The 266,976-nt window shown below is 42.7% G+C and overlaps 6 protein-coding genes and 1 long non-coding RNA gene across 17 annotated transcripts; 4 read left to right on the plus strand and 3 right to left on the minus strand.

Moving 5' to 3' along the window:
* Window positions 1-38,958: 38,958 nt before the first annotated feature.
* Window positions 38,959-54,206, plus strand: NQO2 (N-ribosyldihydronicotinamide:quinone dehydrogenase 2). Of its 4 annotated transcripts, none has more exons than XM_017680509.3 (7): window positions 38,959-39,105; window positions 42,085-42,207; window positions 44,537-44,701; window positions 48,838-48,968; window positions 51,281-51,394; window positions 52,192-52,293; window positions 53,935-54,206. In XM_017680509.3, the coding sequence occupies exons 2-7, from the start codon at window positions 42,201-42,203 to the stop codon at window positions 54,109-54,111; spliced, it is 696 nt and encodes a 231-aa protein (XP_017535998.1). In that variant the 5' UTR covers window positions 38,959-39,105; window positions 42,085-42,200; the 3' UTR covers window positions 54,112-54,206. The 4 variants fall into 4 exon arrangements, with proteins under 4 accessions (XP_017535998.1, XP_017536000.1, XP_017535999.1 ...); XM_017680511.3 differs by having other exon boundaries at window positions 42,085-42,203; XM_017680510.3 differs by lacking the exon at window positions 51,281-51,394.
* Window positions 54,207-103,014: 48,808 nt separating this feature from the next.
* RIPK1 (receptor interacting serine/threonine kinase 1) lies at window positions 103,015-147,357 on the plus strand. 6 transcript variants are annotated; one of them, XM_073224620.1, is made up of 12 exons: window positions 103,015-104,130; window positions 104,522-105,242; window positions 114,237-114,456; window positions 115,158-115,314; window positions 118,509-118,646; window positions 119,940-120,168; window positions 121,963-122,112; window positions 126,263-126,339; window positions 138,085-138,175; window positions 139,031-139,597; window positions 140,739-140,894; window positions 145,612-147,357. In XM_073224620.1, the coding sequence occupies exons 3-12, from the start codon at window positions 114,305-114,307 to the stop codon at window positions 145,896-145,898; spliced, it is 2,004 nt and encodes a 667-aa protein (XP_073080721.1). In that variant the 5' UTR covers window positions 103,015-104,130; window positions 104,522-105,242; window positions 114,237-114,304; the 3' UTR covers window positions 145,899-147,357. The 6 variants fall into 6 exon arrangements, with proteins under 6 accessions (XP_073080721.1, XP_073080722.1, XP_073080724.1 ...); XM_073224621.1 differs by having other exon boundaries at window positions 104,522-104,638; XM_073224623.1 differs by having other exon boundaries at window positions 103,015-104,095.
* A 2,641-nt stretch (window positions 147,358-149,998) lies between these two features.
* BPHL (biphenyl hydrolase like) lies at window positions 149,999-185,649 on the plus strand. Its single transcript, XM_073224628.1, has 7 exons — window positions 149,999-150,156; window positions 153,266-153,369; window positions 155,969-156,135; window positions 157,429-157,582; window positions 170,821-170,952; window positions 174,076-174,199; window positions 184,922-185,649. Exons 1-7 carry the CDS (start codon window positions 150,050-150,052, stop codon window positions 185,007-185,009), a joined length of 876 nt encoding a protein of 291 aa, XP_073080729.1. The 5' UTR covers window positions 149,999-150,049; the 3' UTR covers window positions 185,010-185,649.
* A 113-nt stretch (window positions 185,650-185,762) lies between these two features.
* Window positions 185,763-189,509, minus strand: LOC140846824 (tubulin beta-2B chain-like). 2 transcript variants are annotated; one of them, XM_073224625.1, is made up of 4 exons: window positions 189,370-189,509; window positions 188,034-188,142; window positions 187,591-187,701; window positions 185,763-186,958 (listed from the first exon to the last, which is right to left on the minus strand). In XM_073224625.1, the coding sequence occupies exons 1-4, from the start codon at window positions 189,424-189,426 to the stop codon at window positions 185,898-185,900; spliced, it is 1,338 nt and encodes a 445-aa protein (XP_073080726.1). In that variant the 5' UTR covers window positions 189,427-189,509; the 3' UTR covers window positions 185,763-185,897. The 2 variants fall into 2 exon arrangements, with proteins under 2 accessions (XP_073080726.1, XP_073080727.1); XM_073224626.1 differs by having other exon boundaries at window positions 189,308-189,418.
* A 26,560-nt stretch (window positions 189,510-216,069) lies between these two features.
* Window positions 216,070-231,241, minus strand: LOC140846692 (tubulin beta-2A chain). 2 transcript variants are annotated; one of them, XM_073224220.1, is made up of 4 exons: window positions 219,871-220,047; window positions 218,447-218,555; window positions 218,017-218,127; window positions 216,070-217,387 (listed from the first exon to the last, which is right to left on the minus strand). In XM_073224220.1, the coding sequence occupies exons 1-4, from the start codon at window positions 219,925-219,927 to the stop codon at window positions 216,327-216,329; spliced, it is 1,338 nt and encodes a 445-aa protein (XP_073080321.1). In that variant the 5' UTR covers window positions 219,928-220,047; the 3' UTR covers window positions 216,070-216,326. The 2 variants fall into 2 exon arrangements, with proteins under 2 accessions (XP_073080321.1, XP_073080322.1); XM_073224221.1 differs by lacking the exons at window positions 218,017-218,127; window positions 218,447-218,555; window positions 219,871-220,047 and adding exons at window positions 230,619-230,729; window positions 231,059-231,241.
* Window positions 231,242-254,270: 23,029 nt separating this feature from the next.
* Window positions 254,271-257,441, minus strand: LOC108386956 (tubulin beta-2B chain). Its single transcript, XM_037011732.2, has 4 exons — window positions 257,239-257,441; window positions 256,321-256,429; window positions 255,925-256,035; window positions 254,271-255,578 (listed from the first exon to the last, which is right to left on the minus strand). The coding sequence occupies exons 1-4, from the start codon at window positions 257,293-257,295 to the stop codon at window positions 254,518-254,520; spliced, it is 1,338 nt and encodes a 445-aa protein (XP_036867627.2). The 5' UTR covers window positions 257,296-257,441; the 3' UTR covers window positions 254,271-254,517.
* Window positions 257,442-257,528: 87 nt separating this feature from the next.
* On the plus strand, window positions 257,529-260,406 carry LOC108384481 (uncharacterized). Its single transcript, XR_012126082.1, has 6 exons — window positions 257,529-257,819; window positions 258,086-258,188; window positions 258,488-258,540; window positions 258,654-258,815; window positions 259,195-259,419; window positions 259,552-260,406. It is a non-coding gene; the product is annotated as an uncharacterized lncRNA (long non-coding RNA).
* Window positions 260,407-266,976: the final 6,570 nt, after the last annotated feature.

The following is a 266,976-nucleotide window of genomic DNA, read 5'->3' on the forward strand; positions in this document are numbered from 1 at the left end:
TCTATTGTGTTGTTCAGTGCCTCTGGGTCCTTACTTATTTTCTGTCTTGTGGATCTGTCCTTTGGAGTGGGTGGTGTGTTGAAGTCTCCTAAAATGAATGCATTGCATTCTATTTCCTCCTTTAGTTCTGTTAGTATTTGTTTCACATATGCAACATATTGATATATATTGCATATATATTGATAATGGTTATATCCTATTGTTGTACTGAGCCCTTTATCATTATGTAATGTTCTTCTTTATCTCTTGTTACTTTCTTTGTTTTGAAGTCTATTTTGTCTGATACTAGTACTGCAACACCTGCTTTTTTCTCCCTATTGTTTGCATGAAATATCTTTTTCCATCCCTTGACTTTTAGTCTGTGCATGTCTTTGGGTTTAAGGTGAGTCTCTTGTAAGCAGCATATAGATGGGTGTTGTTTTTTTATCCATTCAGTGACTCTATGCCTTTTGATTGGTGCATTCAGTCCATTTACATTTAGGGTGATTATCAATAGGTATGTACTTATTGCCATTTCAGGCTTTAGATTCTTGGTTACCGAAGGTTCCAGGTTACTTTCCTTACTATCTAAGAGTCTAACTCACTAAGTATGCTGTTACAAACACAATCTAAAGGTTCTTTTATATTTCTCATCCTTTTTCTTCCTTCTTCATTCTTTATATATTAGGTATCAAATTCTGTACTTTTTGTCTATCCGTTGATTGACTTTGAGGATAGTTTATTTAATTTTGCATTTGCTTCATAATTAGCTGTTCTACTTTCTTCACTGTGGTTTTATTACCTCTAGTGACAGCTATTTGACCTTAAGAACACTTCCATCTATAGCAGTCCCTCCAAAATAGACTTTAGAGATGGTTTGTGGGAGGCAAGATTTGCTTATCTGGAAATTATTTAATCCTCCTTCAAATTTAAATGATAATCTTGCCAGGTAAAGTAATCTTGGTTCCAGCCCCTTCTGCTTCATGGCATTAAATACATCATGCCACTCCCTTCTGGCCTTTAAGGTTTCTGCTGAGAAGTCTGATGTTAGCCTGATGGGCTTTCCTTTGTATGTGATCTTATTTCTCTCTATGGCTGCTTTTAGCAGTCTGTCCTTATCCTTGATCTTTCCCATTTTAACTACTATGTGTCTTGGTGTTGTCTTCCTTGGGTCCCTTGTGTTGGGTGATCTGTGGATCTCCATGGCCTGAGAGACTATTTTCTTCCCCAGATTGGGGACGTTTTCAGCCACTACCTCCTCAAAGACACTTTCTATCCCTTTCTCTCTCTCTTCTTCTTCTGGTACCCCTATAATGTGAATATTGCTCCACTTGGTTGGTCACACAGTTCTCTCAATATTCTTTCATTCTTAGAGATCCTTTTTTCTCTCTGTGCCTCAGCTTCTTTGCATTCCTCTTCTCTAGTTTCTATTTCATTTATTGTCTCCTCCACCATATCCAACCTGCTTTTAATACCCTCCATTGTGCTCTTCAAAGATTGGATCTCTGACCTGAATTCATTCCTGAGTTCTTGGATGTCTTTCCGTGCCTCCATTAGAATGTTGATGGTTTTTGTTTTGAACTCCCTTTCAGGAAGAGTCACGAGGTCCTTATCATTTAAACCTTTCTCGGGAGTTGTATTAGTAATTTTACTCTGGACAAGGTTCCTTTGGTGTTTCATGTTTGTATATTGTGCCCTCTATTGTCCAGAAGCTCTATTCTGGAGCTGCTCAGCCCCTGAAGCAATGTTGGGGTCACAGGAGAGGGGTTTTGGTGCCTGGGGGGAGGAAAGAGCTGTTCCCTGCCTCCCGGCTGCTGTGCCTGTCAACACTGCCTGGGACAGTGGGCTGGGCACACAGGTATGTTTTTGTCCCAGAGCAGCTGGATATGGATCCCTGCTTTCTACAAGCAGCCGGAATCCCAGTCTCCCCAGGAACTCTGCCTGTATTAACTTTCCAACCCAGTAATCATGTGAGTCTCATGAAAGCACTATGAAATGTAGGTTTGTGCTCCCAGAGCACATCTCTGGAGCTAGGTATTCAGCAGTCCCAGGCCTTCCACTCCCTCCCTGCTCCATTTCACTTCCTCCTGTGGTGAGCTGGGGTGGGGGAGGGGCTTGGGTCCCATGGAGCCTCAGCTCTGGTATGTTACCCCATTCGCTGAGGTCTGCTCTTTACTCCAGGTATGTGCAGTCTGACCCGTCCTCTTTCCTATTGCTCTCTCAGGATTAATTGTGCCAATTCAATTTTCTAATTGTATCCAGTTTTAGGAGGAAGCCTCTGTCTCTCCTCTCACACTGCCATCTTTAATCCTGGTCCTTCCACGCACTTTTGACCACCACCCAGTCGCCAGCCCCGCCCCAGGCTCACTCCTCAGGGGGCTGCTCATCCTTTCTAGTTCTAGCTGCAGTGATCTCGCCACTGGGCCACCAGGGAGATGACTCAACATAAGGCCTCTGGAGGTTTTCAGTCAGGGGGCATGGCCCCACCAGCGTGTTACTGCCTTGTAGAAAACGAACTGTGCTCAGGGACCAGAGCAGTGCCAGCGCTTGGTACTCAGGCCTAAGTTGGACAATGCAGAACAGAAATGTAAAATGAGCAAAGCCTACCTGAGCATCTTGTGTGGTCAAAGACTTCCAGTACTCTTCTGGCCCCATGTGCGTTAGACTGTCTCTTAAAAGATGAGAAGCTCGGTTTGGGAAACCCCAAATTGTTAAGGATGCCTTCTCCATCCTAACACTCAGCCAAGGGTTCTCAACAACCACACTGCTGACACCCAAGCTGGATAATTTTGTTGTGCCTGGCACTATGGAAAGTCTAACAGCTTCCATGGCCCCTTTTCCCATTAGGTGGCAGTAGTGAAGCTGGCCATCCCTTCCCCAGATGTGACTGTTATTTGTGGAGAAGTGAAACAGAAATGCTCAGATATCTCACTTTCACTCTTACCCTCTCCAATTATTTTCACCCCAGTTTTATTAGGTTTATCCCTCCAGCTTATCTCTTTGCAAAATGAAGCAACATAAAAGTACCACTGACCCTTGAACAAGGCAGGGATTAGAGGCACTGACCCCTGCACAGCAGAAAGTTCCACTATAACTTCTGACTCCCCCAAAACTTGACTAATAGCCTGCTGTTAACCAGATGCCTTACAAATAACACAACTAACATATTTCGTATGTTATATGCATTATATACTATAGTCTTAAAGTAAGCTATAGAAAATAAGATGTTGCAAATCTCCAAAAATGTTTCCAATATATTCATTGAAAAAAATCTGTGCATAAGTGGATCAATGCAGTTCAAACCCATGTCATTTAAGAATAAACTAGATGTATATTCTAATTTCATTCTTTATCAAAAAGGGTTTGATTACATTGCTAGTTTTATAACTTGCTTTTGTCATTTACTGAATTTTGGAGGTCTAATTTGGTACATAGAGATCATGCTTATTCTTTATCACAGCTGTACCATATTCCATTGTGCCCCTGATGGTTACTTTGGTTGTTTCCAATCTTAGGTCATTACAAATGATACCACGAATAACCTAGTGCTGTGCTTCTCAAACTTAAATGCACATAGAAAAATGATGTAAGCAGGGGTAGGGGTGGGTGGGTGGGGGTGACAGGTGTTGGGGGTATTCAAATGCAGATTGAGATTCAGTGGGTTCTGAGATTCAGCACTTCTAATGAGCTTCCAGGTAGCTGATGCTGCTCCATACACCTCGCTTTTAGTAGCAAATAGTGTGAATATTGCTTGGTATTAATGGAGAAATATCCACTAATCCAGATTCCTAGATTCCTAGAAATGGGATTGCTAAATTAAAAGGGAAACATAAACATATTTTGGTTAGTTATTGTCAGATTCCTCTCCATAGGGATTGTGTCTTTTTGCCCTCTTGCCAGTTCTGAGTGCGTCTTCCCAGCCTTGCGAACACTAATACTTTGACATCTTTGGGTTTTTCAAAATTGATAGGTGAGAAATGTTATTTCATATTTTTAATTAGCATTTCCTCTATTATGAGTGAGGATGAACATCTTTTCATATGTTTAAAAACCATTGCCTCTTTTCTGTTTTATTTTTTCTCTTGTGAACTGTTCATGACTTTTGTTATTTGCCTTTTTTATCTTGATTCTTAACTGCTCTTTACACAGTGATGAGATAGGGCAGGGACATGGGACAAGCCTCATGACTGCCTGTGATGAAAAATGTCAAGACATAAACAGTATGGTAAAACAAGAGGGACTCCATTTTAAGACTAAGATGCCATTTTAAAAACCAGAGAGTTAGGAGTTGGGATTTCTAACATATTCGTTGATAATCTGCCAACAACCTGTCTTATGGCAGGGCAAGCAGTCCCAACTGATATGGTCCCAGTGCTTGAAGGTAATGACTATCTTGGAGAAGAACAGGATCAATAAATTCCTTGTGTCAACTTTATCTGCAGAATTATCTAAAGGACTGTCTGTGGATGGTGATGTAATGTCACCTGAGAGAGACAGCATACGATCACATGTCAAGCCTACATTCCCCCCACCCCTGCAGCTGTCTGGCGACAGTAACACTAGTCCTTCGTGATAAATGTCTCAAATATTTTCTCCCAGCTTCTTATCTGTTTTCTGACTGCATCTGGTGATTTTACCATACATTTTTTTACGTAGTCAAATTTAATGATTGTTCCTGTATTGCTTCTAGATTTTTGAGTCCTAATCAGAAAGCCTTTCTCCGGATTATACAGTCCACCAATGTTTTCTTCCAATATTTGTATGGCTTCATTTTTCACATTTATATTGCTTATCCATTTAGAGTTTATTGTGGCGTATAGGAAATACAAATCCAATTTTAACTCTTTTTCAAATGGCCTCTTGTTCCAACTCCATTTGTTAAAAAGTCCAGTGATTTGGCATGCCACCTTTACTGAAGCCCATTATCTGTTTATACTTGAGACTGTTTCTGGACTTATATTTGGTTCTCTATTTCTATTGTAATGTTTCAGTTGCTGAGGTATTACTGTTAGGTAGAAAGATAGACATGAGCTGCTGGGGAAGGCCAAGATAAGTAAGGGTCAAGGAAAAATTGCCCTAACTATGCCCAGGTTGGGGGCGTCCCACGCGAAGACAACAAAGGCTTTGCAGGGACATAACTTATTTGCCTATTGCACCAGGCTAAACTGGTCCCAGCCTGATCCCAACGGGGGCATAATTGAACAAAACTAAGAACCTCCCAAACTACATCTTATCATAATCTTATTAAAATAAATCTGCAGTTTTGCTCCCAAACCCCGCGGGCTTTTCTGTGTTCATTTCAGGGAAGAGACATGTGCCATCAAGAGGAATGGGTGTATAACTAGAGCTGTCAATCAAATGACCTTACCCTGTCAATCAAAGAAGTGTCTCCCCTAAAAGTTTGGGGGACTCTGACCCACTCCTCCCTTGGAGTCTATTCAAATAAAACTTTCACTCTGCTTTGCATCTCTGCCTTTCAGTTCTCTATTGTGGGGGGAACAAGAACTGAGGAGACAAACTCAACCTGTAACATTATGATACCATTTAATACCTGGTAGGTATGATCCCCCTCATTTCTCATCCATTTTATGGTTTTCCTGGCTCTCCTTGCTTCTTTATTTTCTTGTGTAAATTTAAGAATCAACTTGTCTAGCTGAAAAACAAAACAAAACAACAAAAAATACCCTTGTTGGTGTATTTGCTAGAATTGTAAGGATGGAAACATTTTCCCTTCTTCCCTTCTAAGTTCTTTGGCTGGTCTGAGAATTGAATTGATATAAAACAGATTAACAAGAGAAAAACAACTTTAATTTCACAAGTATGAGCCCCAAAGGCAGACAGTTATAGGCCTATTTGCCATCCTGAGCTAAGGAATGGAAGTGGGGTCTGGGGCTTCAAAGGGGAGAAGGGCAACTCCCAGAAGAGGAGAAGAGCAGATGTTTGATACTCAGATGTTTGCCCTGCTAAGCAGGCAAGTCTTTAAAATAAAAAAGGTAATTGCTCTCTCTGGGTCAGGTCTCCTTTCAGCCAGTTAAGGGGGAGGTAAATATTTTTGCTGAATCTGCTGGGTCTTGCTTGCCTTCAGCACAAAATAATCTACATGCCAAAGTGGCACATTTGGGGGCATATTCTGCACCCCTTCAAGTCAAATTGAATTTACCTGGTGAATTACCATTTGTATATTGGTTTTGTTGTCCTAACCGAGAATATGTTGGGTTTTTCTAATTGCTCAGTTGTTTTTTTTTTCAGGAATGTTTTAAAGTTTTCTTCATAGAAGATGTATACATTTCTTGTTTACTTTGTTCCTAGTTATCTTTCTGTCAATATTATATGTAAGCACTTTTCTTCCATTATATTTTCAAACTTTTGTTTGTATGAGAAAATTTTATGTGTTAACTTTATAACTTACTGCCTTACTGTATTTTCTTACTGTTTGTATGAAGGTTTTGTCATTGATTCTTTTGAGTCCTACAGCTAGATCACCTGCACATTGAAAATGTATATTTATTTATCTGATTTTCACATCTCTATTTTCACTTGTTTGATTGCATTGGCTAATACTGCCAATAAAGTAAATTACTTAACCAGTGTGTTGTTAATCCTTACAAAGTAAAAATGCGAGCATAAGAAGATAGCATAACTTCACAAAAAAATGTCATTCCTAACCTCATTTACTTTTTCTACAATGGGTTTACTTGGTGGGGAGACCTAGGCAGGGGTAGACCTGCATTCTCTACCATTCTACCAAGATTTCAAGTAGGTTAAATGACAGTTTATAAATTGTGTAGGTTAACAATTCAAGGTTCAGGATGGTCCTAGAAAGATTTCTCTGGCATGAAGTTGTTGAATGCATGTTTATCCCATTTTCATAACAATATCCTAACGGGTATATAATGAAGAAGAGGATCAAAACCAAAAGTGATCAGATACTTTAAAATAAGTGATATTAGTTCACAATTGAAGAACTATTTGATTACAGTTCATGTGACACAAGTCTGGGATTTTAACTGTCTAAAAGCAAACATGAAAGACCAGTTTGATGTGATAGTACTGGAAATGATTACAGGGCTTTTTCCCCTTCCTTTTAGCCACTGGTTCACTAAAGGAAGAGCTTGCCGGTATTCTTTCATAAAGACCCTGGGCAAACCTGTTTCCAGAACCTCCTGACTAAAGATGTAAAGGTTATCATTTCACCATCACACAGAACTCTTCTGTAATTAAAAAAAAATTTATTAAGGTATTATTGATATACACTCTTATGAAGGTTTCACATGAAAAAACAATGTGGTTACTACATTTACTCATATTATCCAGTCCCCACCCATACCCCAATGCAGTCACTGTTTATCAGTGCAGTAAGATGCCACAGATTCACTATTTCTCTTCTCTGTGCTAGTTTTCTCTGTGACCCCCACACCATGTGTACTAAATAAACATAATACTCCTCAATCCCCTTCTCCCTTCCTCTCCACCTGCCCTCCCACACCCCTCCCCCTTGGTAACCATTAGTCCCTTCTTGAAGTCTCTGGGTCTGCTGCTATTTTGTTCCTTCATTGTTACACTCCATAAATGAGGGAAATAATTTGGCACTTGTCTTTCTCCACTTGGTTTATTTCGCTGAGCATAATATCCTCCAGCACCATCCATGTTGTTGCAAATGGTAGGATTTGTTTCTTTCTTATGGCTGAATAGTATTCCATTGTGTATATGTACCACCTCTTCTTTATCCAGTCATCTACTGATGGACACTTGGGTTGCCTCCATATCTTGGCTATTGTAAATAGTGCTGCGATAAACATAGGGGTGGATATGTCTTTTTGAAACTGGGAAACTGCATTCTTAGGGTAAATTCCTATGAGTGGAATTCATGGGTCAAACGGTATTTCTATTTTTAGTGTTTTGAGGAACCTCCATATTGCTTCCCACAATGGTTGAACTAGCTTACATTCCCACCAGCAGTGTAGGAGGGTGCCCCTTTCACCAAATCCTAACCAGCATTTGTTGTTGTTAGTCTTTTTGATGCTGACCTTCATTACTGGTGTGAGATGATAACTCATTTTGGTTTTATTTTGCATTTCCCCGATGATTAGTGATGTGGAGCATCTTTTCATGTGTCTACTGGCCATCTGAATTTCTTCTTTGGAGATATGTCTGTTTATATCCTCTGCCCATTTTTTAATTGGGTTATTTGCTTTTTGGGTGTTGAGGCATGTGAGTTCTTCATATATTTTGGATGTTAACCCCTTGTCAGATATGTCATTTACAAGTATATTCTCCCATACTGCAGGATGCCTTTTTGTTCTGTTGATGGTGTCCTTTGCTGTACATAAACTTTTTAGTTTGATGTAGTTCGATGAGTTCATTTTTACTTTTGTTTCCCTTGCTCGAGGAGATGCATTCAGGAAGAAGTTGCTCATGCTTATATTCAGGAGACTTTTGCCTATGTTTTCTTCTGAGAATTGTATGGTTTTATGACTTACACTCAGGTCTTTGATCCATTTCAATTTCACTTTTGTGTATGGAGCTAAACAATAATCCACTTTCATTCTCTTGCATGTAGCTGTCCAGTTTTGCCAACACCAGCTGTTGAAGAGGCTGTCATTTCCCCATTGTGTGTCCATTGCTCCTTTATCATATATTAATTCACCATATATGGTTGGGTTAATATCTGGGCTCTCTAGTCTGTCCCATTGGTCTATGGGTCTATTCCTGTGCCAGTAACAAATTGTCTTGATTACCATGCCTTTGTAGTAGAGCTTGAAGTTGAGAAGCATGATCCCTCCAGCTGTATTTTTCCTTCTCAGGATTGCTTTGGCTATTCGGAGTCTTTGGTGGTTCCATATGAATTTTAGAACGATTTTCCCTAGTTCATTGAAGAATTGCATTGAAACTGTAGATTGCTTTAGGCAGGATGGCCTTTTTGACAATATTAATTCTTCCTATCCATAAGCATGGGATGTGTTTCCATTTATCGGTGTCTTAAAATTTCTCTCATGAGTGTCTTGTAGTTTTCAGAGTATAGGTCTTTCACTTCCTTGATTAGGTTTATTCGTAGGTATTTTATTTTTTTTTTTGATGCAATTGTGAATGGAATTGTTTTCCTGATTTCTCTTTCTGCTAGTTCATCATTAGTCTATAGGAATGCAACAGATTTCCATGTATTAATTTTGTATCCTGCAACTTTCCTGAATTCAGATATTACATCTAGTAGTTTTGGAGTGTATTCTTTAGGGATTTTTATGTACAATATCATGCCATCTGCAAATAGTGACAGTTTAACTTCTTCTTTGCCAATTTGGATGCCTTTTATTTCTTTGTGTTGTCTGATTGCTGTGGCTAGGACCTCCAGTACTATGTTGAATAGAAGTGGGGAGAGTGAGCATCTGTGTCTTCTTCCCGATCTTAAAGGAAAAGCTTTTAGCTTCCTGCTGTTAAGTATAATGTTGTTTGTGGCTTTGTTATATATGGTGTTTATTATATAGAGGTAATTGCCCTCTATATCATTATGTTGAGAGCTTTTATCATGAATAGATGTTGAATTTTGTCAAATGCTTTTTTAGCATCTATGGTGATAATCATGTAGTTTTTGTCCTTCTTTTTGTTGATGTGGTGGAAGATGTTGATGGATTTTCGAATGTTGTACCATCCTTGCAACCCTGGCATAAATCCTACTTGATCATGGATGATCTTTCTGAAGTATTTTTGAATTCTGTTTGCTAATATGTTTTTGAGTAATTTTGCATCTATGTTCATCAGGGATATTGCTTTGTAATTTTCTTTTTTTGTGGTGTCTTTGCCTGGTTTTGGTATTAGAGTGATGATGGCCTCATAGAATGAGTTTGGAAGTATTCCCTCTTCTTTTACTCTTTGGAAAACTTTAAGGAGGATGGGTATTAGGTCTTCACTGAATGGTTGATAAAATTCAGCAGTGGAGCCATCTGGTGCAGGCATTTTGTTCTTAGGCAGTTTTTTGGTTATCAATTCAGTTTTGTTGCTGGTAATTGGTCTGTTCAGATTTTCTGCTTCTTCCTTGGTCAGCCTTGGAAGGTTGTATTTTTCTAGAAAGTTGTTCATTTCTTCTAGGTTATCTAGTTTGTTAGCATGTAATTTTTCATAATGTTCTCTAATAATCCTTTGTATTTCTGTGGTGTCTGTAGTGATTTTTTTTCCTTTCTCATTTCTGGTTCTGTTTATGTGAGTAGACTCTCTTTTCTTCTTGATAACTCTGGCCAGGGGTTTATATATCTTGTTTATTTTCTTGAAGAACCAGCTCTTGCTTTCATTGATTCTATTGTTTTATTCTTCTTGATTTTATTGATTTTATTTATTTCTGCTCTAATCTTTATTATGTCCCACCTTCTACTGACTTTGGGCCTCATTTGTTCTTCTTTTTCTCTTTTTGTTAATTGTGAGTTTAGACCGCTCATATAGGATTGTTGTTCTTTCCTGAGGTAGGCCTGTTTTGAAAGATATGTTCCTCTTAGCATGGCCTTTGCTGCATCCCACAGATTTTGCAGTGTTTAATTATTGTTGTAATTTGTCTCCATGTATTGCTTTATCTGTGTTTTTATATGGTCATTCATCCATTGATTATTTAGAAACATGTTGTTAAACCTCATGTGTTTGTGGATTTTTTGGTTCCTTTGCATAATTTATTTCTAGTTTCATACCTTTGTGGTCTGAGAGCTAGTTGTTACAATTTCAATCTTTTTGAATTTACTGAGGCTCTTTTTCTGTCATAGTATATGATCTATTCTTGAAAATGTTCCACGTGCACTTGAGAAGAATGTGTATTCTGCTCGTTTGGGTGTTGAGTTCTGTAGATGTCTATTAGGTCCATCTGTTCTATTGTGTTGTTCAGTGCCTCTGTGTCCTTACTTATTTTCTGTCTGGTTGATCTGTCCTTTGGAGTGAGATGAGTGTTGATGTCTCCTAGAATGAATGCATTGCATTCTATTTCCCGTTTTAATTCTGTTACTATTTGTTTCACATATGTGGGTGCTCCTGTGTTGGGTGCATAGATATTTATAATGGTTATATATTTTTGTTGGATTGACCCTTTTATCATTATGTAATGTCCTTCTTTGTCTCTTGTGACTTTCTTTGTTTGAAATCTGTTTTGTCTGATACAAGTACTGCAATTCCTGCTTTTTTCTCCCTATTAGTTGCATGAAATATCTTTTCCATCCCTTCACTTTCAGTCTGTGTATGTCTTTGGGTTTAAAGTGGGTCTCTTGTTGGGAGCATATAGATAGGTTTTCTTTTTTATCCATTCTGTGACTCAGTGCATTTGATTGGTGCATTCAGTCCATTTACATTTAAGGTGATTATTGATAGGTATGTACTTATTGCCATTGCAGGCTTTAGATTCATGGTTACCAAAGGTTCAAGGTTAACTTCCTTACTATCTAAGAGTCTAACTTAACTCACATAATATGCTATTACAAACACAATCTAATGGTTCTTTTATTTTCCTTCCTTTTTCTTTCTCCTCCATTCTTTATATATTGGGTATCATATTCTGTACTCTTTGTCTATTCCTTGATTGAGTTTGGGGTAGTTGATTTAATTTTTTATTTGCTTAGTCATTAGCTGTTCTACTTTCTTTACTGTGGTATTATTACCTCTGGTGACAGCTATTTGACCTTAAGAACACTTCCATCTATAGCAGTCCCTCCAAAATACACTGTAGAGGTGGTTTGTGGGAGGTAAATTCTCTCAGCTTTTGCATATCTGGAAATTGTTTAATCCCTCCTTCCAATTTAAGTGATAATCTTGCTAGATAATATAATCTTGGTTCGAAGCCCTTCTGCTTCATTGCATTAAATACATTATTCCACTCCCTTCTGGCCTGTATGGTTTCTGCTGAGACGTCTGATGATAGCCTGATGAGCTTTCTTTTGTATGTGATCTTATTTCTCTCTGTGGCTGCTTTTAACAGTCTGTCGTTATCCATGATCTTTGCCATTTTAATTACTATGTGTCTTGGTGTTGTCTACCTTGGGTCCCTTGTGTTGGGAGATCTGTGCACCTCCATGGCCTAAGAGACTATCTCCTTCCCTAGATTGGGGAAGTTTTCAGCAATTACCTCCTCTAAGACTTTCTATCCCTTTTTTCTCTCTCTTCATCTTCTGGTACTCCTATAATGGGTTTATTGTTCTGTTTGGATTGGTCACACAGTTCTCTCAATATTCTTTCATTCTTAGACAGCCTTTTTCTCTCTGTGACTCAGCTTCTTTGTATTCCTCTTCTCTAGTTTCTTTTTCATTATCATCTCCTCCACTATATTCAGCTTTTAATACCCTCCCTTGTGTTCTTCAACGATTGGATCTCCAACCAGAATTCACTCCAGAGTTCTTGGATGTCTTTCCGCACCTCCATGCACATGTTAATAATTCTTATTTTGAAATCTCTTTCAGGAAGATTCATGAGGTCAATGTCATCTTTCTCAGTTGTGTTAATAATTTTACTTTGGATCAGATTCCTTTGGCATTTCATATTTGTATATGGCACCCTCTAGTGTCTAGAAGCTCTACTCTCTGGAGCTGCTCAGCCCCTGAAGCAATGTTGGGGGTCTCAGGGGAGTGGTATTGGTGTCTGCGGGGAGGAAAGAGCTGTTTCCTGCTTCCCAGCTGCTATGCCTGTCTCCACTGCCTGAACCAGTGGGCTGAGCACACAGTTATAAGCCTCTATGCTTTGCATATGTAGTTGCTGTAGACAGATCTTACCTTTGTCTGGCCTAACACCAGGGCAGGTTTGCCAGTTTGCCAGCCAGGTGGAGCTGGCCAGGAGAAAGGTGCAGTAGGCTGCCTATCATAGAGGGGGTCCTTGGAGCTGTATAGCCAGCCAGAGAGCTGGAGCTCCTGAAGATTGTGAAAGCTCCCAACATGCTGGGCAGAGTTCACCTGGACAATTTTGTCTCCCTGTCCTTTCTCCTGAGCAGTAATCTCTGTGCAATCCTTGCCCCTTTAGCAGCCCTCTTACTGTTAGGAAGTCTCTCAGACTGCTCTCCTTTCTTTTGTCCCTGAGCAGCCAGATATGGATCCCTGCTTTCCACAAGTGGCTGGAATCTCAATCTCTCCAGGAATTCTGCCTGTCTTAGCTTTCCAACCCCCTAATCATGAGAGTACCATGCAAGCACCATGAAACGAAGATTTGTGCTCCCAGAGCAGATCTCCAGAGTTAGGTATTCAGCAGTCCCAGGCCTCCACTCCCTCCCCGCTCTGTTTCTCTTCCTCCTGCCTGTGAGCTGGGGTGGGGGAGGGGCTTAGGTACCACTGGGCCAAGGCTTTGGTAAGTTACCCTGTCCTGTGAGGTTTATTCTTTTCTCCAGGTGTATGCAGTTTGTTGTTGTCCTCTTTCCTGTTGCTCTTTCAGGATTGGTTGTATTAATTATATTTTCATATTATATGAGGTTTTAGGAGCAAACCTCTCACTTCTCAAGCCATCATCTTTAATCTTTTCTGTAATTTTAATATATTTTCTTCTTTATTCCTACTGTCCACCCATTAACCACACCATTACTCTAATTCCCTGACGGAGAGTGTCACTCATTTTCTCTGGACCTGAGTCAACCTGGGTCATGGAGAAACGGTGGGAAGACCAGCAGGAATGAATCAATGAAATGCTACATCTCATCTGAAGCTTAGCTTTCCTCAAGGCTTTTGGTGTGCGCCTTCATGCACAGAATGTCCCAAGGTGGCTGTCTTGGGAGCTGAGTTAGTGAGGACCCTGTGCTCCTTTAGTCCCAGGTTATGGCTGGAAATGGATAGGGTAGTGCCACAGTCAAAGGGCAGTAAAGGGTGGAAGGAAAGAGGACCCAGTCCATTTGCAGAAAGCCACACACACAGTTGTTGCCCAGCAGTACTTGGCAACTTATTAATGTCTAATGCTTAGAAAATTCACTTTCAACTACAGCAATGATGTCAACAAAAGATCTGACTGTAGAGAATGGCTTTTTCTTCCTGATCCCAATTTAAATGGCCTCTGCTTCTGACCGAAAACATGGCTCTCTCTCACACAGCCATAATGGGGCATTTTCTTTCCCCAAATTTCCTTGTATGGGGGATTGGTTCAATTTTGTTTCAAAGGACTTCAGTACTCCATGTAAATAATGTAAATAGAGCCTTTTTGATGTTTATAAAGCAGCCTAAAATTGCAAATTGGAAGTAAAGAGTAACCAAAGCTCTTGATCGTGAGTACTAAACACAGCTTATTTTACTTATGAATTTGGGATTGTTATAGGTATTTTGTTTTTGCTGTGTTTTATTTTGAAAATAATCCCCTTTTCAAATGTTGGAAATAGTGATTGATGAAAACACATTAAAAGGCATGTTACAACCTCTATTCAACCAATGTAACACAAGGCAGTTTGATGTTAGAGCAGAGTGCCATGACCCCCCCAATGACCAGATCAAAGAACAGCAACTAAATCACCATCTAAAAAAGTGTGTTCTGCTCTGCTAAGCTCTGGGCTCTAATACCAAAGGAGAAAGGCCTTGCCGCTCAGAACAGGATCCTTCACTAGGACATTTCTGCTGTGTAATACTATTGTTCTCCATGTACATTTTTCAGTGTTTTGTGAAATGACTGACTCATAAAACTGGAAGGGCATTTCTATATTGATGTGACTAGTACAGGTGGATTTGTGTCGATTTAGCCATACCTTTCAAAACTCAGATTACAGTGAAAGCGCCAAGAAAGGCTGAGAGTCTAAACAGTCATGTGGGGCCTTAGGTGAGTAAAAAATCTTACTGCAGTGGGTTAAACCATCTACAATTAGGTCAACTGCTTAGCTAACCCAATCTAATTAAGCAGATACTGACCACACGTCTATAGTGCAAACCTCAGACTGGTGCAGTGAGAACCCCTACCCTCCATGAGAACACAGGCAATAAGGTCCCAGGCGATGGACTACATCCGTTTGGCTTGCCTTATAGATAGTAAACACTGCAGTGTTTCCCACAGACAACAGAAAAGTTCTTCAACTGACATATGGCAATACCCTGTTAGCAATGTCACAACTTTTAATAGCTCGTGAAATCTAATGTTCAAACAGTTCTTTCAGACAAATGGCAGTAGCCATTCCCAGACCTGAGATATGTGTGAATCAACAACAGGCAAGGTAGCAGCAAACATGCTGTGAATCATGGACACTGAGTGTCCCTGGAAGGTCAACCCTTGCTAAGGACAAAACTCCAATAACCTTGCCTTCTAACAGTGAAAGGCCATCAGAGGGGTCAACTTAAAATAAAGCACAGCCCAAAGTGGGTGAAATGTAAGGCAGAGACCTGATGTGACTGTGGGCAGTGGGAGAATAAAGTACACACACCCTTCCTCTGAGAGGTGGTGACCTTCTGTCCTAGGAGAAAAGTGTTTGGAAAACTGAGGTCTTGATCTTTTCTACTCTGGGAAACTTTGGACAGCAGCTCGGAAGGAGCTGCTGACAGCTGGTCTGTGCTTCTCACCAGCCACGCATGCACAGCGGGAAGGTGGATCCCAGTTCTCCATGTTTTCTTCTCAAGGGCGGTTTAGGGAGGACCTAACCTCAAAGCCCTGTACCGTCCCAGCTTGTGAGGGCAGAGCGCTGGTTTTCCCACCACACTCCCTGCTCCTCCTGGATTTATTGAAAAGGCCTCAGCCTCCTTCCAGTGCTTTCTGGGATGGGGTGTAAACCCACCTTTTTCCCTCAAAATTCTTGGTACAGGTTTGGGCACAAACACCAAATATTTTTCTGGATGATCACCCCCGTAGCTTTCCCTCCAGACCCATAGGGATTATGTGTAAAAGAAGATTCCGTGACCACTGGTGTCCTTCCCTGAAGTGCAATCAGGGACCTGCAACTGAGATCAATCAGTGGCCCTTCAGCATAAACCTAACACTGAGTTTTCTCTCTTGGGACTAGAATTCTTAGGAAAATCCAGGGTGGATTTACCTCTCCCACTCCCACAATTAAAATGACTCATACATGAGGGTAAAAGACTGAGAGGCAGCCAGGCAGCGCTCTCCTGCTCTACTTTAAAGTTTCTTTTTTTTAATGAGAAAAAAATGACTTTTTAAAATCACAAATCACTTTTTATATTCAGATGCTTGGATTTTGTGAACCTTCCCCATAGCAAATTCATTCCCTTGAAGCCCCACTAAGGAGCAGAGCTGGAAAACTCTGAAGTTCATTTATTAACCATCTATTATGGTACTGGGTACTGTATCAGGTCACAAAAAGGTTTAGAAATAAAGCTGCATGAAACATAGTCCCTTCCTTCTTTCTGCATGGGAAACATGGGTAAGAGTTTATAATATAAATTGTTTATATTATACAGTGTTTATAATATACAGTACTCCCCCTTTATCCATAGGGGGTCCTTTCCAGACCCTTAAGGAATCCCTGAAACTGCAGATAGTACCAAACCATTTATATCCTGTTTTTTCCTATACACACACCCCTATGATAAAGTTTAATGTATAAATGAGACACAGGAAGAGATGAACAACAATAACTACTAATGAAGTAAAACAATCTTAACAACATACTATAATAAAAGTTACATGAATGTGGTCTCTCTCTGTGCCAAATTATCTTACTGTCCTGTACTCACCCTTCGTCTTCAGATGATATGAGGTAATAAAATGTCTACATGATGAGATGAAGTGAGGTGAATGGCCTGGGCACTGTGCTTTGGCACTGACTGTCTGCCTACAGCTGACCCCAGGCAACTGCAACCACAGAAAGCCACACCATGGACACAGGATGCTGTTGTGGGTGGTGGCTCTAGTGTAGCATATACAAAGCACGCTGAAAACAAAAGAGAAAAAGAATAACTCTGTGGCTCTGGGTGGGGTGGCAGCAATGTCAGTTGGGTTGGACTTCGTGCAAGGAGTGTGTTAAAAAGAAAAAGTGCAGGCCCACTGATGGTGCTCTGGACAGTGGGCTTGAAAACCCAGAGGGGCACCCTCTTGCCCAGCTTGGTGCCCAGGGACTTGAAGACACACCAACTTTAGCACAAAGGACGAAATGTTTAATTTCAAAAGGCAGGCTTGGGTGTCAAGGGATGAAAGCAAAAAGGGACATGAGATTATGCACTTTCATTATTCCTACTTAGTGAGGGGTGGCCAGAGCATTTTTATTCTTTTTAAACAAATGCAAGCAGTTCCAGCACTTTCAAGGTGCCCACCCACCCTGAGGTAGAATCTCAGTCACCCAGCAGGAAGATTATTGTTCACAGAGCTCCGGGGACAAAGCAGCACGGCTTGGGGAAGGGGCTCCATCATCTGGTCCCTCCCGCCCCTCCTCTGCCCACCCCAGCACCCACAGACTCTCCCTCTTTTCCCCAGGGCCATCACCACTTGCAAAGGCAGCAGATCTTCACAAGGCCTGTGTGGAATTCTTATCCTGTGAGTTATCTAAGCAATAGGATGAGAAAATTTTAGATCGTGTGACAATGTTATTCTTAGATAACTTGATGTTTGCTTACCAGCTTTAATAACTTTATTATATGAACTACCTATGAAATGGTAATACTAATGCACTATCTGGTGGTATAACTAACTATTTCATTCACTTCACAAACTTTTATTGAGTGCCTACTATCAGCCAGGAGCTACACTAAGGTCTGACAATATGATGGAAGATATGGTCCCAGACTCAAGATACGAAATAGATATTGTAGGCTAATAGAAAAATACGTGTATTGGTCTTTGCTCCTGGCTCCTGACACAAGGCTTCTGAAATCCTTGCAATTTTCTAAGTCATAAGAGTACTAAGAGCAGCTTTTGTCCTCATATTTGGTCTTTGACCCCAGTTCTGGACACAGGGCTCCTGAAACCCCTTTAATTTCCTGGGTGATAGGGGTGTCTTGTGTTCTGATGAGGTGACTCTGGGAAGGTTTCTGGATGAAAGCTAGCCACCAGAAAGACCATGCCATGATTAGAAGCTTGGAATTTTTAACCCTACCCCCCATTCTCTTGAGAAGGGAGAGGGGCTTTAAGTGTAGTTAATGACTGATGATGCCTGTGTGAGGAAGCCTCCACAAAAATCCCAGTAGGTCGGGATTAGAGGAGGTTCCAGGTCGGGGAACACATCCCTACCGGCAGGATGCACCCTGTCTCTGTGGGGAAGGAAGCTCCTTCACTTGAGACCTTCCCCCTCATCCTATGTATCTGTTCACCTGGCTTTTTGTCTGTATCCTTTATCATATCCTTTAATAAACTGGTGAATATAAGTAAGTGTTTCCCTAAGTTCCATCAACCACTCTGGCAAATTAACTGAACCTGGGGAGAGGTGTCCTAGCCACCTCTCTGTTGTAGCCAAATTGGACAGAACTTGTGGGTAACCTTGGGACCTACTACTTGCAACTGGCATCTGAAGGAGGGTGGTAGCAGTCCTGTGAGACTGAGTGCTTACTCTGTGAGATCTGATACTATCTCTAGGCAGAAAGTGTTAGAATTGAGTTAAATCACAGGACATCCAGCTGATGTCATGGCTAATTGCTTGGTGTGGGAAAAACCCCACACATCTGGTGACCAGAAGAGTCAGAGGTGGTTTTTGCGTGAAGAGCAAAGGAGACGCATAGGACAGAAACAGAGGAGGAGGACGGAACCGGATTTTTCCCCATTCAGAAAGAAGAGTGGACTGAGGTTTTCCCTTGTACAGATATCCAAACAAAAGAAACTAAGTGCTGTAATGGGGCTAAGGATAAGGAGCAAGAAAAAGTAGAAGTGACAACAGCAATTCTCATCAGGGCAATGGGAGTACAACACAGCGAGGTATAAGGAATAATGCATATATTTGGTCATTCAATGACTTTGGTATGTCCCAGGTATATTTGTTCTTCATTCACAAGTCCTGAAAACATTCAGAGTCCTAAAGGCGAAATGAGTGGTCACATTAATGGAGACTTTAGGACCCCATTCAAGGGCAGAGGCTGGAGGTTGAATCAGCCAATGGTCAATAATTTAGTCAATCATGACATGCAATGAACCCCACATAAAAACCCAGAAGAGCTCATCTCTGTATTGCATCCTGTTTCTCTGTTGGAGAACTTCTGTGCTTGGGGAACCAGAGAGCTCTCACATGCCCCTGAGCCAGGCCCTGAGCTCCATGAGGATAGAAGCTCCTTTATTTGGGGCCTTGACTTATGTATCTCTTCATCTGGCTATTGACTTGTATCCTTTATTAAACTGGTAAATAAGTGTTTTCCTGAGTTCTGTGAGCACTTTAGCAAATTAATGGAACCCAAGGGGGAATTCATGGGAACCTCCAGTCTGCAGCTGGTAGGTCAGAAGTGCAGGGAACTGCCTGGGGCTTGTGACTGGTGCCTGGAGTTGGGGGTGGAGGGCAGTCTTGTAGGACGGAGCCCTTAACCTGGGGAATCTGGTGCTGTCTTTGGAAGATAGCATCAGAACTGAGTTGTGTTCTTGGACACCCTGCTGGTGTTTGAGAATGGCTTGGTGTTATATGTGGGAAGACACACACACACACACACATACATACTGGAACTGGGTTCAGGAACCCAAAAGGGATTGTACCACACACACACACACACACACACACACACACACACACACTGGAACTGGGTTCAGGAACCCAAAAGGGATTGTACCACACACACACACACACACACTGGAACTGGGTTCAGGAACCCAAAAGGGATTGTACTATGCTGTATGGGAAAGAAACGCATTTCATGTCAGAGGAGTGGGATTTCCTAGAATGGCCCTGGTTCATGGAAATATGTGTTTTTTTAAGAGAAACAAGGGGCAGCAGATGAGGAACCTCTGAAGCCTGGATGGCTACCCAGTCACCCATGGTATGAAAGAGAAGCTGAGCCACAGTCAGTTACTAAAGGTAAAGGCTACCAGGGGAATTCAGAAATGGCAGCAGACCCATCTCCTAGGGAGTTGGCTCACTGGATAGGTAAGGAAATGCAAACTAATAAGAAGCAGGGTAAATTTACCATTCCCTGGTCATTGTTATCTGTAATAGCCCAAATGGAAACAAAGGAAAGCACTGGGTGAGGCCTTGATGCTGAACTAAGCTTGGGTTTGGGTCAATCTGAGCTTTGGTCATTAGCCTCAAGGCCACACAGAAAGAGAAAAATCGTGTCAGACCAACAGGAAGTATCTCTAAGACCTCTGGTCACCCAGGAGGTAGTTAATGCATGGCGGGAGAAAACCAAGAAATAATTGAAACCAGGGGATACAGAGTGAAGGAACTGACTCCTTTTGTGGACCAGTATCACCAGCTTCCTGGAGAACCTTTACTAAAGTGAGCTATGAGAGTAACCATACTTACTGTGTCTGGGGGCTGCATCTGGTTTTGAATGCTTCAGAGTAGAACTGATGCAGGACCCACAGTTCACTACTGAACAACCACAGATGGCTGAAAATGATACAAACACACGGAAAGTTATTCCCGAGAGAATAGCCAGCCTGGTGGACTGGATAAAAGCCACTGTGAGGTCTGTTTATCTGAGAAGGGGGACTGCCCCAATCCTCCCATAAATGCCAAGTGGAACACCCAAGATGAAGCAGCTGATATGCTTCGTAAGTAAGCCATGTGGGATTGGCTTTATGATGATGGAGATATTCACCCACTGAATATTCCCATCACACAGGTTATGGTGAATGCTAAGATTAAGGGGGCCCCTGTTACTTGTGCATCTCATATAACTTTACTGCTACAAAACTGAAGAAAGATTGAGGAGCCTTATAGTTGTTACCTCAGCTTGCTCCCTTGGGCCTTACTGATACCAAGAACATTAAAGTAATTAAGAAAATGGAGAGGGATGTAGGGGAGAGTCAAGGGACTTGACCCAACAGAGTGGAAGTCATCAGATGGTTATTGAGAAGTGGGATGAATAAAGCAGACACTGATGGGGTTGAAACAAAGGTGTTAATGTAGCACTACCAGAGATTGGGTGGGCCAGTGGGATCCCCTGTTGTTACCCCAATGTTACAGAGACCCAAACAAGTCTGCTCTATTTACCCCAGTTTGGAGGAATTTAAAAAGCCTGAAGGCCAAGTTTACAGTAAGAAACCTGGCCAGGAATCCTGTGGGGCAGTGGTCAGGCAGGGTAATCAAGTTAAAGATTGACAAAAGGGCCAGGGTCTTCTGGCCACATCCCCAACCAGGGACTAAGGCCATTTGCACATATGTGGGTAAAATGGCCAGAGGAAGGGAAAGAAACTTTCCTGGGACTCCTTGATACTGGAGCACTGTGATTCCAAAACCTGTTGGTGAAGTCTTAACAGGGGCTAAGGTTAGATTGGGAGGATATGGAGATGCAACAATTGATGGGATTAAGGTGAAAATTTGGATGAAAACTGGTGTATTGAGCAAGTTTTGTGTGAGGTGGTTGCATCTGCTTTACCTGAATATATTATTGGGATGGATATTATTATGTCTGACCCGGGATTGCTTCCCTTCCCCAGAGCTGTAAACCAGAAGGCATGTAAGCCCTCCCTCAAGCCAGTTTTAATTGGACATGCTAATGAGAACTACTAGAACTGCCTGAGCCCACACTGGTGGTAAACTTGAAGCAATATAGAATACCTGATGGACAATGACAGATCACCACTTCAGTTAGTGACAGGCTGGAAGCTGGAGGGCTGGTGTCCACGAATTCACTGTACAATAGTCCTGTGTGGCCTGAGCAAAGCTGGATGGCTCATGGGGACTAACAGTAGACTATTAAGACTTACAAAGTTTACTGCCCACGACCTCAGCAGTTCCAGACATGGTCTCAACCATACAGAAAATACAGCAGGCTGAAGAAAGCTGGTCCTCAGTGACTGACCTGGAAGATGCTTTCTGCTCCAGCTCAGTCTCTGAGAAGAGCCAACCCCAGTTTCCCTTCCCGTGGGAAGGATCCTAGTTGACTTTTACTGTGTTGCCACAGAGGGATCTGAACTCACAGACTTATTGTCACACTTGTCAGGAGGGATTTGGACCTGACGCAGGTGTCAAGTGTAGTAATACACTATATTGATGACATTATGATGATATTGGAACCAAGAGCAGGCTAGGACTGATTTGAACACACTAGTGACACACATGACCAACTGGAGCTGGTTAATAAATCATCAAAGAGCCCAGGGCCTGCTCAAACAGTGCAATTCTTAGGAATAATGTGGGCAGGAGTCTCCCAGGATATTCCACAAGTGACTAAGAATGAACTGTTGTCACTACCCACCCCCCCAGAACTAAACAAGAAACCTAACATTTGGTCGATCTGTTTGGAGTTTGGACAATGCATATTTCACACATGGGAATATTGCTAGCTCTCATCTATAAGACTGCACAAAAGAAAGCTATATTTGAGTGGGGTCCTGAACAAAAGCAGGCCATGAATTACAAAACAAAAGCAGGTCTGAATTACAAAGGCAGTCATACTTTCAGCACCTTTGGGCTCTTATGACCCCCACTCAGAGAGGGTTTTGGAAGTGTCTGCCACCCGTACCCACGCAGACGCAGCTTGTGGCAAAAGCCCATGAGCACCTCCCAGCAGTGACCACTGGGATCCTAGACCAGGAAATTTTCAGCTGCTGCTGCCTGGTACACACCGGTTGAAAGACAGTCACTAACATGCTATTGGACATTAATTGAGACAGCCTCAATGACTGAAGGACATAAAATAATCTTGAAACCTGAGATACCCATAATGTCTTGGGTGATGTCAGACACATACTCTAATAAGGGAGTCAGTGTCCAGAAGAGTTCCATAATAAAATGGAAACGGTTCATACAGGAGCAGGCTGCAGGGGAACGCAAGGAGGCCCACACTGTACCCATGAGCAGGTGGACTCTTTTCCTCTGGGACCAACATCGGAGCCTCCTGATGAGCAGCCAGAACTGACGGCTCTAAGGGCTGTGCCCTGGGAACAGCTCTCAGCTGAAGGACAAAAAGCTGCTGGGTTTACAGATGGGAGGTCCAAGGTGATGGACAATACCCTGTGTGGAAACCTGCTGCATTAAGACTGGCAGATAGCAAGACTCTGGTTGAGGACGGTAAGAACACATCAGGTCATGGGCTGTGGGATTAATATAGAAATCAAGTATAGAAATCAAATGTATAATCATATATGACTTGATTATTTTTCCTGTATTCCTGATAAATGATTAAGAACAGAACAAACAGGACCAAAACAGTTTCTGTGACCTAATTGCCCTTGCTATTGTTTTAATACCATGTAAGACGTCAAGCCCCAGGAGACTGGAGACTGCTGAGGATTAAGTTTAGAGTTAGTTAATGGTTGTCTATTAAGTGCCCCCCGACAGAATTCTATTGTTGTTAACATGTATTTGCTCAATAAATACGAAGGGTGCCCTCTCAGCTGGTCCTTTTAGATCTTCGATGTCTCATCGTGTCTCCCCCCTAATCTGCGGGTCACAAGCAGGGAGGGACTGACAATGGGCTGAATTGCATGCTGTTTTGCTGGCAGTGATGGAAGAATTGAATAATGATAAAATTGCTCTTCCGCTTGGATTCTTACTGACTCATGGGCTATAGCCAATGGCCTGGCTGTATGATCAGGTAGTGCACAATGGAACACTGGACTACTAAGGGAATTCCCATATGGTGTGCAACCCTATGGGAATCACTCTAGGAATTTAAGGGCTGTGTTAGAGTAGGACATGTTGATGCCCATCAGAAGAACCCCCTTCCAGGATTGGAAGGTGATTGGAACCAAGTGGACCTGTTGGTGTGTTCCCTTGATGTGGCCACCTGGGTCCATGAAATGAGTGGACATGGGGGAGCCACAGCAATGCAGAGACGGGCTGAATTTAGACATGTTCTTCTTGCACCCTGTGAGGCACAGAATGCCAACAAGATCTGTTCTGTCAACAAAAGAGGCAAAGACTGCAGTTGGCTATGGAGAAAATTCCCCAGGGGGAAGGCCCCACACATAGCTAGCAAGTGGATTACCTTGGACTGATGTCAGTAGCCCCTGGGGCTATAAATGGGTCCTAACTGGAATAGACACTTACTCAACTGGGCTTTGCATACCCAGTGGTAGATGGGTGATAGATTCAAATGCCCAAAATACCATTAAAGGATTGGAACACAAGATACTGTACCAGTTTGGACCACCAAGTTACATCTCTTCAGACCAAGGGACTCACTTCACAGCCCATGGTGTCCAGCAGTGGGCCAGGAGACACCCCATCAGATGGACACACCATGCTGCATATCATCCTCAGAGCAATGGTTCAACAGAAAATTGGAGTGGGCAGCTGAAACATCTGCTGTCTAAAAGAGGGAGATAAAGCCATGAGAGGCTTACACACGTTCAGGAGTGTGTGCTCATACTTAACATGAAGGGGTCTAAGGGAGAGTCCCCACTGGATAGATTCCTCTGCTTTTCCAGGGGGTTCTGGGGAAGAGGGGGGTAGGGGAGGATGCTGGTGCAACTATACAGTTCTTCCCCACATCACCACAACTTTCTTTTTTCCTACCGGATGCAGTGGTCCCAGGACCAGGGCTGCAACTGCAGGTGCCAGAAGCAGGGCAGATTACTAAGGAAGAAACTGTATCTACATCCTTAACTCCTCATGTCAGAATTCCTAAGGGTCTCATGGGGTGGACCGTGCCTTCAACCCATCTGGCCAGTCCAGGGCTGACAGTGAGCACAGCTGTGCTTTCTAGTGACCCACTGGTTCTGCACCTGTGTAACCCTACCTTACATGAGTGGGAGTGAACTGTGGGGGAGGCACTTGCTAGACTAGTACTGCTCCCAGAAACCTGGACCATCACAGGAACCAGATCTAATGTCCCTTCCACAGGGGAAAGTCTGGGTAAAGATAAATGACAAATGGAGAAGAGAAATTATAGCTGAGGGTAAAGGGATGAGTAAGTGGGTTATGTATGCAATGAGGGAAATCCAGCATTTTATGGATACCTCGAGAGAAGCTCAGAGCTAGAGCATCATATTAGCTCTTAGCATAAGCCGACCAGATGCCCAGAAGGGTGAAGCTATATGTTTGCCAAGACCACCTCTGCATTTGGAACCTGACAAGATTGAGTGACAGCCTGCAAACAGGAGTTATAGGGCTCTGGGAGAAACTCTTGTCATAAGATAATGTTGATGAACTGGACCAATATAAAGACTTTCATAATGACTTTATAGGACAAATGAGTTGTCTTTTAGAATCTGTCCCCATATTGGCTTCTGCAAATGTTAGGTCTATTTGCATTGGTTCTATTCTATCTGTTGTATAAATGCTATACCAGATGTAAGTGCTGTGATGGGCATGATCATTTGATGTAAGGAATCTGTGTTTGAAGACCAGGGGGTGGCCTGCCATATAATGAGTTAAAAGAAAAACTTATTTAGTCATTCTATGACTAAATATATTTCCCAGGTATATCAGGTCTTCAGCCATAGTTCCTGAAAACACTTTAGAGCCCTAACAGGGAAATAGGGGCCTTGTCATGTTAACAGTGACTTTTGGAATGCCCCCGCAAGCCCCCAAGGGCAGGGGCTGGAGGTTGAATTGGCCAACAGGGGCTGGAGGAAAGGTGGGTGGAGGCTGGGCTTGGGAGGGCAAGCTGGAGGGATCGGGACGCGCGACCTTGGTAGGGAAGAGCTGGCAGGAAGGGCAGGGCTGCCCGGAAGGCAGGTGGGGGAAGGCAAGGGGAGGGAGAGGCGCGGGTGTTGGTGAGGCCCGCAGTTCCAGGGAACTTTCAGAGCACGCCCCTGCGTGAGTCAGAGGGCAAAGCCTGGGACTGTCACCAGCGCAGCGCACGGGCTCCGGGGAAGAGGGAGGGGAGCCAGGCCCAGGCAGGGCCCGCAACCGGGCTGGGAGCTGAGTTGCACTGGGCGGAAATGGGGCTCCAAAACCTTGAAAGCCCCAGACAGGCCGGGCCTCCAAGAGCTAAAGTTCTGAGGGCAGCCTTGGCTCCTATGCTATCAACAACCTAAGTATGAGATAAAACTATAAAAATTGTAGAAGGAAGCGTAAGAGTAAATCTTTATGACGTTGGACTTGGCAATGGGTTCTTAGATCTATGGCACCAAAAAACATACATTGGATTTCATTTGATGAAATACATTGGATTTCATCAAAATTAAATTTTTTTCTGTTTAACAAAGGATATTTTTAAGAAAGTGAAAGACGTTGGAAAACGAGCTTTAATTAAGGGCCAACCAAGATGCATGTAGACACAGATGCACTGTAACTACTGGGAGATTACTTTGCATCAGGTTGATGTGCTTTAAAGGCCACTTCAGAGATTGAGTTCTTTCCGTGTTTTTCGCTGTTGGGTGTTGCCCTGAAAAAGCTGAAAAGTAAGAGGGGACACAAAGCTACACTTCTCAGGAGACATTCAATTCTCAATCCTTTGGAAATAGACTCTATTTTTATAGGGTTTCTGGTTCTGGCTAGGTTTTTTTTTCATATGAAAAATTAATAACGTCCTACTTCCCTAAACCTCCCTTCTAATCATTAAAAAAATTGGCTTTATTAAACAATTCATGAATTGATCAGCCTCCCATCTAGCAAGTACGGAGGTGCTCTAACTACTATAGAAAAGGAAGGTTTCTAAAGGCAAAGAGAACATTTAAAAAGTATTTATTAGCAATTGTTTATGCAAGACTGTCCTCTTAAGGGGGAAGGATCTCCCAGGGGATTACCTCCAAGAAATTCCAGTTTGGCTGGTTAAAGATCACATTTTTAAGGTGAAGAAGCTGTAATTAGGTTAGGTATCATTATTATAATAGGTATATAATGATCTCTAGACATATTATTATAGATACCTTGTAACACAATCTTGGTTTATGGGGGGCCCTAACTTTAAGTGAACCATTATGGTCCTGTGATTTTTTCCTTTTAACAAGTCCTGTCATTGAGGATGCTTATCTTTAATTCATTATCATGGTTAAAAGATGGGCTCTGAAGTCAGACTCTTTTGCATAGTCACTAAACTCTACCTCAGTTTTCTCATCTGTAAAATGGAATAACAATAGAAAGAGCATCATGGTGCCGCTGTTGTATTAAAACCGATAGTCGTGTAAAGAACCTAGCATACTGCTGGTATACGTAAGCACTCCGTAAGTGCTCATGCTTATTAAGCCACTGATTTCCAATAATTATCCAGAAATATTGTTTCTTCTTTAGTTTATCCTTGAAGAGCAGAGAACGCATAAGTCACATTTCCTCATCCGAGTCTCATTACTCTGAGTCACGAATAAAAGGAGAAGAAAAATTATAGAACAGAAGTTTGACTTATGTTTGCAATGCAAGTGGCATAATCTTGAAAGTATCCTTTACTTCTAATTTTTTATCAAAACTTTCACCATGATACATCAGTATGTACAATGAGATCCTAATACTTCTAATCATACATGTTCTGATGTATTTGGAGAGTAGATACGGAGTTTGGTAGGGTCCAAGTACATGCAGAAGTTTTTTCTAAAGGTGCACTGAATGTGCCAGTATTGATTGTCACCTAAATCCTTAGTTAAAATATGAGAGGCCTGTGTTCTCATTTTTGAGTCATCAATTGTTCATCATGTGGACATGTATAAAATTTCTGGATATGAGAGTCCCCAATTTTGAAGATCCATTTTCCTTTCTAACTAATGAACTCTTGAACTGGGCCAGAATCAGTGATTGTTTTACCAGCAGTTGCTCATAAAATCCAACAGAACAACTGGCATTTGGACCATAAACTGTTTTTTAAAAATTAAATTACCATTGATATATAGTCTTATATTGGTTTCAAACATACAACACAGTGGGTCAACAGTTACCCACATTAATTCCTCACCCCAACTAGTGCAATTACTATCTGTCAACATAGAAAGGTGTTACAGAATCACTAACTATATTCTCGACACTGTACTAATATTCCTGTGGCCAACTTTTATTTTGATTGGGAATTTTTGTGACTCTTTGTCCCCCTCACAGTCCCAACCCAGCCACTCTAACCCCTCCCCCATGGCAACCACTAGTCACTTCTCAGTGTCTATGAGTCTACTGCTTTTTTGTTCATTATGCTTTGCTTTGTTTTTATATTCCACAAGTAAGTGAAATCATATGGGATTTGTCTCTCTCCACCTGGCTTATTTCACTGAGCATAATCCATCTAGATCCATCCATGTTGTTGCAAATGGCAGGATTTATTTTTTATAGCTGAATAATATTCCATTGTGTATATGTACCACCTCTTCTTTATCCATTCATCTAATGATGACATTTAGATTGCTTCCATATCTTGGCTATTGTCCATAGTACAGAGATAAATATGGAGGTGCATATATCTTTTTGAATCAGGGATTTTGTTTTCTTCAGGTAAATTTCTCATAGTGGAATTACTGGGTTGAATGGTATTTCTACTTCCAGCTTTTTGAGGAACCTTGATATTGCTTTCCACAGTGGCTGCAGCAATTTACATTCCCACAAACAGCACAGGAGAGTTTCCATTTCTCCACATCCTCACCAACACTTGTTATTTATTGTCTTTTGGACAGTGGCCATTCTAACTGGTGTGAGGTGATATCTCATTGTGCTGTTGATTTGCATTCCCTGATGATTAGAAATGTGGAGCATCTTTTCATGTACCTGTTGGCCATCTGAATTTCTTCTGTGAAGAAATGTCCATTCAGGTCCTCTGCCCATTTTTTAAGGGGTTTATTTGTTTTTTTGGTGTTAAGGTATATGACTTCTTTATATATTTTGGATGTTAACCTCTTAACAGAGGGATCATTTACAAATATATTCTCTTATATTGTAGGTTGACTTTTTGTTCTACTGATGATGTCCTTCGCTGTACAGAAGCTTTTTAGTTTGATGTAGTCCCACTTGTTCATTTTTTATTTTGTTTTCTTTGCCCAAGGAGATATGTCCAGGAAAAAATTGCTCATAGTTATATTCAAGAGATTTTTTCCTATGTTTTCTTCTAAGAGTTTTATGGTTTCATGACTTACATTCAGGTCTTTGATCCATTTCAAGTTCACTTTTGTGTATGGAGTTAGACAGGAATCCAGTTTCATTCTCTTACATTTAGCTCTCCAGGTTTCCCAATACCAGTTATTGAAGAGGCTGACTTTTTCCCGTTGTACATTCATGCTCCTTTATTATATATCAATTGACCTTATATGTGTGGGTTTATATCTGATCTCTCTAATCTGCTCCATTGATCTATGGGTCTCTTCTTGTGCCAGTACCATACTGTTTTGATTACCATAACTTTGTAGTATAGTTTGAAGGCAGAGAGCATAATACCTCCAGCTTTGCTCTTCTTTCTCAAGATTGCTTTGTCTATAAAGAGTCTTCTGTGGTTCCATATGAATTTTAGAACTATTTGTTTTAGTTCATTGAAGAATGCTGTTGGTATTTTGATAGGGATTGCACTGAATCTATAAATTGCTTTGGGCAGGATGGCCATTTTGACAGTGTTAATTCTTCTCTTTCATGAGCATGGAATAGATTTCCATTTATTTGTGTCTTCTTTAATTTCTCTCATGAGTGTCTTATAGTTTTCAGAGTACAGGTCTTTCACCTCCTTGGTTAGGTTTACTCCTAGGTTTTTTATTCTTTTTGATGCAATTTTAAATGGTATTGTTTTCCTGATTTCTCTTTCTGCTAGTTCATTGTTAGTATATAAGAATGCAATAAATTTCCATGTATTAATTTTGTATCCTTCAACTTTGCTGAATCCAGTTATTAGTAGTATTTGGTGGAGTCTTTATGGTTTTCTAATTATAATATCATGTCATCTGCACATAGTGAGAGTTTGACTTCTTCCTTACTAATGTGGATGTCTGATTGCCATGGCTGGACCTCCAGTACTATGTTAAATAAAAGTGGTGAGAGTGCACCTCCTTGTCTTGTTCCTAATCTTAAAGGAAAAAAAATCTCAACTTTTCACCATTGAGTATGATGTTAGCTGTAGGTTTGCTGTATATGGCCTTTTTTATGTTGAGCTCCATCCCCTCCATACCCATTTTGTTGAGAGTTTCTATCACAAATGGATGTTGAATTTTATCAAATGGTGTTTCAGCACCTATTGAGATGATCACGTGGTTTTTTTCCTTCTTTTTGTTAATGTGGTGTATGATAGAGATTGACTTACGAATATTACACCATCCTTGCATCCCTGGAATAAATCCCACTTGGTTGTGAAGGATGACCCTTTTGACGTAATTTTGAATTCAGTTTGCTAATATTTTGTTGAGGATTTTTGCATTTGTGTTCATCAGGGATATTGGGCTATAATTTTCTTTCTTTGTAGTGTCTTTGCCTGGTTTTGGTATTAAATTGATGCTGGCCTCATAGAATGAGTCTGGAAGTATTCCCTCCTCTTCTCTACCCATTAAGAAGTATGGGTATTAGCTCCTCTTTAAATGTTTTGTAGAATTCAGCTGTGAAGCCATCTGGTAATGGACTTTCTTTGTTGGAAGCTTTTTGACTACCAATTCAATTTCATTGAAGGTAATTAGTCTGTTCAGATTTTCTGTTTCTTCCTGGGTCAGTCTTGGAAGGTTTTATTTTTCTAGGAATTTATCCATTTCTTCTAGGATGTCCAATTTACTGGCATGTAACTTTTCCTAGAATTCTCTAATAATCCTTTGTATCTCTGTGTTTTACATTGTGACTATTCCTTTCCCATTTCTGATTTTGTTTATGTACTGTCTTTTTCTTAAAAAGTCTGGCTAGAGGTTTATTTATTTTATTTATTTTCTCAAAGAACCACCTCTTGGTTTCACTGATATCTTTCTATTATTTTATTCTTCTCTATTTTATTTATTTCTGCTCTTATCTTTATTATGTCCCTCCTTCTATTAACTTTGTGTTTGATTTGTTATTTTTCTAGTTTCTTTAATTGTGAGTATAAACTGTTTATTTGGGATTGTTCTTGTTTCTTAAGGCAGGCCTGTATTGCTATGTACTTCCCTCTTAGAATTGCTTTTGAGGCATCCCATAAATTTTGAACTGTTGAATTTTTGTTTTAATTTGTCCCATGCAGTGTTTGATTTCTGTTTTAGTTTGCTCATTGATCCATTGGTTATTTAGAAGCATGTTGTTTAGCCTCCATGTGTTTGCAGGCTTTTTTGTTTTCTTTGTGTTTATTTCTAGTTTTATACCACTGTGGTCAGAAGTTGTTTGATGCAATTTCAATCTTTTTTAATTTACTGAGGCTCTGTTTGTGGCCTAGTATGTGATCTGTTCTGCAGAACATTCCAAGTACACTTGAGAAAAATGTGCATCTTGATGCCTTTGGGTTGATATTTGTTAAGTCCATCTGATCTAATTATTGTTCAGTGCCTCTTTCTCCTTATTTATTTTCTGTCTGGTTGATCTGTCTATTGATGTGACTGGTATGTTAAAGTCTCCTAAATGAATGTGTTACAATCTATTTCCCCCTTTAATTATGTTAATATTTGTTTTATATATTTAGGTACTGCTATGATGGCTGCCTAGATAGTTATAATGGTTATATCCTTTTGTTGGACTGACCCCTTTATTATTATGTAATGTCCTTCTTTGTCTCTTGTTACTTTCTTTGTTTTGGAATCTATTTCGTCTGATATAAGTATTGCTACTCCTGCTTTTTCTCCCTATTATTTGTATGAAGTATCTTTTCCCATCTCTTCATTTTTAGTCTCTGAATGTCTTGGGTCTGAAATGAGTCTCTTATATGAAGCATATAGATGGGTCTTGTTTTCTTATCCATTCTGCCACTCTGTGACTTTTGATTGGTGTATTCAGTCCACTTACATTTAATATAATTATTGATAGGTATGTATTTATTGCCATTTTATTAATTGTTTTCTTGCTGTTTTTATACTTTTTCTCTGTTCCTTTCTTCCTCTCTTATACTCTTATTTGATGGTTTTCTTTAGTGCTGTGCTTAGATTTGTCTTTTTAAATTTTTTGTGTATCTATGATGGGCTTTAGATTTGCAGGTACCATAAGGTTCAAAGAGAGCTTCCTGACTATATAACAGTCTATATGAAGTTGATCTACTTCAAACACAGTCTAAAAGTACTTTTTTCCCCTTTTTCTACCAAATCCACACTTTTTGTATTAGATGTCATAATCTGCACTTTTTGTGTATCTCTTGACTGATTTTGTGTATAGTTGGTTTAACTACTTTTGTTTCACTTTAATTCCATACTCGCTTGGTAAGTAATTCATCTACTACCTTTACTGTAGGTTTATTTTCACTGGTGAAAAGTACTTAGACTTAGGAACTTTTCCATCTATAGAAGTACCATTAATATATCCTGTAATGGTGTTTTAGTGGTTATAAATTCCTTGAGCTTTCATTTATCTGGGAAATGTTTAATCCCTCCTTCAAATTCGAATGATAATCCTGCTAGGTAGAGGATTCTTAGTTGAAGGTCCTTATGTTCCAATACATTAAATATTTCATGTCACTTCCTTCTGGCCTGTAAAGTTTCTGCTGAGAAATCTGCCGATAACTTGATGGGATTTCCCTTATAAGTAATCTTTTCTCTCTCTGGATATTTTCAATACTCTCCCCTTATCCTTAGTCCTTGTTGTTTTAATTATTATGTCTTAGTGTTGTCTTCCCGGGGTTCCTTTTCTTAGGGACTCTCTGCTTCCATGACATGGTGTCTATTTCCTTCCCCAGACTTGGGACATTTTCAATGATTATTTCCTCAAGGAGACTTTTTATCACTTTGTCTCTCTTCTTTTTGTGGTGCCCCTGTTATGTGACTATTGTTTTGTTTAGATGGTCACACAGCTCTCTTGTAATTCTTTCTTTCCTGTGGATTCTTTTTTCTCTCTTTTCCTCAGCTTAGTTGTGTTCCTGTTCTCTAATTTCCATCTGATTGTCTCTTCTACTTGCAACAATCTATTATTCATTCTATCCATTGTCTATTTCATTTCAGTCACTCTATTCTTCAGCTTTGAGTGGCTCTTTTTCAACTCTTGCATCTCTTTGTTGAAGTCCTCCCTGAGCTCTTCAATACTTCTCTGCAGATTTGTGGGCACATTTATGACTATCATTTTGAAATCTTTGTCAAGAAGATTGGTAATATCTGTTTCATTTAGCACTCTTTCTGATGTCTTCTCCTATTGTTTTATTTGAAACATTGTCCTCTGCCTCAAGGATTCTGTGTTTTGTCCTTTATGTTAGATGGATCTGTTATGCTTTCCAGCCTAGAGAGCAATGACATTAGGAAAAAGGTGACCTATAGTGCCCAGAAGCTCAAGACTCTTTCCTCTCCAGTACCTGGTTCACCTTTGAGGTGCAACCCCATTGCTGTTGGTGGGCAATAGGTGGGGTCGCCTTTCTGTCACTGGCAGTGGTCTCTGTCTGCTATGGCTGGCAGTTTGTCTAGGCAACCCTTTGTGATCAGGGCAGTGGCTTCTGCTGGGATTGTGTGTGGGACTGACCTCTGTCTTCCCTGCAGTGTTGATGGGCTGCAGGGTTTACAGGGTGTGAGGGGCAATTGTGCATCTCTGGGGTGGTTGCTTGGCTCTGAAGCAGGTATGCTGCACAGAGGGTTGGGTGCAGTGGTAGGGTGTATGGCATCAGTGGTGTCATGTCCCATGGTTGCCCCCTGGTGGCAGTGAGGCATGCAGCACTGGGCTTGGTCACCTGTGGGGACGAAGGAGCACTTGGAGCTGGCTCCTACAGGAACCTAATTGGGCTGAAGCGAGGTTGAGAAAGCTGGAAAAGATTCCCTCTGCCTGCCAGGCTGTGAAGTCTGATGCTGCTGGGCTGAGTGGGCCAGCACACCAGCAGTACATGGGGAAGAGCCTCAGGGCTGAGCCACCAGTGAGGGTGATGGAGCACCTGTGGCTCCTGAGAGTGCCCGAACTGTTGGGCTGAGGGAGGTATCATCAACCCGCCCTTTGTCCTGAAGAGAGACCTCCATCTGACCCTCACCCCTCTGACACCCCTCCTGTTGCTGGGAAATCTTTCAAACTGCCACCTCTGTGTTGGGTCTCAGCAGGACCAGCAGAGCGTGCCTGTTCTCCACAAGTGGCCGGCATCTCAGCCTCCCAGAGCATTCCAACTCTCCCTGGTGTCCAGCCCTACTACTCACCAGAACCCAGTGTAATGTGGACTCGTGCTCCCAGAGCATATCTCCAGGGCCAGATGTGCAGAGTTTCTGAGCACCTAACCCCTCCCAACTCTGTTCCTCTTCCTCCTGCTGGAATGGGGGTAGGGTTGGGTCATGCTTGGTCATGGCTTTGCCACTTTACCCTTTTCTGTGTGGTCTTCTCTTCTTCACCAGGTGTGTGAAGTATACCAGACTGTTCTGCAGTCTTCAGGTCATTTTGCATTTGTTGTAGTTGTTTCCTTGGTGGGTGTGTGGGAGGAGGTTTCCACTTTGCCTTCCTAATCTGCCATCTTCCCTCCACCATAAAGTGTTGTTGATATAAACTCTATGATGACAGAATAGTTAATGCATACAAACAATAGTTTTGTTTAAGCACATCAGTACAATCCATCAGAGGATAATCAAAAGTGACTCAACCTGCTAGCACCAAATTAGCAGTATTTTCCCCTTTTCTATATCTAAATCCGGTACTTACTCATTTTCTTCTTTCTCATAAAAACCCCTTGCTTTCCCCATACGGGCAGGACACTGTTCTGGTTATGCCGGAATCAGTGCTTCCTGAATTGCAATTCTGAGACCTCAAATAAAAGGGCTCTGTTCTTTTTCAGTTTAGCCCCCTTTCCTCAGTTTGACAATGGTATGAATGGCTACTTAACATCAAAAAAATGTATTTAATTGCAATAAGTTTTTTGCTTGAATTTAGTCTCTAGATTATCATTTTGTCGGGATGGTATTCACGTAAGGCTTATTAGGGCAAAAACAAATAATTCATAACATGTTTGCCATTAGAATTTTGCAATTCCACAGCTTTTGAAGAATGAAGATTGTTCACTCTTGTCAAGCAGCAGACCTTTTTCAAAGCACCACAGGGAGAAAAACTTCTCAAGAAACCAGGGATTTTATAAAAAGATTAACATAATAGCTCATTTCCTAATGAAACTGGCAGGGTCAATGTCTTCTAGTTATGTGCGAGGAAAAACCATTAGATTTCCTCATTAGATTTCAGAGTTTGGGTGATATTCAATTGGAGGCAAATGACATCCTGAAAACAACACATCTGTTCACCCCAAAATGTCCAATGAAACCTGAAAATATTCAGAATTAGCAGCCTATTTATTGAGAAGAAAAAACTGTGCCTCCATCCCACCCTCAAAGTCTATTTCCTGGAAACTCAGCAGCAAGGTAGAAACAACAATCAAAGGAAATTTGAGGAACAATTAGAGAAAAACAGTATCTGGATAATTGCTTTTAGAGGAAAAGGACCAAAAGAAGTGAAAGACAACCTACAGAATGGGAGAAAACATTTGCAAATTAAATATCTGATAATATCTAGAATATATAAAAAACTTCTATAACTCAACCAAAAATAGACAAAAAATCGAATTAAATAATGGGCAAAGTACTCGTGTAGACATTTCACTAAAGATGTACAAATGGCCAATACACACATGAAACAATGTTCAATGTCATCAGTCACTAGGGAAATGCAAATTAAAATCACAATGTGATACTACTTCATACCTATTAGGATGGTTATATTAATAAAAGGAATATAATCAATGTTAGAATGTGGAGAAATCAGAACTTTTGTTCATTGCTGGTAGTAATGTAAACTGATGGGGTCACTTTGGAAAAGTTTGGCAGTTCTTCGAAACTTAGACAGTATTACTGTATGACCCAGCAGTGTCACTCATAGGTACACCCAAAAGAATTGAAAACAGGGACTCAGGTACTTGTGCACCAATATTCACTGAAGCTTTATTCACAATAGCCAACAACCCAAGTATCCATCAACAGATGAATGGATAAACAAAATGAGGCATACATGTAAAATAGAATATTACTCAGCCTTAGAGAAGAGTCAAGTTCTGATATTTGCTACTATATGAATGAACCTTGAAAGCATTATGCTAAGTGGAACAAGCCAGACACAAAGGATTACATATTGTATGATCGTAGTTGTTTGAAGTATAGGTTATTTACCAGGACCTGGGTGGAGGTGGGGAGCAGGGAGTGATTGCCTAATGGTTACTGAGTTTCTTTTTGGGGTGATGAAGAATTTTTGGGAATAAATAACAGTGATATATATTTATTTACTACAATAAAAAAAAATAACTGTATGTTGTTAGAAAGAGTTTGTTTCCTGAAACGGAGCTGCTGTTTGAAGAGGAAAAGAAAATCATTAAATAAAACCAAAAGTAACTCAAGGAGACAGTTTGAGCTACTTTGATTAGCCCTTAAGGTAACCCTGGATGTTCATTTTTGTCTGAGACACAAATGTGAAGAGCTGGAGAGAAAAGGAGCAATGTAACTGGCTTAACCCCTTACCTAGAATGCCTAATCCTATTCGTGGATTTCTTCATCATAAGGGGTGAAATGAGAATGAGAATATGGGAATCAGAGGTGAGGTGCTAACTCTATTATCTTGTTTTAATAACACCACCCCCTTGTTAAACTCAGGATACAAATATGGTCACATCTTATTTGTTTGCCGTTGTTGGAGAGGAAAAATTTTCCTCTACCCTTCAAGGTTCTTCTCACTGATCTAGGAATCAAATTGACATGAGGCAGATTAACAGGAGAAAATCAAATTTATTTTCATTCCTATGGGAAACCCCACATACGTGAGAGGTTCCAGGACAGAAAGGTCACATGAGGTCTGTGTGCCACCCTGAGCTGAGGAATGGGGTGGGGGCCTGGGGCTGCAAAGGGTGGAGGCAACTCACAGGAGGACAGGAGAGCAGATGTTGGGGATTAATTTGCCTGCTATGTGGATGGATCACTCAGATAATAAAATTCATATCTTGTAATAGCCCTTGTTTGGGGAAAGACCTCAATTTAGATTTTTCTAGGTAGTTAAGGAATGGGTAAAATTTTCTCTTGAGCCCTCAGGGTCTTGACTACCTTCAGCTCAAACTAGTCCACATGCCAAAGTGGCACGTTTGGGCAGACTTGTTCTAAATTCCTTCACAGTTAATACTCAGCCACCATCACCAGATTAGCAGGAAGTTCTGTTATTTCCTGTTTGTGGATGGGCTCCTATTAAATTATCCTAGAATCAACTGCTGGGGCTTCCACCACTCAGGCGCAGAGAATGAGGGCAGGCCAGCTCCCATTTCCAAGGGAATAAAATCCACATTCGTGATTGCTCCTCACTGCCACAAGATGGTGCTGTCGTCTCTGAGATGTCAAGTGCGGCTGCGTCCTCCCTGCACCTGTTGTCTTTCAGAGGGGAGGATGCATCTTGGTCTCAGAGCTCAACTCTTCCAGTTTCCATACCAAGGACTAAGACGGCTGCAAGACTAGTTCCAGCACTTACTATTTCACAGTCCCTTTGTCCTCCCACGAGATCCACACTACCAAGATGTTTGGCTGTTTTTCCTTAGAAGTCCTCATAGGAATGGGATAGGGGCCTGGGGCTGCATCCAAAAGTCTGCAGGACCCTAATCCACCTCCATCTCTGCCTCCGCCTACCTCTAATGAAGTATTTCGGTCTACTTCAGGCTAATGCTTCCATACCCCAGGACAAAAGACCTGAATGCAGGCCTGCCACTGGCCCATCAGGGTCACTTGCCCTCCTTGGAAGGAAGTCTACCTTCAGTTATTCCGCAGGGCCTGCACTTATCTTTCTTAGGATGACTCATTTACTTTCTGTGACACAAAGATGATTTGAGGACATCCTCTAAGTGAGTCTCACCAGAAAGGGGGAAAGACAACCAATTTCATCTTTGGGGACATTCTAGTAGATTCAGAAATGCCGCATGCACTTTTTTCTTTGATAAAGTAAATGAAAGCTGCCTCCAGGATCTCCTGGGCTCACAAGACAAGATAGCTCCGTTCGCTGCTGGCACGAGAGGGGTCATATTCTCACTTCTGAATACAAGGAAAACATCAACAGCTGACAGACCATCCCCAACACTGGTCCGCAAACAACTGGGGCAGTTATTTTCATTAGGAATATTATAAACATAGAAGAAAGCTTACTTTTGCTTTATAGGACCATCCTAGGACACAAGAAATCAACCAGTTTGGGGAGGGTCTTTGGGAAGGTTACAATGGCAGGTGGGCCACCAAATGAGGTAGCCCAAACCCAAAAGTGCTGGAAAAAGAAAAAGAGAGACAGTTAGACTGAACTGCTCACCAGCACCTCTCTCCCCCCATACACCCATACCTACAGACTCTGGTTTAGTACCTTTCTGCCAAGGAGATCTCGTTGGCCTTGAACCGTCTTTCTTTTCTTTTTATTAAGCTTTTCCTTTGAGAAAATTATAGATTCATATGCAATGGTTAAGAAATAACAGGGACAACTCATGTTGCTCTTTATCCAGCGGCCCCCAATGAAGACATCTGGCTAAACTACAGCACAGCGGCACAGCCAGGTTGCTGGCACAGAGCATGCCGTCAGACACAGAGCATCTCCATTCCTACACGGGGCCTCCGGTTGCCCTCTTACAGCCACACCCACTCACTTCCTAAACCCTGGCAACCACTAATCGTTCTCCTTTCTATAATTTGTAATTTCAAGAATTTACCTACACGGAAACACACAGCAGGAAATCTTTGGGGATTGGCTTTTTTCACTCAGCATAATTCTCTGGAGATTCTCACAGGGTGTATCAATAGTTGGTTCCTTTCATGGCTAAGCGTTGGGCCAAGGACCTTCATTTTTTAACCTGGACACGTGCATAGGGAGGGAGGAGGGAGGGGGCACACGCAGGAGGGCCTCCTTTTCCCGGCTTCGCTTTCCGCCGGCCACCAAGGGCCAGGAGCCAAACCAGGTCAGGTCCAAACGCCGGAGGGGCGGGGCGGGGCCCCGGGCAGAGCCGCGTGGGGGCGGGGGCGGGGCCCGAGGCGGGGAGAGGGGCGGGGCGGCGAGGGCGCCGGGCGAGCCGCAGCCCACGCGGTACGAGCCCCACAGAGCGCAGTCGCGGCGCTCCCGCCCTCCGGGTGTCCGCAGTGAGCGCCGGCGCTCCGACTGACCGCAGGGCGGACGGACGGCGGCCCGGACGTCCGAGGCTTCCCTCCCGGTGGCGGAGTCTGAGCGCCGCCGCTCCTTCGCTGGGGCGTGCGTTGGGGCGGATGGTGAGTGCCTCCACCCGCCGGGGCCGGGGCACGGGAGGGACGTTTCCTGGGGCGCAGCTCCCGGCCCGAGCCGCGGGGAGGGAGAGGTTTCTGCCGGTTGCCGCTTCCCAGCCATACCGGGGCTCGTGGTCCCCCGGGTCCCGCACCCCGCGGCCGCTGCCGGTCTCCACTATAGGGTTGTCCTTACCTCTCCCTGAGCCCCACCACGTGCTGGGCGATTCAGCGTGCCTAACTGAATGGGCCGGATCAGCCCGCCCTCGTGATGAAATCATGATGGGATGACTCGATTAAAATTTCATGACAAATGAAACTGAGCCGCCCACGGTCAGTTTGTAAAGCGGGGACCACGGTTCACGCCCAGGGGGCTGCTGGGCTGCGCAGACCGCCTGGAAGCCTCTTATTTTGTATTTTGGCTCAGCCTTTCAAGGACTTTGAGGCCATTTGTAACAGTCTTAAAAAGTCAGCCTTTTAAACTTTTAGTCTCTGAAAATATAAGCCAAAAAATGCATGAAAAGGAAGGTAAATAATACATTCTTCTTGCAGTTCTTTTTGTAGGTGTGGAAAAAATGGGAATAACGTAAGTGCGCAGGAATAGAGAAATGGGCACAAATGGGCATGCAGAGGATGGTGTAGGTACACAGGGAAATGTTATCTGGCTGTTAGAACAGGCAGGGGCCTGTCTCAAAGGGAAGAGGCGTAGGCAACAGAGTGAAAACATCAAATAGCTTCTGGGTGCTCTTTAAGATGAAATAATACACGTCAAAAATATCAGAGCCCACTTTAATAACCTGTTGACCTTGAAAAACAAAAGAGCCAGTTATTTTACCAGCAAAACAAGTTTAATTGGGAGGAGCAGAGGAGTTGTAACTCAGGACCTGCAAGCTATAGTTAACCACAGGCAAGTGTAGAGAACAAAAGAGAGGAACATTACTTTATTGAGAAAAAGGAGGCCGTTGTGAGGGGCTGCTTTGGAGAAGTCTGTTGGAGGAAAGCCAGGTGAGGGTGGTGGTGGTTTCCCCTGGGCTGAGTTCTGGCAGTTTCTCAGTGACTAAGCTGTTGCTGGGAAGTAAAGAACCTCTTGCCCAGGATTGTGAAATAAGTGGCCGTGGAAAGTTCTGGCATAAGAGTACCCCTTAAGAGCTTCTGGACTCTTTTCAATATAAGGGTTCCCTTTCCCTTTATTAATTTTCACGAACTACGTTTCTTTCTTCCTATTGACCTGGATAAGGAGGAAGCCATCACTGCCGTCAGCAAGGCCTTAAGGAAAGGGAGAGATGGGATGTGACCAGCACTGGATAGCTAGCTAATCAAGATCATGGTTTGAGTCTTTTCTCTTGTTTTGGACAAGTCACTCACTTCTTGGGCCTTAGTGTCTTATTCTGTGCAACTAGAATTGGATGAGATGGGGAGTCACAAACTCTCATGTACTGAAGTGGCCAACCGTGTGATACAAATATGTAAATGGGGTCAAGCAAAACCATAGGGAATGGGGAGGCCTAGGGATACAGACGAATGGATGCCCTGCTATAGGCCTTAAAATGAAAGCATTTCATCCAAACCAAAATGTCTTTGGACCCTCACCCTAGAAATCTCAGGATCAGGTGTTCCCTGAGTCCTTTCCCACGGTGATCAGGCCCTGTCACTGTCCCACTTCAGATACTCCTAAGGCTTTCTGTTAGGCTTAGATAGAATCCTTGCCCTTGTCCTACAGACCTCACTCAACCTCTTTGACTCCATCTCCCACCACCCAATTCTCATTTTTAAAGACTGGCCAGTCGCACAGGCTTCTTTGAGCCCTCCTGACCAGTCCCCACCGCAGGCCTTACAGTTGCTTGTCCCTCTGCCTGAGCCCTGTTCCCCGAGATCTTGGTGTGACTGGGTCCATGGCATTCGTGTTCTTGCTCTGCGACATCTGCCTGGGCCATCCTAAGATAGCAAACACAACCCTAGTTTTATGTGCCAAAGTACTTTATTTTACTATCACTGCCACTCACTTAACATTTCTTATCCTCAATACTTAAACCATCTAGAATTCTGTGGTTGCTGTCTTTGCCCACTTGTTTTGTGCCTCCCCCTACCCCACCCCCATCTGGAGAATAAAGTTTCATTCTCTTCCTGTCACGTTCACCACTGTAGCCTCAGCACCTGGTACAGCACCTGACCAGCAGGTGAGTCCGCTGGAAGCTGGGTCCCAGTTGCATAATGCATAGATTGGTTAGGAATGATGTCCCTCTCACTGCTGGTAGTGGAGAGCCACCTCCAACGGCTTAAACACAATGCAGAATTGCGTCTCTCAGGTAAAGAAGTCTGGAGGTTGGCAATCCAAAACCATCTCACAGCTCCAAGGAAGCGTCAGGAGCCCAGGATCCTCCTGTATTTCTGCTCTGCTGTCTGCAGTCCATATCCTCTACCCCCAGGATAACAGTCAGCCTTAGCCATCATTCCACAGTCCATCTTGGAAGAAGGCCGGTGGCAAGGGCCAAGCTTCTAGAGAGAGCTCATGTTTTTCCAGAGCCTTATTGTGTTTTTCCAGAGCTGCTACATGTCGGGACTCTCTCTTATTAGCCATGCTAAGAAGAGACTTCATAGACTGGTGGATGTGGCAGCTATGAATTTCTTCCCAACCCCGCATCCTCTGTCTGTTCAGCCAGCCATATTGGTGATCTTGGGGGAAAGCTTAGGGGAGGGAGGAAGGACCCCCACTTCCTACCTGATGTGTCATTTCCCAGGACCTCTTCTCTACAGCTGCCTCCACAGAAGGTTCAGCATCCTCTTAAAAAAAAAGAAAAATTACTGGTTTTGACCCCTGCATGATTTGTCCTCTAGGCCTGAATCTCCAGGGGCTCCTTGCCTCTCTTGAGAAGCCTTTTTTCCGGATCCGTTTGCATGTCCCCCTGAAGCACCAGTGAGGCCTGGGTTGGTATGTGCACCTCGCACCGTGGCCCCCTGCCTCCCTCAAGTATTTGTTTTCTCTTTCAGGTTGCTGGGGTCACCAAGGAGAGTAGCCACACCTGAAAGCCTCCTTCTGTGCCCAGGATTAACAGCATACGCTCCTCTGGGCAGTGTTAGAGGGACAGAATCCATCTTCCTAGACTATGGCAGGTGACTATTAGACATGGGGGAGTTAAACACGTTTAAAATAAAATTTTAATTAGAAATCAAATATGTTTAAAAAAAAAATCCAAGTCACACTGAAGTGTATTAAGTTCATTTTGTTTATGACATGAATTACTACCTGGCATTATCTCATTTTGTATTTTCTTACTTGTTTTATTGTTGATTTTAATACCTCCACAATCTCTCTCTCAGAAGTAAGGGCCCTGCTTGTCTTGTCTTTACTCTGCCTCTAATCTCGGGAATGATCCCTAGGACATAGTATGTACTCAAAAAATAGTTATTGATGGCCCAGTGAGTCCCTGGAGTAACCCTGGCTTAAAATTCACTTTAAGTTGAATTCCCATGACACATACATGTAAACATACAATCCTAAAACTTCTTTTTTTCCTTTCAATAATATGACATGAAAGTCCTTTCATTTCAGAACATGAAAATCACCTTCTTTTACACATCATAGTGTAGATTAGGGTTTCTCAACCTCAGCACTGCTGCCCATTGGTGCCAGATGATCTTTGTTGTGAGGCTGGCCTGTGCCTTGTAGGATGCCCTGTGGCATCCCTGGTCTCTGACCCCTCCCAGCGGTGACAACCACAAACTGTCTCCACACGTTTGTGTATTGTCTCCAGGGAGGCAACACTGCCTCCAGTTGAGAACCACTGATGTAGATACGTCATTTGTATCCATTCTCCTATTAATCCCCAAATAGAGTTCCTGTAAAACACGAATCTGAGAAGTTAAAGTTAAAATGTTGATCATTAATCTAACTCATGGAATTCAACGCTTATACCTAGTTGAGTGCCTGGAAACTGTGTGCTTCAAACTAACATTTGCATTTTCTCCTTAAAGGCCTAAACTGAAATATTTACATTGAGAGTTAGAACATTTTAGTAAGACAACCAGAGCAAATTTAAGCAAATACCGAAGCTGCCTCACGTGTCACGCAGTCTCACTGAGTCTTCTGAACCAGGAGTCTGCTGCTTAAGAGGCCAGTGGTATAAATGTCTCAGCCAGGACCTGTAAGCCCTGGCTCTCAGCACCCCTTTGTCATCAGCCACACTGCCAAAAGTGGGGCTCCGTGCAGGCCCTGCCTTCCCCACTGGACTGGGGTCTGATTTTTCATGTTTTAAGTGTCGCATTTCAGTGGGCCTGGAGGGTAAGGATGCTGACCTGTGTGTCCGGACCTGGCTCCTGCCACTGTTGGCTTAGTGTGAAGGATGAGTTACTTTTTATTTTGCTATTAGGGAACAGGCTAAAACTTCTCATAGAGGATAACCAAAATAGATTGGCCTTTTAAAGAATTTAGTGGTGTTATCTTTGAAGAATTGTAATTTGATCCATGGTATGTTTGTGCATTAGTAAACTCAAGTGATGTCATACCTGGATTTTTAAGAAGGCTCATTATTTTCAAACTGTCATCCATAAAAAAGGTCGATGTTTCTTACCGAATGTGTATTCTGAGATCACCAATGCGTGTGTGTTGTAGTGAGGGGGTTACATCAGGCAGTTCTTGGATAAGAGAATTCAACTCAGTTCTGACGGTACCCACCCAGAGATAACATTAGATGCCACAGGTTGAGGGCCCAGGCCCACAAGATGCCCTTGCCCCCACACCCACCCTCTGATGCTGGACTCCAGGCTCAAGCCCCAGGCTGCTGCCCCAAGCTGTTACCTGTGCCTCTGAGCCATGGGCCACCCTTTGGACAGGTGTCCCAGGTTTGATTAATTTGCTAGAGTGGCTCACACAACTCAGGGAAACACATTCATCTGTTTATTAAACGATAGAATAGAGGATACAAAGCAATGGCCAGATGAAGAGATCACAGGGCAGGGCACAGGGAAGCGTGAGGAGATGGTTGGCTCTGAGCAGCCACTCTGCCCAACCCAGAAGTCTCCGAGCCCCTCCTTTTGGGATATTATGGTGGCTTCATTACACAGGCGCGATTCATTAAATCATTGGCCACTGGGAAATTTTCGACCTCCAGCCCTTCTCCCCTCCCTGGAGGTCAGGGTGGGACTGAAAGTTCCGATCCTCTATTCACATGGTCGGCTCCTTGGCGACCAGTCCCGGCCGGGCTGCTTTCCCGCGGCCGCGCATTAGCATAACAAAAGACCGTTGTTGCTCGTGTAGCTTAGGAAATTCCAAGGGCCTGGTGGGACGTGAGCCAGAAACAGGACGAACATAAAATATATATTCCTCATTATAAATCACAGTATCACTTCTGCCGCTGTGATGCACCTACATTGTTTGTCTTAGTCCTTGTGGAATTTTGACAGAGGAATTACTATTCAAGAGAAATTGTTTCTTCTGATGTAGGTAAGAAAGTGCTCATCGTCTATGCGCACCAAGAACCCAGGTCTTTCAATGGATCCTTGAAGAAGGTGGCTGTGGATGAGCTGAGCAAGCAGGGCTGCACTGTCACCGTTTCTGATCTCTATGCCATGGACTTTGAGCCACGGGCCACCAGGAGGGATATCACTGGTGAGTCATGGGTTAATTGCTCTTTTTAAAAAACCAAAAACAAACTTTCCTTTTTTGTGCTGTTTTAATAAAAAAAAAATGTTTTGAAAAAAAGCTAATCATGGCACATGGTATACAGTTCTAAGTCAGAAGAGTCAGTAGTGCAAGTCATTTTCCCATCCTTGTCCCCCAGCCACCTGGTTCTCTGGACCCAGGGTCACCAGTGCACCCAATTTCTCCATATCCTTCCAGAGAGAGTGTGCTGCACAAAACAATTGCAGGTGTATTCGCCATTTTCTCCACTTTTTAAACACATGGTAGCATATTTTCCGTATCTCTCTATATATATCTATTTATAATTATTTAATTGCTTTCTTTTTTACAGCTGCAAAGTATTCCATTTTGTGGAGATGTCATATTTTAAGGAACCCCTACTAAAGGGAATTTTAGGTCGTTTCTGGTCTTTTGCTGTTATAAACAGTGCTGCAAGGAATAATCATGGCACTATCTACATGTGCAAGTGTATCTAGGAGTGGAATTGCTGGCTAGGGAATGTACATTTTTAATTTTCATAGGTAATACCAAATTGATTACTAGTTTACACTCCTGGAATGTTTGCAAGTACTCATTTCTTCTGTTACCAAAGGCATTACTGATTTTTTGATTATTGTCAGTCTGACAGGTGAAAAAGTGGTCTCTGAGTATAGTTCTAATTTGCCTTTCGTGATAAATAAGCTTTACTATCTTGTACATATTTAAAAAGGATTTTCTTTTTTTCCCAGCATTATTGAGATGTGACCGACAAGTAAAACTTGTGTATATTTGAGGTATACAACATGTTTTGAAGGCATTTTTCTTAAATATTCTTTTTGAAAAGCTACTTTCAGCTTTTTATTCATATAAATATTTTATGTTATATCCATAAATGTTAATATGTTTGTAAGATACTAAGTATTTTCTTTCCTATGAATTATTCCTATCCCTTGCTCATTTTTCTGGTAGGTCTTTTTCTTGCTGATTTTAAAGAATTCTTTATGTATTAAATAAGCCTAGAATGTGGGATTTTTACCTAATTAGTGTTTTGTTTTGGCTTTGCTTATGTTTTTTTCTCCATGCAGGGTTTTATTTCCTTTTACATAGTTGGCTTTTGACCAGTCTTTTTCTTCTGTGACCTCTTGATTTGGTATTACACTTATATGGGTGCTGATTTTTTTTTTTAGGTTTCAGAAAAAAAGCTTTTCTTCTAGTATTTGATAGATTCCACTTTTAAAAAATACTTTACCTACTTAGGATTTATTTTGGCCTCTGATGTTAGAAATGGGTCTTTTTTCCCAGTGCCCACCTGGTTGCCTCATCACTGCATTTTGCCTGATGCAGCAGTTTGCCTGCATTTAAAATGCCCCCTTCCTTGTGATCTCAATCCCCACGTATGTCTGCTTCCATTCTATACTTTGTATTTTTTACCCCCATCCATGACTCTGTACCACGTGGCTTTAATTATTTGGACAATTTAATATCTGATGAAACTAGGTCACCCTTGTTTTCCCTTATTTTTAATTTTCCTAGCTATTTTTATGTTACTTTTCCATAAAGTCTTTTGAATTAGTTTTCCAGTTTCAAAGGATAACCAGATCTTTTTATTGAGATCCCATTAAATTTACAGAGGAACTTTTATGATGCTGATTCTTTGTATCCAGAGAAAGGATCCACAGAGGAATGGCTTTTCACTTACTCCTGTGTTCTTTACAACCCGCCGGACTGATTTACAAGTTCCTTCACACAGATCTTTTGTAATTCTTATTAACTGATTGATGTTTCTCTGTATGAAGAAGATTAATCTGTGTGTGTGTGCTTGTGCTCGGATGCTATCAGTTTTCTTACTTTTTGTAGTTTTTAGCTGATTCTCTGGGGCTTTCCCAGTACACCTCAGATCATCTGCAAATAATGATAATTTCACCTCCACTTTTACATTATTCCATACCTTGAATTACCTTCTGTTTGTAATTGTGTTAATGAGATCCCTGGATTTAATATTATCACTGATGGTAATAGCTGACATCCTTGTCTTTTCTTGTGTTTCTTCCCTTTTAATAAATCAATCAACTTAATGCACAACAGAGTGGGTATGGGGGAAATAGGGAATATTATGTTAAGGAGCCACTGGTTATTAAGTGAATAAAGTAATACAAGCTTATTATAACAAATACTTAAAAACATAGGTGAACCAAAAGAACCCAGAGTGAAAAGTACAAGGCCCTTTTCACATACACCAGGCAGACCTGCACTGCACCCAGAGACTGACAGGCTGAACTTTTTGGTGTGGATCGTTGTAGATCTTAGATAAGTATCAACAAGAGTGCTTCTCCCCCACCCGCCTCGCTGTAGGGTGGAGCGCCCCACCTCTGCTGCCACGTGGGACCCCGAGGCAGGATAGTTTTGAAACTCTGTAGATACAGGTGTATGTGCGGATTTGGCTTTATTCATTTAGAGCTTTCAGAAGTCTTTCTAATGATCACGTAGCCCTCCGTGACATGTACCTTGTTTATATTTGTGTGGTTTACGGCTTTGATTTCAGCCACGTGCCCGCCTTTCTTTTGTAGCTCTGGATTTCCTGTCTTGCTGGGAAAGGCCTTTCCACACCCACACTTATAAAAATATTATCATCTTCCTGGGGTACTTGGATGCTTTAGCTTTGATGTTTACTTTTTGAATTTAGAGTATGCCTGGCCTGTGCCTGTTTTATTGACTTTGTTTACCGTTATCAAAACCAGCCTGAGTCTACTCTAGGGCCACATACTGTGGGTGGCCAAAACCCTACCTGGTGCCTGCCCAGAGGGCTTGGCCTCTTGCCAACAGAAGTTAACCCCTAGGGTTTCCAGTCAGTTCAGAACCCTGTACATAGAAGGCACGCCATGTGGCCTTTATTAACGGAAGTCAAACACAAGTTGGTTCAGAGAAGCAAAGACCCTGAGGTGGTTTTGGTGATGAATCTATGGCAGGACACAGGCCCAGCTCCTTCCGGCTCTTCACCCAGTGGCCAGGCCCAGCCGCTGCTCTGCAGATGACCGTCTCCCCGTCCACCCTTGTAGGCTGGGTCACACCTCTGCTGCCATGTGGGACCCTGAGGCATGGACCTAGGCTAGGCCTCTCTGAGGTCCCGGTTTCCTCTTTGGTAGATGGGGAATCCAGCCTATCTCAGCAGTTGTTAGGAAGGTAGAAAAGGTGTGTGTAGAACACATCCCTGACAGGTACAAGTCCTCAATGAATGATAGCCTATTGGTAATAATGATTATGTCATTGGATGAATCGTTTTATTGACAAGAACCCAGTTAAAGGTGTAGATGAGAAGAGCTCACTTTGCGTGTTAGTCGCCTTTCCTAGGGCTGTGAGCTCCAGCCCTGAAGCACTGCTCCTGCCTGCATTCACCTCCCCTTACTGGGCTCACACTCGAGTCACTGCTGCAGCATGAGCTTTTCAAAACCCAAACCAAAGCAGTTATTTTTCCTGCCTAAACCGTACGGCTCCCCACATGCAGGAAAAGTCTAGCCTCCTAGCAAGTCTTACATAACCTACTGTTTCTCTGATCACATCACCTACAGCCCTCCTGGCCTTTCACCCCGTTTCCTCAGTTATGTCCCTAGTGGCCCTTTCTGGGCTGGCCAGTTGCCCGACATCCTGCCCTCTCAGCCTCTTTTGCTCAGAATGTTCCCGCCCTTCCCTCCAGTGCTCTAGGCTGCCTGGTGAACTCCTGCTCTGTCTTCAAAACCCAGTTCACAAAGCTCATCCCCAGGGGTAGCTTGCAGCCCACCCTAGAAGAGCTAGTCACTGGCCCTTTTGCACACTGTGGGCATCTTGACAGTGGGGTGTGAGGCTTACGTGACCACAGCATTAACCTGAGCTGGCTGAACAATCATGTTTTGTATGTTACTCATTTGGTCTTTTATCGATTATGAGTCCCTTGAAGGTAAGGGCAGTAGCTTCCTCTCTTTTTATTTCTGTAGCCTGACCCCAGGGCCCAGCACCTGGTCGAGGCTCACCGAATGTCTGGTGATGGTGACTTGTTTGGGGATTGCAGGTAACAGTGACACTAGTGGGAGTGGTCGGGGCGGGCCGTGGACACTCACCTGACGGAGAACATTTGGTCTCTTTGCTTCCAGGCACTCTCTGTAATCCTGAGTTCTTCAATTATGGGGTAGAAGCATATGAAGCCTGCAAGACGAGGTCTCTGACCAGTGACATAATTGACGAGCAGAAAAAGGTTCTGGAAGCTGATCTAGTGATATTTCAGGTTTATTTTTCTTCTATTTATTATAGTGAATTAGACTGATTCTACATGCAAACTCTTTCCAAATAGTGAGTTTCATGTTCCTGGAATTGGTATTGCCTTTAGCATATTTGCACACCTATTTATGTCTAGTTGGGTACAAGATCCACATAGCCAATATCACTCATCCAAAATCTTGACCCCCAAGGAAATAGTAAGGCCCCCCTTACTTGACCCCCTTTACCCATTGATCTAAGAAACATCTGAATCATACAGGTCATGGTACCTTAATTCCCCTTTCATCCACACCCCCAGATGTGCAGGTGCTCTTTTATGTTTATCAAGGTAATTTAGGCCAACATGCAACTCCTGCCTTAAATATCCTGATCACAAACTGGAAAGACACCTTTTGTTTCCTTCTTCTCACTGGTTGCCTCACCCGCCCGTTATCTTCCATGTATCTTTCACAAGTTATCCCGGGGCATGGTTCCCAGCAGGAAGTTGCTGCCAGGAGCCGGCTTCCCTGGGCTCTGACTTATCAAGCCACTCCAGGTAGGCAGCTGTGCAGTCATGGAGGTCACCATAGCTTGGCAGCTAAATGAGCATTCGACTTTTAGGGAGCCATTGGGCTGATGGAAATCCAAGTCAAACTAGAAAAAATGGTATTTGTTCTAAGAGTCCTGGTCACTTGGGGCTCCTGGAACCTGAGGACAGACTGTGGCTGGGCCTCAGGTACAGTGGGCACTGGGTGCATGACGCCTGTTCTCTCCTCCTCCGAGTCTCACCTGCCTCTCTGCAAGCTGTCTCTCTCCTCCTCTCCCCTGCCCACCAGGACTGCAAGTGTCTAGGCCCAGAACCTCCAGGGTAGAGCTGCTTGGTCCTGATTGTTCCTGTTGGTCTTTCTTGAGGACAGGGAGTGGGTGGGAGAACATGGCCACTGTTCTCATCATGGGTGCTGAGCCCCTCATGTGGGGAGAGGGGCTGGAATGTGACCACTTTCCAGACAGAACATGTCCACAAAGGCAAAGTTACCAACCTTTCATGAAATAACTGCACGCGTGGGCGGAGGGAACACTCTGCCCCTTCTCTTCCGCTCAGGCTGCCTCTATCCACCCCTTCTGGCACCATATGGCACTTTTTTGCCAGGCAACTAGAGCAGCTAATCTGGTCAAAGTGCAGGCTGTTCTTTCATCCTAATTACACATGGGTGGATAACCATGCCATAGACCCAGGTGGCTGGATGGTTTATCATCCAGGTACTGGTAGTCGTGCCGGGACAATGGCGCTGTGTCAAGACAGCCCAGCAGTCTGTTGGAGTCCAAGCACAGTTCCACTCGGCTCTTGCTCTCCTCTTCCTGTCTTCCTGGGGTCAGCTAACTGTGTGGAGCCCATTTCTCCTTGCTCCCCCTCCCCCACTGATGACATTGAACAGCTAGTGCAAGCCAGGTCCTGTTCTGTTCACAGTCTTCCTTTTCTCCTACTCGATTTCACATCTCGTCTCCCTCCACCTTCCCTCTTTTCCTGGTACATTGCCCAGAAGGTCCTCTTGAGTTGAGTCTTTTCATTCAACTCCTGCTACTTCTATTAGCATAACTCGCCCTTGCTCAGTGTTTACTCTGTTCTGGGCACTGTAACATGCTATTGAATCCTTGCCATGATGCTGTGAGCTAGGAACTTGTAGTAGCCCTATTTGCAAATCGGAAAAGGAGGCACAGAAAGGGTAAGTAACTTGCCAACATCACACAGCAATGTATTATAGAGCTTGGATTTCAGTACCAGATCCCAAGTTAGGTTACTAGTGAAAGTTTTCGCTGATGGTATTGCTGGGTAAGTGTTAAGGCTTCAGTGGGAACCAGCGTGGATTAAGGGAGACCTTAGTGCTGGTGTGTGGAATCAGAGGGCAAGGCTTTAGTTTGTTTCAAAATCCAAAGCTTCTTAGAACCTGACTGCATGGAGAGGGGCAAGCTCTTTTCCACACCCTTCCTCTGTCCCCTTGACTGGATTGGTCACAGAGACCACCGGCACAGAACCAGTGTCCAGGAGAATTTCCAGTGCCTTCCTGCCTCCTCAGGCGCCAGCAAGGGAGCTGCAACTGGGGGCGCAGAGCCAGGACCATTGTCAGCCTGTCCCGCCCCATGCACCAGCACCATGTCCACATCCTGCCTCCGAGCCAAAGGGAAGAACCCTCCCCACCCGAGCTGCCCCCGTGGGTTACGTGCACCTGCCCAGGCACCTGGGCAGAGGAGAGCGGGTTTCCTTCTGGATGGTCAGCTCGACTAAATCCGAAACCTGAGACAACCCGCAGCATTTGTTTCTCCTTGGTGTTGCGCCCCCAGTTCCCGCTGTACTGGTTCAGTGTGCCGGCTATCCTGAAGGGCTGGATGGACAGGGTGCTGTGCCAGGGGTTTGCCTTCGACATCCCAGGATTCTATGATTCTGGTTTCCTTAAGGTACGTGCTCTGGGCTGAGACAGCTATCAGCTGGGGGAGAGGGGCCACGTGCTGTACATGGGTGAGGAGAGCAGCCTTTCTGACGTCATGGGCTTCTGTCTAGTGAGAGGTACAGACACATCCCCAGCATGGCTAAGAAGAGCCAGTGCCAGTGCTGGGGAGGGCTGGAGAGGGCCCGGGCCATCAGCCCTGCCCCCGGGGCCTGTGCTCCCTGACCAGGGGGTCGAGCCCTGGCCTTGTGCTGTTCACCTTCCAGAGCTTCATGTGCTGACCTTGAGAAACAAGAAAACTTGATGCCTCTGTCCCATGGAGCCTGGTGGATGCACAGTATATAGTAGCTAGGAATTTCTCGCGAAAATGGTTTCTTACTAAAATTAGTGATGTCTGAGGGCCTCAGAAAATAAATGCAGATAAGGACAATACTGAGCCACAGAGGTCTGGCTTGGGCCATGAAGTAGTACTGCTTTTACGAAGTGGTGCCACATGCCAGGACTGCTGGCCGCCCAGGTCACACCTGGGCCTTCCCCACTTCACACCGAGCTCTCGGATGCCTGCTGTCTCCAGAAGTTGGGGGTCAGAGCTCTGTGCTTGCTGGGCCCTTTCCTTGATTGTCCCCGCCTCTCACTGGATGAAGCTGTTACTTTAGCTCAGCTTGACAGGAGAATGTTACATTGTCCATCCCCATAGGGAACTGACCTCAGATTTCCCTCCCGGTCATTGGAAACCTTCGTGCTGGAGTCACAGTGACACCTTTTGTCTCTGTAGTGTCCACACAAAAACGTTTGCTTTCTCTACAGAATAAACTGGCCCTCCTTTCGTTTACCACGGGGGGCACGGCTGAGATGTACACGAAAAATGGAGTCAGCGGAGACTTCCGCTACTTCCTGTGGCCCCTCCAGGTACTGGCTGCACCCCTCCAGCCCCTTTGCATCCCCAGGTGTGAAATGAGACGTCTCCGAAGTCTGAGACCCAGACCATTTGACTCCACCTGTATGCAGGAAATTACATTTTGCAGTATTTTTTTACTTAGCACTGAAAAGGTTGGCCAATAGCAGAGACATATTGTAATGCTAGCTGTTAATATTATCTGGGCAGAAGCCAAGCCAAGCCTGCTCAGCTGAGTCTGCTCTGTGGTAAATGGAATCGCCCCAAGGTGGCCCTGTGTGTGGACTGAGCACTGGGGAGGGATTGAGCCGCCCACACTGGCTCCGGCAGTGCTCTGTGAAGGCAGCACTACCCTCAAACTCTCAAACTCCAGATAGCCTTATGCCCACCATGGAGCCAGTGGCTGTGCCCCCTCCCGAGAGCCCACAGCCCACTCCAGGCACCCAGGACTCGGGGCCTGCTCTCCCACGTGGACCCTGAGCTGCCTGTGTGTGCTTCCCTGGGCCTGGGGCCACCAAGGGTGGCTGTCTGCCAGGGAAAAGCAGTGGGCAGAGCACGCTCAAGCCGGCTGGGAATCCACGTACAGAGCGCCCCTAGTGGTGGACAGCTGGGGGTAGGGAGAAAAGGGAATAGGCTATGGGTCAGGCTGCCACGGCTGGGTAAGAGATCCCGGGAGACCCAGAATCCTAGGTGAGAACTGCTCTTCCGGGTTGTTATAAAGGCATATTCTTCGAGGGAGGAGATCACATATTTAATGATGTGTGAGCTTGCTTTAGAAATGTGGACACTGGTGTACAGGCCTCTTGCTCTCTGACCTGCCCCTAATAGGGCTGGCCTGGGCAAGGGTATGGGGTCTGAAGGGAAGGAAAGCAGAGGGTGGAAGGTGCTATTTCCAGAAATATTCTTTGAAAGGAGAGAGGATACTGATTGCATTTAGTGATGCTCTGCTAAAGAAAGTGGTAATTTACGTGCCTGACCCTCCTTCATAGGCCAACTGTTCCCTTCAGTATCATTAGCCAAGCTTAAATTCTTGTTTAAAAAAATCTTTACACTTTGTTCAGTTTGTTAAAGTAGATACTATAGAAAAAAATGAGACTGTAACATATAAAAATAAAAGTCCTCTTAATCCCCCCTTAAAAATAATCATGCTTAATAATTGGATGTATTATATATACATGGACTATAGCCCATATATATTTTTACATTTTTTATTATGATCTTTATTATTATATATTTTTTTCACAAAAATGGCACACCACAAATTTGGCCTCAAAGCTCTTGTTTTCATTTAGCACATACCTTGAACAGCCTTCCATGGTGGTACATTATAGCTAGAATGTCTCATTCTGGAGTAATCCATGGTACGAATATACCATAATTTGCCTAATCAGTCAAAACCAGAAAGTTCAGTGTCTGAATCTGTAGCAGAGATTACAGATTAATTGCAGTTATCAGAATAGGATGGGGAACTTCTGGCTGCCAGGTCCCTCATCCCACTGGGAAAGGCCAGCACCCAGAGATCATAGGGCAGCTGAGTTATTTCGAGTTACGTAGTAGCATGAACATTACTGTATTATTTTCTGAAGATCTGTGTCCTACCATTTCTCCTTCTCACTAATTAACTGAATGGTTTTTTTCTTCCTCTGCGGCTGTAGCATGGTGCATTGCACTTCTGTGGATTTAAAGTCCTCGCCCCTCAGATCAGTTTTGCTCCCGAGCTTGTGTCAGAGGAAGAAAAAAGGGGGATGATAGCCTCCTGGGCCCAGAGGCTGAGAAATATCTGGAAGGAAGAGCCCATCCACTGCACACCCTGTTGGTACTTTGGACAGTAGCACTTTGTGCCACATATCCATCCCACGAGCAACACTAGGAGGTGAAGCACGTGGAAACAGAAGATAGCACTGTAATAAAATATAAGGACAGCAAAGGTGGCTGGATCCATTTCATGTGTGTGAGTGGTGGTCGGAGTTTTTTACAGCCAGATCCAGTATTCAGTAATCAGCTGGTTCTACTGAATTCTACCCTGGCATCATTATTCACCAGGCTTCCTTTCCTTTCTAATCATGGGTAATATTGTTTTCACACAGTTCTCTTGAAATGGAGCTGGAGTTGTTAGTTTTGTTTCAGATCATTACTCAAAAGAGTTTCTGTTTTTTTCATAGGAAAGTCTAATCTTTTCATAGCTAGTGTTTTAGTGCTCTGTTTGGATTTCTTACATCATCTTAATTTTTTTTTAACCTCCATTGTGACAGTGACGTTTTAGTTGAACTCCACTTAACATATATTTAAAATCACTGATTGCCAATTATAATGGAAATTTCCGCATTAGTCAGTGGTGTCCTGTGCACTTGTTCTTGTCACACCGATTACCCCGAACATAGGCACATGCAGAGGGGAGCGTCTCCCTGAAAACAAGCTTAAGAGAGCAAACCTCCTCCTCCTCCTCGTAACGGAGGACGAGCAGCTGCCTGCGGACCAGGCCTTCTGGAACATTCCCCACACTCCCCGGGCACCTTCTCTCAGACTCCCCGGATCCCTCTCACCAAGCACCTGCTGGAATTGTCCTGGAACAGCCGGTCACCCACCTCACTTTCCTCCCCTTTGCATCTTCAGACCCTTTTCCATCTGCATTTTCTTTCTCTTTTTCATCATATGCATCATCAACACTCCTTCACAGGCATCCTCACCCTTCTCGCCTGCACCTCCACACCCCCCAAGCCTTCCCCAAGCCAAACACTCAGAGTCATCCTGGAGTTCCGATTTTCCAAGGCCATTTCTTCCAACTCTTTGTTCAACACCATTTTCTTTTAATTTTTTTTTTTTTTTTGAGCTGTCTTCACACTGTATTTCAGAGCAGTCTTCAGATTCTATTCCCATGAATTCTTCCTCACACACTCTTTGGGGATGTCCTCTTCGGGTTCCCTTTCAGGGTAACCTTCAAAGTCTTTTCAAAGCCGTTCTCTGGATTTTTTTGAGGCTCTTTGTAGGTGCTCTTTCAAGACCATTCTCTTCAGACTTTGGGAACTGCCTTCAGGTTTTTGGAGTCATGTTCTTTAGTGTCTTTTTCTCAAGCATCTTCTTCAAAATCTTAATTTTTTCAAATCCTTCCATGTATAGATTCTTTAAGTGCCACCTCAGCTATGCCTTGAGCATTACCCTGGATGGGGTGCACTGGGGCACTCCGGAAATGCCTGCCTTTACAAGGCCCTGCTCTTTGACACGAAGATGGAACTTAAGCTCTGAAGCGTCTGTTGACCTCGGGACAGTGAAGAAAGCCTCCCCTTCCCCGCCGTTCCTCCCTTTGTTCTGGGGCCTCCTCGGCCCGTCGTGTGTGGCCCCAGCCCATGCTCGAATAAAGATTCGGTAGCTACCAAACTACCTTCCATCCAGGGTTTGAGTACAATGACCAGCGTCCTCAGGGACAGTCCCTGCACCTTCTGGGCATATCAGAGAAGAACCCTCCTTACTGGACTTTGAACATTCCTTGTTCAGCACCAGTGGCCCATCCTCAAGCCACAGGATGAAACATCTTTGACGATGACAGCTCTCGTGGCGCACTCAGCAGGGCCCAGCCGTCCAGCTGCCCGTGTTGCAGGGACAGCTGCTTCCTGTGGAGCCGGGACCTGTTCGAAGCCTCATTCCCTTCCAGTGAGACTCGGCCACCTCAGTATGAGACAACAAGTTTCCGTTACTTCATTCAAAAGTATTAATGCAAAATCCACAGATTCCCTCTTCAAATAACTGCAAAGCCCATCTCCTTGAAGATTTCTTTGGTTATCTTTGTAAAACTTGACCTTAAATTCCATCTGAGAATCTCATAATCATGCCAGATTAGAAGTTATGTAAGTGCCTCCACTGTAATGTGTGGTGGCAAGCCACTCACATACGCCTGTATATTTCTGCCTTTAACATGAAGTCTTTCTTTTTTCTCCTCTGAGATCAGTAGGTTTACTGATCTTTAGTGGGGGCTTCTTTGTAGAGGCTTATTAACATTCTTAGCACCATCTTTCATGTGTGCAGTGAAGCAGACATGCCATCACTGAGAAGCCATAATTAGCCTGACAATGATGAAATCTTCAGTGATCTTTGGGAACCAAGCCTTCTTGTCCAGGGGTACCAGCCAGCTGCTTCCTGAAAGATTGGCTTGTCCACCAGGATTTGCCTGGGTGTCTCTGCACAGTTCTTGCATTCACAGCTGCTCATCCGATTCTTCGTTCCCATCCAAGTGGTTGCTGCCCCTGTTTCCTGCCCAGCCCAGGAGCAAGGTCCAGGGGCCGAGGCCCACCATCCGTTTTGTATTTTCACCATGGTCTGCCTTCTCTTGTGGCAGTATTTCCAAATGTGCCTTGGGCTTCTGTCTCCCAATCAGTCTGTCTGGAATCCCTCAGTTTCTGATCCTTAAAGAATTCTACTTGACTATCTTTGGCACCTTAGATCCAACATCACCAGTTGGGTTCATCCTTGTACTTCCCACACCTGTCACTGTCCTTTATCTCAGTAAGTGGCAGAAGTATTCACACAAGGCTCAGGCCTAAAACCTGGGCCTCACTGTGACTCACATCCAGCCAAGCTTCATGTCTTGCTGAATCTGCCTTCTACCTGTGTTTAATTTTCCCACTATTTACAATTCTTCCATGCTATTGCAAGATCCTGCCTTATATATGCCTGGATTATTGCAACAACCTCTTAAATAATTTTCCCACATGCTCTTCTGCCCCTTACAACCCATTTTCTACAAATGTTTAGAGTAATCTTTAAGCTCACACACGTCCTGCCACTCTTGAGGCTTATTAATTCTGCAAGGGTTTCTCATGCTGCTAGGAAATGTCCAGAATCTCCGGTCTGTGAGCTGGTCTGGAGGTGCAGCACGGGACCCTATGTCCTGTCTAAGCTCTCTGGCTGCTCTGTGTCTACACCCCGGATGTAGCTGACTTCTTCCCACTCCTACGAAGGCCCCCATCCATCCTGGTGCAGGGCCTCAGTCTAGGCTGTTCTGTCCCTCAGGAATGCTCACCCCATCTCATAATCTCATGGCTCTTTACATGCCACCTGCCATGTCACTTGATTCAGGTGGTTTTGGATGTCCTGTCCTATGCCCTGTACTTCTGGCTTAGAAGAAATCTCTGGGATTTTATGTATGCAGGAAACACGTGAGGGCATTCCTGTACCTCTTGAGCGCTGAGTACACCTGGGTAACGTCTGTCTCCCTCACTAGACTGTTGACTCCACTGGCTAGGGCCAGTCTTGTCCAAGCTTTGTCAGTGTGGGGCAGCGCTCCCTACCCCCAGGAAGTGTTCCCTAAATGCATGTGGGGTAAGTGAGGTCTGCACCCCACACACCACCCAGGGTCCCAGGCAACTGTGTGGCTCCCAGGAAGACTAGCCTCCCTGTGCCCGAGTGAGCGTCCCTATGCGCAGCAGGTGGAAGGAAACCGTGGACATCTGACTGACCTTATTGCTTGCCCCCCGGGGTCTCTCCTGCTCCTAGCTTGCTGAAAGTGGCCTCTGGCCCCTGATGGGGGATGGCAGTTTGGGTGGGACATGCAAGGACAGTCCACTGCAGGAGCAGCTCCCTGGAAGGGCCGCCTTCTTTCCGCTGATGACTCAGGAATGCGTTCGGGGCAGCATGAACTTGGCTTCTCCTCATGTTCAGTGGGCTGCAGATGAGGCAGGTGGACAGGGAGCAGCACCAGGCTGTAGAGACCCATCCTGTGGTCCTCGCTGGACCCCAGAACCTCTTGGAGCAGAAGGACACCTCACTCCACCTGACGTCACCAACTCTAAATGTCAGAAGGGTGGATTCTCTAACCAGGGGGGGACACTGTCTCTTCCCACGAGGGGTTGAGAGGACTGGGAAGTTCAAGGGGAAGCCTCCTCACTGCCCTCCCAGATTCCCCAAGTCCACTTCCCTGAGACAGCTTGGCCTTGCACATGCCAAGGATGCTCAGTCTGCCTTCTGAGCAAAATTATTAGCATCTCGAGGACTGGGACCTTGTTACGTCTCATTAGCTCCCGTAACACCAGCACCGTTACACTGACTGCTGATTTTTAACATCTTAGGGCTAAAAGCCATAACAGAGGAATTGCCGTAAAAAGAAGAAAATGAAGGAAATGACTGCAATCACGTCTGTGTTCTAAAGCAGTAACAACATTTCTCTTAGGACCATGGGACCTTTTGGATTCAGAAAGTTCTTTGGTTAAGCAGTTAGGTCCCTGAGCCTAGTTTGGCTGGAAGGTGGCAAAAAGAGGGAGAAAGATTTATGTTGCTCAATATAAGAAAAGTGTAATTTTGGCAGCTGGAAAGCCTGGGAGAGGGAAATAGTCACAGGTCTCACAAAGGGGGACGTGAGCCCCAGAGGACAGCGGCAAGATGGGGCTGCAGGAGAGGGGTGGCATATGAGCAGTTCAGTGGTAGGGAAAATGCAGGAACTGCGGGGCAGCCCGGCCAGTCCCAGCGCCCTCTGGTGGTCTTGCCCTCCAAGGAAAGGGATCATCTGGGTCTCACTGATTTCATCCCTTTGCCTATTATGCTATTACTGGGCTCGGTACTGTCAAGAGCGATCTGACAATAAATAACAACAGATATAAACACAGCTGGACTTTTTGACCAGGCAATTCCACCTACAGGAATGTATTTTAAGGAGATACATAGAAAGTGAAAGTAATTTCCTAAATTATTTTCATTTAAAAAGTTTTTTAAGCAATGCTAGTTATAATGAATAATAATAGCTAACAGGTATTGGATGCTTAATATGTCCCAGGATGGTATAAATTTTCTGTATGTATTACTAGCTCACTCATTCCTTATAACACTTCCATCGACAAGTATTATTGCTGTCCCCGCCTTACAGATGAGAAAACGGAGGCAAAGGTACGTTAATAAGACTCTTGCCCCAAGGTCGCAGCTGTAGAAAGGCATATGTTGGATGTGAACCCAGAACACCTGGTTCCTCTCTGGAAGCAGTCTAAGTGCCTGTGATCAGGGTAATGATGGGAAATGCCACCCACAGGGCTCAGATGGCAGGTGTTATAAAAGGTCATCTTTGCCTGTCCCATGTCTACCATGTCTACTCCATTCCTTCTGGTGGCAACACCCTGATCTTTCTTTGGGAATCATGCCCTTTTGCCAAGCCATGGGGTTTTCATAGGGATGAAACCTCAGTACCCAGGAGTGGCACCTGACTGACCCGACCAGTGTTCATGCCCCAGAAAACCCAACCCAGGCAATGAGATTAAACTCAGGAGTTCACTTATCTTTTGGGAAAGGGGGCTTTTCTTGCTTCTGGACTTGGAACATTGTACGTTGGGCAGGGGCCATGACATAGAGAGCATTGACCTGCAAATGAAGCCAACAAGGAGGAAAGCTCATACAAGCTGTGTAAAGGGGCAGCTTCCTTGGAACACCTGGATCCATCTTTGCCTGAATTTATTCTTCAGTTCTTCAGTCATGTGAGGTAATACATTGCATTTTTTTTTGCTTAAGTGTTTTATAGCAATTGCAGCTAGAGCAATACCAAGTAATTCAAGAAGCATAGTTAGTATCTACATGGAAATATGAAATACTACAGTGAAATCAAAACATTAATTTTGGAGTTTGATTATAAGGATAAAAATACATAGAGGTATGTAAAATTATAACAAAATTAGTAATAATGTATCAAATTATTTTCTTTACCAAATGGGTAAGTATATCGTGTCTAATGAACTAAGAAGGTGAAGAACCTGCCATGTGAAGACCCAAAGGAGGCAGCAGAGGGCGGTACAGAGTTCAGAGTTCAGTCCCAGTTCTTCCAGTACCTGACTGAGTGGCCTTGAACAAGCTGATCAATCTCTTTGGGCCTCAGTTTTCCCACCTATGAAATAAGGGGAATCTGGCTCTCCATAGTTAACCTACCTAGTGGGCAAGGTTCCAGTAGGCCTGAGGTCCTGTCGTGTTGTAATCTTTTCCATAAATGGCCAGAAACAATCTGAAATACTGTGTGGGATCCCCAGGAGTCCTGATGCTGACTCGGGTTGTACATACTGGTATGTTTGATTTCTACTTGCCTCTCACTGTTTCTTGCTGTAAAGTAGGATGGATACATTGAAATGTAAATTCATTCAGTCATTTTTTTCATTAAAATGTATTAAGGACAGAGTTTATCCAGAATCAGATCATGTGTCATGTGAACATCTGACTCACTGATGGAAGGACTGTATTTCATATTGATTTCTCCCAGCATGAGCTGGCTGCCTGTAAGATTTTATTATTATCTCCACTTTACAGTTGGTAAACTGAGGTTTAAAAAGGTGAAGTAATTGACTAGAGTCCCACCACTACGAGTGGCAGCGCTGAGGCTCAAACCAAGGCAGCCTTTCCTCGCTTGTGCTCAGAACCACAGAGGTTAGGGAGCCCTGTCAGGGTGGGTTGGGACAGCACTGAACAGACCGTTTTTAAGAAATGACCCTTAAAGAGACCCTATAGTGAGTTCATAAAGGGAAAAGTCAAATTCTAGCTGGGGCCACCTGCTCAGCCAGGGTCTAATGTTTTGTGGGTCAAATTATCACAAAATGCAGTCCTTCCATCAGTGAGTCAGGAATTTAAGTGGCACATGATCTAATTCCTGATAAACTTTGTCCTTAATATATTTTATTGAAACAAATGACTGGATGAAGGATTCTTTTGCAGAGTATCTGATTGAGGAAAACCCCACTAAGACTGTCATTTCCTGCTCTGCAGTAGATAAGATTTCTGCAGCCAAAGTTCTAGAGGCCAGATAAATCACAGTACACATGCTTTTAAATGTATGGCTGAGATTGTAAGAAACTATGGGAAATAGCCAAGCTTATCCCCCAACCCTTTTTCTCCCACTCCCTACCCACCAACCTTGCCCCACAACCTTATCCTCAACAATCAAAACGTGAGCTAGTTGCTGACAGCAGAGGTAAACAAATGTGGACCTTTTGGCTGCCTCCATATTGATATTAGTTGATGCCGATATTAACACAGGCAAAAAGGAGCAAGAGGCCAGACCCAGGTCTGTGCAATGTGGGCAGCAAATCTGAGACCTTGCAGAGAGGGGGATGCCCTCCTGAGAAGGTGGGTGGAAAATAACAACTTCCCTCAAAGAGAGACCAGAAGCTACCCTATCTCCACCACAGCTCTGGGTACAAAAATCCCGCCTGTAACATAGGATCTTGGAATGGAAATTATTCTACCTATTTAAGGGGAAATATAAAGAAATTAAATGTCCCTAAATGATGACAATCCTCAGTACAGGAAGAAGTAAACATTAATTTTCTCTGGAGAAAAACATTACCTCTTCCCTATCAAGATACCCCTGATTAAGATCAGCCTCATATAAGTCCTGCCAAACTACCAAACACATGAGAAAACACATCATGACTGGGAATAAGCAGAAACACCAAGCAATAGGTTTTATCAACCATGAGCTCCAAATATAAGCATGTGCAATACGTAACACAAAATAATGATGCACAAAATGTTGAAAGAAATAAAAATGGAATCAAACACTGAGTAACATACAGGAGACATTTAAAACTGAACAGATAGATCTGACAGATGAAGAAAGAATTAGTGAACTGAAAGAGATCTGAACAAATAAGAAATGAAATGAGGTTAAGATCAATAGATAATAAAGTAAAAAGGGCTATTATATTTTTAATTGGATTTCTAGAATGAGAAAATGCAGGAGTGCCATATTTCAAGAAAATATAATAGCTGGGAATTTCCCAGAATATGTGAAAGATTAGTAATCAGATTTAATAAGTTCCACATATCAAAGCAAGATAAAGGACAGAAACCCCATCTCCAGATGTAGCCTAGTGTCTTGACACAAAAGAAAAATGGGAAGAACAGACAGATTACCTAAAAAAAGAACAATTTCATGGACAACTGATTTTTCAATAGCAATAATGGAAACCAGAAAACAGTGGAATAGTAGTATCCACATGTTCCAAAAAAGAAAACTATAAATTAGACCTTTTAATTATTAGAACAAAACAAAGACATTTCATAAAGTCAAATAATACAGTTTGCTATGAATAGACATTTGCAAAGGAATTTCTAAAGGTTGTATTTCTTTTAGAAGGGCAATGATTCCAGATGGAAGGAAGGTATTAAATATAATAGGAAATGGGGAGCAAGGAAAATGGTAAACATCGATGAATCTAAACAATGTTTATATAAAACAATAGCAAAACAGTCTGATTCATAGGGTTAAAGAGCAGGTAGAACCAAAATACTGGACAAAAATATCATAATAGAATAATCTAAATGAAAACAGCCAATTCTTTTCAAGGAAGAGACAAAGTGAATATCTAATTTTAGCTTTTTAAGTGAAATATGTCTATTTAACTTTCTAAGTAAGAATTAAAATAATGGAAATTGAGAGACAAGTTAGTAGAATGGAGTGAGAAAAATGCAATCACCCAAAATAAAATAAGAGTAGAGAAAAGAAATAAGCAGTAAGATGACAAACTGAAGGAACAAATTATTATGGTGAAAAATATCCTAATATATCTGTAATCACAAAAAATGTAAATGTACAAAAACATCATTTAAAAGGCAGTCAAAGTAGATTAAAAAAATTAAATTTAGTTTTTAGGTGTCTACTGTTTATGAGAGATATATAAAAACAAAAATATGGGGAGATTAATAGTAAAATAAGATATGCAATGCAAATATCTAAAGAAGGTGGAATGGCAGTATTAATGTCAAACAAAAAAAGATGATAGGCAAAAACCATTACTAGGGATAAAGAAGGCTTCTGTGTTATGATAAAAGTTTCAATTCAACATGAAGTTACAGCAATTCCACACTTGTATATATTTAATAAACAGTTTTGAATATATAAAGTAATATTGAATTGAAAAAATAAATTGTCAAGTCTACTATAAGAGTGGGAGATTTCAACACACACCTTCTAGTAACTGGTAGGTCAAACAGACAAAATTCAATAAAGATTTGAATAAAGTTGATTGAATACTTATATAAAAATCACTGTACCCTGTAATAGGATAATCCATGTTTTTCTCAAACATTCAAGGAAAAATCTTAAAAATTGATCAACAAATTTCAAACACTTTGTAATGTACACAAGACATTCTCTGACCAAAATATAATTAAATCAGAAATTATAATATAAAGATAACCAAAGAAAACACATCATCTGAAATTTGACAACCCTTTGTCCAGTAATTCATGGTTCAACATTGAAATTATAATGGACAGATTGGCTTAAAGATGGAGGCATGAGGGGTGAGACAGAAACCTCCTTCCAAAAATCACATATAATATGAAAATATAGCAAATACAGATAATCCTGAAAGAGTAACAGGAAAGAAGACTGTGGCAAATTATCTACACATGGTGAAAAGAGCAGACCTCACGGGAAAGGGTAAAGTACCAAAGTTGTGATCTGGTGGGATCTAAGCCTTCCCTCACCCCAGCCCACTGGCAGGAGGAAGAGAAACAGAGCAGGGAGGGAGTGGAGGCCTGGGACTGATGAACACCCAGCCCTGGAAATCTGTTCGGGGAGCACAAACCTACATTACCTGGTGTTCTGGAGATTAGTGGAGTTGGAAAGCTAAGACAGGTGGAATACTTGGAGAGAGAGATTTCAGCCACTTCTGGAGAATGGATACCCACAACCAGCTGTTCTGGGACAAAAGAAAGGTGGGCAGTCTGAGAGATGTCCTAAGAGTAAGAGGGCTGCTAAAGGTACAAGGATTACACAGAGCTTCCTGCTCAAGAGAAAGGACAGGTGGACAAAATTATTCTGGTGCACTTGGCTCAACATGTTGGGAACATTCAGGAGCTTCAGGTGCTCCATCCTCCTGGCTGGCAATGCATCTATGAGGCCCCTCTCTGCGATATGCAGCCTGCTGCTCCTTCCTCCAAGTCAGCACTGGCTCACAAACCGGCTGTCCCTGCCATTGTGCCAGCCTGGCAGAGGGCAGCTGCACCTACAGGAGCTACAAGTGAATAGCATAGAGGCTCTTCCCTGTGCATTTGGCCCACTGGCCCTGGCAGTCAGGCAGGCACTGCAGCCAGGAAGCATAAAAGAACTCTCCTCCAGACAGGCACCAGCATCACTTGTCTGTGACCCTTGCCATCATTCCAGGGGCTGAGCAGCTTCAGCTTCCAGGCACTAGAGGGTGCCACATACAAATATGAAACATCAAATGAACCTGATTCAAACCCAAATCCCACAAACACCAGAAAGAGGGCCAAGTGAAACGGAATTCACTGATCTTCCTGAAAGAGATTTTAAAACAAAATCATAAACATGCTCATGGAGCAACAGAAAAATATTCAAAAACTCAGGGAGAAATTCAAGAATAAGATAGACACTTTGAAAAAAAAAACAGTATCCAAAAGGAAGCATACAATGGAGGGATTTAAAAGCAGATTAGATGAAGTAGAGGAGAAGGTAAATGAAGCAGATATTAGAGAACAGGAATATAAAGAAGCTGAGGCACAGAGAGAAAAAGGATCTCTAGGAATGAAACAATATTGAGAGAACTTTGTGACCAACACAAATGGAACAATATTTGCATTACAGGGGTACCAGAAGAAAAAGAGAGAGAAAAAGGGATGGAAAATGCCTTTGAGGAGGTAATTGCTGAAAACTTCCCCAATCTGGGAAAGTAGATAATCTCTCAGGCCATGGAGGTGCACACATCTCCCAAAACAAGGGACCCAAAGAAGACAACACCAAGACATATAAAAATTAAAATGGCTAAGATCAAAGATAAGGACAGACTTTTAAAATCAGCTAGAGAGAGAAAAAAGATCACTCACAAAGGAAAACCCATCAGGCTATCATCACACTTCTCAACAGAAACCTTACAGGCCAGAAGGGAGTGGCATGATATATTTAATGCAATGAAACAAAAGGGCCTCAAACCAAGAATGCTCTACCTGGCAAGACTACCATTTAAATTTCAAGGAGGGATTAAAAAATTTCCAGATAATCAAAAGTTGAAAGAATTTATCTTCTCCAAGCCATCTCTACAGTGTATTTTAGAGGGACTACTATAGATGGAAGTGTTCTAAGCCTAAATAGCTGTCACAAGAGAAAATAAAACTGCAGCAAAGAAAGTTGAACAATTAATTACTAAGCAAATGCAAAATTAAATTGACTACCCCAAAAGTCAGTCAAAGGATAGACAAAGAGTACAGAATATGATACCTAATATATAAAGAAGAAAGGAGGAAGAAAAGGGAGGATAAAAAAAAGAACCTTTAGATTGTTTGAAATAGCATAATAAATGAGTTAAATTAGACTGTTAGATAGTAAAGAAGTTACCCTTGAACCTTTGGTAACCACGAATCTAAAGCCTGCAATGGCGATATGTACATATCTATTGATAATCACCCTAAATGTAAATGGTCTGAATGCACTAATCAAAAGACATAGAGTTACTGAATGGATAAAAAAATAAGACCTGTCTATATGCTGCCTACAAGAGACTCACTTTAAACCAAAAGATACACACAGACTAAAAGTGAAGGGATGGAAAAAGATATTTCATTGCAACTAAAAGGGAGAAAAAATCAGGAGTTGCAATACTTGTATCAGACAAAATAGACTCCAAAACAAAGAAAGTCACAAGAGACAAAGAAAGACATTACATAATGATAAAGGGGTCAGTCCAACAAGAGGATATAATCATTATAAATATCTATGTACTCAACATAGGAGCACCCACATATGTGAAACAAGTACTAACAGAAAAGGGGAAGTAGAATGCAATGATTCATTTTAGGAGACTTCAACACTCCTCTCACTCCAAAGGACAGATCAACCAGACAGAAAGTAAGTAAGGACACAGAGGCACTGAACAACACATTAGAACAGATGGATGTAACAGACATCTACAGAACACTCCACCCAAAAGCAGCAGAATACACATTCTTCTCAAGTGCACATGGAACATTTTCAAGAATAGATCATATACTATGATACAAAAGGAGCCTCAGTAAATTCCAAAATATTTAAATTGAACCAACTAGCTCTCAGAACACAAAGGTATGAAACTAGAAATAAATTATGCAAAGAAAACAAAAAAGCCCACAAACACATGGAGGCTTAACAACATGGTCATAAAGAATCAATGGATCAAGACCAAATAAAAACATAGATCAAGCAATATGTGGAGACAAATGATAACAACAACTCAACACCACAAAATCTGTGGAATGCAGCAAAGGCCATGCTAAGAGGGAAGTATATTGCAATACAGGCTTACCTCAGGAAAGAAGAACAATCTCAGATGAATAGTCTAAAGTCACAATTAATGAAACTAGAAAAAGAAAAACAAATGAAGCCCAAAGTTGGTAGAAGGAGGGACATAATAAAGATTAGAGCACAGATAAATAAAATTGAGAAGAATAAAACAATAGAATCAATGAAAGTAGGAGCTGGTTCTTTGAGAAAATTAGTGGAATAGATAAACCTCTAGCCAGACTTATTAAGAAAAAAAGAGAGTCTACACACATAAACAGAATCAGAAATGAGAAAGGAAAAATCACTATGGACACCACAGAAATACAAAGAATTATTAGAGAATACTATGAAAAATTATATGCTAACAAACTGGATAGCCTAGAAGAAATGGACAACTTTATAGAAAAATACAATAGTCCAAGGCTGACCAAGGAAGAAACAGAAAATCTGAACAGACCAATCACCAGCAACAAATTAAATTGGTAATCAAAAAACTACTTAAGCATAAAACTGCTGGACTGGACGGTTTCACTGCTGAATTTTATCAAACATTTATTGAAGACCTAATACCCATCCTCCTTAAACTTCCAAGGTGTAAAAGAGGAGGGAACACTTCCAAACTCATTCTATGAAGCCAGCATCACTCTAATACCAAAACCAGGCAAAGACCCCACAAAAAAAGAAAATTACAGACCAATATCCCTGATGAAAATAGATGCAAAAATACTCAACAAAATATTAGCAAACCAAATTCAAAAATACATCAAGAGGATCATACACTATGATCAAGTGGGATTTATTCTGGGGATGCAAGGATGGTACAATATTAAAAAATCCTTCAACATCATCCACCACATCAACAAAAAGAAGGACAAAAACCACATGATCATCTCCATAGATGCTGAAAAAGCATTCAACAAAATTCAACATCCATTCTTAATAAATAGTCTCAACAAAATGGGTATAAAGGGCAACTACCTTAACATAATAAAGCTGATATATGACAAACCCACAGCCAACACCATACTTAACAGTGAGAAGCTGAAAGCTTTTCCTTTAAGATTGGGAACAAGACAAGGATGCCCACTCTCTCCACTTTTATTCAACATAGTACTGGAGGCCCTAGCCATGGCATTAAAACAACACAAAGAAAAAAAGGCATCCATATTGTTAAGGAGGAAGTTAAGCAGTCATTGTTTGAAGATGACAAAATATTGTACATAAAAAAACCCTAAAAAATCCACCCCAAAACTACTACAGCTAATAACTGAATTAAGCAAAGTTGCAGTATACAAAATCAATACACAGAAATCTGTTGCATTCCTATATACTAGTGATGAACTAGCAGAAAGAGAAATCAGGAAAACAATTCCATTCACAATTGCATCAAAAAGAATAAAATACCTAGGAATAAAACTAACCAAGGAAGTGAAAGATTTATACCCTGAAAACTACAAGACACTCATGAGAGAAATTAAGGAAGACATCAATAAATGGAAATAAATCCTATGCTCATGGATAGGAAGAATTAATATTGTCAAAATGGCCATCCTGCCGAAAGCAATCTACAGATTCAATGCAATCCCTATCAAAATACCAATGGCATTCTTCAAACAACTAGAGCAAATAGTTCTAAAATTCATATGGAACCACAAAATACCCCAAGTAGCCAAAGCAATCCCGAGAAAGAAGAATAAAGCTGGGGGAACTACACTCCCCAACATCAAGCTCTACTACAAAGCCACAGTAATCAAGACAATTTGGTACTGGCACAAGAACAGACCCATAGATCAATAGAATAGAATAGACAGCCCAGATATAAGCAAAGCATATATGGTCAATTCATATACAATAAAGGAGCCATGGACATACAATGGGAAAATGACAGCCTCTTCAACAGCTGGTGTTGGCCAAACTGAACAGCTGCATGTAAGAGAATGAAACTGGGTTATTGTCTAATCCCATACAAAAAAGTAAACTTGAAATGGATCAAAGACCTGACTGTAAGTCATGGAACCATAAAACTCTTAGAAGAAAACATAGGCAAAAATCTCTTGAATATAAATGAGCAAGTTTTTCCTGAATGCATCTCCTTGGGCAAGGGAAACAAAAGCAAAAATGAACAAATGGGACTACATCAAACTAAAAAGCTTCTGTACAGCAAAGGACATCATCAGTAGAACAGAAAGGATCTGCAGTATGGGAGAATAATTTGTAAACGACATATCCGACAACGGGTTAACATCCAAAATACATAAAAAACTCACATGCCTCAACACCCAAAAAGCAAATAACCCAATTAAAATATGGGCGGAGGATATGAACAGACAGTTCTCCAAAGAAGAAATTCAGATGGCCAACATGCACATGAAAAGATGCTCCACATTGCTACTTATCAAAGAAATGCAAATTAAAACCAAAGTGAGATATCAGCTCACATCAGTTAGGATGGCAAATATCAAAAAGACTAGAAACAACAAATGCTGGCAAAGATGTGGAGAAAGGGGAACCCTCCTACACTGCTGGTGGGAATGTAAATTAGTTCAACCACTGTGGAAAGCAATATGGTGGTTCCTCAAAAAACTAAAAATAGAAATACCATTTGACCCAGGAATTCCACTCCTAGGAATTTACCCAAGGAAACAAGTTCTCAGATTCAAAAAGACAGATGCACCCCTATGTTTATCACAGCACTATTTACAATAGCCAAGAAATGGAAGCAACCTAAGTGTCCATCAGTAGATGAATGGATAAAGAAGATGTGGTACATATACACAATGGAATACTACTCAGCCATGAGAAGAAAACAAATCCTACCATTTGCAACAACATTGTTGGAGCTAGAGGGTATTATGCTCAATGTAATAAGCCAGGTGGAGGAAGACAAGTACTAAATGGTTCCCCTCATTTGTGGAGTATAACAATGAAGCAAAACTGAAGGAACAAAACAGCAGCAGACTCACAGACTCTAAGAAGGGACTTGCAGTTACCAAAGGGCAGGGAGGTGAGAGGGTAAGTTGGGAGGGAGGGAGAAGGGGATTGAGGGATATTATGTTTGGTATACATGCTGTGGGGGGGGTCATGGGGAATACAGGGTAGCACAGAGAAGACAAGTAGTGACTCTGTGACATCTTACTACACTGAATGACAGTGACCTCAATGGGGTATGTGCGGGGGACTTGATAATATGAGTTAATGTAATAACCACAATGTTTTTCATGTGAAACCTTCATAAGAATGTATATCAATGATACCTTAGTAAAAAATAAATTCTAATAGAAATTTTAAAATGAATTTAGAACTGAATAATAATTAAAATTATCAATATTTGTGGGTTGCAGCTCAAATAGTATTTGCTCATTACCAAAGAATAAGGACTGAAAATGAGTAAGCTAAATGTCAAACATAAGATAGTAAAAGAACACAACGTGTGCACACATTTCCACACACAGAAATGGAAGACATTACATGGGAGAGAATGAATGCCTGGCCAAAGAACATAAGAAAAAAACATTGACTTAACTATGAAAGAGAAATTCACATTAAGGGAGCACTGCTATACTATTTTATACCCACCAGACTAGCATGAATATAAAAGTTTAGATAGTACAAGTGTTACTGAGAATGGGATAAACAGGAAAACATATACCCTGCTGGTTGCCATATTAGTGCAACAACTTTAAAAAATTCACTGTGTGGAACTGAGCATTTACAAGTTTTACTACCCAGTAAAAAATATTTAATTACACATATGTACGTCAAGGTGTATACATTTCATAATTATATGGTTGAGTGGGGGTAATAACAGGTTACAGAATACCATGTAGACTAAACGTGAAAATATGTTCAATCATTTGGGGATACATACTGATGTGGCAAAATTGTAATGAAATATTCAGCATGGTAATGTGATGGGAGAGTGCAAACAGGTCTTTAAAGGTATATTAATGTTCTATTTCTTAAACTAGATGGTGGGTACTTGAGTATTTTACTGTCTGTGAAGTCATTTATATAACATTTACTTTTATATATGTGAAATTTGTCGGTTTTATGAAAGTAAAATAATAAAGTAAATCTAGATACTTACTGCTTTAAAAACCTAGATGCCAACTGTCCAGTCAAAATTTTTCCCTTTGGGGACAATGGCTGAGTGAAGGTGAGTTCAAAGAGTTGTTCCTTTGAAGCCCACTGTGGAGGTATCTGGGGGCTGTGAGGGCTTAGAACCATCTAGGGCATGAATATCCCAGCAGACCAATGTCCACGAGACTATGCAGGCTGTAAACTTGACAGTGACCACAGGAGCCGGGGTCAAAAGCACCAATGCTGATGTACAGATTATACTACCCAAGTTTCTCACATCTCAAGATTTGGAAGCAAAAACCCTGTGAGAAGTCCCAGGGTCCTTGAGCAATTAAGGGTACAAACAGGGAGCCCAGCTAATAAGGGCATTTAGGGACCCATGGAATTAACTGGAAGAAAACTAAGGCTTTGTGCCCTGTGCTGGTGCAGCAGATGACTTGGGGTGCGTTTGAGGTAGTGCCCTCCTGCAAGCTCGGGCAGCAGTTGGACGGGGCCCTGCCACAACCTCCAGCCTTTTCCCATGGAGAAGGGCCCTGTCCTGCGCCAAAGCCACCTCAAGGCTCAGGAAGATATTCCAGAGCTATCAAGGATCCTCCTTTTTGAAATATCCAAATTGGACCCATAAATAAAATCTTTAGGAAAAAACAAGACAACTTTCCGAGACACGGCAGGTTTTCTTACATAGGCTTTGGGAGATTAAGATAAAAACCTTAACAATAACATTGCTTGATTCTTAAATTCCTATTCTTGGTAGAATGACCTAAAACAGATTATTTTAGCATTATGTACATATTCTCTTTTTAGGACCTGAATAGATCATTCAAAATAAAAACTTTATCATTTTCATTGTAGCTGCTCTGGCTCACACTTCAGCACTTGGCCTTCATTGCAACCCCTGTGGCACAGGGGGTGTTTGCTGTTTTACCTTCCAGGAGAATGAAAAGCCTTATGGGGACTTTGGAAATAGCAGTGCTCCACACCAGGGCTGGGTGAGGTGTAAGAAATAAGGAGGACTTTGACGTCACCAGTTCTGGATTTCTCTCTGTTTCCTTTATCACCACCAAAGCATGCTGGGTCCCAGGCTTGTGGGATCTCAGGCCAGGCCTTTCTGCTGTGGGTTGAGTATGGGCTTGAGGGAGAGGAAAACCTAACTCCGTTCTTAGAATCAGATTGATATTTGTCGGGGTCGTCAGACTGAGGGCAGAAGTCAGTGTCCCCATCACTCAGTGTACAGTGGGAACTATTTTTATTTTCACAAGAACAGGGTTAAAACGTCTCACCTAGAATAACCAAATTATGTAAGGCTGTTGATAAAGTTTGCTTGTTTCATCCCAAGAGGATATGATTTGTTCCACTGTGTTTTCTAATTGTAAAATCAAGTAAAGTGAGCCTTGCAAATTAACACTTAAAACAATGTAAGATGATCACCATTTTAAGAGTATCCGCTAAAAATCTTATTTCTCAGCTTTGAATGTGGTGATATGTTTAAATATTTGCTAACGGTTTTCTTCTTCCTTGGATTATGACCAAGAAGAATCTTTTTTTCCCCAGAAAGATTCTTTTCCTTTCCTTATATAGGTAAGAAAGTGCTCACCCTGTGATCCATATGGCACGGACTTCGCGCTGAGGGCCACCAGTAACTGGTGAGTTACTGAAGAACAAGATGGCAAAGTTAAAAAATTCAGGACACCAGGACAGATTTTTTGCCGACTCTGGATAAACCAGTATTTGTAAACTCTTAAACACACACTGGAGCTTTGGTCTCCAAAGCTGTACAGATTTGGGTTTGAGTCCCTGTTCTGCTACTAGCTCTGTGACATCAGGCAAGTTATCTATCTTCTCAGCACCTCAGTTTCTTTCTTGATAAGATGGAGATAACAGTGACCTCACAGGGGTTATGAGTATTACTTAAAAAATATTTTTATGCCCAAGACGTTTAGTGTAGTATACTGCCTGGCAACTAGAATATGCTCAGTAAACACTAACTCTGTGATTAACTTTCAAGATCACATGTGCGTGCAGGGAATAAGTCAAAGCAGTCCTCCTTTTAGTCACTACGACACTCCAGCTTGCTAGTCTGCGGGAAGGTGGCCTGTTGGTACTTCCCGGGAACATCTGGCCCAGCCATCGTCAATTTCCGCCCCATTACGGGGCCTGAGTGTGGGTCTCTGTCTTCTCACCTGGAGTACCCCAACTATGATGGAGGTAAGTCATTAGCATCTAGGCCTCTTTTTCACAGAAGGGTTTATCTTCACCCACAAAGCTTTCCGCCAGCCTCCAAGCAGAGCACAGACCTTGTCAGGCGCGTTCCCAGGTTCCTGTGGTACAAAGAAGGGAGGACGGGAGGGAGAGAGGCCAGGTGGGCTGAAGGTGGGAAGAACTGGCTTTGGAGGGTGCGAGGCTCTACAGTGGAGTCAAAAAATACTCACACAGCGCTTATTAAACTCCAAATGCTATTCTAAAAGCTATGGATACAAGAATTAGCAGGGTAGACAGAGCCCCTACTCTCCAGTTGCCCCCATTTGGGGGAATGTGGATTTTGCTGACAAGGAAAAATTTCTAAAATGTGTCGCTCTATGCTTTGAATTCTATTTCCCTTCAACACTTTTCAGAAGCATAAGGAAAGACTGAAATTGTTTTCTTAATAACTTCTAGCTGTTCTGTTTTTTCCCTTAGAATATGAAACCCTGATGAGGCTGGGTCACATGGTGCCCTCAAATTTTTTATAATTATGCAGTCATTCCGTAACTGGTTGCCTAACCTCCAACCTTGCCCTTTCTACATCACTACCAGAGGATCTCTCTAAAACACAAATCCGGTCACGTTCTAAGTTAACCTTCCAGCTTAAATACTTTCCATTGCTTCCAGAATGAAGTCCAAGGGTTCCTGCTCCTAGTCTGCTTTCTTGTCAAGACTGCCTACTTCTCCCTTGGCTGCCACAAACCCTGCCTGGCATGGTCCGACCCTGGCACACGCAGACTTTAGGCTCCAGGGGAGACCTCTCAGTGAGGTCAAGTGCTCTGCCCACAGTGCCCTTGTTCCTGCTGTCTCTTGAACTCTCCTAGGAAATCCCAGGCATCCTTCAAAATTCCATTCAAGAACGTCCTGTCTGGGAAGTCTTCCTGACGCACCCTAAATGGTGCTGATTTCTCCACCCTCCCCCACTTGCTGTGCCCCTTCAGTACACATATGATTGCCTTGGACCTGATTGATTGTGAATGATTCTGGTTGAAATCTGTTTTCTAGGGTTGACTGGACAGATTTAGCTCCTTTCTCCCACACTGCTCTATATATTTTGGTTCCTTTTTTATCCATCATGTTCCCCTAATATACTGTGCACACCATGAAAGTGGGGATGAGGTCTGGAACCCCCATGGTGCCCAGCACATACTAGAACTCCAATGAACTCATGGGGAATTGAAGAGACAGGATTATTCTCTCCCTGTTTAAAGGGATGATCTCTGACTTGCTTGGGCTGCCCACTGGGCTTGGGGTGACATACATAGGTGTGGCATATTTTTCTCCAGGAACTCTCCACATCCCAGATTTTTCAGTTATGAATTAGAAGCATCTAGAGGCCAAAAGAAGGGGTCTCTGGCCATAGATATAATTGAGGAGCAAGAGAAATTTCAGGAAACGAATCTGGTGATATTTCAGGTTTGTTTTTCCTCCTATTAAGTATTTTTAATATTTCTTAATATAAGCTGGGTATCTTCAGATTGCAATATAGTACAAGTACCACACATACACTTAGTGAAGTACATCAAGAAACAGTACTCACAGGTCTGGTTGCTGGAGCCAGAACCATAAAAATTACAAAACTTAAATTCTGAGTCTCCAGGCTAAATAGGGCTAGAGGGCCCTTTGTGCCCTGTGGCGGCTCAAGAATACCCTCCTCATGTCACCTCTGCTCCTTCTGTGGCCCAGGCTGCAGGCCAGGTGCGACCTGGCATGACCAAGCTGAAATTATCAGGGTCATTTAGGCTCAAAACAAGCCATCTGCCTGCCACAGTGGGAGAATTGAAGGAAAATCCTCATTGTCTGTGTTTACCCTGATCATTATTATCACACGCTCCTGTTTTTGTTTTTCCCTAGTTCACAAATGGTAAGCGGCCGGAATGAGTCAACACCTTCTCCAGGGCAGGTATGGATTCTGATCCCATGGCTTGGCCCGTTGTTAGTGGTGAAGCCGCTTAATGAATACTGCAGTATCCTAGGGTGTAGTGTGCGTGTGCCTGCAGAAAAGTGCCTGGGCCCTCTGGACCCAAACTGACAGAGTGCGGTACATAGGCCTGACAGGTTGACCTCCCAAGTACTGTGGGTGTGACTGGCGTGGGCACAGACAGCAGGCTCACGGTGTCTGCTTCTCTCTGGTGGCAGGTCCTGGCGTGAGCCACGGGTTCATGGCGAGCCCAGGCCAGTTCATTTAAGGGAGCCTGTTTCTCCTCTTAACTCCGGATGAATGAATGCCTCCTAACTCCACTCCCAGACTGTTCCTAGGCACTTAGCCGAGAAGGTGAGCTCGTTTTTCATTGAACACTGATCATACCGATGGCTAAATTAACAGAAGGCTCACTCTGTGCAGCGCAGTGCGTGACGAACTTCACATGACAAGTGTCCTTAGAACAAGCTCTGATGTGGGCATCATTAGTGGTATTCTTGTAGAGAGATGGTGTGGGAGCACGCTTGAGAGCAAGAATATGGCCTAGCTGGTGAGTTATGGAGCTGAGACTGAACCCCACATCTGCTGCCTTCAAAGTCCACACTCTTTGCCTCAGCACTACACTGCCTCCCACACAAAAGGGGAATTTGGTAGATGTTCAGATCCATCCACATGGCCCCACCTTGGAGACAGAGGACAATGCATGGCCTTCCCCCGAGTATTGAAGGTGTAGATATTGACCCACAGGTGAGGCATCTGTGAGCATACAAAAAAATCTCATGCAGGTATATAAGTCCAGTGCAGGAACCCAGCCTTTAGCATGATCAAAATCCCTAACACTTTAGAACCTTACCCAGATCAAGTCCAAGATGGCCAGCAGCATATTACCCCAGGCCTGGGGAAGGGAGACCGTTTTCCCGCTCAGTCACGGGTTCTCCCTTGTCTGGGTCCTGGATTTGCCCCGTGTGTGAGAGGAGAGTGACGCCCACTGGGCTGGTGCCCCCAGTAGTGACCAACGGGCTTCCTTGGCCATGTTAGAGGGTCTTGGTAGGGGATCCCACTACTACAGCCACATCAGATGTGGCCCACGTAGGACAGGAGGAGGGAAATGGCCCAGTTCATGTCAGCTTGTCTGATGTACTTGTAGAAGAGGTTGGCTGCATTAATTGCCAGTCATTATCGGTTCATCTTTAGATAGAATAAAGATGAGCTCTGGGCACAGGATTTCCCTCCAGACTCAGCTGTTCATTTCTTTTTTGTCTAATTGGGCCTCCTTGGTGTTGCCACCCCCAGTTCTCACTGTGCTGGTTCAGCGTGCAGATACCCTGAGGGGCTGGATGGACAGGATGCTTGCGAAGGACTTTCTTTTGAGCCATCAAAGTGCTATGAATATGGCTTCCTTCAGGTTTCTTCTCAGGAATAGACGTTTTGGGTTCATTTAGAAGTTTCATAAAACTTGAGAATTCCTATATTTTATTCCATCATATTAACAGACTTCCAATCTATTAGATATGTTCATTTTTATCCAATAAATGTTTATTAGGTACTTATGTGCAATGCTGGGTACCTTGAATGAAAAAAGATGAAGAAAACATGGGCCACATTCTAAATGAATTATTAAACAGAGGGGACACAGATACACACACAAATAGCTACAATACGTGGCAGGAAATGTCATATTTGTTTCTATCCCTGGAGGGTATTGACTTGCATTTTCCTTCCTAGGTTATTATAAACTCTTTGTGCCAGATTTCACTTCTGCTCTTCACCCAACTGCTATGTTTTCCCAGGATAATTAGCGCTCCTCCTCCTTTCATTCACCACAAGGGGCAAGCAGAATGCCTTGGGGATTAGCATTACTGCCTGTGGCCTCTGCAGGTATGTAAGCCATGGGTTTATCTGTTAGCTGTGTGTCAGTGCATCCAACATGCCCTGCACCTCCTGCCCACCTCTGAGAGAAGTAGTAGCCACTGGGTCCTTGATGACCAATTACTGGTTATTAAGAGCTCATTCTGAATATAGAGATAAACCAAGGACTCGGAGATGATAGCCTGCTTTGCCCTAATCATTCTCTCTAGCATTGTGTGACATCATGTAGCATCACTTTGATGTAACAGAATAAACACAATAGAAAAAAAATAAGTACAACCTATAAAACCTGGTCATGAAAAGTATTGCACATAAGAAATAGGTAAACCAAGACTATACAAGTGTCAAGAACTGAGCAGGTTCTAGGATTTTACTGTACTTTCAAGCTAACAAATTAGCCTGTTATATCCTATTTCACGGATGCTGGCAGAAGACATGAGACTTCTTGGTCAGAGACAAAGGACTTTATTATTCACAGTAAAAGAAAAACTCATCATATCTTTTGTGTTGGTTCCCAATGCCCCCCAAGATCCAGGGAGGCAATGCAAAATACCTATCATGGACCCCTTCAGTGCAGAGGGTTACAATTCAAGGGAGAAACATTGAGCATGGGGGAGTCGCTACTTCTACAGAAAGTAGAAGCAAGCCTGCTATTTCCTGGGGAGGGATGCAAACTCATCCACTGAGGCTGCCCACTGCAAACACAACCCTGACAAACAGCCTAGGTAAGGAGCATGCAGGCACTCCTGACATACTCAGCAAGAACTTGCAGGGAGCATCACCCTTGGTAGGTTGTCTTTACCAACAACAAAGTAAAAACTAGGCATAAGGCAAGGAGACCGAAAACAGGCATGAAAAAATAAACATAATTTTGTTAGTGTGCTAATATTTTCTCTAGCATTATTCTTTGCTCTTGTCATCTATGTATGTATGTACATACATATATTTATATACAAGCATTAGGCAGAAAACACCATTCAATAACAGTTTACAGAAAACTAAGGAAAGGAATTCTTTCCTCTTTCTGCTGCTACCACCTCTACTGCTTCCCACTGTCACAGGGGCCCCCAGACTCTCCCTGTCCTTCCTACGGATCACGAGGAGCGTGTGTTCAGCTCCGCATGTTCCATGCTCTGTACCTCTCCATGGAAACCCCCTGAGCTCCCAGATTTCTGGCCTCCTTTGTCTGCTAGGCTTCATTCACCTGTGAATAATGATAGTTTCTTTCTTCTTTTTCAACTCTTGTCCTCTTTCCTCTTTTTGTATTTTTAGGGAAACCTCCTTTACAATAGGTGGGTACCCTTACCTTGTTATTAATCTTAACATGAAAGCTTTCAAGGATTCACCATTAGTATGAGGAATAGTTGAAGTTATGAAATATTTGTGTTCATATATTTAGATACTGTTTTAAGCTTTAATCTGTTGATACAGTAAATTTTAGTGATTGTTTTCCTAATTTTAAACCAACCTAGCATCCCTCAGAAACTTACTTTGGCCATTTATATTATGATCATTTTTATATCCTGATGAATTCTGTGTGCTAATACTTGGTTTAAAAGTTTTACATTTATGGTGATGAGTTAGATTAGCCTGTAATTTTCTTTCTTCTCTTGTCCTTGTGAGATTTTAATATAAAACTTAACCTCAAAAAATGAGCTGGGAGTTCACTCTCTTTCTGTGTACTCTGGATTAACTTGATTAAGAATGAAATCATTGACCAATATTCCTGATGAACATAGATGAAAAAATACTCAACAAAATATTAGGAAACTGAATTCAAAAATACATCAAGAGGATCATACACCACGACCAAGTGGGATTCATCCCAGGGATGCAAGGATGGCACAACATTCAAAAATTCGTCAACATCATCTACTACATCAACAAAAAGAAGGGCAAAAACCACATGATCATTTCCACAGATGCTGAAAAAGCATTCGACAAATTCAACATCCATTCATGATAAAAACTCTCAACAAAATGGGTTTAGAGGGCAAGTACCTCAGCATAATAAAGGCCATATATGACAAACCCACAGCCAACATTTTACTTGACAAAGAGAAGCTGAAAGCTTTTCCTCTAAGATCGGGAACAAGACAAGGATGCCCACTCTCCCTGCTTTTATTCAACATAGTACTGGAGGTCCTAGGCATGGCAATCAGACAACACAAAGAAATAAAAGGCATCCATATTGGTAAGGAAGAAGTTAAACTGTCCCTGTTTGCAGATGACATGATATTGTAAATAAAAAACCCTACAGAATCCACTCCAAAACTACTACATCTAATATCTGAATTCAGCAAAGTTGCAGGATACAAAATTAATACACAGAAATCTGTTGCATTCCTACATACTAACAATGAACTAGCAGAGAGAGAAATCAGGAAAACAATTCCATTCACAATTGCATCAAAAAGAATAAAATACCTAGGAATAAACCTAACCAAGGAAGTGAAAGACCTATACCCTGAAAACTACAAGACACTCCTAAGAGAAATTGAAGAAGATACCTATAAATGGAAACACTTCCCATGCTCATGGATAGGAAGAATTAATATTGTTAAAATGGCCATCCTGTCTGAAGGAATTTGCATATTCAATGCAATCCCTATCAAAATACTGATAGTATTCTTCAACAAACTGAAACAAATAGTTCTAAAATTCACATGGAACTACAAAAGACCCTGAATAGTCAAAGCAATCCTGAGAAGGAAGAATAAAGCTGGGGGAATATCACTTCCCAACTTCAAGCTCTACTACAAAGCCACAGTAATCAAAACAATTTGATACTGGCACAAGAACAGACCCATAGACCAGTGGAACAGAATAGGGAGTCCAGAAATTAACCCAAGCATATATGGTCAATTAATATATGATAGAGAAGCCATGGATATACAATGGGGAAATGACAGCCTCTTCAACAGCTGGTGTTGGCAAAACTGGACAGCTACATGCAAGAGAATGAAACTGGATTACTGTCTAACTCCATACACAAAAGTAAACTCAAAATGATAAAAGACCTGAATGTAAGCCATGAAACCATAGAACTCTTAGAAGAAAATATAGGCAAAACTCTCTTGAATATAAACATGAGCAACTTCTTCATGAACATGTCTCCATGAGCAAGGGAAACAAAAGCAAAAATGAACAAGTGGGACTATATCAAACTAAAAAGCTTCTGTACAGCAAAGGACACCATCAGTAGAACAAAATGGCATCTTACAGCATGGGAGAATATATTCATAAATGACATATCCAATAAGGGGTTGACATCCAAAATATACAAAGAACTCATGCACTTCAACAAACAAAAAGCAAATAACCCAATTAAAAAATGGGCAGAGGATCTGATCAGACACTTCTCCAAAGAAGAAATTCAGATGGCCAACAGGCACATGGAAAGATGCTCCACATTGCTAATTATCAGAGAAATGAAAATTAAAACCACAATGAGATATCACCTCATACCAGTTAGGATGGCCAGCATTGAAAGACTAAGAACAACAAATGCTGGTGAGGATGTGGAGAAAGGGGAACCCCCCTACACTGCTGGTGGGAATGTAAATTCATTCAACTTCTGTGGAAAGCTGTATGGAGGTTCCTCAAGACACTAAAAATAGCAATAGCATTTGACCCAGGAATTCCTCTCCTTGGAATTTACGCTAAGAATGCAGGAGCCCACTTTGAAAAAAACATATGCACCCCTATGTTTATCGCAGCACTATTTACAATAGCCAGGAAATGGAAGGAACCTAAGTGTTCATCAGTAGATGATGGATAAAGAAAATGTGGTACGTGTACACAATGGAATATTACTCAGCCATAAGAAGAAAACAAATCCTACCATTTTCAAGAACTTGGATGGAGCTAGAGGGTATTATGCTCAGTGAAATAAGCCAGGCAGAGAAAGACAAGTATCTACTTATTTTAAAAATATTTTAGTGGTTGCCTTACAATATATAATATAATATAAAATTTCTGACTTACCTTAATCTACTTTCAAATAACACTACACTGCCTCACAGTAGTGAGGTAATGCTGGTACCTTACAATAAAGTATTTCTAATTCTTCCTTTTAATAATGCTTTATAACATTGCTATCATTCATTATGCTGTAATCAGTGAATATATTACTTTGAACATTTATATACAGTACTTATTTATATATATTATCTATATATTACTTTGAACATGTACTACTAGATCAATTAAGAATGGTAAAATATTTTATTTTTCATTCATTTACTCTTATTCTAATACTCTTTCATTATGTAAATCTGAGTTTCTGACACATACCATTTTCCTTTTTTCTGAAGAACTTCTTTTAACATTTTTCACAGGACATCCCTACTAGTGACAAATTCTGTTTCTCAGAATACTTTTATTTATTTATTTTTTCAAGTTTTTTTTTTGAGAGGGCATCTCTCATATTTATTGATCATATGGTTGTTAACAACAATAAAATTCTGTATAGGGGACTCAATGCACAATCATTAATCAACCCTATGCCTAATTCTCAACAGTCTCCAATCTTCTGAAGCATAACGAACAAGTTCTTACATGGTGAACAGTGCAAGGGCAGTCATCACAGAAACTTTCGGTTTTGATCACGCATCATGAACTATAAACAATCAGGTCAATTATGATTATTCGTTTGATTTTTATACTTGATTTATATGTGAATCCCACATTTCTCCCTTATTATTATTATTATTATTATTTTAATAAAATGCTGAAGTGGTAGGTAGATACAAGATAAAGGTAGAAAACATAGTTTAGTGCTGTAAGAGGGCAAATGTGGATGATCAGGTGTGTGCCTGTAGACTGAGTATTAATCCAGGCTAGACAAGGGCAGCAAGACATCCACGGATGCAGAAGATTTCTCTCAAAACAGGGGGGGTGAGGTTCTAAGCCTCACCTCTGTTGATCCCCAATTTCTCACCTGATGGCCCCCCTGTGACTGTGCCTGTCTTAGGTTGTTCCTCCCTTGAGGAATCTTACCTGTCTCTGGCTAACCAGTCATCTTCCAGGGCCATACAGGGAAATGTAAAGTCGGTAAGTGAGAGAGAAGCAATATTGTTTGGAAAGGTTAGCTTTTTACTTCTTTGCAGATTTATGCCTTGTGGCTTCTATGCCCAGCATTTGTTTTGAGGTATCTTTACCAGTTGGAAGAATTATGATACTTGGTAATTTCGGTATGAGGCACGAATTCTACTTAGGGTTGTAATTATGAAGGAAGAAGAGAAGCTAAAGTAGCAGACGGAAGAAAACATGAAGATTGATTATTTCTTTGACATATCTTCTTGTAGTGTAACATAAGCATGTATAGGTTTTAAATTACTAATTAAATTGCATGTACACATTAACATAATAGGGATACAGCTACATAACCAAAGCAGACCTACAATTACCAGCCATATCCAGTGAAGCCAAGAAAACCAGTTAGGCACCCTAGGCATTTGTGAAAACTTATCAGTGATATGATGGATATTGTCTAACTGAATTTGAATGTTTTGAGAAAAATCAGACAAATTAAAACAACACATTCCTGGGAACTGTTCACATCCCATATGTTCTTTTAACAGTAGATAGTCTATAGTCGCAAGATTTTGGAGCACTGCAACTTGCACTTCTCCTAATTCTTGGTTGAGTTCCGACAGTATAGATCCAGTCGAATTTGTTGTTTTACTGTATGCACAGGCCAGCTTAGATATGTCCTTCTTCACTCTAATGGCAAGTCCAGGAACCGGTGGGATGGATGCAGCTACAACTGCAACAGCGCCAGGATCTTTGTTGAAGTTTTTTGATGATCATCTTCTGGAATGACTCTTCCACAGAATGTTGATGTTGGAAGTTCTTCTTCATATCGTATCTTAATTTGTTTTCTGGGTAGCCAAATTAGGCTTTGATCCTCTGTATAAACACAAACAAACCCCCTGCCCACACTTTGATATGCCCTTTATACCATTGTGAAGAACCTATTGGAGATCACCACACAGGAACTGCCTTTTTATTTTCTTTTTTCTTTTTTTTTTTTATTTCCCCATTTTTAAAGGATAGTGTCAATGTATATAGAATTCTAAGTGGGTGTTTTATTTCTTCATTCCCCTCTTGACTGTATGGTTTTCTATGAGAAGTCAGATATAATTCTTTGGCAGGAAGATTAAAAAGTTTTATTGAGGTATAATAGACATGTAATAAGTAAGTAGTATATGAGTACAATTTGATAAGAATTGACCATACGCTCATGAATATGCCAAAATCAGAGTATTGAAAATATTCATCTTCTCAAAAGACTCCTTGTGTCCTTCTGTTGGTTCTTACTCTAGCTTGTCCCTTCCTCTCTCATCACCAAGACACCAATGATCTGCTTCCTGCCACTAGGGATTACTCTGCATTTTCTGGTTTTATATAAATGGAACCATTTTGTATGTACTTTTTCATCCTCTCTGGCTTCTTTCATTGACCATAATTACTTTGATATTCAGCCACATCACTGCACAATTTATTCCTTTTATTGCTAAGTGGAATTCTGTTTTACGGCATATCACAATATTCACATGTTCATGGACATTTGGGTTGATAACAGCTTTGGACTATTACAAACAAAGTTGCTATGAACATTTGTGTATGTTACTTTTTATGGATACATGCTCTCTTTTCTCTTAGGTAAATGCATAGAAGTTGAATGACCGGATCAAATAGTAGGTGTATGTTTAGCTTTTTAAGAAACTGATAAAGTGGTTGACTACATTCTCACCATCAGGTTTCTGTGCTTTTATATTTTACTGTGGTAAAAAATACATAACATTAAATATAAGAATACCATTTTAACCACTTTTAAGTATACAATCCAGTGGCATTAGTAATATTCACAATGTTGTGCAATCATTAGCAATAATTTTTCATCACCTTTAAAACAGAAACTGTAACCATGAAGGAATAACTCTGCATGCCTCCTTCTCCAGTCCCTGATGACCTCTAATCAATTTTCTTTTTTTTACTGAAGTATATTGATATACAACATTATATTGGTTTAAAGTATACAGCACAGTGGTTCAACAGTTACCTATATTATTAAATCTTCACCCCCACTAGTGCAGTTACTATCTATCAACATAGGAAGATGTACAGAATCACTCGCTGTATTCCCTGTGCTGCATTCCATCCCCATGACCAACTTATGATCAAGAATTTTTGTGCCCCTTTTATCCTCTCCCCCCCACCAACCCACCTGAACCCCTAATCATGGTGACAAGTCATTTCTCAGTGTCTATGAGTCTACTGCTATGTTGTTCATTTTCTTTAGCTTTGCTTTTAGATTCCACAAATAAGTGAAATCATACGGTATTTGTCGTTCTCTGCCTGGCTTATTTCACTGAGCATAATGCCCTCTAAGTCCATCCATATTGTCACAATGGTGGGATTTCCTTTTTTAAAGCTGAATAATATTCCATAGTGTATATGTACCTCTTCTTTATCCATTCATCTACTGATGGACACTTTAGCTGCTTCTATACCTTGGCTATTGTAAATAATGTGGCAATAAACAGAGGGGTGAATATATCTTTTTGAATCAGGGATTTTGTTTTCTTCAGGTAAATTCCTAGAAGTGGAATTACTGGGTTGAATGGTATTTCTATTTTGAGCTTTTTGAGGAACCTCCATACTGCTTTCCACAGAGGTTGAACTAATTTACATTCCCACCAGCTATATAGGAGGGTTCCCCTTTCTCCAAAACCTTGGCAACATTTGTTGTTTGTCTTTTGGATGGTGGCCATCCTTACTGGTGTGAGCTGATATCTCATTGTGGTTTTAATTTGCATTTCTCTGATGACTAGCGATGTGGAGCATCTTTTCATGTGTCTGTTGGCCATCTGAATTTCCTCTTTGGTGAACTGTCTGTTCAGCTCCTTTGCCCATTTTTAAATTGGATTGTTTGCTTTTTGTTTGTGGAGGTGAATGAGCTCTTTATATATTTTGGATGTCAAGCCTTTATTGGATCTGTCATTTATGAATATATTCTCCCATACTGTAGGATGCCTTTTTGTTCTATTGATGGTGTCCTTTGCTGTCCAGAAGCTTTTCAGCTTGATATAGTCCCACTTGTTCATTTTTGCTTTTGTTTCCCTTGCCTGGGGAGATATGTTCATGAAGAAGTCACTCATGTTTATGTCCATGAGATTTTTGCCTATGTTTTTTTCTAAAAGTTTTATGGTTTCATGACTTACATTCAGGTCTTTGATCCATTTCGAATTTACTTTTGTGTATAGGGTTACACAATGATCCAGTTTCATTCTCTTACATGTGCTGTCCAGTTTTGCCAGCACCATCTGTTGAAGAGACTGTCATTTCCCCATTGTATGTCCATGGCTGCTTTATCATATATGAATTCACCATATATGTTTGGGTTAATGTCTGGAGTCTCTATTTTGTTCCACTGGTCTGTGGCTCTGTTCTTGTGCCAGCACCAAATTGTCTTGATATCTGTGGCTTTGTAGTAGAGCTTGAAGTTGGGGAGTGAGATCCCTCCCACTTTATTCTTCCTTCTCAGGATTGCTTTGGCTATTCGGGGTCTTTGGTGTTTTCATATGAATTTTAGAACTATTTGTTCCAGTTCTTTGAAAAATGCTGTTGGCAGTTTGATAGGGATTGCGTTGAATCTGCAGATTACTTTGGGCAGGATGGCCATTTTGACAATATTAATCCTTCCTAGCCAAGAGCATGGGATGAGTTTCCATTTGTTAGTGTCCTCTTTACTTTCTCTTAAGAGTGACTTGTAGTTTTCAGGGTATAGGTCTTTCACTTCCTTGGTTAGGTTTATTCCTAGGTATTTTATTCTTTTCGATGCAGTTGTGAATGGAATTGTTTTCCTGATTTCTCTTTCTGCTAATTCATTATTAGTGTATAAGAATGCAACAGACTTCTGTGTATTAATTTTGTATCCTGCAACTTTGCTGAATTCAGATATTAGTTCTAGTAGTTTTGGAGTGGATTCTTTAGGATTTGTTATGTACAGTATCATGCCATCTCCAAACAGTGACATTTTGACTTCTTCCTTACAAATCTGGATGCCTTTTATTTCTCTGTGTTGTCTGATTGCTGTGACCAGGACCTCCAGTACTATGTTGAATAAAAGTGGGGAGAGTGGGCATCCTTCTCTTTTTCCCCATCTTAGAGGAAAAGCTTTCAGCTTCTTGCTGTTAAGTATGATGTTGGCTGTGGTTTTGTCATATATGGCCTTTATTATGTTGAGGTACTTTCCCTCTATACCCATTTTGTTGAGAGTTTTTGTCATGAATGGATGTTGAATTTTGTCGCATGCTTTTTCAGCATCTATGGAGATGATCATGTGGTTTTTGTCCTTCTTTTTGTTGATTTGGTATATGATGTTGGTGTATTTTTGAATGTTGTACCATCCTTGCATCCCTGAGATGAATCCCACTTGGTCATGGTGTATGATATTCTTGCTGTAGTTTTGAATTCAGTTTGCTAATATTTTGTTAAGTATTTAATTCCAGGTTCATCAGGGACATTGGTCTGTAATTTTCTTTTTTGGTGGCGTCTTTGCCTGGTTTTGGTATTACGGCGATGCTGGCTTCATAGAATGAGTCTGGAAGTATTCCTGCTTTTTCTATTTTTTGGAAAACTTAAGGAGAATGCATGTCATGTCTTCTATGTGTGATAAAATTCCGAGGTAAATCCATCTGGCCCGGGAGTTTTGCTCTTGGGTAGTTTTTTGATTACCACTTCAATTTCATTGCTGGTAATTGGTCTGTTTAGATTTTCTGTTTCTTTCTGGGTCAGTCTTGGAAGGTTGTATTTTTCTAGGAAGTTGTCCACTTCTTCTAGGTTTTCCAGCTTGTTAGCATATAGTTTTTCTAGTATTCTCTAATAATTCTTTGTATTTCTATGGGGTCCATCGTGATTTTTCTGTTCTCATTTCTGATTCTGCTGATGTGTGTAGATTCTCTATTTCTTTTTATTAGTCTGGCTAGGGGCTTAACTATTTTGTTTATTTTTTCACAGAATCAGCTCTTGGTTTCACTGATTTTTTCTATTGTTTTATTCTTCTCAATTTTATTTATTTCTTCTCTGATCTTTATTTTATCCCTCCTTCCGCTCACTTTAGGCCTCATTTGTTCCTCTTTTACCAATTTCGATAATTGTGTCTTTAGACTACTCATTTGGGATTGTTCTTCCTACTTTATATAAGCCTGGATTGCTATATACTTTCCTCTTAAAACTGCTTTTACTGCATCCCACAGAAGTTGGGGCTTTGTGTTGTTGTCATTTGTTTCCATATATTGCTTGATCTCTATTTTGATTTGGTCATTGATTCGTTGATTATTTAGGAGCATGTTGTTAAGCCTCCATGTGTTTGTGAGCCTTTTTGTTTTCTTTGTACAATTGATTTCTTGTTTTATACCTTTGTGGTCTGAGAAGTTGTTTGGTAGAATTTCAATCTTTTTGAATTTACCGAGGCTCTTTTTGTGGCCTAGTATGTGATCTATTTTGGAGAATGTTCCTTGGGCACTTGAGAAGAATGTGTATCCTGTTGCTTTTGGGTGTAGAGTTCTATGGATGTCTGTTAGGTCCGTCTGTTCTAGTGTGTTGTTCAGTACCTCTGTGTCCTTACTTATTTTCTGTCTTGTGGATCTGTCCTTTGGAGTGAGTGGTGTGTTGAAGTCTTCTAAAAGGAATGCATTGCATTCTATTTCCTCCTTTAATTCTGTTAGTATTCGCTTCACATGTGTTGGTGCTCCTGTATTGGGTGCATATATATTTATAATATTTATATCCTCTTGTTGGACTGACCCCTTTATCATTATGCAATGTCCTTCTTTATCTCTTGTGAGTTTCTTTGTTTTGAAGTCTATTTTGTTTGATACTTGTACTGCAACACCTGCTTTTTTCTCCTTGTTTTTTGCATGAAATATGTTTTTCCATCCCTTGACTTTTAGTCTGTGCATGTCTTTGTGTTTGAGGTGAGTCTCTTGTAAGCAGCCTACAGATGGGTCTTGCTTTTTTTCCATTCTATTACTCTGTGTCTTTTGATTGGCACATTCAGTCCATTTACATTTAGGGTGATTATTGAAAGATATGTACTTATTGCCATTGCAGGCTTTAGATTTGTGGTTACCAAAGTTTCAAGGTTAGCTTCTTTACTATCTTACTGTCTAATTTAACTCACTTATTGAGCTATTATAAACACAGTCTGATGATTCTTTATTTTTCTCCCTTCTTATTCCTCCTCCTCAATTCTTTGTATGTTAGGTGTTTTATTTTGTGGTCTTTTGTGTTTCCTTTGACTGCTTTTGTGGGTAGTTGATTTTATTTTTTCCTTTAATTAGTATTTGATTGTTCTGCTCTCTGCTGGGATTTTATTTTCTCTGGTGACATCTGTTTAGCCTTAGGAGTGCTTCCGTCTAGAGCAGTCCCTCTAAATTACCCTGTAGAGGTGGTTTGTGGGAGGCAAATTCCCTCAACTTTTGCTTGTCTGGGAATTGTTTAATCCCTCCTTCATATTTAAACGATAGTTGTGCTGGATACAGTATTCTTGGTTCAAGGCCCTTCTGTTTCATTGCCTTAAATATATCATGCCATTCTCTTCTGGTCTATGAGGTTTCTGTTGAGAAGTCTGATGATAGCCTGACAGGTTTTCTTTTGTAGGTGAACTTTTTTCTCTCTCTGGCTGCCTTTAATACTCTGTCCTTGTCCTTGATCTTTGCCATTTTAATTATTATGTGTCTTGGTGTTGTCCTCCTTGGGTCCCTTGTGTTGGGAGTTCTGTGTGCTTCCGTGGTCTGAGCGACTATTTCCTCCCTGTTTGGGGAAGTTTTCAGCAATTATTTCTTCAAAGACACTTTCTATCCCTTTCTCTCTCTCTTTTTTTTTCTGGTAAACTATAATGTGGATATCATTCTGTTTGGATTGTTCACACAGTTCTCTTAATGTTCTTTCATTCATGGAGATCCTTTTATCTCTCTCTGCATCAGTTTCTCTGCATTCTTGTTCTCTGATTTCTATTCCATTTACAGCCTCTTGCACCTTGTCCATTCTGCCTTTATGTCCTTCCTGAGATTGTTTTTTTTCTGTATTCTCCTTCCCAACATTATTCATTAGTTCTTGCATTTTTCTCTGCAGCTCCACCAGCATGGTTATGACCTTTATTTTGAATTCTTTTTCAGGAAGATTGGTTAAACCTATCTCCCCAGGTTCCCTCTCAGGAGATGTCTAGGTTATTCTTTTCTGTATCAAATTCTTCTCCCTTTTCATGGTTATAGCGATAGTCGTAGGCAGTTGGCACGTGTGTCAGCTGGGAGAACAAAGTCCCTTCCAGCTTTCCGGTCACCTTCCCTTCCTTTGAGAATGGTGATCCCTAGGGGCTAGTGCTGGGAAGCTGCACACAGATGGGGCCTGTTGAGTCTGGTCCGGGTGGCTGTGGAGGATGCTCTGCACAGCTGCTTTGGGCATGGCTGGTCTCAGGCTGCTGCTGCTATGGTGGGCCACACCGGAGGGGGACCTTGTGGGAGGCTGTTTATCGCTGTGAGGGGCCTCAGAGCTGCCCTGCCTCCCAGGGGGTTAGGGCACTCGGAGTTCCCCAGGATTCCCAGCTGCTGGGCTGAGTGTGCCGGAACGCTTCCATCCAGCTGTGAGGCTCCTGTCCCTTGAAGACTTTCAAAAAGCACTCACTTTCCTTTTGTCCCAGGGGCGCCAGCTGTGGGAACCCACTTGCAGGTTTTAGTCTTCCATTTTCCTGACATCCAGCACCCCACGCACTGTGTGTCTGCATTCCTGGTGCAGATGACTAGGGCTGTGTATTTAGCAGTCCTGGGCTCCCACTCCCTCCCCGCTCTGACTCCTCTCCTCCCACTGGGGAGCTGGGGTGAGGGGTGCTCAGGTTCCACTGGGCTGCGGCTTGTATTTTACCCCCTTCATGAGGCGCTGGGTTCTCACAGGTGTAGTTGGAGCCTGGCTGTTGTCTTGTATCTTCTGGTCTCTCTTTTAGGAATAGTTGTATTCGTTGTATTTTCAAAAATATATATGGTTTTGGGAGGAGATTTCCACTGCCCTACTCACGCCACCACCTTGGCTCCTTCTATACAATTTTTTAAAGAGACATAACTTTATCTAACAACATCATGCCTTAAATAAATAGACTGAAATGAACCATACCTCTAAATGTGACTTTAGGTTAAGCTATAAAAGTTTCTAGAAGAAAATGTAGGAAAAATATTCATGATCCGGAATGAGATAGTTGTTGGATATGACATCAAAAGCACAATCCTTAAATTTTTAAAGCAAAAATCAGAAGAGATTTTTTTTAGATATTTTTAATGTCTCTTGGATATATTTTCCATTGTATTTTCACCTACATATTTCAATAGTCACTTACATATTTTTATTGTATAAGTTCCTATTTTTAATGCCATTGTGAATGTTGCTGCTTTTCCAACTTCCATCTTCTAACTGCTTCTTGCTAGATACAGAAATACAAAGGATTTTAATGTTTATTTTTAATCCAATGTCCTTACAAGTCCACTTATTTTGTTTTAGATCCTTTTGAATACTCTACACACATAATCATGTAATCTGAAATGATGAAAAAAATTATTTCTTTTCCAATATTAATATGTCTTAATTCTCTTGTGAACTGGTGAATACAATTTTGAGAAGAAGTAATAGTGGGCCTTCTTATCTTGCTCCTGATCTCAAGGGAAAGTGTCTAATGTCTCACTATTAACTATGGTGTTACTTACAGGTCTTGCAAATATCCTTATCTGATTAAGGAAGTTCTATTTTTAGCTCTTTGAGTTTTTATTATAAAGTCTTGAATTCTTATCAATTTTTATCTTACTATATTTTCTGCATCTTCATATGTAACAATTTTTTCCTATTTTCTGTAATGTGAATTACTTCTTTGTTAAGCTAACATTGCCATAGTGAAACAATCTGCTTTATCATGATGTATTATCCTATTAACATGTCTCTAGATTCAATTTGATAATATCTAATTTAGGATTGTTTACATCTATGTTAATGAGATATATTGGACTGTAATTTTTTTCTGGTGCTGTCCTTGTCAGGTTTGGCTGCCATGGTTAAGCTAGCCTTATTTTTTAAAACTTTTGAGAAGTTTCCTCTTTTTCTATTCTCCAGATAATTTTGCATAGAATCTGAAGTATTTTATATTTAAGTAGTTGTAAAATTTTACAGTGAAGTCTTGGGCGTGGTGTTTTCTTTGATTTTTTTTTTTGAGAGGGCATCTCTCATATTTATTAATCAAATGGTTGTTAACAACAATAAAATTCTGTATAGGGGAGTCAATGCTCAATGTACAATCATTAATCCACCCCAAGCCTAATTCTCGTCAGTCTCCAATCTTCTGAAGCATAACGAACAACTTCTTACATGGTGTACAAATTCTTACATAGTGAATAAGTTCTTACATGGTGAAGAGTATAAGGGCAGCCATCACAGAAATGTTCAGTTTTGATCATGCATTATAAACTATAAACAATCAGGTCAAATATGAATATTTGTTTGATTTTTATACTTAATTTATATGTGGATCCCACATTTCTCCCTTTATTATTATTATTATTTTTATTTTTAATAAAATGCTGAAGTGGTAGGTAGATACAAGATAAAGGCAGAAAACATAGTTTAGTGTTGTAAGAGAGCAAATGTAGATGATCAGGTGTGTGCCTGTAGACTATGTGTTAATCCAAGCTAGACAAGGGCATTAAAACATCCACGGATGCAGAAGATTCCTCTCAAAACAGGGGGGGTGCAGTTCTAAGCCTCATCACTGTTGATCCCCAATTTCTCACCTGATGGCCCCCCTGCGACTGTGCCTGTCCTAGGTTGTTCCTCCCTTGAGGAATCTTACCCATCTCTGGCTAACCAGTCATCTTCCAGGGCCATACAGGGAGATGTAAAGTTGTTAGGTGAGAGAGAAGCAATATTGTTTGAAAAGGTTAGCTTTTTACTTCTTTGCAGATTTATGCCCTGTGGTTTCTATGCCCAGCATTTGTCTTGAGGTATCTTTACCACTTGGAGGAATTATGATACTCGATAAATTCGATATGAGGCACGAATTCTATTTAAGGGTTGTAATTAGGAAGGAAGAAGAAAAGCTATAGAGGAAGCAGACGGAAGAAAACATGGGAGGATTGATTATTTCTTTGACATATCTTCTTGTAGAGTAACTTAAGCATGTATAGGTTTTAAACTACTAATTAAATTACACACACACATTAACATAATAGGAATACAGTTACATAACCAAAGCAGATCTATAATTACCAGTCATTTCCAGTGAAGCCAAGAAAACCAGTTAGGCACCCTAGGCATTTGTGAAAAATTGTCTATGATATAATGGATATTGTCCAACTGTACTTGAACAGTCTGAGAGAAATCAGATAAATTAAAACAACCCATTCCTGGGAACTGTTCACATCCCATATGTTCTTTTAACAGTAGATAGTCTGTAGTTGTAAGATTTTGGAGTGCTAAAACTTGCACTTCTCCTAATTCTTGGTTGAGTTCCAACAATATAGATCCAGTCAAATTTGTTGTTTTACTGTATGCACAGGCCAGCTTAGATATCTCCTTCTTCATTCCAATGGCAAGACCAGGAACCGGTGGGATGGATGCAGCTACAACTGCATCATCACCTGGATCTTTGTTGAGGTTTTTTGATGATCATCTTCTGGTATGACTCTTCCAGAGAGTGCTGCTGTTGGAAGTTCTTCTTCATATCGTATCTTAGTTCATTTTCTGGGTAGCCAAATTAGGCTTTGATCCTCTGTATAAACACAAAAAGACCCTTTGCCCACACTCTGATATGCCCTTTATACCATTGTGTAGAACTCATTGGAAGTCACCACACAGGAACTATTTTTTTGTGTGTTTTGTTTTGTTTTCTAAGAGAAAGGAATATTATCAGAAAAGTGTACCTCCATAGCTGATCATCTGACAGGCTTTAAGTGATCAAAATTAAGGATATTTAAAGCATGCATTAATCGTTGATTTACAGTTAGTTTTATCCTATCAGGGAGTAATCCCCCTTCTCTTTCTTTTTTTTTTGTTATCTTTAATCTACACTTACATGAAGAATATTATGTTTACTAGGCTCTCCCCTATACCAGGTCCCCCCTATAAACCACTTTACAGTCACTGTCCATCAGCATAGCAAAATGTTGTAGAATCACTACTTGTCTTCTCTGTGTTGTACAGCCCTCCCCTTTCTCCCTCCCCCCCATGCATGCTAATCTTAATACCCCCTTTCTTCTTCCCCTCCTTATCCCTCCCTACCCACCCATCCTCCCCAGTCACTTTCCCTTTGGTACCTGTTAGTCCATTTTTGGGTTCTGTAATTCCACTGCTGTTTTGTTCCTTCAGATTTTCCTTTGTTCTTATACTCCACAGATGAGTTAAATCATTTGGTATTTCTCTTTCTCCGCTTGGCTTATTTCACTGAGCATAATACCCTCCAGCTCCATCCATGTTGCTGCAAATGGTAGGACTTGCCCTCTTCTTATGGCGAATAGTATTCCATTGTGTATATGTACCACATCTTCTTTATCCATTCATCTAACAATGGACATTTAGGTTGCTTCCGATTCTTGGCTATTGTAAATAGTACTGCAATAAACATAGGGGTGCATCTGTCTTTCTCAAACTTGATTGCTGCGTTCTTAGGGTAAATTCCTAGGAGTGGAATTCCTGGGTCAAATAGTAGGTCTGTTTTGAGCATTTTGATGAACCTCCATACTGCTTTCCACAATGGTTGAACTAATTTACATTCCCACCAGCAGTGTAGGAGGGTTCCCCTTTCTCCACAGCCTCGCCAACATTTGTTGTTGTTTGTCTTTTGGATGGCAGCCATCCTTACTGGTGTGAGGTGATATCTCATTGTAGTTTTAATTTGCATTTCTCTGATAATTAGCGATGTGGAGCATCTTTTCATGTGTGTGTTGGCCATCTGTATTTCTTTTTTGGAGAACTGTTTGTTCAGTTCCTCTGCCCATTTTTAAATTGGATTATTTGTTTTTTGTTTGTTGAGGCGTGTGAGCTCTTTATATATTTTGGACGTCAAGCCTTTATCGGATCTGTCATTTACAAATATATTCTCTCATACTGTAGGGTTCCTTTTTGTTCTATTGATGGTGTCTTTTGCTGTACTGAAGCTTTTCAGCTTAATATAGTCCCACTTGTTCATTTTTGCTGTTGTTTTCCTTGCCCAGGGAGATATGTTCAAGAAGAGGTCACTCATGTTTATGTCTAAAAGGATTTTGCCTATGTTTTTTTCTAAGAGTTTTATGGTTTCATGACTTACATTCAGGTCTTTGATCCATTTTGAATTTACTTTTGTGTATGGGGTTAGACAGTGATCCAGTTTCATTCTCCTACATGTAGCTGTCCAGTTTTGCCAGCACCATCTGTTGAAGAGACTGTCATTTCGCCATTGTATGTCCATGGCTCCTTTATCAAATATTAATTGACCATATATGTTTGGGCTCATGTCTGGAGTCTCTAATCTGTTCCACTGGTCTGTGGCTGTTCTTGTGCCAGTACCAAATTGTCTTGATTACTATGGCTTTGTGGTAGAGCTTGAAGTTGGGGAGTGAGATGCCCCCTAGTTTATTCTTCTTTTTCAGGATTGCTTTGGCTATTCGGGGTCTTTGGTGTTTCCATATGAATTTTTGAATTATTTGTTCCAGTTCATTGAAGAATGTTGCTGGTAATTTGATAGGGATTGCATCAAATCTGTATATTGCTTTGGGCAGGATTGTCATTTTGATGATATTAATTCTTCCTAGCCATGAGCATGGGATGAGTTTCCATTTGTTAGTGTCCTCTTTAATTTCTCTTAAGAGTGACTTGTAGTTTTCAGGGTATAGGTCTTTCACTTCTTTGGTTAAGTTTATTCCTAGGTATTTTGTTATTTTTGATGCAATTGTGAATGGAATTGTTTTCCTGATTTCTCTTTCTATTAGTTCATTGTTAGTGTATAAGAAAGCTACAGATTTCTGTGTGTTAATTTTGTATCCTGCAACTTTGCTGTATTCCGATATCAGTTCTAGTAGTTTTGAAGTGGAGTCTTTAGTGTTTTTTATGTATAATATCATATCATCTGCAAATAGTGACAGTTTAACTTCTTCTTTACCAATCTGGATTCCTTGTATTTCTTTGTTTTGTCTGATTACCGTGGCTAGGACCTCCAGTACTATGTTAAATAACAGTGGGGAGAGTAGACATCCCTGTCTAGTTCCCGATCTCAGAGGAAATGCTTTCAGCTTCTCGCTGTTCAGTATGTTGGCTGTGGATTTATCATATATGGCCTTTATTATGTTGAGGTACTTGCCCTCTATTCCCATTTTGCTGAGAGTTTTTATCATGAATGTATGTTGAATTTTGTCAAATGCTTTTTCAGCATCTATGGAGATGTTCATGTGGTTTTTGTCTTTCTTTTTGTTGATGTGGTGGGTGATGTTGATGGATTTCGAATGTTGTACCATCCGTGCATCCCTGGGATGAATCCCACTTGGTCATGGTGTATGATCCTTTTGATATGCTGTTGAATTTGGTTTGCTAATATTTTATTGAGTTTTTTTGCATCTACATTCATCAGGGATATTGGTCTGTAATTTTCATTTTTGGTGGGGTCTTTTCCTGGTTTTCGTTTTAGGGTGATGTTGGCTTCATAGAATGAGTTCGGGAGTATTCCCTCCTCTTCTATTTTTTGGAAAACTTTAAGGAGAATGGGTATTATGTCTTCTCTGTGTGTCTGATAAAATTCCGAGGTAAATCCGTCCAGCCCCAGGGTTTTGTTCTTGGGTAGTTTTTTGATTACCGTTTCAATTTCTTTGCTCGTAATTGGTTTGTTTAACTTTTGTGTTTCTTCCTTGGTCAGTCTTGGGAGGTTGTATTTTTCTAGGAAGTTGTCCATTTCTTCTAGGTTTTCCAGCTTGTTGGCATATAGGTTTTCATAGTAGTCTTTAATAATTCTTTGTATTTCTGTGGAGTCTGTCGTGATTTTTCCATTCTCATTTCTGATCCTGTTGATTTGTGTTCTCTTTTTCTCTTAATAAGTTTGGCTAGAGGCTTATCTATTTTGTTTATTTTCTCAAAGAACCAGCTCTTGGTTTCTTTGATTTTTGCTATTGTTTTATTCTTCTCAATTTTATTTATTTCTTCTCTGATCTTTATTATGTCCCTCCTTCTGCTGACTTTAGGCCTCATTTGTTCTTCTTTTTCCAGTTTCGATAATTGTGACATTAGAGTATTCATTTGGGATTGTTCTTCCTTCTTCAAGTATGCCTGGATCACTATATACTTTCCTCTTAAGACTGCTTTCACTGTGTCCCACAGAACTTGGGGCTTTGTGTTGTTATTGTCATTTGTTTCTATATATTCCTCGATCTCTATTTTGATTTGTTCATTGATCCATTGATTATTTAGTAGCATGTTGTTAAGCCTCCATGTGTTTGTGAGCCTTTTTGTTTTCTTTGTAGAATTTATTTCTAGTTTTATATCTTTGTGGTCTGAAAAGTTGGTTGGTAGAATTTCAATATTTTGGAATTTATTGAGGCTCTTTTTGTGAGCTAGTATGTGGTCTATTCTGGAGAATGTTCCATGTGCACTTGAGAAGAATGTATATCCTGTTGCTTTTGGATGTAGAGTTCTATAGATGTCTATTAGGTCCATGTGTTCTAGTGTGTTGTTCAGTGCCTCTGTGTCCTTACTTATTTTCTGCCTGGTGGATCTATCCTTTGGGGTGAGTGGTGTGTTGAAGTCTCCTAAAAGGAATGCATTGCAGTCTATTTCCCTCTTTAGTTCTGTTAGTATTTGTTTCACATATGTTGGTGCTCCTGTGTTGGATGCATATATATTTTAGAATGGTTATATCCTCTTGTTGGACTGCGCCCTTTATCATTATGTAGTGTCCTTCTTTATCTCTAGTTACTTTCTTTGTTTTGAAGTCTATTTTGTCTGATATTAGTAGTGCAACCCCTGCTTTCTTCTCACTGTTGTTTCCCTGAAATATGTTTTTCCATCCCTTGACTTTTAGTCTGTGCATGTGTTTGGGTTTGAGGTGAGTTTCTTGTAACCAGCATATAGATGGGTCTTGCTTTTTTATCCATTCTATTACTCTGTGTCTTTTGATTGGTGCATTAATTGCATTTACATTTAGGGTGACTATTGAGATATGTGTACTTAGTGCCATTGCAGGCTTTAAATTCATGGTTACCAAAGGTTCAAGGTTAGCCTCTTTAGTATCTTACTGCCTAACTTAGCTCACTTATTGAACTGTTATATACGCTGTCTGGAGATTCTTTTCTTCTCCCCCTTCTTATTCCTCCTCCTCCATTCTTCATATGTTGTGTGTTTTGTTCTGTGCTCTTTTTAGGAATGCTCCCATCTAGAGCAGTCCCTGTAAGATGCCCTGTAGAGGTGGTTTGTGGGAAGCAAATTCCCTCAGCTTTGGTTGTCTGGGAATTGTTTAATCCCGCCATCATATTTAAATGATAGTCGTGCTGGATACAGTATCCTTGGTTCAAGGCCCTTCTGTTTCATTGTATTAAATATATCATGGTATTCTCTTTTGGCCTGTAGGGTTTCTGTCGAGCAGTCTGATGATAGCCTGATGGGTTTTCCTTTATAGGTGACCTTTTTCTCTCTAGCTGCCTTTAAAACTCTTTCCTTGTGCTTGATCTTTGCCATTTTAATTATTATGTGTCTTGGTGTTGTCCTCCTTGGATCCTTTCTGTTGGGGGTTCTGTGTATTACCGTGGTCTGTTCAATTATTTCGTCCCCCAGTTTGGGGAAGTTTTCAGCAATTATTTCTTCCAAGATACTTTCCGTCCCTTTTCCTCTCTCTTTTTCTTTTGGTACCCCTATAATATGGATATTATTCCTTTTGGATTGGTCACATAGTTCTCTTAGTATTGTTTCATTCCTGGAGATCCTTTTATCCCTCTCTATGTCATCTTCTATACGTTCCTGTTCTCTGGTTTCTATTCCTTCAATGGCCTCTTGCATCTTATCCATTCTGCTAATAAATCCTTCCAGGGTTTGTTTCATTTGTGTGATCTCCTTCCTGACATCTGTGATCTCCCTCCAGACTTCATCCCATTGCTGTTGCATTTTTCTCTGCATCTCCATCAGCATGTTCATGATATTTATTTTGAATTCTTTTTCAGGAAGACTGGTTAGGTCTGTCCCCTTCTGTTGTTGACTCTGTGATCTTAGTCTGCCTGTAGTTTTGCCTTTTCATGGTGATAAAGATAGTTTGCAGAGTTGGTACGAGTGACGGCTGGAAGATCTTCCCTTCTTGTTGGTTTGTGGCCTTCCTGTCCCTTCGCGAGGCGCTGGGTTCTCGCAGGTGTGGATGTGGTCTGGATGTTGTCCTGTGTCCTCTGGTCTCTATTTTAGGAAGAGTTGTCTTTGTTACATTTTCATAAATATATGTGGTTTCAGGAGGAGATTTCTGCTGCTCTACTCACACTGCCATCTTGGCTCCGCCGACGTTTTCTTTGATTTTTAATGATGACGTTCAATTTCTTCAACAGATACAGGACTATTCCAATATCACTTTCTTTTCGGTTCAGTTTTGGCAAGTTTGTTTTCAAGCAAGTTTTCTATTTCATCTGCATTGTCAAATAAGTGGTCTAAAGTTGTTAACAATAATCCCTTATTTTCTTTTTAGTCCTTTAAGATTTCGTATTAATGTCTTCTTTTTCATTCCTGATATCAGTGAGTTCTCTTGTTTTTAAATGGGGCCAATTTTGTTGAGGGTTGTTAATTTTAATCTTTGCACAGGGTCAACTTTTGTTCTTGTTGATTTCCTCTGCTATATGTTTGGTATTTATTTCAATGGTTTATTCTAATACTTATTAGACTCTGGCTATATTTAAATTTGCTGTTCCATTTTTCAGCTTCTTAGATGAAAACTCAAATAACTGACTTTCAGTCTTTCTTACTTTGTAATAGATGCATTTAGAACCAGAAATATCCCTCTGACAAGTGACTTGGCTTTCTCTCTCTCACACACACACATCACACACACATTCTCATTCAGTTCAAAACATTTTCTAATTGTTATTTTAATATTTTCTTGACCCACTGGTTATGTAGAATTGTGATGCTTAATTTCTGAATATTTAGGAATTTTGTAGTTATCTTTCTGTTATTGATATTGTTTAGTTTCACAGTGGCTAAAGAACATAATTTAAGTCTACCACATTGCTATTGCCATCTATTTGTCCCATTTGTCTTTGTTCCTTTATTTCTCCTTCCTTGCTTCATTTTGGAATATGCAAATATTTTATATTATTCCATTTTCCCTATAGTAGGTTTTACTTACCCATTCTTACATTTATTACATTAATCTTATAAAAATTAAACTATCTTATGTATATCTTCCAGAAATTAGGATTTTTACTGCTTCACAATGTTATAAACTAAGGATAGTTTAATTTTCTTAACTTCTGCTGTATTTCTACGTTTTAAAGCCCATGAGAGATCATCATTATTTTAAGCTTTCAATGTTTATTTATATTTATCCATAAGTATTTAGCCTTCCCAGTATGCTTTTATTCCTTCTTGTCATTCTGTGCTCTGAGATCATTTTTCTTCAGCCTTTAGTATTTCTTGTAATGCTGCTCTGACAACAAATTCTGTAAGCTTTTGTTTGAAAAAAAATTTTTGCTTTCAGTTTTGAAGGCTATTTTAGCTGGCTATAGAATTTTTAGGTTGAAATATATATATAGTTTTTTCCTATCATGTTGAAGGTGAAAATTCATTGGCTCCAACTGCTGTTGAAAAATAAGCCATCTGTATTTCTGTTACTGTCCTGAGGGTAATACCTTTTGTCACCAGCTGCTTTTAAGATTTTTCCCAGCTGACTCTTCTGCATCTAGGTGTGGTTTTCTTTATATTTATCCTGTATTGTTTTATAAAGTTTACTGAATGCTTTACATTAAATTTGGAAAATCTTTAACCAGTATTTTTCCTATATTTTGTCTATCCATTCTCTCCCTGTGGCATTTCAATGGTGTAAAAATTTGTAGTCATGTTCCATTTGCCTCTTCTTCTTTTCAGTTTTCCTTTATTTCCATCTATTTTTCTTTTATTCAGTCTGGATATTTTTACTGACTTGTCTTCCAATTCCCTAATCCTTTGTTCTTATTGGCTGTTAAACCCTATTTATTAACTTCAAGTATAATCTTTTATAGGTTCTAAAACCTCCATTTGACTTTCTTTAAACACCTTCCATGTTTTTGGTGAGATTCTTCATCTTTTCATCTATTTTGTTTAAAACAGTCATCATAATTAAGTTCTACTCTGATTATTCAATATCTGAATCACCAGTGGTGCTATTTATTTTGTCTTTTTTTTTTTTAGGATTTCTGCTTTTTAAAGTATGTTTCATACTTTCTTATTGGATGCCAGACATTATGAGAAAGTATAAAGATGCAGAACAATGTTGCTCACCTTCAAAAAGGTTAAGTTTCCACTAGAAAATAGTTTACTAGTAAATTACCATCATCATGTTTAGGTAGTTTATAGCTGGGCCTTGTTAGACCCAGGTTATTTCTATTTTGACCTTATTTTTGGGTCATGTTGTTACTTTGAGAACACACTGCTATGGACTGAATTGTGACCCTTGCCCCACATTCATATGTTGAAGCTTTAACCCTCCATGCAATGGTATTTAGAGATGGGGCTTTTGGGATGTTTAGATGAGATCATGAGTATTGGAACCCTCATGATGGGTTGTGTGCCCTTATAAGAAACACCACAGAGCTTGCCTTCTTTATACATGTGCACAAAGAAGAGGTTATGTGAGCATACAGTGAAATGGTAGCCACGTATAAGGCCAAACAGAGACCTTATCAGGAACTGACCACGCTGGTATCCTGATCTCTGACTTCCAGCCTCTAGAACAGTAAGAATATAAATGTGCATCATTTCAGCCACCCAGTCTATAATATTTTGTTATGGCAGCCCAAGCAGGCTAAGAGAGGCATGGTCTTGACTCCCAGGGCCTGTCTGTTTTCTGAGGTATCAATGGAAAGCCAGGGTGTTTTCCGAGGCCCCTTCAGCTTGGCAGGGTTTGAGCTCTTACCTCCATCTCTCTAGCACCATGAACCTACTGAAAATCCTGCTAAGCTTTTCAGCCCATGATCTGCTCTTGCCTAATGGGTTTCTGGGAGTCTGCCCCTACATATGTGCAGTTTAGTCATGCAGTAGAACTTCAGTAGATAATTTTGGGGTTACTTTTCTATAGTTCTCTCCTGGGATTTTTGCTCTTCAAGTTCTAAACTCTGAACTCCTTAACCATTAATACTGCTACTTTCTGCTTGGGTTCTATTATCCTTTGTACAGAAATAGAAATACCCTCAGAGAAAAAGCTATAGTGAATGAACATGGAGCTCATTTCATGTTCATAGGACAGTAGCCTCTTGAATCTTCCCTTTCTTAGTTGCTCTCCAATGCCATCAAACATTCATTTTATCCATTTGCCCACTTTCCATCATTGTTTTCAATAGAAGCATTCATTCTGTATGTACTTTCAAGACCAGAATAGGAAATTCTCTACTCATATTTTGAGGTTTAATAAAAGTATGACTTCCTTTGTGAAATCTTTCCTCTCTTCCTCTCAAGTAGAATTATTCTCTCAAGAAGAATTTTATCTGGTTGCCATTGCACCCGGCATATACCTCTATCATCACCCTTATTAAGTAACATTTCCAATTTAGTGGAAGTTACTTCTCCAATGGACTGTAAAGTATTTTAGAATAAATATGGAATATTAATAATTTCTTTACTCTTCTCCCACCTACTGTGCTATATATAAATCTCATTCCCTTTTCTGAAAAATTTCTTTAAAGACCTAAATGTACCCAGTCTTTCATTTTTCTCCCCATCTCCTCCAACTTTTTCATGAACCTACTCCAAACATGTTTTGCTCCCACCATATTATGAAAACCTACATTTTTGTGGTCATTGACAATTTCCATGTTAACAAACCCAATGGTGAGTTTTCAGTTCATATCTTGACATATTAGCAGCACTTGACACAACTGATCACTTCTTAAGGATCCTCCTGACCTGCTTTCCCCATTTCCCTGATGGCTTCTCTTATCTCATCACCCTCTGAACACTGTAGGGCCTCAGGGCTCATTCACCTATAAAGCCCCACATAATCTCCTCCCCTCATCTTACCTTTCTGACCTCATCCTCTATTTCTACTTTCTATCTTGTTCCTTTCACAGGTACCTCTTTGCAGTACTCTCACCTAAGCTTTTGTCTTTCCTCTCTTTGCTCAGTATGTTTATCTGCAAGATACCCTCATGGCTTCCTCCCTCACTTCCTTTATTCAAATATCGCCTTTACAGTGAGATATTTCCTGTTGATTGCATCTAAAATTGTGATACACTCACCACACATACATGCATATCTCTTATCCAACTCTGGTGATCTTTTTCTCTCTTGAGCACTCACGACTAGAATACTACATAGTTTACTCATTCATTCATCCATTTACCCCACTAGAATATAAGCTCCAGGAAGGTACTTTTTTATTTATTTATGACTGAGTCCTTAGTGCCTTAAATAGGTGCTTTGTAAATATTTACTGAATGCATGAATGTCTTTTTGTATCACCTGTATCTACCACCAGATATTCTTATATCTAGTACCTGCTTGGCATATAGTAGGCAGAAATGTTTGTTGAATGAATAGGGACCGCTTTCATTTTTTTTAATAGGTGTATATACACATATTTTTAAATAACCTTATTTTTATAGCAGTTTTAAGTTTCACAGAAAAACTGAGTGGAAAGCACTGAGCATTACTTCATATTATACGCATTCCCTCCCTCCAAACATAAAGCCTCTCCCACCATCAACACCCTACATGGTGTGGTACATTTGTTAAATCCATTAACCAACACTGACATATTATTACCAGGCCAAGTCCATAGTTCACATTTGCTGTACATTTATGGCTTTTGGTAAGTGTATACTATCATATGAATAGTTTCACTGTCCTAAACATCCATTGTGCTCCACTTACTCATCCATCCCACCAGGAAATCCCAACTACTGATTTTTTTTACTGTCTCCATTATTATGCCTTCTCCAGAATGTCAGTTGGAATCATATATCATGTAGCTTTTTCAGATTGACTTCTTTCACTAAGAATAAGCATTCAAGGTTCCTTCATGTCTTTTCATGGCTTGATAGCTCATTTCTCTTTAGCACTGAATAATATTCCATTGTATCCAGTTTTTATTTGCCTATTCACCTGCTGAAGAGCATCTTGCTTGCCTTCAAGTTTTGGCAAATATGAATAAAAGGTGCTATAAACATTCATGAGCAGGTTTTTGTGTAGACATAAGCTTTTAACTCAATTGGGTAAATACCAAGGCAGGTGGTTGCTGGGTCATACAGTAAGACTTATTTTCAGCTTTTTAAAGAAACTGTCACTTTCTTCCAAAGTGGCTGTACCAATTTGCATTTGCAACAACGAGTGAGAATTCCTGTGCTCCACATGCTTATCATTTGGTATTGTGTTTTCGATTTTAACCATTCTAATATGTAATGGTAACTCATTGTTTCAAATTTACAGTTCCCCAATGACCTATAATGTTGAGCATCATTTCCTATGCTTATTTGCCATTTGTATGATGAGGTGTCTATTCATATCTTTTGCCCATTTTCTCTCTTGGTTGTTGCTTTTCTTATTGTTGAGTTTCTAGTATATTTTGATTAACAGTCCTTTCTCTTGTCATATGTATATTTTTATAATATGCAATCCTGCTGTGTATAATTTGCTTTTTAATATAACACTATAGCAAGTATTGCCCATTTTGCCTGAAGCTTCCCAATTACCACTTTAAAAGGGTGCAAAATAAATACCACACTTCTTCCTGTAAAGCCCTACAGAGATTTTTTATTATATCCACTTTACATGTAAAGAAAGCTACGAAAATGCTAAGCTGCCTTAGGTTCTAGCGCTGCCAGCTGGCAGAGCTCAGAATTTCGTCAGGTAATCCATCCAGTGCTTTTCGCTGTTCCAAGCTGCCTCTGCCCGCAGCGTAAGTTGCTATGACTAAGTGGCATTTCCTCCTTTCTTCGGGCCTCCCAAATGGCTTTACAGCAGGGTGAAGCCGCGATCCGTTGTCGGACAGGCCCCGGTACTGAACTGCGCTCAGCACTTTCGGCGGCGGGCGGGAACTGCCGCACTCCTCCCAGGCCGCGGGGCGGAGCCGGGGCGAGCGGGCCACGCCCGCGACCGCTCACTGCACTGCGCAGACGGCGCGGACACCGGACCTGGCTTCCCGAGCGGGGCGGCGGCACATCTGAAGTGCCCGAGGGCGCTGTCGGGCGGTGAGGGGACGCGACACCGCGGCAGGACGCTTACGGACGCAGGACCAGCGGAGCAGGGCGCGGTGAGCGCGGAGCGGGGCAGCCCCGCAGCGGCCCGGTGAGCCCCATATCGGGCTAGCGCGTTCGCCCCAGCGCTCCCCGGCGACCCTGCCGGAGCGTCGGAGCAACTCCTGACTCCTGCCCGGCTGCCTTTTTCCTTACCTGGGCCTCCGGAGGTTTGCCGCAAAAACGAAAGTGAATTAGGTGGAGTGCGTCTGCGCGGAGCCAGTGGTTGCTGCTTCCAGGCTCGCAGCCACCAGCTTCCGTGTGTGTGGTGGGGGGTGGGGTGGGTGGTATTGTGTTGTGTTGTGTTGTGTTGGAGGCGGGAGAAGGCCTTCTGGAGGTAGGCTGTGAGTGGCCCTCTGGGTGGTGGGCGGTGCCTTGCGTTTCAGGAACTAAAGCTGTGAGTGGGCCTCACGGTTGTGGGCGGGGCCTCGGTGTTCCTGCAGGTCGGGCAGCTGGCTGGCGGTGAGAGGTGCACAGGGCAGAGCTCCTTCCTGGAAGTCTGGGTGTAAATCTGTTCAGACTGACGCCTGCCCTCGGGCCAAGATAACGGCATGGTAAAGGTAAAGGCATGACGTTGGAACCGACCCTTGAGGAGTGTTGTCTTCGTTTTTTTCGAAGAAATAATGGGTTTTATTGCGTTATCATTCAGCTACAGTGGTGCTGCGCTTGTCGTAATAGGGTTAGTAGAGGCCCCTGGTTGGGGCCTTCTTACCAACTCTTTGAAAGGACTTTCACTGTTGCACTTGGGGCCGCAGCGAATTGTAAAGACAGTCAAAAGATTTCTGCCTTATCTGAGAAGCAAGCTAGCAAATGGGAGAGAAGGGTCAACAGCCAAAGCGATAAAAAGAGACGAATGTCATAACCCTAGGATGCCTCTTCGGTGATCCGTGGCGTTTGCTTTTATGAATTGCTACAGAATCTCTTACCCTTTGAAGAGGATAAGCTACATGCTCCTTTCCTGAGCATTTGACAGAAGCCCACAGGGAAGGGGGTAGAGTTCTTTTCTTTGCGTCTTGCGATCATTTGGCTCTTCCTTGCTTGAATGAATCTCCTGTTTAGCTTGGACAAAGCCTGAAGCTGTTAGATTCAAACAACTTCGTACAAGTCCTTTGGTTTTTAGACCACTTTTCTCCTCTGATTTACACGTGAAGAAATCGCTTGAAGGTACGAGTGAATTTTAGAATGTAGAGTAAGTTAGTACTTTATCTGCATATTGTAACCCCTGGGTAGGTGCAAGAGTAAGGAGGAAATTGTGGTCATTAGAAATGTGGAAAACTTTGGCCTTAATAAACACAAAAAAGTGGAGACTAAGCTTTTTTAAAGTAAAATTTGGGGTGTATCACTATCATTGTTATTACTGATGAAACAACTGTAACGATTAATTTTCATTTTCCTCTATTTGCACTATATTGAGCACCAGAGATATGTTGTACTTTCAGGATTGTGAATATTAGTAAAAATTAAGAAAAATTTCTAACATACCATCTTCCAAAATGGCAAACTCGTATTTGGTGCTTATTAATCCACAACATGTTAATACCATCAATGTGATCAGAAATTTGAAAGAAATATAGCTTATTTCTGTGCTTTGGTTAGATATTATACTCTGGCAAGAATGATTGGATGTATTAACCTGTAGAATATTGATTCTGAACCATGTATTCACATTTTTAAAACTTAGTCTGTACATGCGCATGTTTCTGATGTTAGCATATTAATTTAATAAAGGTGAGCAAGGCTGTTATTGTCTTATGATTTTAATAAAGACAGATTATTGTTTGCTGTCTGGATAAGTATCATGTGTTAGTGAATTGAGCATCGGAGTTTAAGTGAAGAGACAGTTTCAGGGCCAGAATCTGCCACTTTAAGGGAATAATTTAACTTCAGATTTTAGTTTTTTTTGTACCTTGGAATGATGAGAATAAAATATACTTAACAGGGTCATAATGTGCTAATGTACATGATAATGCTGGGTTAAACTTTCCAGTCTCGTCTCTTGCTCATCATTTGGTTCTTACTTGATTAGAGCTCTGGTTTATCTGGGGCTGTCAAAATCAAAGAACCTTACAGAAGTCTGTGTTGGATACCTGAGTAAAATCAGAGCAGTAGCAGGGGAAGAGGGGGACAGTGATAGGGAGGGTACCAACATTTTCTGTCAGACTCATTATATGTAATCATTTAAATTTTGAAAAAATAGTCCTCTACTACTTAAAGGTAAAGATGAATATTTTAAAGGATTTTTAAAAACTTCTTTATTGAAATATACCTTATACAGAAAAGTGCACAAATCATAACTGTATAGCTCTATGAAGTATCACAAAGTATAAATATTACTCGGGTTAAAAAATAGAACATTGCTATGGCTCCTAAAACCCCTGTGCCTCCTCTCATTCACTGCCTTCTGTCTTACACCTTGTAACCACTGTCCTGTTAATATTGTAAGTTAATCCTGCCAGGCTTTTTTGGCATTATTATTTATTTGCACTTTTCCCCAGTTTTATTGAGGTATAACTGAGAAACAAAATTAAATATAGATATGACTATTTTGATATATATGCCCTTCTTTACAGGGTAATTTGTGAAATTTCTTTGACTTGTCAGTTAATTTCAGTGGAAAAAAATTTGCTTCTGTGTGTGTCCCTGAATTAACATCCGTTTATGCAAAAACATGAAGAAATCACATTAAAATGGACACAAATATGTTAGTAGTTAAAATGAGTTCTCTTAGGATGATATAACAGGCAATGTGCCTTCATTAGTTACTCTGTAACATGTTCTTATAATAGTTTTTTACGTGCTTACATTCAGTGTGTTTGTGGCTCTTGGCTGTCTAAACTACTCACAGGGTCTTCCTAAAATCTTCAGTGCTTATAAAGTTGATTTATTCCTGGGGAAAATAGGGGAGAAAAAAACAGTAAAAACAAAAGAAATGATGGCTAACCATGCAAAAGGTGCATAAGATTAAGTAAAATCAGACTGAATCAGCAAACTGCAAGCCAGTGAGGAGAACTAACTTGGGTCAGGAGCCAGGCCCACGAAGTGCCACAGAACCACCAGCGGGCCTTCTTTCCCTGAGCTCTTTCATGCCTGCAGGATGCACTGTAAACCCCAGCTGCTTGTGTAGGGCTGAATCTGGGCTGAAGGAGAGAGACAGATAGAACTCCTCAAAAAGCTGAAGTAGTATGCCAAATGGACATACTACAGGGCATGGTTATAATTCCTGTTTCTTTACTCTGTCTGTGAGCCTTTAAAAGAAAAGTTAATAAATACAACAGCATTTTTGAAACCGCTAGATAGATTTCAGAGTTTGGATGGGGCCATCATTTATTCTTTCTCCTGTATATGTAAATTGCTTTATATGCTTTCACTGTTTTCTGTAATATTGCTAGTGACATCCTTACACATAATCTATATCAGCATCTCTGATGTTATTCCTCAGAATAAAGAGTTACTAAGTGAAGTAATTATTCCCTATAAAAAATAAATTTTATTGTAAATGTAATTCATGTTTATTGTAGGAAATTTGGTAAATGTAATAAAAATATAAAGAAGAAAGTAAAAACCACCTTACCATTCAGATATAATCCTTGCTAACATTTCATTACACCTTTTTTTTTGTATACAATTCTATATGTGCATTTAGCCATCTGTCTGTATATGTGTTTTTAATTTTTACAGGCAGTAATTTTCAATGGCTATATGATATTCCATCTTACGAATGTGCTAATATTCATTTAACTGTATTCTTTATTTCTGGACAATTAAATAATTATTTAAAAATAATAATTATCCATGTAGTGATCACCTACCATAAGTCAGTTTCTGTGCTAGGCACTGTAGACAGTGTGCAAGATAGGCAGTTTTCTGCCTTCTGTGATCTTAATTAGAAATAAATCTCAAATTACAGCTGTATTAACTATTTTGAGGGAGAAGTACAGGGTGCTGTAAAAATGTCTAATGGGAAGACATAAGATGGCTTCCCTGAGGAAATGAGATTTCACTGAGACCTGTTGGATAAGCAGCTTCTAGACAGGAGAAGGATGGGCCCTAAGCGGTTGCAAGAGAGCATGCCCTGTCATTTTCTGTCATATCTTCCCTGTGCCCGTCTTAAAAGGATTGGTCAGTAGAGACTGCTTAGAAGAGTGATCCCTGCTGCATGTTGCCATTCTCAAAATCCAGTGAAACCAGATTTTGGATAAATGTGGATGGCTGGGCCAACCATGGCTAGAACCGCAAAGCAGGCAGTGTGTGTTTTCTCATATAGTCCTTACCAGTCCTGTGAGGCAGTCATTATTATTTCCTTACACAAATGAGGAAGTTGAGGGTTACGTAGGTTACCCAAGTCACAGGGCTTATGAATTACAGAGCTAGAGTTCATACTCATAAGAGAAATGTCTGTGCCCTTTCCACTGCCATTAAGGCTCCTTCATCTTCGCCTTCCATGCCTGTCTCATCCCGGTTCCCTCTATCTTCATGCTTTCCTTCAAGTGGCCTCCCTCACAGACGCCACACAGACGTGCTTGTTCCCAGAGGGTACTTCCTCTCATTTGGTAATGACTCATGGTAAAGGAAGGTGGTCCACAGGGTCATCTGTGTTGGTATGTGAGCTTCATCAGGGTGGCGTGGTCTGCCCGCAGCGTGTGTAGAAGCTACAGACGGTTGGTTACCTGATCCAGACTGCAGCAGGCCACTGTACAAGACTACCACCAGGCATGGCATTTTCAGAAACCCCTCTAGGTGCTTTCTTTTTTTTTTAACTGACCACCAACATTTATTATGAAAAAGTTCAAAGTGCAAAGTTAAAAGATTGTATACCCACAGCCGAGATCATACTCAAAGGTGAAAAGTTGAAAGCTTTTCCTTTAAGATAAGGAGGACGACAAGGATGCCCAGTCTCACCACTTCTATTCAGCATAGCATTGGAAGTCCTAGCTAGAACAACTAGCAAGAAATAAAAGTAGTGTGCATTCAAATCAGAAATGAAGAAGTAAAACTGTCACTGTTTGCAGAAGACATGACATTAAATATAGAAAACCCTAAGAGTCCATCAAAAAACCATTAGAACTAATCAATGAATTCAGTAGTGTTAAAATCAATACACAAAAATCGATTGCATTTCTATACACTAATAAATTATCAGAGAAATTAAGAAAACAATCTATCAATCTATTTACAATTGTATCAGAAAAGTAAAATATCTAGGAATAAATTTAACCAAGAAGATGCAATACTGAGTGCTATGAGACACTGAATACTATAAGACATTGATGAATAAATTTGAAGAACACACAAATGGAAAGATATTCGGTGCTCATGGATTAGAGGAATTAATGTAGTTAATACTCCCCAATATTGTTAATACTGTCCATACCACCAAACCAATCTCCAGTTTTAATGCAGTCCCTATCGGAATTCCAGTGGCCTTGTCAAACCCACACATCTATGGTCAGTTAATTTACAACAAAGGAGCTAAGAATATACAATGAAGAAAGGACAGTTTTTTCAACAAATGGTATTGGAAAAATTGGACAGCCACATGCAAAAGAATGAAACTAGGTCACTGTTTTACACCATACATAAAAATTAATTCAAATAGATTAAAGATGAACATAAGACCTGAACACATATAACTCCTAGAAGAAAACATAGGCAGTTCCTTGACATAGGTCTTGGTGATGATTTTTTAAATCTGACACCAAAGGTAAAAGCAACAAAGTGAAAGTAAGTAAGTGGGACTACATCAAACTAACAAGCTTATCCACAGCAAAGGAAACCATCAAAATAAAATGGTAACTTACTGAATGGGACAAAATATTTGCAAATCATATAACTGATGAGGGGTTAATATCCAAAATATATGAAGAACTCATACAACTCAGCAACAGCAACAACAATAAAAAATCGGAGTTAAAAAAAGGGGGCAGAAGATCTGAACAGACTTTTACCTTTAGAAGACATACAGATGACCAACAGGTACGTGAAAAGATGCTCAACGTTATCATCAGGGAAATGCAAATCAAAACCACAGATACCATCTCACATCTGTTATCAAAAAGACAAGACATAACATGTCAGCAAAGATATGGAGCAAAGGGAACACTTGTGCACAGTTATTGGGAATGTAAATTGGTGCAGCCAGTGTAAATAGCAATATGGAGTTTCCTCAAAAAATTAAAATTAGAACTACCATGTGATCTACCAAGTCCACTTTAGGGTATTTATCCGAAGAAAGCAAAAACACTAACCTGAAAAGGTATCTGCACCCCCATGTTCATTGTAGCATTATTTACAATAGCCAAGATATGAAAACAACCTAAGTATCCATTGATAGATGAATGGATAAAGAAAATATGTACAAAATGGAATAGTATTCAGCCAGAATAAAGAATGATATCTTGCCATTTGTGACACTATGGATGGCCCTTGAGGGCATTATGCTTTTAAGACAGGTGAAGACAAATACTGTAAGGTCTTTCTTATATGTGGAATCTTAAAAAAAAGCCAAACTCACAGAAAAGCAGATTGGTGGTTGCCTGAGGTTGGTGGGTGGGAGAAATGGATGAATGTAGTCAAAGGTTAAAAGAGTAATAATAATAAAATCAAGAGGTACAAAATGGCAGTATGGTATGCTGGGAAAGAAAAAGGACATTTGTAGAAAAACTGGTGAAATCAGAATAAAGTGGGGAGTTCAGGTAATAGTAATATACCAATGTTGGTTTCTTAGTTTTGACAGATATACTGTTAAGAGTAACTGGGTGAGGGGGTATATGGGAAAAAAAACTAATAAAAATAATAATGTAGAAACACTAAGATATTACAGTGAGCTCTCATGTATCCACCATCTATATCATTTTAACTCTGTTTTATCAGAAAACTGTCCATCTACTATCTCTGTCCACCAGTCTATCTATTGGCAAAGTAAACTGCAGATGTCAGGACACCACCTCCTAAATATTTCAGCATGCATACCATTAACTACAGTTCAGTATGTTTACAGATTTTTCTCTTGATGTAAAATTTACCAGCAGTTCTTAAGAGTACATTTGCTGAGTTTTGACTAGAATAATTAATGACACCAGAAATAGAATAATACCATGACACCAGAAAGTTCTCTCATACCCCACCTCACTCAATCCTCACCCTGACTCTGAGCAACCAATTCCTTTTTGACTGTCCTAGAAACTCATACAAATGGAATTATACAGTATGGATTCTTTTGTATAAAGCTTCGTTTACTCAGCATGTTGTGACTCATCCACCTTGTTGTGGGTATTAGTAGTTCATTGCTTTTTATTACTGAGTAGTATTCCATTGTATGAATATACTACAGGTTTTGTTTTATTGACCCATTCTCCTGTTGATGAACAAGTGCTTCCAGTTTTGGGCTACCGTGAGTAAAACTGCCATGAACATTGTGGAAGTTTTTTGGGACGTATGTTTTCATTTTTCTTGCGATTAGAACTGCTTGATCATAGTGTCGATGTGTTTAGTGTTACAAGAAACTGCCAACATACTCTGGTTTCTCTTCAGGTAATATAAATCTTTCACTTTTTATTAAAGATTTCCATGGAGAGGAACAATGAGCTAAAGAATACAGTAACTGAAGTGAAGTATACAATGTAGGGAATGAATAATAGATCGCTGCAAGTAGAGGAGACAGTGAGGTGGAAATTAGAGAAAAGGAATACAGTGAAGCTGAAAAATAAAAAAAGAATCTCTAGGAATGAAAGAATGGTAAGAGCTGTGCGATAACTCCATGTACACAGAAAGCCCTAAAGTCTTCAAAAAACTGTTAGAACTAATAACTGGATTCAGCAAAGTTTCAGGATACAAAATTAATACACAGAAATTGTTTTCCTATATACTAACAATGAACAAGCAGAAAGAGAAATCAGGAAAACAGTTATATTTACAATTGCATTAAAAAGAATAAAATACCTACGAATAAACCTAACCAAGGAGGTGAAACGTGTACTCTGAAAACTGTAAGACACTCATGAGAGAAATTAAAAAAGACATAATAAGTGGAAATCTATCCCATACTCATGTCAGAATCACCATCCTACCCAAAGCAATGTACAGATTCAACGCAATCCCTATCAAAATACCAGCAGCATTTAGTAATGAACTAGAACAAATAATCCTAAAATTCATATGGAACCACCACAGATCCCAAATAGCCAAAGCAATCCTGAGAAGAGCAAAGCTGGAGGGTTTATACTCAGTGAAATAAGGCAGGCAGAAAGACAAATACTGAATGATTTCACTTATTTGTGGAATATATGATTTCACTTATTTGTGGAATATAAAAATGAAACAAGACAGAAAGAACAAAACAGCAGTAGACTCACAGACACTAAGAAGTGACTGGTGGTTACCATCGGGGAAGGGTTGGGGTGGATGGGCAGCGAGGGTGAGGGGGATAAAGGGGCACAAAAATTCTCAATCATAATATGCATTGGTCTCGGGGATGGTAGTACAGAATAGAGAATATAGCCCCTGAATCTGTAACATCTTCCTATGTTGACAGATAGTAACCGTAGTAGTGGGAGTGAGGATTTAATAATATGGGTAACTGTTGAACCACTGTGTTATGTGTTTGAAACTAATGTAAGATTGTATATCAATGATGCTTCAATAAAAAAATGGGGAGAAAAAGAAATGGATAGACCGTACCTCAAAGCTGTGCAGCGTTACACTCCCACCAACAGTGTGTGAGAATTCTGGTTGCTTCATATCTTTACCACTATTTGGTGGTGTCAGCCTTTTTAATTTTGGATATTCTGGTGGGTATGTAGTGATATCTCAATGGATTTTTTTTCTTCATTTCAGTTTAGGGAAAATAAATGGAAGGGAAGAAGGCTGAAGCAAACAGTTCTGTGTTGAGAGTGCCAACATTGTATACGGCGGGGCACCAATGGACAAATTCGCCAAATTATCATCCTTTTCACATCTTACAATTCTTTTTAGATAGGGCATTGTTCTTCTTATTTTCCTTAAATTTCTTCTTTTGTTAAAAATTACTTGAAACCTGTTTATTTTCTAAGAGTAGTCAATAGTTCCTTACCTGAAGTTCTTTGGTGCCTGATACGGCTGCTTGTTCTATGTGCTGGGTCTGGCTCGTGGTGAACTTTTTCGTTTGGGTTTATAATTTGGGAAAGGTAGCGCATGTTAAGTTAGGCTTCTTTGTGGGAATCCTGTCCGGGGATCCTGGCTTCAGGGTATTTTATTGTCTTTAACCTTATAATCCACAGATGTTATCAGCATGTGTCCACTTTCTATATAGAAGTTCTTAGACTGCTAGCCGTAAGAGGAATATAAATTCAAAGCCCAAATCTATCCGAAAACAGGCCCAAGGTTATGAATTCACACGGAGACTTTTTTTATGCCTCATGTCTGGTGTAAGGCCACTAAGTTCCTTTGCTAATGGACTGCTTTTATTCTGGTCCACCCTTACATTGAGGGGTAGGAATAGCACATTGAGCGGTGCGATGTTAAGAGAGGCTGGGAGTCCAAGGTCAAGAAGCCGGGCAATCCAGTATCTGGTAAGAACCTGCTTCCTGGTGTTCAGATGGGTGTCCTCTCATTGTTCCTTCATGTTGGAGACAGAAAGAGAGAGAGAGAGAGAGAGAGGAAGTGAAGGCAAGCTTGCTCCTGTGTTTTATAAGGACACCAATCTCATCTGTGACTCTATCTTCATAAGCTTATTACCTCTCAGGTGCTTGGCCCCTTCTTCCTCATACCATCAGTTGGAGTTAGGGCTTCAACATATGAGTCTGGAGGGGATAGAAACTCAGTCCTAGCTGCCACTATGTGGGCCACAACCCCTCCCAGTGTCTGTCCCTTGTGTTACTTTCCTTTCTGCTGAGCCTGGCTGTGCATTTGAATGGATGTTGGTGTTATGTTATCACATACATATATGTCCTTCGGAGTGTTTTTAGAATTTTCTCATCTTCCATGTTGTCACAAAAAAAAAATATAAGGGATAAAATTTGTGGTCTTCTGTGAGTCTTGGAAGTATGAAAAACAAGTCATTTTAGAGACTGTATCTATCTTCAAAAAATAAAGGCACTGCCAAGCATGTGATAGAACTTTACATAAGTTTTTTGAATAATGGCTTTTTTTTGCACTGAGATGTTCTCTTATTTTTCTTTACAGTGTGCAGCTCTGAGTTGGGGAAAGTGGTGTATTTTGGGGCATTCTGAGCATTCAGAAGGAAAGCGGACATGTCTTTGGATGACGTTAAGATGAAATCTGGTGATTTCCTGGAGAAGCAGCACCTCGACAGCGGGGGCTTCGGAAAAGTGTCTCTGTGCTTACACAGATCCCATGGGCTCGTGATCCTGAGAAAGGTGTACACCGGGCCCAAGCGCAACGAGTGAGTTGGGAGCAGAGGCAGGCGACCAAATTCCAGGCTGGCCTTAGGAAGCAGTGTTTGTGGAGGAAGAGGGCAGGCCAGTCGACCGTGTGGCACAGGCTTTAGAATGAGACAGACTGTGGTGTGTCAGCGTACAGCTGCATGTCCGATAACCCTGCAAGGTGGTTATTTGAGGCAGTCAATGGAAAGAAAATGGAAGGGATTTGTGAAGATAGACTGACTCACTTCCTTCACATTTTTGGTGAGGACCAGCCCTAATATGAAGGAAAAAACCTAGAAAACAGTGGCTCATTAATTAGAGGTTCCAGGAAACTTCTCTTTATAGCAATTAGTGGAGTTGTTTTATTTCTCTGTCTTTTTGCCAGAGTGGTTGCAGAGAGAAGCTGCAGTTTTTATTGTATTATCCAATATCCTTTTTTCAGGCTGTGTCTTGTTGCTACTCTTAATTAATCAATTAATTAATTAATTAAATATTTCTTGAGACTGACTGCTGGTCACTGGGGCCAAGGAACATAAAGATGAATGAGAAACTACTCTGCCTTTTAAAGCCTGTAGTCTGTGCCTAGGAGAGATGGGTATGTGCACACATAAATGACTGAAGCACGTGGGATGGGATGCAGTGAAGGGATATACTGTGTTTCTTGCTGGCACAAGGGAAAGGGGCTAACTGCTCATATGAACTGCACTGTTCCCTCCCACAGGTACAATGAATCCCTCCTGGAGGAGGGCAAGATGATGCACAGGCTAAGACACAGTCGGGTGGTGAAGCTCCTGGGCTTCATCCTAGAAGAAGGAAACTACTGTCTGGTGATGGAGTACATGGAAAAGGGCAACCTGATGCAAGTGCTGGGAGCCGAGGTAGGGGGCACTGCTGTGTGCTTTCCAGGCACAGCATGTGGGCACTGGTTGTCTGTTAGGGTGTCCTGGTGTTCTTTGGTTGTTGGTGTAAAGTAACCAATCCCTTTGTGGATTGCTAGGTATTTTGGACATTCTGAAGTCAATCCCTCATTAAATCTTATTTGACTTTCCTGCCCAGAAGGCAGTCTAGCCCCTTAGTCCCTGTAGATAGCTGCCCTTATCCCTTACTTGGATGGTCTCCTCCCTGTCTTAGTATTATAATCGGCTTTTGTCAGCCACTCTGAGATCCACAACTCAGTTAGACACTGTGTTCATAAAGGAAACTGAGGCTGGTTAGTGAAAATTATGTGCATGATGGGTAGCAATTAATGATTGATTACAGGATATGCACTATAAATATATGGGAAGATGGAATCTTAATTGCATATTGATACCACTTAAGAAACTTAAAAGGTTATAGAACATTAGAGGCAATACCACTGGATAAGTAAGACTTAAAAAAGGAAAATAAAAATTGTCTACCAAAACCAAATAGCTTGAAAGCATTTTTAAGTTTTCTGTACCTATTAGGAGCAAGGCCCAGGTGCTAGTTGCTCTGGAAGCCATAGCAAATAAGACACAGACAAGAGAAGGTCACAGTGTCTTGCCAGTGGGTTTCAGCCCTGGGCAAGTTCACTATGGATGTGACTAAAGAAGTGACAGTAGAACGTTCTTGGGGTGAAAGGGTCATACCAACTATATTACCAGGGTGGCAGGTCAGTCACTAAGATCCCATCCACTCAGAGAGAGTCAGCATGCAGCAAGCCGGGCTCTGCCTCTGGGCCCCTCTGCCAGCACAGCCGTCCTCTGGGCCTCTCTCCCTGCACAGCCGTCCCAGTCTCTGTCCTTGGTGCTGCCACCACTGCAGCCTCTGCTCTCCTGCAGCCTTGCAGCTAGCTGTGCACCATGTCACCCAGAGCACTGGGCAGGGCTCTTTATATAATAGAGTCAATAACAACGTATTGCCCACACGTGTGTAGTGAGCCAGCCAACCAGGGCCAGGTGAGAATCCTGGCCACAGTAACCTTCATTTTATCCACAGACAGGTAAGTAAAAGGACAGCCCGATGGGATGGTGTGTTGATAGCCATCCTTGTAGTGTGCAGTGGGAACACAGAGCAGAGGCACTCACCCCAGCATGGGGTGGCAGGAAGAGATTCCTGAAGGAGGGTGAAGGAAAGTGTTGCAGGCAGAGAGAAGGGCATGTGCAAAGGGATGAGGGTATGCTGGATTTGGAAAACTGCAAATAACCGGGCTTGCCAAGCATAGATTGCATGTGGGGGTGATGGCGTATGACAATCTTTATGGCAAATAGCCCCCCTTTTCCTATCTTCTCCCCTACCCAGCACCTGCCCAAAACTATGTCAATTCTTCAATTCTTCTAAGTCACAGACATCTCTCACAAATATCTGTATGGAGGATAAAGATAATCACTGATACATATGGTATTGTAATTTGGTCAGATTGTTCTTCTCCCCCAAACTCAATCGGATCAGCTGCATGGAGTTAAGTAGGCATTTTGATTGGGAGAGTAATCATTTGGGACGAGAGGCCTTCTGCCGGATCAGGCAACACTGAGGTGCACAAGTTGGGTTTAAGAAGAGATTCAGGAGGATGTAAGGAAGAGAAGCAGAAAGAGGGATGAGAAGGGGATCTATTTAGTTGTTTATGTCCAAAGTTATACCAAGGAAGGAGGGAAAACCTCCAGCTGTGTTTTGTATGGTGGTAACCAGACTAATAATGCTTCAGATCAGCTACATCATGAGTTAAATGTGGTTTGGGGGCTGACTTGGGAATCTAATTTCTATCATTTAAATTTTTTTCCTGTTTATCAACAACTAACATACACATAAATTTTTGGAAAATAGCCTGTTTGTAAACTTGTGACTGCACACACGTACACACACACACACACACACACACACACACACACATACACACAGTGAAAGTTTTTGTCTTTCGATGTTAAGCGAAACTAATGTTTAATCTAATAGAAGCTGTGTCTCTATTAACATTGATGTTCATACAAGTAGAATACAGTTGTAAGAGTGACCCAAGAATCTACAAAGACCTAAAGTATCTGATACCAAATTACAAAATAAATATTAAACTCACTTCAACATTATTTTAACAATATCATATTATCTCATAGTTTAATCTTTATGTGTCTGTAATCAATGTGAGTATATTCCCTTGTATTCTTTTTTCTCTTAATATTTTTTATACACACATTTCCAAGACATTATTCACATGTTAAATTTATAGTGGCACATCATTAGTATACCATAGAGAATATTTATGGGATTTTTTTGTATATTTATTTATACATTCATTCAACAAACATTCCAGGCATCATGCTAGGTAGTAAGTATACATCCTAAATGATGATGATGATGGAGGTAATTATATAGTTTTGTTCTCAAGTTGCTTAATTTTATAGCATTTTTATATATTATCGTATTGGCATAGAAGTCTTATTTTTACACTGACAAAACACAACATTAATACTTTAGCACCTGGGATGAAGTCTTTCTTAAAAGGAGGGCAGTGGTGCAGAGCATGATAGAAGGAAACATGGTAAAGTGTCCCTGAGTTACGATGGTTTGGCTTTACAGTGGTGTGGAAGTGATAAACATTCAGTAGAAACTGTGCCTCAAATGTTGAATTTTGAACTTTTCCCGGGCTAGGGATGTCATCATTTCTCGTGATATGGGGCAGGGATGTGAGCCACAGCCCCCTCATCTGCCGCATGATCAAGAGCATAAACAACCAGTACACTGACAGCCATTCTGTACCCAGACAACCATGCTGTTTTTCACTTTTAATATAGTATTCCATCAGTTACATGAGATACTTAACACTTTATTATAAAATAGGCTTTGTATAAGATGATTTTGCCCAACTGTAAGCAAATGTAAGAGTACTGAGCACATTTAAGTTAAGGTATGATTTTTCAGTGGGTTGAGTGTATTAAATGCATTTTTAATTTAAGATATTTTCAGTTTACAATGAGATTATTGGGACATAATCCCCATTGTAAATCGAGGAAGATCTGTATATTTTCAGGTTCAGACCCCACTGCTCTTGAGTGAAGCAGTTGCTTTGGCCTGTTCTGATTACCTTTCCATTTCATAGACTTAATCTCACTTATTTTAGATCAGTATCCCCCTTTCTGTAAAGGGGAGGATAATTATGGAGACCATTGAAGGAATGTGCTACTTACATGGAGAAGGTATAATACACAAGGACCTGAAGCCTCAAAATATACTCGTTGATGATGACTTTCACATTAAGGTAAATAGTAATCTAAAGGCTTCTAAAAGATTGGGGTAATTTCAGTTCTAATTCTCTACTGTAACTCCAGTTTTGTACATGGTAAACACTAAAGAAAGACCTAGCCCAACTAATAACTGGTGATGGTTGTGCCAGAAGACTCTACCAAGAATTGAAAAGGATATAGACTTAATGGCATTTTTATTTTTATTTATTCATTTACTTTGATCTGCATTTTTAAAAATCAGTTTCCTTTTGAAAATTCTTTGCATTGAAGTAAAGAGAACAGGGAAAGAGAATTTTCTTCTGTCTACTTAAGAGCAAGATTTAACATCATATCTAATTGGCTTTGGCAGCAGGATTCCAAGTGCAAGAATCTGAAAGGGGAAGTAACATTTGGGGGCAGGACTCGGGAACTGCTTACCCAGGCTTCTCTCTATTAGAACATTTTGCTTCTGATACTTTGTTCTACTCTTGGATGGATGTTTATTCCTATGTCTTTAAAGGAAGTTTCCTTCTTCACATTAATAACTTATCTCTTCTGTTCTGGAATCTCTGAATTTTAGATAATCACTTGCCAGAATTCACCCCCAAATGCATGGAATCCTAGGGGCAAAAGTGAAACTGTTGCCTTTGATTTCGTAACTGTCCTATTCTGTCATTTTACCCAGCCACCTCCCTCTTTGTTTTGTGTCTGACCTTGGTATTTTTCTCTCTGCTTTCTTGTCTATTTTTCCCCTCCTTCCTATCCCATTTTCTCTTAGGTTCAGGCTAGCAACTCAAAACAACTAGACTACAGTCCTTATCCTCAGTATGTCTTTGGAATCCTGGAAACTCACATCCATGGGCTTCTGGATACCATTTGGGAAAATAGAAGGTGCAGTATCTCGTCACTGTCTGCTACACAAATTTGAGAAGAAAATAACTTTTTTCCCCCTAGCTCTAGGAATGGTTGAAGAATATATGCAGAGTAAGTGAGGAATTAGGATAAATATGTCCTGTTGTTGTTTATGTCAGAAATGTCTTCTGCTTTTCCTCTCCACTCCCCACCCCTTACTTCCAACAGAAAATCCCTTGGTTTTATTGCATAAGAACTACGATCCCAGAATTTCAAATAGACATTTCTTAGGGGAGATATTTCAAATGGCTTAGGAAACACAAAGTTTCTGTGATTCTGTTTTAAACTTACCTAGTGCAACCATTTCTGGAAAATTCACTGTGTCTCACGTCTATTGGATAAGCCCCAGATGTAAAGACAAATCTGATTAGCTTGTAGCCTTCACAGAACAATCCCATTGGTCTGGTCTCTTGCAGATAGCTGATCTTGGCGTTACTTCCTTTAAGACGTGGAATAAACTGACCAAGGAGGAACACAATGAGCAGAGGAAAATCAACAGTACCTTTAAGGAGAATGGCTGCACCCTCCATTACATGGCCCCCGAGCATCTGAATGATGTCAATGCAAAGCCCTCAGAGAAATCAGATGTGTACAGCTTTGCCATAGTACTTTGGGCAATTTTTGCAAATAAGGAGCCATATGAAAGTAAGACATTTGGGAGAGTGGGATTTGGGTATTAATCAAAATCATTAAATGAAATAATGGACTTCATGGAAGTCAGTTAAAATTTATAATTGTTTGTTCCTTTAATGTCTGTCTTGCCCTCTGCACTGTAAGCTCCACAAGGGCTGGGACCATGTCTGATTTATTCACTACTATTTCTCTAGTACCTACAGTCACAGTGCCTGGAACACAGTAGGTGTGTAGTGAATTTTTGTTGAATGAAGGTGTGATCTCAGATTAGTAATCAGAGGTCACAGGACAAATAGGTGCCATGATAATGCATCAAAGCTTGGAAGGGGCTCTGAAATTCCAGGATTCTTCCTGGACAGGAAAGCTTGCTTCTGCTGATTGAGGACTTGCCCTTTTGTACTACAGAGCATATACTTCATACTTTCATTCATTAACTCACTCCTTCATTCAAGAATTATTTCTTTTCAGTACTTATGGTAGACCCTTTAATTGGAACTGAGAATAGAAAGATGAGAAAGACATGGTTCATGCAGGAGAACAAATACATACATAGTCATTCTTCAGTTTGTTAAGTACCTAAATTAACGGGCATTTTCTTATCTATTCTTCTTGGCTGTGTATCAGATTTCATGGTTTAATGATCACCTGTTGGCTGAAGCCTCTCAGGCCTCTTATCTTCAACCCTGGTGTGAATGTCCACTTGTCTATTAGATCTATCACATATATCAGAGGAGCCCCAAATTAACATTCCCCCCACATGCACTCATTTTCCACATGCGCTCCTTATGTTGCTTTGCTATTCTTGTGTTCAGAAAATGACATCACCATCCACCTTTCCAGAGCACCTGGCCCAAAACCTCAGTTATCCCAGACTTAACCTCGCCCCTCATCTCCAATCAGAAATCAAAACCTGTGAACTCAAGGCGTATCTGTGACTCAAGATACATCTTGAATCCCTCTGCATCTCTCTATCTCCACCAGACACTGTTTAGTTCACGCCTTCTGTATTTCTGCTGCAGGCTCCTCCTGCAGCCTGCCACGCACACTGCACCCAACCTGGCCATCTTAAAAGGCAAATATGAGCATCTGTGGCATCCTTCCAAGACTCCTTGTAGTCTTCAGGATAAAGTTCAAATTCCTCAGAAGAGAATACAAGGCCCTTTCTGGTTTGGCTTCTGCATCTCTCTGTAGCCTCTCTCTATTCCTTAATTCTTTGCTTAGTCAATATGCCCAGTTATACTGAACCAGGCATAATTTCTGGGATATATTATGATGTTGGGACCTTCCAATCTATTTATATACTGCTTTCCTAGCCTGGAATCTCCTTCTTAATTCTTGCTAATTTTTGTGGACTCAACAAAGCTTTCTCTGACCTTCTAATCATTGTTGTGTTACCAGAACTTCTTGTACTTACTTTTTAAATAGCAATTATCACTTTATTTTAAGTCATTCTTAAATTGAGCTCTTTAAAGGCAAGAGCTGTACCATATTTGTTGTCTTTGTGTTAAAATCTGGAATATACCATTGGCTTTATTCACATGTTTCATTTGTTCTACCGGGAGGCAGCTTTGTTGTGAATTCTCTCTTTCATCTGCAGAAATTAAAATATTGTTTGATCATCTCACACTAGAATATGTCAGCTTCTTGCCACAGAGTGATTCTGCTCCTACCAGATGAAGCAGTTTACCAAAAGCATTCCCGAGGCAGAGAGAGATTAGTGGCATTGTCCAAGTTCTGCCACCTCCCTGCCTGAGAGGAGCAGGACCTGAAACAATGTCTCAAGTTAAGCTCCTCTTTGCTTTATAGATGCCATCTGTGAGCAGCAGTTGATGATCTGCATTAAGTCTGGGAACAGGCCAGATGTGGACGACATCACTGAGTACTGCCCGGGGGAGATTATCAGCATGATGAAGCAATGCTGGGAGGCGAATCCAGAAGTTCGGCCAACGTTTGCTGGTAAGAGCGTCTTTTATGATTGTGTGTGATCACCTGTGAGGCGCTTTTCCTAATAAGATGTTGTCAGGAAGTTGCTTTGAGTTTTCAGAAAACTGAGTTCCATTTGTGATTTCTTTAGATTTCAAACATTTTGTTCAATGAAAAGATGCCATTCCTCCCAAAGCATGAAGGCACATAAGGTTCTCTGGTTCCTTTTTTTTTAATAGTTAACTTTAAAAATTGTGTTAAAATATCCATAACACATAACTTACCATCTTAACCCTTTTTAATTGTATGGTGCTGTGGCATTAAGTACACGTACAGTGTTGTGCAGCCATCACCCCCATCCATCTCTGGAACATTTTCATCTTCCCAAACTGACACTATGGACCCATTAAATACTAACTGTCCATCCCCTTCCCCCAGCCTCTGGAATCCCCCCTTCTACTTTCTGTCTCTGTGAATGTGACTACTCCAGGGACCTCAAGTCAGTGGAATCATCCAATACTTGCCTTCTGTGACTGGCTTATTTCACTGAGCAGAAATAGTGTCCTTGAGGTTCATCCATGTTGTAGCCTGTGTCAGGATTTCCTTCCTTTTTATTCCATGGTATGTATGTACCACATTTTGTTTATCCATTCATCTGTTGATGGACACATGGGTTGTTTCCACTGGCTTTCTTGTTTCTAGACTTCTTACATATTTTTTTTCCCTCTCTTGTGTAGCTGGTGTCTTTGGAAATGTCTGTTGTCATTTATTGGGCCTGGACATGGATGTTTGTCACATCACTCCACCTCTTCCCATTCCCCTATAACACCTAGATTCTTGCTAAGAAGGAAATCAGGTGAAGAAAAGTAAATAGTAGAAAGGCACTTAGGAACTGAAAAGCATTTTGCTTTCATTTTTCTGCTATGAGAAAACAGAAATAAAGCTCTGCCTATCTCTACTGCTAAAGGATTAGAGGGGTACTTTGATTTAGTTGCCTGTTTTCTTACTCAAGTTTGTCAGCCTAAATCTTCTCCTGGCTTGGCTTCTTCTCTTCTCTCATGCATTTTACATTTTTTTTAAATTAAAATTCCTATTTTGAGATAATTGTAGATTTACATACAACTGTAAGAAATAACACGGAGGCATCCATATACCTTTTACCTAGTTTTCCCAAATGGTAACATCTGGCCATACTACAGTACTGTGTCACAACGGAGGCGCTGACATTGATACAGTCAGATACAGAGCCTCTCCATCACCACACGGTGACCTGTGTTCCTCTCTTACAGCTACACCCACTTCCTTCCCCAGCCCGACCCCTTCCTTTACCTCTGGCAACCACTAATCTCTTCTCCATTTGTATAGTTTTGTCATTTCATGAATGTTACATAAATGGAATTATAAAATACCTTTTAGGTTGGCTTTTTGCCACCCGACACAGCTCTCTGAAGATTCATCCAGGCGGTTGTGTGTGTTAATGGTCTTCCCTTTTATTACTGAGTAGTATTCCATGGTATAGATGGACGGTAGGTTGTTTATTCACTCCTTTAAGGAATCTGGTTTGTTCCTGGTTTTGGCTCTTAGGACTAAAGCTATTGTAAATATTTGTTACAGGTTTTTATGTGAATATAAGTCTGTGTTTTTCAGGAATAAAAGCCCAGAAGTTAAATAGCTAGTTTCATATTTAGTTTTCTTTTTCTTTTTTAAAGAATTTGCCACTGTTTTCCAGAGTGGCTATACCATTTTGTATTCCCACCAGCATATAGGATTGTAAGGCTTTCTCATTTCTCTGCATCCTTGCCAGTAATTAGGTATTGCTACTTTTCATTTTAGCCATTCTGACAGGTAAGTAGTGACACCTCATTGTGGTTTTAATTTGTGTTTTTCTTATAGCTAATAATGTTGAGTGTCTTTTCATGTGCTTATTTACCATCTGTATGGTTTCTCTGGTGAAATGTTCTTTATGTCTTTTGCCTGTTTTCCAATTGGATTGCCTGTATTTATCTGTTGAATTTTGAGTATTTATGTATTTTACATAGTATTCCTTCATCGGATATGTAGTTTGCAGATATTTTCTCCCAATCTTTAACTTGTTTTTTCATTCCCATAAGATCTTTCACAGAGTGTAAGTTTTTTGTTTTGATGAAATCTAATTTGTTAATTTTTTCCTTTTATGGATTGTGCTTCTGGTGTGAAGTCTAAGATGACTGTCAGGATTAGATCCCAAAGATTTACTTCTGTGTTTTGTTTTAAAATTCTTACAGTTTTACCTTTAAGTCTGTAATAAGTCCATTTTTTTTCTTTGATCTTAAAGGAAAATCATTACTAACAGAAGAACAATAGTACAAAACTAAATATTTAGTTGTCTTTCTTGCCAGTTAATTTGATTTTTATCTCATTGGAAAAATACCATTTTTTTTTCCTTTTTAACATTCTTTTAGCAACTTTAGTTCCTTTGTCTTTCCATATGAAACTTAGAAAATCTTGTCTATATCTAAAAAAAAATCTTACTGGGATTTTGATAGGAATTGTGTTAAATCTATATATCCATTTGGAGAGAATTGACATCTACTATGTTGAGTCTTCTAATCTATGAACACAGTATACCTCTCCATTTATTTAGATCTTTGATTTCTATTATTGGTGTTGTGTAATTTTCAGCATAAAGTCCTATGTATGTATTTCTCTCTTTTGTTGAGCAATTATATGTAGTTTGTATTTTTAATTTAGGTGACCATTTGTTCACCTCTAGAATTTAGTTGATATTTTTAATGTTAATTTTGTATCCTGTGACATTGTAGAACTCACTTATTAGTCCTAGGAGTTTATTTGGAGTTTTTTTTTTTTAATTTCACCTCTAAATAAGGACAGTTTTATTTCTTCCTTTCTGATCTGTATCATTTTTATTACCTTTTCTTGCTCTATGGTACTGGTTAGAATTTCCAGCATTATTTTGAATAAGAGCAGTGAGAACAGATATCCTTACCTTGTCCTCCTTCTTAAGGGAAAGCATTCAGACTTTTACCACAAAGCAGTATGTTAGCTGTAGATATTTGGTAGATACTCTTTGTCAATTGAGGAAGTTTACCGTATCTGTTCCTACTTTTCTGAAAATTTATTGTGAATGGGTTTTGAATTTTGTTAAATGTTTTTTCTGTATCAGTTTGTATGGTCATGTGACTTCTCTTCTGAATCTGTTAATATGATGGATCACATCAATTGATTTTGAATACTGAACCAGGCTCACATTCCAGAAATAAAACTCATTTGGTCATGGTGTATAATTGTTTTTATATACTATTGCATTTCATTGGCTAATACTGTGTTAAGACTTTTTGCATGTATATTCATGAGGATATTGGTCTGTAGTTTTCTGCTTTTTATTAACTTTGTCTGGTTTTGATGTTAGGGTCAATAAAAGTTTAATAGAATTCTCCCATGAAACCATCTGGGTATGGAAATTTCTTTTTTAGAAGTATGTAAGTTATAAAGTCAATTTCCTTAAGAGTTATAAGGCTATTCAGATACTCTGTTTTATATCATTTAAGTTGTCAAATTTATGTTTTTGGGATTTTTTTTGTAGTACATATTTTTTTTATTAAGGTATCATTGATATAGTCTTATGAAGGTTTCACATGAGCAACATTACAGTTATTACATTCACCCATATTATTAAGTCCACCCCCACGCCCCATTGCAGTCAGTGCCCATCAGCGTAGTAAGATGCTCTAGAGTCGCTACTTGTCTTCTCTGGGCTATACTGTCTTCCCCGTGACTCCCCTACATTATGTGCGCTAATCATAATACCCTGTAATCCCCTTCTCCCCCCATCTCCACCCACCCTCCCCACCCCCTTTCCCTTTGGTAACCGCTAGTCCCTTCTTGGAGTCTGTGAGTCTGCTGCTGTTTTGTTCCTTCAGTTTTGCTTCATTGTTATACTCCACAAATGAGGGAAATCATGCGGTACTGTTTTACTCTGCCTGGCTTATTTCACTGAGCGTAATACTTTCCAATTTCATCCATATTGTTGCAAATGGTAGGATTTGCTTTCTTCATATGGCTGAATTCTTATTTTACTGCTTTGCCCATAGATTAAGGTAAATAATTAAGAGATAATAGATTACTAATATTTAAATTTTATTTTAGAAAATACTTAAGAAATTTAAAAAACTATTTTTTATAGGCATTGAAGAAAAATTTAGGCCTTTCTATGAAAATCAATTAGAAGAAATAGTAGAAGAGGATGTGACAAGCTTAAAGGTATGTAATATGGTTGGTACTCAAAATGTTAACATATTAAAGCATGCGTATTATCAATCATGAAAAACAGAGCAATATAATTGGTTATTGAGATTTGAAGTAAGCTAGCTTGGTAACTACATAAAACAAAATTAGTAATTTTATGCAGGTATTATCAAGTTGGCATGGTCTCCATGAAAGAAAATATGTACAGGCATACCTTGGAGATATTGCAGGTTCAGTTCTAGACCACTGCAATAAAGTGAATATTGCAATAAAGTTAGTTAAATGAATTTTTTTGGTTTCCTGGTGCATATATGAAAGTTATGTTTATACTATACTGTAGTCTATTAAGTGTGCAATAGCATTATGTCTAAAAAAACAATGTATATACCTTAATTTAAAAATACTTTATTGTAAAAAAAAATGCTAACCCTCATCTGAGATTTCATTGACTCATGATTTTTTTGCTCGTAGAGGCTCCATGTTAATGGCTGCTGATTGATCAGGGTGGTGGTTTCTGAAGGTTGGGGTGGCTGTGGCAATTTCTTAAAACAAGACAACAGTGAAGTTTGCCATGTCAATTGACTCTAGCTTTCATGACCAATTTCTCTGTAGCATGAGATGCTGTTTGATAGCATTTCACCCTGAGTAGAACTTTCAAAACTGGGGTCCATCCTCTCAAACCCTGACACTACTTTATCAACTTAAGTTTTTGTAATATGCTAATTGCTATGTTGCTGTTTCAACAGTCTTCACAGCATTCTTTGCCAGGTATAGATTCCATCTCAAGAAGCCACTTTCTTTGCTCATCTAAAAGAAGTAACTTCTTATCCATTAAAGTTCTATCATGAGATTATAACAATTCAATCGCATCTTTAGGCTCCATTTCTATATCTAGTACTCTTCATATTTCTACCACATCTCTAGCTACTTCCATTGAAGCCTTGAACCCCTCAAGTCATCCATGACGGCTGGAATTAATTCTTCCAAACTGCTGTGAATATTGATATTTTGACCTCTTCCCATGAATCATGAATGTTCTTAATAGCACCTAGAATGCTGAATCTTTTCCAGAAGGTTTTTAGTAGATCCATCAGAGGAATCACTGTCTATGGCAGCTATACCTTATAAAATGTATTTCTTAAATAATATGACTTAAATTTGAGATTACTCCTTACAGAATGTTGTGTTAGCAGGCATGAAAACAACATTAATTTGTCTGTCAGCATCAGAGCTTTTGGGTGGCCAGCTGCATTGTCAATAAGCAGTAATATTTTGAAAGGAAGTTTTTATTCAGAGCAGTAGGTCTCAACAGTGGGCTTAAAATACTCGGTAAACCATGTTGTAAACACATGTGCTGCCATCCAGGCTTTGTTGTTTCATTTATAAAGCAGAGGAAGAGTAGATTCAGCATAATTCTTAAGGGCCCTAGGATTTTCAGAATGCTAAATGAGCTTTGACTTTAACTCACGGTCACCAGCTGTATCAGCTCCCAGCAGGAAAGTCAGCCTGTCCTTAGAAGCATTGAAGCCAGGCATTGACTTCTCCTTTCTAGGTAGGAAAGTCCTAGATGGCACCTTCTTCTAATATAAGGTTGTTCCATCTACATTGAAAATCTAGTATTAAATGTAGCCACCCTCATGAGTTATCTTAACTAGATATTCTGGATAACTTGATGCAGCTTCTACGTCAGCACTTTGCTGCTCTACCTGGTACTTTTCTGTTATGGAGACAGCTTTTTCCCTCAGCCTCATGAACTGGCCTCTTCTCGGAGCTTCAAACATTTCTGTAGCTTCCTCACCTCTCTTAGCCTTCGTGGAATTGAAGAGTGTTAGGTAGGACCTTGCTCTGGATTAGTCTTTGGCTTAAGGGAATCTTATGGCCGATTTGATCTTCTAGCCAGGCCACTGCAACTTCCTCCGTATCAGTAATAAAGCTATTCTGCTCTCTTATCATTTGTATGTTCACTGGAATAGCACTTTTCATTTCCTTCAAGAACTTTTCCTTTGCTTTCACAACTTGGCTAACTGTGGCACAGTGGCCTAGCTTTTGGCCTGTCTCAGCTTTTTACATGCTTTCCTTACTAAGTTTAATTATTTCTAGCTTTTGATTTAAAGTGAGAGATGTGTACCTCTTCCTTTCACTTGAACACTTAGAGGCCATTGTAGGGTTATTAGTTGGCCTAATTTCGATGTGTGTCTCAGGGAATAGTGATGCCGGGGTTCTGGTTCGCGGAGCCAAAGAATGAGCTTCACCAACAGTCCAGGTAGGAGAGCGAGGTACAGGCTTTTTATTTAGAGAGCAAGTGAAAGGACAGCGCTCCCGGCTCACGCCAGGAGGGAACAAGAGAGGCCCTAGTGGTGCGTTGTCTAGGGGTTTTTTTAGGCAGCTGAGGATTTTTCAAGAACATGAAAAAAACTTAGGAATGTGGACTTGTTAAGTGGTCCCTGAATATTTATAATTAACGTAACACAAGCAATTTCCTCTGATGATTTCTCCCTGAGATACCAGCATCTTGATCAGGGGGCATATGAAACAAGGCCACCTGCTCAGCACCCCCAAGGTGGGCTGAGGTATTGTTGGCTAAAGAGTAAGTCAAGAATTTCTAATGTCTTAACTTCCTGGGTGTTAAAATGCAATCTTATCTTTAAGATGGAATTCTTCCTGCCCTTTACCATGTCATCTACAGCTGGGTCTGCAGCTAAGTTAGTTGCCCAGTTTGCAGAATCACCTCCTCAGATCTGAAGGAGGAAAGACAGCACACAGCCCTGGGCCTCTTAGTATGCTAAGGTGAACCTTACACATGGTTACGAATGATTAGCATAATAAAACGTGCTACTCTTCTTTATCTGGGGAACATTAACTGATCTCACTGAAGAATGATTCTAGAGCTGAAGGTTTAACATAGAGTTTTAGGAGGGGGGTTTCCTTGCATGTAGTTACATTGCTCTGACTGCAAATATCCCGCCCTGCCCCCTCCGGAGGCCCTCACCCTACCCTGACTACATTTATGGTCCCTGTCTCAATAGGAAGGAGAGAGACATGGGAACAGCCAGTTGGTGGAGCAGACAGCACATGCATTTATTTATTAAGTTAGCCATCTTATATAATCTTGGTTCCCCAAAACAGTTACAATAGTAACATTAAAGATCACTGAACATAAATCACCATGACAAATATAATAGTTATGAGGAAGTTTGAAATATTGTGAGAATTACAGACACAAAATAATCAAATATTGTTGGAAAAGGGGTACCAGTAGACTTGCTTGGTGCACAATTGCCACAAACCTTCAATTTATTTAAAAAAAACAGTATCTGTGAAGTGCAATAAAATGAAATAGAAGGAAATGAGGTATGCCTATTGTAACTCCAGGGAGAAAATCCCGGGGCAAAATACCTTTCAAACTAAAATCAGTCAAAGGGAGAAATAAAGTGGGAGAAACCTGTTTATTGTTTACAATTAGTCATCCACTTCTACTCTCCTGTGTCTCTCACAACCTGGCTGCAGAAAAAGGAACCCCACCCAGCCTCTCTGACCCAGACAAGCTCTGCTTGCCCTTGTAATTACCTATTGAGATGGAGATGTACTCTACGCCCCTTGGGAACACTTATCAATATGGAGATATGCTAAGGCCAGGCGAGAGATTCTGGAAATACTGCAGTTTTACCCACACCTGTATAGCAATGAGAAAACAAAAGCACAACATCATAGAAAAGAATGGAAAGTATCAGAGGTGGATCACTCATTTTGAGGAATTCTTGAAAGATAGAAAGCCCACAGAATTATATCTGCCCAGACACATAACAGGGAAAAAAATCTAACTTAAAACATAATGCTGAAGAAGCAATGTGTTCTTATTAGACAGAACAATAGTATAACTCCTTTCATGTTGCCAGACCTGATTCTAGTGTGTGTGTGTGTGTTTGTGTCGGGGCGTCGGGGGGTGGGGGGTATCATCCAACACACAACACCAAGCAATTCTGGAACACCAGGAGGGTGTCCAAGAGCTCAACTCAATTCTGCTGCTATCCTCCCAGAGGCAGCACCAGAATTCCTAGGTGAAGGGCTCCCTCCTACAAGACTGCCCTCCACCCACCGTTCCAAGCACCTGTGTTTCTAACCATCCAGCTACAGATGGCGGGTCCAACAACCTCCCCCTTTGGTTCGATTAGTTTGCTAGAGCGACTCATGGAACTCAGGAAAACACTTAGGTTTACCAGTTTAATAAAGGATACAGGTTAACAGCCACATGAAGCGGTACATAGGGCAAGGTCCCAAATAAAGAAACTTCTATCATTGTGGAGCTTGGGGCCTGGTTCAGTGGCACTTTCTGGTTTCCCAAGCATGGAAGATCTCTCCAGCAGAGAAGCAGGACGCAAGGGAGAGATTGGCTCTTTTGGATTTTTGTGAGCACTTCATTGCAGAGTCATGACTGATTAAGTCATTGGACGTTGGCTGATTCAACGTCTGCCTTTGGTTGGGGTCCAAAAGCCTCTCATTAATATGACAACACACCCATTTCACCTTAAGGCTCCAAAGTGTTTTCAGGAACTGTGGGTGAAGACCAAATAAACCTGGAAAATATAAATTTGGTAATCTGGATGACCAAATATGTTTTTCTTTTGACTCATTATATCACAAGTATCAAGTCTTGTGTAGAAGAAACAGTATGGTCACCTGGAACACTGACAGGGTTTGTCCTTTGGGAGCCACAGTGGTGCCAGCTGTAAAAGGTGACTCCTCCCTCTAATTCCCTTGTACTGAGAAGCAGTTAGGAGCAGCATCTGCCTGGGGCTGAAGCAGTGAGGTTGGTGTCTGAGGAGAGGTACCTCAATGACTATTACTAATTAACCAACCTAGTGGAACAGAGACCTTCCTTGCGTACACATTCATAAAACAAGTTACTGTCGTAAGTCTTACAGGAACATACTGCTATAGTCATGAAAGAGAGACTACAGTAAATAAAATAGGCAAAGAGTGAAATTAATGTAAAGCTAGAAAAAATCAGTCAAGAATTGCTAGTCAAGATTGCTTTTTGAGGAATATCTATACCATAAAAGAGGTACCCAATACATACCAAGAAAGCAATCAAAAAGACATCAGGAAAGATAGTCACTAAGGTTAAAAAGCATCACCATAATCAGGAATATTTTATAACAATAAAAGGTGTACGTCACTGGGAAGGTAATAAGTTTAAATATGTATATGCCAATAATAACATAGCCTCAAAATATAAAGCAAAAATTGATAGAGCGCAAAGGAGAAATAGATAAATCCACAATCACAGTTGGAAATTTTAATACAAATTTCTCTTCAATTGATACAACAAAAGACCAAAAAAAACCCAAAAACAAATCAATAAGGATATAGGAAATTTGAAGAGCATGATTAACTGATTTGACCTAATGGAAATATATAAAACATTGTACTTAACAAGTGCAGAATATTTACCTTTAAAGGCTTTTCAAGAACATAAGGAGCATTTTCAAAACCTGACCTTGTGCTGGGAAATAAAACAGGTCTTCAACCAATTTAAAAGGATTGTAATCATATGAAGAATGTTCTCTGACTATATTTCAGTTATGCTAGAAATTAATCTTAAAAGACAATTAAAAATTCCCACATGGTTAGAAGTTAAGAAACAGACTTTTTAAAAATGCCAAAAAGATATATGCATCCTTTGTTTATTACAGCATTATTTACAATAGCCAAGATGTGGAAGCAACCATCTCTTTTTCTGACAGAGGGTAAAAATTAATTAGCCAAGCATTCATCTGAAGAAAATAGCAAAATAAACCTAGAGAAAATAGAAAGCAGTAAATAATAAAGGAAGAATATAAATGAGTTACATAGTAAACAGCTAAAAGAGGATCAAAAAGCTAAATGTTGGCTCTTTGAAATAAAATCAACTAATTAAGACTGATCAAAAAAACAAAGACTGAAATAATGAATAAGGAGGCCTCACCACAGCGCCTGCAAGCATCAAAATGGTATTAAGAAGATATTATAAACAACCTTTTTTAAAATTTTATTTTGGTATCATTAATCTACAATTACAGAAAGAACATTATGTTTACTAGGTTCCCCCCTTCACCAAGTCCCCCCCACATACCCCTTCACAGTCACTATCCATCTGCGTAGTAAGATGCTGTAAAATCACTACTTGTCTTTTCTGTGTTGCTCAGTATAAACAACTTTTGTTCATTTTAAAATTCAGATAAAATAGACAAATTTCTAGGACAAAAAGTACAGCTTAGCAAAACCAACTCAAATAGAGATAGAAACCTGTTGCCATTAAAAGATGTGGAATCAGTGATCAAAAATCTTCCCATAATGAGAATTCTCCAACCCTGTCAATCAGTGATTTCTCCCAAATATGGAGTGAAGAAATTGTTCCAAGTTTATACAAACGTGTCCACATAATAGAGAAAATGCAACTCTCCCAAACCCACTTTATGAGACTTGTATAATTTTGATTTCTGAACCTGAAACAGAAGACACAAGAAAGGAAAATTACCAGTCTCACTTAACAGTATAGATGCAAAGATCCTGAATAAAATATAAACAAACTGAACCCATCCGTGGACAGTAAAGGTTGGAAAAGATAAATGGCCTCACTAACAGAGAAAAGCAAAGTGAATTGATTGTAATTTTTCATCTATTAGACTGAAAACATTTTTGAAAGATTGGCAATATTAAGCATTGATAAAAATGAGAACAACAGAAAGTCTTGTACAGCATTGTTAAGAGTGTAAATTGGTGAAGTTTATTGAAAGGTGAAGCATCTATCAAACTTTTAAAAGCACATAAGTTTTGTTGCAGTTCTACTCTTAATAATCTATCCGATTCACATGAATCCTCAAGGATTTAGCTTTAGGAGTTCGTTGTACCTTAGTTTATAAGTAAAAAATTGGAAATAACCCAAATGTGCATGAGATGTAATTAAATTAGGATTTGTCCAAACACAGAATACTATATAGCGATTTAAAAGAGGTAGAAACTAATGATACCTCTTTAAGTCTTGTTTCTGAAAAAATAAAAAACAAAACAATACTTAGAGTGTGAATCTTTGCCCTTATATATATATATATATTATATATTATATATTATATATATATATATATATATATGAATTTGTATATTTCCAAAATATGTATGCAACTGCCTAGAGAGAATAAAAGGATACACTACATGCTCCAGGATTACTTCTAAGGAATGGAAGGCAGTGGGGTGGAAGGAGTGACATTCAAGTGTTGCTTTGGGTAATTCTGTACAGTTTGAGTCTTTTTTTTTTTTGAGAGGGCATCTCTCATATTTATTGATCAAATGGCTGTTAACAACAATAAAATTCTGTATAGGGGAGTCAGTGCTCAATGCACAATCATTAATCCATCTCAAGCCTAATTCTCGTCAGTCTCCAATCTTCTGAAGCATAACGAACAAGTTCTTACATGGTGAACAAATTCTTACCTAGTGAATAAGTTCTTACATGGTGAACAGTACAAGGGCAGTCGTCACAGAAACTTTTGGTTTTGATCACGCATTATGAACTATAAACAATGAGGTCAAATATGAATATTCGTTTGATTTTTATACTTGATTTATATGTGGATCCCACATTTCTCCCTTTATTATTATTATTATTTTTATTTTTAATAAAATGCTGAAGGGGTAGGTAGATGCAAGATAAAGGTAGAAAACATAGTTTAGTGTTGTAAGAGAGCAACTGTAGATGATCAGGTGTGTGCCTGTAGACTATGTGTTAATCCAAGCTAGACAAGGGCATTAAAACATTCACGGATGCAGATTTCTCTCAAAACAGAGGGGGTAAGGCTCTAAGCCTCACCTCTGTTGATCCCCAATTTCTCACCTGATGGCCCCCCTGCGACTGTGCCTGTCTTAGGTTGTTCCTCTCTTGAGGAATCTTACCTGTCTCTGGCTAACCAGTCATCTTCCGGGGCCATACAGGGAGATGTAAAGTTGGTAAGTGAGAGAGAAGCCATATTGTTTGAAAAGGTTAGCTTTTTACTTCTTTGCAGTTTTATGCCCTGTGGCTTCTATGCCCAGCATTTGTCTTGAGGTATCTTTACCACATGGAGGAATTATGATACTCGGTAAATTTGATATGAGGCACAAATTCTATTTAAGGGTTGCAATTAGGAAGGAAGAAGAAAAGCTATAGACGTAGCAGATGGAAGAAAACATGGGAGGATTGATTATTTCTTTGACATATCTTCTTGTAGAGTAACTTAAGCATGTATAGGTTTTAAACTACTAATTAAATTGCACACACACATTAACATAATAGGAATACAGTTACATAACCAAAGCAGATCTATAATTACCAGCCATCTCCAGTGAAGCCAAGAAAACCAGTTAGGCACCCTAGGCATTTGTGAAAATTTGTCTATGATATGATGGATATTGTCCAACTGTACTTGAACAGTCTGAGAGAAATCAGACAAATTAAAACAACCCATTCCTGGGAACTGTTCACATCCCATATGTTCTTTTAACAGTAGATAGTCTGTAGTCCTAAGATTTTGGAGCGCTACAACTTGCACTTCTCCTAATTCTTGGTTGAGTTCCAACAGTATAGATCCAGTCAAATTTGTTGTTTTACTGAAAGCACAGGCCAGCTTAGATATCTCCTTCTTCATTCCCATGGCAAGACCAGGAACTGGTGGGATGGATGCAGCTACAACTGCAGCATCACCTGGATCTTTGTTGAGGTTTTTTTGATGATCATCCTCTGGTATGACACTTCCAGAGGGTGCTGATGTTGGAAGTTCTTCTTCATATCGTATCTTACTTCATTTTCTGGGTAGCCAAATTAGGCTTTGATCCTCTGTATAAATACAAACAGACCCTTTGCCCACACTTTGATATGCCCTTTATACCATTGTGTAGAACTCATTGGAGGTCACCACACAGGAACTGCTTTTTTTTTTAAGAGAAAGGAATATTATCAGAAAAGTGTACCTCCATAGCTGATCATCTGACACCCTTTAAGTGATCAAAATTAAGGATATTTAAAGCATGCATTAATCATTGATTTACCGTTAGTTTTATCCTATCAGGGAGTAATCCCCCTTTTCTTTCTTTCTTTTTTTTAATTTTTATCTTTAATCTACACTTACATGAAAAATATTATGTTTACTAGGCTCTCCCCTATACCAGGTCCCACCTATAAACCACTTTACAGTCACTGTCCATCAGCATAGGAAAACGTTGTAGAATCACTACTTGTCTTCTCTCTGTTGTACAGCCCTCCCCTTTCTCCCTCCCCCCCATGCATGCTAATCTTAATACCCCCTTTCTTCTTCCCCCCCTTATCCCTCCCTACCCACCCATCCTCCCCAGTCCCTTTCCCTTTGGTACCTGTTAATCCATTTTTGGGTTCTGTAATTCCGCTGCTGTTTTGTTCCTTCAGTTTTTCCTTTGTTCTTATACTCCACAGATGAGTGAAATCATTTGGTATTTCTCTTTCTCCGCTTGGCTTATTTCACTGAGCATAATAGCCTCTAGCTCCATCCATGTTGCTGCAAATGGTAGGATTTGCCCTCTTCTTATGGCGAGTAGTATTCCATTGTGTATATGTACCACATCTTCTTTATCCATTCATCTACTGATGGACATTTAGGTTGCTTCCAATTCTTGGCTATTGTAAATAGTGCTGTGATAAACATAGGGGTGCATCTGTCTTTCTCAAACTTGATTGCTGCGTTCTTAGGGTAAATTCCTAGGAGTGGAATTCCTGGGTCAAATGGTAGGTCTGTTTTTAGCATTTTGATGAACCTCCATACTGCTTTCCACAATGGTTGAACTAATTTACATTCCCACCAGCAGTGTAGGAGGGTTCCCCTTTCTCCACAGCCTCGCCAACATTTGTTGTTTGTCTTTTGGATGGCAGCCATCCTTACTGGTGTGAGGTGATATCTCATTGTGGTTTTAATTTGCATTTCTCTGATAAGTAGTGATGTGGAGCATCTTTTCATGTGTGTGTTGGCCATCTGTATTTCTTTTTTGGAGAACTGTTTGTTCAGTTCCTCTGCCCATTTTTTAATTGGATTATTTGTTTTTTGTTTGTTGAGGCATGTGAGCTCTTTATATATTTTGGATGTCAAGCCTTTATCAGATCTGTCATTTACAAATATATTCTCCCATACTGTAGGGTTCCTTTTTGTTCTATTGATGGTGTCTTTTGCTGTACAGAAGCTTTTCAGCTTAATATAGTCCCACTTGTTCATTTTTGCTGTTGTTTTCCTTGTCCGGGGAAATATGTTCAAGAAGAGGTCACTCATGTTTTTGCCTATGTTTTTTTCTAAGAGTTTTATGGTTTCATGACTTACGTTCAGGTCTTTGATCCATTTTGAATTTACTTTTGTGTATGGGGTTAGACAATGGTCCAGTTTCATTCTCCTACATGTAGCTGTCCAGTTTTGCCAGCACCATCTGTTGAAGAGACTGTCATTTCCCCATTGTATGTCCATGGCTCCTTTATCAAATATTAATTGACCATATATGTTTGGGTTCATGTCTGGAGTCTCTAATCTGTTCCACTGGTCTGTGGCTCTGTTCTTGTGCCAGTACCAAATTGTCTTCATTACTATGGCTTTGTAGTAGAGCTTGAAGTTGGGGAGGAGATCCCCCCTACTTTATTCTTCTTTCTCAGGATTGCTTTGGCTATTCGGGGTATTTGGTGCTTCCATATGAATTTTTGAATTATTTGTTCCAGTTCATTGAAGAATGTTGCTGGTAATTTGATAGGGATTGCATCAAATCTGTATATTGCTTTGGGCAGGATGGCTGTTTTGATGATATTAATTCTTCCTAGCCATGAGCATGGGCAGTTTGAGTCTTTTAAAAGGAATTTGTACTTAATACATTTTGCTTAATTAAAAAAAACTATAAAAAGAAAACAATTGCTTTTATTAAATTAAAATACCATAAAAATATTTATTATGTTAAGTAAAAAGCAATATACAAAGTGCTATAAACTATGCACATAATTAATATCTTCTGTCATGTTTCCCGAGATCACTCATATGTTCATTCAGTGAATATATGACCATCTAGCTCTGTAACAGGCACTTTCTGTTAAAAGAGGAGAATACAAATATGACTAGGAAAAAAATTTGAAGAAAATACCAACTGTTAATTTCTTCTGAGTGAAGGCACTGTGTTGTAGGTTTCTTTTTATATATGATTTTCTCTATTTTTTATAGTAATATTTTAGTGACAAAAGTTTCTCTTTTTTTATTGTGGTAAAATATATATAACATGAAATTTACCATTGTAACCATTTTTAAGTATACAATTCAGTGGCTTAACTACATTTACAGTGTTGCAATCATCACTAGTATCTGTTTCTTTTTCCTTTTCATCCCAAATAGAGACTGTATCCATTAAACAACAACTCCCCATTCCCTCCTCTCCCCAGCCCCTGGTAACCTCTATTCTACTTTCTGTCTCTATGAATTTACCTATTTTAGGTAACTCATAGATTTGGGATCATCCAATATTTGTCTTTTTGTGCCTAACATATTTCACTTATCACACTGTCTTCAAGGCTCATCCATTTTGTAGCATTCATCAGAACCTATCTCTGGCTATTTGGGAAAATTTTTTATTTAAAAAAAATACTGCTTGCAAAATCTATGTTAAATTTCTATCTTCTGAAAAGATTCCTTCTAATAATTTTTTGGAACTGACTCTTTTCTTCCATTTTCTAATGTGTATTTATGGTCTTAAATACAGAAAGAATATCCAAATGAAAATGCAATTGTGAAGAGAATGCAGTCTCTCCAAATTGATTGTGTAGCAATACCTCCAAGCAGGTCACATTCAGGTAACTTACAGTATGATAGAAAATCTATTTATTCACTTTTCTGTTTGCTCATTCATTTACTCTACTCTCTAAAATACTGTCCATGACCATTTGAGAAACAGAAGCAGCTATAAAACTTAACACCTGCCTTAAAAGAAATTTAATATATTTGGGAGTCAAGATACATATATTTGGCATATTAAATAACAGTGTGTTCACCAAAGTCATAAAGAATCCTTGTAGGAGGCTTAATATATCTGACAGGGAGAAAGTGAATGTTCAGAAAAAAGAAGGGGACATATGTGAGAGCGAAGAGAGGGTCAGGGATGACTAGGTCCAGAGAAGAAGCAGAGAGATTGGTCTCAGATTCCAGCAGGGTTGCTTTTTTCATTATAACAGAAAGGAAAGCTGGGTAGAGAATATGGAATCTACTTATTAGCTGTCTAATTACTTAATCTCTTGTAAACCTCATCTATCAAATTGTAATAATTGCTTCTACTCTTACAAGGCTCTTAAAGAATGTAAGCATCCATGGCAAGTGCTTAGTGCAGAGCTGCTACTCCTCTTATTTTCCACCCCTGCATCACACTAAGGAGACAAGAACCTTTCTGCTCCAGCACAAGCCCCTTTCTCACGTGGTCCTTTCTGCTTTCTTTAGCTTGTTATAATGTCCTTGGTGCTCACTCACCGCCATGCAGGGGCTTTTTGCCTATGTCACTCATAGGAAGAGGATCATCTAGTGAATAAATGCTTCTTACTTGTTCTCAAAGGTTTTAATATGCTGCTGTGAGGTACAGGTTCATGAGAGTGCTCAGGTTCTATTTTACTTTTTAATGTTTCATGAAATTCTTTCTATTGTTGATCATTTTTTCTCAGCCCCAGAACAGCCCAGTTCACTGCACAGTTCACAGGGACTAGGTGTAGGGCCCGTGGAGGAGTCCTGGTTCGCTCCCTACACCGAGGACCAGCAGGAGGAGAATGAGCTCACCCTGCAGAGCAAACTCCAGGAGGAAGCCAACTACCATCTTTTTGGGAGCCGCATGGACAGGCAGACAAAACAGCAGCCCAAGTGGAACATGGCTTACAATAGAGAGGAGGAAAGGCGACGAAGGGTCTCCCATGACCCTTTTGCACAGCAGAGACCTTATGAGAATGTTCAGAACCCAGGAGTAAAAGGCCTTCATTATTCCTGTGCAGCCAGTCCTGGAAATGTAGTGCACCAATCAGCAGGGCTAACCAGCCAACCCCAAGCACCATACTGGAGCAACGGATCATCATATAGTCGACTCGGTTTTGGGACAAGACCGTTGGATCTGGGAACAGCAGGATCAAGAGTTTGGTATGGGCCAAACCCAAGCTGCATGCCGAGTCTGAATAAAATCTCAGGGCCTGACCTAGTGGGAAATACACCCACCATTCCATTCAGCTCCTTGCCATCAAGAGGTAAACAGGCCTTTGGTCACAGTCTTACCTTTTTAAACATTTTTCTGAAAATTAGCTATTTAGCTCTGTTGTAGACTATAAGATAACAAAGTCTACACTTGCCATCAGACCAGTTCATTTTGGGTAGGGTTCATTGCAGCTGCCCTTAAGTGTTGGGGTACAGGTCCTGGTAACTGTAGGCATCTTCCCTGGCACTTGAATCATAGTCTCATTATACCCAGTCTATATTGTAAGTGAAGGTATCTGCTTGTATTCTTTCACATGCTTGCTGTTTTCTGAAGGTAAGAAATGAGTCTTGGGTATTTTTATTTTTTATCTTATATACACGAAAAACTACTGTTTGTGATGAAAACCACACTGTTGCGTCCATCTCCAGAACTCTCTTCGTCCTCCCAACCTGGAACCCTGCATCCGTTAGACAGTAACTCTCCATTCTGCTTCCTCCCACAGCCCCTGGCAACCACCCTTCTACTTTGTGTCTTTCTGAATTTGGTTACCCTAGGGACCTTATATGAGTAGAATCATTCAGTATTTGTCTTTTTATGTCTGACTTATTTCACTTAGAACAGTTTCCTCAGTTTTCATCCACATTTTAGCCTGTATGAGAACTTCCATCCTTTTTAAGGCTGAATCATATTCCAGTGTGTAGATGGACCACATTTTGTTTATCCATTTGTCTGTTGATGGACATATGTGTGGCTTCTACTTTTTGGCAATTCTGCATGATGCTGCTTTAAACAACAGGTGTATAAGTATCTGTTCGAGACCTTTACATTCTTTGGGGTGTATACTGAGAAGAGGCATTGCTAAATCATATGACAGTTCTGTTTTTAAGTTTTTGAGGCCCTCCACACTGTTGCCATAGCAGCTGCCCCATTTTATATTCCAACCAGCCGCACATGAGGGTTCCGAATCTCCACATCCTTGCTAACACTTGTTATTTTCTGTTTTTTTGATAGTAGCTGTCCTAATGGGTATGAGGTGGTTGGGCCATATTTTAATGAAGAAAATTTCAAAGAGTGGCATAGGATAAATAATTTAACTTAAGCATTTGGAGTAAAGCCCTGTCCCTTTACCATGTTATATTTTTTTCTCTTGCTTACAATCCAGATATGCTGACCTGTGGTTTCTCTCTATTCAGATGAGTCTACAAAATATACCATATACAATAGTACTGGCATTCAGATTGGAGACCATAATTATATGGAGATTGGCAGAATGAGTTCACCATCGCTGGACAGTAATATATACACAAACTTGAAAGAAGAGCCAGCTTCTAAGTGCCTAGATATCTTTGGTAAGATACCCTTTAAAGGCCTATTGTCTAGCAACCTTGAGCTTTCTTAATTGTTAAGAGGGATAATATAGTTGAATCCTAAAATGTGTCTGATTATTCTCCCTGAAAATTGCCCTGTGTCCTCTTTAAAATATCTCTAATTTCCATATAATTCCTTTGTAATTTATTTATGTTTAATATGGGGATAATGACATCTAATTCATGGATTTGTTATAAAAATGAGTCAGTCACTATGAATAAAAAGCTTAAAACTGCCTGGCAAATAGTAACATCTATGATGGTGTTAAACATATCATCATCAATATTACTACTTAGACCTAGGACAGATAGTTTTTTCAGGTCTTCATCAAAAGGTATTCTGTAAAAAATAAAAGATTATGCCCTCTGGTTCTTTGAGAAAATAAACAAAATAGATAAGCCCACTCCCAGACTTATTAAGAGAAAAAGAGAATCTACACACATCAACAGAATCAGAAATGAGAAAGGAAAAATCATGACAGACCCACAGAAATACAAAGAATTATTAGAGAATACTATGAGACTCTACATGCTAACAAGCTGGAAAACCTAGAAGAAATGAACATCCTAGAAAAATACAATCTTCCAAGACTGACCAAGGAAGAAACAGAAAATCTAAAGACCAATTACCAGCAAAAAAATTGAATCGGTAATCAAAAAACTACCCAAGAACAAAAGCCCTGGGCCAGATGGATTCACCGCTGAATTTTATCAGACATATGGAGAAGACATAATACCCATTCTCCTTAAAGTTTTCCAAAAAACAGAAGAGGAGGGAATACTTCAAACTCATTCTATGAAGCCAGCATCACTCTAATACCAAAACCAGTCAAAAACCCCACCAAAAAAGAAAGTTACAGACCAATATCCCTGATGAACATAGGTGCAAAAATACTCAACAAAATATTAGCAAACCGAATTAAAAAATACATCAAGAGGATCATACACCATGATCAAGTGGGATTCATTTCAGGGATGCAAGGATGGTACAACATCAAAAATCCATCAACATCATACACCACATCAACAAATAGAAGGACAAAAACCACATGATCATCTTTGTAGATGCTGAAAAACCATTTTGACAAAATTCAATATTCATTCATGATAAAATCTCTCAACAAAATGGGTATAGAGGGCAAGTACCTCAACATAATAAAGGCCATATATGACAAACCCACAGCCCACATTTTACTTAACAGAGAGAAGATGAAAGCTTTTCCTCTAAGATTGGGAACAAGACAAGGATGCCCACTCTCCCTGCTTTTATTCAACATAGTACTGGAGGTCCTAGGCACGGCAATCAGACAACACAAAGAAATAAAAGGCATCCATATTGGTAAGGAAGAAGTTAAACTGTCCCTGTTTGCAGATGACATGATATTGTACATAAAAAACCCTACAGAATCCACTCCAAAACTACTACACCTAATATCTGAATTCAGCAAAGTTGCAGGATACAAAATTAATACACAGAAATCTGTTGCATTCTTACATACTAACAATGAACTAGCAGAGAGAGAAATCAGGAAAACAATTCCATTCACAATTGCATCAAAAAGAATAAAATGCCTAGGAATAAACCTAACCAAGGAAGTGAAAGACCTATACCCTGAAAACTACAAGACACTCCTAAGAGAAATTGAAGAAGATACCTATAAATGGAAACACTTCCCATGCTCATGGATAGGAAGAAATAATATTGTTAAAATGGCCATCCTGCCTAAAGCAATTTGCATATTCAATGCAATCCCTATCAAAATACTGATAGTATTCTTCAACAAACTGAAACAAATAGTTCTAAAATTCACATGAAACTACAAAAGACCCTGAATAGCCAAAGCAATCCTGAGAAGGTAGAACAAAGCAGGGGGCATCTCACTTCCCAACTTCAAGCTCTACTACAAAGCCACAGTAATCAAGACAATTTGGTACTGGCACAAGAACAGACCTACAGACCAGTGGAAAAGAATAGAGAGTTCAGATATTAACCCAAACATATATGGTCAGTTCATATATGATAAAGGAGCCATGGACATACAATGGGGAAATGACAGCCCCTTCAACAGTTGGTGCTGGCAAAACTGGACAGCTACATGTAAGAGAATGAAACTGGATGACTGTGTAACCCCATACACAAAAGTAAATTCAAAACAGATCAAAGACCTGAATGTAAGTCATGAAATCATAAAACTCTTAGAAAAAAACCTAGGCAAAAATCTCTTGGACATAAACATGAGCAACTTCTTCATGAAGTTTCCATTCCCCCGGGCAAGGGAAACAAAAGCAAAAATGAACAAATGGGACTATATCAAGCTGAAAAACTTCTGTACAGCAAAGGACACCACCAATAGAACAAAAAGGCATCCTACAGTATGGGAGAATATATTCATAAATGACAGATCCGATGAAGGCTTGACATCCAAAATATCTAAAGAGTTCACCCACCTCAACAAACAAAAAGCAAATAATTCAATTAAAAAATGGTCAGAGGAGCTGAACAGACACTTCTCCAAAGAAGAAATTCAGATGGCCAACAGACACATGAAAAGATGCTCCACATCGCTAGTCATCAGAGAAATGAAAATTAAAACCACAATGAGATATCACCTCACACCAGTTAGGATAGCCCCATCCAAAATACAAATAACAAATGTTGTCGAGGTTGTGGAGAAAGGGGAACCCTCCTACACTGCTGGTGGGAATGTAAATTAGTTCAACCATTGTGGAAAGCCGTATGGAGGTTCCTCAAAAAACTCAAAATAGAAATACCGTTTGACCCAAAAATCCCACTCCTAGGAATTTACCCTAAGAATGCAGCAGCCCAGTTTGAAAAAGACATATGCACCCCTATGTTTATCACAGCACTATTTACAATAGCCAAGAAATGGAAGCAATCTAAGTGTCCATCAGTAGATGAATGGATAAAGAAGATGTGGTACTTATACACAATGTAATATTATTCAGCCATATGAAGAAAACAAATCCTACCATTTGCAACAAGTGAAATAAGCCAGACAGAGAAAGACAAATACCAAATGATTTCACTCATCTATGGAGTATAAGAATAAAGAAAAAAATTGCAGGAACAAAATAGCAGACTCCCAGAACCCAAGAATGGACTAACAGTTACCAAAGGGAAAGGGTCTGGGGAGGATGGGTGGGAAGGGAGGGATAAGGGGAGGGGGAGAAAGAAAGGGGGCTTACGATTAGCATGTATAACGTGGTGGGGGGCATAGGGAGGGATGTGCAATACAGAGAAGACAAGTAGTGATTCTACAGCATCTTACTACGCAGATGGACAGTGACTGTAATGGTGTATGTGGGGGGCACTTGGTGATGGAGGGAGTCTAGTAAACATAATGTTCCTCATGTAATTGTAGATTAATGATACCAAAGAAAAAAAAGACTATGCCCTCAACAGCCCTCTGTAATAAAAATAAGAGGGTTTTCCCTTGTAGGATTTCATTATTCAGGCTCATAACCTTAATCCCAAAACATAACCTAGGAAGAGCAGTCATGCGGCCAAAACAATATGATTTAAGAACCCAGCTTTCTGATTAACCATAGGATTGGCAACCTTTTTCTCTCAAGGGCCAGATGGTAAGTATTTTAGGCTTCACTGTCCCCAAGGCCTCTGGTGCAGCTACTCAACTGACACTGTAGTGCAATAACAGCCTCAGACAATATGTGCATGAATGGATGTGGCTGTGTTCTAATAAAACTTTGTCTACAAAAACAGGCACGGGGCCAGATTTGGCCCACAGGCCACAGTTTGCCAACCCCTAGTATAACCTATTGAAGGATAGTTTTTAAAATACCTAGAGCAGGAGTTCCTACCTTTTGGGTTGACAGGGGTGCCTTTGAGAATCAGACCCAGCTCCCCTCTCCCAGTGATACAATCTGGCACATGTCTCGGGAGGTTTTTGGACTGCTGATGTGCCGTGGTGGTGATAGGAGCCACACTGCGGGGAGCTGAGGAAAGAATGGGAGTTTAGAGAGAAAGAATGAGATGTTGTTTTCCTTCTATTCAGCTTTTTGAGGTAGAATGAGGATCAAGGAATATGGTTGTTTTTATACTTTTGTTTCCTCTTACTATTTTTATGAAGGTCTCAGGGGAAGGAGTAGAAAGAGAGAGATTATAGCTGTAGAAGAGAGGCCAGGACTTGGTGGGGAGAGGATGAGCCCAAACACAGCCCTTGAAGAGCTCATCCCTTAACAGACAAGGGAAGGGCCTGTAACTGGACTAGTTCACATATGCTGGTCTCCGTTTCCTTGATTAAATAAGGAGAGAATTGTTGGGTGAAGGAGATGAGGAATTGAGTAACTGTAATTCCGGCAGTGGAAAATGCCCAAAAGAAACAAAAATGGTGTTTTCCCCCTTTCCATCAGGAAGGTCTAATGTAAACAGGGTGACTAGTCAAGATTATATAGAACAGCCTAGTAACCAAGAAGGAGTTTTTTCCCCAAAGCCATCAACTGTGGCTCAGACGTGCATCTGCTAGGAGGAAAAGCCCCCCTTCCTAATTCACACACAGACTCCTCATGGCCTACAGACATGTAAAATATCCTATGAGTCAACAACCATATAATTATCTTTTTCACTGTTTCCTGGCTTCTTCACTTTACACAGGCTTTTGAAACTAGAATGTCCAAATGGGTTACAGCTTGATGCCTTCTTCTCTTTTCTATTTGGCAGATAATACTACTAGTCTGATGGATAAACACCTGGACCCAGTCAGGGAAAATCTGGGAAAGCAATGGAAAAACTGTGCCCGTAAGCTGGGCTTCACTGAATCTCAGATTGATGAAATTGACCATGACTATGAGCGTGATGGACTGAAAGAAAAGGTTTACCAGATGCTCCAAAAGTGGCTGATGAGGGAAGGCAGCAAGGGGGCCACAGTGGGAAAGCTGGCCTGGGCACTCTACCAGTGTTCAAGGATAGACCTTCTGAACTATTTGATACACATCAACCAGAACTAACTCCACAAGAGACTTTGGCAGCAGGAAGTAATCTCAGAGTGAGCAACTGCAAACAGCCCACTAAACAGGAGGACTTGTTCATGGCCAAGGCCCAATCAAAACAGAAGCCTAATTGGATTTTGAAAAGGAGAGAAGAGATACTTGATGAGCACTGTTTCCTGTCAGTTCATTCCATGACTTTCAATTATGCTCTTCATCCCATTTTGTTAGATAGAGCAAGGGAAAAAAAATTCATGGAACGTAAACTAAATCAATTTTCTTACGTTGTGCTCTCTTCTCTATATAGACTTTTGTTTTAACCAGTGTACAGGAAAATTCTAAGTTCTCCTCATATAGGTGTTTTGGTATCACAAGCACAGTTCGTTCCAAAATTATAGTGTCTGTTAGCTCAGGATCAAATATTGTATCGGTCACTACAGGCTTCAAGAATTGTGTTTAATTTCTACTCCGTAAAGTAACTGAAGGGATTTTAAGGAGGACTAAGAAGCAGGGGGGAAAAAAGAACAAAAATATTACAATTTTCTGGGCAGTTGTAAGGAATTGCCACTCATTTTGACAACTACAAAAATTCTTAAGTTTTTAAGTTCTTTCCAGTACTCTGATGCATTATGTAGTTTTCCAACCTGTGTGCCTGAAAGAGGGGTCATGTATGTGGGGCATATTGATTTCTTCATCCCTGGCTATAACTGGAGCCTCGAAGCTTCCTCAGTTTACCCCAGGATACCATCATTTTTTTCTGTGAGCTTTGATGTAAAAAAAGGAGTCTGGTAATTATGCCTCTAGCACACATCCTTTCAAAGCCCACCTGAAACTCAGGAATACAAGACTAGAAGTGGACCACCCAGCATCACTGCCAGCACTTTGCTAAACAGAGAGGGTCTGCCATTATGCTTAGCCCTGTGAGGAAGGAGGGAGGAAGGGGTGCAGGATGGTCAGGCTAGCTTTCATAAAGAGGAATTTCTCAAAGTCAGCATTACTGGCATCTTGGGCCCAATAATTCTTTGTTTGGGGGGGTGAGGGGGTGCGGTCCATTCATTTAGGATGTTTGGAAGCAACCCTCGTCTTTGCCCACTAGATGCCAATAGCACTGTTCTCGCCCTCCTCCCATCGCCAGCTGTGACAGACAAACACATCTCTAGAAATTGCCAGATATTTCCTCAAAGGGCAGAATCACCCCGGTTGAGAAGAGCACCGCCATAGGTAATGAACCTTGGTTCTCTTATCTACACGTAGCCGGGCTCACCATTCGGTTGCCACACAGCATTAAGTCATACAGACCAAAAGGAGAATGGGAGAGAGAAGCATCCCAGGCTCTGCTAGAAGAGGCTAGATGATTTCTTTTCTAAATGTTTATCTCCTAAACCTCTATCCTAACAGTGTACTGAATTCTAAGATGGAACGATCAATGTTAAAAGGGAAAAAATGGAAGGTCTTTATAGTAATAAAATATCAAATCCTATACTAAGGCATTGAAATGATTTGTGTGTTTGTATGTATGAAATAGTTTAGGATTCTCCTCTGTGGCTTTACCACTTAGGTTGGCATTTTCTGTACACATTCCTCTTCAGCCTCCTGCTATTGGCAGGAGACGAAGCTGATGGTGAAAAGAGGAGGACCTGTGCGGACAGTGTGTTGCAGCTCGCAGGATGAAAACCCTCTGCCCTGTGGGCCTGCAGCACTGCAGTCCTTCAAACATGGCTCAGAGGCTTTTCCTTTAGCCCCTACTCCCTAAAAACTAGGCTGAAAAGAGCCAAATTTGTATCTGAGGAGTTTTAATACAAGGCCCAAGCACCATAAAAACACTAGTCTTGGGCAGAGACCAATTGAGATTAACACAGACTACAAACTGAGCAAAACGACTCTCCATACTTGTTTCCAAAAAATGACATTCAGATCCTAAGGTAACTGTTGCTAAAAAAGACCCACGTTCAGCTCTCGCAGTTTTGCTTGGTAGTCTTTCCGCTTGTTGCTCTGGTCACAATCTTTGTTTTGGTTCCATAATGTAAGTCTTCAGGAATAAGAAAAGGAGTTCTTTCTGAGAAAATGTCTTTAATAGTATTTTGAAGTATATTTTAACGTGTTATTTATAAAGAAGTTTTTCTCATTACCCTAATGTAAATAAAAATATGTGTTTACATAGTCAAGATTTAGAAGTATCTGATTACTAAGAAATCATGGAAGGCTAATAAATACTGCGATCGTGAATTCTGTATCTGTAATAATCCAAGTACAAAGTTCTGAAATCCAGCAGGCTTAGATTCCTCTCTGCCACTCTTCAGCTGTGTTCCTAGGGTCTGCTTCCTCACCTGTTTGAATTTGGTGTCCTCATCTGTAACTAGAGAGGGCAATAGTACATAAAGTTGACATGAGGATTAAAATAAGATAATGTATTATAAGGTACTTGATACAAACAGTTTTTAAACTGCACAATAGCATTACCCAGAAAGGACTAGTTCTCAAGTGTGTGCTTAAAAATAAATTGTGACACCAGTAATAAAACTTCGGCATTGCTGCCGATTTGCTTATCAATAGGTTAACTGGTGTTAAAATTGTATTTTTACCCCTCATCATCTTTGACAAGAAATCCCAATCAAAACTTCAGGAAAATATAAGGAAATGTTGATTGATCCCACCAAAGATTTCCAAAAGTTAAATGATAGTAGTTGCTGAAATGGTATATATTTCTCTTCCCTTCTATGCAGGAGATTGATGTGGTAGATTTAAGTTGAAAGAATACTAATATTTTTGAATATTCATATTTAAGCCAAACTGACTTTACTGCCTAAGACACACCAGTGGGTCAGTGAGGACACTGCAGGTAACAGGACTCTCCATGGCTATACTACTTAGAGCATTGCACATAAAGAACTATTACAGAAGGGTCTCTTGGAGGAAAAATAATGTAACATTCAAGGAAACTTATCACCTTGAAAAAGTCAAAGCTAAACAGTAGCCACCAATCTGTAAGTTATATCCAGGTAAGGTAAGACAGAATGGTAGCCAGAATTAAAGGGGTGGTCACATTTTTTTCTCCACTAAGTCTTTAATTGCAGAAAATGTTTATAACCTCTGTAAAGCTTGAATTATATGGTCTGAAGAATTTTAAAAAATTGGTAAAGTTTACCATGTTAGCTATTTTTAAGTGCATTGTTTAGTGGCATTAAGTACATGCACGTTGCTGTTCTACATCACCATATCCATCATCTTGATAGATCTCCTATCATCTTGCAGAACTGAAAATTCTGTCCCCATTAAGCACTAATTCCCTATCTGCCCCCACCCCAGCCCTGCAACCACCCTTTTCCTTTGTGAATCTGAGTACTTTTACCAGTGGAGTCATACAATATTTGACTTTTTGTGTCTGGTTTATTTCACTGAGCATAATGCCCTCAAGGTTCATCCATATTATGGAGCATGCCAGAATTTCCTTCATTTTTAAGGTGGAACAATACCTTCATCCCTGAAGGGACACTTGGGTAGCTTCCACATTCTGGCCTTGTACTGCTGCTGTGAACATGGGTATATAAATATGTTTGAGACCATTTTCAATTATTTTGGGTATATGCTCATAAGTGGAACTGCTGGATCATACAGTAACTTTGTTTTATCTTTTGAGGGCCCTCCGCCCTCCATACTATTTTCCACATCACCTGCACCATTTCACATTCCCACCAATAACTGTACAGGGTTCCAATTTCTCCACACCCTCCCCAACACCTATTAATTTTTTTTTATAATAGCCATTCTAATGGGTGTGAGGCAGTATAATTTTTTTTTTAAGCCTTGAATCCCCTCATTCTGGAAGCATATGCACTTGAGCCCCTATTAGCAGCCTTCGGGAGGGCCTCTGCCCCACGCCCGGCCCCTCCCGGCCCCTGCCAGGACCAGCGGAAGGACAGGTAGAGCCGACTGGGACGTGTCCTTCGTGAACCACAGCTGGAACCCCGAAAGAAGACGACCTGTGCCAGACCTTGCAATCCCGGGACGGGAGCCCCACGGGCCACAGGGTCTACAGCCAGACCTGGTCGATGCGGGGAGCCTTCGCATCACGGCCTGGACTCTGACTGAGAGCTCGGCGCATGCGTGTTCGCGGCCGGCACAGCCGGCAGAACCCCGCGCGTGCGCGCTGCTGAGGTGCGCGAGCAGGGACCATGGAGGCGGCTGTGAGCAGCCGGGGCGCACGGGTCCTGCGGCTCGCTTTCTCGGCGCGGAAGCCTGGCATCCACGGCCCTGGGACTGGGCCCGCGGCCGCGTTCGGGTAATGACGGCCGCCCTCTCCGGGAGCACCCCGTTCCTGTCCGCGCGCTGTGGGGCGGTGGGACGGGGCGCTCCCGCCCTCTGGGCTGGTACCCCCCCTCCAGCCTCTCAGGGCGCCTGCGCTGCTCTGTGAGCCTGGAGCCTCGCAGGATTTGGGCGGTCGAGTGCAGCCCCTTCATTAAGCGGGTGGAGGGGACACAGGGAGGTAACGTGATTTGTTTAGGCACAGACACACTCAGGACAGAGATTAGAACCTCCAAGCCCCTTATTCTTAGACCGTCCAGTCTCATCACACCTTCAGGGCGCTAATATCTCACGCTTAAATAAGAAACCAATCTGAGAATGTCTGCGACCTATTAGCAATCAGTCACAGGTGCCAAGTCCCCGAGTCTTCTCTTTGTTTGCTTATCTTGAACTTGAAGGTGCAGAATCACCCTGGAACCTGGGAAAACTCAACAATGTCAGTGTCTGCAGCTATATAAATCAACATTGAAAAATGACAGTTTATCCAGTTTCTTATTTGCAGGAGATTGAAATAAGGTTACTATGATTGTCCCAGTATCGAAGTTAAGATAGATTATTTAATGGTTGCAGGAATTGTCCATCCAAAGATTTCCAAAAGTCAAATGAAAGTAGTATGCTGAAATAGTAGATATTTGAATATCCATATTTAAGCCAAACTGACGCTGCAGGTAACAGGACTTTCCATGGCTATACTACTTAGAGTGTTGTGCATAAAGGACTATTACAGTAGGAGAGTCTCTTGGAGAAGAGATTTAGCAGTGCAAATCATTCTAATACATCTCCGAAAAACAGGTGTCTCTGGATTTTGAACTGCCATTTTATAAATGTGACTGCAAGTTGATATGGCATGTGATCAGGGAAAGCAAGCAGTGGTATTTTGTTAATCCTGAGATGAGGCTACAGCCCAATGTAAATAGAACATTCCTGAAAAAAACCTTTGCTTCAGAACAGCCAGTGCCCAACCTCTAATTGAGTTGTTCCAAAAACTTGTTTGTAAGGCTGTTGTTTGGAACTCTGACTCTCCTAATTTTGTGATCTGTAAAGTGGTTAGTTCCAGAACCAGGTCAAAAAGAGCCTTTTCTAACTGCAATTGTGATGTCCAGTTACAATATTAATAATTTATAGAACCTACCAGCCTGGATGATCTTGGAAGCTGAGGGAAGCCCAGATCAGGGCTGGTGTCCCAGGTTTGGCTCCACAGTCCTGGAGCAATGCACACAGTGGGAGTCAGCAACCCAGTGAGGAAAACCCAGTGTCTGGGACACTAAGAAAGATAGTGGGTGGGGGGGACTCTTCTCATTGTACCTCACATTCTCAATGCAGAAAGTGATCTTTACAAGCAAGTCCTTAACGTTACAAGGAAGGGAGCCCCTCAAAAATCTTTAGGGCATGAGGAATAGTAAAGGTACATGTTGTCACTAACGGCAGCCGTGCAAATGCTCCTCTCTTTTTGGGCGCCATCTCATTCCTGTGTGGCGAACCCAGGAAGTCAGCTGTGTGCTTCAGACTCTTCTCTCCTCAATTGTAACCTACTTCCCCGAGGGTGTGCAGAGTGAATCTTTGTGTCTTTATCTTCTCTCCCACTAGGTTATGAGCAAAGCAAATACGTCAGTAAACATTTGTGGAAATGAATCCTTACAAGAAGAGTATTATTTGCTTTTATCTTGATCCCAGAGCCATCTTAGCAATAAAGATGAATTACTCAGAAAAATAGGACATTAGTGAAAAGTAACTTGGTGGCAATGTGATACTACTATTGCTCAGTGGCTTTATCATTATTGCTCCTCTGGTATTTCTATAGGTAATGAGCTTATAGTTAATGTGAGGCTTTATCACCTTGACACAGAAATTGTGTTAAGATTTATGTACCTGTATTTAACACTTGTTTCTGTGCCCTTTCTCATTTGAAAGTGGTGGATGAGATGAAACCAAAAGAGAAACTAAACCTCATTTTTTTTCCAAAGGTGCTGCATTTCAGTAATGATTTTGACTAAGGGCTAATACAGGAGTAGAGAATATGAAAAAGGAAAAGGGAGGCAGTGGTTGATTTAAGTTCATTAGCATCCTGCTGGGAGAAGAGGAGTGGCTCCTTCCAGCAGATTCCAGCATCCATGAAGTTCCTTCTGCATGTCACCCAGATATCTGGGAAGTTGGGGAGGATCTTTGGGCAGGGATGTTGTATGTGCTCTGTGTATTCCTGCTTAGTCATTCTGGAGCTTCTGGAAGAGCAGCAGAGGACAGGTTCATCAGAGCGGAATGCTTAGTATGGTACATGCATCATTCAGTCGGAACAGGCACTGGCAGTAGCCCTGGCCCGAGGCATTCTCCTCTGCCAGGCATGTCCAGTTAGATGCTGCGGCATGGGAGATCTTGGGCCAAGGAGGGTCAGAGGCACAGGGAGGGCTCTTGAGATGGAAGCTGTGGACCTGGCTCATATTATTTAACAGTCAACATAGAAATATTTCAACATCTTAAAAACCAGTTTGGTCATATTAGTGCAGACAGGTATTCCTGGCAAGAGCCTTTCTGCAGCTGGCTGGGATCATGAGAAGCCGTATGCTTAGAGGACTGCCTGGGATCAGGGCCTTCCCTGTGCACCTCTGAGACCAACCTCATCCTTGGGAATGCGGCTAAGGCAGTTGAAAGTCCAGGTAGCTCATCTAGACCCGCTAAGGTGCAGGGGAATGGCCCCGGGGTCTGGGATGCTGATGCTCCCCATTTCATTACATTGTGCGGAGCTTCTGCGTCAGCCTGCGCTGGCACCACTGGCTTCCAGCTCACCTGGCAAGTGCCCAGGGGCCTGTATGGCCATTGATTCCATAAGCATCTCGTTGTTTTTGTAGAGTTAGCCTGGGCTGGTGCTCTAGGATGTTCAAACATGAAGACAGTCCAGAGCTGTAGGTTAATAGGGAAGACACAAATCCCTGTCCCTTTTCAGGTTTGGAAAACCTAAGTACTAAGCAACATCATCCAAGCAGCCTGAGGAGGGTCCTAGAGCTGATTCATATATATAATAGGGCAGTTACACATACTGCATTTGTACTGCTAAGTAATTTTCCTTTGGGGGTGGGATTTTTCTCTTCCAGCACCTCAGTAACCAATGCCAAAGTGTCTGTGAATGGGGTCCACCTGCATTATCAGCAGACTGGAGAGGGAGAGCACGCCGTCCTGCTGCTTCCCGGAATGCTGGGTCTGTAGGGTCTCCGTGGGATGCTCTTGCATGCTGCGTAGTCTGTGATGCATTCACAGTAGCAGATGCCAAATATTTAGTATTGATTTTAGTGCTTTGCTGAAATGTTTTACGTAATGTTTGCTACACTCAAATGTAGGTGATTTAGAAAGATAACATTCTATGTATGTATGTATTTATTTATTTATATACCCAGTTTTTCCCATGCCAGTATAACACGTAGTTGCCTACAATTTGGCAGGGATTATGGTAATGTGGGAATGACAGGAGTCAAGGAAAGGGGTATGGGAAGAAGGGGGAGATGAAGGAAGAAGATGAGCCAGTGACCAGCCATCCCAGTTTGCTTGGAATTAGGGGTGCCAGGATGCCAGACTTTCAGTGCTAGAAGATAGATTGATCACCCTGTTGTGGTTGATTGTATATGCAATTAAAATAATAGCTAGGAACAAAATTTAGTTTAAAGCCTCTTTGAAAAATCAGGATTAAATTAGCATGAATGGCATATAGTAAAGCCACCTGGATCTCGGTCTCATTTTACAGCTAAGTTTTGACATGTAGAAAGTTCAAGGGGAACATTTCCAGTTATCCCAGGACGTCTCAAATTTAAAGGTTTTAGTATTGTTTTATTCTTAATTTAGTTAAATAATCCCAATGTATACTTATTTCCTTAAGATGTTCTTTTTTCTCCTTAAAGTAAAATGCTAAAATTCCAGTTACTTGATGGTTCCACTGATTGAGCTTCATCTGATTGTGGTGCCATTGTAGCGACTAAAGCATCTTTGTCTAGATAATATTTAGTATCTTTTTTTCCCATAAGCTATTATAGTAAAGGAGGATATTTACTGCAATGGCTAGTGTACAGCTAAAGTTATTTGTAAAAGCAATGGATAGTTTACCAGCTCTGATTTTTCCATTATTTCAGGATTGCTATTGTTATCCAGGCATAAAATACAGGTAAAACATTAACCTGATTTAAAAATCAAACAGTGAGACTCTTTCCCTCAAACCCCCTGCCCTCCAACACCTGGTTCTCCTCCCCACAGGCAACCAGTGTTGGTGTGTTTCCTTCTCAGGTGTCGTGTTCTGGTTACTATTCCTTAAAATAATTTCTTAAGGTTTTAGAATTCTTGGCACTGGTCTTCAAATGTGTATCTGTGTGCCAGAGAGCAAGTGCTTTATTATTTCCTAAGTTGGTCTTGAGTTAGAGTGCCCACTTCCCCCTCCTCATCTCCTGCCCCTCCTTTGGGGTAGTTCCCGTGCGGAAGCCCCTCCAGTTCAGGGTCCATCGGAGAAGTTTTGTGTGTCAGAGTGGCAGACGTGAACTTGAGATCCACTCATGTTTTTGGCGTGGGTTTTCTGAAAGAATTACCTGATGTTGAGAAAGGTATATCTTGTCAGGAAGACTGCTGGTCCTTGATAATGTTAAATGATCCTGTACCATCTTGAAACACATTTCCTAATATAGATAGTTTATCAAGCAAGATATTTAGTATCCATTTGTGGCTTAAGCTACAAGCCCTTAGAAACCAAGCTGACTTTAAAAATAAAATGCTAATTTGTTCCTGTACTGGGCTAATTGAGAGTCCAGCCTTCCATGCCACATACAGTAGACATGTGCCCACAGTGGCCATGACCTTGTGGGGGGACTGCTGCCCGTCAAGTCCACCACAGGCTCAGGAACACAGTTCTACTTAACATATGCTATTTCATACTGTTTTCATTAAACAAGCTAATCTAATTACCTATTACCACACCCTGCCCTCCTCATCTCAGTGTTTTAGTTAAGTTGGCTAGTGTCTAGTTATAACCAGGAAATCTTCAGGGCTCCTCACATTCGCGTAATAAAGAAACACCTGTGTTTTATAATTCTGCTTTGAATAACTTAGACCAACTTGCATAAGTTTGTCTGCAAATATTGTTGGAATCTCTCTCATTTGTAACAGCCATTATAAAAAAAGAAAGAAAAAAATGTCCCAGAGGCATACTGTATTAGTAAGTCCATTGCTACGCATTTTTATGAATTCCTTTTTTTTTTTTTTTGAAAGGAAGATTAAGCAGAAGTGCTTAATCTTAAGTAAAGTAACACTGGACCAATCAGGGCCTCTGTCGTTCTTCTCAAATTAGCCACTAGGGGGAGGTAAGAGGCAGGTCTGAACACCAGGAAAGAAGTCCATCTCAGGGTAAATGGATTCCGTCATTCCAAGGCTACTTTGCTAATTCCACATATACATGAATTTTCTTCAATAAATATATTGGAAAATTTTTTGGAGATTTATGACAAGTTGAAAAAACATTTTCTTTTCTCTAGTTTGCTTTATTGTAAGAGTATAGTACGTAATACATACGACATACAAAATATGTGCTAATCGATCATGTTATCAGTAAGGCTTTCAATTAATAGTAGGCTATTAAAAGTTAAGTTTGGGGGAATCAAAGGTTATACATGGATTTTTGACTGCATGGGTGTGGCATCCCTAACCCTGCATTATTCCAAGATCAGTTGTACTTTGTTTAAAAATTGTAGCTGTTTCTGTTTTTATTGAGTGTGTTTGAAACAATGAAAGTATTCACCTGAGGGTAATGAAGCAACTGTTTTTAGGAAGTGGAGAGACTGATTTCGGACCCCAGATTAAGAACCTAAATAAGAAGCTCTTCACAGTGGTTGCCTGGGATCCGCGAGGATATGGACATTCCAGACCCCCTGATCGCGATTTCCCAGTGGACTTTTTTGAAAGGGATGCAAAAGATGCTATTGATTTGATGAAGGTGGGTCTCTTAGGGAACCTGTCTTCATATATATTGGTTTTATTTTTTATTTCTATAAGGGCATGTTTCCTATAGAAAATTCAAAGAGTTCAAATAGGTATAAAGAAGAAAGCGGAAATATCCCACTGTCCAACTATTTAGAGAGACTGCTACCAAGACTTTGTAGCTCTTTCTGGCCAATCTTATTTCTATTGATGGTATCATACTATAACCAATGTTTTTCCAACTTCTATACTCTTTGACCAATTTGTCAAGGAGATACTTGCATGAAATAAATATGTTTCCATAAGTCTTATAAAAGGCTATTCCATTGTATGATAGAATGGAATACATTGTATCTGTGCCTTATTTCATCTATCCTCTAATGGTAGATAAATAAAATTTTTGAGTTGCTTTTTGGTTTTTTTTGCAATTATAAACAGCAGTGCACGGGAGATTACGTTGCCCGTGGACATTTTGGTACTCTTATTTTGTTATAACAGTGCTGATGTGGACATGCTGGACCTATTTCCTAGTGCACATGCACAAGAGTGCCATATTTACGTGACTGATGACTTGCTGGGCTACAAAAGATGCAAATGTTCACTTTATAAGATAGAGCCAAATTTTTATCCATAGTAGTGATACCAACTTATAGTCTCATCAGTACATATCTTGGACTGATATTTATTATTTATTTTTCCCAATTCTATTTTTACTTCTAGGCAGCATCTCTCAGATATAATCCTTGTTTATTTTCCTTGTGCAACACCAACATTTTCAGAGCTGGTCAATTCACCCCAGGGCTAACATACCCTCCCACAACACCATTCCCTTTCAGCCTGCTGCTAGCCAGTTCTTCCCATGGTTGCAGGCAGTGGCTTTACCAGATGCAGTGACTTCATTTCCTCGCAGACAATCTCAAGTTTCCCTCTCTGGTCTGCGTAACTGTTGTCAAAGTCTTTACTCAGGCATGTATTGTGCACCTGATGTCCTGCCCAAGTACAGCTGATCTCCGTTACTTTCAGTTCCTTGAGATTTTATCCAACCAGAGGAAGTAGTTCCTTTCTTATTCAAAACAATATGATGTACTTAGGCTTTTATGACAATTTTATTTACACCAAAGCTAATTGAGAAAAAATATTTTCTCATCAATTGGTGGACCCTAAGATTTTTCCTTAATTGCCAACTGGTATGCCAAACCCTGTAGCTTAACTCTGATCCCGTGGTATTGATTGTGACAATTATTGATTATCAGTTCTTTTAGCAGAGGAGCCATAACCTGTGCTGTGAACTTGATTGTACTTGTCACAGACACTGAAGTTCAAGAAGGTCTCTTTGCTGGGGTGGAGTGATGGTGGCATAACAGCACTCATTGCAGCTGCAAAATACCCGTCTTACATCAGCAAGATGGTGATTTGGGGAGCCAATGCCTATGTGACTGACGAAGATGAAAAGATCTATCAAGGTGGGCTCCACCCTGGAGGTGTCGTGACAAGTAGCACCCTTCTTGCCCTTTTGTGTCTTGTTTTCATAGGTATTGACAAGTCATATCTCACCTGCTTCCAGCACTCAGCTCTAACGTGGGAAGAATAATGAGTCCTCAGAAAAATAATGCAACTTAACCAGTCTGTGTTTTAAAGCTTTCTATTTCCAGCAGTAACACTTTTCTGACTCAGGAAAAGGCTGTGAAAAATCACTGTTTACATTTCCTACTGCTGATGGTGAACTCCAAGGAAGGAGGGGGTGGATGTGAGGTGTCATTTATAACCTCATTGAAAATACTGTGCGTGTAAAAGGGAACATTAGGTTCAAGTATTAAACCTTACATTTTGATAAGGAAATTTTGTGCTATTCATATTTTTAAAGATTGTCCTTCAAGCTTATCTTTGAGGATTTTAGAGGTGTGAGAAAAGGAGCCACTAAATTATAGCCTCTAGGCCAAATCCATCCCTCAACCTGTGTCTGTACAGCCGTGCACTGATGGAGGGGACCAGCTCTGTGAGTTCTAGAGACCAAATGGCCGTGCCCCCTCAATCCCAGTGAGGGGCTGGCTGGTGGCCACCTACGTGTTGACGACCTTTCAGAATTACCAGGCATGCAGTCAGTGGAATTTCAGTCAGCAACTAGAAAGTTGCTTAGCCTCCAGCAAGGTGACCAAATTGAGGCCATCAGGTTCTCAGGAGGAGAGAAGGGCACATCAGGTTCTGGGGGGCCCTGGAGCAAAAAGCAAAATGGACCTGGGCTACCCTGTCAGCCAGGCTCCCCAGGAGCTCCTCTTCAGGCCAGTAGCTTTTCGTCCTGAGCATGTTTTTCTTGGATCCCACATGGCCAACCACAGGAGTTAAGGCCAGGAAGGGGAGTTTTCTCACCTTTAATTTACGTAATAACTTTGTTTTTGCCTCTTGGCTTGCAGAGCCTAAAATCTTTACTCTCTGGCCCTACACAGAAAAAGTTCACAGACCCATGCACTAGAATATCACAAGTCTAGGGTTTTGTTTTGTTTTTTTTTGCTTTTCTGCAATTCACATGACTTAAATAACCTACTTACTGGTAATATTCTATTGTAGAATCTTTGTTCTTTGCAGTCTGTTTGGCAAAGAACTGTGAGACTCTGTCATGATAAGCCTGATGTCGTTACCAAGTCCTCATCGGTACTCCTGCCTGTCCTGAGTGTATCCCTGCCTGGTTCAGGGAAAAGCGTTTGACTTGTGCACGGTCAGCATCTCACTGTGCGCTGGTCCCTCCCTTTCTGCTGCACAGGACATGATGACTAGCTCGCCTGTCTCTCCTGCACCTCTCAGCCCTTAAAGGTGGGCATGATTCCTCCTCCGAGAAGCCACGCCTCTCCTCAGTAGTCACTGCCGCCCCATTCATGGTCCTTACGCCTTCTGAGGGTTGTCTGCCCGCTGCTCCTGTGCACCCTCCTCCATTGCTCCTTCAGTGCAGTCCTGCCCGTCTCTCATGACGGCCCGTTCAGGTCTGCTCCAGAGCTGTTCTCACTGTGCTGCGATAGGCTCTCTGGGGTCAGAACCTGTTTGTTCTCGAACAGTTGCTGGCAATATTCCCAGTTACTCTCTAAAAGTTTGTAGGATCCGTAGTGATCGTCCCTTTTCTCCCTGAAATTGGCCATTTGTGTCACCTGTCCTCTCATCCTGGCTAGCCAAACTAGAGGATTATCAATTCCATTGATCTTTTCAAAGAACTACCTTTCGGTCTCATTGATTTCTTTATATTTTCTGTTTTCAATTTCATTGTTTCTGCTCTTACCTTTATCATTTTCTTCCTTGTGCTTGCTTTGGGTTGTAATTTGCTTTCTCCCACCCCAAGTCTCTTAAAAATAAAAGGTTAGATTGCTGATTTAGACCTTTCTTCTTTTCCAATATAAGCATTTGATGCTTTAAATTTCCCTCTAAGCACTTTATTGGCCTCATCCTGCAAATTTTGAAATGTATTTTCATTCAGTTGAAAATATTTTCTAATATCCTTTCAGAATTTCTCTTTGACCTGTAGTTTCTTAGAAGTATTTAATTTCCAAATATTTGGGATTTCCCAGATACCTTTCTATTACTGGTTTCTAGTTTAATTCCATAGCATTCTGAAAACATATTTTGTATATGTTCAGGTCTTTGAAACTTGTTTTATGTTGCAGATGATGGTCTGTCTTGGTAAATGTTCCATGTGCACTTGAAAAGAATGTGTGTAATGCTGCTGCTGTGTGGAGTCTATAAAGGTTGGTTAGATGAAACTGGCTCGGCTGGCTGGTAGGACTGCTCATGTCTTCCGTATCCTTTCTGATCTTTGTCTTGCTCTCTCCCTAACTGAGAGAGAAATGGTACAGTCGCCACAGATAATTAGAGATTTGTCTCTTTTCTTTTTCGGTGTTTGCTTTGTGTATTTTAGAGCACCAAATCTGGGAAGTTTGTAGCAATTCCATCAGATATTTTTTTTGTGCCTGTGTCTTTCTCTTCTTCTGGGGCTCAACAGCATACATGTTACAATGTCTGCCTGAAAGTGTTTGCCCGATGATCCCAGTATCTGGGTCACCTTGGGATAGGCTTTGGTTGATTGTCTTTTCCCTTGAAAATTGGTCAGATTTTCCTGGTTTTCAGTTGTTGGGTTTTTCATCTGTTTGTTTTGTATATTGATTCGTTGGGGACTGTTTTGTTGTATTATGTTTTGAGACTTTGTATCCTGTTAAAATTCTCTGAAGAAGGTTGTTTTCGTTCCTGTTCTTTCCTTGGCATGCAGTCAGCCTAGTTAGATTCATGCTGCAGATTCTGTCCGTGCTTCCGTGAGCACTGGTTCTCCAAGCCTCTGGCATGCTTTGTGCTGCTTCTCTGTGTCTCCCCCCTGCGTGCCCCCCTCAGGGGCTGTGCTAGGATTTAGGTGGTGGTTTATTGTGTAGTTCAGTTCTTGGAGCCTGTGCAGTATGCTTCTCTGTGTCTTCCCCGTACGTGCTGAGCACAGTGGTGATCCCATGACTTGTATCAGTTCCCGTACAGAATTAGGGGGTCCCTTTCTAAGTTCCTCTGGCCAGAAAGACAGGTTTCTCACAAAGACAGGGGTTTGAGTGCCCCTCCATGGTTGTGCATTCTGTGCAACTGGAGCCATCTTTAGGGCAGTGTGCAAGAGAAAAGAAAGAAATAATAATGGGGATTTTGCCCACAGTGTTTGGCTGCCAGGGACCCTTTCTTGGTGTCTCTGGTCATAGAGCTAGCCTTCTCCAGGGCTAGCCGCAGGGCAGTGCATCTATACAGCTTGGGCCAGGCTGGCCAGAGAGAGAACAAAAGGAAAGACACAGTTCTTCACTCAGGGGGCATCTGGGTCCGGTTCTCTGGCTAACTCTAGGGACTCTGGCTAACTTCTCCTGAAGTTTCTGCTTCAGGGCCCTGATGCAGTGATTCTCCTCAGCAGCCTCCATGGCCCTACCTTTGTGGGGGTGCCGGAGTCTCAAACCTGGAGGGTGCTTCTCCTTCTCTGGCCCAGAACACTGCCCACGCACCCACGGGGGCGCCTTTTCCCAGGCAGCGCCCTCTGTCCACAGCTTTGCCCCAGTCACCAGAGTGTGAGCTCGCTGGGTGTGGTGACTCCGACCTCCCTTCTTTATGGGCACAGTAGATGCGCAGTCCTCTTCAGTTCAGGTCTGACATGACCCTCCTCCCTCCCAGCTGTCACTCCCACTCCTCATGCCCCAGTCCCTCCTACATGTGTGCCCAGGTGGTGTCCAGCCCGCCAGCTCAGTGAACACAGGGCCTCTGTGCTACCCAGCCCATGTGACTGTTCCTCGGTCACTCCAGCATTTGGACACACACATGATGTGTTTAATACCGATCACAACCCTCCTCTTGAAGCTTCCTCTGTCCTGAGGTTCTTGCCACTGTGTTCTGAACTGCCCTTTCCATGGCTGGTTGTTTTCTGCTCTGACCTACCCACTCCTCTGTGGGCCCTGGGCCCTGGGCATTGGGTTCCCCCAGACACCGGCTGTACCACTGGCCTTCACACCCAAGCAGCTTTCCTCACCCCTGGGCTTCGTCTCACTCCCAAATCCCAGTGTAGCTCCTCGGGCAAGGGTGTTCCCAGCCCAGGTGAATCCCCTGTGAAACTGGTAAAACTGAAATAAGTCAAGGGAAAAGGGTAGGTTGGGAAGAAACTGTTTCTATTGCTCACACCTTGCTCAAATTTGCTGGCCAGGCTCAGGACCATCCATTTTCTCCGACTGCAGCTCCCACTCTGCAGCCATGCATGCTTTTTACTTCCCACCTGCCCCTCCTGGGAGGAACGCCATCAGCAGGTCCTTGGTGACTGGCAAACGCCAGACCAATTATGTACCCCCAACGGAGGGGAGGAGAGAATGACGGTTTTCTCCATCCCCTGCCTGGAGGCTGTGAGAGGCCGCAGCAGCACACCCCTATTGATACGTAAATGGACTAAGGCCAAGTGGGAGATCCTGGAAATTCTGCCATTTGTGCCACACCCAAATTCAGTGTTTTATCAATTTTCTAGTCTGGCTGCTCCACATGTACCTTATAGTCAGTGTGTCTAAAATCAAATTTATAATCTAGACCTATTCTTCCTGCTAATTTCTTTTCTTGGTAAATGCTACCCAGTGGAATATATTATTTGTCCCACAAAATGTTTTTACTTTATATTTATTGAATGCTTGCTATGAGCTGCCATCAAGGGACTATTGTTCAGCTTATTTTTTAGATGATGAAACTGGGTCCCAAAGAAGTGAAGAAACGAGCCAGGGTGACTTAGCTGGGCAGAGGGGCTTCATGTCTGCCACCGAAGCTCAGTGTTTAACCTCTAGGCTGAGTCACAAGCCCACCCCTTTGCTCTCTGGAAGCCCCCCTCCCTTCCCCATTCCTCCTGCCCAGCTCCAGGCCCTCATCAGCCCCCCTGCAGATGGATTCCACACCTTTTGAGCTAGGCCCTTCCATCCCCTGCCGCCTCCTCCAGTCTGTACTCTACATTGCTCTCACAGGAGTTTGGTAAAATGTATCTTTTCTCTTATTGTAGAAGTCCTTCAGACAAGGTCTTCCATCGCTTTCTGGAAAAGTAAAGTTCATGCTCCTCAGCTTTGCTCCTAGTTTAAGTGGCCCAGGACCCTCTGCCTTTCTAGGCCCATCTCCCACTTTTGTCTCTCCTCCCCCCACAGCCATCCTTTCCTTCATCCACCTGAAACCCCTGAAGTTCCAGTGGTAGGTGGTGCGGCCCCATGTGCTCGCACTCACTGTGGCCCTCTGCTGCTTCCCATGCTGCTTGCCCCGTATTTGTGGCCTGATTCCAGGAAGCCCCACTGCCGCACTCCCTCCCCATCGCCCCTTTAAGCCCCTCAGCCCTCTCCTGTCCCCGCCCAGCCTCACCCATGACACTCAGGTGCTACTGCAGCAGTTGTTTACAAGTTCTCCATGGGACAACAAGGCCTTTGAGGACAGAGACCGTAATCGATTCAAGTTTGTTTCTGTAGTGACCAACACACAGCAGGCCTCACACAATGTTTACTAGATTCATGCATGAAATAATGATGAGTGAAGGAATTTTCTTCATTATGATTCTAGTGTTTAACACAGACTACATCCTCAAATAAATGTATCAGTTTCTTTTGGGATACAAATTTCGTTTCATATCAATAATGTGATTCAGATGGTTATTTTAGGAACTAAATTATGAAACATAATTACTAATTTTTTGGTGGACATTATGCTTTGGGATAAAACTGACTTCCTCTTGAAAAACATTAACAGAAGCAAATATATAAATACATAGAATATTTTTGAGTGCCATTTCCAGGTACTGTGGTTAGCACATTTTATATCTAACTTATTTACTCTGTACCTCACAGCATTGTTATCATTCTCATTTTTCAGATGAAGAAATTAGCACAGAGGGGTTAAGGAATTTGTTCAAGGTCACAGAGCTAACAGGTACAAGAGCTGGGATTCAGACCCAGCCAGTATGTCCTCCGAACCTGTGTTGTTCTTTGATATGAACATCTGGCTTGCCCCAGCTGTTGCTGCATTACTCTGCCCTTTAAGATTCAGGTAATATTTCCTGTGGGAGTCCAAGGTCTTGCCCTAGATTTTGCATTCCTATACATACCTCTTGTTCAGAGTGCCTGCTTTTACTGGGTTAATTCAGTTTTAAGGATCTCTTGTTGTCCCAAAAGGAAGAATTTACATTTTAGGAAGAAAACTATCTTCATATTAAACATTAGCCAAATTGGTTCTTAAAAGATCTTGGCCTTGTTTTATGTATGTAACTTTATAAAATATATAAACTTAAAATAATTAGTATATATTAATATATATTATTAGTACTAATATATTGATAATAAATATATAATGGATTTAAGAAACATTTATATTAAATATTTAATATGAATCTATTTGTATATCACAAAATATGCAGTGTATTATATTTATATGTATAGTATTTAAGATGAATGTTAATTATATATTTTAAATGTTTTATTATGTAATATTTAAATTTATTGTTTCATAATTGAATTTTTATTTAACTGTACAATATTTGATAGATGACACCTGTGTGAATGACCACACCCACAGACCCACCGTGAGCTCAGGCCAGTGTCCTCGGTGGGGCTCTGGGCTCCTCCAGACGCTGGCCTTCCCTCTGCTGGGGAGCCAGTACACTCCCTCCCCAGGGCGCCGCCAGCTCCAGCTTGAGTCCTACAATCATCCCTTTGCCTTTTTAAAAACACTTTTGTCACATCTGTCTGCATTCCTAAACAATACCTCATTTAGTTGTGCTTGTTTTTGAGCTCTACAAAGCGACCTCCTAATGTAGATGATCCTTTGTGACTCACTTTTTTCACTGAATGTTGCATTTCTAAGATTCATTTATGATACTGCATCATATTCCATTGGGCAAACATCACATTTTGTTTTCCCTTTTCTTCGTGAACAGTAATCGTGAACAGAAAGTCTTCTCCAGTGTCTCTTAGGGCATATTGAAGTTGCTGAGTATTGTCGTATGCACAAACACCACATTACAGGTGACAAACTGTTTTCCAACTAAATAAATTCACACCTCCACCAGGGACATAGGAGATTCCTTAATTACATTCTCAACAAAAACTAAGTCTCGCCAAGTGGATGTAAGATGGTATCGTAGTGGGGGGTCTTAATGTGCATTTTCCTATTACAAGTAAGATTGAAAAATTTTTTATGTGTCTCTGCACCACTGAGGTTTCTTTTTCTGCATTGTACCTATTCATGTCTGTTCATTTCTTTCTATTGATTTAAAAATCTATTATGTACACATATAATACTCTACATGAAATAGGTATGGAGTGTGACAACTGAACAAACACAGAAGGATTCTCCACCCAACTCAAGACTGGAACACATCCAGTGCTCCAATATTATTACCATGTTACTAGCTTGCAGGGTTTTTGTTTTTTAGTAATCTAGTTACTGACCACTTCTGATTAGTAATTGTGTTACACAGTTTGTAGCTTGTCTCTTTGCTTTCTTTATGGACGGATGATTTAATTTTAATGTAAGGAAATGTTACAATGCTTTATTTTCTCATTAGCTTGGTGAGTTTTGTTTGTTCATTTGTTTTTATATTACCAATATATCTGTCAGTTTCTTTACTCACCTTTCCTTCTTCTCAGATACTCAAAGGTCTTATCTTTTTTTCTTGAAGTTATTTTCTCAGAAGTTCTTTAAGGGCAGTTCTGTTAATAGTTAATACAGTTTTTCCCTAAAAATGACTCATTTCACTCATTCTTAAGAGACTGTTGGGCCAAATATAAAAATATAAATGAAAAAATCCTTTCTCTAATATTCCACCATCTTCTGCTTTCCTTAAATGCTGTTGAGTTTTGTCAGCCTAATTTTTCTTCCCTTGGAGTGGTGTGTCTTATCTGCCTGTTTTTCAGATTTACTCCTTCTTTTTGATATATGGCTGTTTTACTATTCTGTGTTTAAGTGTGGATTTCTTTCTATTTATCCTATTTGGATTACATTCAATTTTCGTTTGTGGTTTCTTTTTTCTTTTTTTTATGCTGCCTACAGGTCAGTCATTTATTTATTAAAGTACAGTTGATATACAATATTACATTGGTTTCAAATATACAAAACAGTGGTTCAACAGTTATCAATTATTATTAAATCCTCACCCCAACCAGTGCAGTTACTGTCATCAGAAAGATCTTATAGAATCACTGGCTATTTTCTCCATGCTGTACTAACATCCCTGTGACCAACTTATATATTGATTGGGAATTTTTGTGCCCCTTTATCTCCCTCACCCTCACCCACTCAAACCCCTCCCCCATGGTAACCACCACTCTTCATTGCCTATAAGTTTACTGCTATTTTGTTCATTTTTAAATTTGTTTTGAGATGCCACAAATAAGTGAAATCATATGTCATTTGTCTTTCTCCACCTGGCTTATTTCACTTAGCATAATACCCTCTAGGTCCCTCCATGTCACAAATGGCAGGATTTGCTTTTTATTGCTGAATAATATGCCGCTGTATATACATGCCACTTCTCTACCCATTCATCTATTAATATCTATTGTAAATAATTCAGTGATAAATATAGGGGTGCATATATCTTTTCAAATCATGGATTTTTGTTTTATTCATATAAATTCCTAGAAGTAGAATTACTGGTTCAAATGGTATTTCTAGTTTTAGTTTTTTGAGGAACCTCCATACTGCTTTCCACAGTGGCTGCACCAATTTACATTTCCACCAACAGTGTAGGAGGGCTCCCTTCTCTCCACATCCTCACCAACACTTGTTGTCTTTTGCTTAGTGACCATTCTAACTGGTGTGAGGTGGTATCTCACTGTGGTTTTGATTTGTACTTCCCAGATGATTAGGGATGTGGAGCATCTTTTCATGTGCCTGCTGCCATATGAATTTCTTCTTTGGAAAAATGATCATGTTCTCCACCCATTTTTTAGTTGGGTCATTTTTTTCTGGTGTTGAGTCATATGAGTTCTTTTTATCTTTTGAATGTTAACCCCTTATCAAATAAATCACTTAGAAATATATTCTCCCATACAATAGGTTGCCTTTTCTGTTGATGGTGTCCTTTGCTGTACAGGAGCTTTTTAGGTTGATTGTAGTCCATCTTGTTCATTTTTTTGTTTCCCTTGCCGAAGAAGATGTATCCAGGAGAAAACTGCTCATACTTTTCATGAGATTTTTGCCTACATTTTCTTCTAAGAGGTTGATAGTTTCATGTTGCACATGTAGGTCTTTTAATCCATTATGAATTTATTTGTGTATGGAGTTAGACAATAATCCAGTTTCATTCTCTTGCATGTAGCTGTCCAGTTTTCCCAACACCAGTTATTGAAGAGACTGTCTTTTCCTTATTGTATATTCGTGGCTCTTTTATTGCATATTAATTGACCATATATGTATGGGTTTCTATCTGGGCTCTCTATTCTGTTCCCTTGATCTAGAGGTCTGTTCTTGTGTCAGAACCACATTGATTACTACAGCTTTGTAGTATAGCTTGAAGTCAGGGAGCATTATACCACCAGCTTTGTTCTTCTTTCTCGGGATGGCTTTGGCTACCCAGGGTCTTTTGTAGTTCCATATGAATTTTAGGATTATTTGCTCTAGTTCATTGCAAAATACAGTTGGTGTTTTGATAGCAATTGCATTGAATCTGTGAATTGCTTTGGGTAGGATGGCCATTTTGACAATATCAATTCTTCCTATCCATGAGCACAGGATAGATTTTTACTTATTTATATCTTCTTTAATTTCTCTCACAAGTGTCTTATAGTTTTCAGAGTACAGGTTTTCATTCCTTGGTCAGGTTAATTCCTAGGTATTTTATTCTTCTTGGTGCAATTTTAAATGAAATTATTTTTGTGATTTCTCTTTCTGCTACTTTCTTGTTAGTATATAGGAACACAATAGATTTCTGTGTATTAATTTTGTATCCTGCAACTTTGCTGAATCCAGTTATTAGGTCTATTAGTTTTTTGGTGGAGTCTTTAGGGCTTTCTATATATAGTATCATATCATTTGCAAATAGTCAGTTTTACTTCCCTACCAATTTGGATGCCTTTTATCTCTTTTTTATTTGATTGCTGTGCGAGGACCTCCAGAACTATGTTGAATAAAAGTGGTGAGAGTGTACAGCCTTGTCTTGTACCTCATCTTAGAGGAAAAGTTTTCAGCTTTTCACCATTGAGTATGATGCTAGCAGTGGGTTTGTCATATATGGTCTTTATTATGTTGAGGTGTGGTCCCTTCAACCCCATTTTGTTGAGAGTTTTAATCATGAATGGATGCTAAATTTTGTCAAACGTTTTTTATCTATTGAGATGATCATATGTTTTTAATATTCCTTTTGTTAATGTGGTGTATCATATTAATTGATTTACAAATATTGTACCATCCTTGCATCCCTGGAAGAAATCTCACTTGGTCGTGATGGATGATACTTTTGATGTCATTTTTAATTTGGTTTGCTAATATTTTGTTGAGAATTTTTGCATCTATGTTCATCAGAGATATTGTTTATAGTTTTCTTTTTTTGTAGTGTTTTGTCTGGTTTAGGTATTATTAGAGTGATACTGGCCTCACAGAATGAGTGTAGAAGTATTTCCTCCTTTTCTACTTTTTGTAATACTTTAAAAAGGATGGGTATTAGCCCTTTAAATGTTTGGTAGAATTCAGCTGTGAAGCCATCTGGTACTGGACTTTTGTTTGTTGGGAGTTTTTTGATTACCAATTCAATTTTGTTACTGGTAATTGGTCTGTTCAGATTCTCTATTTCTTCCTGGGTCAGTCTTGGTAAGTTGTACTTTTCTAGAAATTTTCCCATTTCTTCTAGGTTGTCTGATTTATTGACATATAATTTTTCATAGAATTCTCTGATAATTCTTTGAATTCCTTTCTGTGCTTCACCAGTAAAGTTCCATCAGGCCCAAACACTGCACAGGTGTTATACAGTTTTCCAGCATCTTCTTCAGAAATGGAACCTTGAGGGTAGGAAGTTACCTCCAATGAGATATAAGCTGCATTCCTTTGCTACTTCAGAAAGCTTCTGTGTGGCTTCTCCAGGAATTTTTTCTGCATATTCAGAGAATATTTCATGCCATATGGAGAATTAAAGCATTCCGGAAGAGAAGCTATTTTGGCTCCTTGCCTTGCTGCCCTCCTGGACAAGGCCACCTGCTCAAGTGAGGTTGTCTGATTTGATGGAAGAAACCTGAAGCTGGATGAGGGCCAAGCGGAAAGAGGCCATGGCTTCTCCTGGGCAGTGGCATGGCTGGCGCAGGCTGAGCGTAGGTCTGGGCCGCTTGTCTGTGGTTTCTTTGATCAGTTCTGAAAAACACTCTTGCCTGTCTATTTCTTAAGATATCGCACTTCTTCCCTTCTTCTCTTTCTGGGGCTGATTGGACTTTGTGAACCTTGCCTTTCCAGCTCTCCTGTGTCTTGTTCATCTTCTTTCTCTGTGTGGTGTTCTGTGTAATTTCTTAAGCTTTCTCTTCCAACTTTCTACTTTTTTCATTAGCTTTATAAAGATTTTGATTGTTTTATGTTCTTTGATGAGGAGCAAATATTTGCTTATCCTTAATCTGAAAACAACACAAAAATAGACAGTGACCATAAATTAAGATACTTTCCTTCAGAGGGGTTTACATTAGCTGGTCTTGGGAGCCCCAGGATAACACCAGGCTGGGCCCGTTCGCATCTCAGCTGAATTCAGGAAGCCCAGGGTCCACTACCCACCCACTCCAGCCAACAGGTATGTTTCCCCCAAAGGCAACCCTGCCTTCTGGGTAGTCTTACCACTCTTTGTTCTGTTTTCAGGGTTATCTCTCTCTTACACACATAAAAATTCAAACTCTAATTTTCATTAATTACTGAAACTCCAACAAAGCAACAGAAATTGTATTTTATGAGAGATCTAATAGTTCCACCGAAAGAGGGCCTTTCACTGGATGTTGTTTGCTGTGCAACCAAAAGTAGGAACATCCATGGGCAGTTTCATTGGCCGTCTACATGCCGTCTTGCTAGCTCCCCTCTCCCCCTGCCTCTTTCAACTCTCCTTTTTGTTTTTCCCAGTCTCCTCCCCACCTCATAATTTTCAGACTGCTTCTCTGCACCCCCGTGAGGGCTTCTCACTCTTGGCAGAGCAGCTCAGCTCTCCTTAGCTTCTGTAGTCAGCTGCAGGCTTCCCTCTGCAGGTCCAGTCAGTCAGCAGAGCAAAGGGCAGGTGCTGTCCGTGACAGGACCCACCCTCCTTAGAAGGCGTAGCTGGTAATAGCAGTTTTCCTTCCATTCCATTATTTCCATTCATTAGGTATATATTGGGTACCTGCCAGGTGCTGGCACCATCCAAAGTGCTGGATAGGTGATTGTTTGATATGAGTTCATATCACTAGTGTCATGCTATCTTTAAGATGTATCATGTAGCAGAAACACATATTAAAAGATCTTCAAAAAAGCATTAGCAATATTTAATATGCTCAGGAACATTAGTTTCATAAATTATCAGTGTGTTCAATGAAATATGGAAAAGACTGGGTTAAGTAATTGACTTTGTTTACTTATTTTAGAACTGGTCTTTAGCTATTGTATCCTTTCCTAATAGAAAATACATTATTCCTATTACATCATCTGTAATACAGTTGAAGTTAGTAGTCTTTTACACCCATGTATCTTCAGTAGCAGAAATTAGAATGATAATTTGTGTGTTTCTCAATATATATAAATGCAATTCAGAAAAATACTTCTGTCACTCTTAGATGACCCTAATTAGAGGGGTATCTTCTTTTACACCTCAGAAAGCATTAAATGCAGGTATAGTTTCATTCATATGGTAAGAATTTATGGTGTGCCTCTGTTGTGCCAGGCAGTGGTCTAGGCCCTGGGGTGACAGTGGAAACAAAACAAAGCAGAGTCCCTTACATGGAAGCTCATGTCTTAGTGGGGAGACAGATACTCAGCCGTGGGCACAGGAAACACCACAAAGTGGTGGTGAGTGCTGAGCAGAGTAGGTGCAGGGAAGTGGGCCAGGAGGTCATCAGGGAAGGATGCAATGAGGACTGAGCCATGTGGAAGTCCGGTGAAGCATTCCAGGTAGAGTGGCTCACACAGTGGCTCTGCAGTGCACTGTGCTTGGAACAGTTAAAGATAACCCTTAACATGAGACTAAACCTGTTCTTGTCCAACTTCTGTTTTTCAGGAATCCGAGATGTTTCTAAATGGAGTGAGAGAACAAGAAAGCCTTTGGAAACCCTATATGGGTATGACTACCTTGCCAAAATCTGTGAGAAGTGGGTGGATGGAATAAAACAGTTCAAACATCTTCCAGACGGTAGGTCATATGGACTGTTTAATGCTCTTCTGCTAACGGGAGAGGCTGCTTGAGTCCCTTCCCTGGAGGTCCAGGATTCCTTGCAGATTAGTTCACTGAACACTGTCCTTACATATTGCATACGAGCAGAGGACATGAGGGGTTGCATACAATACACATCCTGTGTAATAAGTCCCCCTTAAGCCAGAGACATGCTGTATGCATTAAGGTTCACAGTTGAGTCTTTAATAGCACTGTTCTTTTCTCCTTCTAATCCTTTTTTGTGTGCAGTGACAAAATAATTCTCCAGAAGCTTCAAATAGCCTTTATTTTCAAATTCCAGAAAGGGTAATTAGAAAGCAAGCTGCAACACATACCGGTTTTTTTTTTTCTTTTTTACACATGCCACCCCACTGCATCCTTCCTCTGTTACTAGGGCAAAAAGGAGAGACTTTGGTCATGACCGTCAACTCCAGCAGAACCAATACGAGGAAGAGAGTATTTGTTCAGTTCTTGTTCCATCTATGGAATTAAGTTATATGACTTTACCTTAACAGATGTCTCACTGTCTTCATCTGAAAATTAATATGGTTTTCAGTAACAGTAAGAATTGACATCTTTAAGGGAAATTCTGAAGTAAAGTCTCTCTATATGGCTGTTTACATTTGTAATCCCCTTTCTGTTTTAATTGCTAAAAGAGTAGAGAATAGCTAAAATCTAATCTTAGAGCACATTCAGTTACAAAATGGCTGTGATTGAAGGACCAGTCTGGTCTATTAGGTAATCATTTCCAGAATGAGTCATCTGTCACAACTTTCACAATGAAAAGGACATTTGGAAGTATTACTTTTTTGGGTTAAGTTCAAAACAGCAAATACATCCTGTTCAAATGAAGTATCCACCCATAGAAACAGGCCTTTCAAATGTGTTTCCCTCAGCTTTTAAAACAAAAATATTATACAACAATGTCTGAGACAACATTTAAAGAAGGCAACTTTGTGAAGTGTACACTTGCATGCTTTCTTGAAGAGTAAGGTGAGAAGGTAGGAAGATTCAAAGATGGATGCAGAATTAATCCATTCAAAAATATGTTCTGTAATCATTAAGATTAAAAGTGCTCTGTGAAAGGCTCTTTCAAAATAAAAAAGTTTGTGAAAAGTCTTAATAAAGGATTGTTATCCAAATATGCAAAGAACTCTTAAAACTGAATCAGAAGAAAACAATCTAAAAGACGGCCCAAATCACAGGACTCCACTTTCACCAATTAGAATGGCCCAAACTGGAATTTTAGGGCAGTGAAACTACTCTGCATGATATTTTGATGATGGATACGTGTCAGCATACGCTGTGTTCAGATCCACAGAATGTACACCACCGAGAGTGAACTATGTAGAAAATTAGGGATTTGGGTGATGACAGTGCATCAGTGTAGGTTTATCAGTTGTAAAAATGTCCCACTCTGGTGGCACATGTCGATCATGAGGGAGGCTGTGCCTCTGGGGGACAGAGGCCAAGTAGGAAAATCTCTGCTCCTTCTCACTTTTGCTATAAAACCTTAAAGCTCTAAAAAATAACACGTATTTTGAAAAAGAGAGAAAGAATAAGTGAGGGGGAAAAAATGTCAGACTATGGAGAAACTAGCAATGTGTAAATCATCTTACAGCAAGACTACTTAATAAAGTAGCTCCCATTTGTCCCAATTGATCGCAGAAGCCCATTTCTTTCATAAGTACAACTCAGGTCTGTAGATGATCTGTTTAGCTTAGGGATTAATTGCACAGATTTAGAGTCAGGTAGGCCTGAGCATGAATTTGGCTTTGCCGCCGGCTTGTTACTAGATGGATTTGGGCAGATTTCTCAGCTTCGCTCAGCTGCAGTGTCCTGTCTGAACTGGAGGTACCAATAGCTACCTCATAATGCTGTCATGAGGATGATACTCAGCTTTGGCGCAGTACCAAGTACAAAGTGCTTAAAAGGTCATTATTCAAGCACCTGTTTTGCAAATAATTGTACGTACTAAATGACTTAAATGTTACCAACAAGTGTTTCCCAGGTATTAAATCATTGGAACAGTTTCTGACCCATAAGGATTGCCTGGTAATTCCAGTTTTAATCTTCATCTGATTGTGCACCTGGCAGGCACATGTCATCCTAGGGACAGGCGAGGGAAACCTCAGAGACCTAGCGAAGTATTTCCCTGGTCAGCCTCTCATTTAGCAAACAGTGTCCCCCAGATGTAGAGGAGGAGAGAGGCCTGGTGCCTTGCTAGCACCCAAGGGCTGGCGCCCAGCTTTCTCAGAGCTGCAGCACTTCCTTCTGGACACAGGCCTGGGTTGGGGGGTCAGGGGAGACTGGTTTTACAGGAGCACATCTGGGTGCCTCCTCTCCTCTCCTATTCCTATGGGGTACCTTAGATAGGGCATCTCTTTTAACCTCATGATCACACCAGGGAACTGTGATTATCCCTTTTGATGGAGGACAGGCTGAAGCTCAAAGCGGTTAAGGAACCACTGAGCTTTCACAGGCAGGAGATGGCGGCATAGGTACTGGGGCCCAGGTTGTACCATGCTCACCTTAGAAATGTTGTAAAGGAGGTGAGGACCTTGGCAGTCTCCCAGAAATAGGTCAGTCAGGAATGCTGTGGAGGCAGGAGGGATAAAGAGACGCTCAGTACCTACGTGAACTGTAACTTCATCACGAGGCATGTTAGCTGTGAGGCCGAGCTGGGATCCTCAGGGCCGTTTAAGACATGATTTCAAGGGAAAAGCCTTCCAGATGCCAAGGAATCTAAAATCGTTTTGCAGACTGGGAGCTGTTCTATGTAATACAAAGTGAACTGTGGGTTTTATTGGTTGTTTTTCCTACTACTTTACATGGTTATGAACATAAGTCAAGCAAAACCACTGGTTTTACTACTAGAGATTTAAAAGAGAAAAACAGCAGAGAAACGCGAAAGGAAACTGAAAGAATGTTAGAGCCAGAGGGCACCTCAGAACCCATCTAATCCAAACTGCCTTGTTATAGATGGGGACACGGACATCCAAAGGGGGGCAGGACCTGAACCCCAAGCTCTCAGTGCCTCGTGTGCTATACCTCATGGAATGGCCACGTCGAAGCAAAGTCCATGTGCCTTTTGTCTTTCAGGGAGCATCTGCCGGCACGTGCTGCCCCTGGTCCAGTGCCCCACCCTAATCGTGCATGGGGAGAAGGATCCCCTGGTCCCGCGTTTCCATGCCGACTTCATCCACAAACATGTGAGAGAGTCACGGTAAGCCCAGTCTCTGCTTCCAGAGGCTTCCTCTATGTAAGGAAAAGGAATGTGAAGGTTGGATTTTTAAGGTGTACCTGCCCCGACTTTGCCAATGCCAGTCAATGGGGCCAGTGTTTAGAGCACCAGGGAAATGCGGAGTACAAGGAACCCCGATCTGTGTGTAACCAATAAGCTGCAGGAAGGCAGTTCTCAGATAAGCGTCTCTTGTGGTTGATGTGAAGGGAAATGAACTAATAAATACTAAGTTCTGTCACATTCGTGACAGTTTAGTTATATAGCAGTCTTTGTTAACTAAAACAATGTCATATCATTTGGGGATTTTTTTCAAATTAGTTTATCATTATAAAAGCACTATCTACCCAGTAAAAAAAAAAAATCAAAAGAAAACCACCCATTGTTTTTTTCCCATTTAAATATTTTCATTATTAGCTTTCTTGTGTGTGTTTCTCCTTTCTATTATTTTTAACATACATATAGTCACATTCTATATGCAACTTTGAATCCTTCTTTTTCCTTCTTTTTTGAGAATTATGTTGTAAACTTTTCATGTTGTTTTAGCCTTAAATATGTACCCATCAGATGAGAAACTTTAACTCAGAATCACAAAATACTGTCCTACACCAGGTGTGCTGGTGGCTTGCTGGTTAAATAGTAGGTCCCCAGTACCTGTTCTTGGCGTTGTTTCTGCCACGCAGCCTTGGACACCAGAGAACCTTAATGTCAGCAGAAGTGCTGTTTTTCAAGCTCATGCATTTTTGTGTGAAATAGAAATGGCTGTTTCAAATACTTTGGCTGACACAGCTCTTGGTGGTACTTATATCAAGATGAATATTCAAAGTTGAATAAATTCAGTATTTCCTTCATCTACAATGGGTACATATCCTGAAGGAGAAAATGAAGTGCGACTTGCAGATAGTGTCCTAATTTTTTTTTTTTTAACCTCCTGGATAATAAGCATCCAAGTGAGCCTTGACCCCTTCAGCGGGTGTATATTAATCCCAGAGATGCTGTCGTTACTATGGTTGTCTTTGGGATTCTATGGCATTCTTTTGATATTGGCTTTATGATCAACCTAAGAAAATCCCCCCTCCCTCTCTCCTCTCCCTCCCTCCTTTCTCTCCTTTCCTTCCCCACCTCACACCCTCCGTTCTCCCTTCCCTCCACGAGCCAGTTTCTCGCACCCGCCGCAGGCCTCCAGAGTAGGAGCCGTTCCTGTCCCAAGAGCTCACACGTTCCGTCAGGGAAAGCACACTCGGGAACAGTTCCGGTACTTCTAGCCATACTATTCCATGACGTAGTTTAGCAAATTTCCCAGAGAATTTGAAAATGTGAGCAACATGCTGCTTATTCAGCAAAAAAAAAATATTACTGTAAACTTGTATAATTTCTGTATCCATATAGCATTTTATATTTTAAAAGGCATTTTACATACAATATCTAATTATACTTCACAACAAACTTATGAAAAAAATGTTGTCCCCACTTTATGGATAAGAAGATCAAGGCTGAGAGACGTTAAGTAATCTTCCAAGGTAGTAAATGGCAGATCCCAGTTGGTTTTTTCTCCCTCCTAATGTAGTGCTTTTCCCCCACACCATAGATGCCTCTCATAAACATACTCTTATTTTAATGTGATGGTAAGATGCCTGGATTATACACTTGCTTACCTGGTTAATAGTCTTCTAGCTTCAGAAATGACAGGTTTTGCACACTAACGCTCATGGTAAATGCAACGTGTTCTTTTACAGGGCCAGGTTCAATAAAAACCAGTCTTCAGGAAAGTTTTAATTTAGAAATTCTGTTCCAAACCTATCTCCTAGCAACAGAATACATCAATATGGGAGGAAAATTTTCCCTTCTCAGTCAGAGGTTAATTGTGTCAGTAGACTATTTTATGGAAGATCATTCTTTAGAGCAGTATGTTTTGGAACAGATGAGTCGAAGGTACAGTGTTATTAACAATGATTGTCTAGAACTGGCTTGCATTTTACACCTAATACTTTCATCTTCTAAAAGAGCCCTTTTTGTTGGGCATGGGCCTGCCTACAACATGGGTGGTTTATTTTGGACCCCACCAAAGGAAAGTAGATTCCTTGAGCACCAAAGTCCTACTCTGATACTGCACACCAGGCCACGTGAAAACGAGAAAGCAGCTCAAGAATGTAGCAAGCTTCTAAGCTTGCCACATACATTTATAATTAAGCTTGAAGACACAGTCTATCCCTTGGAAGATTTTACCTTTCAAGTAGATATCATGTATGAAACAAACACCTTTCACCTCAGAAGGAGGCCAAATGAAGGCTGATGTTGTTTAGCAGTCTTGTTTCCTGCTTATGTGAATTTGCCGCCCTCTTTTCTCTCTCTTGTGGAAACAGAATGATAGACTCATAGACACTTTCGAGATCATTCAAGTTCAGTGTTTTGATATTTGTTTTTAGGCAATTGAACCCTTCTTGCTAACAGACTCTTATGTAGAAGTCCAAGATATAAAACATAACAAAAAGATGAGCTGCTATGATTATAACAGGGCCAGGAAGCAGATCCTGCCCTTTGATTCTCCCTGTCCTGCTGCTGCCCCTGTGTGTCCCCTGCCTGTCTGGCCCTCCCTCCTAGATGGAAAAGCACTAACTTGCTCACCACCTGGGCAAGCCTGCCTCTTGGGTGTCTCCTGTTACAGTGGGCATCACCCACAAGGCCAGTCCCAGCTCGCTTTTAGAGAACTACTCATTGAGTGGAGGTTGGCACCCATCAGACCCTTTGGGATTAGGTGGACAGGCCCCAGAAGGCAGTGGGACCAAGCCAGAAGAGGATGTGACTGCACAGCTAGTTGAGCCACACGTGTGCTCACGATATGAACGAGTTAGCTAGGGCTGCTGAAACAGATACCACAGACTGGACAGCTTAAATAGTGGAAATGTATTGCCTCACAGTACCAGAGGCTGGGAGTCTGAGATCAAGGTGTCAGTGTCAGCAGGGCTGGTTCCTCTGAGGCCCCTCTCCTTGGCATGTAGATGCCACCTTCTCCCTGTGTCCTCACATGTCGTCCCTCTGTGTGTGTCCATGTCCTGCTCTCTTCTGATAAGGATGCCAGTCACATTGGATTAGGGCCCACTCTGGGGCCTCATTGAGAGCCAAATAAGGTCACACCCTGAAGTTCTGGGGGTTGGAACTTCAACATAGGAATTTGGAGAAAGCAGACACATTCAGCCCATACCAGCATGTTTCGGAGGAAGTGCTCAGATCTCAGGAACTAGTGGCCCAGAAAATATCAGGATCTGGGTGTCACAGCAGCTGCACATGATCAGGGCTGCCCGGACTCCTGCTCCATCCTTCTCCCCGTTCCTTTGCCTGGCCTGGTAGACTCATATCAGGTCGTGACCCAAACGTCTCCTCCTCCGATTACTCGTGGTTCTGAGACCATGCAGCTCCTATTTGTACCTTTTTACCGTCATGTGAACACATCAGCTCTTATCCCAGGACACAGCCAGGATGTCCTGAGGTACTTACTGTGTGTTGACAGGGAATGTGAGAGGCATGTGCATTTGAGTCTCTGTAGATGGGACAGGTTATTGCTGGCAACTCAGTACCAAAAAGTGTGGTGCAGGTCCAGCTGTCTGTTCTGTGGCCAAGACTAGAGAGCTGGACCAGGCAGGAAAGGATGAGGGGCAAAGTTCATGTGCACAAACAGTTGGCCCCTTAGGTTCAATGTCAATTAATGGTGAAAGGTGGGGATAAAATGTAGCCACCGCCTGCAGACCAGAATCGGTATTTGGGGATCCTGAGCACCATTCACAGTGGGGGTGGGTAAGAGCACGTGCAGGTACACGGATGGACCGGGGTGAGAGCGCCAGCTCTGTCACTAACTATGTGCCCTTAAGTAGTTAACATATATTTCTGTACCTCTGTTTCTTTGTGTGTAAAATACCTATTATTTCAAAATATTTTTTGAGAAAAGAGTGAGGAAATATTTATACATGTAAGACTTAGTGAGAGCTCAACACACAATAGCTGACACTTTTGTGCATAGAATGCCAATGTGGGCACAGGTGGTCAGAGGCCCCCAGAGACCCGGATGGAGTCTGACGGCAGGTCAGAGGCAAGTCGCCTTCTGTCCTGACTTTCTGCACATTATTAGTATACATGTTAGGGTTCTCCAGAGAAATAGAACCAAAAGAATAACAGAGGTTGATTTACCATAAAGAATAAGGGATTTGCTCACGAAGTTAAGGAGGCTGAGAACTCCACAGTCTTCAGCTGGCAAGCTGGAGGCCCGGGGAAGCCAGTGGTGTAGCTGTAGTCTGACTCTGAAGGCTTGGCAACCAGGAAGAACCAGTCTTTCAGTTTGAGTCTCAAGGCAGGAAAAAACTGATGTCCCAGGTCAAAGGCAGTCAGGTAGGAGAAGTTTCCCCTTACCTGGAGGAGTGTCAGCCTTTTTGTTCTAGTCAGATCTTCAGGTGATTGGATGAGGCCCACCCACGTTAGAGAGGACAGTCTGCTTTAAATGTTAATCTCAACCAAAAACACTCTCGCAAAAAACACCCAGGGTAATGCTTGGCCAGATATTGGGCATCCATGTCCCATAAAGTTTACACCTAAAATCAGCCATCACGATGGGGAAGGCCTGGACCTGGGCTGCCCTCCACCGAGGTCTCGGCCTTGCATTGGGTCCACTGGAGGGGGTGTTAGCAGGCTGGCTGTGAGGGGGTGTCCCTGGGCTCTCTAGGCAGTGAGCTAGATCCTGTCCTCTGTCTGAATCACAGAAGAGAGGAGGGGCTTCTCTCTGTAGCTTCCTGGACTCAAGTCTGGTCATCAGCGGTAAGATGGCCCCAGACCTCCAGACCAAGCCAGGAAGAGCTACGTCCCTAGCCAGGTGAAAGGAATCGACCAAAGGGGAAAGAGTCACGCTGGCGACAAAGTAAAGTGAGCTGGGTTGCTGTGCGTGGGCAGACACTGAAGCTTCCACCTCTACACCAACTGCAGCCCCAGGCAGTGTGCCCCCTCCTCTCCTTACTGCCCCTGTGACTTTCCCCTCTCTCTCCTTGACCCTTCCTTCTCCCAGGCACTGCTTCTAGTTCCTCATCTCTAACCACTTGCTGCTGCGGTTGAAGGGAAGGCAGTCAGCTCAGGCCCCACTCATGGTTGGGTTACAGGATCAGCTCCAAGATGAATTAGCAGACTCCTTACAAAGCTGAGTCCTTTGCATTTCAAGGAGTGGGGTCTCATGCTTTCTAGTAAACCTTGCCTGTGACATTTTATAAAGTCTCTCTCAAGGTAAGAGTCTTCCAATTGGAGTTGATTGTGTTAGCCAATAAATGTAAATAAATTGCGCTTCCATGTCAGAGCATTAATATGCTGTACATAATTAGAATCTTTGTAAGGATTTTTGTATATTGTAAAGTGCAATACAAATAGAATAATAAAAATAAGAGCAAGCATTTATTGCTTACTGTGTGCCCACAGGTCCCATGCTGTGTACCTTGTATGTATTATCTCATTTCACCTTTAGAATAATCCCGTGGGGTAGATCCTATTAGCTGTCCCCATTTTCCAGATGAGAAATGATGGCTTAGCAATATGATATAACCTGCTAGATCCCATGCTGGTTAGACTGGACATGTGTTGACCGTACAAAGCCCATACCTTTCACCCTGTGATAGCACCTCCAATTACATTCCACTGTGACCGAGCCCAGTCAGAAGGCCTGACTGGGTCCCTGTCGTCCTGCAGATTTCGCAAGGCTTGCTTCTCCACACGCCAGTTCAAAGCATCAATCTAGCAGACAGACCTTGACAGCCCAGGAGTCCACTCCAAGCTGTGGCATTGCTAGAACAGCCTCAGAGGCAGTTTTGTTTCTAATGCTCAAGACAAGGTTCCGTTAGAGAAAAGGAAGTTCTCAGTGAGAAGTGCCCCCTCTTCCCAAACATTTGATCTCCTGGGCGGAGAGGGGAGAGCTTGGAGGCTGCAGGCTTGGAGACACTGCTCCCCCTCCGCCGACCCAGTGTTACCAGCCCGAAGGGGAGTGGGCCCACCCGTGATTACATGCTTCTCAGTGGGCTTTCTGAAAGGAGCAAGGAATACAGAATCAAAGGGGCGCTCACTGGCAGCCAGGTTTGGACGGAGTCAGAAGGAATGCCTGTCAGTGATAAGACCTCCCCATGAGACACACTGCTGCCCAGCTCTCACCGCGGAGGAAACCCTGGTACAAGAACCAGCGGCCTGGCTTTGCTTTGCAGTTAAAACAAAAATGCTCACAGACTTGCTGACAACCTCTTGGTTCATATAATTTAGCTTTATCACATCCAAAGTGAGGAAAATGTGCTACAGCACGTTATTTATGACTTCGCTGCTGTCTGTAGCTCAGAGCTTAACTGGAAAGCTGTGGAAGGTTAAAGGAACACGGAGGGGCTGTTTCTGTTTTGCCACCTTGCCCACCCATAAAGGGCATCCTAGAAAGACTGTATCAAGCAGAGGTAAAGTGACCACTGAATTTACACTCTGGGATTAGACATAGTTTAATTCCTCAAGAGATCTAGAATCACATCTTTTTCTAAAGGTGCCAAATGCCCCCCAAGCAGGGACTTGTGATGTCCCTCTGAGGTCCTTCCTTTGAACTGAGACAAGTGTTTCATGGTGGGGGATTTCCTACTAAGTTTCCTGGAGAATGTTATTGTTTGAAGACCACTCCATGGAGCATTTGACTGCATCTTTCTGATACTTGGGTGACAATCTAGGTCACCAGTGGAGTTGCTGCACTGCCTGGGCAGCTGTATGTTTACACTGTTCAGTGTGGTACTGTTTCCTAAGAGGAATACATGGCAGGTTTAGGTACAATGTCAGACCTAAGGAGGAGGGTGTACTAAGGACCTTGATATGACCCCAAAAGGTATCAAAAAAGGAGCAATCTTCTTCACGCTCACTGGTCTGGCCACAGTCCAGTGCACTTCTAAATGTGGATGCCTCAGGACAGGCCTCTCATGTGTTTAATGAAGGGGACCTAGTTTTTTATTTACCTAAGACCTGAATTGACTAAGGTGAGAGTGTGCACAGGCCCGAGGCCAAAAGGATGGAGTTCACATTGGATGTCTCCTCTTTCTTCCTGAAATCCAAGCAAGTTGTAGAAATGGGGTAGACACGTGATAACCAATGTGGCTGTCCACAAAGGAGGACTTCCAAAGTCGGAGTCTCTGCTTCAGAATGCAGTTTGATACTCATTAGGGGGTACAATTTAGCCAAGACATGCCCTTCTGTGACCTCTCAGCATCCTCAGCAGTTAGTTCTGTCTAAAAGTGGAGGCCTTGAATGTCCCTGCAAGCCCCGTTGCTTGTGCAGGGAAACTGGGTTCTTGTCTTGGAGTTGGTGCAGCTTGTCCCTCTTTTGTGAGTATTTAAACTGAATTTGGAATATTTTGTTGTTATTAATGGTGGTAACTTTCCAAAGGACCTCAGGAAGATGCTAGTGACATACCCTCGTTTTGCATAGATGATCTTTAGTGTCCAGTTATCCCCCACCCCATGTGGTTGAGTTGCAAGAGGCCCAGTGCTGTCCAGACAGCTCTGTTCCCCAGCTACTTGCTCCAAGCCCTCCCTGGTGCCCAATGAGCTGCTTAGAGCACTTGGCCCCCAGCTGTTCAAAGATGAATTAGGCAATATGGCAACTGGCATTTTGCCCCAATATAGTCATTCTAAGGTCCAATCGTCATTGTAGGCCAAATTCTAAACTTGCCCTTATATCCTAGAACCTGTAATTTGTTAAAAACTTTTATTTCTTCACTTTCATAGTTTTATAGCCAATAATAAAATGTAAGACTCAAAGAAGGCTGCCTTTATTAATGAAACTGCAAACCACATTTGACCCTAACACCCTATTGAAAGGAAGAAACTTTTTTTTTTGATGCTTTTGTTTGTTTATTTATTTATTTATTTATTTATTTATTTATTTATTTATTTATTTATTTATTTTGAGAGGGCATCTCTCATATTTATTGATCAAATGGTTGTTAACAACAATAAAATTCAGTATAGGGGGGTCAACGTTCAATGTACAATCATTAATCCATCTCAAGCCTAATTCTCGTCAGTCTCCAATCTTCGGAAGCATAACGAACAAGTTCTTACATGGTGAACGAATTCTTACATAGTGAATAAATTCTTACATGGTGAACAGTACAAGGGCAGTCATCACAGAAACTTTCGGTTTTGATCATGCATTATGACCTATAAACAATCAGGTCAAATATGAATATTCGTTTGATTTTTGTACTTGATTTATATGTTGATCCCACATTTCTCCTATTATTATTATTTTTATTTTTAATAAAATGCTGAAGTGGTAGGTAGATGCAAGATAAAGGTAGAAAACATAGTTTAGTGCTGTAAGAGGGCAAATGTAGATGATCAGATGATCAGGTGTGTGCCTATGGACTAAGTATTAATCCAGGCTAGACAAGGGCAGCAAGACATCCACAGATGCAGAAGATTTCTCTCAAAGCAGGGGGGGTGAGGTTCTGAGCCTCACCTCTGTTGATCCCCAAATTCTCACCTGATGGCCCCCCTGCGACTGTGCCTGTCTTAGGTTGTTCCTCCCTTGAGGAATCTTACCCGTCTCTGGCTAACCAGTCATCTTCCGGGGCCATACAGGGAAATATAAAGTTGGTAAGTGAGAGAGAAGCCATATTGTTTGCAAAGGTTTGCTTTTTACTTCTTTGCAGATTTATGCCCTGTGGCTTCTATGCCCAGCACTTGTCTCGAGGTATCTTTACCACCTGGAGGAATTATGATACTCGGTAAATTCGATATGAGGCACAAATTCTATTTAAGGGTTGTAATTAGGAAGGAAGAAGAAAAGCTATAGAGGTAGCATATGAAGGAAACATGGGAGGATTATTTCTTTGACATATCTTCTTGTAGAGTACCTTAAGTATGTATAGGTTTTAAACTACTAACTAATTTGCACACACATATTAACATAATAGGAATACGGTGACATAAACAAAGCAAATCTATCTCCAGTAAAGCCAAGAAAACCATTTAGGCACCCTAGGCTTTTGTGAAAATTTATCTATGATATGATGGATGTTGTCCAACTGTACTTGAACCATCAGACAAATTAAAGCAGCCCATTTCTGGGATCTGTTCACATCCCATATGTTCTTTTAACCATAGATAGTCTATAGTCATGAGATTTTGGAGTGCTACAACTTGCACCCCTCCCAACTCCTGGTTGAGTTCCAACAGTACAGATCCGGTCAAATTCGTTGTCTCACTGTATGCACATGCCAGCCTAGACATCTCCCTCCTCATTCCTATGGCAAGTCCAGGAGACGGTGGGCTGGATGCAGCCACAACTGCAGCATCGTCCGGATACCTGTGGAGGCTTTTTGATGATCATCCCCCGGCACAAGTCCTCCAGAGAGTGCTGATGCCGGAAGCTCCTCCTCATATCGTATCTTAGTTCATTTTCTGGGTATCCAAGCTAGGCCTTGATCTTCTGCATAGAAACAAACAGACCCTTTGCCCACACTTTGACATGCCCTCTATACCACTGTGCAGAACTCATTGGAGGTCAGCACACAGTAACTGCTTTTTTTTTTTTAATTAAGAGAAAGGAATATTATCAGAAAAGAGTACCTCCATAGCTGATCTGACACCCTTTAAGTGATCAACGTTAAGGATATTTAAAGCATGCGTTGATCTTTCATTTACCAATAGTTTTATCCTGTCAAGGAATAATCCCCGTTTTCTTTCTTTCTTTCTTTTTTTTTTTTTTTAATTTTTAATCTACACTTACATGTAGAGTACTATGTTTACTATGCTCTCCCCTATATCAGGTCCCCCCTAACAACCACATAACGGTTACTGTCCATCAGCTTAGCAAAATGTTGTAGAGTCACTACTTGTCCTCTCTGTGTTGTGCAGCCCACCCTCCCCTTTCTCCCTCCCCCCCATGCATGCTAATCTTAATACCCCCTTTCTTCTTCCCCCCCCTTATCCCTCCCTGCCCACCCATCCTCCCCAGTTCCTTTCCCTTTGGTACCTGTTAGTCCATTTTTGGGTTCTGTAATTTGAAAGGAAGAAACTTTTATGAGGACAGTGAGATTTGCCACCGAAGATGTGTTGTGGCAGTTGCAGACAAGGGGGTGCTGATGCAGGCTCCTGCCGCCCTTATAAGCCTGAGGAACGCTTATTTGCTTCCTCTGGTGGCTTGTGTTCAGACTTATTCAATCCTCCAAAATGGCGGGGTATTTGGAAACTTGGACAACAGTGGTAGGGGCTGTGAAGGCCAACTTGGGCTTTCCCACCACAGGACCCCAGAAAGCTCACCTGTTCCAATCCAGTGGATTCTGGACATTTTGTATTTTTATCATCTTTTAACTTCTTTCTCAAAAATCAACGTTAAAAAAAAAATTTTTTTTAAGAAAAGCACATATTCCCATTCCCCACTCCCAGTCAAATTTACAGTCACACCATCTGTCACATGACACAATTCCAAATACCATGTGGGTTTTTAAGTCAACCTTCAGGTTAGTCATAAATTCCGAGAGGCTTTCACTCTTCAGTCTGTATTCAGGGAGTTTATACTATGTAACTTCCATTTTCTTTCCAGTAGTAGTCATGAAAAGGGAAAATGTGGCGAATTTTCACTTTAGATCTTCATGAAGTGTTAGATGAGAGATGTTTAAATAAAAGAGATTTTTTTTAAAAAAAGCTTTTTTTTTTTTAGGTTGCATCTGATGCCAGAAGGCAAGCACAACCTGCATTTACGTTTTGCAAATGAATTCAACAAGTTAGCAGAAGACTTCCTACAGTGAAAATGTCCCTGAAACCTGTGACCTGGTGATTGCTTAGCTGCCTACCGGGGCTTGAGGCTTTGTGTCACACCTCAAGTCACTCTCCTTCCGCACTTCCCACCCCTCCCTAAGACCACTCCTAAGAGAATATGAATGACATGTTAACATTCTCTAGCTTTAATAGTTACAAAAATCTGATTTTTTAACATTAGCTTGTAAATGTCTACCTGTCGCTAAAAAATGAATTCCTATCATGATTTATTTTCAAATAGATCTTAGCTGAATTCTGTAGTGAAATTTGTAGAGCTCAAGACTGCTATTTTAGGACACCTTGAGTTTATGCCATCCTTTTCATCAGAGGTACAAGGTTTCACTGGTCTTTTTATTTCTGTTTACGTTGTTAAAAAATAAGTAGAGAAATAGAAGAAAGTCTTTGCCTGCAGCCCGATTCTACCATTCCACAAGGGGAACTGGAACTACAGCAGATAAGGGAGGAAGATTTGCTCCCGGACACCTTTAATACTTTGGGTCACTGAAGATGAAAAAAGTATGTCTTTTATGTGTCTTTATTAAAGAGCACAAAGGCTATTAATTAAAAACATTAAAGCAGAAATCCTATTTTGTAAAAATTACTAAACCCAGAAACATTTAAGAAACATTTCCTGAAATAAAAATGCTTTGAAATGAAAATAAAGACACAAAGTTTTTTATTACAATGCTTTTTTATTACAATAGATATCTTAGACAATACTGTAATTGTTAGAGGTAGAGGTGTTCCACATTATTACATCAACGGTGTGAATTTCTGACAGAGGCAAAACTGAGCACCACAGTATAAAAATAGAAAGCCCATGCTCCATGGAGGACAACAAAAGTTCAGTAAGGATACGGGATTTATTTGCGAAGTTCTTAGGCCTCTTCCTCACCCTCCTCTTCCTCGAACTCCCCCTGTTCGTCGGCCGTGGCGTCCTGGTACTGCTGGTACTCGGACACCAGGTCGTTCATGTTGCTCTCAGCCTCGGTGAACTCCATCTCGTCCATGCCCTCGCCCGTGTACCAGTGCAGGAAGGCCTTGCGCCGGAACATGGCCGTGAACTGCTCCGAGATGCGCTTGAACAGTTCCTGGATGGCGGTGCTGTTGCCAATGAAGGTGCCCGACATCTTCAGGCCACGCGGGGGGATGTCGCACACGGCCGTCTTCACATTGTTGGGGATCCAATCCACGTAGTAGCTGCTGTTCTTGTTCTGCATGTTGAGCATCTGCTCGTCCACCTCCTTCATGGACATGCGGCCCCGGAAGATAGCGGCCACCGTCAGGTAGCGGCCGTGGCGGGGGTCGCAGGCGGCCATCATGTTCTTGGAGTCGAACATCTGCAGGGTGAGCTCGGGCACCGTCAGGGCGCGGTACTGCTGGCTGCCCCGGCTGGTGAGCGGGGCGAAGCCGGGCATGAAGAAGTGCAGGCGCGGGAAGGGCACCATGTTCACGGCCAGCTTGCGCAGGTCTGCGTTCAGCTGGCCCGGGAAGCGCAGGCAGGTGGTCACCCCGCTCATGGTGGCGGACACCAGGTGGTTCAGGTCTCCGTACGTGGGGGTGGTCAGTTTCAGGGTGCGGAAGCAGATGTCGTACAGGGCCTCATTGTCGATGCAGAAGGTTTCATCTGTATTTTCCACTAGCTGGTGGACGGAGAGGGTGGCATTGTAAGGCTCGACCACTGTGTCGGACACCTTGGGGGAGGGCATGATGCTGAAGGTGTTCATGATGCGGTCCGGGTACTCCTCCCGGATCTTGCTGATGAGCAGCGTGCCCATCCCGGACCCCGTGCCGCCCCCCAGCGAGTGGGTCAGCTGGAAGCCCTGCAGACAGTCACAACTTTCAGACTCCTTCCTCACTACGTCCATGATTGAGTCTACTAGCTCGGCCCCCTCGGTGTAGTGACCCTTTGCCCAGTTGTTTCCTGCACCGCTCTGGCCTGCCAAAGGGAAGGAGAAATTCAAAAACTAAAACATAAGGAATCTGAAATCTGTCAATTTCACTTTGGATTAGTCTTACAGATTCTTCTCTGATACTTTTTTACCTACAGAAAATTCACTATGTCAGTGACACTCAAAAAACACTGGAGATTATGATAAAATAAAAACCAAGTTTAGCTCATATGAGGTTATTAATTGAGCAGATGATTTAACAAAACCCACCAGGACTTTAAGAACAGAGAACCTATAAATACTTGATTCAGTGCAATGAACAGACATGGCCAGAGGCGCAGTGTGGTCAGCAGACAAAAAGGGCTCTCAGCAGTTGTCTCAACTTCTGGTCATGGCCTGTGCCCTTGGCCTTTGCCAGAAAACAACTCTGAAATTACCACGAGCCGACCAACGCCCATCTGAAGCTTTTCATCGCCCTTTATTCTTTACCCTTCACAGGCTGCTCTGCAGCGGGAGGCCTACAGCAGCCCTCTGCAGGCTGACACTTCTGGGGCTGTCCAGAGTGGCCATGAAGTGACCACCAGCCCGTGGCTGGTTGGAATCAGGCTCTGTGGACACAGTCTGCACCTCGGCACTCAACGCTAAGAACCGTGATGTCCCACTGATCGTGACTACATACCGAACACAAAGTTGTCTGGCCTGAAGATCTGGCCGAACGGCCCAGACCTGACCGAGTCCATCGTGCCCGGCTCCAGGTCCACCAGGATGGCCCGAGGTACGTATTTGTTACCTGCGGGGACAGAGCTGGACTTAGACAAGAGGGGGGCAAAGGCATCACACACAGGGCTGGGCTCTGTGCCCTGTACAGCAGAATTCATTAGAGAACACTGCAGCATCGGAGACTAAATAAGAGCACAGCTTTTCTTCTTTAAAAAGACAGAATAAGCATGCTTAGTGACAACACACATGCAGAAGACTGAAGGAACTTTTAAGTGTACTTTTTAGCAGTTGACATTTAGAATGAATGCAAGAAGCATTTCTCTGTCAATTGTATTGTCCTAGTGCATTCCGCCTGCCACACTATGCAAAGCAAGGTTGGGCAAAAAACATTCAAATAATCACCAGCAGCTTCATTGTAGTACACATTGATTCTCTCTAGCTGCAAGTCACTGTCTCCATGGTAACTGCCAGTGGGGTCAATGCCATGCTCATCGCTGATGACCTCCCAAAACTGGAAATAAGAGGAAACAAAAATCCCATGATGGCCTGGCATCTTAAATATCATCCTTTTCTTCCTCCAGTGTCCTTGGAACAGTGGTCACTGTGGCCAAACAGCTAAGCAGTACTAGACAGGCGGCAGAGCTGCAGCCTCCATTCCTGCAGCAGCTGCGGCAGAGGGGCTTGGAAATCCACAGAGCATCAGCTATATTATGGCAATAGACTGAGGGACTGGGAGGGGCCCCGAGGGAGGACGCTGGGCCCAGCCGACCCCTTGCTAGGGAGCGGTGGCTGCTGGGAGGCTGTCGCCCCCAGGCAGAGGTGAATGTCGCAGCTCCCTGGCTGCTGCATGGGTCCTGGCAGGACCAGACCAGTTGGGCCGCACGCTGTGGCCGCCTCCAGGGATCACTGTCTCCTGGCCCAAACCCCAATCGGCCCTCTGTCCATACTGCTTCTGGCCACTGACCACGGGGACGGTTTGGAAAGGCCGGTCAGGAGCCCGGGGCCCTGTACATTCGCAGCAGGGGAGGAGGGCGGCGACATGGCGGTTCTGGAAGAGACCGGGTCCTTGTCCAGGCGCCCGCCCACGTCCCTGCAGCAGCCGGCTGGGCCTCGCCCACGCCCACTGCAGGCGTAATCACAGCCCCAGATGGTCACCTGCCGCCTGGCAGATAGGAAGTCAGCTTCTGACCTTATGTGTCATCGCGTCTGGATTTGCTCATATCAGGGGAGTTATCGAAAATGCTCCTCTGTGGGACCCAACGATAAGCCTCTAATCACATCTGTCATCCCAATGACACTGCATCTATTTAACTCAAACTACAGACAAAAATACACAAACTAAGTTCTACTGCGCTACTGAATTAATATGACCGCAACCCCATCCTAATTGGCAGAGGCAATAAACCCTGGGAAATGCCAACTGGGTCCTGAAGAAGGGCCCGGACGGGGGAACTTCAAAGGGCCTTGATTAAAGGCACACACAGCTGCGTCGCCGCGCGCATCGCATCTTAGCAGGTGGTACAGCTTCCAGGGCCCCGCCCGGCGACCGCGCGGGGAGTGCGCCACCGGGGTCGGCCGGTCGCCGGCTCCCTGCCAGCCCCAGCCTCTCCTCGGGTCCGCAGCCCCCTGCCCGGCCGCTTACCCCAGGGTCTGCCGCCCAGTTCCCGGCCGCTCACCCCGGGCCCGCCGGCCGCACCCGCGGCGCGCCGTCTTGGCCCCTCCTCGGCTGCGCGCCCACCTTAGCGCCAATCTGGTTGCCGCACTGGCCCGCCTGGATGTGCACGATCTCGCGCATGGTGCCGGCTGCGGAGCGGTGCTGGCGCTGGCGCTGGCGCTGGCCCTCCGAGGTGTGCGCACGGACCGGCCCCACCGACAGGGAAGCGGAGCGCTGCTGCCGCGCCCCAGCTCCGCCCTTTATGCCGGTCGGAGGTGACGTCATGCGGGCGGGCCCGGGCGGCGGCGCTCCCGCACACCTGCACCGGTCCTTCGGCTCGCAGGGTCCGCACCCCAGGTCCCCCTGCATCCCCGGCAGGGGCTGGGCACTGGGCCTGGGACCCGGGACAGGGGCTGCCTCCAATCAGGGTCTCGGCTCCCTTTTGGACTGGGGAGTCCAGTGTTTTCAGTGGGGGGTTGGCGCCGTTCGCTCAGGTTTCCTGCATCCTATGCAGGGTGCTGGACTTGGGGCCTCGCTCCCTTGCCATTACGGGGAAATTGGCGGAGGGTGTAAACGCCGGGAGGGGTCTCAGGTGGGGAGGGGATGGGTCCTCAAGAGAGATGTCGTGCAGCTGTGTTCAAGGAGAGCGAGGTTCGCAGGTGAGCGGCGTTTTGCTCCCACTTGTGAGGAAGATGGTCGGTTCGGGAAGGTCTACGCGAAAAGTGACTCGGTCCTGGGTTTGCCCTAATTTCTGCTTTTGGCTCCCCGGTCGTTGTAAAAGCCAGTGAAATGTGGAAAATTCTGCGTCTGTGTGTGTGTGTGTGTGTGTGAGAGAGAGTTTGATGCCACGCGTGAGCCACTGTACGTGTGCCTTAAGCACATTTTGTCACCTGATCCTCACCGCAGCCTTACAGAGCTGCGCAGTCCCGTTCAGAGGCCACCAGCCACATGTGACTACTGAACACTTGAAAGGGGGGTAGTCAGAATCCAAATACGCTTTAAGTGCAAAATACTCAGCGATGTGATTGACTCAGTTAAAAGAATGTAAAATATTCCATGACTAATTTTGTACATTGATTGCATATAAAAATGATATATTGGATATACGTTTCAAATTGATTTCACTTGATTATTTTAACTTTTTAAATTACTCATACTCTGGTTTCTCTTCAAATCGTATAAATCTTTCGCCTTTTAAATTACTACTAGACTAGTAGTAACGACCAAAAAGTTTTAAATTACCTATGTGCCTCATGCTGTATTTCTATTGATAGCATTGTTCTAGAATAAACATTATTAATGTCCTATTTTAGCAGCTCCAAAAAGGAGGTTCAATGAGCAGATTAGCCACAAAGCTAGTAGATGAAGGCATCTATATCCTCCAAAGAGAAAGCCCAGGTGACTTTTAAAGGCTTGGTTAGGGTGTGGTAAGACCCAATGCTTATTATTCTCAAAGATGATCCAAACAGTGAAATTTTGACATCAGTTCCCTCTGAAAGATGATGATACCAAGCAATAAAATTGTTATTCTGGAAGTCTCACATCCTGTCTGTGGCCTCCGAGTAGGCTCATGAGTGGGGATGAGGCACCCCAGGTTCTTTTCTGTGAAACTCATCTATGAAGCCCTGTCTGCTCCTCTGAGGGAGCACACATTTTCAGGCTTTAAATGGAGGAATTTTTCTTAAAGGATTCAAGGTGCTTCCTTTAAAAAAAAAACTGCCTAAAGGATAAAAGTCTAAACTACAATTTAATTTACTTTGAAAGGCTGACTTTGTCAAAGTCTATAAATTTTTGCCCAACACGGTAATTGGAATAAATATATAGGGATGTTTTTAGTCACCTTTTGGAATGTTTCATGTCCCAGCATCCATATTTTTACTAGAATTATCAATCTTAACTTTTCAGAATTGAAAAAAATGTGTATGTATGTATAATATACACATACTTTATATATCCATATATATTTTTATGGTGGTAAGAACACTTATTTTTACATATACATACTTTATGATTACAAAATTAGAAAATTTAGAAATATAACCCGAGTATATCTTTCCACTCTTCTCCAGTATTTTTTTCACTATTCATCATTGAGGTGTTACTTCCTTTTCTCCTTTTTATGCGTTGTTAAGGTGTTTTTGTTCCTTTTTGACATGATTTCAATTATTTTTTGTCTTGGATATCAAGAAAGAAGAAATACTATATTTTCTTCTGCCATGGCTTTAACCAGACATAATCTCACAAATTCTCAAATGTGTGTAAACTTCTCCCAACTGCCAGCATTATCCATATAATCCAGAGTGTCTGGGCCGTCTGAGCAAACTGCTTCACACAGCCAAGGCTGTTCACGTGCCTGGAATGAGATCCCCCCATTCAGCCCACCCCCACATTCCCTGAGTGGTTAAAAGCACAGGCTCTGGATGGAGTGGGTACAAATCCTGACTCTGCCACTTAGTAGCTGTGTGATTTAAGGGAAGTGACTTAGCTTCTCTGTGCCTCAATTGCCTCAGTTGTAAAGTGGGCATGATGAGTAGCAACCTCCAGGGATCACAAGACCTGAATGAATTCACATGTGAAAGCACTTAGAATACCACCTGACCCATAGTAAGTGTTACATGAAGGCTTAGCTACTGCGATTGACATTGCTCTTCTTTCCTTCATGCTAGAGGCTCTTCTCCATAAATCAGTGCCCAACTCCAATGGTACTTTCTCTGTGACGCTCCCTCCTTTGTGCCTCAAAATATTAGGTACACGCCTCTGTGTTATAATCTTGACCCCTTGTCCACAGCACAGAAGGGTGCTGTTGAAGACATGAGCAAGCATCAGAGCTCTAAAGCAGTGAGCTGAGGCACCATTCGAATGCTCTTTCCCTACCCATACCCCCAAGGTCTGCAGGGAAGTGGGGGTCCCCACCCTGTGCAGGGCAGTTCTGAGCCTGAGTGCCCCTAAGCCAGGGCACAGGACTGGCCCAGCTCCTGCAGGAGGCTGGAACCCAGGAGAGCCTGTTTCTGTCACTTTCTAACTTTCTGGCTTCCTCCCCACCTCTTTTCTGAATACAGGCTTTGTTTCACACCAGAATCTGAACTGATGAAGAATGTGAGTGACACCAACCATGCTAACTTCCATGGCACCAAGCCAGTACCAGAAAGGGGCTGGGCATTTTCTTGGACGCTCCAGAGCTCAAGTTTGGGTCTGTTTCACTTTCAAAGCAAACAGCACTTAGGGAGAGGTTGACGTCAGCGTTTTCCTCCCCCTGCTGAGAAAGCCAGTGAGGTGGTGCGGAACCTAATAATTCTGTCTTCAGCTGCAAGTGTGCTGAGGAGGAGTCATGGGCGGGGAGCTGCCACAGGTATCCGGGCACACCCAGCGCCCCCATGTTCCCCCTCTCTTCTGTCCCTGCCTCTCCACCAGCTCTGCACGCACTGCCTGTAACACGGAAGTCTCCCCTCTTGCCCTCTCGCTGGCATGGTTTACACAGCTTTTGCAAGAATAGTCTTTGCAGGGGAGCTTCACCAAGCTACCACCACACTCATAAAATGCCTAGGAGGGAAATGCACTCAAAATAAGAAGGAGTGCTTTACTTTAACTATAAAATAATATTGAGGTACATTTAAAAAATGTGTTTAAAGTGTTTATTGGATCTAGAGCAATTCAGTGATTAAAAAAATTGAGTCTCCTGGGGCTTCAGGTGTATAGCCCTGAGCCTTCAGAGAAAGCCCCACATTGTTTCTTGTTCATTGTTCCCCAACTAAATCCCAGAAATACTTGATTTGACTATGTAGAAATAACACTACTTATCTCTAACCAGTTATTATTTATGCCTAATTGTCAAGTATATGAAAACGATAATAGGCATCATTTCAAGTTGAGAGTGGATTAATTTTGTCAAACTTATTGTTTGATTATACTAATTTCGTTGAACACTCATAGTCTGATGCTTGTGTAACATGCTGCCCATATTCTCCTGTTTTCCTTAATTAGAGGGAATATTTACTTTGACTCTTAATCATATCAGCATGGCTAATTTTACCATCAGGCACTATAAACATAACACTAGTTTTCAAGACCTATGAAGGTACTTGAGATGGGGTGGGGACATTGACAGCCCCAAACAGGAAAATAAAAATGCAATAGTAACAAGATCAATGCTGAATTCATGTCTAGGGACCATATTACCAATTAATCAAATGCAACTTAACTTTTATATCATAACATACAGATTATAATCCATGGGAAACATTTTCAAAATATAAATTTAAATATCTTTTTCAATGATATATGTTTGTGCCTCTGAAAGTAAGAGTTCCTTGGACCTTCACAGCTCTTAAACTGGCTACATCCATCACTCATGATTATCATTTCTGGATACAAAGAAATAATTAGAATTTGTAGATAACTAGAAAAAGGAGATTAAAGAAGATGTAAACAAATATGTTGGGAAGGCATCATCTGAGTTATTTCCCAGAACTGTCAACAGGGAAAGAAAAAAGGGAGGGGCACACTGTGTGCCCGATTATCTTGGAGAAAATCCAGAAGTTGATGAGGTCTTGAATCAGTCATTTCCCCTCACTGGCCAGAGACAGCTTGATTGCTGCAAGTGTGTTGAGAGAAGAGGGGAGAGTTGGGCCTTTGGGTGAATTGTAAAACAGAGAAGCAATGTGCAACCAGAAATTTCTATGGTACTGGAAATTTCAAAGTGGAGCGTTTGTTCACTCAGGGAATACTTAAATGCTGTGCTGATTCACAGATGACTTGTAAGGTTGGGTAGTTTTGTAATTAATGGGGCATACGGATCCCATTGACTAGGTGCCAGAAGTGACGTTGGAGACATGAAGCTGAAAGTAGGACATGGGCTGAGACCCTGCACAGTGGGGACACAGGCTGAGTCCAGGAAAGCGGCCCGCCAGGGTCAGGAGCTGAGTCAGCAGATGGCCTGTCCAGTGTGACCTGATCTCAATGGCAGGGACCAGAAGCTGCTGTCCACTCTTCGGTCTGGGCTGAAAGGAAGTGAGGGAAAAGCAAACCAGGGAGGTCATAAAGCACATGGAAGAGCTAAGTGAGAGCGGGGTCTCTGCCGGGCAGGGCTGCCTCAGAAATCACCAGTTGCTGCTCCAAGCCCAGCCTAAGGCAGAAGTTTCCACTGTCCTGCCTGCCGGCGCGAATGCAAAACGTGCTGAGTTGGAACTAGTCCCAAGTGAGATTGTAAGGGTCATTAAGGTTCCTCTTTGGTTCTTTTCCCCACCTCCTGCTGCTCTTCCTCTGATTGGAGCCCATAGGTTCCACCAAGGAAATAGTTTAATACAAACCAATTAAGGTCTTATTCTGATGAATAAGTATATTAAGCTTCCAGGAATGTTCACATAGAGCCATAGACTTCTATGGTCAAAAGGGACCTGAAAATCACGTACTCTAAAATTAAAATATGTTCCAAAATTCACCGATCTTGGTCCCTCCTTGCAGAATTCCTACCAAGAAGTCACACAACCTATTCTTGACCAGCTTCCAGGATACTCACTGCAGCACCGACTTCTGCATTATTCTGTGACAATACTTTTCATGTTATGTCATTTAATCCTTGCAATAACCCTCTAAAGTAGGTACCATTCTCAGTATTTTCTGGAAAAAGAAGCTAAGGCTCAGAGAGTTTAACATACTTGCCCAAGGCCATATGAGTATTAAGCAGAGAAACCACTTCCTCTATGAATACAGGAGCAGATGTGGGAGCCAGATACTCCAAAGATCATGTTCTTTCCGCGACCTACACTGACCCTTTGTAACCATTCGGAGACAGCTGTGCACATACCTTTTTCCAGGTGTTAATCAAACACTTATCTAGGTACTGCTGTGCAGATGTAATTAAGGTCCCAAATCAGTTGGCTTTAAAACAGATGATCTGGGTGGGCCTTTTCTGATCACGTGAGGCCCTTTAAAGCAGAGAATTTCCTCCAGCTGGTGGCAGATGAGGACATGAGACTCTAACAGCAATAGAGACGCCCTTGCTGGTATTGAAGGAGCTGCTCCCATGTTATGGAGAGGGCCACGTGGCAGGGGGCGGCAGGCAGCCTCTAGGAGCAGTGCCCAGCCTGCGGTCAGTACCCAGCAGGCAAACAGAGACCTCAGCCCCAAGGCTGAGAGGAACTGGGTTCTGCCAACCACCTGAGGGGCACGGAAAGGAGCCAAGAGCTTCAGAGGGAGCTGCCCAGGATGGTCAGCTGTGTGAGGCCCGGAGCAGGAGGCCCACCGTGCCCTCCAGACTCTTGGCTATGGAAACTGGGAGGTGATTGGGACGTTTTAGGCCACTGATGCCCTAGTAGTATCTTGTCACACAGCAACAGAAAACTGCTCTACCATCTCCTCTTTGGTGAGTAAAAGCAGACCTGAGACAAAGGGTTTAAGTTTAGGTTCATTAGGGAGCTGATTCCAGGAGGCAGTGGGAAGTGCAGTGGAAGTCAGCTGGCAAGTGGGGGAGTCACCAGGCTGCACTGGGGAGCCAGTCAATGCTGGGGCACAGAGGTCCCTGCTTGGTCCTCAAGACACAAGGTGACTTTCACTCCAAGTTGACCCACTGAAATCAGGGAAGCTGGGCTGTGTGACCTCCAGTCTGTCCTGGGACCCGTCCACCATCCACAGTGGCATCACAGGCAGGGCATGCAGTGGGGAGTCTGGGAAGAGTGAGGGCCAAGGGGACCTGGGCAGGTACCAACAGGGGCTGCTGCAAAGACGTGCAGTAGGATGTTCCTCCACATCCACTGGCGCAGCCATGTAGCCGCCGTCCTGCTTTGGCCCCTGAGCTGGTGATGTCTGTCTTCCTCATGCTTCTCAGGTATCTGCACTTTTCATGTTCCCCTGGTGTTGCCTTCGCAACCTAATATTTCCAGTCCCTTCCTGAACCACCCCCCCAATACACACACACACACACACATGGTGAAACACGACATTGAGACCTTTATAAGCTAGGGAGGCACTGGATTTACAACTAGTTTGTTGTTCTTGAATGAGAGCGATAATGGGCACAGCACCGACCACATCCGCTTCTGGGCAGCCTCCTTAGACAAATGGCGCTTGGGGAGCTGTCCTGCCTCTTCATGGAGCTGCTAAGAATCGTCTCATCCTTTCTGTCCCTCTCTTGTTAGTATTTGGATCATAGGGAAGAACATTCCATCTACTGAGTGAACCTGGACACCATCAAGGCCCAGGGCTTGGTGGGGGGCACCACGTTCACAGCCTGTTTTCATAGGACTGCATTCAATATTGGATATACTCAAATTAGGTACAGTGAACAGGCATGGCCAGAGGCGCAGTGTGGTCAGCAGACAAGAAGGCCTCTCCGCAGTTGTCTCAACTTCTGGTCATGGCCTGTGCCCTTGGCCTTTGCCAGAAGACAGCTCTGATATTACCATGAGCCGACCAACGCCCATCTGAAGCTTTTCATCGCCCTTTATTCTTTACCCTTCATAGGCTGGTCTGCAGCGGGAGGCCTACAGCAGCCCTCTGCAGGCTGACACTTCTGGGGCTGTGCAGAGTGGCCATGAAGTGACCACCAGCCCGTGGCTGGGTGGAATCAAGCTCTGTGGACACATAGTCTGCACCTCGGCAATCAACGCTAAGAACCGTGATGTCCCACTGATCGTGACTACATACCGAACACAAAGTTGTCTGGCCTGAAGATCTGGCCGAACGGCCCAGACCTGACCGAGTCCATCGTGCCTGGCTCCAGGTCCACCAGGATGGCCTGAGGTACGTATTTGTTACCTGCGGGGACAGAGCTGGACTTAGACAAGAGGGGGACAAAGGCATCACACACAGGCTGGGCTCTGTGCCCTGTACAGCAGAATTCATTAGAGAACACTGCAGCATCGGAGACAAAATGAGAGCAGTTTTTCTTCTTTAAAAAAAAGAATGAGCATGCTTAGGCACGACACACATGCAGGAGACTTAAGGAACTTGTAAGTGTACTTTTTAGCAGTTGACATTTAGAATGAATGCCCGAAGCGTTTCTCTGTCAGTTGTATGGTCCTAGCACATTCCGCCTGCCACACTATGCAAAGCAAGGTTGGGCAAAAAACATTCAAATAATCACCAGCAGCTTCATTGTAGTACACATTGATTCTCTCTAGCTGCAAGTCACTGTCTCCATGGCAACTGCCAGTGGGGTCGATGCCGTGCTCATCGCTGATGACCTCCCAAAACTGGAAATAAGAGGAAACAAAAATCCCATGATGGCCTGGCATCCTAAACATCATCCTTTTCTTCCTCCAGTGTCCTTGGAACAGCGGTCACTGTGGCCAGACAGCTAAGCAGTCCTAGGCAGACGGCAGAGCTGCAGCCTCCATTCCTGCAGCAGCTGGGCGGAGGGGCTTGGAAATCCGCAGAGCATCAGCCATATTATGGCAATAGACTGAGGGACTGGGAGGGGCCCCGAGGGAGGACGCTGGGCCCAGGAGACCCCTTGCTAGGGGGAGCTGTGGCTGCTGGGAGGCTGTCGCCCCCAGGCAGAGGTGAATGTCGCAGCTCCCTGGCTGCTGCATGGGTCCTGGCAGGACCAGACCAGTTAGACCGCACCCTGCGGCGGCCTCGAGGGATCACTGTCTCCTGGCCCAAACCCCAGTCGGCCCTCTGTCCATACTGCTTCTGGCCACTGACCACTGGGGATGGTTGGGGAAGGCTGGCCAGGAGCCTGGGGCCCTGATGGAGCCGGCTAGGGCTGGGCGCCCGGTCCCCTGTGCATTCGCAGCATAATCACAGCCCCTAGGTAGTCACCTCCTGCCTGGCAGACAGAAAGCCAGCCTTTGACCTTATGTATCATCGTGTCTAGATGTGCTCATATTGGGGAAATTATTGAACATGCTCCTCTTGAGACTATCCTGTCAAATAAGAACATATCCAGACTTAGATAAAGCCAACTTTAATCAAAATGACTTTTGCAATCGGGAGAATGCTCTAGTCTCAGCAATGTGCAACCATCAAGAAACAAAACAGGCTTTTCTTTTTTATACCAAGGGGTGAGCAGGACTAGCAGGACCTTCGTGGATGAAGAGAGAAAGAGGGCGGGGAAAGCAGGAGCAAAATCAGGTCGCTACAAAAGAAGTATTTTTCTCTGTATTCAGTGGATCCTCAGACTGAACTGTGAAGGGGGCTTGGTCACCTTGGGGGCAGGCCAAGGTGGGAGGCCACCTGAGCAAAGTCGGGTGAAGCAAAGTAGAGGTAGTAATGGACCATTGTGAACACTTGGTCATCGCCCCCACTGTGTCATACAGACAAACCTGTTGTGAAACACTAGAAGGGTTGGAATAATAGTCATTGTGTGGTTGGTGCTGGTTCCATTAGTTGTCACGAGTGGGCTGGGTTTCACGTTCTGGTGGGCCCTGTAGGACTAGGCCCACCTAGCATCTGCTGTTAGCATCTGCTGAGGGTGTTCGTAGACTGACAGGTGTTAAGGGCCTTAGAGATCAGGGGTTTCACCAGAGGTATCTTTAGGAATAGAATAAAAAGAATAATTATGAAAGATTAAATTAGGGAAAGATCACAATTTGAAATATGAAGGGAGCTAGTTAGTTGAGAAGGCTCTGAGATGTTGGGCCTGAACAATCTGTAAATGGCAAAGTGAAGATGCGAGTGGCAATGTGATGGATTTCCCAGTTTGCTGTGCATATTCTAGGTGTGGTGTAGACATTTATGGAACACGTGGTTTCTTGTGACCACTGCCACAGGTCTCCTCTTGGGAAGCCAGGTGATGCCCAATGCCAGATGATTGTTGAGGGCCATCCTGAGGGTCTCTCGTGATGATGTTCCTGTCTTCAGGAAGATTGCCCACAGGTCTGTGTTTTTCCTGAAGCAGTGCGTGGAATTGTGAGAGTTCCGGCAGGCTTGCTGAGTGGCCCACAGAGCAGCAGCTCCAGGCACAGAGATTGTCCACATGTGATCTGCTGCAGCAAACTCCTGTTTTGAGAGTCCTCCCAATCCCTCAGCCTCTTATCTTAAGGTTTCTGGCAAGGAAGGAAGGTTAAAGCTCTCTCTTGGGCTGAGATTCTGCACCTAGGTTTATAGACGTATTTGTAAACTTTTTGGATTAACAACTGCTGAAAAACTGAAATCAAGAGGTTATAGTATAGGTATGGTGGTAAGGGAGGGGAGTCAGGTTAAAGATTTGACAAGGGCTGGTAAGATTAACTGAATAGCAGGATCTATTCAAACTGCAGCATGCTTTAACCTTTTTTGACCATGCCCTCTCCAAAGGGGAGATTTTTGAACCAAGAGGTTATATCCATGTAAAGCTTGCACCTGTCTTCTGGACCATGTCCCAAATCCTGAGATGTCTGTATTTCCTGCTCAAACTGCTCCTAGCCCACTTGTAGTAACCACAGAGGCCTCTTCCTCTGAGTCCTCCTGAGAGCAGGCCAAGGCTGTCGTGTGCCCCTCTAGGACCAAGGGAAGATGGCATGTGTGTGTGTGTGTGTGTGGGTGTGGGTGGGTGATGGAGTTTGGGTATGTGGCTCAGCATGGCCACAAACATGAACTCAAAGCACAATAAAACCTCTGAGCAAGATAGTTCAGGCAAGCTTCTCTAGTTGGCAATACTCTATGCATATTGTCAGATAACAGTGCAGGGAAAGTAGTACATCCTGACTTAACTCTGCGCATGGTAATCCTCTGTGCTCTGCCCTATGCATTCTTCCCTCTGCTAATTTTATCTGTATCCCTTTCCTGTAAAAAAAGAACACCTATAGGAATAATCGCTTTTCGTAAGTTCTCTGAGTCTGCCTAGTGAATCGTCAAGCCTAAGGATGACCTTGGGGTCCCTGGACCTTGCAGTTGATGTCAGAAGTGGGATATCTTTGCTAGCTGGACCCTGACTCATTGAAACATCTGGTTCCGGAAGAGGAAGGATAAATGGGTGGGGGATGATGAAACTTAGGTTCCTGTGTAGCCACAGGGTCACCTATGGTATAACTGGAGCTGTGCTGCAATGAGTTATTGGGGGTAGGAGTTACCAAAGGAATCTAGAAATAATGGCTGAAACTCCTGAGGAGTTGGCTCACTGGATACATGAGGAAAGGCAAAGTAATAAGAAACAAGCTAATATCTCTCCCTTGGTAGTTGTTAACTGTAATAATTAAAATGAAAGGCAGAGTGCTAGGATGGGTCTTGCTTGGATTCAGGATGTCCTGAGCTATCTGGGCTGCCACCAAAGGGAATAGTTAAGCTGAAGGCACAGATTGCTAAGATTTACTAAATAATGCAAAGACAAAGCAGAGAGTCAGGAGACCCGTGCCAGGAGACCACGTAAAGTGGACATTGATGTGATCAAAATAGAGGCTTTACTACACTGCTCTCAGAAACTTGTATAGGTCCCCCTTACACTGCAGGGCCTTAAATAACCCTGCTTTATTCACCTTGGTTTGGAGGAATTAAAAAGATTGGAATGCAAAGATGACAATGAGAAATCTGGCCTGGAATTGCTTGAGGTAAAGGCCCACAATCAAATCAAGAGAAGAACTGGCAACGGAGACTAGGTCCCTTGGACCAACCCCCAGCTGGGGACCCCAAGGCATGTGGATGAAGTGGATACAATGGTCAGGGGGTAGATGAAAGCTGGGAGTCCTTGACACAGGAGCCACGTGCACTGTGATGCTGAAGCTTGTTGGTGAAGCTCTAACAGGGGCTACAGTTAGACTGGGAAATAGTTGATGGGATTAAGGAGAAAGTTTGGATGAAAATTGAAATGTGTGAACAGACTATGTAAATAAAGTGGTTGTATCTCCTTTACCTGAGTGTATTATGGGGATGGATACTGTGTCTAATTGAGGAATGCTTCCCCTACCTCGTGTTATAAAACAGAAGACACTTAAAGCCACCCCTCAGTCACTATTGATTAGATAACTAGATGGGAGTCAGTAAGATTGCCTGAGCCCATACAGGTTACTAATATGGCTGGGGTGATGGTGATGGTACCAAATATCTGTACAATAACCCCATGTGGGGTGTAGCCTACAGCTTATGGCAAAAGTCTATGAGTGCCACCCAGAAATGACCACTGGGATTTCCACTTGAAAATTCTAGAAATTCTCTATTTGAAAGACAATTATTAGCCTGCTACAGGACATTAGCTAAAACTGCCCCTATGACTGAAGGACATAAAATAATCTTAAAACCTGAAATACCCATAATGTCTTAGGTGATTTCAGAGCAATACTCTAATGGGGAGAGGGGTGCTCAGCAGAGTTCCGTGATAGACTGGACATGGCTTAACCAGGAGACAGTCCCGAGGGAGCACAAGGAGGAGGGGCACAAGAGATCCTCTTTTCCCCGAGGACTGGCCTTGGGACTATATGAGGTGCTGCTGGACCCTGCAGCCCGTGGACGGTGCCCTGTGAACAACTCCGAGTTGACCCACAAGGCCCTGCCTGGTTTATGGAGGGCAGTCCAAGGTGAACAGAGAGCATCTGCTGGGAAACCTGCCCCTCTGATCAGAGAAGGTGAAAACAAATCAGCTCAGAGGCCTGGAATGCATGTATTTTACCTCTGTGTTTGGGTTTGCACTGACTCGTGGGTGGTGGCCCAAGGGTCAGGCAGATGACCATAGCTAGCTGCCCTGTTAAAGGGATCCCCATATGAGGCACAGCCCTGTGACAATCACCATGGCAATGTGAGGGGGGCATTTAAGTATGGCATGTTGATGCCCAGGAGAAGAACCCCCTTCTGGAATCAGGAAGTGGTTGGAATGGGCAAGTGGCAGTCCTTATACACTTGCTTGGGGTGTCATTCTGGGTCCATGAGGTAACTGCACGTGTGGGCACTGCAGCCGCACAGAGATTGGCTGAGTGTAGATTTAGTCCTCTTGCCCACTCTGAGTCACAAAATGCCAACTCTGCGGCCTGCCCACGAGACAGGCTGCGGGTGGCTCTGGGCAGAGTCTTCAGGGAGAAGGCCCTGCACAGAGCTGGCAGGTTGGCCTGGTAATGCCTCGAGCCTTCAGATGGGTCCTGGCAGGGACAGATGCTTTCTCTGGATTGGGTTAGGCGTGCCCAGTGATAGGGGCACATGCTTGAGATACGATAAAAGGGCCAGAACAGGAGGTGATGTACCAATTTGGACCACTGAGTCACATTTCTTCAGGTCAAGGAGCACACTTCATCCTGAGAAGTAGTTTGGTAGATAATTGGGGCAGGCAATGATGAAGACATGAAGGGCTGGCTTACACCCCTTCATGAGTGGGCACCCACCCTCGACATGAAGGGGGCCAATGGAGTGTCCCTTGGGTGGGTTCCTCCACTTTTCTGTGGGGTCTGGGGTGCCATTACTATACTATTCTGCCCCACTTCACCTCCACTGTTTTTTTCCTAGCTTATGCAGTTGTCCCAGGCCCACGGCTACCCCCACTGTGCCAATAGCGGGGATGATCCCTAAGCAAGTTGCTCTCACTAGGCTTTGGAGTCTTGATGTCAGACTTCCTGACGGAGTGGGTCGTGTGTTTATCTCATCCAGCAAGAGTGGGATTCACAGTGGCCGCAGTACTGCCTGTGGCTGGGACAGCCCACTGGCTCTGCTCCCGGGTAAGCCTCCCCTACGTGTGCAGGGCTGGCAGAGCGGGAGGCACTTGCTAGGGTTACTGGTACTGCACGGGCAATCTCAGCCAGCTCGGTGGCCTAACGTAACATCCTTTCCAAGCAAAGGTGGGAAAGTTTGGTAAAAAGAAAGTGATAAATCCAGAGAAGGAAGAATGGTTGCTGAAAATAAAGGAATGAATAAATAGTAAATGCAGTGAGGGAAATCCAGTCTTATATTGGTGTCTTAAGGAGACTCAGAGCAAGAGATGACATGGTCTCTGAGCCCAGTGATACCAGATTCCTGAAACGTGGAGCCATGGTTTGCTGAGACCACTCTTGCTTTTAGAACCTGACAAGGTAAAATGGAAGCCCACAGAAACTGAGTGTCCTTGCCCACTCACAGGGTATGATGATGGGTTGGACTAATTGTTAGTGACTCAGTGGGGTCTGGTTATGTGACAGAGTCTTTTGACCCTTATTTTCTGGTTATCATACTGTGCTGTGTGACATTGGCCTTGTTAGTAAAATTCAACCACCTCATGTAAACAGGTCTTATTAGGGTACTGATATTGATAATCAAATATGTTGAGAAATTGAGTTAAAGCATCCTCAGGATGTAATGAAATGACTGGATTGGGGAAAAACTTAATTCAGCTCGCCATCAGCTATTCTGTATGCTAAACTGCTTGTATAAGCATATCATAAGGTACAAATAACAGCAGACCAAGAAGGGAAAGAGGGATTAACTTGGTACAAACACATGAAGATGAATGTAATGGTTTTATAGGATGAATTGATTAGTGGTTTACTATTGCTCTAAGAAATACTATTATACGTGGATGCCCACTAAAGGTGGTTGTTTTGCTATATTGAATCTTAGCAAAAGACCAAGGGGTAGCCTGTGTAGTGAAAACTTAATCGTACCCAAAGAGAGGTTTTGCCTTTCCCCTTGGTGGGTGGGAGGTGATTTCAGCCCCTGGGAAGCCGTGACTAATCGGAGAGACTTTGTTTGCTTGGGGCCTATGGGCACAGAAGTCTATCAGTGTATCTAATGATGGGGCTTTGGGCCACATGGCACCAGTTCAGATCTCCCAGGAGCTGCAAACTAAAGGTATTTTATTGACTCAACTTCCAGGAGGGGCTGGAGACCACAGGTTGGCCATGCAGGTAGTGTGGCCAAGCCCCAGTAAAACTCTGGTACCACAGCCCAGTGAACGTGCTTGGGTGGCAATGCTCTGCGCATGTTGTCGTACATGGATGCCAGTGTTAAGGCTATCCCTGACTCCGTGGGATGGAACACTTGGGACCTCTACATTTGGACCCCTCTTGGTTGCCTCCCCATGTGTCTTGTCCCTTCGCTGGCTTTAATCTGTATCGTTTGCCCAGAATCATCCATAACCATTAGCATAACAACTTTCAGGGAATTCTGTGAATCCTTCCGGCAAGTTATTGAAGCAGGTTAGCACATTCTGAGAACCTCTCTTGTTGGCAGAAGTGAGGGCAGTCTTCTGTGTGGACACTTGGTGCCCTCTAAAACTTCATAGTGGGCCCTAATTTATTCAGGGGTCAAGTGAATATTTATATCCTGAATGCTGAAAACGCCAGTGTGCTACTCAGCTTCTAGAACGCTGGCAGCCAGGCACAAGCAGCAGGATATTGACAGGGATCTTCGGGGCATGCGATCATTTCAAGAAGACATAATAATAATGATGTTATCTGCTATCCTTTGCTACATAACAAACTACCCCAAAATTTAGTGATTAAGGCAAAATATTAATCACAGACTTGAGGGTTGGCTGAGTGGTTTTGTTATGGGCCAGTCCATGTAGGGCCTCATGTTCTAGGGTAGCTTCATTCACATGTTCGGGGGTTGGTGGGCTCATTGGTCTAATGAGGGACTCCCTGACTTGCCTGGCACTCGGCCTGATGTCAGCTGGAACATCCACCAGGGGGCTTTCATCATCAGGCTAGTGAGAAAACAGTCCCCACAGGCGGGAGAGGGCACCCCAATTCACGAATGCTTTCCCTACGCTTGTTGTGTCACATATGCTAATGCCCCGCTGGCAAAAGCAAATCTTGTAGCTAAACCCAGATTCAAGAGGTAGAGAAATAAACCCCACTTCTTGACTGAAAGAGCAGTGAGATCACATTGCAGGGGAGTGTGTACCAGTCAGGCTTCTCTAGAAACAGAACCAGCAGAGCTTGAAATCCGCAGGCCAGGCCAGCCGGCTGGAAGCTCAGCCAGGTTTCTATGTGTCAGTCAGGAAGGGATTCTTCTCTGGGAAATCTCAGTTTTTGCTCTTAGGCCTTCTACCAACTGGATGAGGCTTATCTGTATTATGAAGGGCAATCTGTTTTATATAAAGTAAACTGATTGTCAGTGTGAATCATGTTTGCAGAACACTTCCACAGCAACATTTAACTACTGTTTGACCAAACAGCTGGACTCCATAGCTTAGCCAGGATGACACATAAAATTTCACCATCACAGAGCGAATATCTAGCTATCATGCAGTCTGTACACTGTCACCAATGGTTCCTCAGGCAAATAACCAGAAAAATCACCCATAATTTGCCCAGTGAATCCTCTGGTCAAAAAGCCTACCTGTAGGCTCAGAGATTCCTATTCTCTTCTCAGTGTCCCTCTCCTAAAAATGAGGATACAACCAAACATTACCAGATACCTGAAGAAAGACGCTATCATGAAATACAGAGGCTTAAACAAAGATTAGAAGAGGAACATGGAGGAAATTATGTAGGGAGAAGACAATGTCTTTTAAAAACCTCACGAATCTCCTCGGATAATAGATTCCTGTTCACCCATGAAATGAGAACAAAATGCTACACAAAATAAAATGTAAAGAATTAAGAAAAAGCTCAGTAAAAATTAAAAATTAAAAAATGTAGCAGCACAAATGAAAACTTACTTGAGACACTGGGTGATAAAGATGAGCATATCTAGAAAGTATGGTAAGAAGATAAGGGGAAAGAATATAGGAAAGAGTTTGATAAGAAAATTAGAAGATTAGTCAGAGATCCAATATCAGATAAGTAGAAATTTCACAAAGAAGGAATTGCAGAAAAAACTCAGGAAAAACATGATTATATAAATTTATCAAGAAAGTGACTGAAGCACACTGTGAATTCCAAATATATTTCTACATCGTGGAGTCCATCACCTTACAGTCCGAATGCATGATGTAGTTATCTTGAAAATTAATAACGACCTTTCTTATTAAGTGCTAAATACCATTCCAGTTACAAAAATTGAATTAAGTTCTCCTTCACCATCAAGTCTATTTACATCTCAGATCTGTATCCCATTTGTTCAACAGCACCTATGGAGCACGACATGCTCATGAGATGAGCAGGAAGGGAGGGAGGAAGTCCGCAGTGAGCCCCTTCTGTGTTGTGCAGTCAGCTGAGGTGCTTCACACAGACACACACTCACACGTGTGCATGTGCATGCCCATGTGCACACACGCATGCACACACACACATGAGCACACACTTGTGAGGCAGGCATCATCTCCTCCTTGAACATGAGGAAGCCAGTTCAGAAGGGTTAAGAAAATGGCCTGGCATCATGCAATGCCAGCAAAAAAAATCGGCAATTGCATCTCCTGCTGTCTGACAGCACATTTTCTGGAGTGTCACTTCCAAGCTGTTTCCTAGGTAACCAGCACACAGCCTCCAGGACTGTCTGCCTCCAGGGAAGGAGGGGGGGCCCATCTCTCCTCCCCTCGTTTCCTGCATCAGCAAGGCTGCAGTCTTTTGTCAGGGTGTTACTGTGGCGCAAACAGAAAGCCTGAAAGCTTGCCTGTGGGATTATCTTTCAAATGCTGCATTTCTACTCCTTGAAGGACCAGACTCACTGGGAGTCTTGCCTGTCAGAGCATTGAGCCTGTTCCATTTTTATTCACTCGCTGTCTTTTCCTTTTCCCTCACGCCTTTTGTCCTTGCAGCAAAATTGTCCTGATTTCAAAACAATGAAAATTAGTTGATGTCTCTCGGTTTCCAGAGCATGTTCCCAGGACTTTCCAGAGCCTGCTTGTACTTAATTGTGCTTTTATTTGTCTCCCCCACTGGTTTGGAAACCTCTTGAAAGCTTGAGAAGTTTGTTCATACCTTTATTCATAGCACAATGTCATGCACATAGTGGTTCCCAATAAATATTTGCTGAAGTAAATGGATAATGAAATAGGAACATAACAATTGGAACTCTGAGATTTTAGAAATGACTGGATTCTGAGATACTTGGAAGGTAGTAGTGGTGTAACCACAGTTTTGAATCTCCCTTAAACGTCCTCCACTCACCAGCCTCTACCAAAGAATAGACCAAGAAACTAACCCTATGAACTCTTGAACTAAAAAACTGCTGGAGGCAGATTCCATAATACACGATAGGATTAATACCTGCAAAAAAAAAAAAAAAAAGACCAGTAAAAATAGAGGGAGCATTGAAGGAAATCTCTTTGAAAGTAGGCCGCTTTAAAAAATAATAATAATAACACTTTCTGAAAACAACAGAAGGCGGAGCCATAGAGTCAGGCAGCTCTGAAAACTATCCGGGCCTTCCTCTAACTCCTAAAACTGGAAGAAAACTCATTTCACTTACAAATAGGCATCAGGAAAGGATCATGATTAAACACATACAAAATTATTAATAAAAACAAGATGAATTAGGAATAGAATAATGCCCCTACAGATGATGAAAATATACCAGAAAGACAACAGATCCAAGCTGCTGAAAATTATACCCTAAAATTTCAAATTAGCTAAAAGAAAAAGTAAAAATCAACAGACATAAAAGAAAAAAAAACACATTAAAATTACAAAAACTCTGAAATGAGAATCTCTGAGAAAAGAAATATTTGTAAATAAGTGAAAGAACAGAAAAAAAGAGGTAAAAATAAAGAAAAAGTAATAAATGAAGTCCAAACTAAAAGCAATACAAGGGTAAATGAACAGAACAGATGAAGCCATAGAGAAGTAGCAGATAGAAGAAAAGAAAACACTTTTGAATGAAAGGAAGTGAAGAAAGGAATTCTATTCGTGGTTAAGATGGAGCAACAGGGATGGCATTTATCCTCCTGACCAAAATAACTAAAAACCTGGGCAAAATATATGCAGCAATGATTCTCAGGACATCAGGCAGTGCATGACTGTGACCCATGGAAAAGGGAAAAAAATTAAATGGGCATATGATTGTCTGAACTTATTACTTGGAAGCAGTTTCCAGGCTGCAGGGCAGGGAGAGGGACCCAGACAAAACTTGGTGGTTCTCAGTGAGTTGAGGAGAGAGAAATCAGAATTCAGAGCCCAGATCAGGTGGAATTCCAAGGCAGAGTACAGCGTGAAAGGAACTTCACAAAGACAGCTTGAGATCTGCAGAGAGGTCCTCTTGAGTGTGTGGCTGAGAAGTGACATGTGCCAGCAAGATTAGAAAGTACTCATTTGCTACAATATGCATGAACCTAAAGGGAATGATGCTAAGTGAAGTAAGTCAGAGAGAGAAAGACAAACACCCGTTGATTTCACTACTATGTGGAATCTAAAATACAAAAACAAAACAAAACAAAACCCTGAATGAACAAAGACCCAGGAACAGATTCATAAATACAGAGAATGAACTGGTGGCTGCCATGGGTGGGGAGGAGTGGGGAGGAGAAATAGGTGAAGGGGAGAAAGAGGGACAAACTTCCAGTTATAAAATAAGTCATGGAGGGGGAAGTAGGGCATAGGGAATATAGTTCATAATATTGTAATACCTTTGTATGGTGACGGGAGTAACTACACTTATCCTGGTGGGAATTTTGTAATGTATATAAATGTTGAGTCACTATGTGGTACACCTTCAACTGTTATAATGTTACATCAACTGTACTTCAATTAAAAAAATTAATTAAAACAACCCCAAAGAGCTAGTAGAGAATAGGGAAACAACAACTGGAAAGCAATTGTAGACCGAACAATTCCTTGAGCTCACATGGTACTGGGCATGATCTGTTCTATTAGCTAGAATGGAAGTGCCTCAGAGGCACTGCCTTAATGGTGCAGTTAAATTATATTGAGACGAAAGTTACAAAGAAGCAGGAAAATAGGGCGCATAACCATGAAGAAAATCAATCACAGAAATAGACCTGGAAATGACAAAAGTGATGAAATGAAGAGACAAGGACCGACCGGCAAGAAGCTAGTATAAGTATGTGCCATTCATTCAAGAAGGTCGAAGAAAACATGAACATGAAGAAGAGAGAAATGGAAACATTTTAGAAGACACAAACAGAAGTTGTTGACATAAATATATAATATCTTAGATGAAAAGTACTTGCAGGAGATTAACAGCAGATTAGACACTCCAGAAAAGAACAGTGAATTAAAGGTTAGCAGCCAAAACATTAAGGCACAGAGAAAAAACTGAACAAAAAATGAACACAGTGAACTGGAGACCATGTCAAGAAATCTAAAATACATGCAACTGGAATCCCAGAATAAATTAGGGGGATAGAAAAATATTTGACAAAATTATGGTAGAAAATTTTATGAACCTGATGAAAAGTATCTGCTCACAGATTCAGGAAGCTCAGTGAACCCCAAGTAGAATAAAGATGGAAGAAACCACATCAAGGCACATCATGTGAAAACTGCTGGAAAATAGTGATAAAGAGATAATCTTAAGAAGAGCCAGATAGAAAAATAAAGTGTTACACACAGGGAAACAATGTTGGTAATTCCTAGTGACTTCCTACTTTATACAGCACAAGTCAGGAGGCAGTCGAAGGACATCTTTAAAGTGCTGACAGAACACGTTGTCCACCTAAATGAAAACGAAAGCATCTTTCAAAAATGAGGCATAATAAAGAATGCTTCAGCCAAACACAAGCTGAAATACTCACTGCCAGCAAATCTGCATGAGAAATGTGAAAGGACCTTTTTAAGGCAGACGGAAAGAAAGAGACCTGAAACAGTAAATGTGTGAACAAACATGTGTTTTTAAAAATTTGTGTCTCTTTTTACAAATCTCTATAAAGTGATAACTGGTAAAAACAAAAACAATGACAATATTTAGTGGGGTTTTCAAAATATGCGAAAGTAAATGATGGCTCCAAAAGCATGGAAGACAGAAATGCAAATGGAGCATGCTGCTGTAAGGATTTCACCCTACGAAATGAGATAGGTTACCTGAAGGTAGATGGGGGTAAATTAAAGGTTTATATTATGAAACTCCAGAGTAAGCATGAAAGACATACACAAATAAACCAAGAGTGGAGGTAAAAATGGAATTTAAAAACACTCAGAATGGAGAACCAATGAACAATAGCCAAAATTGAAGTGAAAATGTCAGAACCAGGCTGAGATTGCCTGACTCCTAGGACCGTGCAGTTAGTTAACTTAAGTACAAAAAGGGTGCCACATGGCATCAGAGTAAGGAAAGGTTCCTGAGAAAAAGTGGAACCTGAAGATGATGTTAAGAACTGAAAAGCATTTTGAGAGAGAAGTGAAATAAGATACCCAGGGAGGGAGGGTGGCATATGCAGTGGTGAAGGTGGGAGGGGAGGACGTCTAGTCCCTCCCCTTAAAGATGAGTGCTTGGGAGGCAAATTTCTTAATCTCAGCCTGAGTTCTTCTAGAAACTGTCACTTTCCTCAAGGATAAGACTGCCAGTCACATGGCCCTTCCCCATCCACCTCAGAGGAGGGAACACGGCTCAGGCCAGCCAATCAGGGTCCCTTTCCCACGACCACATGAGTGATTTGAGGATGGGCATGTCGCCCAGGTCTGTCCAGCCTAGGTCTTCTTTCCTTTGGGCCTCTAGCAATAAGAGTGACATGAACCTAACATTTCCATTATGTGGGGAGATTATGACAAAGAATGAAGCCAAAACAGAAGAACGCAGAGCCCAGAGAATAATAAAAAAAGAGAAAGTTCTGATAAGATACTTACAGGCTATGATAGACCCTGAAAGATCTGCCCTTCGATTTTTAATTATATGTGCCAATAGTTTCCCAACCTTACCCATTTTATAGGCAAGTTTTTAATTGATTTTGGACATGACCATAAGAAGTCCCCAAACAGTGCAGTATTCCTGTGAGGATGAAATGAGATAAATATGTAATAAACTGCACATGTTCAATAAATGAACTACTGGCTGTTATCGCTTTCTTATCATTAACTATACCTTAATAACATTTAAACCTCTATACAAGTAGATATTAAGAACCATTTTACAGAGGGATTTAGAGAAGTGAAGTAACTTATTAATGATTCCAAAGTTAATAAATGATACAACTGAAATATCTTTCCATTCTTTGTTAATGCTCCTGGCACAGAGCAGGCAATTGGTAAAGTGTTGATTCCATGACTCTTTCCTATTGATGAGATCCTAAACTCGTGCCAGTCTACCCAGACATCAAAGAGAAAGTGGATGCTGAGAAGTTCCTTCTCTAGATTCGGGCTCACTTAGGCATAATTGGCTCCACACAGCATTATCTTTGAATGATCTCATCTGCCTTATACTTGAATCTTCTCACCTTAACCTTCGAAGGCTTGTCTCTCTCAGTAGACCCCCCAGATTCCCAGCTGCTTCTGGATGTGGGCATCCCACAGATTCCCTGGCATGGGGTGGCCTTTTGACTGCATTAGTCTCTGAGTTCTACCTGTTTCTTCCTAGGCAGGTGTGACCCACAATCTCTTTCAAGTGATCCAGATGGTCCCACATCTCCTCATTCCTGGTGCCCCCCCTCCCACCCAGTTCACCAACATTAGTCTTGGTTTTTTCTCCTCAGTGACCAGGTTTGCGTGTCACAGCAAACATAATCATGAAAAACAAATGCCATTCCTTTAGCCAATAAATGTTCATGATCAGCATACCCTACTATGGACATTTCCTTATAGGTTATTAAAAGAAATTTCCCTAGAAGTCATGGATATGTGTTGTCATCAGTTGACTCAAAGTTAGGCCTAAAAGTAAGAAGAGTCACAAACTGGATTCAGAAATATGGATCAAGGAATTCTTTATCCCATCTTCAGCTCTATCTTTAAGAAAATGAGGGCTCTTAACGTAAAACACTTTGCAAATTTATGTCCAGAGGGCACTGTCAGAGGAGCTAAGGGATCTCTTAGCTATTTTCTCATTTGGAAGAGTAAAGCCAGGGTCCATTCTCCTCTTCTTCCCTCCTAACAGAATCTTTAAATCTTTGAGGAGATAAAGTGCCCATCTAAAATAATACTTTTCTCAGTCTTCCTTGCAAAAAAGCGTGACCAATGGAGTACAAGCAGAAGTCACTGGGGAGTGGGGGGGCTCCTGCCCCAGATCTATAAAGTGGCTTACTTAGTGGGAAGCTTCCCTTTTACCTCCCCTCTCCCTGCTCCTTCTTGCCTGGAATGCACATGACCAGAGCTGCCCTGGCCATCCGGCAGCCCAAGGAGAACCTGAGGTGAAAGCCAGTGGCAGTGATAGGGGAAAACAGAAAGCGGGTATTATGGAGCAACATGGCCTGAGCTGAGGGCCTCTAGGCTTATTTAAGTGAGAGAAAAAAATAACTCAAAGCCACTGTTGCCAGCAGCTGCACATCAGTCCTAGGTGATATGGTGACCTTGGAACATTGCTTATTAAGCAATGAGCCTTAATTTATAAACCGAGGCAATCCTAGTAGAGCTTTACAGAACCCCCCATTTCTAAAAGGCTCTCAGCATAAAACAGTTTGCAAATTTATGTCTAGAGATATAAATTTTTAGACTCCATGTGCGTGCACAAGCACAAAATGCCTGATCTCTATTTTATGTTGGCCTTCTGGGGAAATTTGAAAGCATGTTCATCCTAAGGTGGGAGTTAAAATGATTAAGAACATAGAGTTACCATGTGATCTAGCAATTCTACTCCTAGATATGTATCTTGGAGAAATGAAAGTATACATACACAAAATAACCTATATATGAATGTTCACAGCAGCATTATTCTAAATAGCAAAGAAGTAGAAAAAACCTCAATGCCCATCAATTGAAGAATTGGTAAACAAAATATGGTCTATGCTTACAATAGAATATTATTCAGCCATAAAAAGTGATGAAGTGCTGACACATGCTACAACATAGATGGCCCTTGAAAATATTATGCTAAATGAATGAAGTCAGACACAAAAGACCATGTGCTGTATGATTCTATTTATATGAAATCTCCAGAATAGGCAAATCCAGAGAGACAGAAGGATTAGTGGTTAGCAGGTGCTAGAGAGAGAGGACAATGGGAAGAGACTGCCAATGGGCATGGCCTTTCTTTTATGGGTAATGACAATGGTTGGAAAGACATTGTGGTGATAGTTGTTCGACTTTGTGAAAATACTCAGTTACAAGAAAAAAAAAAAGACTGTGAAGCATTTTGATTGAAATGTACTGCACCCAAGCAAGGTTTTCTGGGTGTGTGCCAGCAAGCATGCCTTAGGGAAAACAGGACAGGCAGGGGAGGTGGGTGGGGTGCCTGAAAAGCAAAGGTATGAGAGTCTGTTTCTAAGTGAGTGGTTCAACAGTGAGGCACTTAGAGAAAAGCATGATCTCACAATAGAATTTCTCTTTAGACACCAGAGCAAGACCAGAATTCCAGTGAGTGTCAAGTAGCTTTGTCTAGTATACAAGTCACATCTTAACCAAAATGAGGGAGTGTAGAAGGTAGCATTCCAGAGAATTTTCCTTAACTTGCTATTCATTTCACAGTAACTACCCTCTGGTAGAACATTCTTGCAACCGCAACTGCATTAGAACATTGTGTATGTGGTGCTTCAGAACCAGGAGGTTTAGCGTTACCGCCAATGTCCCCATGAGAGACCAAAGGCCTGGCACTTCGTCCATGCCCCATCCTCCAGGGACACTGGCTTGTTCAAGGACCAAGGACACCTTTGAAGCCAAAAATGTCTCTTTTTCTTCTGCAGAATCCTCATGTGGCCTTGCATAGAGTAGGACCCAAGGAAGGCAGCTGCAGCAAAAGAATACTGGGTCCAAGATCTGACTTGTCGGGCAGGAGTTCTGTGATCTCAGATGTGGGCTCTGCCCCTGGGTGGCCTTACATACAACAGGAGCAGCCAAACCAGATGCTCTCTCAAGGTTACTTTTAGTTCAACTTTCTGTTAATCTCAAAGTGAGGCAATGTGACACCTAACCTACACTCAGATCATCTCTGAGGCTGATGTAGGGGTGCAGGCAAATTTGGAGCACACTTGGGGAACCTTCCTTCTCAGACTTTGGGGATGACTCAAGGTGATTCCACCTTCCCCCAGCCTAACCCCAACCTCTGAATCCTGCATCACATCCCAGCAGGTCCTGTCATTTAGGTGCTGTGTCTTCCAGGAGTGAATATCCTCATGGTGGCACATCAGGAAGGGATAGAACATTTCCTTTGTGGAGTGTTACACGCACACACATTCCACCCCTACTCCCCACCCAGCACCACCACCAAATCCCATCACAAGGCAGTAATATAACAAAGCAAACCATGAGTTTCAAAAATTATCTTAGTCCAGGTATTAGTCTGTGCATTTTCCTGCTTTTGAACTGCTTTCCTAAGAATGCATTTCAGTTTTTGATGTTATAAACTGTGCTTTTAAAGCTTTGCTCCAGAGCACCTGCTTGACTGGTCTGGCACCCACCGTTCTAATCAAGCTTTTGCACTGTGTGGACGTGGGGAGGCTGACAGACTAGCTGGCTGGCCTGCTGTGTGCCTGCCTGTCCTCTTCTCACAAAGTGCAAAAGAGAAGCATGATACTTACAGTATGCCAAGAGGCACCTGGCAGCAATTCCTTCCTCTCTTCTCCGAAGTTGCTGATCATGTATCTGACAGGTTGTGGGGAATTCATGGCCTGGAAGCTGATGCAAGAGTTCATGGAATTTAAAATCTATGTTACCCTTCAGTTAGGCTGTTGGAAGTTTTACACCAGCTCAGCAGGAATGGCACCTGCCAGTTCACTGTTAAATACAGAAAACTGAAGTGGAGGCCACTGGTTCCTGACCCCTTTGACCTTGCTCATCACTAGGTCTAGATTTTATGCTATTATAAGACTTGTAAAGTGAACTGCTGCTCTTTTCCACTTATACAGGACATTTGATAGAATGAACTTTTCTCACTGTTTAAAATGACATTCACACTTTTCTTTGGAACTGTTTTCATATACAAATATATCCTCTTTAATATAGAAATCCCTTACCCACCCCTTCTCTTTCTCCTCCCCCTTTTTGTCTTCCTCATTCTCCTTTTTAAAATCACAAATAATAGAATCAAGCAGAATGAAATAAATACAGGCTCAGATTTAAGGTAATATTTTTTTCTAGGTTTGCATTTGTAAAAACTAGAAAAATGATAAGCCTACAGTTTTCTTGATTTTTCTTCCTCTAAGGGCATGTAAATAAGTTTTTATATTTGTTTATAACTTACACTCCACTTCTCTCCCCAAAATGAGAAGCCAACAGGCCCAGACTAAGGAAGAGCATTGGCACCATTTGATAGAAAATTTCCCCAGAAACCTATAGGCTAGCTATTCTTATAACACAATGATATATGCACCAAAGCATTCATTGCGGCATGCTACTGTGAGAGAGTATAAATAGCCTCTATGTCCATTGGTAATTAAACAAAATGTGGTACACACAATGGATACTATGTATCCATTTAAAGGAGAGGAGTTCTTTGTATTTTAAAGGTGCTATGTTTCGTGAAAAAATGCAGCAGAACAATGTGTATGAAGAAAAAAGGGGAATAATCTACATAGGTTTGAAGATACATGGAATATCTCTGTAAGGGTGCAAGAAAGATAACAATGCTCAGAATGATTGCCCTCCAGGGAGGAAACCTGTACCAAGGGATATGGAGGGAGACCCACATTCCACTTGCTACCCTTCAGAATTTCATGCTGTGAGCATGTAGTAACTATTCAAATAGTACTTTGGCAAAGGAAATAAAGCTGTAGTAGGATATCCACGTGAAAATACATTTAGTGAGCTTTCAGGTAGGCATCCTTTCAGCCAATAAAATATTTACTTGGAGGCATATTGAAATTCAGATTGACCTCCCATCTTCAACTGGATATGACTGTGGTTGGTTCAGTTTACCAGACTGAAGGGGTAACTTCATTTGAACTTTTATATATCCCCTCCCTTTTCTGAAGGAAGAATTTACTGTAATGTGCTCTGAAAGTCACATTTAAACTGAAAATGAAGAACTCAATAAAAAAGGAGACAGTAAAGAGGACACCATTAGAACACGAACGTTTATGTGGTTTTAGCCATTACAACAGTAGTTCAGAAATATCTCAAATGTTGCACAAATATTGATGTCATATTACAGACACACACAAAAAAGACAGGCAACAGTGAAGAGCACCAGAGAACCAGTGCGCACACCTAGAGTGACCATGCTTCCCTCCTTCAAGTGCCAGAATGCTTCACCAGTAGGCCCCCCACCCCGCGCTCGCTCCTCAACCCTCCCTAACCGGCTTCGGCTGGGATTCAGGCCTCATCCTCACCCTCCTCTTCCTCGAACTCCCCCTGTTCGTCGGCCGTGGCGTCCTGGTACTGCTGGTACTCGGACACCAGGTCGTTCATGTTGCTCTCAGCCTCGGTGAACTCCATCTCGTCCATGCCCTCGCCCGTGTACCAGTGCAGGAAGGCCTTGCGCCGGAACATGGCCGTGAACTGCTCCGAGATGCGCTTGAACAGTTCCTGGATGGCCGTGCTGTTGCCAATGAACGTGGCCGACATCTTCAGGCCGCGCGGCGGGATGTCGCACACGGCCGTCTTCACATTGTTGGGGATCCACTCCACGAAGTAGCTGCTGTTCTTGTTCTGCACGTTGAGCATCTGCTCGTCCACCTCCTTCATGGACATGCGGCCCCGGAAGATAGCGGCCACCGTCAGGTAGCGGCCGTGGCGGGGGTCGCAGGCGGCCATCATGTTCTTGGAGTCGAACATCTGCTGGGTGAGCTCGGGCACCGTCAGGGCGCGGTACTGCTGGCTGCCCCGGCTGGTGAGCGGGGCGAAGCCGGGCATGAAGAAGTGCAGGCGCGGGAAGGGCACCATGTTCACGGCCAGCTTGCGCAGGTCTGCGTTCAGCTGGCCCGGGAAGCGCAGGCAGGTGGTCACCCCGCTCATGGTGGCGGACACCAGGTGGTTCAGGTCTCCGTACGTGGGGGTGGTCAGTTTCAGGGTGCGGAAGCAGATGTCGTACAGGGCCTCGTTGTCGATGGAGTAGGTTTCATCTGTATTTTCCACTAGCTGGTGGACGGAGAGGGTGGCGTTGTAAGGCTCGACCACTGTGTCGGACACCTTGGGGGAGGGCATGACGCTGAAGGTGTTCATGATGCGGTCCGGGTACTCCTCCCGGATCTTGCTGATGAGCAGCGTGCCCATCCCGGACCCCGTGCCGCCCCCCAGCGAGTGGGTCAGCTGGAAGCCCTGCAGACAGTCACAGCTTTCAGACTCCTTCCTCACCACGTCCAGGACTGAGTCTACTAACTCGGCCCCCTCGGTGTAGTGACCCTTTGCCCAGTTGTTTCCTGCACCGCTCTGGCCTGCCAAAGGGAAGGAGAAATTCAAAAACTAAAACATAAGGAATCTGAAATCTGTCAATTTCACTTTGGATTAGTCTTACAGATTCTTCTTTGAAACTCTTTTTTACCTACAGAAAATTCTCTATATGTCAGTAACACTCAAAAAACACTGGAGATTATGATAAAACAAAAACCAAGTTTAGCTTGTATGAGGTTACTAATGATTTAACAAAACCCACCAGGTTTTTAAGAACAGAGAACCTATGAATATTTGATTCAGTGCAATGAACAGGCATGGCCAGAGGCACAGTGTGATCAGCAGACAAGAAGGCCTCTCAGCAGTTGTCTCAACTTCTGGTCATGGCCTGTGCCCTTGGCCTTTGCCAGAAGACAGCTCTGAAATTACCACAAGCCGACCAACGCCCATCTGAAGCTTTTCATCACCCTTTATTCTTTACCCTTCACAGGCTGCTCTGCAGCGGGAGGCCTACAGCAGCCCTCTGCAGGCTGACACTTCTGGGGCTGTGCAGAGTGGCCATGAAGTGACCACCAGTCCGTGGCTGGGTGGAATCAGGCTCTGTGGACACATAGTCTGCACCTCGGCACTCAACGCTAAGAACCGTGATGTCCCACTGATCGTGACTACATACCGAACACAAAGTTGTCTGGCCTGAAGATCTGGCCGAATGGCCCAGACCTGACCGAGTCCATCGTGCCTGGCTCCAGGTCCACCAGGATGGCCCGAGGTACGTATTTGTTACCTGCAGGGACAGAGCTGGACTTAGACAAGAGGGGGGCAAAGGCATCACACACAGGGCTGTGCTCTGTGCCCGGTACATTAGAGAACACTGCAGCATCGGAGACTAAATAAGAGCACTTTTTCTTCTTTAAAAAAAAGAATGAGCATGCTTAGTGACAACACACATGCAGGAGACTTAAGGAACTTTTAAGTGTAATTTTTAGCAGTTGACATTTAGAATGAATGCCCGAAGCGTTTCTCTGTCAATTGTATGGTCCTAGTACATTCCACCTCCCACACTATGCAAAGCAAGGTTGGGCAAAAAACATTCAAATAATCACCAGCAGCTTCATTGTAGTACACATTGATTCTCTCTAGCTGCAAGTCACTGTCTCCATGGTAACTGCCAGTGGGGTCGATGCCATGCTCATCGCTGATGACCTCCCAAAACTGGAAATAAGAGGAAACAAAAATCCCATGATGGCCTGGCATCCTAAATATCATCCTTTTCTTCCTCCAGTGTCCTTGGAACAGCGGTCACTGTGGCCAGACAGCTAAGCAGTCCTAGGCAGACGGCAGAGCTGCAGCCTCCATTCCTGCAGCAGCTGGGCGGAGGGGCTTGGAAATCCGCAGAGCATCAGCCATATTATGGCAATAGACTGAGGGACTGGGAGGGGCCCCGAGGGAGGACGCTGGGCCCAGGAGACCCCTTGCTAGGGGGAGCTGTGGCTGCTGGGAGGCTGTCGCCCCCAGGCAGAGGTGAATGTCGCAGCTCCCTGGCTGCTGCATGGGTCCTGGCAGGACCAGACCAATTGGACCGCACCCTGCGGCGGCCTCCAGGAATCACTGTCTCCTGGCCCAAATCCCAATCGGCCCTCTGTCCATACTGCTTCTGGCCACTGACCACGGGGACGGTTGGGGAAGGCCGGTCAGGAGCCCGGGGCCCTGATGGAGCCGGCTAGGGCTGGGCGCCCGGTCCCCTGTGCATTCACAGCAGGGGAGGAGGGCGGCAACATGGCGGTTCTGGAAGAGACCGGGTCCAGCCACCCGCCTACGCCCTTGCAGCAGCCGGCTGGGCCTCGCCCACGCCCACTGCAGGCGTAATCACAGCCCCAGACGGTCACCTGCCGCCTGGCAGACAGGAAGCCAGCCTCTGACCTTATGTATCATCGCGTCTGGATTTGCTCATATTAGGGGAGTTATCGAAAATGCTCCTCTGTGGGACCCAACGATAAGCCTCTTATCACATCTGTCATCCCAATGACACTGCATTTTTTTCATTCAAACTACAGACAAAAATACACAAACTAAGTTCTACTGCGCTACTGAATTAATATGACCGCAACCCCATCCTAATTGGCAGAGGCAATAAACCCTGGGAAATGCCAACTGGGTCCTGAAGAAGGGCCCGGCCGGGGGAACTTCAAAGGGCCTTGATTAAAGGCACACACAGCTGCGTCGCCGCGCGCATCTTGGCAGGTGGTACGGCTTCCAGGGCCCCGCCCGGCGACCGCGCGGGGAGTGCGCCACCGGGGTCGGCCGGCCGCCGGCTCCCTGCCAGCCCCAGCCTCTCCTCGGGTCCGCAGCCCCCTGCCCGGCCGCTTACCCCAGGGTCTGCCGCCCAGTTCCCGGCCGCTCACCCCGGGGGCTCAGTTCCCGGCCGCTCACCCCGGCCCGCCGCCCCCTCCCCAGCCGCATCCCGGGCCTGCGACGCCGGCCGCACCCCCGGCCCGCCGCCTTGGCCCCTCCTCGGCTGCGCGCCCACCTTAGCGCCAATCTGGTTGCCGCACTGGCCCGCCTGGATGTGCACGATCTCGCGCATGGTGCCGGGTGCGGAGCGGTGCTGGCGCTGGCCCCCTCCGAGGTGTGCGCACGGACAGGCTGGGCAGAGTGGGAAACAGAGCGCTGTCGCCGCCCCTCAACACCGCGCTTTATACAGGCCGGCGGTGACGTCATGCGGGCGGACCCGGGCGGCGGCGCGGGGGGACTGCGGCACCGCGAGAGGGAGCCGGGGCGCGGTGCGAGGTGCGGGTTCAGCGGCGCGGACGCTCCCGCACACCTGCACCGGTCCTTCGGCTCGCAGGGTCCGCACCCCAGGTCCCCCTGCATCCCCGGCAGGGGCTGGGCACTGGGCCTGGGACCCGGGACAGGGGCTGCCTCCAATCAGGGTCTCGGCTCCCTTTTGGACTGGGGAGTCCAGTGTTTTCAGTGGGGGGTTGGCGCCGTTCGCTCAGGTTTCCTGCATCCTATGCAGGGTGCTGGACTTGGGGCCTCGCTCCCTTGCCATTACGGGGAAATTGGCGGAGGGTGTAAACGCCGGGAGGGGTCTCAGGTGGGGAGGGGTTGGGTCCTCAAGAGAGATGACGTGCAGCTGTGTTCAAGGTGAACGAGGTTCGCAGGTGAGCGGCGTTTTGCTCCCACTTGTGAGGAAGATGGTCGGTTCGGGAAAGTCTAGGAAAAGTGACTCGGTCCTGGGTTTGCCTTAATTTCTGCTTTTGGCTCGCCGGTCGTTGTAAAAGCCAGTGAAATGTAGAAAATTCTGCGTGCGTGTGTGTGTGTGTGTGTGTGAGAGAGAGAGAGAGAGAGAGAGAGAGAGAAAGAGACAAGAGTTTGATGCCACGTGTCAGCCACTGTACATGTGCCTTAAGCACATTTTGTCACCTGATCCTCACCGCAGCCTTACAGAGCTGCGCAGTCTCGTTCAGAGGCCACCAGCCACATGTGACTACTGAACACTTGAAAGGGGGGTAGTCAGAATCCAAATATGCTTTAAGTGCAAAATACTCAGCGATGTCATTGACTCAGTTAAAAGAATGTAAAATATTCCATGACTAATTTTGTATATTGATTGCATATAAAAATATTTTGGGTATATGTTTGAAATTGATTTCACTTGTTTCTTTTAACTTTTTAAATGACTACTAGACTAGTAGTAACGACCAGAAAGTTTTAAATTACCTATGTGCCTCACGCTGTATTTCTATTGTATTCTACTGTTCTAGATAAACATTATTACTGTCCTAATTTAGCAGCTCCAAAAAGGAGGTTCAAAGAGTAGATTAGCCACAAAACTAGTAGATGAAGGCATCTATATCCTCCAAAGAGAAAGCCCAGGTGACTTTTAAAGGCTTGGTTAGGGTGCAGTAAGACCCAACATTAATTGTTCTCAAACATGATCCAAACAGTGGGCTAGGTGAGCAGGGAGCTGGGGACTGCTTGTGTTTCCCGGATCGCACTTTTCCTCTCTGAGACCAGTTTCTCCACCTTTAAAATGATAATTGTAGATGCTCCGCAGCCAGCTTTGTGAGTAGGAAATGAGAAGCTCTATATGAAAGTAGGTTGAATTTATGGAGCAAAAGTGCCCCCATAAAACCCAAGGTAATGCTTCACCACCCCTGCTTTAGGAAGCCACTCCTCCATGGGGGTCCTCCCACACACAGGCAGATACCTGGTGCCTCCATACTGGGTGGGATTGGGTTTCTTCTCCCCTGCACCTCCCCACCCCCATGCAGCAGGGCCCCACTGCACTGCCCATTCCACTGACGCCATCCCCAGGTTGCTTGGACATAGCCTCCACTTCTCCCCACTTCTACCCCCAACTCCCACATTTTGGACTCTTCACCACCAGCTGGAGCCTTACAGGACCTCTCCAGAAAATGGCCCCACTCCAGGTAACTTCACTGATTCCATGGTTCCACAAAGATTTTCTAGTTGCCTCTCAGCTTTTGTTTCATTCAAGGTGGGAATTTGGGGAGCAGTAGATCTGGAAGGGAAAATACTAGGGATATGGGATGCTAACAGGTGGGCATCTCCCTACCTGTGGAGGACTAGCTCACCATCATGGAGTGTGTCTAACCTGCTGCATCCTGGTTAGATCATTGAGCAAGTCACCTAAAGTCTCTGGGCCTCTATGGCCGTATCTGAAACACGGAAATCTGTTTTTATTGTGTTGTTGGGATAAGAGACAATGTCTGGTGAACATGCAGTCAATAAGGAAATGACAGCACTTGTTATGGCCAGCCCAGGCCCCTGGGGACTACCTGCTTCATGGATTACTGGCAGCAAATGTTCTTCCCAAGGCTGCCTTCTCCTGCCACCCAACGCGCACCCCAGACTGCTGCAGCCTGCTTGCTCCCCCTCCCCCATGCACTGCCCCTGCTGCTATTAGCATATAAACAGGGAAGCACACAGGCAGTTTAAACAATGCCTGGCCAACCTAACATGACTCATCCCAGGGCTGTGAGCTCCTGCTCTCCTCTACCATGTGGGCCTCCTGAATGCCACCACACTGTCACAGCAAAGCACAGCCCCATGCTGATAATAGCAGGAGGAAATGGAGCCAGCTGATCCTCCCTTTCCCTGGAATAGGCTTTGAATGAGCTTTGGGGTATGAATAGTGGATCCCCACTCTCTGTTTCCCTATTTCTCTTTGTGTCTAAACAGGAGCAGCTCTTATGGCCCTTGGGCAGGGTGAAGGAGAGGAGCTGACACCCTCCATCTGCATGTCACTTCCTGCCTTGGACTTGATGTCATTGACAGTATTTGAGACATCCCTACCCTGAAGGCACTTTGGTGCAATGTTGACAAAATTCAGGCTGGAGAGGGAAGGAGTGAGTTTCTGGTAGAAGGCTGGGCCATGCCCGACCTGAGCCAAAAGACTCCCAGGGGACTGTACCCTTCTCTCCGCCTGCCCTTTTGCCACTACTGCCTTCAGCAAAGCTCTAGTGTGGTGACGGCGATTACTGCTAGGGGATGCCATCTCTAAACTGACAGATGATCTAGCTGAAATTTATTTAGCTGGGGTCCTGAAATTTTGACATCAGTTTCCTCTGAAAGATGATGAAACCAAGAACCACCCTGGCAATAAAATTGTTATTCTGGAAGTCTCACATCCTGTCTGCGGCCTCCGAGTAGGCTCATGAGTGGGGATGAGGCACCCCAATTTCTTTTCTGTGAAACTCATCTATGTAGCCCTGTCTGCTCCTCTGATGGAGCACACATTTTCAGGCTTTTCATGGAGGAATTTTTCTTAAAGGATATAAGGTACTTCCTTTAAAAAAAAAAACTGCCTTAAGGATAAAAGTCTAAACCACAATTTAATTTACTTTGAAAATGCTGACTTTGCCAAAGTTTATAAACTTTTGCCTGAGACAGTAATTGGAATAAATATATAGTAATGTTTTTAGTCACCTTTTGGAATGTTTCATGTCCCAGTATGCATTATTTTTACTAGAATTTTCAATCTTAAAATTTCAGAATTGAAAAATATTTGTATGTATGTATAATATACACATACTTTATATATTCATACATATTGTTACGGTGGTAAGAACACTTATTTTACATATACATACTTTGTGATTACAAAATTAGAAAATTTAGAAAAATAACCCAAGTATGTCTTTCCACTCTTCTCCGGTATTTTTTTCACTATTCATCATTGAGGTGTTATTTCCTTTTCTTCCTTTTTATGCGTTGTTAAGGTGTTTTTGTTCCTTTTTGACATGATTTCAATTATTTTTTGTCTTGGATATCAAGAAAGAAGAAATACTATATTTTCTTGTGCCATGGCTTTAACCAGACATAATCTCACAAATTCTCAAATGTGTGTAAACTTCTCCCAACTGCCAACATTTTCCATATAATCCAGAGTGTCTGGGCCCTCTGAGCAAACTGCTTCACAGAGCCAAGGCTGTTCACCTGGAATGAGATCCCCCCATTCAGCCCACCCCCACATTCCCTGAATGGTTAAAAGCACAGGCTCTGGATGGATGGAGTGGGTACAAATCCTGACTCTGCCACTTAGTAGCTGTGTGATTTAAGGGAAGTGACTTAGCTTCTCTGTGCCTCAATTGCCTCAGTTGTAAAGTGGGCATGATGAGTAGCAACCTCCAGGGATCACAAGACCTGAATGAATTCACATGTGAAAGCACTTAGAATACCACCTGACCCATAGTAAGTGTTACATGAAGGCTTAGCTACTGTGATTGACATTGCTCTTCTTTCCTTCATGCTAGAGGCTCTTCTCCATAAATCAGTGCCCAACTCCAATGGTACTTTCTCTGTGATGCTCCCTCCTTTGTGCCCCAAAATATTAGGTACACGCCTCTGTGTTATAATCTTGACCCCTTGTCCACAGCACAGAAGGGTGCTGTTGAAGACATGAGCAAGCATCAGAGCTCTAAAGCAGTGAGCTGAGGCACCATTCGAATGCTCTTTCCCTACCCATACCCCAAGGTCTGCAGGGAAGTGGGGGTCCCCACCCTGTGCAGGGCAGTTCTCAGCCTGAGCGCCCCTAAGCCAGGGCACAGGACTGGCCCAGCTCCTGCAGGAGGCTGGAACCCAGGAGAGCCTGTTTCTGTCACTTTCTAACTTTCTGGCTTCCTCCCCACCTCTTTTCTGAATACAGGCTTTGTTTCACACCAGAATCTGAACTGACGAAGAATGTGAGTGACACCAACCATGCTAACTTCCATGGCACCAAGCCAGTACCAGAAAGGGGCTGGGCATTTTCTTGGACGCTCCAGAGCTCAAGTTTGGGTCTGTTTCACTTTCAAAGCAAACAGCACTTAGGGAGAGGTTGACGTCAGCGTTTTCCTCCCCCTGCTGAGAAAGCCAGTGAGGTGGTGCGGAACCTAATAATTCTGTCTTCAGCTGCAAGTGTGCTGAGGAGGAGTCATGGGCGGGGAGCTGCCACAGGCATCCGGGCACCCCCAGCGCCCCCATGTTCCTCCTCTCTTCTGTCCCTGCCTCTCCACCAGCTCTGCACACACTGCCTGTAACACGGAAGTCTCCCCTCTTGCCCTCTCGCTGGCATGGTTTACACAGCTTTTGCAAGAATAGTCTTTGCAGGGGAGCATCACCAAGCTACCACCACACTCATAAAATGCCTAGGAGGGAAATGCACTCAAAATAAGAAGGAGTGCTTTACTTTAACTATAAAATAATATTGAGGTACATTTAAAAAATGTGTTTAAAGTGTTTATTGGATCTAGAGCAATTCAGTGATTAAAAAAATCGAGTCTCCTGGGGCTTCAGGTGTATAGCCCTGAGCCTTCAGAGAAAGCCCCACATTGTTTCTTGTTCATTGTTTCCTCCTTTGTTTCCCGACTAAATCCCAGAAATACTTGATTTGACTGTGTAGAAATAACACTACTTATCTCTAATCAGTTATTATTTATGACTAATTGTAAAGTATATAAAAATGATAATAGGCATCATTTCAAGCTCAGAGTGGATTAATTTTGTCAAACTTATTGTTTGATTATACTAATTTTGTTGAACACTCATAGTCTGATGCTTGTGTAACATGCTGCCCATATTCTCTTGTTTTTTCTTAATTAGAAGGAATATTTGTTACTTTGACTCTTAATCATATCAGCATGGCCAATTTTACCATCAGGCACTATAAACATAACACGAGTTTTCAAGACCTATGAAGGTACTTGAGATGGGGTGGGGACATTGACAGCCCCAAACAGGAAAATAAAAATGCAATAGTAACATGATCAATGATGAATTCATGTCTAGGGACCATATTAACAATTAATCAAATGCAACTTAACTTTTATATCATAACATACAGATCCATGGGAAACATTTTCAAAATATAAATTTAAATATCTTTTTCAATGATATATGTTTGTGCCTCTGAAAGTAAGAGTTCCTTGGACCTTCACAGCTCTTAAACTGGCTACATCCATCACTCATGATTATCATTTCTGGATACAAAGAAATAATTAGAATTTGTAGATAACTAGAAGGAGATTAAAGAAGATGTAAACAAATATGTTGGAAAGGCATCATCTGAGAGACTTCCCAGAACTGTCACCAGGGAAAGAAAAAAGGGAGGGGCACACTGTGTGCCCGATTATCTTGGAGAAAATCCAGAAGTTGATGAGGTCTTGAATCAGTCATTTCCCCTCACTGGCCAGAGACAGCTTGATTGCTGCAAGTGTGTTGAGAGAAGAGGGGAGAGTTGGGCCTTTGGGTGAATTGTAAAACAGAGAAGCAATGTGCAACCAGAAATTTCTATGGTACTGGATATTTCAAAGTGGAGCGTTTGTTCACTCAGGGAATACTTAAATGCTGTGCTGATTCACAGATGACTTGTAAGGTTGGGTAGTTTTGTAATTAATGGGGCATACGGATCCCATTGACTAGGTGCCAGAAGTGACGTTGGAGACATGAAGCTGAAAGTAGGACATGGGCTGAGACCCTGCACAGTGGGGACACAGGCTGAGTCCAGGAAAGCGGCCCGCCAGGGTCAGGAGCTGAGTCAGCAGATGGCCTGTCCAGTCTGACCTGATCTCAATGGCAGGGACCAGAAGCTCCTGTCCGCTGTGCGGTCTGGGCTGAAAGGAAGTGAGGGAAAAGCAAACCAGGGAGGTCATAAAGCACATGGAAGAGCTAAGTGAGAGCGGGGTCTCTGCCGGGCAGGGCTGCCTCAGAAATCACCAGTTGCTTCTCCAAGCCCAGCCTAAGGCAGAAGTTTCCACTGTCCTGCCTGCCGGCGCGAATGCAAAACCTGCTGAGTTGGAACTAGTCCTAAGTGAATTGTAAGGGTCATTAAGGTTCCTCTTTGGTTCTTTTCCCCACCTCCTGCTGCTCTTCCTCTGATTGGAGCCCATAGGTTCCACCCCCTTATGAAAGTCTTTACCAAGGAAATAGTTTAATACAAACCAATTAAGGTCTTATTCTGATGAATAAGTATATTAAGCTTCCAGGAATGTTCACAAAGAGCCAGAGACTTCTGTGGTCAAAAGGGACCTGAAAATCACGTACTCTAAAATTAAAATATGTTCCAAAATTCACCGATCTTGGTCCCTCCTTGCAGAATTCCTACCAAGAAGTCACACAGCCTATTCTTTTTTTTTTTTTTTTTTTTTTTGAGAGGGCATCTCTCATATTTATTGATCAAATGGTTGTTAACAACAATAAAATTCAGTATAGGGGGGTCAATGCTCAATGTACAATCATTAATCCATCTCAAGCCTAATTCTCGTCAGTCTCCAATCTTCTGAAGCATAACGAACAAGTTCTTACATGGTGAACGAATTCTTACATAGTGAATAAATTCTTACATGGTGAACAGTACAAGGGCATTCATCACAGAAACTTTCGGTTTTGATCATGCAATATGACCTATAAACCATCAGGTCAAATATGAATATTCATTTGATTTTTGAACTTGATTTATATGTTGATCCCACATTTCTCCTATTATTATTATTATTTTTATTTTTAATAAAATGCTGAAGTGGTAGGTAGATGCAAGATAAAGGTAGAAAACATAGTTTAGTGCTGTAAGAAGGCAAATGTAGATGATCAGATGATCAGGTGTGTGCCTATGGACTAAGTATTAATCCAGGCTAGACAAGGGCAGCAAGACATTCACGGATGCAGAAGATTTCTCTCAAAGCAGGGGGGGTGAGGTTCTGAGCCTCACCTCTGTTGATCCCCAAATTCTCAACTGATGGCCCCCCTGCGACTGTGCCTGTCTTAGGTTGTTCCTCCCTTGAGGAATCTTACCCGTCTCTGGCTAACCAGTCATCTTCCGGGGCCATACAGGGAAATGTAAAGTTGGTAAGTGAGAGAGAAGCCATATTGTTTGCAAAGGTTAGCTTTTTACTTCTTTGCAGATTTATGCCCTGTGGCTTCTATGCCCAGCACTTGTCTCGAGGTATCTTTACCACCTGGAGGAATTATGATACTCGGTAAATTCTATATGAGGCACGAATTCTATTTAAGGTTTGTAATTAGGAAGGAAGAAGAAAAGCTATAGATGTAGCATATGAAGGAAACTTGGGAGGATTGATTATTTCTTTGACATATCTTCTTGTATAGTACCTTAAGTATGTATAGGTTTTAAACTACTAACTAATTTGCACACACATATTAACATAATAGGAATACGGTGACATAAACAAAGCAAATCTATAATTACCAGCCATCTCCAGTGAAGCCAAGAAAACCATTTAGGCACCCTAGGCATCTGTGAAAATTTATCTATGATATGATGGATATTTTCCAACTGTACTTGAACCATCAGACAAATTAAAGCAGCCCATTTCTGGGATCTGTTCACATCCCATATGTTCTTTTAACCATAGATAGTCTATAGTCATGAGATTTTGGGGTGCTACAACTTGCACCCCTCCCAACTCCTGGTTGAGTTCCAACAGTACAGATCCAGTCAAATTCGTTGTCTCACTGTATGCACATGCCAGCCTAGACATCTCCCTCCTCCTTCTTATGGCAAGTCCAGGAGACGGTGGGCTGGATGCAGCCACAACCGCAGCATCGTCCAGATCCCTGTGGAGGCTTTTTGATGATCATCCCCCGGCACGAGTCCTCCAGAGAGTCACACAGCCTATTCTTGACCAGCTTCCAGGATACTCACTGCAGCACTGACTTCTGCATTATTCTGTGACAATACTTTCCATGTTATGTCATTTAATCCTTGCAATAACCCTCTAAAGTAGGTACCATTCTCAGTATTTTCTGGAAAAAGAAGCTAAGGCTCAGGGAGTTTAACATACTTGCCCAAGGCCATATGAGTATTAAGCAGAGAAACCACTTCCTCTATGAATACAGGAGCAGATGTGGGAGCCAGATACTCCAAAGATCATGTTCTTTCCGTTACCTACACTGACCCTTTGTAACCATTCAGAGACAGCCTAAAGATTCACTGGCGTGCTGTGCACACACCTTTTTCCAGGTGTTAATCAAACACTTATCTAGGTACTGCTGTGCAGATGTAATTAAGGTCCCAAATCAGTTGGCCTTAAAATAGGGAGATGATCTGGGTGGGCCTTTTCTAATCACATGAGACCTTTTAAAACAGAGAATTTCCTCCAGCTGGTGGCAGACGAGGACATTAGAGTCTGACAGCAATAGAGACACCCTTGCTGGTGTTGAAGGAGCTGCTCCCATGTTATGGAGAGGGCCACGTGGCAAGGGGCGGCAGACAGCCTCTATGAGCAGTGCCCAGCCTGCGGTCAGCAGCCAGCAGGCAAACAGAGACCTCAGCCCCAAGGCTGAGAGGAACTGGGTTCTGCCAACCACCTGAGGGGCCCAGGATGGTCAGCTGTGTGAGGCCCAGAGCAGGAGGCCCACTGTGCCCTCCAGACTCTTGGCTATGGAAACTGGGAGGTGATTGGGACGTTTTAGGCCACTGATACCCTAGTAGTATCTTGTCACACAGCAACAGAAAACTGCTCTACCATCTCCTCTTTGGTGAGTAAAAACAGACCTGAGACAAAGGGTTTAAGTTTAGGTTCATTAGGGAGCTGATTCCAGGAGGCAGTGGGAAGTGCAGTGGAACTCAGCTGGAAAGTGGGGGAGTCACCAGGCTGCACTGGGGAGCCAGTCAATGCTGGGGCACAGGGCTCCCTGCTGGGTCCTCAAGACACAAGGTGACTTTCACTCCGAGTTGACCCACTGAAATCAGGGAAGCTGGGCTGTGTGACCTCCAGTCTGTCCTGGGACCCGTCCTCCATCCACAGTGGCATCACAGGCAGGGCATGCAGTGGGGAGTCTGGGAAGAGTGAGGGCCAAAGGGACCTGGGCAGGTACCAACAGGGGCTGCTGCAAAGACGTGCAGTAGGATGTTCCTCCACATCCACTGGCGCAGCCATGTAGCCGCCGTCCTGCTTTGGTCCCTGAGCTGGTGATGTCTGTCTTCCTCATGCTTCTCAGGTATCTGCACTTTTCATGTTCCCCTGGTGTTCCCTTCGCAAGCCAAATATTTCCAGTCCCTTCCTGAACCACCCCCCCAATACACACACACACATGGTGAAACACGACTTTGAGACCTTTATAAGCTAGGGAGGCACTGGATTTACAACTAGTTTGTTGTTCTTGAATGAGAGCGATAATGGGCACAGCACCGACCACATCCGCTTCTGGGCAGCCTCCTTAGACAAATGACGCATGGGGAGCTGTCCTGCCTCTTCATGGAGCTGCTAAGAATCGTCTCATCCTTTCTGTCCCTCTCTTGTTAGTATTTGGATCATAGGGAAGAACATTCCATCTACTGAGTGAGCCTGGACACTATCAAGGCCCAGGGCTTGGTGGGGGGCACCACGTTCACAGCCTGTTTTCATAGGACTGCATTCAATATTGGATATACTCAAATTAGGTACAGTGAACAGGCATGGCCAGAGGCGCAGTGTGGTCAGCAGACAAGAAGGCCTCTCAGCAGTTGTCTCAACTTCTGGTCATGGCCTGTGCCCTTGGCCTTTGCCAGAAGACAGCTCTGAAATTACCATGAGCCGACCAACGCCCATCTGAAGCTTTTCATCGCCCTTTATTCTTTACCCTTCACAGGCTGCTCTGCAGCGGGAGGCCTACAGCAGCCCTCTGCAGGCTGACACTTCTGGGGCTGTGCAGAGTGGCCATGAAGTGACCACCAGCCCGTGGCTGGGTGGAATCAGGCTCTGTGGACACATAGTCTGCACCTCGGCACTCAACGCTAAGAACCGTGATGTCCCACTGATCGTGACTACATACCGAACACAAAGTTGTCTGGCCTGAAGATCTGGCCGAACGGCCCAGACCTGACCGAGTCCATCGTGCCCAGCTCCAGGGCCACCAGGATGGCCCGAGGTACGTATTTGTTACCTGCGGGGACAGAACTGGACTTAGACAAGAGGGGGGCAATGGCATCACATACAGGGCTGGGCTCTGTGCCCAGTACAGCAGAATTCATTAGAGAACACTGCAGCATCGGAGACAAAATAGGAGCAGTCTTTCTTTTTTTAAAAAAAGAATGAGCATGCTTAGTCACGACACACATGCAGAAGACTTAAGGAACTTGTAAGTGTAATTTTTAGCAGTTGACATTTAGAATGAATGCCCGAAGCATTTCTCTGTCAGTTGTATGGTCCTAGCGCATTCCGCCTGCCACACTATGTAAAGCAAGGTTGGGCAAAAAACATTCAAATAATCACCAGCAGCTTCATTGTAGTACACATTGATTCTCTCTAGCTGCAAGTCACTGTCTCCATGGTAACTGCCAGTGGGGTCAATGCCATGCTCATCGCTGATGACCTCCCAAAACTGGAAATAAGAGGAAACAAAAATCCCATGATGGCCTGGCATCCTAAATATCATCCTTTTCTTCCTCCAGTGTCCTTGGAACAGCGGTCACTGTGGCCAGACAGCTAAGCAGTCCTAGGCAGATGGCAGCCCTGCAGCCTCCATTCCTGCAGCAGCTGCGGCGGCGGGGCGTGGAAATCCGCAGAGCATCAGCCATATTATGGCAATAGACTGAGGGACTGGGAGGGGCCCCGAGGGAGGTCGCTGGGCCCAGGAGACCCCTTGCTAGGGGGAGCTGTGACTGCTGGGAGGCTGTCACCCCCAGGCAGGGGTGAATGTTGCAGCACCCTGGCTCCTCGATAGGTCCTGGCAGGATCATACCATTTGGACCGCGCCCTGCGGCTGCCTGGAGGGATCACTGTCTCCTGGCCCAAACCCCAATCGGCCCTCTGTCCATACTGCTTCTGGCCACTGACCACAGGAACGATTGGGGAAGGCCGGGCAGGAGCCTGGGGCCCTAATGAAGCTGGCCAGGTCAGGGCACTAGCTACCCTGTAGATTCGTAGCATAAACACAGCCCCTAAATAGTCACCTCCTGCCTGGCAGACAGGAGGCCAGCCTTTGACGGTATGTATCATTGTGCCTAGATGTGCTCATATTGGGGAAATTATTGAACATGCTCCTCTTGAGACTATCCTGTCAAATAAGAACATATCCAGACTTAGATAAAGGCAACTTTAATCAAAATGACTTTTGCAATCGGGAGAATGCTCTAATCTCAGCAATGTGCAACCATCAAGAAACAAAACAGGCTTTTCTTTTTTATACCAAGGGGTGAGCAGGACTAGCAGGACCTTTGTGGATGAAGAGAGAAAGAGGGTGGGGAAAGCAGGAGCAAAATCAGGTTGCTACAAAAGGAGTATTTTTCTCTGTATTCAGAGGATCCTCAGACTGAACTGTGAAGGGGGCTTGGTCACCTTGGGGGCAGGCCAAGGTGGGAGGTCACCTGAGCAAAGTCGGGTGAAGCAAAGTAGAGGTAGTAATGGACCATTGTGAACACTTGGTCATCGCCCCCACTGTGTCATACAGACAAACCTGTTGTGAAACACTAGAAGGGTTGGAATAATAGTCATTGTGTGGTTGGTGCTGGTTCCATTAGTTGTCACGAGTGGGCTGGGTTTCACGTTCTGGTGGGCCCTGTAGGACTAGCTGTTAGCATCTGCTGAGGATGTTCCTAGACTGACAGGCATTAGAGGGCCTTAGAGATCAGGGGTTTCACCAGAGGTATCTTTAGGAATAGAATAAAAAGAATAATTATGAAAGATTAAATTAGGGAAAGATCACAATTTGAAATATGAAGGGAGCTAGTTAGTTGAGAAGGCTCTGAGATGTTGGGCCTGAACAATCTGTAAATGGCAAAGTGAAGATGCGAGTGGCAATGTGATGGATTTCCCAGTTTGCTGTGCATATTCTAGGTGTGGTGTAGACATTTATGGAACACGTGGTTTCTTGTGACCACTGCCACAAGTCTCCTCTTGGGAAGCCAGGTGATGCCCAATGCCAGATGATTGTTGAGGGCCATCCTGAGGGTCTCTCGTGATGATGTTCCTGTCTTCAGGAAGATTGCCCACAGGTCTGTGTTTTTCCTGAAGCAGGGCATGGAACTGTGGGAGTTCCGGCAGGCTTGCTGAGTGGCCCACAGAGCAGCAGCTCCAGGCACAGAGATTGTCCACATGTGATCTGCTGCAGCAAACTCCAGTTTTGAGAGTCCTCCCAATCCCTCAGCCTCTTGTCTTAAGGTTTCTGTCAAGGAAGGAAGGTTAAAGCTCTCTCTTGGGCTGAGATTCTGCACCTAGAGGTAATAGTATAGCTATGGTGGTAAGGGAGGGGAGTCAAGTTCAAGTGGACATTGATGTGATCAAAACAGAGGCCTTACTACAATGCTCTCAGAAACATATATAGGTCCCACTTACACTGCAGGGCCTTAAATAACCCTGCTGTATTCACCTTGGTTTGGAGGAATTAAAAAGTTTGGAAGGCAAAGATGACAGTGAGAAATCCGGCCTGGAATTGCTTGAGGTAAAGGCCCACACTCAAATCAAGAGAAGGCCTGGCAAGGAGACTAGGTCCCTTGGACCAACCCCCAGCTGGGGACCCCAAGGCATGTGGATGAAGTGGATACAATGGTCAGAGGGTGGAAGGTAGCTGGGAGTCCTTGACACAGGAGCCACGTGCACTGTGATGCTGAAGCTTGTTGGTGAAGCTCTAACAGGGGCTACAGTTAGACTGGGAAATAGTTGATGGGATTAAGGAGAAAGTTTGGATGAAAACTGAAATGTGTGAACAGACTATGTAAATAAAGTGATTGTATCTCCTTTACCTGAGTGTATTATGGGGATGGATACTGTGTCTAATTGAGGAATGCTTCCCCTACCTTGTATTATAAAACAGAAGGCACTTAAAGCCACCCCTCAGTCACTATTGATTAGATAACTAGATGGGAGTCAGTAAGATTGCCTGAGCTCACACAGGCTGCTAATATGGCTGGGGTGATGGTGATGGTACCAAATATCTGTACAATAACCCCATGTGGGGTGTAGCCTATAGCTATGGCAAAAGTCTATGAGTGCCACCCAGAAATGACCACTGAGATTTCCACTTGAAAATTCTAGAAATTTTCCATTTGAAAGACAATTACTAAGCTGCTACTGGACATTAGCTAAAACTGCCCCTATGACTGAAGGACATAAAATAATCTTAAAGCCTGAAATACCCATAATGTCTTAGGTGATTTCAGAGCAAAACTCTAATGGGGAGAGGGGTGCTCAGCAGACTTCCGTGATAGACTGGACATGGCTTAACCAGGAGACAGTCCCGAGGGAGCACAAGGAGGAGGGGCACAAGAGATCCTCTTTTCCCCGAGGACTGGCCTTGGGACTATATGAGGTGCTGCTGGACCCTGCAGCCCTTGGATGGTGCCGTGTGAACAACTTCGAGTTGACCCACAAGGCCCTGCCTGGTTTATGGAGGGCAGTCCAAGGTGAACAGAGAGCATCTGCTGGGAAACCTGCCCCTCTGATCAGAGAAGGTGAAAAGAAATCAGCTCAGAGGCCTGGAATGCATGTATTTTCCCTCTGTGTTTGGGTTTGCACTGACTCTTGGGTGGTGGCCCAAGGGTCAGGCAGATGACCATAGCTAGCTGCCCTGTTAAAGGGATCCCCATATGAGGCACAGCCCTGTGGCAATCACCATGGGAATGTGAGGGGCGCATTTAAGTAGGATATGTTGATGCCCAGGAGAAGCGCCCCCTTCTGGAATCAGGAAGTGGTTGGAATGGGCAAGTAGCAGTCCTTACACACTTGCTTCGGGTGTCAGTCTGGGTCCATGAGGTAACTGCACGTGTGGGCACTGCAGCCGCACAGAGATTGGCTGAATGTAGATTTAGTCCTCTTGCCCACTCTGAGTCACAAAACGCCAACTCTGCGGCCTGCCCACGAGACAGGCTGCGGGTGGCTCTGGGCAGAGTCTTCAGGGAGAAGGCCCTGCACAGAGCTGGCAGGTTGGCCTGGTAATGCCTCGAGCCTTCAGATGGGTCCTGGCAGGGACAGATGATTTCTCTGGATTGGGTTAGGCGTGCCCAGTGATAGGGGCACATGCTTGAGATACGATAAAAGGGCCAGAACAGGAGGTGATGTACCAATTTGGACCACTGAGTCACATTTCTTCAGGTCAAGGAGCACACTTCATCCTGAGAAGTAGTTTGGTAGATAATTGGGGCAGGCAATGATGAAGACATGAAGGGCTGGCTTACACCCCTTCATGAGTGGGCACCCACCCTCGACATGAAGGGGGCCAATGGAGTGTTCCTTGGGTGGTTTCCTCCACTTTTCTGTGGGGTCTGGGGTGCCATTACTCTACTATTCTTCCCCACTTCACCTCCACTATTTTTTTCCTGGCTTATGCAGTTGTCCCAGGCCCATGGCTACCCCCACTGTGCCAATAGCGGGGATGATCCCTAAGCAAGATGCTGTCACTAGGCTTTGGAGTCTTGATGTCAGACTTCCTGATGGAGTGGGTCGTGTGTTTATCTCATCCAGCAAGTGTGGGATTCACAGTGGCCGCCGTACTGCCTGTGGCTGGGACAGCCCACTGGCTCTGCTCCCGGGTAAGCCTCCCCTACGTGTGCAGGGGTGGCGGTGCGGGAGGCGCTTGCTAGGGTTACCGGTACTGCGCAGGCAATCTCAGCCAGCTCAGTGGCCTAACGTAACATCCTTTCCAAGCGAAGGTGGGAAGTTTGGTAAAATGAAAGTGATAAATCCAGAGAAGGAAGAATGGTTGCTGAAAATAAAGGAATGAATACATAGTTAATGCAGTGAGGGAAATCCAGTCTTATATTGGTGTCTTAAGGAGACTCAGAGCAAGAGATGACATGGTCTCTGAGCCCAGTGATACCAGATTCCTGAAACGTGGAGCCATGGTTTGCTGAGACCACTCTTGCTTTTAGAACCTGACCAGGTAAAATGGAAGCCCACAGAAACTGAGTGTCCTTGCCCACTCACAGGGTATGATGATGGCCTGGACTAATTGTTAGTGATCAGTGGGGTCTGGTTATGTGACAGAGTCTTTTGACCCTTATTTTCTGGTTATCATACTGTGCTGTGTGACATTGGCCTTGTTGGTGAAATTCAACCACCTCATGTAAACAGGTCTTATTAGGGTACTGATATTGATAATCAAATATGTTGAGAAATTGCGTTAAAGTATCCTCAGGATGTAGTGAAATGACTGGATTGGGGAAAAACTGAATTTAGCTCACCATCAGCTATTCTGTATGCTAAACCGCTTGTATAAGCATATCATAAGGTACAAATAACAGCAGACCAGGAAGGGAAAGAGTGATTAACTTGGTACAAACACATGAAGATGAATGTAATGGCTTTATAGGATGAACTGATTAGTGGTTTACTATTGCGCTAAGAAATACTATTACACGAGGATGCCCACTAAAGGTGGTTGTTTTGCTATATTGAATCTTAGCAAAAGACCAAGGGGTAGCCTGTGTAGTGGAAACTTAATCGTACCCAAAGAGAGGTTTTGCCTTTCCCCTTGGTGGGTGGGAGGTGATTTCAGCCCCTGGGAAGCCGTGACTAATCGGAGAGACTTTGTTTGCTTGGGGCCTATGGGCACAGAAGTCTATCAGTGTATCTAATGATGGGGGCTTTGGGCCGCATGGCACCAGTTCAGATCTCCCAGGAGCTGCAAACTAAAGGTATTTTATTGGCTCAACTTCCAGGAGGGGCTGGAGACCACAGGTTGGCCATGCAGGTAGTGTGGCCAAGCCCCAGTAAAACTCTGGCACCACAGCCCAGTGAACGTGCTCGGGTGGCAATGCTCTGCGCATGTTGTCGTGCATGGATGCCAGTGTTAAGGCTGTCCCTGACTCTGTGGAATGGAACACTTGGGACCTCTACATTTGGACCCCTCTTGGTTGCCTCCCCATGTGTCTTGTCCCTTCGCTGGCTTTAATCTGTATCGTTTGCCCAGAATCATCCATAACCATTAGCATAACAACTTTCAGGGAATTCTGTGAATCCTTCTGGCAAGTTATTGAAACAGGTTAGCACATTCTGAGAACCTCTCTTGTTGGCAGAAGTGAGGGCAGTCTTCTGTGTGGACAAGTGGTGCCCTCTAAAACTCCATAGTGGGCCCTAATTTATTCAGGGGTCAAGTGAATATTTATATCCTGAATGCTGAGAACGCCAGTGTGCTACTCAGCTTCTAGAACGCTGGCAGCCGGGCACAAGCAGCAGGATATTGACAGGGATCTTCGGGGCGTGCGATCATTTCAAGAAGACATAATAATAATGATGTTATCTGCTATCCTTTGCTACAGAACAAACTACCCCAAAATTTAGTGATTAGGGCAAAATAAACCCTTACAGACTTGAGGGTTGGCTGAGTGGTTTTGTTATGGGCCAGTCCATGTAGGGCCTCATGTTCTAGGGTAGCTTCACTCACATGTCCGGGGGTTGGTGGGCTCATTGGTGTAATGAGGGACTTCCTGACATGCCTGGCACTCGGCCTGATGTCAGCTGGAACATCTGCCAGGGGGCTTTCATCATCAGGCTAGGGAGAAAACGATCCCCACAGGCGGGAGAGGGCACCCCAATTCACGAATGCTTTCCCTACGCTCGTTGTGTCACATATGCTAATGCCCCGCTGGCAAAAGCAAATCTTGTAGCTAAACCCAGATTCAAGAGGTAGAGAAATAAACGCCACTTCTTGACTGAAAGAGCCGTGACATCACATTGCAGGGAAGTGTGTACCAGTCAGGCTTCTCTAGAAACAGAACCAGCAGAGCTTGAAATCCGCAGGCCAGGCCAGCCGGCTGGAAGCTCAGCCAGGTTTCTATGTGTCAGTCAGGAAGGGATTCTTCTCTGGGAAATCTCAGTTTTTGCTCTTAGGCCTTCTACCAACTGGATGAGGCTTATCTGTATTATGAAGGGCAATCTGTTTTATATAAAGTAAACTGATTGTCAGTGTGAATCATGTTTGCAAAATACTTCCACAGCAACATTTAACTACTTTTTGACCAAACTGCTGGACTCCATAGCTTAGCCAGGTTGACACATAAAATTTCACCATCACAGAGCGAATATCTAGCTATCATGCAGTCTGTACACTGTCACCAATGGTTCCTCAGGCAAATAACCAGAAAAATCACCCATAATTTGCCCAGTGAATCCTCTGGTCAAAAAGCCTACCTGTAGGCTCAGAGATTCCTATTCTCTTCTCAGTGTCCCTCTCCTAAAAATGAGGATACAACCAAACATTACCAGATACCTGAAGAAAGACGCTACCATGAAATACAGAGGCTTAAACAAAGGTTAGAAGAGGAACATGGAGGAAATTATGTAGGGAGAAGACAATGTCTTTTAAAAACCTCACGAATCTCCTCGGATAATAGATTCCTCTTCACCCATGAAATGAGAACAAAATGCTACACAAAATAAAATGTAAAGAATTAAGAAAAAGCTCAGTAAAAATTAAAAATATTAAACATTAAAAATTAAAAAATGTTGCAGCACAAATGAAAACTTACTTAAGACACTGGGTGATAAAGATGAGCAAATCTAGAAAGTATGGTAAGAAGAGAAAGGGGAAAGAATATAGGAAAGAGTTTGATAAGAAAATTAGAAGATTAGTCAGACATCCAATATCAGATAAGTAGGAATTCCACAAAGAAGGAATTGCAGAAAAAACTCAGGAAAAACATGATTATATAAATTTATCAAGAAAGTGACTGAAGCACACTGTGAATTCCAAATATATTTCTACATCGTGGAGTCCATCCCCTTACAGTCCGAATGCATGATGTAGTTACCTTGAAAATTAATAACGACCTTTCTTATTAAGTGTTAAATACCATTCCAGTTACAAAAATTGAATAATCTTCTCCTTCACCATCAAGTCTGTTTCCATCTCAGATCTGTATCCCATTTGTTCAACAGCACCTATGGCGCACGACATGCTCATGAGATGAGCAGGAAGGGAGGGAGGAAGTCCGCAGTGAGCCCCTTCTGTGTTGTGCAGTCAGCTGAGGCGCTTCACACAGACACACACTCACACGTGTGCATGTGCATGCCCATGTGCACACACGCATGCACACACACACATGAGCACACACTTGTGAGGCAGGCATCATCTCCTCCTTGAACACGAGGAAGCCAGTTCAGAAGGGTTAAGAAAATGGCCTGGCATCATGCAATGCCAGCCAAAAAACTCGGCAATTGCATCTCCTGCTGTCTGACAGCACATTTTCTGGAGTGTCACTTCCAAGCTGTTTCCTAGGTAACCAGCACACAGCCTCCAGGACTGTCTGCCTCCAGGGAAGGAGGGGGGGCCCATCTCTCCTCCCCTCGTTTCCTGCATCAGCAAAGCTGCAGTCTTTTGTCAGGGTGTTACTGTGGCGCAAACAGAAAGCCTGAAAGCTTGCCAGTGGGATTATCTTTCAAATGCTGTATTTCTACTCCCTGAAGGACCAGACTCACTGGGAGTCTTGCCTGTCAGAGCATTGAGCCTGTTCCATTTTTATTCACTCACTGTCTTTTCCTTTTCCCTCACGCCTTTTGTCCCTGCAGCAGGTTCCCTTCACTGGTGCCAAGAATAGTGAGTGCCCCGTATTCCAATGAGCCTGTGCCCTTGAGGAAGGTCAGAACGTCTGACACCACAGGCAAAGGGCTCTGCAGGTCCTCACAATTCTCTGGATGTACAAGTCACCAGGCCAGGAGCAGCTGTCAATAGCCTGTGCCACCTGATCCATTTGTCCTGGTGCAGAGGCTCTGCTCACTGGGTTCCCTCCTGTGTTGGTCACTGCGATGGCCGCCTGGACCTAGAGAGCACCCTCCCTGCCTTGTTCCAGGGGCAGGCTGGAGCCCGGAGGTTCACGGAGCCAGGGGGATGAGGGGAAGAGCCGTCCTCTCCCTCACCACCCTCACCACTGCTCTTCTTCACCAGCCCAAAGAATTTCCCTTTGCTGAGCAACTGAGATGCACTTCGCTTGTATGAGCACTCTCTTCTGACATAAATTTTAATGAAATTCAAGCTCATGGATGTTGCTACTAAAAGCCATTTTCTTGGTAGCATTATGTGCAAGGACCAAGTCAGAAATGTCTATGGCCAGTCCTGTTCTGTATGATTAACATCTTTACTTGTTATTTTAAATATCAATCGACAGCTACAGCATGGCGACAGGTCAAGATCAAGAAGCTGCAGCCTAGCTGCACAGCTAGCCCACAGGGATGGAGAAAGGGGCACTCAGTTATAGGGGTATGGGAAGGCATCTGCACCCAGGGGTCTAAACTGGTGGATGAGAGTGGCTAGCACAGCCTCTGGGCAGTGACAGTGCCCCAAGTCAGGCTTTTTGTTCTGGACAGGCAGTGGACAGGGCTGGGACAGGGCTCAGTGCCCACCCAGCAGGGCTGGCAGGTAGCTCTCGCAGGAAGATGGGCAGAGCCAGACCTCAACCCCAGGGCACTGCAGCTGGCAGCTGGCTGTTAGAGGATCCTACTAGATTAATGTCATGTTTCTTGGGTGTGGTCATGGCACCATATATTAGAGAATCTCTATCCTCAGGAGCGATACTGAAAAAAGTTCTGTACACTTAAACTTTTAGGGGTGAAGTGCTGTGATTTCTACAATCTACTTGCAAATAATTCAGCAGAACTATGTGTACATATACAAGCAAATGCACAAAATGGGTGAAACATTAATAACTGTTGAAATTAGAGGAAGGGCCTAGAAGAGTTGACTGCTATTCTTTCAATTTGTACGTTTTAAGTTTTACTTTTTAAGTAAGTTTTTAAAAAAGGTTATTTTAAAAAGGTTAATGATTCATTCTAGGCCTAAAACATAAACAGATTCCCACCTGTCAGTCAACGCGCTGCTGTCTCCCTCCTCAATGTGCCACAGTCCAGGGGGGATGGAACATGGTAAAAATGCAACCTTTAGAAAATATGTTTTGCGTAGCAGGCTGCTGAGTGCTGTTTTTATCTTGTGTTTTCTTGTTCTCATATTTTCAATGCTGAATTGTTTTTCTCATTCAAAAGACTGTTTTATCTGACTCCGCACCCTGTGGCAGGAAGTAGAAGGGAGTGCTGTCTGGAGAGTAAACTATGAAAGTGGACGGCAAGTCTTCCAGCCCCTTTTCATGCCTCTGCTTTTCTAGCCTTGAGGAAATAACTCAATCAACCAAGACACAAGCAGAGCTGCCACTCATCTGGCCACTTATATGTGATTAGCAAAATAACTAAAAGATACAAGGATTCTATATTTTGATGCTTCTGCACATGTAGCATGAATGTGTGGTTCGATGGGAAAATGCATGAAAATCACATGACGATGTCCACTCCCCTCCTAGACTGTAAAATCCTTAAGGGCAGAGACAGTGTCTTATTGATATTTGTCCCCCATTGCCTAGCAAATATTTCTTGAATAGATAAATGAGTAAGTAAATAAATGAAAAAAGTAAAATAAAGAAATGTAACAATATTTGAATTCTGCAATAGCCAAGGATTGTGTAAATCCATTAACAACATTGTTTTTATGATTTATCATGTTTGCAGACTGACTGATGTCCAATGCTCATGGAGGGAAATGCTTAGTTAATGATACAGCATTGCAAGTATGCAAAATATCTGTGGAGATGAGCAAGGATTAAATGCTAATATAAAACAATTGAAACTAACTGTTGTGTTAGAGCAGTGGGATTTGATGTGGCCTTCTTTATCCCGTGCATTTTGTTTTTAATAAAAATAATTTATAAATGGGGATTACTCCTGCAGGCAAGCAAAATGAAGTGGTTTAGTATATAAAAGAAATAGCAAGGCAAGGAGCAGTATTTGCCTCTGTCCATGTGGAATCCAGATTCAAAGTAGTACCTGTGGGTTTTACTAGAATATTAGGAAAGAGAAGGGAGATGTTGGAAGTAGCAAAATCCTGAATTGCAGGTAGCCTAGTGCCCTGGCCCTATTTCCAGCAGCCAGTCAACAGGAAGGTGCAGGGAGGGAAGTCGACATGTGAAAACACAGCGTGACTTCTGTGATAAACAGCATATACATACAAGAAGGGCAGGAGGGCAACTTGAATTAGAGGAGCATGTCTCATAAATGGTCTATTAAATGGCAAACTGAATCTTTACATTTGAAAGGTAAAATAGCAGCATTTTACATTTGGAAGGTAAAATACATTTGAAAGGAAAATATTTTACTCTTTCTGTGCACATAGGTTTACCTACAGATTCAAGAATATCCTAAATTGTAAACATTAACTGCACTAAATTCAAAGCATGGTGGTGGATTCAAAAATCATGCCCCCGATAACATATGAATGATGCCTAACCTCACTGAGAATTAAGTAGTAGAAATAAAATGATAGTGAGATATCATGTTTGATCAACTTGGCAAAATTTTTTAATTTGATGATATCCATTGTTAGAGAATATGAATTTTTAGTGCATAAACACAGGTATGAGAAAAAATTTCATGTTTTCCAGAAGTGATCTTAATTTCTATGTCATAAGCCCCTATTGTTTGGCAGAAATGACAGCAAGCTCTAGCTTACTCAGTGGGGATCATCTTTGTCCATCCAGGAGCCCCTCAGTCAGCTCAGGGTCTCACCTCTGCCTCCGCCGGGGTGGACCCTAGGTTATACATGATGTGTCAGTATATGTGATGCTGGCCACATGAGGGTGGGGGTGGTGTCTGCCAACCCTCCATACAGTTAAAGATCTGTATATCATTTTTGATCCCCCAAAAGCTTACCTACTAATAATGTACTATTGACCAGAAATCTTGCCAGTAACATGAACAGTTGATTAATGCATATTTTGTGTGTTATGTGTATCATGTACTGTATTCTCACAATAACGTTAGCTATAGAAAGGAAAATGTTTCTTCAAATTGCCACAAATCTCCAAGAATTTTCCAGTATACTTATTGAAAAAATCCTCACATAAGTGAGCCCACACATTTCAAACCCATGTTGTTCAAAGGTCAATTGTACATTTCTACAATGAAAATGGGTTATATGCCTATTTAATTGGGTAAAAAAGCGAATCTTTGTTTTGTGTTGCTTTGACTTGTGTGCATGCAAATGTGTGTGTGTGTGTGTGTATGTGTGTGTGTGTGTGTGTGTGTGTGTGTGTGTGTGTGTGTGTCTGTGGTTTTTGAATGGGGGTTGTGAATTCAAGAGATGAACAAGAAAATCAAATATTTTCCAAAGTCCTTTCCCATAAAAAGAAAGAATTGATGTTCGGCAGTTCAATGACACAAAATGAAATGATTACAAAAGGTGCCAAGTTGGGAAAGGTCAGCCATTGCAGGCATTGGGTGAAGCAAGACATAACAGTATTAGAAACTGCAACACTTGGGAATTCCCTTTCATCTCTTTATATCTGAAATGGAGGGATCTCTGGGGTGACGCTCTAAACTTCCTGGCCTGCTGACATCAAGGTGTCGCTGCTGGTAGCTTGGGACCATGTCCTCCTGTCCTTCACTTGCTGCGTCATATTCTCCTCACCTGCCCTGGCTGGGGTTTTATGGATTCTGTCCCGACAGCTGGGCTGTGCAATGTGACATACCACAGATGACACACATTCTCCCTGCGACATTTTTCATTCCTCAGCAATCTCTAACCCAGCCCTTCACCAGCTGCTGTGAGTCCACAACTAATGGTTTGGAAGCAGGTCAAAGTTCATGGGCATCTCAGATGGGAAAGCCTGCAGGTGGCGTGGTGCTGAGACCAAAATGCAGCTCAGCACAGATACGTGGACCAGGAAATGACTGTGACATTTCTCTACACCTAAGAAACTTAAAGTTTAGTAGAGAGAGAACCAGAAATTCAACGTCAGAACAATTTCAAATAGTCAGACCCAGGGGGCACAGGAAATGCATGTGGGTTTTCAGGAAGGGCTCCCTGAGAAGAGCGGGGTGAGCACATCTGGAAGGGCGTGAGTGGGCAACGAGTGATTGTGGGGGGAAGGGTGGAGCAGGAGCCACAGCTCAGCGGGTGATTGTGGGACAGGCTTCTAGTACCGGGTAGGGTTTGAGGGAGGGTGAGCTCTCCATGAGGGGATAAACCTACCTTCAGCAGGTATTAGAAATGCCATATTTTAGGCCATATGCACTTCATATGTTGGGGAAACAGGAGAAGTGTAGGAAGAGAAATAATGGTCAGGTTTTCTTTTCCCATCACTACTCTGGCTGCAGTGCCAAGCATGGGTTGGAAGTTTCCTTTGTAACTGTGTTTCTTACATAGTAGATGCTCAGTAAATATCTATTAAAGGAATGGCCAGAGAAGAGAGGAAAGAAAACAGTCCTTATTAGTAGGCTTAATGGATTTGCAGCAAAAACTAGAGATGATGAAACTCTCCAGGAGGTGGGGGTGGGGAAGGTGACACGGATGTTACAGGCCCTCCTGCGGCTTTGTTTTATTCTGTTTTTAACAGGCTAATGTTGCACGGGGAAGAGGACTTCTGTGATCTGCCAAGCTGATGGCACTAGAGCTCTGCTGACAGCATTCGAGAGCCCTGCCACCCACGGTGATGCAGGGGTGCAGCAGCCCCTAAGGGCTTGTTGGACATGCAGAATTTCCAGCCCCACCCTAGCCCCACAGAGTGAAAATCTGAAATATAACAAGATCCCCAGGTGGGGAGGAGGCCACTTAAAGCTTAAGATGCGGTCTAGATGCAGAAGCTCTGCTCTCCGGATGTGGTCAGTTGTCAGGAGAACCTGGGAGAAGCGGGAAGGGCTGGAACCCCCAGCTACCCAGTTCTCACCTGCTCGAGGCTCAGAGTGGAGCCACACCAACAGGAATACGTGATTTTCTCCCCAAACCCCAGAAATGTCATCTGGTTCAACCTCATACTTTGGGAGTGTTCAGAGTGAGACTGTACAGCCACAACCACCTCACCAGTGCAGTTACTACAGGGTGTTACCATCTCCTGCTTTCGGACCTGAGGGCCAGTCATACCTCCCAAGGAGAGATGGCAGGGTGCTTGGCTGCAAGGGAGTCTGTTTCAGGGGCAACCATTCTCCTGCACAGCCTGTAATGTATCAACAGTGCTGACGACACTGGTCATATCACCCTGTGTGCTACATGCCAGGTGCTACTCTAGGTGCTGCATTTGCATTTAACCTCATAGAGTGAGCATAATGCTCATTCCTGTTCTATATATGTGGAAACTCTAAGCCCAGTGAGGTTAAGGAACTTGCCCAAGTCACACAGCTTGTAGGTGGAATAGTGCCTGCTTATCATTTGGGTTCTGGTGGCAGAGTGACTTGATGCTCTGAGTATTGGACAGAACCTTCAGCAAAAGAATTCTCTCACTTATTGCTGGAACAAAAATAAGAGAAACCATTCAGAAGGGACTAGAGACTTAGTGATGGTTTAAAAATGAGTTATGAGGAGGTTGTGAAAAGAATCTGGTTATCCATGATGTGTTCCCAAGAACTAAGGTGCTCCCACTAAGTCCCCATAAGCTCTAGGGGACTCAGGCCCAAACTCCAGCCCGTGCTGCTGGGACAAACAGCGGGACCTTTCTGAAAGGTGTAGTGATCACAGACAGGCAGCTGTGTGTGAGCAAGGCTGGGCAGGAGGAGGACAGGTGGGTCGGAGGTGGGGGAGGAATGCCAGGAAGGGGCCACAGAACCTCCAGGGAAGAGGCAGCTAAAGGATTCGTTCCAGAAGGCTCGAGAAATGCTGACTCTCCAAAGGGAATGTGTCTGCATCACCAGGGGTCCAGGGAGGACGGAGGGAACCAAACAGACGCCCCCTGCCCTGGGACAGCCCAAGGCCGTGCCCAAGGTGAGACAAAGAGGAAAGCCAGTCCTCGGGGGAACTGTGGTCTGAGTGACCAAGTCTGTCTGCTTGGTGCCCAACTCAGACAGGGTTGGAGGAAGGACAGGAAATGGGTGGGAAGCCCCGTGAGTCGTGCCAGCTGAGCTGATCTGCAAGACAGCTGAGTTAGGACAAGGATCCTGTGGCTTGGAAATCCTCTACTTCGAATCTTTAGAATTTCTAATTTCTTCAGTGAAGCATCTAAGCTCACCCTATGGAACAATTTTGCAAAACGTCTCTTCACCTGGATGAGGAATTGGGGGGTGTCAGGGAGCCCCTAGATGCCAGGAACAGTGGTGATCATGCAGTGACTTGTCTCAAGGCCTGGGTGTGAGTTGAGGGAACAGTCAGAGGGATGACAGGGCTTCTGTAAGGGCAGCGGGGAGGGCAGCGGGGAAGGCTGCTAGTCCCTTCTCTCCTGGACTTGAATTCTCTTTCCCCTCCTCCTCTTTTAGTCAAGCCACTTCAGGCTGTGTTTATTTACCCTTAGCAGGCTCCCCTTCCAGTTGGTGGTTATTGGGGCTCATATAAGCGAAGGCCTTCCTTAGCTAACATCCCTTTTTCACCCACCTCCCAGCTCCAGGGGTTATTTCTGAGCTTCTGATTCTGCAGGAAGCCATAGCATCATGAACTGAGGAAATACTGCAAGTTCCAAAAAATAACCACATCTTCTGTGTATTTTTAAAACTTCTAATTGAGCCCTTGCATAATTGAATACAGGATTCAACACTTAAAAAAGAGAGAAAGAAGAAACCATTCTTATGAATAGAAGCCAGACATGCACATTGGTACTGGACAATGAAGATCTGCCCACAAAGAGTGCTCTGGGTAAAAGCTGGGCAGATGGCAGCCGGCCCTCTCCCTGTGCCAGCACACATATCAACCCACTGGCTTTCTATGAGACTAGCCAAACAAAGGGGCACAATTGTGTGAAATGCCAGCAGAGGAGCCAGGCTGTGAGCCTACCCAGGTGAGGGGCTGGTGCAGGGCTGGGATGAATGTCACAGGTCAAGAATGTAGAAATGCTTATGCGGAACTCCTTTTTCAGCAGAGGAATGGAAAACTATGATCTGGTGTGTCTCCCACAAAAAGAAAGACATAGGATCTACACCAAGCAACAGCCATACTCCCAGAGACCTGTCAAAATTGCTAGGGGAAGAGAAAACCATTAAAAGAAGAAGGAGGCCAGGCTAACGATGATGACAAAAAGCATGCAGCTCTGTAAAGGAGACAGCGCTAACTACCTGGCCACACTTTCTTAATATGTATCTTGGCTGTTTCAACAGCTGTTGTTCAGATCAGTCCACCCTCCTAGGAAAATCCTGATTTGCATTATTATGTGAATTGTATTAGACCTTCTATTTCGGGGGATGTAAGTGTTGCTTTTCTATGAAAATTGTCCTGATTTCAAAACAAGGAAAATTAGTTGATGCCTCTCAGTTTCCATAGCATGTTCCCAGGACTTCCCACAGCCTGCTTGTACTTAATTGTGCTTGTATTTGTCTCCCCCACTGGCTTGGAAACCTCTTTAAGACTTGAGAAGTTTGTTCATACCTTTATTCATAGCACAATGTCATGCACATAGTGGTTCCCAATAAATATTTGCTGAAGTAAATGGATAATGAAATAGGAACATAACAATTGGAACTCTGAGATTTTAGAAATGACTGGATTCTGAGATACTTGGAAGGTAGTAGTGGTGTAACCACAGTTTTGAATCTCCCTTAAACGTCCTCCACTCACCAGCCTCTACCAAAGAATAGACCAAGAAACTAACCCTATGAACTCTTGAACTAAAAAACTGCTGGAGGCAGATTCCATAATACACGATAGGATTAATACCTGCAAAAAAAAAAAAAAAAAAGACCAGTAAAAATAGAGGGAGCATTGAAGGAAATCTCTTTGAAAGTAGGCCGCTTTAAAAAATAATAATAATAACACTTTCTGAAAACAACGAAGGCGGAGCCATAGAGTCAGGCAGCTCTGAAAACTTCACAAAGACAGCTCGAGATCTGCAGAGAGGTCCTCTTGAGTGTGTGGCTGAGAAGTGACATATGCCAGCAAGATTAGAAAGTACTCATTTGCTACGATATGGATGAACCTAGAGGGAATTATGCTAAGTGAAGTAAGTCAGAGAGAGAAAGACAAACACCCGTTGATTTCACTACTATGTGGAATCTAAAATACAAAAACAAAACAAAACAAAAAACCTGAATGAACAAACAAAGACCCAGGAACAGATTCATAAATACAGAGAATGAACTGGTGGCTGCCTTGGGTGGGGAGGAGTGGGGAGGAGAAATAGGTGAAGGGGATAAAGAGGGACAAACTTCCAGTTATACAATAAGTCATGGAGGGGGAAGTAGGGCATAGGGAATATAGTTCATAATATTGTAATACCTTTGTATGGTGACGGGAGTAACTACACTTATCCTGGTGGGAATTTTGTAATGTATATAAATGTTGAGTCACTATGTGGTACACCTTCAACTGTTATAATGTTACATCAACTGTACTTCAATTAAAAAAATTAATTTAAAAAACCCCAAAGAGCTAGTAGAGAATAGGGAAACAACAACTGGAAAGCAGTTGTAGACCAAACAATTCCTTGAGCTCACATGGTACTGGGCATGATCTGTTCTATTAGCTAGAATGGAAATGCCTCGGAGGCACTGCCTTAATGGTGCAGTTAAATTATATTGAGACCGAAGACTACTTTGGATTTTCCCTAATAAAGCTTAAATGCAGTCTTCAAAAGAATCTAACTCGTTGCAAGTCATATAATAATGTGCCAAACTAAATCCAACAACATTTAAAGCACTGCAAGAAATCTAGCACTCAACAACATAAAATTCACAATGCCTGGCATCCAATCAGAAGTTACAAAGAAGCGGGAAAATCTGGCCCATGACCATGAAGAAAGTCAATCACAGAAATAGACCTGGAAATGACAAAAGTGATGAAATGAAGAGACAAGGACCATCAAGAAGCTAGTATAAGTATGTGCCATTCATTCAAGAAGGTAGAGGAAAACATGAACATGAACAAGAAATGGAAACATTTTACAAGACACAAATAGAAGTTGTAGACATAAATATATAATATCTTAGATGAAAAGTACTTGCAGGAGATTAACAGCAGATTAGGCACTCCAGAAAAGAACAGTGAATTAAAGGTTAGCAGTCAAAACATTAAGGCAGAGAGAAAAAAACGAACAAAAAATGAACACAGTAAACTGTGAGACCATGTCAAGAAATCTAAAATACATGTAACTGGAATCCCAGAATAAATTAGGGGGACAGAAAAATATTTGACGGAATTACGTTAGAAAATTTTATGGAGCTAATGAAAACTATCTGCTCACAGATTCAGGAAGCTCAGTGAACCCCAAGTAGAATAAAGATGGAAGAAACCACATCAAGGCACATCATGTGAAAACTGCTGGAAAATAGTGATAAAGAGATAATCTTAAGAAGAGCCAGATAGAAAAATAAAGTGTTACACACAGGGAAACAATGTTGGTAATTCCTAGTGACTTCCTACTTTATACAGCACAAGTCAGGAGGCAGTCGAAGGACATCTTTAAAGTGCTGACAGAACACGTTGTCCACCTAAATGAAAACGAAAGCATCTTTCAAAAATGAGGCATAATAAAGAATGCTTCAGCCAAACACAAGCTGAAATACTCACTGCCAGCAAATCTGCATGAGAAACGTGAAAGGACCTTTTTAAGGCAGAAGGAAACAAAGAGACCTGAAACAGTAAATGTGTGAACAAACATGTGTTTTTAAAAATTTTTGTCTCTTTTTACAAATCTCTATTGAAGTGATAACTGGTAAAAACAAAAACAATGACAATATTTAGTGGGGTTTTCAAAATATGCGAAAGTAAATGATGGCTCCAAAAGCATGGAAGACAGAAATGCAGATGAAGCATGCTGCTGTAAGGATTTCACCCTACGAAATGAGATAGGTTACCTGAAGGTAGATGGGGGTAAATTAAAGGTTTATATTATGAAACTCCAGAGTAAGCATGAAAGACATACACAAATAAACCAAGAGTGGAGGTAAAAATGGAATTTAAAAACACTCAGAATGGAGAACCAATGAACAATAGCCAAAATTGAAGTGAAAATGTCAGAACCAGGCTGAGATTGCCTGACTCCTAGGACCGTGCAGTTAGTTAACTTAAGTACAAAAAGGGTGCCACATGGCATCAGAGTAAGGAAAGGTTCCTGAGAAAAAGTGGAACCTGAAGATGGTGTTAAGAACTGAAAAGCATTTTGAGAGAGAAGTGAAATAAGATACCCAGGGAGGGAGGGTGGCATATGCAGTGGTGAAGGTGGGAGGGGAGGACGTCTAGTCCCTCCCCTTAAAGATGAGTGCTTGGGAGCAAATTTCTTAATCTCAGCCTGAGTTCTTCTAGAAACTGTCACTTTCCTCAAGTATAAGACTGCCAGTCACATGGCCCTTCCCCATCCACCTCAGAGGAGGGAACACGGCTCAGGCCAGCCAATCAGTGTCCCTTTCCCACGACCACATGAGTGATTTGAGGATGGGCATGTGGCCCAGGTCTGTCCAGCCTAGGTCTTCTTTCCTTTGGGCCTCTAGCAATAAGAGTGACATGAACCTAACATTTCCATTATGTGGGGAGGTTATGACAAAGAATGAAGCCAAAACAGAAGAACGCGGAGCCCAGAGAGTAATAAAAAAAGAGAAAGTTCTGATAAGATACTTACAGGCTATGATAGACCCTGAAAGATCTGCCCTTCAATTTTTAATTATATGTGCCAATAGTTTCCCAACCTTACCGTTTTATAGGCAAGTTTTTAATTGATTTTGCACATGATCAGAAGAAGCTCCCAAACAGGGCAGTATTCCTGTGAGGATGAAATGAGATAAATATGTAATAAACTGCACATGTTCAATAAATGAACTACTGGCTGTTATCACTTTCTTATCATTAACTATACCTTAATAACATTTAAACCTCTATACAAATAGATATTAAGAACCATGTTACAGAGGATTTAGAGAAGTGAAGTAACTTATTAAAGATTCCAAAGTTAATAAATGATACAACTGAAATATCTTTCCATTATTTGTTAATGCTCCTGGCACAGAGCAGGCATTTGATAGTGTTGATTCCTGTCTCTTTCCTATTGATGAGATCCTAAACTCGTGCCAGTCTACTGTTTAGAGAAGCCAGTTGCTTCTCTAGATTCGGGCTCACTTAGGCATAATTGGCTCCACACAGCATTATCTCTGAATGATCTCGTCTGCCTTATACTTGAATCTTCTTACCTTAGCCTTGGAAGGCTTGTCTCTCTCAGTAGACCCCCCAGATTCTCAGCTGCTTCTGGATGTGGGCATCCCACAGATTCCCTGGCATGGGGTGGCCTTTTGACTGCATTAGTCTCTGAGGTCTACCTGTCTCTTCCTAGGCAGGTGTGACCCACAATCTCTTTCAAGTGATCCAGATGGTCCCACATCTCCTCATTCCTGGTGCCCCCCCTCCCACCCAGTTCACCAACATAGTCTTGGTTTGTTCTCCTCAGTGACCAGGTTTGCATGTCACAGCAAACATAGTCATGAAAAACAAATGCCATTCCTTTAGCCAATAAATGTTCATGATCAGCATACCCTAATATGGACATTTCCTTATAGGTTATTAAAAGAAATTTCCCTAGAAGTCATGGATATGTGTTGTCATCAGTTGACTCAAAGTTAGGCCTAAAAGTAAGAAGAGTCACAAACTGGATTCAGAAATATGGATCAAGGAATTCTGTATCCTGTCTTCAGCTCTGTCTTTAAGAAAATGAGTGCTCTTAACATAAAACGCTTTGCAAATTTATGTCCAGAGAGCACTGTCAGAGGAGCTAAGGGATCTCTTAGCTATTTTCTCATTTTGGAAGAGACTGCTGCTTACTCACCCAGGGTCCATTCTCCTCTTCTTCCCTCCTCACAGAATCTTTAAATCCTTGAGGGATAAAGTGTCCATCTAAAATAATACTTTTCTCAGTCTTCCTTGCAAAAGAGGCTGACCAATGGAGTACAAGCAGAAGTCACAGGGGGGTGGGGGGACTCCTGCCCCAGATCTATAAAGTGGCTTACTTAGTGGGAAGCTTCCCTTTTACCTCCCCTCTCCCTGCTCCTTCTTGCCTGGAATGCACATGACCAGAGCTGCCCAGGCCATCCGGCCAGTAACTATCCTTTGGTAGAATATTCTTGCAGCCACAATTGCATTAGAACATTGTGTATGTGGTGCTTTAAAACCAGGAGGTTTAGCATTACCGCTAATGTCTCCATGAGAGACCAAAGGCCTGGCACTTCATCCATGCACCACCCATCCAGGGACACTGACTTGTCCAAGGACCAAGGACACCTTTGAAGCCAAAAATGTCTCTTTTCCTTCTGCAGAATCCTCATGTGGCCTTGCATAGAGTAGGACCCAAGGAAGGCAGCTGCAGCAAAAAGAATACTGGGTCCAAGATCTGACTTGTCGGGCAGGAGTTCTGTGATCTCAGACGTGGGCTCTGCCCCTGGGTGGCCTTACGTACAACAGGAGCAGCCAAACCAGACGCTCTCTCAAGGTTACTTTTAGTTCAACTTTCTGTTAATCTCAAAGTGAGGCAATGTGACACCTAACCTAGACTCAGATCATCTCTGAGGCTGATGTAGGGGTGCAGGCAAATTTGGAGCACACTTGGGGAACCTTCCTTCTCAGACTTTGGGGATGACCTCAAGTGATTCCACCTCCCCCCAGCCTAACCCCAACCTCTGAATCCTGCATCACATCCCAGCAGGTCCTGTCATTTAGGTGCTGTGTCTTCCAGGAGTGAATATCCTCATGGTGGCACATCAGGAAGGGATAGAACATTTCCTTTGTGGAGTGTTACACGCACACACATTCCACCCCTACTCCCCACCCAGCACCACCACCAAATCCCATCACAAGGCAGTAATGTAACAAAGCAAACCATGAGTTTCAAAAATTATCTTAGTCCAGGTATTAGTCTGTGCATTTTCCTGCTTTTGAACTGCTTTCCTAAGAATGCATTTCAGTTTTTGATGTTATAAACTGTGCTTTTAAAGCTTTGCTCCAGAGCACCTGCTTGACTGGTCTGGCACCCACCGTTCTAATCAAGCTTTTGCACTGTGTGGACGTGGGGAGGCTGACAGACTAGCTGGCTGGCCTGCTGGGTGCCTGCCTGTCCTCTTCTCACAAGGTGCAAAAGGGAAGCATGATACTTACAGTATGCCAAGAGGCACCTGGCAGCAATTCCTTCCTCTCTTCTCCGAAGTTGCTGATCATGTATCTGACAGGTTGTGGGGAATTCATGGCCTGGAAGCTGATGCAAGAGTTCATGGAATTTAAAATCTATGTTACCCTTCAGTTAGGCTGTTGGAAGTTTTACACCAGCTCAGCAGGAATGGCACCTGCCAGTTCACTGTTAAATACAGAAAACTGAAGTGGAGGCCACTGGTTCCTGACCCCTTTGACCTTGCTCATCACTAGGTCTAGATTTTATGCTATTATAAGACTTGTAAAGTGAACTGCTGCTCTTTTCCACTTGTATGGGACATTTGATAGAACGAACTTATTTTCTCACTGTTTAAAATGACATTATTCACACTTTTCTTTGGAACTGTTTTCATATACAAATATATCCTCTTTAATATAGAAATCCCTTACCCACCCCTTCTCTTTCTCCTCCCCCTTTTTGTCTTCCTCATTCTCCTTTTTAAAAACACAAATAATAGAATCAAGTAGAATGAAATAAATACAGGTAATATTTTTTTTCTAGGTTTGCATTTGTAAAAATTAGAAAAATCATAAGCCTGCAGTTTTCTTGATTTTTCTTCCTCTAAGGGCATGTAAATAAGTTTTTATATTTGTTTATAACTTACACTCCACTTCATTCCCCAAATGAGCAGCCAACAGGCCCAGACTAAGGAAGAGCATTGGCACCATTTGATAGAAAATTTCCCCAGAAACCTATAGGCTAGCTATTCTTATAACACAATGATATATGCACCAAAGCATTCATTGCGGCATGCTACTGTGAGAGAGAGAGTATAAATAGCCTCTATGTCCATTGGTAATTAAACAAAATGTGGTACACACAATGGATACTATGTATCCATTTAAAGGAGAGGAGTTCTTTGTATTTTAAAGGTGCTATGTTTCGTGAAAAAATGCAGCAGAACAATGTGTATGAAGAAAAAAGGGGAATAATCTACATAGGTTTGAAGATACATGGAATATCTCTGTAAGGGTGCAAGAAAGATAACAATGCTCAGAATGATTGCCCTCCAGGGAGGAAACCTGTACCAAGGGATACGGAGGGAGACCCACATTCCACTTGCTACCCTTCAGAATTTCATGCTGCATGCATGTAGTAACTATTCAAATAGTACTTTGGCAGAGGAAATAAAGGTGTAGTAGGATTTCCACATGAAAATACATTTAGTGAGCTTTCAGGTAGGCATCCTTTCAGCCAATAAAATATTTACTTGGAGGCATTTCGAAATTCAGATTGACCTCCCATCTTCAACTGGAAATGATTGTGGTTGGTTCAGTTTACCAGACTGAAGGGGTAACTTCATTTGAACTTTTATATATCCCCTCCCTTTTCTGAAGGAAGAATTTACTGTAATGTGCTCTGAAAGTCACATTTAAACTGAAAATGAAGAACTCAATAAAAAAGGAGACAGTAAAGAGGACACCATTAGAACACGAACGTTTATGTGGTTTTAGCCATTACAACAGTAGTTCAGAAATATCTCAAATGTTACACAAATATTGATGTCATATTACAAAAAACAAAACAAAACAGTGAAGAGCACCAGAGAACCAGTGCGCACACCTAGAGTGACCATGCTTCTCTCCTTCAAGTGCCAGAATGCTTCACCAGTAGGCCCCCCACCCCGCGCTCGCTCCTCAACCCTCCCTAACCGGCTTCGGCTGGGATTCAGGCCTCATCCTCACCCTCCTCTTCCTCGAACTCCCCCTGTTCGTCGGCCGTGGCGTCCTGGTACTGCTGGTACTCGGACACCAGGTCGTTCATGTTGCTCTCAGCCTCGGTGAACTCCATCTCGTCCATGCCCTCGCCCGTGTACCAGTGCAGGAAGGCCTTGCGCCGGAACATGGCCGTGAACTGCTCCGAGATGCGCTTGAACAGTTCCTGGATGGCCGTGCTGTTGCCAATGAACGTGGCCGACATCTTCAGGCCGCGCGGGGGGATGTCGCACACGGCCGTCTTCACATTGTTGGGGATCCACTCCACGAAGTAGCTGCTGTTCTTGTTCTGCACGTTGAGCATCTGCTCGTCCACCTCCTTCATGGACATGCGGCCCCGGAAGATAGCGGCCACCGTCAGGTAGCGGCCGTGGCGGGGGTCGCAGGCGGCCATCATGTTCTTGGAGTCGAACATCTGCTGGGTGAGCTCGGGCACCGTCAGGGCGCGGTACTGCTGGCTGCCCCGGCTGGTGAGCGGGGCAAAGCCGGGCATGAAGAAGTGCAGGCGCGGGAAGGGCACCATGTTCACGGCCAGCTTGCGCAGGTCTGCGTTCAGCTGGCCCGGGAAGCGCAGGCAGGTGGTCACCCCACTCATGGTGGCGGACACCAGGTGGTTCAGGTCTCCGTACGTGGGGGTGGTCAGTTTCAGGGTGCGGAAGCAGATGTCGTACAGGGCCTCGTTGTCGATGCAGTAGGTTTCATCTGTGTTTTCCACTAGCTGGTGGACGGAGAGGGTGGCGTTGTAAGGCTCGACCACTGTGTCGGACACCTTGGGGGAGGGCATGACGCTGAAGGTGTTCATGATGCGGTCCGGGTACTCCTCCCGGATCTTGCTGATGAGCAGCGTGCCCATCCCGGACCCCGTGCCGCCCCCCAGCGAGTGGGTCAGCTGGAAGCCCTGCAGACAGTCACAGCTTTCAGACTCCTTCCTCACCACGTCCAGGACCGAGTCTACTAGCTCGGCCCCCTCGGTGTAGTGGCCCTTTGCCCAGTTGTTTCCTGCTCCGCTCTGGCCTGCCAAAGGGAAGGAGACTTCCTAAGTCATTGATGATTGGATCAAATTCCTATTAACCTTGAACTCCCTAATATAGATCAATGAGTCAGTGTTCAGATGAGATTATTTCAGGTTATCACCAAAACGTTGACGTCAAAATATTTGGTCAGGGATATAATTATAAATAAGGAAGGCTAGTAATATCTGGCTGCTAGAGGCTGAAAAGGAGATTTATTTTACTTATACAAGAGTAAATAGCACATAGCTAGATGTTCTTTATCCTTTCCCTTATGCAGTCACACCCTCCACCCTGAGCTGTCCATGTAAAATGAGCCTCCCATGCCATACGCCATGCCAGTCACTCACCAAAAACGAAGTTGTCTGGCCTGAAGATCTGGCCGAACGGCCCAGACCTGACCGAGTCCATCGTGCCCGGCTCCAGGTCCACTAGGATGGCCCGAGGTACGTATTTGTTACCTGCGGGGACAGAGCTGCACTTAGACATACAAGCAGAGAGCTCTGAAGAAAACGGCTTGGTAATAACTTTCTTTTTGCAGACACTGCTGTTGTCCCCAAACAAAGGAGGCCACAGGACCAACCAGATTCTCAAATGATTCAGGTGCAGAGAGCACTGAGATACCGCAGTGAGAGGGGATCCTAAATCCTCTGGTCCACCCTTCCCTGGGACCACACTGCTTCAGTCAGTTGGGAAAAGAGGGCAGCAAAAACTGAGGGGGGCGGGGTGGATTTCAAGGATATTACCCGTGGCTTCATTGTAGTACACGTTGATTCTCTCCAGCTGCAAATCACTGTCTCCATGGTAACTGCCAGTGGGGTCGATCCCGTGCTCATCACTGATGACCTCCCAAAACTGAGGCACAGAAAAAAAGTTTGCATTTGGTCATGCCTGACTCCCCCAAGAGAGGCCGAATTGCACAATGAAAAGCCCGGACTCAGTTTCAACTACCCAACCTTTGAGGAGCCTTAGGCAGCGTGACACTGTACAGCCGCAGGGCTTGTATTTTGCAGGATCAGAAAGTTGAAATTGGGCGTTTCCTGGGCGAACAGCTGCCAGCGACAGGAGGCGGGGGTCTTGGGAGGAGACGGTGGGGGGTGGGGAGGGGGGACCAGTAACGCGACACGGGCTTCAGCGGCGGCGAAGCTTGGAGTTCAGGGTCACGGCTGCGGGCGGCGGCCGGAGACTGGCGCGCAACGAGCCGAAGGAGAGTGGTTTTGGATTCAAAGCACGTCTGGAGACTTCAAGACAATCGCTCTTCTCCCCTCCCCGCCGCAGCCTGACTCGGGTTCAGGCGAGTAAAATCAATTTTCCCCGTGTCCCGGCCCCTCCCGCAAACCCGCGCGCAGAGCCTCGCGGACACACCCGTGCCTACGCCAGGCACGCGTACCTGGCTCCGCGAAGAGCTGGAAGGAAGGGGAGAGCGAGGAGAGACCAGGATTCCTAATGAGTTACCGCAAAAAAGGAGGAGCATTTCCTCCCCACTCCGCCTCTAAAGCAGCCTGCGAGCCCACGCCCCGCTCCGCTGCACAAAGAGCTGGGACGGTCTGCGCTGGTATAGCCCGCGGCATGCTCAGGACCGCGCCCTCGCCCTGGAACCCCGAGGGGCGTTAGGCCGGGACCCCTGGCACTGCCCCGGCCCCCTCCCCGCAGGCCGCGCCCACCTTAGCCCCGATCTGGTTGCCGCACTGGCCCGCCTGGATGTGCACGATCTCGCGCATGGTGCTAGCTGGCTTCTGGTTCCGGCAGGCGTCTGGGCAGTCTGTCCGTCCTCCCTTATAAGCCCACTGGGGGGTTACCAGCAACGCGCTCGAGAACTGACCAGCTGAGAGCTCGGGGCCAGTGGGCTCGGCCTTTTATGCGAGGAGGGTGGGGCGGCCGGCGCAGGCCGCGCCCCCAGCCAGAGCCCCCCAGTCGCCTTCGAGCTAGCGCTCTCCAGGCCTCATTGACGTAATGCTCCGAGCCCCAGGAACCGTCCTGGGGGCTGGACCACGGGCCCGTGGCCAATCAGCACAGGCTTGCGGACCGGGCGAAGAGTGGGGGCTCCCGGGAGTGGGGTGGCGGCATACGCATTGTCTAGGACTTGTGGGGGAGGGTACGGAAAAAGCTGAGTACTGAGAATTGGTGGTGGGTGAAGGAACCGAGGGCGAGAAGGTGGCGAGGCGAGGGCGACCAGTGTGGCAGGCTGGGGGTGCGGGCAGAGCTGGCACTGGATGGGGCCTGTAGCAGGTGGAGAGGCCGTCAGGTGAGCCAGAAGGAGCGCGCTGTGCTCCGGGCGTTAGCAGGTGGTAGGGTTGAGGTGGCTCGGATTGCGCTGCCAGCCCGGATTGAGGCCATTGATCCCTAAAACACCCGCCCTTGCCAAGAATACTGCCTCTTGCCCAGTCGCACAGAGTCATATATGATCAAGATGTTGGGGTCTGAAGAGCCGTGATCCTGGACTCCTAAGGCCCCAGCGCCCCAGGGTGGGTGCCCTCTGCCCCGCCTTCAGTATCTTTTGTCTTTATCAAGGGCCTCTTGTTTCGTCTCATTGCGGCTGCGGCAACCAGAGACGGGGCGACCTCCGCTCCGTTTCTAGCCCTGCCGGATCTTCTCCTAGAGTCCACAGCTCCGGGCGCGTACCAAGGACGCCTCCGCACTGCGGGATGGCTTTTGCTCTTTGGGAGTGGATGCGGTGGGTGTGGTTCGCCGCGCAGAGTGGACTTTTCAGCGGTCAGAACGCGGGTGGGGGCGGGGCTGCGGCAGAACAAAGGGCTCACAAATGCGTGGGATACTTACCACAACTGAGTATTTAAAAATCACACCCCAGGCGCTCACCCTCCCTGGGTTCCGTTCATCTATTGTCCCGTACGGGGATGGGTTCTGAGGCTGGTCCATCGCCGCCCCACCGCTAACATTCTTATCTTTCATCAGGCGTCATACCCGCGGCGGCCAAGAGGTACCCCATCTTCGTACTGCGGATGGGGGTGAGGGACACTCCTAAACACTGTGGCACCGCGAGGGGGAGGTCACCCGGGACCCTGACTCGCGCACAGAGCGCGTGCGCAGACTCAGAGCACCGATACTCCTTCAAATCCAGTTTCTAGGTAGTCGGAACCTCTTTGTTAATTTTCGTGTGTGTGGGAACCTGCGAGCCCTTGAGTGAGAGAGCGTAAAGGGAGTCTGCAACGTTCACCCTTGACCTGGAACCGAGTCGCTCCTCCTCCACCCCCTTCCCGACCCGGGAAAGGTAGTCTGCGAGGTAACTGACCCCTTTGATCCTCCGGCTTGAGGGACCGAAAGACCCGGTCCTCGCGGCGGAGCATAGGTTGCAGCTGCTGAGTGAGACCCTCCCAGGGCTATGGCAAGCTGTCAACGCCTCCCTTTCCTGCCAAAGGGGTGGAACGGGGCTTTCAACTCAGTTCCGGTGCACAAAGAGAAACCCAGAGAACAAAAGGCAAGCCGCCTCCAGCACCCTTTGCGCCCAGACGGAGGCGCTCGGCGCCGAGTTCCCCAGAAGCGGCTTCCCCAACTGGATTAGGAAGGGGTCCGGCGAGAGGCAGAGGGGCGGAGGGTCCGCCCACAGGGCCCACTTACGGGGCTCCAAGGACCCGGGGCTTGACCCTGGATTTTTAATCCAGCTCCTGCAGATGCAGAAACTTCGAGGCGAACGACTCCCAAGGTCACACAGCAAGTGAAAATCCGGGCTCAGGCTGGAATCCCTTCTCCCCGGACGCCCCAGCCCTGGGGAAGGTGACCACGTCGGGTCAAAAGGTCTGCGGCTGGTGTTAGCACCCAGGCCTGGGATGGCGGCTCTGGCAGGACCGCCCTGCCGGCGTGCTCCGAGCGAGCGAGCACCCGCGCTGGTAACGCAGATGGGCGCCCAGGGGTTAGCGCCCGCGGCCGGCGCTCCAAGCATTAGGACGGTGCCGGATAATCTGAGCCAAACGCCAGCCTCCCTCACCTAACGGTTTATTTTTTCTCAAATTCTGTTTCAGAGCCAGATCTCTGCGGAGTGCTCCGGTGAAAACACGCGTGCAGAATGATATGGATAAAAGGACCCTTTCCTCTTGGGTTTCCTTTAGGAGAACGGGTTTGGGAAAGGGCAGGCTGGAACGCATCCTTCTGAAAGCAGTGATGCCCGTGGAGACTAGCACTTTGGGTTCAAGATCTGCTTTCCTTTCAAATATTTTGCCTGTACTGGCCCTCACCCCCTGCCTCTTCTGAGCGGACATTCCTGTTAACCGTTCTGTCCTTCCTCCCCAATTAGGATATATGATGTTGCACATTTTTATTTTCACAAGGATCTGATTTTGTGTCGGAAGGCTGAATGTTGATGACAGCCTAGTCTTTCCCTGAATTTTTTTTTAGTTTATCTGCCAATCCTTATGTCCTTATTCTGTGTAGCTCCCTAGAAGGGGCTGTTAAAGGGCTTTCAAAGCAAAAAAAAATTCTCAGTTGGGGCCTCCACAATTCCAAGTCATTGTGTTTCAGGCATGAAGGTGTCAGGACAATATGTTTCATTATCACTTACATCCTATTCGTTGAAATGATGTACTAACATTTCTTAATTTTCCCTTCCTGAGACAGCTGTAGAAATAGCTCAGCATAAAATAAAACAGAATGTTTGTTTTATGAATAACTGATTGGGTGGCCGAGATGAGTAAGATATCCCCTGAACCATTAAAGTTGTATTTGCTTTCACAATTTTTAGAGTAATTTCAACACAAAATCTCAAGTGATTTTGCCCTTGAGAATTACAGATAGGGTCACTTTAAATTGAAGAAATCTGGTAAGGGGCCATTACACAGTTGATTTGACAAAAAATTTTTTTTTAACTTTATTTTCTTAAAGCAGGGTATGTTTTTTTACATACTTATTGAAGTTACAAGACAGTAGCTTTTGGATTTCCGCATTGCGTGCCTGCATTCACTACTTAATACACAGCTCATAGCCCCTTAGCCTAGCAGCTCTGCGGCCCCAGTGCACGCGGTTTCCTAGGCAACCGACACTTAGCCAATGAATGAAGAGGAATTGAAAGAGCCTGCAAATCCATCATTATTTCTCTTTTTACTTTTCTCAATGCTCTCCAGCTAGAAATATTGGGACGCTACCAGTCCTAACATATATGTAAAGGAGTTATATGCCCAGAGGATTGGGGCTAGGAAGGGGTCGAAGTCCCACATAGTGACCGCGGGGAAGAAGTGGTGCAGGGGGTCCTGGGACTCCTGCGTTCTCAGCTTTGTCACTGCGCCGGTTTATATCCCACTGGCCTCCCCCTTTCCTCCCCTGCCTTCCCTCGCTGGATGAGGAGCCAGCAGCTCCTAGCAGAGATGCCTCGGAGCTCTTAATCAAAGGGCTGACTTGGTGGGAGCCTCGGAGCCCTTGTCCTTCTTCGGTAGTAGGGCTCCGTGGTGGCTAGCTAGCCCAGAGTAGAGAAAATTCCGAGTTCATGGATGCTGGGCAGTGAGGGACTATCTACTGTTGTTTCTCAGGAAGGATGGCTGTTTTCCCATTGCCGGCTTTCGAATTTGGGTTAAAATAGCCTCAGTCCAGCCTGGGAGTGCTGTGCTTTCACGGAAGAGATTTGCCTTCTTTGTTATAAATCGGCAGAGGAAGTAGAAACCCGACTTTCCAGGCACCATTTCCCTTTTATAAGCAGTCTCGCCATCCTCCACTCTGTCAATGATCTGTAAGATACTTAGGCTGGGGGAGGGCAAGTCAGAGAATGCTGGCTCTGTGAATCCTAGGTAAATGGCATTTCGTGACACAGAGCCAGATTGTGCAGAAAACAGAAAGAAGAGTAGAAAGCACTCTTAAATGGGAACATAATAAAATACCAAGACTGACAGGGTGCCCCTTGCAAGATGCAGTCCATGATATCAACCAACTCGTAAATGAATCCTTTATGAAATCAGAGCACACAGGAAAATATGATGGGGAGCCAGCTTTAGCTTCAGCAACAGATTGATATAGTGTTAATGTGATTGTAGGGTTGCCACTCCACGCCAGGAAGTGCCACCAGAAACTGTTGCTCAGAAAGGTCTAGGCAGCATGCCATTTCTCTTCTAAATCTGCCCCTATAACTTTGCTTGCCATTTAAATAAAATTAAAGCATATATGTTCAGATAGATAGATACACAGAGATACATATAGTAACAACCCTTGCCTCTTTAATTTAGATGCCAGGTCTGCATTTACTATGTCTTCACTGCAGAAACAGGTCAGGTTCTGAACAGGAACTCTTGGCTCTATATGCCCAGTCTACTTTTGAGAGGCCACATATTTATGGTACATTTTCAAGAAAATAATCCATTAAGAGAACCTCTGGGAGAATTCACTACCTCTCTCAAAATAACCCCTAAAAGGGAAACTTGTCAAAAAGTTTCATTTCTCATATACACCTAAAGGAATTGAAAGCAGGCTCTCAAAGAGATAGTTGTACATGCGTGTTCATAGCAGCATAATTCCCAATAGCCAAAATGTGGAAGCAACCTAAGTATCCACTGACATATAAATGGATAAAATGTTGCATATACATACAAGGGAACACTACCCAGCCTTAAAAAGAAAGGAAATTCTAACACATGCTACAACATGGATGAATCTTGAGAATATCATGCTGAAGGAAATAAGTCAGTTCCAAAGGACAAATTCTATGATTCCACTTATATGATGCACTTAGAGTAGTCAAATCCATAGACAGAAAGAATGGGGTTGCCAGGGTCTGGGGGAGGGAACGGGAGTTAGTGTTTCATGGGCACAGGGTTTCAGTCTGGGAAGATGAAAAAGTTCTGAGGTTGGATAGTGGTGATAGACAATAGTGTGAATATATGAACACCACTGAAGTGTACACTGAAAAATGGTTAATATGGCAAATTTTTATGTGTACTTTACTGTGATCAAAAATGAAAATGAAAAAAGGATTAGTTCCTCAGTATCTCCTAAATATCAAGTATGAGTTTTCAAGTTTCTCAACAATAGACAGAGAGATAGATGATAGATGTATTTTTAAAACCAATATCATTATCATCATTTATTAATCCTTCGTCTGGCCAATTTACTACCGAAGGTAATGGCAGAGACATCTGAACTATTAACTGGCTCATGGCACTTCCTTGCTCATACATTTCCAACTGACTCTCTATTCCTTATAGATAGAGTCCAAATTCTTAGCACAGAATTCAGGCCCTTCATCTGGGCACAATCTACCTTTCTAGGTTGCTTGCCGCCCTTCTGCCTAGAGGTAGTACATTCCAGGAGACTTGGACCTGCCCACTCATCTCCTTTTTAGGGCATGTTCTCTGAGCCCCCAAGTCTCCACTCACACTGGAATGAGCCTCTACTGCTCATTTCATTCATTCTTCATGATGCAGCTCAGCTGTCTGTGATTCATCTCCCCGGATGCCAGGAGCAATGAACTACCCATGTTCTGCTTTCCCAGAGGTTTCTTCAGGTGGGTAGCACAGGTTTTATGTTTATTACATTAAAGCAGTGGTCACCAAATGCACACCTCTTTCATTTCATTTGTACACTTCTACCAGTTAAAAAAAGAAGCTGAGCATACATTCCCAACATACGCATATTTATTCATATTCATTTATTTTAAGCCAGCATCTTAAGGTACAATATACATAGTATAAGGTGCATCATTCATGATATCAGTTACTGATCAATATTTCAAATTCACCTTTCCATAACTTTAAATTTTATTTTAGCCATCTTGCCAGACTGAGTTCCTCATGGTTTTCTTACCTGACTCTGGGCTTGGCAAGATCTGGTATAGGGAACAGACCGTCAGCTCGGCCATTTCCTTGCTTTTTGATGTGTCTAAAGCATGAACATCTGCTTCCCTTTGCAACTGCCTTGCTGTTGTGTGTTAAGCCACTTGCTCAGCTGTGAGGACCAGTGGAGCAAATCCACTTAATATGGTCAGTTCCTTCTTTACGGATCTCCCTTTCCGAGGAACAGTTCATGACACATGACCACAGACATTCTGTGAGGGCACTGTCATTTGGAACATGAACTCTTTAAAGGATAATTTTCTTCATTTTTATAGGAAATAAGTATGGGCAGGAGGAGTTCTCATGGTTCTGTCCCTCACTGCCAAGGATGCTCTTGCTTACCCCAGCTCTGGATCATATTAGAGTTAGTTTCATAGACACTTCTGTTTCCTATTGGTTTGTGACCCATGATGGCAGGGACCTTGTCTTATTAGCCTTTATATTTCCAACATTGCCTGAGCAACTAAGTACAGGAAAACAATAAATTCCCCTTGAGTAAATAAATTACCTCAAATATATGGGAATCAGAAAACTCCCCACCCACCTATTTCTAACCCAAAGCAGGAGCGCGTTGTTCTGCAGGTAAGTACTAAGAAACCATTCTCCCCCTTCATTGTGTCCAGCCATCCCCCAAGCCCCCCTACCACCCCAGTACCCCAACTACCTCCCCTCCCAGACCGTGTCCCATCCTTCTCAAACTCTGCTGGCCTAGCAGGATGCTGGATTCTGCAGGTTCCAGAAGATACACCCTCCTCTGGAATTATCTTTCAATTGCCAGTCCTTTCTTATATTTGCACCTCTCTTGTCTACATTGGGCAATACATGACTGAGGTTACTGGTCAAGATGACCTAATAAGGCAGAAGGAAAGGAGAGAAGGAAATAAATTCCTAGGAATCAGTTTCCAATTATTAGTCTGTGTTCTCTTTCTCTGCATTTTAATTAAGGGAGTCAATTAGATAGCTGTGTTCATGAGCAGGTTTGGAGATGACAGAACAAAGTGGGCTTTTCCCTTCCCAAAGGAGGAAAAGAAAAGAAATGCAAATCCCATCTTTCAGGAACCTAGGTGAAAGATGAGGCAATCAGCACCCACTATCTGGACCTCACTGGTGAAGAAAGAATCCTTTCAGCAACCTAGAAAAAAGATTAAGTCATTTATAAAGGTGGAGAAAAATAACGGTTGTTACAGACTTTTCCAAAACAATATTCAATATTAGAAGATAACAGAACAATTCCTATTAAAATTTCAAGGGAATTGTTCCCCAATATTTGTATATCCAGTTGCATTTCCTTTTATTCTTAAAGGAAACAAGTATTTTCAACATAGAAAAATTTTCTGTGAGTCATTCTGGGAGCAAAAAGAATCCTAGAGAACGTAAAAATAGATCTTAGAAAGACTGACTGTTTGATAGCATATAACCTGAGAGATGATAGTGCCTCGGAATATAACCTAGAAACAAATACAGAAACCCTTCAGAAAGGGACAGTTCTGCTCTGAACTTCAGTGAAAGATGCTGGAAATGCTATTCCAAGATGCTGATGTCTATGAGCCAGAGCTGCCAGATCTTCATCAAGACCCCTGAAAATTGGATTTATTACCACCTTACAGGTAGCTGATTGTTTGCTAGTCTATTCTGGAAGCTCCTTCTGCCACAAAGAGTAGAAGATATTAAGTGGTGGAACAAAAAGTGCACAGATGGTTAAAAATACCACAGGAAAGAACAAATTCTCAGCAAGTCATAAGACAAGATCAAAGCAACAAGGGCATCTTTTGAGAACTCGATATGCAAAGTAAGAGTCTGTCTGAGGTGAGGGTCTTAGAGACAGAGGGCTTGAAGAAGAAATCAGACTGCAGTAGAAAATCAGCTTCTTACTTTGACAGCTCAGGACAAATGCCATGTAAAGAAATTGGGCAAGATATTGGAAAGCCAAAACTCTGTGGAAATACCATATGCTTTTATGAGGAATTTTGTAAAACTTCTAGAGGCAAAAATATGCTGTAATGAAGCTAAACTACTAACAAAAAGAAGAAATTTAAACTCCACCAGACTTAAGAAGAAAATGACCACATTTAAGAGAACATGGAGTAGTTATTACAGAAGGATAACTAGAAGAGGAAACAACCTGAGGTCAATGAACTAGCAAAATTCGACGGGAATTCTTGGGAAAACATATAAAGAGCCTTACTTGCAGAAAGAAAGAAATTTACGTTTTAAATCATTGAATTTTGCAGTGGAGGCAGAGGCAGATCACTGGAGTGAGGAGATTTTTTTTTTTTAAGAAATCAGAGGAGGAAGGTGAGGTGCTAATAGACAAATCCTTGCTAAATCCTTTGCTTCCAACATAAGCTCCTTGAGGCATGACATTTGGCCACAGTTCTGCTGGAAAATGAGAAAAAAACAAGCCTACAGCAGAAAGTAGAGATCCTTACTGACTTCTATCTAGAGAAATACATGGTTCTGAAAAAGAAGCTGATTCACGACAAGAATAAATAGGAAAAGAAATGACAGGAGCTGCCAGCTGCAAAGGAAGTGAAAATTCACAAACAGAGGAATGAAGAAACATTGAATGAATTATGACCAACAGACAAAGCGTACAAAGCCCCAGATTGCTCTTCACAGTGAGAAAGCTCATGACAGCTGGCCAACTGTCCTCGCTGCAGTGGAAGGTGAAATGTGCCAGCCTGGGACAGAAATTAATACAGCTGAACCAGTGACTTCCAGAGAGAAAACCTCTTCACAGACTCCTCTGCTCCACTCACTAGATTGGAGGCAACCAGTAATTCTTCTCCATTCCCATGTGGATGATGTACCCACAGCTCTGAATTTCTCTTCTCTTATGGAAGAGATAAGCCCCAAATGATTTGTGGATGGGCCCTAGTCTGGTCCTGTGGGGATCACCTGGGGTTTCTGGGGCAAAACTGACCTAGGCCATGGGCTCCAGCAGCCTTCATTCATAAACCCAAGAAACCTCTTTCTATTTTACAGTGATGAATATCAAAGGCAATGCTGGTGTCAAAGAACCTGGACTTTCAATAGGAGGATGCCAATGGAGTCTTCTCACCACAGGTGGCTTCTGGGCCTCTACACTTTCTCCCACTCTCATTCCTGACCGACTTAGAGAATATTGCATACTTGAAGAAGGCTTTCACATGGAGTAAGGGACATGTCTTCTGTCCCTCGAGAGAGTCCACCCTGTAGAATATGAGGCCCTCAAATACTCTGCTTCTGACCTCAGATGATCACTCCTCCTTCATCCCATCCCAGAGCCAGGGACTAGTTGTCTCCAGCTTTTGTAAGACTCAGAAATGTCTTCCTGCCACAGAGGTGACCCTTCTCTCATGGCTGATCACAGGGCAAATCATAGGCATCTCCCAGACCTTCACTGTGACAGTGAATGGACTCTCTACTTCAAATCCATTTCTATTGTATCATTTTTTATTGAATTTTTTATTTGCTTAGGCTGACTTGAAATTGTGCACTTTGAGGCACTAATGTAGAATACTCTGAAGATGAAGCCACCTATAGCATTACCTATTTTATTTTTGGTAATTAGCAAATTATTTTAAACATGAAAACATTATGAAAATAAAATACCTTTAATAAATATTTAAAGTTCAAAAATGTGGTCCAGATCCTCTA

The sequence above is a fragment of the Manis javanica genome, chromosome 16 (genome assembly GCF_040802235.1).
Source record: "Manis javanica isolate MJ-LG chromosome 16, MJ_LKY, whole genome shotgun sequence".
NCBI classification, from domain to species: Eukaryota; Metazoa; Chordata; class Mammalia; order Pholidota; family Manidae; genus Manis; species Manis javanica.

Bases quoted from the DNA above. Each gene is read 5' to 3' on its own strand.
- RIPK1 (XM_073224620.1), top strand. From the start codon at position 114,305: ATGTCTTTGGATGACGTTAAGATGAAATCTGGTGATTTCCTGGAGAAG. The intron at 118,647-119,939 runs GTAAATAGTAAT...GGTCTCTTGCAG, and splicing joins ATGATGACTTTCACATTAAG to ATAGCTGATCTTGGCGTTAC. The intron at 122,113-126,262 runs GTAAGAGCGTCT...TATTTTTTATAG, and splicing joins AGTTCGGCCAACGTTTGCTG to GCATTGAAGAAAAATTTAGG.
- BPHL (XM_073224628.1), top strand. From the start codon at position 150,050: ATGGAGGCGGCTGTGAGCAGCCGGGGCGCACGGGTCCTGCGGCTCGCT. The intron at 150,157-153,265 runs GTAATGACGGCC...TTTCTCTTCCAG, and splicing joins GGGCCCGCGGCCGCGTTCGG to CACCTCAGTAACCAATGCCA. The intron at 157,583-170,820 runs GTGGGCTCCACC...TCTGTTTTTCAG, and splicing joins AGATGAAAAGATCTATCAAG to GAATCCGAGATGTTTCTAAA.
- NQO2 (XM_017680509.3), top strand. The intron at 44,702-48,837 runs GTGAGTCATGGG...CTTTGCTTCCAG, and splicing joins CACCAGGAGGGATATCACTG to GCACTCTCTGTAATCCTGAG. The intron at 52,294-53,934 runs GTACTGGCTGCA...CTGCGGCTGTAG, and splicing joins ACTTCCTGTGGCCCCTCCAG to CATGGTGCATTGCACTTCTG.
- LOC140846824 (XM_073224625.1), bottom strand. From the start codon at position 189,426: ATGCGCGAGATCGTGCACATCCAGGCGGGCCAGTGCGGCAACCAGATT. The intron at 188,143-189,369 runs GTGGGCGCGCAG...TCTTATTTCCAG, and splicing joins GCAACCAGATTGGCGCTAAG to TTTTGGGAGGTCATCAGCGA. The intron at 187,702-188,033 runs GTGATTATTTGA...CTGTCCCCGCAG, and splicing joins GTACTACAATGAAGCTGCTG to GTAACAAATACGTACCTCGG.
- LOC108386956 (XM_037011732.2), bottom strand. From the start codon at position 257,295: ATGCGCGAGATCGTGCACATCCAGGCGGGCCAGTGCGGCAACCAGATC. The intron at 256,430-257,238 runs GTGGGCGCGGCC...TCTGTGCCTCAG, and splicing joins GCAACCAGATCGGGGCTAAG to TTTTGGGAGGTCATCAGTGA. The intron at 255,579-255,924 runs GTGAGTGACTGG...TCCCTTTGGCAG, and splicing joins GCCAGACAACTTCGTTTTTG to GCCAGAGCGGAGCAGGAAAC.
- LOC140846692 (XM_073224220.1), bottom strand. From the start codon at position 219,927: ATGCGCGAGATCGTGCACATCCAGGCGGGCCAGTGCGGCAACCAGATT. The intron at 218,556-219,870 runs GTGGGCGCGCAG...TCTTATTTCCAG, and splicing joins GCAACCAGATTGGCGCTAAG to TTTTGGGAGGTCATCAGCGA. The intron at 217,388-218,016 runs GTATGTAGTCAC...TCCCTTTGGCAG, and splicing joins GCCAGACAACTTTGTGTTCG to GCCAGAGCGGTGCAGGAAAC.